A 280,113-nucleotide genomic window follows, 5' to 3' on the forward strand; every position below is an offset into this window, starting at 1 on the left:
GAAGAATATACACGGTGTTTCTGGAAGGTCTGTCAGAAAAATCAGAAATCAATGTTACAATTATTTGATTTTAAGTATTTACCAAAGAGTTGGTGACTATGAGAGCAAGTGGAGGTGAGGTGTCGTGAATAAATGGATGGATTAGAAGAAAAGATATATAGGTTTTAGGGTTAAGACGCGAGGGTTCACTGACCATCTCCTGTACAGTACGGTATGGTACCATGGTAATGTAACAGACGAATTTGAACTATTATACCCTTCATTTCTTTAAAAGCCCTCGTCGTGTTTAACCAAGGTCATAAAAATGTGTCCTCTTTAATGTTTTTCGGGGTTATATCCTTGCATTGAGTTTGTTTGACAATGAAAGGGTTAAGGGGACTGACGTAGTTGAAACGTCATTCAGTATGGTAGAGTCAAAGGCTTAATACAAAGGGACTAAGGACTGTAAACACATGGTAGTCAATCTACTTCGAACAAGCTCGAAGATTAAGAAAAGCTTGTACAAACTTATTGGGATATCAGGTACAACTTTGCACTGCATAGGACGCTGTTGAGGTAATGATGAATTACACAAACCGCAGCTGTCAGTATTTTGTTATTTTATCATACGCTATCATACGTTCATAATATATGTTCCATAAGAATGACGCTTCCCATACTTCGTAAAGCTAGAGCCCTACTAAGAGCTAGTTCGAGAACGACACGATAATTGTGTACACTCGGTTTTGAAGCACATCTTCCTATTTAGTCTGCATTACTAAGCCTTTGACAGCGCCTCACTAGGCGTTGCTTTACCTCGAATCTATGACCTACGTCACTTCATGACAAGCTCCAGTTTGTAACCAGTGACAAACTTATGGAACACATCTTATGAACTTATGACGGATTCCAATCAACTGAAAATTAAACCAATATATAACGATATTCGATAAATTACGAAGACAGGGAAAAATTAGTTAACCTTTAGGGGATTAAAATTGTCTGTCTAGACCCAGACTAATCTCACACCGAATTAAATCGTATATGATTTTGATAAAAAGGGGGTTTTAACAGAATGAGAAGTCTTAATGGATAACTATAGTTTTTTCAAGAACTTCAATTCATAAAGGTTCTTTTTTATAAATTTAAACCCTACATCAGATTGAAATTGAACCAGGAAGTAAATATTGAACAGAGAATAATAAACCCATGCAGAAAGAGTTGATTTCATTTACAGTACTTTGGCCATTTGTTAATTCTCCCAAGCTTTAATGATTGAATGAGTGGTGAAATTTGGGTATTATTATCCATTAAATGTCCCCAAGCTAAAAGCATTTTCCTCAATTCAGTACGTTTGTTTTTTGGGGAAAACAGAGATCAAAAACAGGCTTAGAAATAAATTCACTCGCAGCTAGCCCTCTCTGGTTCATGTCTGTCCAATTTTAATTTATTTGATGTGTGTATGGTGTTACACATTTGCTAAACAGCTGCGGCTCATCTTTATTGTCAAACAACAATGAACGACAGGTGAGAATGGTTGTATTTGGGACCATGGGAATTTGCATTTTATTTCGTGGTTGCAGATTTGCCTTACGCGTAACACTGCTATTTAAAGAGAGTATAATGCAAATTGAAATTATTCCGCTTACACATTTGAACAAAGGCTTTTTTCATTTTGGTTAAGTAATTAAGGTTAATTTCTCTTAAGTCTGATGATGAGAATGCGAAATTTACAAAAATTACATTCTAAAATTGGCAGATTTATACTCCCTTGAAAAAATTAAAAATACCTTAATAGGTATTTATAGAATTTTCGTAGAAATAAAGTTCAAGCAAACTAAAAACCCGCGGCACGAAATCCGTTTAAAAATCCAAGAAGTACAGTACTTACGATCGAGAAAGTTATATTTTCTGGAAAAATGTTAAGTCACCCCGTTTCCCCTTAGCCCCCGTTTTCGTATCGAGTCTAGGGTCGCGCGTCGGGTTGAGGTCGAAGAAGAGGGTCGAAAGATCTTAAAATTTTCGGAAGGGCCGAAAGAAAAATGGTTTTCGAGTTATTTTCCACATCGAGAAACCGCTCGTACTAATATTAATACAAGAACCCATCGAAACCGTCGTAGCGACTAATACGAAAAAGGAAAAGTTTCGGTGGACGTCTAGGGAGGCGGTGGTGGGGCGAGAGCCCCCCTCGTGAGCGTGCCGCCCAAGATTTTACAAACCAAAAACGAAAAACTGGGGGGAAAAGCAGCGAGAAAAGACTCCGAAAAGAGAAAATTTTCAGAAATTAAACATTGTTTTCCGAGAGAGAAAATTTTAATAGCTTAACTAAAGAGGAGCGTGGGGCAAAACTCCCCCGGAAAGGAAAATGGGAGGAAAAAAAGGAAAAATGCTAAATTTCACGGCGAAAGACGAGAACATAGGATCTTAGCTAGGGCAAAACCGAGTGATGGTAGTAGCTATAGGGCGGATGCCCACCCGACTCTTCTTCAACGCGAAAAGCGAACGTCTTTGGTTTACGCCAGTTCTGGAGTACACCAGGGCGCCCGGAGGACAGAAAAGGACGTCCTCAAAAAGCGTTTTCCCACGCTTTTAGAAAACAAGAGCGTAGTCCGAAGCTCCTTATATATATAGGCCAGGGCGGAAGGGGACAGCGCGGAGAATTCAAAAACTTTTATAAATATTTAATGGGGCGACGCTCCATCACCCCCTCACTAGGTTTGGCCTAAAGGGAAGGCCGCTGGAGCGACTAAAGTCTTCGGAGAAGAAGGCTTAAGAAGAGCGAGAGCCGCACCACCGACGACTTTAAAAAGAAGAAGCAAAAATTAAGGAGCTGCCGCGGGGGCAAAGAGAATGGGGGGACAGTGATGGGAAGGAAAGACCATGGAGCCATAAGCGCCCAACTTAATGCTTCGCTACTGAGGCGTTATTTTTCCTGGTTCAAGCATAACCTTATTTTACGTTAAGACTCTTATTAGACCGGCTTAATCTACCAGTTTCCACACACCAAACCTTCCCCGAAAGTTTGTTAGAAAGCGCTCACTCGGGTGGGTGGAAAAGAACACTGGAAAGGAGGGACGCTAAGACGCTGAAGGATGTGAAAAAAAGGGGTAGGAGAAAGCCTCGGAAGCTGGACATAAGCTTCACTAAGAAAAGTTGTAGGGTGATGCCGAGGTCCTATAGGGGGGGCTCCTTTAACATCGGAAAATACTTTAAGATACGAGCGTTCCCTCTTCGGTAATAAAAGAAGTTAGTTAAGCTCGTGCCAAAAAGAAGCCCTCTAGGATGGATGCCCCCCCCCCTTCTACTCCAAGACACACTATATAGTCGAGGAGACGCGAGGGGGGATGAAAAAGGGTCACGTGTAATTAAAGAGCCGTTATTATCATTCATTAGGTAAAGCATAATTGGCCTTACGAGTCCTAGGACAAAACCCCCCTGGCCAAGTTATAACGGAAAAGCCCAGGATATAGTAGCTCGCATTGCTCCACTCGGGATGATGTTGGGAAAAGAATCCGGACCCGAGGGAATTTTTGCTCTTCTAAGTTGAAAGCGACGTAAAAGGGGGGATAGGTCCAGCTTCCCTCGCACCACCAACACCATCTCCTCCCGATTTCCCTCCTTTTCTTTTAACCCTGTACACCATCAAGAGCACGCTTCTTTCCTTCAGGGAGAATTTTTGAGGAAAAGCTAGCTAGTCCCGGGTTTTTTCTTTCTTTCTTTTTCTTAGACCTCTTTTCCGATCTTCATCCTCCACTTTTCCGTCCTCTGGTAGTCCTAGGAGACACAAAAGGAACGCCCCCGTCTCCTCTTCCTCCCCTTTCCCCCACATCTTCCTTCACTTTATTCCCTATATCTTGGGCTTCCTCCGGTGGACGCATTCCAAACAAACTTTTCCGCAAAGGAGGATAAATTTGAATTAAAGCCGTAGGGGGAAAAAATAAGAAAATAAAAAGATGGGGGAACGAGCCCGAAATTCTTGGGAGAATTTTTTTTCTTCCGTTCATCCTTACTTCCTTCCTTTTCTTTAGTTTCTCTGGACTTTTATCAAAAAGAATCGGATGCTATACGTAACTATACAAGAGGGGAAGGGTTATGACGAGGGGGGGGAGGGTATATATATATAGTTAAGGGGAGAAAAGGGCTTAGGACTTAATCTGATTAAAACCTTCGTGTAAAATTGATGGGATTTTTCTTAAGCTTCGCTTCTTTCCCTGAAAAGCGTGCATCGCGTTCGCGACTTTGCTAGAATCCTCATCTTTTCGTTCCCTAAACCCTTTTTTATTTTTTTGGGATAGGAAACTCCCTCCTCTTCCTCCTCCTTCTTTTCTTCTGGACCAAAAATTGGAAGATAGCCGAGTACTAAAGCTGGTCGTCTACTCTCAGAAGCCCTTCCAAAAGAATTCACAAGTTCTTACTCTTCCCAAAAGGCCGAGGAGAAGAATTACGTGTAGAAAAAGGGTTGTTTCAATATGCATGATGCAAAAATTCGAGGCAAAAATTTCGAGGATGGAATTTTTCTCTTTTTTCGCTTCATCTTTGGATGAGTAGAAGGGAAAAGTGGTAATGACGACTTGATGTGCTTAAGAATGAAGGGTTACGTTCAGACTACTGTATATTGTAAAGTTGAATTCGTCTAAAAATGTTTCAATGTGTTTCTGAATTTACAAGGGACACCTTTCACAAAAATCATGAATGAAAGATTGACCTTTTTGAAATTTACAAATTATATCCCTTTTACAACAGTTTAGACCCTTCTAATTGTGGTTCACAGGACCAAAAAAATAAAATAAACAAAAATACAAGTGACAGTAACAATTTACCTTGACATATACCACATAGACAGGCTAAGCTCCTGTAAAATGTTTCACCCGCTATACAATGAAGACCGCAGTGAAACCTACCATCAGGAGTATTATTGAAAAATAAAAGCTATTGAATGGTTTTTGGGATAATATTTTCAGTTAAAATATCATTGTATGAACGCATCTAAATTTCAGTAAGGTAGGCAAAGTTCAAAGAAAAAACTAAAAAATAAAAAAACAAAGAAGCGAATGAAATTTCTGAAAACTTTTGCAAGAAACCTTAATTTTTGAGAAAGGCGAAAAATGCGAAATGGTGTTATACAGAAAAAAAGTAGGAACGTGCTTAAATACCGAATTCGCTTCAAATAGAATAAGGTGGGCGGTTGCCCCATCTCTAGTCTCATTCGACGTATATACGTAATAACATAAGCTTATAAGATATGTTCCATAAGTATGACACTACCTATACTTCGTAATGCTAGAGACTTACAGCTCGAGCTAGTTCGAGAACGACAAGCGAGAATTTACTACACTCGGTGGTTAACTTTGCAGGACTTCCATCTTCCTGTTTAGTCTGCATTACTAAGCCTTGACAGCGCCTCACCAGGCGTCGCTTTACCTCGAATCTATGACCTCCGTCACTTCATGGCAAACTCTCAATAACCAGTAACAAACTTATGGAACATATCTTATAAACTTATGGTAATAGAAAAAGACTACTTTGCCTGCCCAAGAAAAATGTGGCTAGTCCTGGCCGAAGCGGCTTATATCCAAAAATATTTCTCATTAGCATATTGGGGGCATACCCAGATAAAAGAGGAATAAAGTCAACTTTTCCATGCACCATCTCTACTTAATTTCCTATAAATTGAGCTCGAGAGTTTTGATAGGAACCCAAAGTTAATCAGCTTTTTTTCTTGGGGGGGGGGCGTTTGAGGGGGGCGTAGTTACGTACGCTGTACCTCGATAGAGTAGAATAAGACATTATGACGATGGTGGTATAGCGGAAGAGGGCGAAATTGTTTGCCCAAGTCAAAGGAGGGCAGTGTAGAGATGGTTCATGGTAACGCAGCCCCGAGGCGGTCTTCCGAATATTTTCGGTGGTGCGCCCCCCAAAAATGTTTTCCTTTAATGTCTTTATTCGCGAAATGACTTACGGGGTTGACTTAAGAAGAGGAAAGTGTACCCAGAACCGGGACACGGCACGCCGGTGTCCTATAGCTTCAATCTTATATACTGTATATCGGTCCAAGGCAATGTCTATCTGAGAAAACATTTTCCCTTCTTCCAACTGCGTGTGTTTTTTTGCTTTTGCTTTTACTTCGTCGATTCATTTTTCAAATTAATTCCCCATTATTAATATTGGACGATAAGAAAAACACAGTTCCTTTCGGGACCTTCTCTACAGCAGCTGTATTAGTTTTACCAAAGGTTTTACTTTGAAAAGAAACATTACGATTACGTAATATTATATCTACCTGCAGTGTTAGTTTAACTTTATAAATGCCAATACCATCTCGTATATAAATAGCAAATCGATACCATAAACACAATATGAATTTTGCTCAAAAACAGAAAATGTTGTCGCAAAAATTGTAAACAAATCGTCAATTTTACAATTTTTGTCATAATACCGCCACGTAATTTAACATAAATAGAAAATTAAATAACATCAAATAAAACCAAGTTAAATTTTGTTTACTTTTCATTTTTTAGGAGAAAGTAAATATTGATTTTGATTAAATCAAAATTGTTTGATATTTCATATTAATGAAAGAAAATGTTCCATTACTCATTCGTATTTGATAAATTTGGCAAAATTCAAATTTATTGCAAAATGAGGTAATTAAAATCAATTTAAATTCGAAATTAGGGCCAATAAACCTCATACTTTCGATACGAATCCAAATCTACTATTATAATTTAACTTGAAACTATATTTCTTTAAATAATTAACCTCCCTATATTGAAAATTTACCAATTCCAAATTATTTATAAAGATATTTATAGTAGGTAAAAACAGCGGGGATATGAATGAGAGAGTGTGACGTTCTGTCGTGGCGCGAGGATTTTGGTCGGGGGCCTCACGGAATCCAATACCAGCCGCGTCTATCCATCCCTTTGAGGGGCCCCATGGAATCGCGGCCACGCTCCGGTTTCAGGGATAAGGCGAACCTACAGGCGCGCGACGCGCTATAGGAATGCGTGCAGCTTGGAGGGGGATCCGAGTTATTCGCGCTAGGCCCAACCAAATAAACCGCCATTTCAACTGGACTTATAGTTACTTCCCAAATAACTACATATATTAAGCGATATTTTTTAGAAATAAATGTTTTCGCGTGCACGTTCAGCAGGTGTTATACACCGATAAACCATTGTATATAATATCAACGTTGTCAACAACAGTTATGACAATATGGTATGGCATTAAGCATTTGTTTAACTACACTACATCCTACAGATGATCTGATTGGTTTATCTCTATACCTTTTCGGACGCCATATTTTAAAATGGTGGCTAGAACCTTTTCCAAAACATCATGAAGAGTTTGTTTTCATGCAACGTCAAACCCATTTCCTTCTTATACATTATTTAGAACAGCTGATAGCCACGCCTTAAGTCTAACATTAATCAAATCTGACTTACCAAATTTGGTGGATACCGTGAATTATTATTACGAAAATGGTACAGATAATTCCAGATTTTGCTTAAATTATTCCATTCTAAAATGCACCAAAAAATAAACACTAATTTAATCTATCTATATATATTGCCATTCTCATTGGAAAATTAAAATTTAAAATTCTTACAACGGAGGTTCTAGGTTTCTAAATTAATTGAGGACAAAGGTATATCTAATTTCGACGCGTCTATAAAAGCAAGTAGCAATTTTTAAAAACACTTACACGCTCTGGCAATACGCGCGAAACTTGCATATATAAAGTGGTCTATTTTAAGTATAAGGATGTACAGGGGTTTGGAAAACAGAGACAAAATTTCTCACCTCTCAACCATTTATCTCAGAGTTGCATTAGGAAATTACTCGGGGGCCAAAAAGGGGCGCATCAGCCAGCCCTTGTTATATAACCTTTATAACCACGTGTCCGCTATAAACCTAGGCTTCTTTGTAGTATATTCATAATCATTTAAACTAAAATCTCCCTCTTTTAAAACTTTCAGCGGAGAAAGGAAATGTGACGCGAAAAGCTCGTGACGCTTTTTCATTTTAAACAGACCGTGCATGCGTGCACGCGACGCAAGGCCTTGGTTTTTATTTTTGACCACCGCTCTTAATGGTCAAGTCACTGGGCGCTATCTTCAATTCCTCCTCCCCCCTTTTCCACTCTAGTTGCAACAGCCCGACAAGGACGAAGAAGAGTTTCTTATCGCCAAAAAGTTAGAAGGCCCCAAAAAGCAATTTTAAAACTTAAGTCTTAATTAAAATAATAAAACTTTTGTTCAACAAAGGCCTATTTTCAACTTTGTACATGGATTCGAGGGTTCAAAGTTTAATTTTCAGAAAAGATCTGGTTAAGTTTAAGCTTATTTTGTTCATTTTTTGAAGTTAAGAACTATGAAAGTTTATGTTGGTGCATTAGGAAATGGGATATATCGCCATGCCACTAATTTTAGGTGGTTAGGCTTAACGAATAACATTAAATTAGGGCTAGAAGCTAACTTTGTTGTTATTGTTGTGGTGGTTAGAAATTAATAATTAATCCTATGAAAGCCTTAAATTATTAATTGTTTTCAAATTCTGCAGTGTAAAACAAGTGTATTTAATAATTTAAATAAAATTGACAAAAAATGGGTGGGTCCTTATCAAACGTTATCAAAAGCTCACTCGAAATAAAAATACAATTAATATTTCAAAAAGCGAGTATGGAAAACGGCGATTATTTTAAAATTTATTTCATAAGGGGAGCCCAATGTTAACTGCAGCTAAACGTGTTGAATCTCAAAGACTAACCTCGGTTAAACGTAGCGTTATATCGAGTGTGTATACATATATAAATACGGTAAAAATTTGTTTTTGAGATGGTGATACCTCGAAAATGGAAGTTATAGGGTGGGGGGTTTAGAAGGGGGCAATTAAAATCATCGAGCCAATGAATAAAGCGTTCAATGGCTCAGATTTTATTGTTAACGCGGTTTTAACGCTCCCAGCTACAACTTGGCGACTTTCTAGAGCTCGCTCGGGAGAAAGGAGACCCTCTTTAACCCATATGGGAGGCTTCGAGCCACATAAAATACAATTAGCCAAGGTATAACTACGTTCCGAATACCTGTCCCGGTCGCTAAAGGCCAGCTCGACTTAAAGGAGAGAGAAGAATAATTCTATCCAGACCCTAGCTCTCACGGATAAAACCAGCTAGGTACGAGCGACCGAGCCAACCAGCCTGTCGTTTTGTCGTAATTAAACTAGTACAAAATTCGCAACACTTCGTTAAACGAAGACAATTATTTTTGATGAAAATTTTGTCTCACCCTCGAGCTCTCTCAAACGCTTGCCTTAAACAAATAAGATTTTCATAAGGACACAGCATCGTTTCTCAGCATCAGTGACAAATTTAAATCCCATATTATAAGATATGTTCCATAAGTATGACACCTTCCTATACTTCGTAATGCTAGAGACTTCCTGAGAGAGAGCTTGTTCGAGAACGACGTCACGCTGTTTTGCAGTCCATTTTCCTATTTAGTCTGTGCTAAACCTTTGACAGCGCCAAAATCAGGCCTCGACCTACGTTACTTCATGACAAGCTCCAGTTTGTAACCAGTGACAAACTTATGGAACATATCTTATGATATTAGAAAATAGTTTAAAAACAGATAAATAAATAAATAACTCGTGCTTGGGGCTTGGATTGCGCAATTCAAAACCTGAGGGTCCCCACTTTCTGGTCAATTCTTCATTGCTATTTACTCAACAGTTGATACCTTTTTTTCTTAAATTTTTCCAATAAAATATCGAGCGTCCAAGAACAATTACAAATTAAAATTCCATGAGTTCAAAAGGTGAAGTATAACAATTCTAATTAGAATAACGATGGAAGAACCATTGGAAAATAGCGAGGTAATGTTTATATAAGCTAAAAAGTGTGTCTCCAAAAATCCTCGAAAGAATTACATAACATTTAAAACTAGTTCACCATCGAACGTCTTTTTTCGATCCACGCATACTTAAACAACACAGCTAGAACTCGTGTCCACTAATGTCCAGTATGGCGCCAATATTATAGTCTTTCAGATCTGTACTAGATCAGTTTCGTGCTAAATACACTTAGTAACGAAATGTTCATTGCGACAACGTTTTGATATCGTTCTCTATTAAGTCATGCAACTATAATCGCCATTAAACGTTATCTACTTATACATGTCGAGACTAAAAAAAACTTCTTACAAGATGAATAATTAACGAAATTGCACGCTGGAATAGTGCTACAAAAATATATGTACTTCCGGGTCACGCAGAGCTCTTTCAAATAAGCTAGACAAAATATTTTTGGAAAGATTACATAACCTTATAGCTAGGTAATGTAGTAGAACAGTTCCTAGTTCCGATTGTGGAATATATTATCGAATGTGAATATAATGACATAATATTAAAAGCGTGTAAATAAATCTCCTAATTACTGTCCCGACTAGCACTGTTTAGTTAATAAAGAAAAACATTTAGGGTAGGGTAATATAATTGTATAAATTAAAACTTTTGAAAATTTGAATATATTCATGTTAGTAATAAGATTTTCATGTTTCAAAATATAAAATTACTTATTTAATAATAAATACTTCCCGTCCATATTAAGTGTAGATATTTGTGCTACAATGTTCCATATAAAACCTAAGAATGTTTGGCAAGCCAACTTATAATTTTCCCACTTGGTCTTGGAGGTAAACTTATGAGAAATGTGGTTACTAAGGATTACAGAAAACAGAGTCGATATTTTAATCTACTTAAAAGTATTTCTTGTTTCGCACCTTAAAGTATTTGTCTTAAATGGATTGAAAAATTGAAGTTTAAATAAGTTTTATTGACATCCTGATGGAAACGACACATTTGCTTTAGTTAAGGTATCGCACGTGGCAAGCTCTATGAAACCTTGGACTAACTAACAGTACAAGCTAACGCATCTGTTAATAGTTCAGATGGAGGCATCGTTATGACGTTATCACCTATCAAAATTGCCTATTTTTCCTTTCATCGTAAATCATTTTTATTTTCAAATAACAAACCTAACTTACTGGGCCTTTATTTTCTCATTTCCCAAACTTTAAAAACCACAAAAATCTTAGACCAGATTAAACGCTACAATCCTTTGTTAATTGAATATTAAAAGAAACTTTCTGAAATTTAAACAAAGAAATTATTTTTCTAATTAATTCGCAAATTACTAAATATTTATGAAAAATTAAGATGCTAGACATAAGTATATATATAAATAATTAATAATTTGCCATTATAAACACACAACAATAGCTCGTATAAAGCGCGCGATTTTCTAGTTTAATTTTTGCATAGTTAATTTCATAAACATTTACCGCGAACCTAGTTCCAACAAAGAGGGATTCTTAAACGCGTTTTCGCGTATAGAATTTTAAAGTAAACAAAATAGCGCACCAAGACTATTTTCAGGCTGGCTCTGTTTTTCAGAGAATTTTGCCAATTTAATAGACGATTAACGTCTTTACGAATCCTAACAAATACTACCATCTTAATTATTAATTTACAAAATAGGCCTAAAACTTAGAAATGGGAAATGGATAATAAAACGCGGTTCAGAAGTTATCATATCATTGACGCAGTACACTGAGCGACTTTAAATACTAATTAAGTATGTTATAATGAGCTTTAATGAGGGGTAACTAATTTACGAATAGCAAGCGGCTTTGAGGCATTTTGGGGGAAAACAAATCTCAACACAAATGCTATATAGAACAATGCAAAAATATAGGTCATACTTTAAATCATTGTAATTACGAGTTACTTTTAATTTTAAGCTTAAAAGTATTTATAAGGTATGTCTAATAAATCCCAAAAAGCTTGTCTATATGATATAGGCCACCAGTGTACCAAATAATAGTGAAATCGGTCGAAATGAACGGAAGTTATTCTACAAAGAAGATTTTTTTTACATTTTTGGCCACCATTTTTCAAGATGGCGGTGGATTTGAAAAATCATTCTTGGGGCGTGCCTACTACTTAAGAGTAACGTCCCTGCAAATTTTCAGCCTACTAGCTTAAGCGGTTTGGCATGGGCGATAATTACCAGCCAATCAGTCATCAAGACTTGGACCTTGTACCAACTGAGTATTTGGTTTTCTACAAAATCGTTACATTATTACTCTAATTATACAACAAAGCCTTTATAAAAAAGAGCGAAATAATTTATCAGACCTTACTTAACTAGATTTCTTTTACATAATAGAAGAAAATTCGTAAAAAGATTAGATGAGATACGTTTTATACTCATGAATGCAAATACGGATACCCACCAACACTTCTTGTAATTCTAATTTCATAGTAATAGACGGAACAACGGAAGGAAGAAAAATCTTTTAAAACTTAAAGAACGGAAGGATGGTGAGAAGGGGAGGAAGGTGGGGATGAAAAGGGATGGAGAGGTTTTCAGATTTTACATTATTTAAGAAGCGTTGAAATTTTGAAAGTCGAGAGAAGCGCGAAAAACAATCTCGCTTGACGTTCCGTCGGCAGCTCAGGGTGTCATCACGTGCGAGCTAAGAAGAAGGAAGAAGATGGTGATGGTGGTCATAGTTGTTGGGTTTCAACTTCTCGTCCGGGCGTACAAAATCTCAACTGACAAAATGTTTTGGGCTCACCACCACCACACGATGAAGGCAAAATTAAAGCGGTGGGCGAGAGAGAAATATCAATTTTTCTCAACTCATTTTTAGTCGTAAAGTTATAAAGATTGACAGTGTCCCGGATTGAAAAGAAGGTGGCTTGCTGGATAGTAGCTAGGGCTAGGGTGCTTTTGGATAAAATCGCCAAGCCGCGTGGTTTGTCCGTGGCCCACAAGCCTCATCCATTAGCGTATAAAGTTTTCGAGACCGAAGGGGACAGGTCAACTTTAACCCAGGGTTTTCTACACTATTTTCTGACAAAATATAAAAGCGGAGGCGACCCCCGCGCGCACCCATCCTTATAACCAAACCTATCCCGACAAAGTTTACGCAATGTCAATTTTATTTCGAGCAGCTACGACCGCTTCTTTCTCTCGACGGACTCTTCAAATTATGAGGGAACATTTTTCCAAAACTTTTACACTTTTCCGGGGGTTTTCTCTCCCTAAATTTCCCTTTTGCGGTATGGTACGCCTTCCGTGTTAATCCTTCACTCGCATCAAAAAAGTGGTCAAATATTTTCAGTAGAAATTCCAATATAGAGTGAGTGAGTTGGTGGGTGGGTGAGATGAATGGATAGACATGCTTAATAAAGGGGGCTTCTAAGTTTGATAATCGGATTATACATAGGAAGTGCAGTTTCCAACTTTTTGGACTTTTTGCTGATTTTCATTATGATGAAAATTAGTTTTTGAAATTATGTTCGCGATATTTGAGAGTGTGAGAAATTGCGCCAATGATTTATGGGTGTACGGATGATCATATTCATTATTCTGTTTTTACTGTTAATAGTTAAACTAAAATCAAACGAAAATTATTAATTTCACCTGTTTAAAATTTAAAATTATCGATGCCTTTCTTCAATTTTATGATTTTAATTTAAAAATTCCAAAAACCGTTTAACAATTGAAAAATTACTATATTCGTCACTTATCACGAGTTGTTCACTTTAAATGTACATGAATTCTCACGAAATTCAATTAAGTACGATAGACCAGTTGATAATAAACGTGGAAAAATACTCTAAAAATTAATCCAATCTCCAAAAATTCTTGTAAAATTTAAATTTTAGCTTAATTTGGTATAATTTATTGAAATAAAAATGACTCCAACTATACCCCCTTTAAAAGAAGCAACACTACTAGATCTGATAATTAGTATATTTTTTTCTTTTGTAAAAGCATTTCGACGTAAATGTATTCGAAGAAAAAAAAACTAACTGAACTAAGTTCATTCTAGATCAAAGTTTCTAAAATTTGCATATTACTCTTCCCCCCTAGATCCCTAATTTATAGCATATGCGTAGTGATAAACAACACTGAAAAAAATATTAGAGATAGCAAAATCGTGCATGGCTATTGAATCAAACTATAAAGTTTCAATATTAGAAATTTTCCCAAAAGAGCTAAGCCCGTATAGTATATTCCTTTAGAAAATAGACGCCCTGAAATCAGGGTTCGGACGAAATCCCTGACTTTTTCCCTGACGAAATTTTGCCAATATCCCTGACAATTTTAAGGTGTTTACCAGAGCCCACTTCATAATTATACCAGGCCCTCATATTTAGCATTACACGAAGAATGGTTTGATATAACAAAATAAATCCCTGACATATCCCTGACTTTTTAGGACAAAACTTTAAATCCCTGACTTATCCAGGCACCGTACGAACCCTGTTTATAATACGACTTTTAAGTACACCTAAAATATATTAATAAACAAAACTATAGGTATTTGCTAAACAAACTACTACTATTGTTCGAAATTCAACAACTTCCTAACATATTGATTAATATACTACCCCACGATCCAGAAATATTTTTTACGTTACGTATTGATTTGAAAAAAAAAATCGTACAGATTATAACCCTAAAGCTCTTTCATATTAAATTTCACGTTTACTGAAATTTTCATTAAATTTGTGTGTCCTTTTTAACTTAAAAAAATTATATATATTTGGGACAGTATAGCGCTATTCAATATGGCGAAGGAAACTTAATTAGAAATGTACACTGATTTTACTTGAATAATATTAAATGTATAATTTTTTGAGAGAAGGGATATGGCGAAATGGAATTTCAATTTCAATATTTATTATCGATTCTTCTACCAATTATAATACATCTGAACAGTGAAACACCAGGGAAATACCTCGGAATGATTTTAAAATTCAAATTACTTTTCATAGATTTCATAGATATTTTTAAATATGCTCCTCCGACCAATCGTGAAACGCCCTTCCATTTTGTCGAATGAAATTTAGCGTGAGATTTGATATAAATGGCTCGCGATGTGACAATCATGTCGCGAGATTTAGAGCGTGTCGCGTAAATTTTGTTAACAAGAAGGTAGGGCGTTGCGTGATTGGTCGGAGGTGCAAATTTCAAATAATCTATGAAATCTATGAAACTAATTTGCAGATTGGCCTTACAATTTGTAGAAGAATAGAAATCACCTATTCTTAATATGTTTACCCATCAATAACCCAATAGCGAGTGAAAATGTTTAAAAACTAAAGCTTACTTACGTTTTGTAGTTCATTACAGTTCAGGATAAATATAACTCCCACGTTGGCGTACACGTTTGGAATGAAGATTTCTAACGACTACCACTTTTCTGCAAAAAATTAAAAACAAAAATATGAAATGATCAATTTAAATAAATCTATCGCTCCAACTTTGACCTTTCAAATTCTCAAAGATATTCACATCAGAATAAAACTTTCGTAATGCAGACTTGCATATAGACGATCTACTTACTCCCATAATCTGATAGAATCTCATTATCAAAGAGAGTAGCAAAATAGCAGTCTTATTAGCAATGGGGCAAAATTGCAAAATACTTCATTTTCGTCACATTTGTGAATGTAAAGTAGTATATAGATACAAATAAGTTTTCTTTGATGTTTACCGCGACGCTTTTAATAGCCACATGGCGTGTCAGAAGTATGAAATGGCATAATTTGAAACGCGGTCTATTCGAGAGAAAGAGCTCTAAATGGCCACCACAAAATTTGACAATGCAAGAAACAAAGAAAAACAGGTGGAAAAATGTTTTTTTCCTTTTAAATATTAGAACTGAAAAACATTCTTAAGGCATGCATGCATGTTAAGCTAGAAATGTTTAAGGTTAAGAGCCTAAATGATGTTAAAATGGTATTAACATTGTTGTTATTTTTATACTTGATATTTCATGGTCTTATAGTGGTTTGTATTTGACAAGAACATAAAATCAACAGACCTAAATATCGTTTTAAAGAAGCAAATGTATCATAACGAATCTGTATCTGTCTACGAGAAAAGTTACAATTTTAAAAATTAATCCAATGTCTCCATGCTTTGTAATAATAATTGGTTTGTTCGTGCAGCGCTAACTAGGTCGTTAGATTCACCTAACTATTCTAACCGGAACTTAATAATTTCCGGTATGAGGGAGACTTCTCGTATAACCAAACGATCACGTAATGGCGGCCAAATGTGGAAATGGAACGCCTAGTTCGAGATGTTAGTATATAGGTGAAGCCTAATTTGGGACACGGACCTGCGCCCAGAGTTTCCCCTATCTATACTAACTACTCAATTCGGAGATTTGCGCATTAGTAATTACGTGGCGTTGGCCTAAACTATACCCAGTTTCAATAACGATATTGACATTTACTATAGAATTAACTAAGTGTCAAATATTGGAAAGAAATATGACAATTAAAGCAAAACAATGATTCGCTTTAAAAATTACTAATGCAAATTCATGTTAGAATTTTTTAAATTCGTGAATTTACTTTCGAAATTAACTTTAAAATATCGAAACATAGTCTAGCCCTAAATGTACTGATAAAAGTGGTATAAAATCAAGTTTAAAATATATTTATACTGAAATTCCATGATACTTTCCAAAGTGTATAATTTTACATCGAAGGAATATTTATGATCTAAAATAAACCAATTGAAATTTTTTCCGAAATAATTATGATTTTCCATGAGATTTTATCCTAAAATATTTTCCATAAAATTCTATTCTAACTATTTTCCATGAGATTTTATTCTAAACTACTTTCCATGAGATTTTATTCTAAACTACGTTCCATGAGATTTTATTCTAAACTAATCTAAATGATATTTCCAAATCTTCTCTGTGAACGTGTTTAAAATAAATGTAAATTAAAAATTTCCATAGAAATTACCTGTAAGTTACCGAAGTTTCCAAGTACTACAAAATTATATCACAAATATCTTGCTAAAAATGGAGTTATTATGTTCTGGTATGAAAAAGGGTTAACCTGTTTCTAGCTTAAACAAAAACGTTACTAATGTACCTTTTTTTTCCCCTCATCTATCTACAGACTGGCTTTTATTTCTTTAAGGTAAATAGTTACGTCCAGTCCGGAACGAAAGTGGCCGGAATGAGCAACGAGTCAAGACAATTTCGTTAAAACTAACCAGTCTACGTGTCTATGTCGTGTCTATCAACGCTACGGGAAAATGTCAATAAAAGACTTCATTAAAGCTGCTAAAACCCATTTTTTGGTTCTATTTTCTTACCCCTATATACTGTATACATACATATATGTATAAAGCTAAACTATATCTAATCAAAGGTACGATCATATTCTTGATGACCAGAAAACCTTTTTGTTGCACGGTTTTAGACTTTTAAACAGAGCTAATAATGTAGGGCATGTATATTAACTGCAAATATATCCCGACGAGTGACTATACTGACTTCATGACAAAACGTCAAAAGTACATTAATACGAAGTTATACTTTATACGAAAAAGGTATTAAAGATTTTAAAAAATCCTTGTGAAAATTAATGTTTAATAGCTTCTATATAGAAAACTAATCTAAAATAATAATAATTGATAACTTCGGATTAATACAATTTTGTCAAAGCGTGCATTGACAAAATGAAAAATAAGAAGAAAAGAATAAAAAAAAAAACAAAAAACTTTCTCTAACATATAACATTTAGATATATCATTTATTTAGATATGTATGAGGGGCTTATAGTTAATTATTACCAGTACATTTTAGGCTTAACTTCAGAAGGAAGACTGACGTACTGACCTACTTTATCCTATACTTTATTAAGAAATATATATATATACATATAGATACATAGATATATATATCCATAATTATAGTTCTGAATCAACATTAAGAAAGGACACATTGTTTTCCACTAAACTAACTTGCCTTTTGTTGAATGAAATCAAACTATAACTAACACGTACAGTACATGCAAACTGAACAAATTTAGTACACCCATGGAGTGATATTAGTAGAGTTGTAGCTATCATTTCCTTTTGTTTTAAATGAATTCTCCAATAATTATACTTCAAGGGTGTAAAGGAGAACTTACAATTCACGGAGTGTAACTTCATTGACGTCTTGTAACCCATAATGTATTTAAACTTTTAAAGCCTTGGCCAAGAAAATGAATAAAAAAACTTGTATTTTTTTGTAAATAAAAAAATAATGCTGACGATAACCTTTTTATCTAACTTATTAATATTCTATACCCTCCTCTACCCTTAGGTTTTTATCAGCGATATTCAAATTTGACGTCTTATCTGTGTGAGCGCCGCATTCCCCTAGAAAGTGCAGGCTGACTCGCCTACACCAAATCTAGAATAGATCATCCGTAGGCCAAGTAAGTATCATCCTTCCTACCTTCTCCCTCTAGCGTTTCAGGGGTAATCTTTTTTTTCTACTCCCTCTCTCTCTCTCTCTCGTTTTTAATCCACCGACTAAAAAAATTATTTATCGCCAAAATAGATGCGCTTGCATATTTAACGAATCTTGATAAAATGCTGGTTTGAAATTATCTTTTTACTGCGCAATTATTAACTACACTTCTTTCATCTGGATTTAAGGACCATCGCAATATGATTACATTTCTAAGCCTAATTATATGTAATTAGTGAAATTATTGATTAAGCATACGGTTTAAGTTCAGTTTAGGTCAAATTTATGGTTAAAAAAGGACGCATGGTTATGATAAAATTAACTAATATCATCACCATTGGTTATGGCATTAGTTCAGTGCAAAACTTTCTTGACCACCTATACTAGCGATTTCCAACAAAAAAAAACTTGCCAACGTAGGCTTCAACTGCAAATCAAAGCGAGAGATATTGCAAACCAAAATAGACCAAGTCAAACAAGTTATTTATCCCATTTCTGGTTTATGGAATATTTGCCATTTATCGCTTCTAGAACAATTTGTTATTTAAAAGAAACAAAAAATTAATTAACGTACCTTTAAAGCATTAACTTCAATATTTTTTTCATTTAACTCGGTAACCCTAACGTCGCGATAAAAAAATTCAGCGGGAACTGCTGAAGCAGACGACGCTTATACGTTCCAGCCTTCCAGCATAGCCCACTCGATCCGCGCTCCCGGACGCTGCGCTGCTCGCGAGTAGCTCGCGTCGTGATGCGCGTGATCGAGTTGGCTATGCTTCCAGGCTTCGAAATGAGCATTTTTTTTAACAAACTGGTGCTTCGGATTAGGGACCCTTGGTGTCTTGAATAATTAAACTAGTCCCAAGGGCTCCTTACCCTCTGTATTTAAGTTAGAATTATTAAAGTAGTCCTTGGGACCAGTGAGGCTCTTGGTCTGAATTAAAAAAGTGGTCCAACGAATTAATAAATGGTTTTTGGACTTGTCTTACTTAGAAGCTTGTTCCGGAATTGGGTACTTATCGGTTTCTAGTATTGAGGGGGGGGATTGGAAATAGTTGCCAACCCACCTTTTAATATTGCCCTATTAGAACTAAATCTTCTGTTGTTTTTTCTTCTGATTCAATATTTTTCGATCATATTTGTTGAGTTACTGGATATGTGATTTTTAGTTATTCATATAGTAGGCCTAAAATATTCTGGTAAAATAATTTCTTGGCGTTAAACATAAACCGAAAATATTTCCAATCAAAGATAATAAGGTTGTGTTTTGTTACGAAAGCCTGACAAAAATACTGCTGCTGGTAAATCCCGAAATAAAAATCCGGCCAACGAACCATTCGGAGTAAACAAATTACCATTTAATTAACTTTTTTGGTGGTCTCCTCCTCCTCTTCTTTCCATTTCCCAGCAACTCTTATTCTGAAATAGTTGGGACCATAAGACTAGCTTAAGCTTTGTTTCATGGAAAAATCCATCACCGTCTCTATACACCACACACATCTCCATCGCTAGTGTTATAAGTGGAAGGAATACTTTATTTTGGTCCTGCAGAGAAAAAGATTCTTTTTTCGGAAAGCGAGCAAAACTAGTTGGAAAAATAATTTTCTTTCATCCCTCGAGCGAGCTACCCCGAGTAAAGAATTTTTCAATTAAAACTACTTTCTGGCAATATTTTCTTAAACCCCCTGATAGGGAACCAATGAAACGAGATAAATTAGAAGATCACTACTTGAAGTAAAACATTCTTACATTGAATTGAAATTTTATTAATAAGGTGTCAAAACAATTGATTAAATTCTTTTTTAAACTTTCAGAAAGGTCAGAGGTTAAGAATTGCAAAGTAGAAGCACTATTTAACTACATACCATAAGTTTATAAGCTATGTTCCATAAGTATGGACACTACTAACACTTCGTAATGTTGGAGACTTAGTGGGAGCTAGTTCGAGAACGACAAGCGAGAATTGACTATTCACTCGTTTTTGCAGTCCATCTTCCTATTTAGTCTATACTAAACATTTGACAGCGCCTCACCAGGCGTCGCTTTACCTCGAATCTATGACGTTTCACCTACGTCACTTCATGACAAGCTCTCAGTAACCTGTGACAAGCTTATGCAACTATTAAGAATTAAATCATCATGACAAATTATACGTTTAGTTATTGAGCTGTGAAAATATTAATTCAAACTGGCAAAAATTGGTCATGAAACTCAAGATTAAATGAAAGGTTCTATTACTTCAGTTAATGGATTTCGTGCAAAGGATGAAACTCGGAATAATTCAACTCCGATATAACTCAACTTTCAGTTAATTACCTAGAAAGTGTTTTTAGAATAATGCTCTTAAATTAGTTGAAAATAAAAACCGCGCGGCAGAATTGCGTAGGGATGAAAAAGAGGTTCCAAGGTAGGTTTAAAAATATATATTAAAAAAGTTAGCCGGGTTCAGAAAGAGATCTAGAAAGATCCCTTATCAGAGGAATAGAATGACTTTTGGTAATTACACGGGGAATGGCTTGGTTCGGCAGAAAGTCACGCTAGATTCGAGTAAGAGAGGGCGCTGCCTGTCAGGTCCGTTCTAGTAATACCCCGTTAGTCTCCTGGGATTCCCAGCTTCAGAGAGGAGAGGAGAGAGATGGGAGGCTGAAGAGGAGAGAAGGGGTAATGGAGAAATAAAAAAATTCTAGTTCCAAGCTCATTTTAGGAGGGCGCGCGCTTCGTTTCCATGGTTTCCAGGGTTTGCTCCCGATGCTCATTTTTCTCCGGACGCTTTCAGCGCATGCGCCTACAACGTTCTAATCCGTTCACACTGAGATAAAATTCTGAGAGAAGAAAAAAATACCTATTTAGATCGAAACATCCATTGTTAAGCCTAACCTAACAAAACCGTAACTTTTCTCGGACTTCTCTTCCCAAAGCTTGATTGCTGAAAAGGACCACACAACACAACAGCCCAAAAACAACTTCTCAGTTAACAAACTGTTCACAAAAAGTTTAAAACTACGATTCCTCTGGAGGACTTGAACATATTGTGAACTTCTTTAATTGAAATTTAAGGTTTAGAAATTCAACTAAAAATTCCAAAGTTGGATTAAAGTTAACTAAGAACACTTACAGAAACTTTGTCGGCCTAAGTTAATTTTATTTCAAGTTAGAATTTCTAATCAATATGGTTTATTTGGCTTCACTCGCGCATAAAAAAGAAGATGAGTCTGATGTGAATGGATCTCAAGGTATATAATCTTACATCGAGAAGCTACTTGTATCTCCAAATTATAAAGCTTCCACGAGCCTGATTAAAGAATCAATAAATCTACTTCAAGCTGTTAATTACGTTACAAGGGCATTCTCGAATTCTTCTTTGCCGTTTTTTTTTCCTTAACCCTTTTCGTATACCGGTGCTAGGCCAACCACGGTGGTAACCACCGAGAAAGGGCGCCTCGCAATTCCTACAATGGGTTACGGTGTGTCCGAATTAACCGGACAAAGTCGATTAAGACCTTTCCCGGGAGATCACGCGGTAAGAACAAAGAACCGAATTAAGTAAGGCTTCCTGAAATAGATCAGATCCTGCAAAAGCAACTTTTTCCCCCCATTGAACTTACTGGTATGGTGCAAGACTTATTTACAACATGGTTTTATTGCAATATTGCCTTTGATATGGAGAGAAAGTTGAACTTTTTTAACTTTTTAATGTAAATATTGGTTCTGGATACGTAGATGGGCAATAGATGGCTACACTTATTTTTCGCCTAAAATTGTGGGTGAATGCAAATTGGGGGGGGGGGTATAAAAAGGGAAGAAAGCTACTTGGGGAGCCTCTATGATGGTCCTCTTTGTTGGAATTCACCCCTCAATGGCGGACGTTGCGTACAATAGCCGCAAAGAGTACTCTACCGTCTACAGATGGTATATAAAAAATTTCCTTACCTTTCAAACCGGCCCTTGAGTTTTTATATAAATAATTAAACTTACCTGAGCGTAATTTAACTAAAATTTAATAAATTTACAATTATATGTTAATATTTTAAAATATTCATTAACTTAGTTAACTATGATTAAAAAATAAAAATTAAAATCTTCGTCTTTCCAATTATCGCAAAACAGATCATTTCTGAAATTGGTAAAGAAGATAATATTAAATCAATTTTATTTATTTTTTATTATTAATTCATTAAATCACTTAATTAATTTTTCTTTTTTTTTAGTTTTTTGTCTTTTTCCAATTAAAAAAAATACATCCATTGGAAAACCACGTGGGAAACGAAAAGCCACTCTCTAATAAAAATAAAAGATTTAGGTAGAGTGATTAGAAAAAAATTAATTAAAAAAAAACAATTAATAATAATAATTTTAATGAACAAGAATTTGCTTTCGAAAACTTCGTATTACCGTTCCTCTCTCCGAAACGAAACCCAGACCGAAATAAAAATACGAATGACATTACGAAAAAAAAAAATTGACCGAGAAAAAAAAACCCAAATGAGGGTAAATTTAATTATTGGTCTTTAATTAAACCTAGGGGAAGCTGTCTTCATCCTCATCGGCCATTTCCTTGGCGTACTCCAAGTCTTGTTGCTCCCTCTCACGGCGTTCCTAGAGAGAGAAAGAAAAAAATCCAAGACAAACATGGCCAATTAAATACAGAGAGGCAACCAAAAAAGAAGAAAAAAATTCTCCCTTCACTAATAAAACATCATTAGGCACTCTCCGAGAACTTAGATGCCGACAGAAACGACAGAGGCAAAAGAAAAAAAAGGAAAATACTAATTAGATTACATTAAAACTTTTCGTTAACTTTAACACGCTTAATTTAAATAGATAATAGTGTTAGGGAATTAATTAAAGAACTTAGGAGTAGAAGAAGAAAAAAATGCATTAAAGTTGGTATTACGGTTTTTTGCCTAAATTTGTGGAAGATTGATGGCTTATTTATTATTTATATATTTATTCTTAACAGCTTTGTTATTATTTTTATTTTTGTAAAACGTGGTAGGTAAGTTTATTATTAATTTTTGATAAGAATTAACAATATTGACGGGGTTGAACTTGATGTCGAAGGACCAAGGTTGAAATGGCTAAATTCTCAAGATCTGCATGGGGTTAGAGGTGAAGGAACAACCTTCGTAGATAGATAAATATTAGCACTAAAGAGGCCAGAGAAATTTTCTATCCAGTTTATAACTTTAACCGCGCTTCAGAGTTGCCAGTAATTTGCGAGGTTTAGAACTGAATCGAACCGAACTACAAGCTTTTCAGTCTGTTTCAATTTCGCATAGCATCTAGGAGTGTATAGTGTCTCTTTTTTTAAAAAAAAAATTTAGCCAATAGATCTCACCGAATCGTTACAATCTATCTCATCCCTTACTAAGCATGGCTTGATGAAGAAAGGATTAAGCAAAAACCTCTATTCAATGTGAGTGAGGGATTCCCAACCGCCGCGTAATACTCCCAGCGTCGTTAACAACGTCTGACACTAATTATAAAACTATCCCCTTATGCCTCCATTCCATCCTATCCCTTCTTCCTGCAGTCTTCCATTTCCCAAGCAAGCATCATCTCTCATAGCGAAAATCCTTAAGAGAATAATAACACTGAATAAAAAAAATTCTTAAAAAATTACTCAACAGCCTACTGCATTAATTTCTTTACGTAGAAAACTAAGAAGAGGGGAGGGAAGATAGGCAAATTGTAAATCCTTCTTAAAAAAAATTGACAATTTGAGATGCTGGAAAACACTCGGAAGTGATGGAAATTAAGAGAGGATGGACACTTTTTTAATCTCACTATATTTCAATGTTGCAATTCAAATATTTTGATTTTTCCACCAGAACTGAACATTACTAAAAATTATAAATTATAAATTTTTTGTCAACTATTTATTTCCCTGAGTTTTCCAGGTCTGTATGAACCCCGTTTACTACTAGGAAATGAACTATGGCGGACTAACGTTCCATTTTTGTGACTCTGGGATTTCGTTAATTTTTCCCCGACTTCAGAATAAATTCTGAATTTACTTCACTGTCTCTTTATGGTCTACTTTTTTACCAGCCTAACCGTGTAACCAGATAATTCCGATATTAATTAAAACATGGTGTAATTTCTGAGAAAAGGTAAATAAAATTGCATCAAATAGACCGGATTATTTTGGGGTCAAGTATCCTTTCCCTCGAATGATGGGTTTCAAATGAGTAACTCTAAGCAAAAGGGGGTGGATTTGAAATTCAAAAAACTTAAAAAAAAAAAAGGGAAAAAATTCAAAAGACGAATAGACATGTACATGGGGATAGAGGGAGGTGAAATTTCAAAGTGGGTGGAATGGGATGGTCGTTGTCAAGGGATGGGGGGAGAGGGTGTAGGAAGAGGATGAGAGTGAGTTCAAATGGGGGATGAAAAAGGGGATCGTTAAAAAACGAATAAAAAAACCGCGAATATCTCGTTAACGTTAACCCTTTCCCTCTGCAGTGCGGATCGACTGGAGAATATATATATATATATTTTTTTTCATCAAACTCTTTCTCTTTTGAAAGGTTTTCCATGGCAGCCTCGTTCCGAACCCAAAGGGGTGGTTGCTATGGTAACGCCAGCTAGCTTCAATCCTTTCCTCTCTAACGTTTCCACCAGGCACGCTGGCCAGAGAGAGAGAAGCTCCTAACCGAAACAAGATTTTTTTCGAAACTCGTTTTTAAAAGCGAGTATAGAATGAATGCATTGCAAACGACTTTTTTTACGTTATAAAAACGTCAATATACATTTGTACAAAAAAAACACAACATTTTTTTGTTGTTTTTTTTTTATACTGTAAGTTTAGGGTACAGATGGTAAAACATTTTCTTTTTTCAACGCTATATTTTGACATTTAAAATCACGAGCGTAACATTTGTAGAAATTAATTAACATTTTTTCCTACCCACCCCTTTTTATGTTAGGATGTATGTAGTTTTTAATCCCTAGATTACTAATGATCCGTGAATTTATATATATTTTTTTTAACTTAATGCGTCGATTAGGGGGAGAAACATTTTTTTAATGTGAAATAAATCTTTATTTCTATCATATGGTTTGTTAGTTACAATGATACTAAATGGTGAAACTAAAATTTAAATGAATTGTTTATATAAAGGCAGAAGAGAATAATTTTCAAAGGCTTCAAATTTTTGGAATTATTTTGCATCTTTGGGCTTAGAAAACAAAACACTTAATTCCAGATTTAAATTCGATACTATAGTTTGCAATTCAAATATAAAATAGAACTTTGCCAAGTTTAGGGTTTTGATTTAAACGGTATTTCTAAGAAGTCTCACAAAACCTTTTGGTCTTCCAAAATTGAATGAAGTGGAAAAGTAGTTGAAACCCCGTAGAAGTAAGCGCAAAAGGAAACGCCGTACACCCTCCATGATAGCTAATTATAAATATATACTGATGAATATTAATTATCTCACCTACAATTACATATTGACAGTTCGTAATTCCATAGTGTAATCATCCATATAGATTACTCCCACCAATCAGTTATAATTTCACTAATTACCCCGTAATTTAAATCTCAAAACATAAAGCACAGGGAGTTTCTGCAAGGTACTCTGTTAGAAATACCCTGTATATATATATATACCCAAGCCATGACAGAAAAAAACCTAATTTTCACCAACGAAAACCATGGTAAGCCGAGATACCTCCTACCACCCCCATTTTGGTCTCTTGTGGGGCGTCCATTTCTTGCTCTGGGTGTCCTGATTCACCCTGACTCGTACGTATTAGGTATCCCCGCGTTGATGTTACGTATATATATAAAAATTCCACTTCAATTCTACTTTACTCTACCCATACCCCGGATCTCAACCCTTTCGATCCCTGGGTGGGGTCCTCATAGTGCACGTTGATGATGGGTGCCATGGTGCATGGAGAAGATTGTGGGCCACAGACCCGTGACTCACAAGCGGCTATAGCCGTTTCTGCTAACACCTGCTTTTCACTATATGGTATAACAGTATCACGTTAAGGGTGAAAAAGAAAAAAATTAAGGGCAAAAAAATTCGAAACTACGTTCTTGTTTTGCATGCGGCATTTTTACGGTCATTTATAATACAATGGTTCTTTTAGAGTATGTATTAAAAGGGGAGAGAAATTTATCAGAGGAAGTGGCGTAACATTTCATATTTTTTTACTTCCCCCCCCTCTCTCTCTCGCTTTCGTTATAGTTTTTTGGGAGCACGTTTTTATAATTTTATAGGCGATAAAGTTCAATTGGAATTACGTATTTCGTACAGGGTGGTCTGGGTAAAATGAAAATAACAAGTTCTGATATGGTAGCAGACTTACCAGAAACACCCTGTATCTATTGCGCGAGGTTAATTACAAAGCAAACTAATTTTGACAAAATTTAAATAGGCTAACTATGAAAGAGAGATAGAAAACAGACAAACAGATAAAATGGAACAAAGGCTGTTTGTGTGCCGTATGTAATTAGACCTAGAAAACCCTATTACTATTTCAACTCAATTTTCCTCTTTCCAAAATTACGAATTGCGTAAAATTTCCAGAAGACGTGAATAAATAAATGAAAAAAGATGAAAAACAATCCAGTGAGAGAGAGAGAGAGATAAACACTTAATTTAAAAAACGACCGAACCGCGCCTTAACTTCAATTCAGTTCTCATCAAAAAATTCCCCAGTTCATTGTCGCGCCTTAAAACAGTTCATTTTCAACAAGTAATTTGGACCCTAAATCAAGACATCCCTAATAAAGAAAAGGTGGACATTTAGGCTAGCTTTATCAAGAGCGATGAAAAAACCCGCTCACGTTTGACCCCTAGAGCTCGCTTTTCGAAATGGAGAATTAAGTTCCGCGCTCACGTAACCAGTATACGAAGAAGAGAAGTGGGATGGGGTGGATACACGAAGAAGAGTACGTTCCGGTATAATTAAAAGACAAAAGGTCCGAGAAAAGACTAAAGGAGATAGAAGAGAGAGAGGAGAGGAGTGGAGGGGATGTAAAACGAGCGGGTTAACGATTCTTCATTGGTCATCTAAGGAGGCCCTTCATAAGTGGACACGACTTTATCGAATACTTTTATACGCCTCTCTTTTCCAACACCCTTTGCATGCCTCTTTCTCAATCTCTCTCAGCTCTGAGCTTCTCTGTTATTACCAGTAAAGCGGTGCCGGTGTGTGGTGTGAGTTAGTGGCTAGCTCTTTCATTTTCCCAAAAAGAGAACTTACTCCCATCCTCCCAAAAATTCGCATCACTCTTTCTCTCGAACTTACTCGCAACGAGTCGGACAATTACTATTTTACAAACGAGGTTAGATCCACTTAATATTTTCGATCCGTATTAAATGTTCGGGAGGACAACTGTTCGATCCCTCATACTTAAGCCTTTTCATTTTAATGTCATGGACTATTTAAGTACGGCAACGGATCTTTATGGTTCCACATTTCAATTTTTTTTCTACTGAAAACCATATCCTCTTAATCATTCAACCAACGGAATACGCCTCTAGTACGTTATAAAGCCATGGAGTTCTTTTTAGTAATTAGTGGAAAATGTCAGATTTGATTAGACAGTCACGAAAAAAATTAGTAATTAATATTATAGTGGGTTACATAAAAAAACTTGACCACGGTTTGAAATGGCCACATTTATCCTATAATGAACCCCTAATGTTTTAGACTTTGGTTTAAAAAATAAAATAAAAAAATATATTGTAAAAAAATCTAAGATGCATTCTGAATTTATAAAATTACTCTTTTCTAAAAGAAAGGAGGGGTAGAATTTTCTAAGGGAGGGGGAATTAAGCTTAAAAGAGGGAAGATTTGAAATTCGCCAAAACACAATTTTTCACTCTGTCGATTGAAAAGAGAAAGAGAGAGAGAGAGAAAAGGGAAGGAGAAGAAAAAGGAAAATAATAAAAAAAAAATTAGGCAGGCTTCGACTTTGATAATATAATCCCGGTGATAAGTTTAGGCTCCACCCCTTAATCAATTCCGTGACGTCACCTTGAGAATATGCTCCAATGGAGGAGAGAGACGGAAGCGAGGCTGTCACTCCGGAGAGAGATTTTTTTCGCTCCTCATCCCACCGTAGAGCGAGAGTGGGGATGGAGGATGCGGAGAAAGAGAGAGAGAGAGAGAGAGAGAGAGAGAGGAGAGAGAGAAATTTCCCCTGTTATTGTTGAGGAAAGCGTATCGCCTTCAGGCTATAGGAAAAGGGGTAAGGAGGGAAACGAAAGAGAGAGAGAGAGGGGGGAGCATGAAAATAGAGATCATTCGGAAGGTGGAGGCGGAAGAGGAGAGAAGATTCTTCGAGAGAGAGAGAGAGAAAGATGGGATGAGGAGGGAAGACTGGGGGGATGAAATTGAAGAGCATCTCTCTGCTCCAGCATCCCTTCTTGCTCTTCCACGCTCATTCCGAGCAACCTCTTCAACGTAAACCTATATAGAGTAAAGAGTAAAGGAGAGGTAGAAGGAGGGGGGAATCCTTAGGCCTCTTGTGTGGAGAATGGGCAAAACCCTTTAGGCGATACCGGAGAGGTCTTCACCCTCCATCTCTCTTCACTTCTTCCCAATCTTCTCCGGCAAGTCCGAAGGTACAGTAACGCCAGAGGTCAATTTATAAAAGACGTTTTAGGGTGAGAGTGAGAGAAAGGGACAGCTATCCAAGGCCGAAAAGAAAAGCCTTAGGGTTACCAAATGGCCATGGCATTTTTTTCGTTTCGAAATTTTATACTGTATATACCTGAATCACCTTTATCAGGAACACTGACCCTATCTATACTATAGTATCACAGCGTTTAGTGTTACTTACACTTAGATGCGTATGTTAAACGGGGGGATGAAATATGTTATGACATGTTAAATGGTGCATCAAGTCAACTTACACCGGAGTATTATATTTGAGACCATTTTGTAGTCTGATAGGAACTTAGAAACCCCCCTCAACAAATAACCAAGAAAAACATGTTTTCCATTAGAGGTTAGGTGTCATACAAGCCACACTCAAAGGCTGTGCTGTGACCTTCACGTTTAATTAAACGTTTTTCTTCTACAGATATGTATTTTATATTAAACTAAACGTAACGCCTTTTCCTAATCTATTATATTGACGTAGTATAAAAGCTACAATATCACGAAGAAGAAAAAAAAAACCTTGCCAGACATTTCAATGTAAAACTATCGCAACGGGAGTGCAGAATAAATATGGTTCTAAGTGTGTAAAAAAAAGGTTTATGTTTTGTTGTGAATCTTCGTAACCAAGGAAACGAATATGGTCTATATACGACCTCTGAGGGTGATTCCTTGGGGACACTCGCTTTTCGGACTAATCTCGCTTTAAATCAACCGTAAAAACGAAATATCAAGAGAATGAAAAAAAAAAATGTTTAATATAAACATGACATACATACATCATTTGGGCCGAGCGGCTGTATGGAAAATACGCTTATATAAAATGAGAAAAATTAGGTCAAAACAAATTAATACTGCAACTTAGATGGAAGTATAATTTGAACTGGACCAAACTGAACTTGAATATAGTATAGTCGCTTAAAAACTCCATAATAATGTGTAGTAATGATTGATTTCTTATTGTCAAGGCCTTCTCACTCATTATTAAAAAGATAAAATGCTAATTAAGCCTATTTAGTTTTTAGAGTCAATTAATCAAGTTTGAAAGTAACGCACGCGCATGTCGTGAATTTGCAGTGACGTCACAATCAAACACTAGATCCACTCCATCTAGGGAATCAAACACTTTTAAAAATCCCAAAAATATTAACCCCATTCTATCTCAAATGAAATTTAAAGTTCCAAAATTAGAAAATTACTTCCCACACAAGTGGTCGTACAAAATTAATTAAACCAAATGAGCTAAAAGGAAATTTTGTGTAAAAATTCCGCAATAATAATAAGACAAAGTAAAATAGTTTCCACCACGCATTGCATTGCGTTGCATTTTATATCGTCTGCTCTTTTAAAATAGGAGCATAGACGGAGCCAGAAAGAGAGTGTGAGAGAGAGACAGAGAGAGAGCAATTAGCGGTTATATAAATTAAACTACGACATATCTTTTGGAAATATTAGGGGCTTAAAAAAAGGGAGGTGACGTCGCTGTTTCCTCGAATCACGGTGAACAAGATTAATTAAACTGCAGCGCTCCTCTCTCTCTCTCTTCTCTTCTCTAGGTCTTTCTCTCTATTAAACGGATAAAAATGGGTAAAAGGAGGGCCGGGGGGGGGAGGTCTACCACCACCAAAAGGAGAAAAGGGGTGAGAAGGGAGTAAGGTTTAGTCGTAACTCGTAAAACGCGTTAAATACTAAAGCGTCGTAACGGAAATTGAACTAAACAAGGTCTGATACACTTTTGGAATAATTTCACGACTGCACGCTATCATATACTGCACGTTTAAAACATATCCCTCGCCCCCTTCCCCTCCGCTATGACTATAACTGACATGGTAGCCTAGACTATCTTAAACTGCCAATTAAACGGGGGGAGATAGTTTAAGAGGAACCGTTTACGTCAAAAATGTCGTTGTTTGAAAATGAATTATCTATAAATGAAAATTAACAAAAACTTTAGGAGTATCTTAATTACGTAATATTGGGTCACCAATGTAGTGATTTCCCTTACATTTCCAAGTTTTCCCCTAAATAATTTCCCTGAAATATCAAGGGCTTCCCTAATACATTTCCCTGAAATTTCCAGGTTTTCCTCCGATACATTTCCCTGAAATTTCCAGGTTTTCCTCCGATACATTTCCCTGAAACATCAAGGGTTTCCCCATTAGATTTCCCTGAAATTTCCAGGCTCCCGAATACATTTCCCAGAAATTTCCAGGCTCCCGAATACATTTCCCAGAAATTTCCAAGTTCCCCCAAACATTTTCAGGTTTCCTCCGATACATTTGCCTGAAATTTTTACGAGGCAATAGATAAAATTCCCTGAAATTTTACCTACGAAGAAAAAACAACCTAACATATGGATAATATTCCACGCTTAAACTTAAATTACACTAGATTAAGGGCATAAATGAGTTGAAATCACGAAAACATGGCAAAATTGTTGTAAAAACATTTAATAAGTAAAGTGATGTTTTAATATATAATCGTCGCATCAGGTCTGATGTTCCACAATGTTCCTTTAAACCCATCTCTCTTTATTCTCACCCCATTTTCTCGAGTTAAGCTTTTATCGAGAAAAAGGTAAAACGCGTGTTCAGGTAAGAGAGAGGGGGGGGGGAAGGAAAGCTAGAGAGGCTCCCAAAAGGATGGTGCCGGGATAGGCTGTTTTGGGAAAAAGAAACCAGGGGGGTAAACGAGAGTGAAAGAGTGGAATTGGTACCACCTGTTACCGATTGACGAAATTAATGAGGCCCGCAAATTACCGTGGTAACGAGAGCATGCGCCAAAGTGGTTTTTCTATAACCTACTCGATTTACCCCTTTATCCTTAAACTCACCCCTAATTTTTTGGAATTTCCACCAAACACGCCAAGTTAATTCCATACTATGCATACGAATTAATTCAACAATCCCAAGAATATGCCACTAGGTGTCATTGGTAAAGAGGTCAGTACGCCACTTGGGCCTCCATTCCTTACTTGAAGGCAAGGATCACGGTGAAAACTCAACCCTTCCAGTAGGGGCTCGCAGACGCCACCAAACCATGTTATGTTACCTGAACTTTTCCTTTAAAATATGAGCAAATAGCAAAAAACCTTTTATACGGATGGCGCTCATAAGGACCTAAATACATTTTACAGTAACATATTCCTCGGCAAATGAAACAAATTTATGATACGAAAGGGTGCAAAACACTTAAGTGGGCCAAATATATTCTTAATTTATTTGTAAAGAGGGTCGCGAACTTGCAAGCAATTAATAGATCTTCAACGCAGTAGAGTATTACCTAGCGCAAAAAAAAAGAGGTTATTACAAATATAGTTTTCCATGCACTCCCTTGAAACATACTCGAGATATAATAATGATTGGGGGCTTGGTAGAAATGTGCATTTTCTCTCAGAATAAAATTTTATATACCTGGAAATACCGAAATAGGCATTTATTTTTAATAGCCAACCTACTGTGGACTATATTTTCTGCCAGGAATAATGATTTTATACATTTTATGCCCTAAAAATAATTAAATAGGCGTTTGTTTTCTAAATTGCCTATTAAAAATAAATGCCTTTTCTTTCGAAAGAGGTTAAACTCGTCTAAATTCTCAACATATCCCCGGTAATATAAGATTACAAATAAATGGGTCTGCATTAGTTTTAGAGAAATATGAGCCGTATAAAGATTTTTTTACTCAACATAGTATATGAATCTAACGGATTTTGTTATTTTCTATACCGGTCTCCAATCTTAACTTGAAAACAGTGGCCCTTATAATGTCATAACACATTTTCGACTCAGAATCGCTCAAAGAACATCCCCCTTAATATATGCCAGAGACTTATGAAACAAAACTCTCCGTTTTAATACCAATTTGAATTCAAATAAGCGGGAATTGCTATTACAGGCTTGAAAAGAGAATGCCTTTGCAATCCAAGGTACAATATACCCATCCTAACTTTGGTATACAGTTCACCAAATGTACGGATACAAAGATGTCACTAGCAGGCAGCTCTCGCTAGCTCACGACCGTGCAAAAGGCAGTGCGCGGAATTAGAAGGTAGGTAAAAAGGAGGGGTCAACCAAACCCTCTCATACTTCGTGCCCTCTTGTAAAATTGTATACAATTAACCGAGAGATGGTTGAGGATGGAGGGGGTGGATGGAAGAGGCTGGGAAGGGACGGGAGGGACGAGGTGGAAAGCAAAGAGAAAGTGAGAGTGGCTAATTATTATTGCACCCTATTACGACCAGGGCGTGTGAGAGATATACCTGCGTATAAGATAAAACCACCAGCAAAAAGACAGGGGGCCCGCCCCCGCCCGCGCGCGACTAAAAATTATATGAAAAGTGGAAAACGCAAAAATACACTTTCTCTCTCGGACAGATTTAAATTGGAGATTTTTCCCTCCAGTTTTATATAAAAGTTAGTGAAGTCTCTCACTCGAAGTACTAACTTAATCCTCCTAATCCTAACAAAAAAATACTAATTTATTTTCTTAAAATTCAAATAGTTAAAAGTTAATTAATCTTATCTATAAAGATAGCTTATCCTGAGAGAAGCAAAGAGAAATTAAGAGACTGATAACTAACTGGGCCCTTCGACAAATGGAATAATACATTGGACCATGAATGGTTAATTTTTTTAACAGAGGGTGCCCAAGGGTCAAATGATCCTCCCAAGTATTCTCCACTTTCCTTAACTTATTTTCTGACCATTTTTTCAACCATTTCTCGACAAAATTCAAACAGTTAAGTCGAGAAGACATGATGAGTTCCAGCATTTTTTTCTGTCAAACTTAAAAACTAGTTGTTTTTTTCTCAATAAACCGATGCAGCAAAATTGAAAATATCACTGGACTAAATAGACAAACACAGACGCTGATACTTGGATCTAACCAGATTAGGACGTCCTAATGATTTACTCCGACTTATAGACTTCCGATTTAAAAGTGGGTAAACCATGGGGGTAGGGGTAGGGGGGTGTTACCCAGTCCGCTTACTTAGACAACTCGTTAACGCTGGTGGTTTTATTTCTAAACGTGGTAACGAAGAACTAGAGAGATTTTTAAATGGGGAGAAGAAGATGGGTGAGGGGACAGTTTCTGCCTTTGACGGGACAAAACAAGAAAAGGGTTGACACCCCCAACTAGCAAGCTAGCTAGCTAGATAGAGAAATCCCAAGAATCTGACCCCTTAAGGTCACCACCTAAAGATAAGCGGGCACTGCTAACAGAGGTTGCTTGAAACGGCACGCGTTTTAAAAGTTACTTCTCATCCCCTCCTAGAAGCAAGTAGCCTCCTGGTTTTCTATAACACAGTAGCACCAGCACCGTACACCCCGGCCGGCGACACAAATATATACATCAAGTTTTAATTATTTTGAAAAGTCAAGAAACGTCTCACCCACCCATCTCTAAGTTTTATCTTCGCCTCCAAGTTACACTTTTAATTAAAATAAAACTTTTCCGCACCGCCTTACGTATAAAAGAGGTACCACCACATCGCGAGGACTGGTTTTGAAGGACCACTATACTAAAAAAAAAGTTTAGCTTGAAATTAAAATTTCCCCTTTACAATTATACGAATGTAATACGAACAGAGCGCGGAATAATCTTCCTGGGGTTTTCAAAACAATACCTAAATTTATCTGAAACACCCTGTATATCTTGTTACCTTTTGATAACTTAATTTAAAATTAAAGAAGAAAAAATATTCGTTAATTTAAAGATCTGTTATATATTAATAAAAACTGTCATTGTAGGCATAGACCAGAAAGTGTAAAAGAAAATTGCCTGAAGTACAGATATTCAAATTTTCACTTTTGAAGACACGATTATAAAACATCAATTATTTTAAAAAATTCTTATCTTACTTGTTACATGAAACATGCGAATCATTTTAAATATATAAAAAAAAGAAATTAAAATAGTTTTTTAATCAAAACGATTAAAAAGATCTCAACCTTGAAGGGAGAATATCTTCACACGAAAGTGTTCCATGTTTTTTATCACTTATAGGTTTAGAGTTAGCATCTCGTCTTAAATTTCATACATTAGTTACGCTAGCAGGGATCTAAAGATCTTAACATCTCAAAAGGTTAAATTACAATAGGGTGATTCCAAGGTCGAACCAAAAAATGACAACCTGCCAACCATAGTGCGTACACAGTTGCGGCGGCGGCGTCGATGGTAAAAAGTCGACTAGCCAGGTTAGAAGGAATAATAACATCGTGGCATGCATGATCTTTTACGTTTACAAAATAGAGTTCGCCACTGAAGATGATTTCTCTACCTTATTCTTTTTTTTTATGATAAGAGGGAAAGGTAAAAGGGTGAACAATTTTGACCCCAGACTAATCCCTGGGGCCAAAGAGGATCAGACAAAAAAATAAAAATTGAGAGAGGCCATCCTCATTCAAAGAGAAACCCTTTACGTTTGCTTATTCAATATGGGAATCTAGAAAATATCGCTATTCACTCCCCCATAGCTTGTAATATAGGGCTAAAATGACGTAACTCAATTTTCTCCTAAATTTAATTAAGCTTCGCATAAATTAATTATAACATTAACAAACGCGCCTAGTTAAGTGACTAGAATCTTCGAGTCTTAACAGGTTACGTTTTATCAACAAGCAAGCTTCATTATAAGAAAGACTTTGGATTAGTTCATCCAGTTCAAATCAACTGTTCAAGTACACATAAAGAAAATAACTTAAATATACAGTTCGACTCATCTAATATAGTGCCATGGTACTGACGTTGTCTGCTCGAGACGACATAAAAACTATAAGATTTGATTCAGTGCAGTTCAGTTAAAATCACTTTCGTAAGGCTTCAGTTCAATAAAAGCAGATCAATTTAAAAACCAAAGAAAGTTCTTCTCAATTGATACTACTTGCCCACAAGAAAACATTGCAAGAACTGAAGAAAGTGAACTAAACTGAACTGAACCCTAATATTGTCGAAAATAAATTCTCCCACATACACTAAACTAATTCGTTCTTCATCTACAAATACTACATTTGTGCATTAAGACATTAAAATATGGACATACGCGAAAGAGAGAGAAGGGGTTATTTTTTTCTATTGCGCTCAGCATCTTCCATCCATCCAGAGAAGCTCATATCTATTATTCATCTTACGGGAATAACCTTGGCAGTGAAACGAAAATTTTCCCACACTATACCTTGTCCGCGTCACGAAAGAGGCCCAGAAACTGAGTTCGTGACACGAACGGAGGCCTCATTGCCATCTCCGCTTCTTCTTCTTTCGAAAAGGGGCCCCTGCACTGTTATATAAGAAGAGAATAAGATTTTATCCCCTGCAATATTCCTTGTTTGTAAACGGGGGTTCCAATGGATAGGGGGGTGAAGAGATCCCTATAGACCCTACCTGGGGTGTTTTTTAAAGTAAAGAATATAAAAAAACCCAACTTTGAAATATTCCTTAATAGAGCCCCTAGTGGATCCCTGAAAGAGGGGATGATATTGCTTTGGCATCTTGAAACTTTCATAGATTTGAGAAGGGAAATGAACGGGAAGAGACTTTGAGAATCAAACGGGTGGTTTAATCTATAGCATGACTCTAAAACAAATAAGACCACTGCCTGCACCTTATTTGGTATATTGCAATAATTGTGCCAAATATTATACAAAATTTGAATAATAATAGTGGTGGCTTCACCGGTTTACGTGTTGAACTAGAGTCCAATATAGTGCGTGAAATGACGTAAAATGTATAAATTAATTATTAGCCGCCAAAAATAAAGTATAAATAAACCCGTGTCCATTGGCGTTGTTGTTAATTAATATTCATAAGTTAACTTTGGATGTTTCTATATATATACGCAATATCCGAATTAAGAATAATTTATTTATAGTTTTAATTTAAACAACCCGGATAATATCTCTTATTAAATTGGGAATGACACGAATCAAAACCCATTTCGCATTAAATAAAATCCGCTAAGTTCAACCAATTAAAACTACACGTGGTTTGGTAGAAGAACAAAGCAAGGATATAAATGTTGCAATACTATTTCCTCTCACTTTCCTTAATTTTAACCCTTGGTTTCAGGGTTGTTAATAATTTGTGAGAGCGTCTAAGGACTCCGGGTTGGAACTGAATGATCTGAATTGAACAGAACTATAATCAGTGGCCCGGCAGACGACAAAATATCATCGAAGTTACATTTTCGACTCAAAATCTCCTAAAGAACATCCCCCTTAATTTATGGCAGTCTTATCATAAACAGTCTGTATATCTAATTGAATTAAGAATTTTCATCTTTAACAGTTTCAAAATGTGGATTCCAAATTCCCCAAAACACTTTAAACGAGACTTTAACTTAAATCAGAACGTTCAATTTAAACTAATACTATGAACTTTTAAATACATTAATTGATGATAGTACTACAATATGAAAAATACTGAACAGACAATACTGAACATTCCCCGAGTTATAACTCAACACCCTTAACGTTTGCAAAAGTTTCCAGGTACCGTGGCAACCCAGAATAAAACCAGATAGACTAAACTTCTGACATACCAATTCCAACCCAACAAACTGAACTGATCCCAGATAGAAGAAGAACAAGAGAAATTTATAGTTACCGCTAACTTGATCCAGACACAGAGACTTGGTTAAATTTCTTTCCACCATAACATAAAACAGACTATATCAGATTCAGAAGTGACCCCGAAAATTTAAAAATTCGTTGATGTATACTGTGTATAGTGGGTCTCACGATACCATACAATATGATGATGAGCCCATAGTATAATAATAAAAAAAGAAAGCCCAGAGCCTTCTTATATAAAAAATATTAAAAAATACAGTTTGCTCGATGTCTGGCACGGATAAGGAGACACGGTGTGTGGGGCCCCAATCAGGCTGGCGCTCTTATAAAGGGTTTAGGAAACCAAAAAAGTATTTTTTTTTCCTCCAAGCTCTTAGTGGACAACGTCGGGTTAAAGCATAGCGTCCAAGTCGCAAAAAATATAGAAAAAAAATGACGCTAGGCCTATATACCTTCCCATTTAGAGGATATATCCCAGCGGCTATTGCCCCCTGAGTGAAGGGTTCACACACCATCGGGAGCCTACTTAAAGGGATACTAAAAGTTCAACAAGACCAATGCTCAAAAACTATACGAAACCTTGCATTAATCATCCTTGGAAAAATATGAATTTTGGAAAGTCAACATTTTCACGTGGAAAATGTTTGGTAAAGTTCAACGAGACATATCCCATATGAAAGTGCTCTGAACATCGAGAATTTTTCAAATCATCCAAAAAAATCCCAAACCCTCAAGAGGTTCGCGTAACCTTGGGAGCGTTTAAGCGTCTCTTTATCTCAACAAAACTCTAGACAACTAACTAAAGCTACCAAACCCTCGTATAAGCCTTTTCCTAATCCAAGGTAACATTGAACAAGTACGTTACACCTTTATGAATCTCTAGGAGAAACTACAGTACCTCCGTATATGAAAAAGAGAACTGATGGGGTTAAATAAAAAATGGAGGCAAAAAAATTGCACAATAAAAAGAGGAGCAGCTAGAAAAAGAAGGGGGAGGGGGGAAAGGTTCCCCTCTTGGACGTTAGCCGACCAACGTACGTGGTGGTGATGGTACACCACCTGGTTTTTAGACCTAAACCGGCCCTAGCTCTAAAAACTACAGACCTACGTGTGTTTTTTCCCAAGCTCTTTTGCCGTCAACCTCCCAACGGTAATTTGCATATACGATGGATCGTCTAAAAACCCTTTCTCGGCCAAGGGTTACCGGGATAGAATAGACTATAGAGTTACTCTTCCCCTATACCTAACCTTATATAACTCCCCAGGTTTTTTTATAAAGACATAAGGACTGAAGAGTTAGTCAGGACGTAGGATATATATCCAACAACCAGTATGGGCCTAAAAAATGCATTATCAACCTATGAGAAGCTATAGGGTTAACGGTTTAAAAAAATTATATTTTTAAATTTTAAATTCAAACTTATGGAAATTATAGACTACAGGAAGACGATTTTTAAACGTTATGAGAAAAAATGTTCCATAATCTGTTTAAAATAGGTTAAGTAACCTGTGAATTGGCTTTCGTTTTAGATCTCTGTACCTAAATTTTTACCACTTACGATTCTCAGAATAAAAATAAGTGCAGAAAAAAGCACATTTTCCAATCCCTTAATGACTAAATTAATTAATTATTTATGAGAACTGACTGATAATTAAGTCTTTACAAACAGTATAGAGAATATCTCTACAAAGTTTCAACCCTTTGCCTGATAATTAAGTCTTTACAAACAGTATAGAGAATATCTCTACAAAGTTTCAACCCTTTGCCCATTCATTATAACTGGGGCATTGAATAAACGCCAAAAATCTCTGAACCGCCGGAAACAAAGCATTAAAATTGCTAACAAAAAACATTAATTGAACTGAACATTAGCCACATAAGCTTGGTTGAAAATAAAAACACAAGCCAATATCATTAACGAGAAGAAGAAAAAAAGGCGCGAAACGACTTTTAGGAGAGCTGGATGGGGGCATGCATGTGCAGATAAAACTGCAAAAGGTATAGGCCGCGCACGAGATTCCTTCCCGCCATAAAAAGTCCTTGTTAAATTCGAGCTTACACCTATTCCCTTCATTGGCCTTTTTAGAAGGAAGTACAGAAGATAAGCTATTTACATAACATTGGTTACGTTATAAAGGCGTCGAAAGGATGATGCGAAATTAGTAAAGCCCTTTTCTATATTTTTTTTACTTGAGAGTTAGAAAAAAAAAACTTCCAAGATATACCTACACAAAAGAAATTTCAGACCCTCTTCCTGCCTTAAAATTTTATTTATTTTTTTTTTGTTTATATGCCCTTCTTCCTTTTAAAATTTTGCAAAAGAGGATATTATATGATAAAAGGGCGCTATTTACCTGGCTATAAAGTGCTAATATTAAAAAATGTCGAAGTGGAACGATACATTTGAGTGTAAAAATTAAAGGGTACCTTTGGACAAATTTGATAAAACCCCATTAAACAATTTCCCTTCTTTATAAAACATGTATTTTTAAAAGGTACATTATCTGAGGTATTTAGTATTTTATACCTACTTATTTTCAAATAAATAATTCTAACGTGTCTCTTCACCAATATTTCTACTTCAGTTAAAATTAACTTCACCACTTACTAAACTCAAGTCCTAAGGACGTTACGAGCATATGATCACCATCTTAACTTCTAAGAGAATTTTTTTATGCCATCCCCATCTTTATTTTTTTAATTCTTTTTTCTCTCTCTCTTTTTGAGGATGGGAAAAATCTTTTCCAGTGTGCACGATGGGAAGAGAAAAAGGCTTTTGAGCTACGTTAATTAAAAACCGTATACGACGAAGCTGCTTGAAAAATGCACTCTCAAGAAAGAATTCAACCAAGAATGGCTAAAAACTCAGATCGGGAATGGGGTGCATGCGGCGCGAGAAAACATCCTAGCATCTCCATCATCATCCCCCCTATTCGCTCTTGCTCTTCTTTTCGTAATTTTGTTTCTATCTTTTTTTTAAGGGGACTTAGCTTCTTTCTTCTTCATTTGGGCCTTTTTTAATTAATGCCGAAGGATAGAAAAGAGAAGGGAAGGGAAAAAGGAAGGGACACCCTGACTTGAAAAAAAAAAAAAAAAAAAAAAACTAAAATAAAAACTAAATCAAGGGCTCTCGATTTTTAAAGATTTTTAATTGAAATTGTGCCTTCTGTCGATTAGAGAAAGATTACGTTGAAAGAAGAAAAAAAAAAAAAGAATTTCCTTTGAATCTTTCCTTGTGTTGTGAATAGGAAGAATGGATGCTTTTTTCTATTCAGTTATGGAAATATGACTTAAGGCGACATGACAAATTAAAATATACGAAATTGATGAAAGGAAAATAAGGAAAAAAAAAAGAGTTGTCAAATGGGAAGGGATTTTTTTTTTGTGAAATAAGTTGCGCAAAACAGAACTTCGCAGTTAGACCGGTATAGCACTGTCGAAGGTTAAGTTAAAGTTAGTCGAAAGGGTTTCGATGCAATCAGACTTAAAGGTTCATTTCAGTTCTTATCCTTTCTTTTAAAAGCCTCATCGATGATAATAAAACAAAAATAAAATCAAACTGATAACACTTTACTAAATTTTATAACTGCGTTTTAAACATTGGTAAAAAGATGTCGAAGCTAATGCTTTAGTATACTATATTTGGATTAAAAAATTGTTCAGTGGAATACAGGGGGATCTAAATTATAAAATAGTTATAATCCTCACGAAACTGAATTGAATCAGTATATCGTTGTAAAAATTTCAAAATTGCCCATTCATTACAACATTTCGATTTGATAACTTGAAATTAATTATTAATATTAAATTACGGTTAAGGCTTAAAAACGCAACTTTTAATTTTTTACTGAATCCCAAAAATGTCGAAATTAAAACCTATCATCATTAAATCAAAATGCTTGATTAATTAAAATGATAATAAGGTCTAGGACGTCGAGAAAAAAAGGTTTAAAAAATTGTTCAAGGATATCAACAACATCAAAAGGAGTAAATAAAAAACATAAAAAAGTCAATTACAGTAAATAAATTATTTACCTAAATACGCCAGTAAAACGATTGGTCTATAAAGGACAAGAAGAAAAAAACGTTGCGAAACGGGAAATTTAAGTCGTTCTACCACTTAACATAATGCCAAAAAGGGAGAGATTAAACGGTCCTAGTCAAAAAAGCGACGCATAAAAGAGAAAAGTCAGAAAAATATATAAAAATAAAAACAAGGAAACAACAAACGTTGCTTGTGTTTTTTATGACAGCCCCCTAAACAAGAAATCAAGAAATAAACGAGTTTTGATAAAAATCTCAAGGTTTTACGTTGAAATATTTTTTAATGATGATAAAGTGATGTCGAAAAAAAAGAATGTTCTAATATTTAATTTTAAGAAATATTAAAGGGAATATGAACTATATTTCAGTAAGATATTACTTTAATTTAGGCCGTTCAGTATAAATGAACCTCAGGTATACAATATCCATAAAAAAATGTGGGAAAAACAATAGTACAGGTTCTACCTTATGCAGGGTGTTTCTGAAATTAAGGGGGATGTTTTTTTTTGGGCGATTTTGAGTCGAAAATGTTCAGTGACATTTTGCAGTCCGGGCCCTCAGGTCAAAATGTCATAGAAATTACATTTTCAACTCAAAATCGCCAAGAAAAAAACACCCCCATAATTTTTTACATACCCTGTATACCGCGACCTCTCTGAGCAGGTATCTTTCCTTCAAACACCCTCCAGCGCGTTCTATTATAATATTTCTACAAGAAGCCCCGATATTCAAAACAGTCTAAGGGTTTCCTAAAGACAGCAAGCGCAGCCTACGTTATTCCAACAGAACAGCACAAAACTGCCTGCGTTACACTAAACAATATTTGGAAAATCGGAGAGCCAACCGAAGCTAGAGAAAATTAAACTAAGTATAAATAAAAATCAAAAACTCCATTTTCAAAAATATGTTAAAACAGCTATAGGAACGAATAATGGAATATTTTCTAGAATTACACTATACAAGTCCCGAAATCCGGGGATAACCAAAATACACGAGGAAACAGAACAGAAGAGAGTGAGGGAGGATAGTGGGCCGAAATAATCTTCAAAATATACTCTCTCTCTCTAATGTCTTGACGGAGTTTTACGTATTAAATTATAGTTTTAGAATGATGGTCTCGTATATAAGCATAAACGTCAGTGCGAGAGGTTTTCCGGAAATAAGAATATATATAAATATACTTTGAACATTTCCCCTCCCCCCCCCCCGATACCCTCATCAGGACCAAACTCTTCTTCCACCTCGCCCCCCTCCTCTCCCCTTGGCTTCACCTTCGAGTTCTATATAAGGCACCTATACAAAATAATGGGCAACATCGAGTAATGGCGACCACCTAGGACCATACGGAAATTATCGACCGCTCGTTTTGGGGCTCCATTCTATTTAATATATCTAAGGCCCGGTCGCCCATGTAACGGGGGGACCACGGTAAACTACAGCTTTTACATCCTATAGTCCATCTCTTCTTGCCCCCTAGCTCTATAGCTAGCTCCACCATCAGCACAGCATCTACTATCCAGGGATCCCCCATTTTCCAACATTATACACGCGTATATAAAACCCAGGCAGCCAGCGAACTTTCCATATAACCCTAAACTGGCACGCCCCAAATGGGGTCCCCCTAGCTGTATGTATAGTTCGTGAAGCCACCATTAGAGAGAGAGAGCCTAGAATAATCTTCTCTTTCCCCTCTCTTCTAGAACCGAGCCAAAAGATGAAATCCTAAAAAAATATCTCTCTCTCGACCCTGCATAGTTCAATATTATACACAGCTTCTAGGCATCTGCTCTGTATAAACCTTTTTTTTAATCTTTTCTTATTATTATATCTAAGGCTTTATCTTCGTAATGTCATTAAACCTATCCTATTTAATCATTAGGCTTAGCTCAGAATCATTTACTCAAAATTATAACCTTTAAAATTTTCATATAAACGAAAAAAATATTGGAAGAAAAGATGTTAAGCCTTATTTCGCGCGTTTTCCATACATTTCGGAGAAACCTCGTGGTCCAAAATTTTGAAAAGGGTTCCTTAGGATTATGAAATAATGCGCGCGCATAGAAAAATGAAGGGAAATATACTGAGAGCATCTTTGGCGCACGCGCATTTAAAATACCTCGCACGCAACATCTCCCGCCATTTTAAGAGATGTGGCGGGAAACACGGGGAAAATGGAAAAGAGCGTGGTGCTGCTGGGATATACAGGGTGTTTGTGAAAGGTCCATCAATAATGAAAGGGCGTATTTATTGGGCCATTTTGAGTCGAAAATGTTCTATGACATTTTTCCGTTCGGGCCACTGTTTTCAAGTTATTATTGGAGTAATTTACGGATGACCCCTTAAATTTAATTAAGAAATTGAAAGACAGCGCTAATTTAATGAAGGGGTCATCCCTAAAATATTCAAATCATAACTCGAAAACCGTGGCTCGGACGGCAAAATGTCATAGAACATTTTCGACTCAAAATGGCCCAATAAATACGCCCTTTCATTATTGATGGACTTTCCACAAACACCCTGTATAGGGTTATAGTAGAGAACGCTAGAGAGATTTTCAGAGGCGGCGCGCGCGCGCGAAGGGGATGAAAAAATGGCGCCGCGTTTTTGGCGTTTGAAAAAAATTTCTTCGAAAAACGAAGATTACTCGTAAGAAAACGGCGTAATTTCCACGAAACTTATACCAAAAGAAAGGAAAAAACTTTTTCTATAAGTTAGTCATGGAAGTTTTAAGTTTACGTGAGATTTTCAGGGTGTAAAATAGAGTTTTACGAGCGTGTTAGGAGAGGGATTTTTTTTAATTCTCCTCTTTTCTCTAGGTCCTCTTCTTCGTGGCTAGCTTTGGAGCTCAATCGATGGATGTTCTCTTAGATACTACGAAGCTAGGCATCGACGTAGTTACTACTAGCTAGGCACGACGAAATAAAGGCTTAAACATCGATACAAGTAGAGGAAGGAAAGGGTTATGGCGCGGTACGGGCTATACCGTCCGCCTTTCACGTATAATAAAACCACCAGAGATGAAAAATAAAAGAGAAGGAAAAAAAATATCTGGAATGGGCGCCATTACGCTTTAACGCCTCCTCCAAATTTTAAAGTTTAAAAAAAATGTATTGTACTAAAAATAAAAACAATATTTAATGAAAACGAGAAAGAAAAGTTTTGGAAAACTTTTAAAAATTTTAAAAAGTGAAAAATAAACGACTAAATTCATTATTTATTTTTTTTATATTTAGAAAAGATACTAAGAGAGATTTTATAACGATAAAAAGTATACCATTTTTGGATTAAACTAAAGAAAAGGTATGAAACTCGAGTTAGTAACCTTAACTTTCGTAAAAGTGAAAAATTAGGTGTAATTTAAGAGTAAATTAACAAGAAGGCCAAACGAGCCGTCCGGAATTTTGGTGTTATTTTTTTTTTCTCGACGGAGATCAGAAGTAGGCCTATAAAGGAAGGGTTTTAGGTACTTTTTGGAAAAAGGATGTGAAATTTTGAGAGTCCGGGGTCGTATTAGGTAAAGATGGAGAGAAAACAGGCAGGCAGGCAGTGTGCACACCATAGGAGGAGGAAGGGAGATAGAAGCTAAAAGCGGGAGAAATAGCATAGCTGGCAGTGGCGGGTCATAAGGTGTGTGCTATGCTCTCTCTGTGTGTCTGTGTGCAAAGGAGAGAGCGAGAGAGAGAGAATGAGAGAAGAGGCAGAGAAAGGCAGGCAGGCTGGCTGGCGCAAGTTAGATAACTTGTTGACGTATGACCGAAAAGGGCATTTACAGTCGGGGGCGCGCGGGGCTATAAGCATTGCACAGTCACTGCGAATTTGCAGATAAAACAGCTAACACCTCCTCTTTCTAGGTTGCAACCTGATTATGATTATGAAATATAGAGATATGAAAATACCATTTTAAAGACCAGGATATCATACTTATTGGATTGGTTAAATAATTATCACCCCTTTTTTTTCTTTTGGACATTCATTGGGGATTCTATGACACGTATTTATTGATGGAAGTTGAATTAAAATATTGAATTTTATTTTTTTTTTAAAGAAAATTATTTTTTGAAGTAATTTGCATATACATCTATTAAAACTTTTTATAGCTATCTCCGCAGAGAAGCCAACTTACAAGCTGAAAAAAATCCCATGCATTTCAATAGAGCGCCTGTAGAAATGTTTAACCCGCAGCACACCGGCGTCCAGGGAGAAGCTACTATCCAGGGGCAGATTCCAAAATTATTATAAAATTTTCATAACGTTTTTGACTTTTTATTTAGAGAATCGAAAATTGACCTCAAAAATATTCAATACATTAAATTTTTTCGTTATAAAAACGTTAAGGTAAGAATAGCTTGATACGATTTTCTAAAGAATCTGAAAATTTTAACTATTAAATCCAGATGAAGGTTGGGGGAGATGATGGGGAGGTAGACCACGACGCGTTGGGAAAGAAGGTATATATACACACTGCGCTTGGCATCATTACCGAATTGTAATTATAAAACTCCCGAAAAGATAATTTGGGGCTCCAATAGACACCCCCGCTCGCTTTTTACATTAAAATTGACACGGAGAGGTTCCCTGGCAAATTAATGACAAGTAAGCCGAAGGGAGCCAAGCAACTACGGAGGGGAGAGAAAAGAAAAGAAAAAAAAATCCTGGTAATGACTCTAAGAGGAAGAGAAGGGACTAGAGAAGACGGGGGAGGAAGAAGGTTAAGTCGAGGAAGAGGAGGAGGATGCTGTATGGACCAAAAGGAGAAGACGGGTGTAGGTGGTGTGAAGGGGAAGGGGGTATAGGGCCCGATGAAGAGAGGGTTAGAGCCTCCTCATTAGGAAACACCATTTTCCAAAATATCCTTCTCCCAGATACCCCTTTTCCTCTTTCTCTCTCTCTCTCTAGCTCTTACTTCTAAGCGCAGCCAGCTTCTGGGGAGAACTTCGTATTATGCATGCCGAAATAAGTGAAGGAGAGTTAAAGGATGGGAAAGGGGGGGATGGGTTTAAGCTACAATACCTCTATAATAGTAAAAGATTTCGTTCTATATAGCATATAGAAAAGAGCCTATGCAGCGCAGGGCAGGGCAGAGCAGGGACTAGGCTCTCGCTCTATGCCCCAGAATCCCTAATCTTTCGGACGAATTCCGCCACGTAGTTCGCGCTCAAACAGCGTGTTCGCACGCCTGCACGCGCTTGCACTCTTGCAGGACCCTCTCGCGCGCCAAAGCTAAAGTTTGAATTTAAGTTTTCAACTTCAGTCGGTAGGGAGAGCCATCTCCCTCGTCGCTCCAGAGAGGATCTCTCTCCTCAACTCTCATCTCAAAGCGGACCAGTTCGCATTACACATTTACATGGTAAAGGTGCAAAATAAAAAAATATGAGATTTTTTTTGATTTTTTAAATTTGAGAATTTTACTCGTTTAAATTAAAATTTCAACACAAAATTATGAAGGGATCGTTGAGAATAATTTGAATGTTTCGTTTCCACGCTGTAATGTCTATTTTTGGCCTACTATAGTGTTTAAGCCTTATTCATCATTAAAAAGAAACTTTAGCGGAATTAAAAAAAAAAAAAAATCTAATCCGAACTACGCCTAAGGGTGGTTTAAAGGGTGTGGGGAATGGGGTTTGGGTCCAAAAGGAAAACCCAAAAGATAAAACTCATTAACGGGGGATATTTCGGCGGAAAAGTTCTCTCTCTCCTAGCTAGCTCTTTCTCCCCAGCCTCTACTCTTCCATAGTCTTTTCTAGAAAATAAAAAAATAACATCCTCCGATGACGACAAGATGTAGACTCGGGGTGGTAGAATGGGTTCAGGGGGCTACCCTCCCCACGTGAAAAGGGAGGGAGGGGGGGTGACTCGAGTCCATTACAAAGTGGGTGGCGCCACGTCGAAGAAACCCGGCCCGCTTTTAAGAATACGTAGGAACTAGAGAGAGGAGAAATACCGCCCTATTTCTCCCCTCTTTCTCCTATCCTAACCGCCAAGAAGCGAACGGAGCCCGCCACCGAAGAACCAATGGAAGCCTGACACGGAATACCCGGCACGGAGGCCAATGACGCGTCGACTCGGGCGGGTACACCGTGAGGGAAGAAGGATGAGGAGAGTTCTCCAACCCACGAAGATATAAAGCCGAGTGAGATGGAGGGAGAGCGGGAGACGCGGAACCCGGGAGGTGGAAATGAGGAAAGAGGTAAAAGGGTACGGGATGGTGAGGCAGAGGCGAGGGGGGAAGGGTTGGGGGGGGGTTCGCGGAAGGAAAAAGGGCGACAGGGGGAGAGAAACGCGTGGAAAGGTGAAAACGCCAGGGGTGAACCCGAGGGGGAAAAGAGGCTAAAGAGAGAAGCCATGGCCCAGAGAGAACAACTCGAAGAGCATGCGCCGCTCATCGATTGGTGATTTTTTTTATTGGCTTCCCCTCATTTTCTCCCAGAAAAGGCATTCGGGTGATGAGGATCGTGGGGTTCGGAATGAAGCTATAGCTTGACTTAAGCGTGGTGGGGGAGGACCCCACACGGGGGTGGAGGAGGGATGGAAACGGAGGAGCGGGAGCGGGAGAGGATGGCTAGGGATTGGCTCTCTCTCTCCACTCTCCTCTTCCGAGATGAGGAAAAGAGCTGTTCGGGATGACTCGGGATCGATGGAGGCAAGAAGAGGAGAGAGAGAGAGCGAGAGAAAGAGAGGAAAACACGCCCTTTTCGCACGTGCACTTTCGGGCCTAACCGTGTTTGTTCCCCCGTCAAACGCGCGCTACAGATGCGAGAGACATCTCAGGGTTTACCTTTTCATTCCCCCATCTCTCTAGCTATTTCCTTCTCTCGCTCCCAAGAGTTGGAGGGGAAAATTTTATCAGGGAAAAAAAATCTGTCACATTTTTTACAAAAATATCTAGAGTTTTGAAGGAGATTATTCCGGAATAACTTTAAAGGAATTTTAAATCGAGTTAACAACCTAAAAGCTCTTTACTTTCCTTGATGGAAACTTTCTCCCCTTGATGTTAAAATTCTCGTAGAAAAAAAAGTAAAAGAAAACAAGAGTTAAGAGAAATAAAGATTAAAGAGAATATCCTACACTCTGACCAAAATTAACATAAGAGACGATTCTAAGAACCTTTAAAACATTAAGAGAAGTGCGTTTTTATTATTTTTAATATTTATAAAACAAAATTCTACCACAGTTTAAACCGGATTCAAAAAAGTTCAGAATGATACCTTAAAAAAGTAGTTATCCTTCACGCAACTTTTATCTTTATCTTGGAAGACCAAAAATGAAATTAGGCCTAACCCACTCTAACGAAAATATTAAGTTTCTGAAACAAGTTAGAGACACGTTAATATCGAGTATAAAGTTTGTTGAAAGTACTTTGAAAGTACAAACGATCAAATCGCAAATTAAACGCGAAAGTTTGCGGAAAAAAATTCGATCGCTTGGAAAGCGAAATTTTACCAAAATCGCGAGGCAGTTTCGCCATCTAGCGCTGAATTCAAACGACATCTTGTTTTCAAGACGCTATAACCCCTGATCAAGATCAGTTTACTACTACTTTCATTCCCTAAATATATCGCTAACTGCCCTTGAAAATAAACTGCCTCGTATTTCGAGGGTACGTAAGAAATTTTCAAAACCAATTTCCATGAAATTTCCAGGTGTTTTAAGGTTTACTACTCCTAACGTCCAGGTTTTTAAGGTTACTAGAACAGGCCTAAAACTAGGGGAGACCAAATTAAATTAAAAAATTATTTTGAATGTTTATTTAAATTAAGCGGTATGAAAATGATGGAGGGAGAGAGAAAGAAAGAAAGATAGAGAAAAAAGAGCTTAGCATAAGGAGAATTTTTTGTATGATTAAAAATATTTAAATTAGATGCGGAAAAAACTAGTGACCTTAAACTTAAGTATATAGTTACGTCTAGACAGAATTTTTTCGCTTTTTTGGGAGAAAAATAAGAAAAAAAAAGAAACAATTCCGAACCAAGCAGACAGAAATGACACCCCGATCGGCGTAAAGGTCCGTTTATTTCTCCAACCCTCTCCTCCATTTTTCCCACCATCTTCCACTATGATACTTCTATTTAGACTTAATTTACCAAGAACCCATATAGCAATTGAGAACATACTACCCGAGTAATACAACATGTTATAAATCAACTCTTTTTTTAAAAAAAAAAACATGGTCACGAGCAAGATGTCAGAATTTATTTTGTAAAACAAAAAACTTTGCCCCATTAAAATCAAATTATTCCCTTACTTTTCCCGGATCTATTGGGACTATTTTTGAATTTCCTAACTTCCCCTGATTTTTTAGACCTTTTCTTCAATTTTGTAACTTTTCCATGATTTTTTAGACCTGTTTTTCAATTTTCTCACTTTTCCTCGATCTTTTTGAACTATTCTTCAATTCCCCGACTTTCCCCAGATTGTTCTGGCCTATTTTAAAATTCCCCGACTTTTCCCAGATCGTTCTGGCCTATTTTAAAATTCCCCGACTTTTCCCAGATCGTTCTGGCCTATTTTAAAATTCCCCGACTTTTCCCAGATCGTTCTGGCCTATTTTAAAATTCCCCGACTTTTCCCAGATCGTTCTGGCCTATTTTAAAATTCCCCGACTTTTCCCAGATCGTTCTGGCCTATTTTAAAATTCCCCGACTTTTTCCAGATCGTTCTGGCCTATTTTAAAATTCCCCGACTTTTCCCAGATCGTTCTGGCCTATTTTAAAATTCCCCGACCTTCCCCAGATCGTTCTGGCCTATTTTAAAATTCCCCGACTTTCCCCAGATCGTTCTGGCCTATTTTAAAATTCCCCGACTTTCCCCAGATCGTTCTGGCCTATTTTGAAATTCCCCGACTTTCCCCTGACCTACTTTTAAATTCCCTGACTTTCCCCTGACCTACTTTTAAATTCCCTGACTTTCTCTTATCTTTTAGGCCTATTTTTCTAAATTCCCTAACTCTATTGACAACCCTTATATAAAAATCCATCCAATTCAAATAGTTAATGTGATCTCATGAAAATCTAAGAAGCAATGCATTTTCTTACATTCTCAGTATGGGTTCTTGTTAATACCGATAGAATAATAGCGCGATTGAAAAAAGAAAAGTCACAAAAAACAGTGTCTGGTGTAAAATTCTAGACAGTCTGAAAAAGGTATGGTGTTTTTGGTTTTAAGTGAGAGAAGCTGAAGCTCTCTCTGTGGGGGGAATAAAAAAGAAAAAGTTCAACATAGTCTGGAGAGAAAGTTTAGAAAAGATATAGCATACCCAGACATAATTTTTGTTGTTGCCTAAACAAGGATGCGAGAGAAAAAAAGTGTCCTTCAAATAACACAGCTGGACTATAAACGCCGCTAATACAACATAAATATACATTTTTCGAAAAGTTTAAAATCCAGACGATATAAAAAACCTTAAAGCCTTAAGGAAAAAGGTTCTTGAAAAACTAACTATATTGCAAATGTCTATAAAAATAAAGGTCCTGTTTTTAGAAATTATCTTAATTATAATTTCCGAATTCACTCTTATTTTATAATATTTTTGAATATTATTTTATAATACTTAAGATTTCAGACTAGGAGTATTCATACCATTTACACAAGGAGGTTAAACTTCAAGCGTTTGACAAAGAGGCCAGACTCCCTGATGGAGTCAAAAGTCAGGCCTCCTTGTGTAAATGGTATGAATACTCCTAGTCAGAAATTCAAAAATATGAATAGAGTTATTTTGGGAATTTCGATACCTTTTAAGAATTAGCAATTATTTTTAATAAACATTACGGGGCTTGTAGATTTGCCAATGATTTTTTCTAATTTACTTTAAAATAAATTAAGCAAGAATACGTTAATCAAACTAATTCTTAATTATACGCTTAGTCTTCCTATTTGAAATTTATCAATTTACCCTAACACAAATAATAGTGTACTGTTTTTTAATCTAAATTTGTAAGCCATATTGTTTCATATATATATATATATGGCTTCGAAATGTAAATCACTATTACATAATTCCAATATTGTTTTTTTTTTTTTTTTTCTTATATTGACCCTTAAACTCTATTTATTCTTAAGATAATAAACCATAACGCGCGGAAAAAGGGAACACCCCTCGAACCGAAAGAGTGTATAAGAATTTTTAATCCGTACTGAAGTGACGGCCCCTTGAAAATAAACCTAAATCATACGTTAAGTCGTTTAAAAGCTAAATAAAGCTCTTAAAATCACGGTTTTCGTGTTAATCCCATCGGGAAGAAATAGGATGAACTAATTTTAACTAAAAATTTGACCCCGGAATCGTAAAAAACGTCCAAAAGGTTAAAAAATGAAAAAATACCAGCTTTATAACTTTGGCGAAAGAAAAAAATTTTCTAAGCGGGCAAAAGCGCGGTGGCAAACTCTGGCGCGAGAGAAGCCGCGCGCTTTCCCATCGATCGCGGACCAAGAAAAGTTTTGAAAAAATGCGCGCGAAAGGAAAATGGCGGGAAACATTGGAAAGAGGGAGAACACGAGTTGGAGACGGGTACGAGGTGCAGGAGGAGGAGGAGGATGAAAGGGGAAAAGGGGGGAGGGAAGACAATCCTTCCCTATTAGATATAACACAACAAGGAGAGAGAGAGAGAGAGAGAAAGAGAGGAGCGAAAGGGTTAATACCGCGCGAAATGACGGAAAAAGAAAAAAAATTAGGGGAAGAAGGGGAAAAGGAGCTTCTATCGATCTAACGACGCCATTTTCTTGTCCTTTACTAAATTATTCAAGATTTTTTTATAAATAAACTCTTGGGTGACTAATTAGCGAAAAACTCAACTATTTTGAGAAAAAGTTAACTTATTATGATGGAAATTAATTAAATTACCAAAACTGTATAGGGTTATTATGCGGTTTATGAACAAATACTTAACACAAAAAATATCAGGATTTTTAATTAACAGAAAAAAAAAAAAACTTCAGAACGTAGGAAAAAAAATATGTTTTATGATTAAAATTAATTAAAATAATAAAACTGTAGAATGTTATCTAGAATTCTAGGGTTTAATTAACGGTTTTTCCTTACATAAAATTAGCATTTAGAGGAAATTAAAATGAACTATATCATATCAATTTCCCCTTGGTACTTTCGATGAAACTAGACTTTCCGAAAACATATCCTCTTAACTATTAATAATTTGGAAAATATATTTAAGAGGCTAAGCCTAATGAGTTCTTTTATTTCACACAAAGAAAAATTCTAGAGTGGGTGAGGGGGTCTACAGTTAAATCACCAAAAGTCGCCCCAGTAAATTGTGAATAATAAAGAAAGAAGGAAAAATAAGAATGAGGATGAATAAAAAATGGCCTTGGACTTCACCCAAACTTCCTGGTGCATAGCAAAAGAAATGGAGGGGGGGGGGCAAATTTACGAGAATTTCAAGGGATAAAAATGTTACGAAATAAATTAGAGACGTCATTTCTTTTACAGAGATCAAGTTATTTTTTTCTTCTTCTTTTTTCATATCCGTCATCTTTGGATTATTTTAAAAGAAAAACTTTATATAAGTCTATTTTTTCTGACATCACTTCTAAACTAAAGTCTGAAACCATATTTTTTTTTAATTTATCGAAAAAGCACAAAACATTACGAATATTTAAAATTGAACTTATATTTTACTCAAATACTTCTAACAAACAGTTAGGTATAGGAAGATTTAATTTTGAACCATTTTTATTGCGTACCATGAATAAAATGAACACTATGTAACTGAAAATTCCAAACTTTTTCGTAATTCAAAAAGGCGGAAGTCATTAAACTGTCCCGTATTTGTGAGGGCGTAGGATTGAAGACGCCTAGCTTCTACTTGTAATAGCGTATCAAGCGATGTAACAAATTTTATAACAATTTTAAATTCGAGGGCCTGCGCGATAATAGGGGAAATGGGGGGAGTATAAAACTCTAAACAAGAAAATTGTATCAACAACAAAAAGATTTAAAAAGCGGGCTGACACTCCGTGACATAACTTTGTCCCTGAAAATGCAACCTAACTCTTCCGCCCTTGCGCAGAAACCAACCGCGCATAAATAGAGAAAAAACTTGTCTTAAAATAAAAAAAACCCAAAAGCCATCATCATCAACAACTAAATCTATCGCGTGTTAAATTTTCAAGGTTAAATTCGGGTGGGTGAAAAATGTTTTAAAGAGAGTGTGAAAGTGTTCCGTAATTTCTGTCTCATTCTTTGTAGGTCTTCATTGGCCTAATTATTTGGTCACAAACAAAGGGTAACTCCCAAGTCCGCGACATGATTTGCCTGATTTAATTTAATATAGGCTTAATGGTGTAAATCAACACAGTTGGATTATTTTGAACTATTATCTATTCCACACTTGGAAGGGTTTGAACCTGAACTTGAAGCGTCCATCTTTACCCTCATAAAGATAGGCGCTCCAAAGTTCCTGAAGAAAGTTTGCCTGACTTAAATTATAGGCTTAATCATGTAAATCAATTGAGTTGGATTATCTTGAGATTTTATTAACCAACACTTGAAGGTTTAAGACCGGAACTAGAAGCGTCCATCTTTACCCTCATAAAGATAGGCGCTCCGTAGTTCCTGATATGGTTTTTCGTGACTTAAATATAGGCTTAATCATGTTAATCAACAGAGTTGGATTGGGTTCTCCTAATAACCAATATGTCAAAAGTTTGGAGGACCAGAACTGAAAGCGTCCATATTTACCCTCATAAAGACAGGCGCTAAAACAGTCCCCGCCTTAGTATGCCTGAGCTAAAATAGACTTAATTATGCAAGATAATGTTTAGGCTTAAACCTACTAACATTCCATCACATAAAAATAGATGGAAACGATGTTATATTATATTATAGGTGGGATTCTAAAAGTTATTTCCTTACGACTAATCCATTACTACCAGTAAAAGTTGCTAATCCTACATAAGTTAGTACTTAATATCGTCTATAAATATTCTAGATTTTCTATTAATACACCTGTCAAATCATTGTTCACACAAGTTACGTGGGAAAATAAGGTTTCAGAAGGGATGGGCAAGGTAATGCAAACGTCACCAGGTAACGGGAAGAAGATAAAAAAAATTAGGAAGCGAAGGTTGTTGGTGAGGTATTTTGTTCTTTGGTAAGACAAATTCAATGTCTCTAGGGGGGTAAGGCATGGAAAAGAGAGTAAAACAAGCCCGTAAAGTTTCGGGGAAAACGATGTGACGGTACAGTTAGAGCATCAATGGGAAATTAAGTCAGAAACAACAATTAAATTAGAGGGGACCTTAGGTGGACCCTAACGCAAACAAATGTATCGGCTTTCTCACTACCCCCTCCCGTCCCACCCCTTCTTTGGAAAAGCAGCGCAGCCAGGCTCACCCGATGAAGGGAAAGCCACTGCTAAATGAAAGGGCCAGCTTCTCTTAAGCGCCTACGATCGCTAAGGGACGCGACCAAAAGTCACCTAAATTGATTACAGTCGCCGAATTTCGACAAAAGCGTGCAAAAATCCGACCCTGGGCCCTCCAATACAATCCCAATGACCCGATACACCATTAACTTTATAATTAAATCGAATGCTTCTAGATTTAATTTGTTCCCAATCCTCCTAGTTCTTATATTACTAAGCCTCAACATTATTTTATAAAGAAAAAACTAAGAAGTCAGCGAAAAAAATTAAAAAGCGCGCGTCAGATTTAAAAATAGACATGGAGTAATAATACAATTTTAAACCGCTTTATGGCGGAAACGGTGTCGCCATCTAGTTACTGAAAGTCACGTGACAATGCAAAACATTTCGTAGAAAGAAACTACGGGAAACGTGGCGCCATCTATCGACCGAATTGTTAACTATATCTTCGATCTTTACTATTACGAGTATTATTTTATAAAAATTAATCCGGATTATAAATATAATCTGATTTATATTCTTTGGCTTAATTATGATTTAAATAAACTTAGAACTTGAGAGTAATTGAATAAAATTGTATTTGTTAAAAAAAAAAAAAAAAAGTTAGACAAAAAACTATTCGTGTTGTTTCCGTTAATACACTATTTGCAACTTTATATACTATTTAAATTTAATTAAAGAAGCATTTTTGGTCCTACCTCAGCTGATTCCAGATCCTTATTGTAAGATTTGGGCGGGAAACGCATAGCTTTAACAGATTGATTATGAATCTCCAAGCAAAATGATATTCTCTGATGAAAGGCAGCTTGGGGTTCACCCGTTCCGTAAACATCAATGTTCTCTTTTGATTGCATACAGCAACGTTCGTGATCAATTGTGGCTTCAATTACGCCATCACGAATAGCCTAAATAATAAAATTTAAAATTAAACCCTTAGTTAAAAAAAAAAAAAATAGAATAACATAAAAATAAACCCTTAGTTAAAAAAAAAATAGAATAAAATAAAAAAAACCCTTAGTTAAAAAAAAAATAGAATAAAATAAAAAAAAAACCCTTAGTTAAAAAAAAAAATAGAATAAAATAAAAAAAACCCTTAGTTAAAAAAAAATAGAATAAAATAAAAAAAACCCTTAGTTAAAAAAAAATAGAATAAAATAAAAAAACCCTTAGTTAAAAAAAAAATAGAATAAAATAAAAAAACCCTTAGTTAAAAAAAAAATAGAATAAAATAAAAAAAGCCTTAGTTAAAAAAAAATAGAATAAAATAAAATTATTAAAAAACCCTTAGTTAAAAAAAAATAGAATAAAATAAAAAAAAAACCCTTAGTTAAAAAAAAAATAGAAAAAAATAAAAAAACCCTTAGTTAAAAAAAAATAGAATAAAATAAAATTAAACCCTTAGTTAAAAAAAATAGAATAAAATAAAATTAAACCCTTAGTTAAAAAAAATAGAATAAAATAAAATTAAACCCTTAGTTAAAAAAAAATAGAATAAAATAAAATTAAACCCTTAGTTAAAAAAAATAGAATAAAATAAAAAAAACCCTTGGTTAAAAAAAAAATAGAATAAAATAAAAAAACCCTTGGTTAAAAAAAAATTAGAATAAAATAAAAAACCCTTAGTTAAAAAAAAAATACAATAAAATAAAAAAAACCCTTAGTTAAAAAAAAAAAATAAAATTAAAAAACCCTAGAAAAAAAAGAAGCAATTTTTGAATAATATACCTTGGCAACAATAAATTCTGAATCCTCCGAGCTATCAAGCTGCAATTTCTTGGCAACATCCTTCAGATCAATGCGAGAATAAGAAAGATTGATCATCCTAACTCCAGTCTTGATTACATTGTGTCTCAAACGAATAATCAAAGTGTAAGTGTGATCAGCTTGGAATTTAGGGGCAAATTTTTCCAAAGTTTCGTTAAATCTGGCCAAATTTCCGGTTCTAACAGCTTGGGTCAACTGGAAATAGGGCGCCAATGGACGGCGCAATGTTGGTTGCCTAAATAAGGCCCTATCCGGGATATCCCCCAATAGTAGCTCAACAGTAATAGCCAGTTTATTAACAGTTTGTCTAAATCCAACAGCTGTGGATTGAGGTGCCTTTCTGATGGCTTGAAGGAGGTTCTTATGAGCCTCGGAGTAATCCAATTGAATCGCTTTAATGCGCCCTAAATTAACAAAAATAATACTTTTAATTAACTTATTGATAGTTAGTGATGTAAGGTAAAAGTTTATTTTATACCTAAATAGTAGAGGAATCGCGCCCATTCATTGTTAGAAGCTAATTCGGGAAATACCGACTTTGAAACTAATTTTGACGCTTGTTCAAAGAGGTTGTAGTACAGATAGTTTCTTAATAAACAGTTTAATAAAACCGCTTGTCCCTCGTAATCATTTCTTAAAGTGGCTGTTCTAAGACGAGCGTGAAAGAAACCGCGAATTTTATCCAATTGGTTTGTTAGTTCGTAACAGCGTTGATGATAGAAATAGCATTTTGCTGCCAATGAATCCAAAGTTCTTCTGTTGTAATTTTGAAGCTTTTGCATCAGTTGATCAGAGCATTTCACAGCCTAAATTTTTATTGAATTATTAAATAATTAATATATATATATATAATATAATGCAATTAATAATAATTAATATATATATATAATATAATGCAATTAATAATAATTAATATATATATATAATATAATGCAATTAATAATAATTAATATATATATATATAATATAATGAAATTAATAATAATTAATATATATATATATAATATAATGAAATTAATAATAATTAATATATATATATATAATATAATGAAATTAATAATAATTAATATATATATATATATAATATAATGCAATTAATAATAATTAATATATATATATATATAATATAATGCAATTAATAATAATTAATATATATATATAATATAATGCAATTAATAATAATTAATATATATATATAATATAATGCAATTAATAATAATTAATATATATATATAATATAATGCAATTAATAATAATTAATATATATATATAATATAATGCAATTAATAATAATTAATATATATATATATAATATAATGTAATTAATAATAATTAATATATATATAATATAATGTAATTAATAATAATTAATATATATATAATATAATGTAATTAATAATAATTAATATATATATAATATAATGTAATTAATAATTAATATATATATAATATAATGTAATTAATAATAATTAATATATATAATATAATGTAATTAATAATAATTAATCATGTACAATTTTGGAAAAAATTTAGGCCTAATCTTAGTTTTGTAGGTTAAATACATTAATTATTAATATTATATTAATATAAAGCAAACCTACAGGTTCATAGCGCTCAGAATCAATAAGGTGAAGCAAAACGAGCAAATGAATGTAAGCATCAAGTTCCGGGAGAAGAGGAATTTGAGATGACTTTCCACTTCTAACTTTGAAGGGAACATTGGGACTATCAGTCTCCATAGGCTGGAATATTAAAGATAAGAGGTATAATTTAAATTATAATTAATATAAATAAGTGTTAATTACCTCTTCAATGAATGATAGAAGGGCTTCTTTTTGGGCAGCAGAATGGGTGTAATAAGCTGTTACCAGTTTACGTAAAACTCTGGAGTTAAGACGTTTTCTGGTTGAAACCAATGACCGGAGAATTCGCGTTATAAAACGAGGTTCTTTCGAGTTGATCGCCTTTTCGATATGTCTGGTATGTTCACGAATATCTTCCAGGGTCAATACATCAAGATCGGGTTTAACTACTGAAGCATCGGGTGGAGAACCAACACTTTCAGCATCTACTGGTTTCATCTCCACATCTTCAGTGGTTTCTGTTACCATTTTCACCATTGCTGGAGAATTATTACGTTAAAAATTATATTTAATTATTATAATGAAGGTTAATAACTATAAGAAAAGAGTTTAAATTTAAAAGATTTCCGATTAGTCATTAGTCAAACTAGAAATTCACCATTGACAAAAGCCAAGGCTTAAGTTTCAATTACGAATAAAACAGAACTATGCCAAAATACTTTAAATTTCAATGTAGCATACATTATAAATTAACGGTAAATACAATTAAAATTATCAAAAATACCTTTCGGTAGATTATTTCGAATATAAACCTGTTCAAAACTGCAATATTCACCACACTTTTATAAACCGCCGGGAAAATGACTAGTCACTTTTTTGTAACTCAAAAAAGTCTTCTGCTTCTGTTACGTCACAAACTCACAAAGAATAACAATAACCCCGTGACCTCTACTGTAGCCTATCATATTACGGTCTTTTAGAACGCAAAACTTTTAAATATAATTTCTACACGTGGTTATCTTTTAAAAAAATGAGTGAAACTACAACTGAAAATAAATCGAAAGGCATTGGTTTAGCAACTGTAGGAGTTTTAGGCGCTATTTCTGTAGGAATTACAGTTGTTTCATATTCATTTATTGCACCTGCCTTTCGTAAAATATGTTTACCCTATGTACCAGCTACAGACAATCAAGTTTCAAACGTTTTAAAGTTTTTAAAGCAACGAAAGGGTAAAGTACTGGACTTGGGAAGTGGAGATGGACGAATTGTCATAGAATCAGCCAAACTGGGTTTACCATCAGAAGGTGTTGAGTTAAACCCTTGGTTGGTCCTCTATTCCAAATTGAGCAGTTATAGAAATGGGGTTTCTAGTCTAACCAAGTTTCACAGAAGAGATTTGTTTAAAATGAACTTAAAAGAATACAACAACGTAGTTATATTTGGCGTTGATGAAATGGTAAATTAATCCACCTTATTCCCTTTCCTCGGAAGTTAGGCTTAGCAAGTTAGGCTTAGCTCGGGATTCATGGAGGTGAGTAACAGGAAGAAATTAGTCTGTCGTCTGCTACAAAAGCCAAAAATATGTACTGTAGCGGACGACAGACTAATTTCTTCCCGTTACTCACCCCCCCCCCCCCGTGAATGCCGCGCTAAGCCTAACTTCCAGCGAAAGGGAATAAGGTGGATTGTTGTTGTTCTTTTAAGAAAAGTTTAATAATTAATTTCTTTCAGATGCCACAAATAGAGGAAAAAGCAGCCAAAGAACTAAATCCTGGAAGTTGCATGATTGTTTGTCGATTTCCTTTACCAAATTGGAAACCAACTGCAGTTCATGAAGAAGGAATAGATTCTGTCTGGGTTTATGAATTTAACAAACAAACAAAATAAATAAATAAGAAATATTTTCCAATTTTAGTAATTTAATTTTAATTTTATTTATTATCTGTACAATAACAACATGTCAGCAACAAAAAAAAAAAAAGAAACAGCCTATGAAATTTCTTACAAACCTAATTAAATTAAAATCCTATTTGAAATTAATAAATAAAAATCTATGTTACTTTGATGAATCTTTGACTTTTTCTTTGATTTTTTGTTGTAAAAACTGAACTTTTTTCACTGTTGTTGAATAGGTATTGAACTCTTGTAATAATACCTGAAGAAAATTGCATAATTAGCCTTATTCCTGATCAGCGCCACCTACCCATAGCGGCGACTTTGAGAACTACTGTAATCAGCAAGCCAACCAGATGTCGCTAAAATCTGGTGACGTCACTGACGGGCACTCTCAGGGTCTTACCAAAAATGACGTCACCAGATTTTAGCGACATCTGATTGGCTTGCATGTTACAGTAGTTCTCAAAGTCGCCGCTATGGGTAGGTGGCGCTGATCAGGAATAAGGCTAATTAAATGCTAAAACATCATAATTTAATCAAAATAATTAATAAACATACCTCAATCACGGAATAACTATGTTTTCCTAATATTCTAACAGCTAAAGCACTGGCACCGGTTAAATTTGACGAATTTAGAGTTAGGTCTTTGAAATCCCATATTAACAAAGCAATTCTGTAAAAAAAATAGTCCTGAGTCACTCAAATTGAAATTATTAACTTAAAGAGTTAAAACCTTATTTAAATTTAATTACCTTTGACAACCTTTAGGTAAAGGTTTAATTCCATGATCTCCCCCATTTTTTATTCCATATTCAATTATAGGTATTGGATTGCCTTTTTGGTCAATTATAAATTCGGCATCTGAAAGAATTAATTAGAACCATTGTTAATTAATAATTAATTAACACCTTGAAAATTAATTTTTTTTTAAAAAAAAATCTTACCAATTACAAAACCAAAATTGCTAACCAAATTTGTGGCTAAAAACTTTCCTCTGGGTACAAAATTATTTAAGGCATCTAAAACAGATTCCTTTCCGCTTTTAATATCAGAGGATACCGTTGTTATCTCCTAAATAAGATAAGAATTCATTGCAATGGTCATGTACCAACAATGGTGGTATCGATATAATACCTCCAATTTACTTAAGATTGACTCCATTTGTAATTTAACAGTTGGAAATTCAGTCTTAATTACAGCGTAGATGTTTTGAAGTTTATACTTAATATTGGGATTATGAGAGGCAATTGATCCTTTGAAAGATTTGAGTTAGATGGTTAATTAGCCTTATTCCTGATCAGCGCCATCTACCCATAGCGGTGACTTTGAGAACTACTGTAAGCGGCAAGCCAATCAGATGTCGCTAAAATCTGGTGACGTCATTTTTGGTAAGACCCGAGAGTGCCAGTTAGTGACGTCACCAGATTTTAGCGACATCTGATTGGCTTGCCGCTTACAGTAGTTCTCAAAGTCGCCGCTATGGGTAGGTGGCGCTGATCAGGAATAAGGCTAATTAAGTTTTAAGGGTATTATCATGGATGAAGAATGCGCGTGAGGAAATTTGTTTTCACTCTACAGGATAGGCAACTCCCTATCTCAAGCGACAGAATATTCTGTATACACTCTGTTACAACGTCGGTTGTCAGCACGCGCAAAACTATTTCTCTATGTAACGTAGCTTTGTACGTGCTGTCAAGAGACAAAAAACTTCAGGATCTTCAGGATTTAAAATATCCGCGAGTTTTTTAGCTCGAGTGCACGGACCTCTAGGCCTTAGTTTCAAATACGTGTGAAATTGCATACAGTCTACTACACGTATTTGAAACTAAGGCCTAGAGGTCCGTGCACTCGAGCTAAAACACTCGCGGATATTTTAAATCCTGAAGATCCTGAAGTTTTTTGTCTCTTGACAGCACGTACAAAGCTACGTTACATAGAGAAATAGCTTTACGCGTGCTGACAACCGACGTTGTAACAGAGTGTATACAGAATATTCTGTCGCTCGAGATAGGGAGTTGCCTATCCTGTAGAGTGAAAACAAATTTCCTCACGCGCATCCTTCATCCATGGTATTATAAATTATATAATTACTTAATAATGGCTCAAAGAATGAAGGTTTCATGATAGATGAAACGTGATTTTCATTAGCTCTGGATAAGAGACAAAGAGACCAGACTACATCCAACCAAATTAGACTGGTTAATTTTTCAGGGTGTAAATTTTGGTTGATAGTTTCAAATAATTTATCAGCATCCTCTGGTTGATAATCTACTCTCGCTAAAGCTAATAAACAAGCTACATATTCTTGGGGACGGCATTCCTCTGGTTTATTTAAAATCCATTGTGTGCAAGCCTCTAATAAACCTTTTTAATGACACACGCAGAAATTTAACCCTTCTTCTTTACTTTGTACTTAACATAATTAATCCCTAATTAATAATTACCAGGATGTTTCCATTTCATTCTACCGCAACAAGTAAGGATACTTGTAATTGTGTTTTTCTTGGTGGTCTCATTTATGTCTGGAATCAAATCATTAGAGATTCTCTGTAATAAAGCCACATCGGGGAAATTCAACATGTTTAAAGCGTAAAGAAAATCAATATTTTGTTTCAAGGTAAGTCTTTCCGGTTTTTGATTGACATGGTACGAGATAGACCTCAACAATGGAGTGGGTCTTCGTTTTCTCTGGGCCAAAGTTGAAAGAAGTTTTTGTAATTCATTTAAAGTCATCTTGTCAGTTAAGTCTAGAGCTCGGTCTTCCAATTTGCATAAGAACTCTTCATTGAATTTTGAACTGATTTCAAACATTTTCAAGATGGTTAAAGTGTCATTAATCTCAATCCAACGTTTTTTAATGAGAGAAATGACTTCTTGGACAACTTTCTTTTGTAAATCTGTTTCTTGATGGTTTACGTGAAAAGATAAACAAATGCTCAAGGCTTTCAAGTTCATTCTACGTGTTTGCCATAGTAATTCATTTTCCAAGGATGAAACTAATTTGGATTCAGGTTCCAATTTTAATTCCAAAATGCTTCTTACACCATTTACTAACAGAACATGGTTGATGTCTTTGCAATGCTTCTCAAATGATTCGCATAGTTTTTGAAACTTAGCATTGCTTTTAAGTTCATCAGGGTCTACTTCACCTCTCGCGGCTAACTTACTTAATGAGGTCAGAATGGCAACAACCCTAGCGGGTCCCATACTTTTCATCCCGCTGTCTACATCTATTAACCAATCATTGATACCATTCTTCATGGGTACTTCTGACCCTGTTACACTTGACTCTTCTTTACTCATTATTTTTCGAAGATCTACACTTTCAGTAGTGGGTCCTCTTATAGTGCTGAATCTGGGGTTATCTCTGGAGAAAGTCTTTCTGCGATTTATATTTATATAAATATCGGAATAGTTTTTGAAACCAGTATTGATGTTACAAGCTGAAGCTCCAACACAAGGAGGCACGAAAGTCAAAGGCTTAGATAACATCATTCGCCGAAGTAATAAGGCCATTTTAATTTAATAAAGTACCGTATTTAATTAGACTTGATTTTAGGGACACTTAGAAAGTTGAATTAGAAAACAAAATAAAGGAGTCGAATTTATAATATTTTCATTGTTAATTATTTTAATGTTATATAACGTAACTCCCAGCCTTCGCACGAGTCGCCGACTCGCTACTTGTTAAGCCTATATTCGTCTGCTTATTTGTTTGTACAGGATCTTGCGCAGTGCCCATTGCGCACCCGGCAAATGATACCGAATCCCCGCGCAATTTAATGCCTTTCCCGTAACGTTCTTAGAAAAGTGACAGATTCTTCTCTTTGACTGTATTTGGCTCGATTGGAAGATAACGTGTAGTGTCAACTCCATGCAAATTGCGTGAATTTTACAAATTTCTAATTAATTCAGAATTCTTTTAGGTTTATTTTACCTCATCTTGATTTTCCAATACTAAAAAGCAGTAAAAACAATACATAGGTCTAATAGTCTTAAAAATTCGAGAAAAACGATCCAAGAAAATAATAGGTCTATTCCATGTTTCCCAACTTCAAAATTGGTACTCCATTAAGGTATAGGCGACCTCTGCTATAAAGAATTTTATTATTTTTCGCTAACTGTCAGTTAATTAACGGTTTTCTAAATATGATTAAAATATCAATTTATATTTTATGTCATTACAAAATCTTTTGGAAATGCTCCACGTCTTTGTTTTATTCTCGGCTAGATGACGGCCGGTATATAATCCGTTAGGTATAAAGTAGTCAAAAACACGTTTACTGTCGGCTGGGAGTGGTGGCGCACTCCTGTAACCCTGCTTCTGGGGGGCGAAATTAGAGGCTCGCAATGCCATTATAATAGGTTACGTTAGACCATTCACTTTGGTGACAAAGCCGCACCACTGTCAACCACTGAAAAACACCACTGAAACTACGAAGCGCTGGGGGCGTCGTCCCACCGGGAAGAGGAAGTTAGAATCCCGGAAGGGGAAGTTAGGTTCCCGGAAGGGAATGTTCCCGAGGAAGGGGATCTCAGTCAGCGTCCCGGAAGGGAGTGTCCCCGAGGAAGGGAAAGTCAGGGTCCCGGAAGGGAGTGTCCCACATGAGTTTGGGAAGTTGAAAATCCGGTCAAGGAAAAGAGTTGCATCCCTATGGAAGTTAGTGTTGTAGAGGCGGCGTTCACAGAATGCCGCGACCCCCACGTGGAAGAGCGAAGGTGGTGGATGGATGTTTGGAAGACAGTAGAGAAAGAGAAGGCAGTAACCTGGCGCGAAACTCTAATTTTTTTTATTTATTTCGACTTCACCTTTAAACTATATTTAATTCTCGGGAGAAATAACATCTTGTTTACAAGTCGCCGAATAATCTTTTGAAAAAATCACTGTCAGCCGATTACCCTAGTATTTCTATATACATCCGATACAAATAAATGGACGCGAAATGGAGACTCTAATCAGTACCACTTTTATGGAAGGAGCTCTAATTGGTCCGAATGGATTTTAGCAGTGAACTAAGGCACAAACGAAAGGAGAATGCGATTAAGTCCATGTCGTATCATATACAGTCCTTGCAATGTAAAAGAGGAGAAAGGCGACATCTAGAAGCTATTTAATTCCAGAACACTTAAATTAATCAGATTTTAAATTCATTCAAAAATACTAAAACACTTAGCTTAATTTATTATATTTGTAACAGAAATTTTCGATTTAAATTCTTAAGTATTTTTGTGTATTTTTCCGCCGGACTTGGTAGAGATAAAGACGGGCCTAAGAGTATTTTAGTATCGGGCCCTCCAAAAAGGGATTGCAATCATAGGATGCAAAAAACACCTTCTATACGCAGCTGGGAATGGTGGCGCATTCCTGTAACCCCGCTTCTGGGGAGCTAAATTAGGGGATCGCAATGCTAAATAATAGGTAATGTAAGACCATTTCACTCTGGTGTTTATATCCGCACCACTGTCAACTATCCGATATCCACTGCCAAGCCTCGAAGCGGAAGGGAAGAACCCTGATTAATCACATAAAAATAATGCTAATCTCAGTACTTCAAGCAATCGCAACTCCTCCACGTTTCTAACGGGCAAGTCCCTTAAGTTCATCCTCCCCAAGTGGAATGGCGAAAGTGGTGGCTGAAGTGGAAGGCAGTAAAGAGAGTGGTGGCTATTACCTGGCGACGCGAGACTCTAATTTTTTTCTTCAGTCAAAAAATTAACTTCATCGAAGAATTCTTATGTAAAATATTTAACCCTCTAGAAGTTGATCGACAAAAGTTTGAAATTATTTTTTCTATGATTCACTTATCGTGACACTCCTTGAAAACATCATAATAGGGTTTTCCCACTTTTACGAATCTTGGTTTTCCCAACCATACGCCCACATGCAACGGCCACTTGTAGTAGCGATGTAATAGTGTATGTATATAGGTTTTAGAGATCACAACTGAATGTTCAGTCTCTGCAAAGCTTCTATAGCGACATGTTAGTAAAAATCTCCTCCTTTTCTTTGTACTAAGTTGCTAACCTAATATTTACATTAACAGAAATAAGATGCTACGACTAAGAATTGTAATTGCCGTCCTGATTGTGTTAATCGGATTAACAATAACCGACGCAATCTCTTGCTCGGGTGAATTTTGTAGGGAATATTTTAAATGCGATGACGTATCTGTGTCCGATTGCAATAGCAAAGGGGGAAACGTAGAACCCAATTCTACTTATTGTAGTTGTTGTCCAGCTTGTATAATAAGATTAGGTACTGGTTCGTTATAATTTTAGGAGAAATGAAGAATTTTTCGAATACGTAGTCTTCAAACTCGGGGGCATTGATACCATTTACACCAGGAGGACAGGCTACCAGGCGGACAAGTGCAGCACCAAATAGCAGCGTCTCCTGGTGTAAATGGTATCAATCCTCCTAGTCTGAAAACTATGTATAACCCTATTAATGTTATAGGAGAAGGAGCAACATGCGAAGTAACAGAACTAGCGGGCTCAGCACCACCGACTACAATTTGCGATGACAAACAAGGTCTGGTATGCCAAACAGGAAGTTCAACTGGTGTCTTTCGATCAGGAACATGCGTCAAGAAGACCGGTTAAAAATTTGAAATAAACTTAAGCTCTTGCATAATTATATCGAACGTTTCTTTAAATACGAAACAAGACAGCTAATTAATCGCGTGGTGATCTTTTGTTTAGTTACATTTCTGTGATTTGGTAGATTACTAAGATATCATATTTCTCAACCAAATCCCTGTTAATGAGGTTTTGGAAAACATGATTGAATCTTTAAAAATCTATTATGAAATCCCGTATATGGAATTAAGCCTACTCTGGAATCTGGATACAAAAAAAAAAACTTGGTTGTAAAATGGTCAAGGCATGGCCATTGGCCAACCATGGTCCATGTTTACTTGCCAATTAAGAAAAAAGCGACATCTACAGGCCAAAACAATTTAACTTACAATCAAATTAATCTGTATTTAATTATTATTTTCAAAAACACTAAAACATTTACTTATTTTTATTGGTTTTTGTTAAATTAAATTTGTCATTTAAATAATTAAGTATTGAAATCGCGACTTCTTGTTTGTTTTCTCACCTGACTTGGTAGAGGTAAAGGATGGCCCTAAGACCCTCCTAACCCTTAAGAAGGTACAGCATGCATAAAAACCCCTGGACCTTCAGCTGGGAATAGTGGCGCATTCCTGTAACCCCGCTTCTGGGGAGCTGAATTAGAGGATCGTAATGCTAATTAAAGGGTTACGTAAGACCATTCACTCTTGGTGTGTTAATCCGCACCACTGTTGTCTATCCGAAGTTCGTTGCTTGAACTTCGAAGCGGAAGGGAGACTCCTGATTTATCGCATATAACTAATGAAGAATTTGTTGGGTAATAGAATCCCAGGGCATTGGTCCCAGTTTGTAATAGGGCATAGGTCCCTCAGTGTCAGGGCATAGTCCCTTGGTTTCAGGGCATAGATCCCTTTGTGTGCGGGGCATGGTTCCCCTAAGTTGAAAACTCTCCCCAAGTGGAACGGCGAAGGCGGCAACTGAAGTTGGTGACAGTAAGGAGAGTGATGGCAGTAACCTGGCGCGCGAGACTCTAATTTTTCTTTAGCTCCAAAATGTAACGTCATTAAATAATTTTTCATAAAGAATAACCAATCTCAATTTTTAACCATTTTAGTAAACCTTGAAACATTAACTTTGCTTTGAAATATAACAAACATCTCAAACGTTTTTACTATTTTCTACGATTTACGAAAAGAGGAAAAAAATTATGCTAAACTAGAAATGGCACCTAATAGTGTCGCGGCCATTGTATCCCGCTTCTGGGGAGCTAAATTAGGGGATCGCAATGCTAAATTATAGGTAACGTAAGACCATTTCACTCTGGTCTGTATATCTGCACCACTGCCCAGCTGCGAAGCGGAAGGGAAGAACCATGGATGAAACAAGGATAGCCGACTCTAGCTTTGGCTGTAGTACCCGATTTTCGAAACGCGACCGTGGCGCCCCCTTTTTGTCGTACGGAAAAACTGGGGGATATTAACATTGGGGAAACTAGTCCCTTGCCCCCCGTGCATCTAATTATGTTCCGTACGAGAGCTAGAGGCCGCTAGAAGCACTAGCTTCTGCAACGCTTCTGTCATGCCTCTACCGGACGTTTACGGAAACTACCGGAGTCGACTCTCCTTACTTCCTCCCTGGAAGAACCCTGATTAATCACATAAAATTAATGTTAATCTCAGCACTACAAACAACGACAAAAATTGAAGATTCATAAATCCTCCCCAAGTGGAATAGCGAAAGTGGTGGCTGAAGTGAAAGGGAGTATAGAACAGTTACCTGGCGACGCGAGACTCTAATTCTTTTGTTTCTTTAAAAAAATTAACTTCAAGAATTTTCATGTAAAATAGAAATATCAAAGACTTTTTAACCCTCTAGAAAACTATAATTTTAGGAGAAATGAATTATTTTTCGAATACATAGTTTTCAAAACTGGTGTCTTTCGATCAGGCAATTTAATGAGCCTGGCTTAATGTAACCAGGGAGGAAGTAAGGAGAGTCGACTCCGGTAGTTTCCGTAAACGTCCGGTAGAGGCATGACAGAAGCGTTGCAGAAGCTAGTGCTTCTAGCGGCCTCTAGCTCTCGTACGGAACATAATTAGATGCACGGGGGGCAAGGGACTAGTTTCCCCAATGTTAATATCCCCCAGTTTTTCCGTACGACAAAAAGGGGGCGCCACGGTCGCGTTTCGAAAATCGGGTACTACAGCCAAAGCTAGAGTCGGCTATCCTTGTTTCATCCATGATGTAACGTTTTTAATAAAACAAAAGGCAGCTCCCTGTATTTGGTAATTTGACTGAATTGGAAGATAACATTTAGTGTCAACTCCAAAACACATCAATGAATTTCAACCAATTTTTAATTATTCATTAAAATTCTACCTTTATTTTACCTCATTATTCATGCTCCAATACTAAAATACAGTAAACTAGTAAAGTCTAAAAAATCGAAGGAAAGCGCTGCGAGAAAAATAGGCCTTGGTCTATTCCATGTTTACAATTTTTAAAATTCGTATTCCGCTAAGGAAGGGGCGACCTCTGGTAGGCCTATAAAGAATTTTTATTATTTTTCGCTAACATCCAAATAATTAATTGTGTTGAAAAATGAATAAAACACAAATTAATATTTAATGTAATTTATTGGATAATTAACTGTTATTGGATAATAACCTTAGACTCTATATGACAAGTTAGATATAAAATAGTCAAAAATATGTCTTTTAACGGCTGGGAGTAGTGGCGCACTCCTGTAACCCCGCGTCTGGGGAGCGAAATTAGAGGCTCGTTAACCATTAAATAGGTTATGTAAGACCACTCGCTACGGTAGTTTCGAGCCGCATTCCAAATCCAACTGCCTCGATAAACGTAGGAAGAGCAGAGATGGCCTCAACATGGAAGAGTTCTTACCTCACCATGGATGAGTGCCCGCTTACCTGAACGGAAACACTCAGCCGAGGGAGCAATTTGCACCCGGTTGAGACGTCGCAAGCGCTTAACGGAATTGGATCCCCGAGCGGTATACCAGTATTCCAAAGTGCAGGCCAATTGCGATAGTACTGTCGAGGACAGTGTGGCGACTTGGTGGGGACTTGATACTACCTAGCAAGATGGCGATAACCTTGGCGCGAAACTCTAATTTTTGAAAAAAAAATATCGAATTTACAACTAAATCAAACTCAATCAATGAAAAAAGCATTAGCGAAGGTGTGAAAATAAAAGAATAAAGATGCATATAAAGGTTTTTTTTTCACAAATTTATAATTTTGTATATAAAGGAACTGAGTTACCCACTGGCGAATGTTCATACATACATATGCAAGAGCTCTTTGATAAGGTAAGATTTTAAGTTAAAATATTCAAATTGTGGCCATGATCGAAGGATGAATGGTTTTTCTTCGCATTTTGAAATGGTCAAAGGTCTATGGACTAAAAATGTTATAAGTCTATGTCGTATCATGAACGCTAGATACAGCGGCGTTCGTGGTCGTCATGATTAGTCCATGTTCACTTGTCAGTTAAGAAAAAAGCGACATCTACAGGCCAACATGCTTTAACATACAACCAAATTAGTCTGTATTTAATTATTTTTTCAAAAACACTGAAACTTTTACTTAATTTTATTCATTTTTGCTGATTAAAATTTGTCATTTAAACAATTAAGTATTGAAATCGCGACTTCTTGTTTGCTTTCCCACCGGCCTTGGTAGAGGTAAAAGATGGAAGTCCCAAGACCCTCAAAACCCCTAAGAAGGGGCAGCATGCATAAAACCACAAGGACCTTCAGCTGGGAATGGTGGCGCATTCCTGTAACCCCGCTTCTGGGGAGCTGAATTAGAGGATCGTAATGCTAATTAAAGGGTTACGTAAGACCATTCACTCTTGGTGTGTTTATCCGCATCACTGTTATCTATCCGATGTACGTTGCTTGAACTTCGAAGCGGAAGGGAGACCCTTGATTAATCGCATAAAACTAATGAATGAGAGAAATGGGACTTCAAGAATTAAGACAAAACTGAATTTGGTTGGGTAAAAAAAGCCCAGGGCGTTGGTCCCAGTTTGAAGTTAATAGGAAGGGCGTGTTTTTACTAGGGCATTGCCACTTCTTGTGCTTCATAAAAGTTAACAAACTCTCCCCATGTGGAACGGCGAAGGTGGCGACTGAAGTTGGGTAACAGTAAAGAGAGTGGTGGCAGTAGTCTGGCACGCGAGACTTTAATTTTTAAATTATTTTGGTAGAAAAGAATTTGTAAGCCTAGAATATCCATTTTCAAAGATTATTTAACCCTCTAGAAATATGGCAAACGCATACATAGTTTTCAGACTTGGAGGACTGATACTTTTTACATCAGGAGACCAGTCCTTCTAGTCTGAAAACTACTTTTATATATACGTTTGAAATAAGACAAATGTATGTGAAATCCTTGAAATATGAAACCATTGATGATGAATCATTGCACGGAGTGTTAAAACTCCATGCTTTTATAATTCCCTTTTAGTGACACTGAAATGAAACAGAATAATAGGGTTTTCTCTCTTCTACTAACGTTTGGTTTTTCCAGGCATACGTCGTTATGCAACGGTGTACTTGTTATAACGTCATAAAAGTGCGTGCGTAGGTAAAATTCTCCTTGAAGGCTTTAATTTGAATTTTTTAATTTTCAGTCTCTACAAAGCTTCTCTTACGACAGGTAGGTTAAAATTTTATCCATTTAGACAAAGTAAGTTGCTAACCAAATAATTACGTTAACAGAAATAAGATGCTACAATTAAGAATTCTAATTGCCGTCCTGATTGCGTTAATCGGTTTAACATTAACCGAAGCGCGTATCCCGTGCACGCCACAATATTGTTCTTTTAAATGCGATGACGTATCTGTGTCCGATTGCAATAGCAAAGGGGGAAACGTAGAACCCAATTCTACATCTTGTAAATGTTGTCCAGCTTGTATTGTTAGATTAGGTATTGGTTTGTCATATTATAAAATAAAGAATTTTTCAAATAACGTCATTTAATATGTTATAGGAGAAGGAGCAGAGTGCTCTCAACTAAAAATAGTTGGTGGACCTCCACCGACTACATTTTGTGATGACAGACAAGATCTGGTATGCCAAAGAGGTAAATGCGTCAAGAATTAAGCCAAGGTCATAAAGTTTCAACCTAATTTTTTTGTACATCTGAAATAAACTTAAGTTATTTGCATACTTATATCGTAAAGTGCTACTTTTCATTATTGACTAAACAAATATATACGTACCTATAATGAAATCACACATTGACCTTTAGTTACATTTTTTGCTATTTGATAGGTTGCTAAAGATCATTTCGTAATGGTAGAGTAACACCTCAAAACAATTTAACCACCTGCCATTGGGGTTTAGGAAAAAAAAAATTAAATCTATCAAAATCTATTATGAAAACCCGTATGTCATTAAGCCTACTGTGGAAGCTTGGAATGGACCAAAATTAATTCATTTTAATAGCTAAGGAAGTAGGAATAAAACCGCTTCCGGCGAGCTTGGCTAGAGGAATGCAACGTCATGTACCATTCCTGAAAAGACCGTGAGAATTATTAAATGTCTCGTACACTTAGCCATAAGCCGTCAAGTACTTTATCCAGGCTACCATACGGAGGAGTCAGCCCAAAGGATAGTAGTGGGAGGTCAGTTACTTAACAAGTTCAGCTGGCGATGGTCGCGAATGGGCAAAGTGAGGCTTAATCTAATTACAAACACCTTTTTCAAAGAAACCCATTATATTTGGTAGCAAATACTCGATATAGCGAGTGTACATGACGCAGTCAACGAACGCGGGAAACGAAGGTTTTCGCGATATATTTATCTCATAATAAAATTTAAGGTTGCCCAGGTGTTTTGAATTCAACAGTACTTCTATATGGGTTTATTCTGTATAGAAAAAAGTGTCGCATGCTATAGTATATAATATCAGTTCCAGTACTCCATCAGTTTATACACCGGCAACGCTCTTATATTGTTCGCTCAGTTTTTGCGTTTACAATATACAGAACACCAAAATGCGTAGCGAAACAATTCAAATTATTGTTTTGGCTGTAGTGGGCGGAAGTTTAATTTCGCAAGCTATTGTTTGCATCCCTGGCGAATGCAAGCAGGTATGTGACACGGTGTCCGTAAGTGACTGCCAAATGCAGAATGGGAATGTCGAACCGAACTCGACAATTTGCGAATGTTGTCCGGCATGCATAGTACGATTAGGTAAATATTTTGAGTCCATTTTCATTTAAATCGTCTCTCTTTTGTATTTAATTATTAATAATTTTTAATTTAAAATTGTAGGCGAGGGACAGAAGTGTTCATTTGTGGTTACAGAATTACGGGGTGCTCCTCCTCCAACCGTGAAATGCGACGATAAGCAGAATTTGTTTTGCAATATGAACAATACATGCGTTAAGATCTCCGCGCCTTCAGAATCGTCCGGGAAAGCATCAACATACGAGTGAATATTTCGAAAACAGTCCTTGAATGAATATATTTTAACCCTAATTCCTTAGGTTGAACATAATATGTCGGCTATAAATTTATACAGGAATACATACAGCTAATTATAATTATCGCGTAGCGGTTTTCTCAACGTATCTAGGCGGATTTTGTGGGAAGAGCTATAGACTAATCATTATACATGACGAAATTAAAATGGGATATATGGGCACAATGATACTTATTAGCTGCAATGTATTCCTGGTTTATAAAACTATATCTTACTATTAGACATACTTTCAAATATCACTTTGATAGCTGAAACATTTCCCTATATACTTAAAAAGATAAAAAAAAAAGTTTTAAAATTTTTATCAGCGACTTATTCATAGAAATATCTAAACTTTACCCTTTAAAAATAAATAAAATAAAATAAACAGAATTGTAAGATTTTAACTGTCAATATTAAAAATTGTAAACACTAATTTAATAAAAAAAACAACTAATATAAAATTGGCCTGATACTTATCGGTTAAATCCCCCATAATTTTTCACTATTTAAAAATGTTTAGGCGGTATATTTTCCTCGCGGTCATCGCCTTAACGTGGGCGAGCGCCCAATCTCAGGGTTGTCCTTCGGGTATTTGCGATTTCTTAGTGTGCGAAGAAACAGACAAGGAAGCATGCCTAAAAAGAAACGGAGTGATTGCCCCGTTAGCCGGCATTTGCGGCTGTTGTCCAGCCTGTGTCAAGAAATTAAGTACGTAGGACTAAAATTAAAATCATTTCTTCATCCGGCGTTCCACCTTTTATAAAGGGGATGCATAAGAGTTGAATCCCCTTCAAAATGATGGATCGAAGGTGAATAATAATGATTAATTCAATATTGAATTTATTTTAATGCAGACGAAAATGATACTTGCATCCCATTCACTTCATCAATGGATAATGAACTGACCGCCGCTTGTGATGAGGGATTAACTTGCGATGAAAATACGAAAAAATGCTTCTGTACGTTAATTACACAATTTAATTTTGTTTATATAAGCAGATAATGTAAACTATAGACCGATATTCTCGCGTGTTGAGTGGCTTTCACTGGTTCTTACTTGCAATTAAGAAGATGAAAGTTTAATGTTATGTCAACCTGAACTTTTCCATTAACGTTTTTCCCCATCATCTATTTAACACAACGTTTTATACGCAACTAAAATTACAACTTGACAAGAAGATGAAACCACCCCAGAGAAAACAAATAAGCGAAAGTAATTAAAAAGTAGCAATTTAGTTTTTAGTTCAGGGCATAGGCGAGGTTGTTTAAAAAACATAATTTTTTTGGAGGAGGTTTTCACGGAACCTCCCATCCCGTGGTCTGTATTCTAATTAGCAGAAATAATATTCATCTTTCTCCCTCCCTCCCTCTCCTTGAGAACATCCTGTCCTCTAAATTAATGCGCGTCAATCCTACCATAATTTCAACTGCATAATCACAACCCTTAAAAAAAAGAAAAAAATCTCGACCAACATAAACCCACGTTGGTAATCTTAATCTAGTACTTCCTCGGACGGACTATTTTGGAGTTAGGCGGATTTTAAGTAAATTTCTTCTTTACACGACCATAAATATTTCCCCCCACTCGTCGCAAATAGTTTATTATGTAGGATTGAAAGATTTAAATCCCGATGGTTTAAGTTTATACTATAGCAAGGTCAGTGGATGTAGGTGAGTTGTTTTTACCAGAAAACGATTTCTGTTCGTAACAAGTCTTTCGAGTGCTGGTTGGTGCTGGTCATAATGAAATTCTTCTCTTGGACGGGTGGATGACACTACAATATACCCCCTAATACACCTTCGAGGAAAATAAGAGCTTGTAAAAAGAACCTGTCTTAAAGTCACAGTGAAATAATGAAGAAAATTTATTTTCGAAAGAATATGTTAGCTATTCGATGACAATACATTCTATTGTTAGAAGGTATTATAACATTATCATTGACCACATGGCCGAATTCGATATTAAATCCATTTTCTAATTAAATAATAATTCAATGTATGTCCTGAGATAACTGAGGTCCGAGGGGGTAGACACTCTATATCTCTGTGTACACCTGAGTTCAAAAGAGTTCAGCTTTGACAGTGCATTGAGTTCAAATCCTTCGGAACTCAGAGTTCAGCTTTGACAGTACATTGAGTTCAAGTCATATTGTACACCTGAGTTCTCAAGTGTCTTCCCCCTCGCTGAGGTCAAAGGTTACCTCAGTGATATATATATACATTTATTATTAAGACAAAGCTTAGATTATTATTATTATTATTATTCGCGAACGGTACAGAATATAAGCAGAAAATTTCTTTAGGATTAAGTTTCTTTTTGTCATTTAAACGTAAAACTACAAAGAACTTATTTTAAAAACTGATAAACAATTGCAATTGGTCGAGAAATATAAATATTGTGAACTGCAATTCAGTTTTGGAATAGTAAATTGAATTTCGGAAGGAAACGAACCAAAACTTTGAAAATCGCGAATGACTTTATTTCGCTCAATAGTTGGAACAAACAACCATAGAAGCATATTATATCAAATTTGTCTCAAATATCTATATTTTCGGATAGAATTGTACTTTACCGTCCCTTTAATTTATTTTTTACAAGTTAGTCCACCTACTTCCCTTCCCATCCCAAAACTTCCCCTCTTATCCCGGTTATACGGGAATATGGTACCTTCCGCTACACGATCATAAAAATTCCAATGATTTTCTACAATCTACATTATATGATTAGAATCAGCTTTGATGACTAAAGAAATAAAACAAAAGGGAGAAGAAGAAAGGCTGTATAACCCTCGATACAAAACGGGGCCTCGTGTGGCTTATTGTTCGCTAATTAAAAACCAGATTAGAAGAATATAAGCTTCGCGTTGATCTAGATTAAAACAAGAACCGTATAGGTTTCTAAATTTTACACTGTTGCTTTTTCGAAATGCTAGTAACCTATTTCTATTTTGTAACAAAAACCTTATTATAATTGGGAGTTTAAAAAGAAAGAAAAATCGATTCATTATATTTGTTTTGATTTTGCAGCTCTGGAAAAATGCGGACCGCATCACAATATTAAAGGTTACAATGCTTCGTGTGAAATGGATTTTACATTCTCACCTGTACAATGTAGTTCAAAATCGTAAGGGTCTTTTATGTTAACGCGTACTTGTACGTGGATGTTGAAAAAGTATCTTTGTTGTACAATTATGTGTTTTCGAAGTTCAGGAGCAGTTCGCAATGACTACGAAACAGTGTTCTTTAGTTTGCTAACTGCTCTTAAACCAGCTGAGAATTAAAAAAAAAGCTTATAGACCATTTCATCGCCAAACGCGAGAGACTGCCTCTAGCGGAGCTTCTTGGCGCGAGGGAAATAACCTATGGTGGAAGTCCCGTCCCTATTGCGTTTGCTTCTCTACTTGAATTAATGGATTGGTCTATTGCTTGCTTAATTTAATTCAATTATTTATTTTTCTAAGATGCTGGTGTTCAGGTCCAAAAGGCGAATTTCTTGGAAATAAAGTGAGTCCGGAAGAGGGGTCAACCTTGGGTTGTGGTTAGTAATTAAATAATTTAAGATAATTCTTGGCTTAATTTTGATTTTGACCTTAATTATGACGAATTGTTTTTGTTGTTTTATTCCGATAGGATGCTTGGTTCAGCAATTAAAGAATAAAGTTTCGTTCGGTGCCAACAGAGTAAGTTGCGACGATTTTGGAAATTTCAAGAAACTACAGTGCTACGAGAACAAATGTTTTTGCGTTGATAATATCACCGGAGAGAGAACGAGTAAGGTCGTTACTTTAGACGACAGAGAGATATTAAAGTGCGGGAATTAAAAAGGAAAATCTGAATATATGTGTATATTATTAATTGATTTTAAAAATTATAAAATACTGTATAATAAAAGTGTAAAATGCGACATGGAATTTTTGTTGGTCAAATATAAAAGAAATAATGAAAACGGTCATCTTTAGCGAGGGATTGTAGTGAAAGATTCCATGAGCCGTTTATAGTATTTTTATCAACAATATTATAAGTAATTTTCCATTATTTTTTAGGTGAGAGTGTATTTTTTGCTATCAAAAACTCAAAATTTCTTAAAAGGGTTAAAAAAGTAGCGGTAAAAACAGTCGTCGCGTGGAGTTTGGTCGTTGTATGTCATTTTTGGCTGGTAATAAAAACATCTCTATGAACTTTAATATGTAAATTTCAAAAGAGACCGCGAATGCGAAGTTGTTTCCTCGTCTATCGCGTTTTAACGTAGGAATCTATTAGGATAGAGGTCGCTAGCGTTTCTATTTTCCCGCGAAAAGAGGGGCGAGCAGCCAATCAAGTCGTCGACTCCGTCGTGTCATCAAAATTCGCGAGCTCGCCAATATGGCAGACGGACGCGCGTTGGGATTTTCGAAGGTGATGCAAAAACACGCTGGCCGGGCCAAAGAAAGGGTGAGTCAGACCATTTTTACGCTAATTTGGGGCGGGGAACGTTTGACCTTCGTATGGGTATCGAAAGGGCCTTCGTTCCCTTTCAAATTGGGCCCGGGAAAGGCGACCCTCTTCTATCCCGTACCTTCATTAGGCTTAACATCGACGATAACGTAAAAGGCTAAAGCTAAAAGCGGTGAAGAGAACGCTTCTTAAGGGGGAGTGTACCTTTGCTTAAAAGAATTTCTTAAATCAAAAAATAAAAAAAAAACCTCTGGTCAAACAAGTACCTACTCCGATTTCCAAATATATGATGCGCGAAAAAATTCTAGAGAAATTACGCGCTATGTTTAAATTAAAGACAGGTGAACGTAAAACTTGAAATTTTTAAAATGCATTTGGAAAAAGGATAAAAAATATATTAAAATACCTATAGTTTAAACACCGGTGTGTGCAAATATATGACGTAAATTGACACACAACCAATGCTGCTGATAGATATTTGGCCCACATAAAACTCCCTTCCAAGTATGTCACGGGATAAATTTCAAATATACAGTTACCCGCTTCATTTTTCCCTAGATTTTTATTTTTTTTATTTTTTAACTCATCCCACATTAGGGTTAACCAAAATACAGTTTAAACACCTAAATTCAATTTTAAGGCCGTTCTACCGAAAATCATACGCGACTAATGTCTTGTCTAGGGATATAAGGGGGGGGGGAGAAAATGGTGTAAACCCACATTTAAACCTAATCCTACTCTCTCTCTCTCACGTGTTAAAATGGTTTTAAATTATTACAAACCTTTTTTCTCAAAGTCATCTTGGTTAGATAAAATATATTGTAGGTGTAAACTAGGAAGACTTAATAGTGACGGTTTAAAAAGAAACCAAAATCATGGTTGTGGGACGACTATATTACCTGCTAAAAAATATATAAACATAATACACCCATCCTTTGATTTCCCATCTTTTTAAAAAACTTCCTGGTTTCTTCTTTCCCATCTCGTGGTTAAGAGAGAGGGAGAGAGAAGAAATAAATAAAAAAAAAATCCATTTAAAATTGTTTGGTATACATATTATATACCCGCCAATAAGTTACCTAGATTTCAAACACCCATGCGAAAAAAATTTCCAGTTTATTCTTTAGTTTAAGGCCAAATAAAGAAAGATATTTGAGTTAAAAAAATAACGCGTTATACCTCAAATTCACGTTTGGTACCAAACTGTTAAAATGGTTCGTTTTTTGAAGAAGGTATGTAATGAGTTATCAAATATTTTTATTATTTTTAAAAAATGATAATAATAATAATTATAATTATAATAATAAAGATTTAAGGGTCAGGTTATAGTTTTAATTGTTCCGCACGACGGGCTTCCTAGCTTCCGAATTTCCCAATTCAAATAAACGTGAATTTGATTTATTTTATATTATTATTCATTTAGTTATTTAATTTTTTTTCTGAATACTTCTTTTCAATTCAATTCAATTCAATTAAGTTAAGGATTATATTAAATTATTTTCAATGAAAGATTTATAATCGGTTTCTTTCGCGAACCCCGTTGTATGTATGTATATATTTCGGGGTGTAGAACTTTGATGACCCATATCCAAAAATAGGCATGCATGAGGATTTGAAAAGTTTTTTGGCATCATGCCTTTCTCTTCAGCAGCTCAGGGTTGAGCTTTAGGAGAGAGATGAGAGAGAAGAGAACCTTCGTATGTTGGACTTCTCCCTTTAGCACATAGGCCTAGAGTATTCGGCTTCCTTATCTTTTATTTTTGCACATGCTACACTAACACTAGTAGCTTTGGTGACACTGGTGACGAAACTGTATAGGAATAGATGTGGAAGTAAATTTCTACGTCATTGCGTGTTGCTCTCAGTGGCAGCGTATTTTATAGAGTGCATGCTTAAGTTTATTGTCCCCGTGGGGATCGACACTCCGGGGATTTTAAAGGAACTGAAATTTGTCAAAATTTGCTGACAAGCGAATTTTTCTAGGTGTTTCTAATAAGTCTGCCATAAAATAAGGGGGATGTTCTTTGGGTGCACGATTTTGAGTCGAAAATATAACTTCTATCTCCATTTTGCCCTAAGGGACAATGTTTTCGAGTTAAGATGGTCAAGAGTATTTTACGGATGACCCCTTAAATTTAATTAAGAAACTGATTTAGACAATTATTTCTAATTTAATTTTGGGGTCATCCCTAAAACACCCCATCAAATCATAACTCGAAAACAGTGCCCAGGACGGAAAAATCGAGATAGAAATTATATTTTCGACTCAAAATCATCCAATGAACATCCCCCTTAATTTTGCCAGACTAAACAGAAACACCCTGTATGTGATTTTGTTGGTAGCGAATTTTAAATGATATAAGCCAAGCCGCTTAAATACTATAGCCGGCTTTAGAGATAATGGAACAATATTAAATTGTATTAATTTCCTCCTAAATAATTCATTCGAGGTTCTATTCCCTTTAAAGATAATGTAACGCATATTTTTTCGTACATTTTCGTGAAAGTGAGTTGCCCCCTGCAATTGTGAGTACTATGATATGTTATTACATATCCTCTAAGAAAGCCATGGAGATTATATTAAATTTAACACGAAAGTCAGGCGCGTCTTGAACGACCCTATAAGAAGCAACACGGTAGCGATGTAGAAATTACGAGAAAACTTATTTCCATATCTATTTGTAGACCTATCATACAGGTACAAGCGGAGTCGAGTCAGGGTTACATGCTACAACCACCACTGAAAAAAAAAATGTTAACTTTGGGAACGGGGTTTATTTTTTTTTCTTCTCAAGAAGCCGAACCCCTCAGAGTCAGCTCAGACACTATCTTAGTAGGTTTTTTAAAAAGATTGAGGCGCGGAAGGAAAAAGATACGTTTAAAAACGATCTTTTATACACTGCTCACGGCTCGTCGAGACGACTTAGAAAGCTAGAAAGCTTGCTCGCGGAATAGCTTTGGCGACCTCCAAAAACCTTAACATTCCTCGGTGTTTTTCTACTACATTACCACAGTAATTATAAAGGGAGAATATAAGCTTAAACTTCTTGTTTTTTTCCTAGTAGTAAAAAGATTAATTTTTCTTTACGAGGCGTTGGAATTTATTCAGTTAAAGGATGTTCAATAAATCAAATTTTTACTTCCTTAAATCACTTGTTTAACTGCATATTTCACGTTATATACAGGGTGTTTCTGATTAGTCTGCCTTCCATAAATTAAGGGCGATGTTCTTTGGGTGCACGATTTTGAGTCCAAAATGTAACTACTATCTCCATTTTGACCTAAGGGCCACTGTTTTGAGTGTTATAGGGATGACCCCTTAATTAAATTAGTAATCATTGTCTGAATCAGTTTCTTAATTAAATTTAAGGGGGCATCCGTAAAATACTCTTGACAATCTTAACTTGAAAACAGTGTCCCTTGTGGCAAAATGGAGATAGAAGTTACATTTTCAACTCAAAGAACATCCCCCTTAATTTCTTACAGAGATTTCAGAAACACCCTGTATGGTATTGAATGAATTGTTTTGTAGGAAACTATAGAAACTTGTTATGGAAGAAAGGTCAGGTGTACGTACCGGTGACTAGGGTTTTAAATTTTTACGATCGTGCTTCTCCCTCTTATTTATTTCATTATCAGTGTGTTTACATAAAATACCTTCACTATACTTTGGAAGATAAGAACTCTGTGTTATTAATTATTTAAAGAGACGCGGAGAAATTTTTTTACTGCATTTGGTAGCGCTATTTCTTGCCTGCTGGATCTTTTAGACGGCAGGACTCAAAATACCCATAAAAAAAAAAAATACCCTAAAAAGGGTAAAGACGGAAGCAATGTGGGATGATGGTTCGATGGGAAATCAATTTTGAGGCGAAAATATAATTTCTATGGCATTTTGCTATAAAGGTGGAGTGTTTTACTAATGACCCCTTAGATTTAAGTAAGAAATTCAATTTAATTTAATTAAGGGGTCACCCTTAAAATACTCTATTCTTCGTAACTTGTTTAATATGACCCTTTGTATCGAAATGTAATAGAAATTACACTTTTTGCCCACAGAACCTGCACTGTATTTCGATCCTATAATAACCCTTTTTCGAGCAATGTTTTAATAATAACGCGAACTGGCAAAACTCTAGCCCACAACAGTCGAATAAATAATAATACTTAAAAATGTCCAATAGCATTCATGAATAAATTCAACATTACTCTAGTTTTATTCTACATCGTAAAAAAAATTTAAGCAACTCCTAAGTATTCTAAAATTTCCCTAAAAAAAGATTGATATGAACTTCACAAGTAATAGTAGCAGAAGATTGAAATCTTCACTCGAGTTGATTTCCTTATCCCTCTAAGTTACAACCGTAATTACGATTCGTAATTATACCCTTATACCGGAAAACCACATATTGGTTTACGAAAGGAGGTGTGTTTCTTATCACGTAATCAGTCCCTGAATTTTTATTTTTTTTCTTTATAACGTTATTTGGGGAAAGATTAAATTTACATCTACAATTTAAAACCAATTTTCGGTATACGGTAATAATATTGAATAAACCACCATCTAAAAATAACAAGACGGCCCAAGGGCTCGTAATAGTAGCCATATCGTACGAGTGAATAGCCCCTCTATACCCTACCCTAATGAGTGGATAACCCCTCTATACCTTACCCTAATGAGTGAAAAGCGCTATCTTTTTCAATGCTTAAATGATTTACCGTGCATAAAATCAGAGTGAATAGCCCCTCGATTCCCTACTCTAAACAGTGATTAAATTATAACCGTATAAATTTACTTATGCTGTAATTCTAATATTCCGGCGAATCGAAGAACAGATAGTTTTTAGTGATAATCCCCTCTATGAGTTTACAACATAGACTTATGCCGATGCACACTTATCGCATCTTATTTCTAACAAGGACTTATGCCCAGAAACTTTTGAAAGAGAAAGTTTAGTTATAGTGATTACGCAATTTAGTGATTATCCCCTCGAATTACCTTTAGCAATGCTAAAATGATCAAACGCATAACGCTCTTTTAACACTATGTTAGCTCTATCTAAACCCACATTTGAATTAACCGCCAAAACGTTCCAGTCAAACATAACATAGATGACGATAGCTACCGAACGAGAACGAAACGGGGAAAATCGTTATCTATTTAATTAGCACATACATAAAAAGAAAATAAATATAAAAACCCCAAACATACAAATTCATAAGTATCCGACCCCACAGATAAAAATTCAAAAGTTTCCGACCCCACAGATTAAGAGGTACCCCACCCCACACCACCCCGACATTTTAGAGATAAGAATAAATAATAAAAAACTCGGGGTTTCTATCGAGTCTCTATAGCTCAATGGTAGAATGTCCGTCTTCTGCGTGAGGGACCCGGGTTCGAATCCCGGCTGCGATCTCAAAAAAATTTTAATTAAAATTAAATCTCTAACCGAGCCCAGTAACCCCTATGGGTGGGTTGTGGTAATATAAAGTTCCTTTTAAGCTAAAATCTGACGATAACGAAGCGACAACCCCGGCCACTACTACTACTACTACTACTACTACTACTACTACTACTACTACGACGGCTCGGGTCAAACTAAGAGCCTATCGTATACTACGATATGGCTAAAAACACCACGCATTTTCTCGAAAAACACATATTGACCCAACAAGACTGACCGACTTCGTGCATGCGGCATGCAGCTAGCTCTCGGAAATAGTTTTATATACTCGCGGCCCTTTATGTCCCTTTAAAAAATGCAATCTTTCCTCTAGAAGTAGATAAAACCGAAGCTATTCCTTCCCTAATGTTATGTTTGAAATAGCGAATAAGAAGTTGTCGAAATTTCCCAAAGAAAACCGGGTTTTTCAGTGTTCATAAGTGTTTTAAGCTACAGCAGTTACATGGTTGCACCATAAGTTTATAAGATATGTTTCATAAGTATGACACTACCTATACAAGTTCGTAATGCTATAGACTTACAGCTCGAGCTAGTTCGAGAAGCACAAGCGAGAATTGACTACACTCGGTTATTTTGCAGTCCATCTTTCTATTTAGTCTGTATTAAGCCTTTGACAGCGCCTTACCAGGGGTCGCTTTACTTCGAATCTATGACCTACGTCACATCATGACAAGCTCCAGTTTGTAACCAGTGACAAACTTATGGAACATATTTTATAGTGTTAGCTACCGTTAGACGGTCCGTTTTATATTAACTATGGAGCAAATTAATGCTACATTTTATATGGTTGCACTTGAGTCGTTTTACTAAACTTTTTGACTCCACTATATGAGTCAAGTTAAATTGAGTAAAGATTGAATAACAAAAGAGAATGGTGTGAAAAAATTTAACTACAGTGCATTTTTTTTCGTGACTAATCTACTTGAGTGAAATTTGTATTAAGTAGCTTGTCTGAAAGAGGCTTTAGTTTGACCAGGGTTGACTATTGAAGGATATGCCGCCATATATAGGTAGTATTCGGTTTGTTTCCGTTTTGAAATCCCTCATTATATAACGGAAGTAAACGAAAAAAGAAGCGATTCGGAAATACCTAATTTCCTGTACGTCTGAATACTTCCGATTAATATACTTTTACTTCCTATAATAAATTAATATCGGCCATCAGCTAATCACGATAATAATTTAACGGTCGTCTGTGTTATGAAAAAAAAAGAACTAAAATAATATAAAAATTCTATAAAAAAATCTTGTCGATGTAAAAAAAAAGAAAAAAAACCTGATTTGTTTTTAAAAGATTCATTTTGATATCATCATTGAACTTGAAAGAAAAACGGCTAGATATAGAGTTTTTTATCACGCACATTCTTCGATTAAAAAAAAGAAGGAAGAAGAAAATTGTATAATAAGGTCCTGTATTATTCCTAGCGTAACCGTAACGGGGGCTGTCAAGTGCTTTTTTTTAGGGGTGGGGGGAGACTTGAATTGGGTTTCGGATTTCTTTCTTTGGAGAAAAGATGTTCGATTGTGATGGAGAATTAAATGGGTTTGGCCCGCTTATTTAATAGGGGCAAATGATTGAAGGAATTTGACGCTAGCTCTCTTACAAATATGGGATAATAAGAAGTTTATAAATTGAAGTAAAATATTTTTCTAGCTAAAGTGTTGTTGTATCTTAACCGCCGTTTTTGTGGTTAATACAAATTTTTCTAAGGTTCTTTTTGATAAAGGATGTTTTAGAATTAAATATCACGTGTTTAATTAAATATTAATTAATGATTCACGCGCCATTTTTTTAATTCTTTTTTGTAGCACGGTATTGGTCAGTTTTTTTTTAATCTAAAACCTTTTGATAAAGGATATTTTATAAAGGTAGTACGTTAATTTTCACGTGCTAAATTAAATCTTAAAATGTTAATTTAAGGATTCACGCGCCATTCTTTCAGTTTTCTACCACGTGATTGGTCAGTTTTTAATTTTTTTAAATTTAAAACCTGTTTAAACCATCAAGATGAAACTTTGAATAAAAAATTAATATATTTTCCTAAAAAGATAAGTGATTTAATGAAATATTAACAAAAAAATACTCCATTATAAATTAGGTAGCAGTTGAAAAAGTGTTAAGCATCCCAAACGAATTTATATTATAATAAATTTACTTCAAATTTATGGGTTTCTGAATCAACCAATGCGTGGAATAAATTTAAATATTCCGGGTGTTCTATTCAAAAGTTTTGACAGCTTTGTATATGAAAATAAAACACGGTGCCATACCTCTTTTGAGTTTTGACATTATTATATTTTTGTATTTATTTTTTTATTTTCATTTAATTTGTAGTTTCTTCAAAATTTGGGCAAAGCTGATAAAACCACCGACGAACTTTTCAACACATACGTTAATAATTTTAATAAACAACAGGTGCGTCTCGACTGAACCTCAATTATAATTACTTGCGCCTTAACTAATCGGGTTTTTCTATTTCTTTTTATTTTTATTTTTAATATTATTTTGAACTCCAAGACACTAGCTGCTAAGTTACAAAAGGAGTTGAAAAATTACGTAACATGCGTTCGAGGTAATTAAGACGAAACAAATTCGGTTGCTAGGCAAATTTATAACCTCTACATCATACCTTAAATACTGGATTTAAAAAAAAAACACACAAACAGTATTGTCCAAATTCTAAAAGACGAAAAAACGGTAGCTTTAATGTTTTTAAATTGACAAATTTCCCCTTACAAAAATCTTGAAAAGGAAAATTTTCATTGAAACATTCTCTATTCATATTTTTGAATGAGCTTTATTCAGAATGAAACCGATTTACGGTATTTGATTATTAAGGAAATTATGTTAAATAAATTTACGTCTCTCCCAACAAATGAGGTTAATTATAATTTCTCCTTTACTTATCGCTTTCCGGAATTAAATAAAAATAACATTATAAATAATTAAAACCATGAAGCTCGCAACCGAATTTATCGACCGTTCCTTTGGTTTTATCATAAGTTTATAAGATATGTTCCATCCATAAGTATATGGCACTATACTATACTTCGTAATGCTACAGAAGAGACTTACAGCTCGAGCTAACTAATTCGCGAAGGACAAGCGAGAATTGAAGTCCTACACTCGGTGGTTAATTTTGCAGTCCATCTAGGGCCTATTTAGTCTGTACTAAGCCTTTGACAGCGCCTCACCAGGCGTAGCTTCTCTTTATCTAGAATCTAGGTCCTACGTCACTTCATGAAAAGCTCTAATTTGTAACCAGTGACAAACTTATGGAAGGAACATATCTTATAAGCTTATGATATGGTTTTATTAATAATTACGAAACCATCTTGGCGCGTTATGACACAGCGGTTCAAGCGGCCAACAAGGGCCTAATGGACACGATAAGCGAAATCTACGAGCAAGAATGGATTGGCCACGAACAAATCCCGGTTAAAGCTCAAGCCATCGAGTTAATCTGGGACGATTTTGGACATAAATTACACGACCAAGTTACCATCCCTCTGAACACTTATCTCAGTCAATTTTCCGAGATCAGAGTACGTTCCCTCCTAACAAAATACTGATCTTTATCCTCCCATAATCAAAATCAAAATTAAGTAATCAAATATGACCTTAATGACCCCTTTTTCAGAACAAAATCGCCAAAAGGGGTCGCAAATTGGTCGACTATGACGGATGTCGTCACAATGTCGAAGCTTTGCACCAAACTGGCAAGAAACGAGATGAAATGAAAGTTACCAAGGTTCGTAAACGACAACGTTTTCCTTTTTCATATTTGTTCCCGCTTTAACCCTTTGAGGAAATTAGTCTAGACATTCATTTCCCCAAAGTTGTTGAACTTTGAGCTTCCTTTAATCAGATCTAACCCTTTTAATATTAAACATACTTAAGCATCCCTTCATCTTATCTGATAATGAAGTGTGAGTGAGAGGAAATGTTTGTATCTTTCTTTATCAATTTTTGTTTGTTTTAAGGGCAGTAGGATGCGTTTAGTTAAATGTTAAGGAAATTAGGCATATCTTTCCGATATGTTTCTATTTTATTTGAAATGACTGGACTGTTTATTTCCTTGTTTGTGATTGGATTTGATGAATAAACAATGGATTAATGGACGTGGTTTACTTTTTTGTTTTTGTCTTTTTTAGGCTAGAGAACAACTGGAGGAAGCCAAACGCCTTTACGAAGTTATAAATACGGAATTAAACGAGGAATTACCCGCTTTATATGACAGGTGAATTGATTTTTTTTATTTAATTAATTAATTAGTTTGGGGGAAGGGGGGATGGGATTGTAATTACATACGTGGGAGTAATTGAAGTTTAAGGGTAAAGTGCAGTGTAATTGAAAACATTTAGACGAACGATGTCTAATTTTGATACGAGAGCTTTAATTGAATGAAAAGATATAGCGTTTACTATACAGGGTGTTTCTAATAATTCTGCCATAAATTTAGGGGGTGTTCTTTGGGCGATTTTGAGTCGAAAATGTAAAAGCTGTTTTTCAATCGAAAAATGTGTCTCTTCAAAGATTGTAAATGCTTCATCTGGACGCCTTAAATCTAATAAACCCGTGTCTTCCCAATTTCTTCTTCTATTCCCTTTTGTCGCGTGTTTAGTCGAATCCCGTTTTTAGTATCGAATCTACAGACGGTTTTTACTGCGGAAACAGTCTTCCACGTCGAAAACTCCAAGATATACGCGCAACTTAGCGAATTGATGGAGAAATTAGCCTTAGAACATCAACGGGGATCCTACGTCACCAGGCAGGCTGGTTCCCCAAAAATTCAAAGAGGGTGAGTGTTCCTTCTTTTTTGTTTTTTTACACCGTATTCATTTACATAAAAACACGACGACGATATTGAATTCATTTCCGTTTGCTAATCCGGCGGGAACCGAGGGCGTTTTAATTTTTTTTGGGGGGGGGGGGAGTATATACGGGGATATACGCGTATTTCATAATGATAAGCATATATATATAGATTTAAAATGAATAAAAGCAAAGCCACGTATCCTGACTCTGACTGTAGGGTTATATATGTATGTATTCACTTCAGTTATAGAGGATTGACACTATCTCATTCAATGCATACGACCCCGAGACACGGGCCCTTGGTCCATCCTTATTGGAGTAGGTCTACAACCAGGTATTAGTCCCACAAGGCTACTTACTATTATGATATTATTCCGCCCCCCCCCTTTTCCCACGTTATCGTGAAACGTCATCGCCCTAAACACCTATTTAAGCTAACTTACTTCAATCCCATAAAACAATAAACATCGTAATTTGACCCCTGATAACTAAGAGATAAATAATTATTATTATCGATTAATTAGCATGACGTGTTATGGAACATTTTTTGTTGTTTTTGCGAAGTATGACAGATAGTTAACAATTACAGAAGTTCATTATTTCGAAGTAAAAGAATTTTTTGTATAGATATAGCTTAAACTTCCGTGCAGTGTTGTTAGACAAATTAGTCAATGGACCATTTCAAAGTTACTAAGAGGGAAAGACACGGGGGTGAAACTTTGCCTTCCATCTCGCTTTTTGGCGCCTACGCTGTATAGTCTTTTTGTATTATGAGAATGAGAGTGCGCAGAGACAGATGGCAATGTATCAACTCCCTTGTATATCCCGATACTGAGGGTTTCCTATCCCTTTTTTTGCCTCGTAAATGTCTGTTACTGATTCAAACTGAACTGCCTCACGAACGGCCTGGCATCACTGGGGTGTAAAAAAGTGTATAATGTCGACTATACTTAATTGCAAAACCTTACTGTGACCCTTTTGGATCATAGCTATGGATGTAGGAGTCTATTTGTCTAAGGTTTTTGCCTTTCGTAGAATTTATTTCGCAAACACTTGCATATATGGCTTCAGTTTCTCCTTGAACACTTGTCGGTATACCTTTAGTTGCGTAACAGGCGCGAAACTAATTAAACGAATATGGTATACGTACATAGAAAGTACTACCGAATTTCTCTCTTTTTACTTCCGATAATGAACTTCTTCTGATAACACAAATGATAAGCATCAATCGCACGTGTTTAGTATTGATATACCTAACGTTATTGTCACGCTTATGAATGAAATATTACTGATAATAAAATATTGCCGCGCCTTTTGAAGACTCGGGGGTAAACCGGCGAAACTAATATGTCATTCATTCTATAAGAAAAAAAAATCTTTGTACTTTTCCAATGGAATTTCAATATTACGTAACGATGTCTGCCAGTCAGTAAGGTGATAGGTAAAGTGAATAATATATTTGTATTTAGGACTAAAGATGACATTATTGTTGTGAACCTTTTTTTTTTAAATTTTTATTATTTTTTTGCCTTCGTCATAACTTTCTATCAGAATAATTCATTTTTGACACAAAAGGGCGTTTACAATATAAGCCTACTGCTACTGCTGCTAAAATTGAAGTAGGACAATCTTCCCATCTTCCCACAAATATGGAAAGTTGAATTGTTTACCACCATTTCTTTAAAATATATTTTTTTTAAATAAAACATTAGTCACCGTAATCCGAAAAGTACAAAGACTTTGGATTATTGCCATAAACATTTCTTAAAACTGAAATATTTTATTTATTTCGACATATTTTGGAATATTTTTTACTTGAACCATGGCTGGCAAATGTCCCGACATAGTTTCGTGGGTTACTTTCGAAAGAGGGTCCAAAATTCTCTCTTTTTCTGTTTTAACTTTGACATGACTTGACCCTTTTCTTTTGGGGGTGGTGTTTCTTGTCGCGAATTATTGTAGAGAAAATGATATTCGTCATTACGAGGAAATTGAATTTAAGAAAAACACTTTGGAAAGGAAATCGGATCAATTCAACAAGAGCGTGGCCGAAACGAATGGTGGCGTTCGACCTTCGACACCGACCAGTCCAGTGTCCAAAACTTCGCAAAATTCGGACAGTTTTCGGGAAACTCCGCCGAGTCGTTCGGGATCTGTTCGCATCGAGCACAATGTTTCGCCCGTCCATAACGATAGAAACGAAAAGGATTACGAACCCGTCGAAGCCAATTCTCAAGTGAGAACGCACTTTCTATTAAACCGTTCCCCAATACATACCCTCCACACTGACCAATCAGTCTTTCAATTTTTTAAACTTCCGCCATTGCTGTAGACAGGCAAAACAATGCGCAGCGACTTATGGAACCCTTTTAATCAATGCACCCTTTTTATTTAAATCAAGCGCGGCGATCTTTCACCCTTTCTTTGTTTACTGTTTCCCATCCTCATTTGTTTTAAATGCAATCGCATTACGTTTAAAATGAAATGGCCTATATTTATAACAATAAACACTCCATTATAGTTAAACGAGAAAGTAATTTAATCGTTCTTTCCACTTCCCTCCCTTTCTCTCTCTCTCCTTTCTCTAATTTCAGATTCCGATAGTCGAAAACAATCACATTGGCAGCAATGACGTCACGAGCAGTCCCCCTAAAAGTTCTGAGGCCAAGAAAGTGGAGGAATTGTATGATATACCCGTCGGGGCCACAACGACAGATCTGCCACCAGGCGTTCTCTACAGGGTAATTAATTTGTTGTTTCACCCTCCCTGTCTCACCCACGGACACTTTCTCTCTCTCTCGCTCGCTCGCTCTCTCTCTCTTTTGGGCCGAAACGCGGGGCGCAAACCATTCCATATCCATTACATGTCCCACCCCTTCCTCTTGGGAGAACACAGACAAATTTGGGATGTTGTAACTCCCTCATTTAATGGGCCACCCTATAATAACCAAGTACTGACTAGTTTTGTTTGAAGGCTAAATGAAGGGGTTCAACCTGCATTTGGACATTTGTCAAGGCTTTCAAAATTGCCCACGTTTTGTTTGGGGTGGATTGGGGAGTTAGTCATTTGCAAATTTTGTTTTTATTCTTATGGGATTTGGGTTCCGCAAATGTTTTATAGAAATGATTGTATATTTCATTGTTAATAGTGTGTTAAAGGGGTAATTGGATTTTTACCATCAACATGGGGTATGGGACACGTGGGGGGGAGGGGTCAAACACTTGTAAGTATGGTATTATCTAGGGATTCTGGGCGATGGGGATTTCGACATATCAATATTTGAGGTTTTGTAAAGTGCTCTTGAAAATCGGATTCATGTGATGTTATGGTCGGTTCCAAGAAAAACGAGGGGCCAATTACTAAGCAGTTGCGTTATCGGTGTACAGACTGTACTTTTGACTGTATTAAAGGGGCTGTTCGACCCCCTCTTCTTTTTTACCCACCCCTTATGTTGAGATCGTCGTTTGCCCCACGGTCCGAACAGCCCCTTTAAAGTCCTTCCCTTGACATTGTTAAAATGATTAGACCAGGAAATTTCGGAAATTACTCGGGTATTTGTTATCTCCCCGTCTCTACTGAGTAACTAACATTGTTGACTTAAGTAAAACCACCTGAAACATCCATCTATATAAGTATTGTATCGTCTCTTATGTTAAATGTAATCTGTAATACGTGAACAGAAAATATGAGAGACTGACAGTGATTAGCCCCTCGCCCAAAGTCTCTAACCATTTATTTCACCCCAACCCGGTTTTCCTTTCGTTTCACCTATATGACCGCGTGACCAAAGTGTTTTATATCGATTTTAACTGAAACATTATTACAATAACTGCAATATAATAATAAATAAAGAAAGAAATATTCTTAATCATACAAAATAATAAAACATCATCAACAACACATTTTTAGGTGAGGGCGACTTATAAATACGCCGCGGAAGATGTGGATGAACTAGCTTTTGAAATGGGCGAAATTATTCGCGTTATTGAATACGACGATCCAGAAGAACAGGCAAGTTAAATTTAATTTTATTTATAATTATAATTTAATCCAATTTTTCTAAATTTCTCGGAAACGTTAATTGATTAATTAATTTCAATTCCACTCACAATGAATTCTTTAAATATTTCTAATTAAACAGGAAGAAGGTTGGTTAATGGGTGTTAAAGAAACAACGGGTGAAAAGGGACTTTTCCCTGCCAATTTTACTCGGCCAATATAAAGTAAAAAAAAAACAAAAAAAACAGTCCCGTTTTGAGCAAAAGAGAAAAAAAAAATCAACAAAAACAAAAATAAACAAACAATCCCCTTTTTACGAGGTATTAAAACATTTCTCTTCCTTTTTTTTCCCCCCAAAGTTTCCTATCTTGTTGGAAAAACAAAAAAAAAAAAAAAAACACTACTGGTATATCAAAGATCTGTTATAAATTATAACCCCCCCCTTCCCTTCCCCCCTTAATTAATTATTTTATGAGCGCGAAGATTCAATTAAAATCTTGTTGGTACTATTTACTAAATAATTAAAAATAATTAAATTTTTTTTGGCGAAAAAAATTAAAATATTAGGTATAATTTTTGTGTTCTAATTCCCTTGTAGAATTAATCTTCATGTTTATAAATTAATTATTAAAATGAAGAAAGGTCACATTACATTTTTTTGGGGGGAGATATTTTGAATGGACAATTTCTTTTATTGATTGGAATTATAAACAAAAAAAATTATATCCTATACCCAATCTTAATCTCATTTATTTGTTTTTCCTTTTTCGTTATTTTTTTTTTATTTTTATTAAGATTAAAGTTAACTAAAATTGGTTACGTCGACTTAATTAATTAATTAATTAATTAATTCATTTTTTAATAGAATCTTGAACAAAAAAAATTATTAGAAATTATTATATAACGAAATTTGGATATGTTTAAAATTGTTTTGTGCCATACAAGAAAAATACCCTAAATCGTTCGTTAGTTAGCCTCTTGTTTAGTTAACGATAATTAATAGTTAAGAGAGAGGGATTTTTAAAACAAAAGGAAAATACGTATTGCTAAGCCTAAGCCTAAATATCTAATAATGTGATACTGAAGATGATATTATAGAAGTTGCTCAAAGAAATGGTGAGAAAATAAGAAATAAAGATACGGTTGGTTGCTTAATTAAGATAAGGTGCGCAACTTAAATTTAAATTAATTAACGAATAACCCAACCATCGACACGAAAGTGCTAAACTTAAATAAAATAAACGATCTTTGGGGAAATTAATTTTGGACCCAAATAAACAAATAAATGCTAACGAATTTCTATACAGGCGGGCAGCTTATTGTCTCTTAATTAAATCTAATTACGAGGATGGTTTACTTTTTATGGAAGCATTCCCTGTTTAAATATATAGAAATTAAATATTTACGCCCCTTCCCCCCCCCTTCTATGCCCTCCATTTTTGTTTGTGTCGGGATTGGATTTAGAAGAGTATTAATTAAAGGTTAATTAAATTATTATTTTAATTATATAGTTAATTAATTAACCATAGTGGGAAGGGTGACTGAAAGAAATTAGTAGCCAAATTTTATACAAGATACTTCCGATATATATTAATTAAAATTATCTATTAAGAAGAAAAAAAGGGGTTTTCTTTACCTTTACCCATGAAGCAATTTTCTAAAACATATTGAATCACTTACGACCCGATCTGAAGAAAACAGTTTTTTTTTGGCAATCTAAAAATTGCGATACGTCTTGTTTAATAAACGTTTAAATATAATTAAAAAAAAAAAATTGCGAGTTAAATTAAAATTAACTGGAATTTTTGTAACATCGTGTGAATTGTAAATTTTTTCTAAATTCGCCGTCTTTATATTATATTATATTATAGACTATCACTTTTGTTTAAAAATTTGTAAATTGTTATACTAATTAATAATAAGCGTGTTTTTTAAACGATAAAGCATATTATTTGCTTTGAACGAAAATAAATAATAAAATTTTTGTACAATTTACAAATTTTTAAAAATTCGGTAAAAAAAAAAATAAAAAATAAATATTAAAATACGTAGGCTTTTTTCAGGGTAGGTCTGGTGCCTTAAATAAACAAACATAAACAAACAACAACAAAAAATAAATATTTGTAAACTTTTCACGTTTTGACCGAAAAAGACGTAAACAATCCCAAAATACATACATTACCCCTATTGTCAGTGTAAATATGCCTCATACATTTGTTACGGAGATATGACGATTTAAAAGTGATTTCTTGTTGAATATTAATTAATATTTAATTAGATATCATTTTAATTAATCGCTTTTAATAATACAATAATAATTAAAGAAAAGAAATAGAAAAATTATTTATAGGTGGGTTTTTTTTTTCAAAAAAAAAACATGTGTGCAAAATGTTTTTTTTTTTTTTTTCAAAAATATAAAATTAATAAAAAAAAATATATATTGTCGGTGGGTGTGTCGAAAAAAGTAATTATATTAAAATGTTTTAGATGTTTTTCCTTAATAAAAAATACGTGTCTTGTTAGAAATTACGGTATTATATAAATGCGGAAACGTGTATAGTTTAACGCGGGCTTCAAAATTAGACCAATTTCAATAAAATCGCCTAATAATTAACAAAGTTATAAACATTTAAAAAAAAATAATAATAAAATAAATAATAAAATTCACTTAAAAGTTTAAACAACTTTCTTATTTTTCGTCCGTTTTTACCGTAATTTACCTCATTTTGAAGCTTAGCTTAACCCACATCCGTATCCGCAATTGTATAAAAACCTTATTTACAACTAGACCTCTATTTTAAACAAACAAACAAAAATGTGTACCTTTAATAAAAAATAAAATGAAAGAAAGATTTTTACTTATATATTGAATGAGCGCGCTCGGGGCATTTTTAAAAATGGAACCAAAAAAAAGTATATTGAAGTTTTAAACGTTCTTATTTATTTGGCGGTAACTGAAAACTAAGAAAAAGCAGTGCAGTGTTGTCATTTGTAAAATCTTAAAACCCAAGAAACTCCTGGTTTTTCTTGCAAATTTATATGAAAAGAAAGAAATAAAAAATATTATAGGAATTTAAAGAGTAAACAAATAAATAAACAAACAAAATGGTATAAGGTGTGTATCGCGTGAAACCAAAATGGAGTTTTTATAATCAACTTTTATTTGTTCTTATTTACTACCAATAACGCAGTTGGGGTCTCTGTTTTATTTTGTACCGCAATATATTATGTTTTAGTTTAAATACTCACAAAAGAAGAAAAGAAAATCGCGCTTAAATTAGATCTTTTTAATAATATTTAATCATTTGTAAATTTCCTTCTTGTCTTATTACGAGTATCAAAAAACGAAAAACAGTTCCGTTATGCGATATTAAAAAACAAATACTTTATCCCTATAATATATCTATATTTACTTTTTCTTTCAAAATAAACGCCGTTTACTTTTTTCAAAAGCCTTTCTATAGCACAATTTTAACCATAAAACCCGATTCACCAGATGGGTATATTGAAATCGAAGGTAAGTTCGATAGTTGTTACGTCAAAAAAGGCGCTTACACCTGATCTAACACTATTGAGGTTCAAATATCCAAAACATACACAATAATAAACGACTATCGTTTTTCACATCCTGGTTGAACTGCTCTTTATTGAACTGCTGTAATGCTACGCCGCGTTTACGAGAACCGCTGAACAGGGAACTGCTGATGTAACGGATAAACTGCATTTTTGATAAACCGCTATTTAGGGAAATGTGGTTATGAAGACCACTATTATGGGATCCACTCATATGAGGGCTTTCCAACATTACCACCCCATTTAAGTCGGTAGACGGAATGTTTATAGATTGCAGTATGCCAGTGAAGTACAACGTCTTTATGGATGCTTTTAATGGTCATCTTTCCCTTTCTGTTGTTAGAGATTGATCTGATCACTTAATTATTTCTAATTAAAAATTCACCAATAATTATTTATAAAGAGCGGCCGCCTCAATCAGTAAATCAAAAGTTGGATTTATACGGTGATATCATCAGATATGAACACATGCGAATTTACTTCCACAATTCTTGAAATTTAATAAAATATCCTACAATTTATCTATTTTACAGACCAAAATTACATAGAAAATAATTTTAATAATTTGCATACCCTAATAGACTATTAAGAGAACTAAACTTAAGATTACTTCCAACCAGAGATGAAGGAAGATGAAGGGAGGAAGAGGAAAAGAAGGGAAATGAGAATCATATAGAATGAGAATAAAAGTTGGGGAGTGGCGATGGAGATATCACAAAGGGGCATTTTTCGCTACCTGGTGAGTTATGATACGAGATTTTTCAGAGCACCCGCAAAGCAACACGCGATTTACGGTTCTTACATCTCGCCTAATCCCTCTCTGTCAGAAAAATCCCGCATCCCCAGCCTCTATCATCCTTACGGGTGACGAAACAAGACGTCGCTTTCGTAGTGATCTCATGAGATAAGTTCAAAAAGGATTACGCCATTTTATTTTTCGATACTGAGTCCTTGTTCTGATTCTATTGATGGAAAGTGGTCATAGAAATAAGACTTACAACTACAGGTAAATCAGGGAGAAAAGAGGTAAGATGGAGTAGAATTGATGACGGGCGACCTACAGACCTGAAACTCTCCCAGTGTAGTGTACCTCGCGCACATCCATAAACTTCGGTAGGCGATCGTTAAGTGGTGCCAAGTAGCGTCCTTGTATTTGTATGAGAACTAGCTTCTATTTTTAAGACAGAGGGGGCGTCCTTTACGATTCCGTACTGTACGACTCTACCAAAACGCTGAGGATGCTGGGAAGACTTCGGTTCCGTAAACCACTCCATCCCTCTCTCCTTCAAGGCAATATTCTATCCGAACACCCGATCCCCTGGATGGACAGACTCGTTCCACGCCAATGTTAGACGTAGGAGAACACATTTTCATTATATCATAAGGATAGTATAAAGATACTCGCGCTGGGTAATACTCGTCTTATTGGTCGAAGGAAGGGGAGTGGTGGCGAAGAACTAAAAATCGTATTATAGGCTCTATTCGAGTAAAGAGAAGTTTATTTCGTGCACGTATAGGCACGCTATCCTAAAAAGCGTTTCCAAATTTCAAACGTTTTTGAAACGGAGAAGACGATGGATGAATGCGTTTCGAGTGGATTAAGGCATCTAGCGTATACAACCGCGGCGGATAGGTCTTAAAAGAAATTGCCTACACACTTATATCCCAATTTTACTTTCTCCTCATTCCCCTTAACCCCCCTGGAAATACTTGTCCGTCTTCTTTTTAATCTCCTTTTCCTCTTCACTTGAAAAGAAACACGCAAACGTACGATTTTCATATCCTAAAATGTTTTAAAAACGCATCTTCATCAATCTTGGGCTCGTATTTTTATATTTTATTCCGCAGTTTCGCAATCAGCGTAATAGAGTTCTCTATTTTACCAATTAGTACTATATTATTCCTAGAATTACGTGAAACTAAAATGATGCTAAATATAAACGATTTAAATCTAGAAAAAATTAAGGGTTATCTTTTAGTTTCCGGGCCAAGCTAGGGACAATGTACCATACAGATTAGGATACGAGTCAAGTATGGGGGTATTACAATAATTAAGTAATTAAATTTAATTAAGTTAAATATTGAGATGGAGACGTAGTAGCGCTTTAAATTGTCAAATGTTCAGTTTGACGAAGAGCTTGAACTATCAAGGAAATGTGTAAACGCATAAGAATTGATTTCGGACAATTAAATACTTTGAGGGTAAGATGCGTAATTATTTTCCTAATTATACCAAATGATTGGATTTACATTTTAGAATATTCTGGCTTTGATATCTTTGAATTTTCCTCAATATAATCAATCCTTCGTAACTACAAAATGCAAGTTAAAAAGCTTGAAAATTCAAAGGAGGAACTACCCAATTTTATTTCAAATAATCGAAAAATATTGTTGAAAAATTGAGGTCATTTGTCAAAAGGTTTTTCTGGGAAACATCTTCATAATATAACTTAGGGAGATAACTCGTGGCAATGCGGCCAAACACCAATCAAAACGCCTAACAATATATAGGAAATGTTTTAGAGAGTTACAATACAGGGTGACTTAGCTGTCCGAGACCAGCCTGGCAATATTACAATTTATTCAGGTGGTTTATTGCGATTTCAATTTTAAGTAACTGGTTATATAAAAAATATCGAATTGAAATTATAGGAAAATATAGGAATTATCATGAAATTATAGGATAAAATAGGAAGGACTTAAAAAAAATATAGGGAAAAAAAGGAAATTTAGGGAGATTGGTCGCTCTGCAAGGATGAAAATATTGAAACATTTTTTAAGGTTTGTGTATTCATGAATTCAAATAATTCATGAAAATTTCCTTAATGAAGATAAACCCTCAATTTTCACCACAAAACTTCTCTACACAATCATTAAAGTAGTTGTTGGGTTCGAATAGCTTATCCACCCTGTACAGCAGGCAACGGAGCCACCTAAGGTGTGAAAATACGGTAGAAAAATCGAACGTTTCGTTCAATATGATTGATTCACGCTGCACGCCGTAAACCGTTACCTAAAGTACCTACTACCACAGATCTATCTCAGAAACACCACTATATGCATAGTAAATTACCTTTCACGCTAGAATGTTAATAGCTAATGACTGAGAAAGCCGTACAATTTAATTATATAGCTAAATAAAATGGCGTCTTAGGCTTAATTACGATAATCATAGATAAAAACCCAAACCAACATCTCATCAATTTCTACCAATTTCTTCTCCTTATACAAAAGCCTTTATCAAAAGCGAATAAAATCGGTTCTAATCTATCACTCGGTATCGAAAAGGGTTCATTATTCTTTACATCGGAACTTTGGCAAGAAGAATGAGAAGAAAAACGGGTATAGATGGGGCCCTATAGACGGAAAACAAAGTTGAAACAACGGGAGTTCGCTATCGAATGTATTGTTCGTGGAATATCGAAAACTAGGAACCCCTTTTTAGTTTATTTCTATGGGATAATAAGCGAGGAAAATGCCGGCCGTAACCCGCCAAAAGCACCTCCATAGATTGTATTGTGCTGAACCAAAACTAATATCGCATCATCTATACAAACGTAATACTAAATAAAAGGATAAATAGAAGATGGGGTATTATTGATTTCTGATAACCTATAACGCCATTTTTAGGGTATACAGGGTGTTTCTGATAAGCCTGCCATAATTTAAGGGGGATGTTCTTTGGGTGCACGATTTTGTGTTATCAGAAACACCCTGTATACGTTTGTGTTCACAGTGTAATTCGTTTCGTAAGAAAAAAACCTGTGATTATTATACTGGTTTAGTGGATTCCTATTTAAAACCCTGATTTTGAGTGTTAATTGTAGCGCCCTGTAATTGCAAATAGAAACTCCACCAGAAGCCGTGCTTGATTTTCACCAAAAGATTAAAGATTGATTATGAACATTTTTAGAAGCGACAAAATTACCATAAAAATGTTTCGGGGAAGTCCATTAAAGTCCGCTTTACAAACCAAATAGTCTTAAAACGAGATTAAAAAAAAACCCCCAACGGAACAATTTTCCTCGTTAATTCGCGTGTTAAAAGAGCTCTTTGGCTGCCAATTAACGAATCTTTCGCCCTAAACTCGTTAACATACGTATCGGTTTTCTATACCATGCAGGCGCCGGTCGAATCTATAGTTGAAGACCACGCGGGTCTAGCGCGCGGGGCTCATCAAGAAGAATAGAGTTGGGTAAAACATGGCGATAAACGGGAAGGGGATGATGATTGGGGTCGGGGTCCACCCACCTATTAAACGGGGCTCTCCTAATTCACCACTCCGTCACGTGACCTTCCATCAACGGTCGCCAGGAGCCCCTTTTAAGCGCCAAAACCAAGAGCTCTAATTAGCGGCCAACCTCCTTCCAATCTAAAGCCCGAGAAGTACATAGACCGAAGTATAAAGATGATTCACAGTCCCCATGTGAAACCGTTTGTTGGGGTACCTCTTTGAACATTAGGTGAATTAGGTACCATTTATACATATATTTGGCATTGTATTGCTCCAATTAATGTACTTCTAGTATTGTTTAAAGCGAGAGAGAGTGAGAGAACGGGATAGAAAGAACTAAAGTTGGGTATAGAGTAGTGTCTATAGGCGATCACCCGCTTCTAGATGGGACTCTGCCGCTCGCTTCGTGAGAAAGAGTCACCTGCTCTTCTTCCCTATCTGAAAGAGTATGTTCCGAGCGCAAGGTGATGGGTCCCCCGGCCCGCCGTCCCATCTTCCTTCTCTCCTCCCGCCTCATCGGAGTAGCCAGGTCGTCTATCACGTGGTAAAATAAGGGCGGGAAAAGGGGACAGACTGACGACCTCCTCTCACCCTTAATCTCTAAACCGCGGCCCTATTCTTCCCCACTGAATCTTTTTTCCACTTTCGCAGCATCCATTACTACAGCCGTCGACAAATTTTACTTCCACCTCTCCTTAACCACTTCGCCAATTGTATAAACTCTCCCTTGTCTTACCCAGGCCTAAAAACCACAAGTTTCGGATTTGAAGTTGCGAGTCTAGTTCGGTGGCTGCAATTCCTGCCAAATTAATGAAATATTTTGGGTTGGATCAAAATGGTAGACCACTGTTTGCGCTAAGTCTAGGATTAGTGACGTTCCAGGACACAACATCTACTGTCAACCGGTTAATTGAAATGATTTCGAAAAACAGCTCTTTTAGGCACAGATCATGAATGATCAAGGGATAAGTATAGTTATGATCAGGATATTCGAGCCAGTTTCATTATTTCACCTTTAATAATGCGAGTCAGCTTTATTTGGTTATCTTGGACTACTTATTTGATCTTAACCTATCCTAGCCTTAATATTTCAATGTCAAAGACCTAATGGAAACCTTTAGCTTCATTAAGCCATGTCTATCTGGTATTGTGGTACTTAGCGTCAACAGACCAATGGAGCCAAATTAAATGGTAAGTGATTTAGCGAAAAATATCAAAAATATTCGTTGATGTATGCGAACAGATCCCGATCTTGGATAGGTAAGAACGGATATTTAAGAGAGAAAAGAGGAAATTTGGGTGATAGGAACAGTTGGGGGAGGTATATAAGTAGCGAGTGTTAGAGGGTTGAGGAGAAAAGACAGGGCGCGAGACAGGAAAGTGGATGAGTTAGGAAAGAAGGCCAATTTACACCCTTAACCCGCGAAGAGGTAAATGAGGGCCCATAACCACCGCCGAGCTTTCGATAAAAGGGCCCTTTAAAAGCGCTCCGCCAACGCCGAAGGTGAGAGAGAGAGGCCTTATAGCTCAGGGAAACAAGAAAAAGATTCACGGTTGTAAATTGCTAGCAAAGAGGGGGGCGGAGCGCTACTTCAAATAGGGTTTTTGGAAGATAGGCTAAAAAAGGGTCCAGGGTACTACAATCGAGAACAACCCACATTTTTACTCTCGCTTCTTTTGAAAGTGTGTAACTGCTTAAGGAGGCTTTTAAGGGCCCAGCTCCAGAGCGATAAAAAAAGGGGGGAAATAGCCTGGGCAATATTTAGTGTCGCCACCTGACAGCTTACATACGCCAGAATAAAAGAAAAATTGCGCTAAAATGGGCGGACTACGCTTTTTAGATGATAGGAAAAACGGACCTCCTTTAAAACTTGTAAAATGTTAGAGAGAGAGAGATTTTGGAAGAGGAAGAAAATTATTTTCATTTTATTTTCAGTTTCAATTCTTTTCTTTTCAATATAATTTTCGAACTAAAAGGAAAGAATTTTATATTAGTATTTTTCAGAAAAATATGTTTTTATTTTCTAAAAGTCATTGAAAGAGTGCCAACATTTAGGGGCTAAGCATCCCATGTATTCTCTACCTGCGCCTGTAGAAATGTTTAACCCGCCGCACTTCAACGTCCAGGGAGAAGCAAACATTTAGGAGGTAAAATTATAATGTATTTTCTACCAGCCCCTGTAGATTGTTTAACCCGCTGAGCATATTTTTAAACCAATATTTTTGAATGTTCATTTTGCAAAACCTTATTAGCCTATATATTAGATGTAATTTATTTTCAATTTAGGCGAAAGTTTAGGTTAGTTTTTGGGACAAAGCAAAAAGGAAAAAAAATGCTCAATAATTTTGCGGTTTACTTTTATATCACGATAAAACGAGGAAGAACAAAAGGAGAGAGAGAAAAAAAAGGTGTGAAGCAAGGTAAAAAAACTTCGCTAAGAGCTCTTAGAAAGAGGCAATTTACTACAACCCTAATAGCTCGCCAAAAGGCTTTGAACCATTTGCACCTTTTTATCGAGAGAAATTGCCCACTTTTTCTCAATGTTCCCGGCGCATTTTAGCAGCGTGATTCTTATAAAGAGTAAGGAGGGTCATCGTTCATATTTTCCCAGTCGCATGACCACCGAAAAAGCATCCTTAATAGACTTAGTTTTAAAAGGACTTAGAAAGACGGTAGTCTAGTATAAGGTACCATCATCTTTATATTATAAAAATTATTTCTGTAAAGTGGATAAAATGGTTTTAGTAGACATTTTAAAATTATTTTCGTTTCAATCCTGGTCTATAAGGTGAAAAAAAAAAGAGTTGGGATAATATTATTGTTTTGGAAAATTGATTCTTGATAATGGTTTCGCGTATAATTAAACTAATTAAGTTTAATAAATTATTGATTAACTTAATTGTAGTAGCGTATAATATCCAATTATATCTGGTTATCATTTTAAAAAGTAGAATGTTAATGGAAAATTAAAGTTAAAAATTGATTATCAAGTGCACTGACTCTCGCTTAATAGTTCTACGTAAACCGAAAATTACTACCAAATAAACAACATAAATAAAAACAATTGAAAACACCGAGCTCCGGCCGAGGGTTCGAGTGAAACAATGAAGTAACCGATAATGGAGAAACGACCGCACGCTTCCAAAAAAGAAGGAAGTGTTTTCTCCGCCCTCTCCAACTTTCGAAAAGAGAAAAATAAAAACGTGATTTCTCGTCACTTTTTGACGTCACCATCTATTGAAAAGACTAAAGGGGGGCGTGGTCGATACTTTGCCGGTGAAATGGAATTTCTCATCCTTCGGCTTCCTAAAGAAAGTACAGTAGGAAGGTACTTTCCAGGCAAAATGGGCGGAGCGTACGTACATCGGAGAAAGGAAAAAGACGACCGGCTATAGCATCAGGAAAGCGTAAGATAAGAAGGAAAAGCGTGCGGAGAAAACTCTCTCTCAGGCGTCGTGAATCCAGGATGGAAAAAAGGGGCGTGAAAAATTGCGTAGCGCGCGCAAGAGCAATTACGCCTCCCTAAAGCGTTTCGCTAAAAGCGCGGGGAAAATGTGTTAGCGTCTTCCTTTAATCGATGTTTCTTATATAGAAAAACCCTCGTAAGGTAACCTTTTTACCCCTTAGTTCATATACTTTTTGTCCATATATATGTGCTCCTAAGGGGATGTTGAGGGGGCAGAAAAGATTGTAAGAGGCTGGAAGATATCCGGATAAGGATGGAGATGACAAAATAAACCTGACTACCGGATAAACAGGACCATGCAACATTGGCTCTCTACAAAGACATTTCAATTCTTATCTTTCAACTGTAAGTATTTTACGATGATATTTTCTTAATTAGAACCAAGTTTTCCACTTAAGGATCGAACAATTTACAATATTATAGGGATGTTTTAATATTTCTTAAACTTTCATTGACTAATTACGAAAAATAACTGACGAATAGATAGTTGTACAAAATTTAAGAGAGAATTAATTCTTTTTTTTGCATTTTTTTCCCAGAAATTAAAAAAATAAATAAATATGTCAATACCGGAACACCAACGGGAGTACTTATCATCGCCGGAATATTACTCGGAACATGATGAAATCTCAGAAAACTCGCCTTCTCACTATATCGAACCCCGAATGACGCAAAACACGTCTTTACACAAGTTTTCCATTGACAGTATTTTGGGACAAAAGGTACCGTAGCGTTCAAAAATATTTTTTAAACATTTAGTTCAATAAAACTTGGATATTTTCTAAATGACAATCCAAGTTTTGAAGTTATTCTATGTATTAATCCCAATTTTAAGCCCAACGTTCATGTACATTCCCGTGAAAACTCGCCAACAAGCTCATCAGCTCGTCCTAGAAGTCCGTACCATTCTTCAATAGGTCTAATTAAATCGGAGAGAACAATTGCGTCTATTTCTCCAACACATTCACCCACTCCTCCATCGTCCCAATGCGTTCGCCCGACACCTTTAACCTTTCACCCCGCCGCGCGAGTTCAACCTTTGCCGGGAGTTGTAGCGTCCTACAGCCCGGCTAGAGTATCAATAAGCGGAAGTATCAATTCCAGCGGGTACTATTTGGGATCAACTAACGTTCAAGCATTGAGAGAAGCGGGTGGAACCTCGAGTCCCCATCATTTAGTAGCTCATTTAACTTGTCCCGCGAGACCAAGCAGTGAAAATACTTTCGGCAGTAATAACGGGAATTCGACAGTAGGACCGTGGTTGGGACGACCATCATTTCTTACTCTAACCGGTAAGTTTAACCATCCATTTTACATAAGTTTATAAGATATGTTCCATAAGTTTGTCACTGGTTACCATGAGTTATATAAGAACTATATTTAGGTCGTACTTATGGCACATATCTTATGAACTTATGGTTTATTGAATAATATATATTTGTTTTTCATAGCGGGTGTTAAAAGTGGCGGTAGAAGACCTCGAAAACCAGGGGTTGAAAGAAAACCACGACAAGCCTACAGTGCGAAACAGCTAGAGAGATTGGAAGCCGAATTTAAAGTAAATGTATACCCCGTTCTCACGTAACTTATGTAAAGTTATTGCCTAGAATTAGTCTTAAATAATATAATATTTTATCCAGATTGACAAGTATTTGAGTGTTAGCAAAAGGATGGAGTTATCGGCCGCTTTAAATTTAACCGAAGTTCAAATTAAAACGTGGTTTCAAAATAGAAGGTACGTTAAGTTATTTTATAACTAGAGCTTTCGTATATCCATAATATACCAACAATAAGTATAACACTTGCTAGACCCCATTATACATAGAAAAAGTTTCATATTGTTCAATTTTTCACCGTAAGAAAAAAGTTAGAGTCTCGCTCGCCAGGTTACTGCCACCACTCTCTTTACTGCCACCCTCTTCCGTCACCACCTTCACCGGTCTACTTGGGGAGGTTTTTCTTATGAACGGGACCTATGCCCTACACCCAGGGGTTCCTTATTACCCAACGAAATTCACATTTCCCGTGAAATCTCAATTCTTCATTAATTTTACGCGATATATCAGGAGTCTCCCTTCCGTTTCGAAGTTCAAGTAATGAACTTCGGAGAGATAACAGTGGTGCGGATTAACACACCGAGAGTGACTGGTCTTATGTAACCTTTCGATTAGCATTACGATCCTCTAACTCAGCTCCCCAGAAGCAGGGTTACAGGAATGCGCCACTATTCCCAGCTGAAGGTCCCTGTGGTTTTATGCATGTTGTCCCTTCTTAGATTGTCTTAGGTTCATTACTAACCTCTAATAAGTCGGGCGGAAGAATAGACAAGAAGTCGCGATGCAAATACTTAGGTATTTAAATAGAAATTTTAAATGACCAAAAATAATTAATACAGCAAAGTGTTTTATACTTATTGTTGCTGAGTTACTTATGGTATATGCCATTATTAAAGACGATATTTTATAACAGAACAAAATGGAAAAAGCAAATGACAGCTAAAATAAAACTAGCGCAAAGACAGGGCTTATGGAGCCACCCGTGTATAAATGGTACTCACGCTTTCAGTCCATTCCTGGGATCCAGTTACTTCGCTGCAGCTGGACTTCACTCACAATTCGCAGGTTTACATCAAAGCGCCGCTGCATCCACTTTCGACGCGGATTCGGAAAACGTGTCAAAATCGCGACATACCGACACCGAACGCGACATAATAAACGTTGAAGCTGAAGAACCGACAATCAAACCAGTTGCGGACATTTAACATTGAAATTAAAACACTGATTTGTAAATAAAGGTCATCGTTATGTATTATAGTACATATATTGTGTTCCTATATAGAATTAGGCCTTTTCTATTATTCCATATGAAAGAACTTGGAAGCAACTTCCTTATATAAAAAGAAAACATTTAAATTCATACTATTATAGATATCATTACCGTGAAGTTCAATCATAAATTCCGTTATTATACATCGCGATTTCGGCATTTAAAAGCAGAGGCCACCAATCACGAAAAGGGAAAGGTTGGTGGGAAATAAGCAAGTTTTAACTCCACTTGTGGCCAGTAAACTAAAGCCCGGGTAAAAACTGGTCATTTGTCAGAGGGTATCATTAATTAGAAATGAAAGGTTGAGCCCCCGCTTTGCCTAAAATTTAGGTATTAGTCTTTGAGTGGCCTAGGAATGACCAAAATGGTTCTGTGATATAGATGAGTAAGGTGAGGACAAGGCTAGGACTCCTCTAATATTACTCCATGGTGACAGATGCTCCTTTCTGGCTTACTTCCTCCATACTTCGGAGGTTTGGTGTAAACCGCGCAATTATGATGTTAATTTAATTTAACGTTAATTGTACATTGAAGTTTCGTTCAGTTTGTGATTGCAAAATGCCGCAAGTAGAAGTTGATGATGTAGCTTTTCTGAATGGTAAGTTTTTAAGTATTATTTTTATTATACAAGGATGGAAAATGTCACTGTGCGGCAACTCCCGCAAGGGCCGAAACTGTGCAACAGTAGTTAAGCCTTAGTTAATCAAATTTGCCTCCTACTAAGCCTTAGTTAATCAAATTTGCCTACTACTAAGCCTTTGCCTATCAAAATTGTAGCCAATGTAAATATAAGGTATTGAGCATAGAGATCAATGGTATTGTGGATTTGCGATTTGCTTCCAAATATCTTTGTACACAATTATAAAGTAAAAGAGAAAAATTTATTTGAAATGTCTTCCTTGCTTTTATGATGTTAAAGACAGTGACAGTATTCTTTTCACTTGATTTTGTCCAAGTTGTGTAATGTTAAATCTTTTAGTTAGTGTTTACAAATCAGGATACCTTTATTATTTATCTCATAATCTTGAAATAAGCGTGATTAAGCGTATAGTTGGTAGCTCCTGCCAGCTAGGATTGAAGTTGTTGAAATTACTGATTTGATTTAGAATGATTGTGTTAATTCCTGTTGGTTTGGGTCTTTGGAATCTTGCTTCTTGAGAAAGTTTGTTAATCAACTTTGACAACACTACAAATTTAATTGTTTAGTTTTTCACTTACCAAACGTGCAGTTATTTAAATAAATTTCGACTTGATAGTGTATAAAATAAACCACACTTACAAATAAACCAGTTTGTTTTACTCCAAAATCAATTACCTTAATAAATTCACTCGATCAATATCAGACTGGTTATAGTCGGGAACTTCTTCGTAGCTGTGGCGTTTCAGACTTTCAGCTACTTAGGAGACCAATTATAGTAAATTTCCAACTGTCTCGGTGACGCTCGGTACTGTACCTTTATCATTTGGTATGAGGAACAACTGAAATAGGCCTCCCAAGTTCTGCAAAAATTACTTGGCCCTAATCCAAAGAGTTAGGACTCCTTCAAATTTAGACACTCCAACCCCTGTATCGCCTCCCCTTTCTTTTTCCATCGTGGAATTCTATCTAAGCTTCGCTCTCTCCTGTCCTATGCCTCAACAGGAAGCATTCTATTTGCGAGCTTGAAAATGCTTTCCTAAATTGTAGGTAAAAAATTTGGTTTTATATTACCTTGTTTTGTGGTACTTTATCTATTATACTGGTCCGAAAATTATTTTTGAATATTTAATCCACTATATCTTAAAAATTGAGCAAAAACCAGGGTATAACCATCTTCCAAAAGTTTCAAAATGGGAATGACTAGTAGTTACGTATGAGCAAGAAGCCTCTTTTAGTCTAGGCCATCTGTTTTACTTTTGTAGCTTTAGAGAGATAATTATAGATTTGTATTTGCTTAAAATATCTTCCCCCTTTTGGGTTACCAGCCGATTATTAGTTTGAAAATGCTAATGTTGTATCGGTTATATTTATTAAATCGCTCATAAGGTTTAAAGAAAGTTTAAAAAAAAAAAAACTAAAAAAATGCTATTTTTAAAAATAAATCAGCGAAATCCTATTTTAGGTATTAAAGAAAATATTCAGCAGTATTTTCCCTATGCAGCTTGTATAATATTTCATTTTGATAGGTGGTAGTGCCAAAAATCAGAGAGTTATAATCCCTATAAATCCTCCAGGTTTGTGAAATTGTATTTCTCCCGATAATGATATAGTGAGATGTATTTTAATTGAAAGGGGGTAACTTATATTTTAGTTTAAAATTGAATAATTTCAGTTGGGTGTAACATTTCGTTCACAGGTGGTAGTGCGAAGAAACAGACCCTCCTTGTTCGAAATTCCAGCAGCATGGAGAATGTTCGACCTTTGGTGTGCTCGAAGGGCCAAACCCTCTGCGTTACTGCGATAGTTCTTACAGTCCTTGTGGCAATTTCATTAATAGCGGCTTTTGCTCGACCATTTCAACATTGCAACCATTTAAATGGCGATGATGACGACGATGATAAAGCGAGTCCGACAGCGTTTCCCTACGCTTCAACACCACCTCTTCCACCGACTGCCATTACCGGTAAGGTCTTCTGACGTTGAGTCTTATTCATTTTCAGCTTGTAATACGAAAACTTTACCGAAAAAGGTGAAGTTTTTCCATGGGAAAGCATTAGACTACCGGATTTCATAGACCCATTACACTACAGCTTATTCATGCATCCCAATTTAACGACATTCACCAATAAGGGTAGTGTCAACATCACCTTCCGACTGCTGAAAGATTCCGACTTTATCGTCCTCCATTCGAAAGATTTGGAAATTGAGAGTGTTGAAGTTTTTGCTCCTGATGACGATGATAAGGATAAAGATCCCGAAGAAGTAGAAATTCTCCGACACTTGTTGTATCCTCCACACGAACAACTCTACGTCGAGTTTAAAGAAAGTTTAGACGCGGGTGTAAACTATACGATAGAAATAGAGTTTTCTAAAATACTGGAGGAAAAATTGGAAGGGTTCTACATCAGTTCTTATTCAACTCACGATGGTGAAAAGAGGTGAATATAAATGGTTGTCATTGGCACAATTTTTTGGTTTTCGTTAAGGTTTAGGCTTACAACTCCGAAATGGTGGGAAAAGTATTATAGTTACTGTACCATTAGATTTTTGAAGTTAGCCATTTTTTTGGCCAGGAAATTCGACAATCACAATACCTTTTTCTTCTCCTAAGTTTTGTTGTCACCTTCAAGAAAACCTTTTTTGTTTTGTTACGTTTACGTAGGTTTGGTGAGGTGCCGAGCCTCTATCTGGATGAATTCGGGGCCGAAAGGCAAGCGAAACATTGAACAGTTTTTTATGTTATGGCCCCGTATATTACTAAAATACTCTGCCTTCGACTAAAAATCATCCAGTAATAACATTTAACCCTAAGAAACCCTTAACTCTAGTATGAAGAAAAATTATGCCACTTCTATAATGGGAATACTATATAGCTAACTTACGTGTAATACGCTACGCATGTATAAAGATAGCAAGATGAGGTGATATTCAAGAACTTAATATCCATTCCAACAATCAATAAATACTTGTTTTGCTGCCTTCATATCTGAATTTTTTTTTTAATTACCTAATCATTTCCTGGCGTTTTTGCTACAATTTGAATTTTCTAATGTAAGAGTCAGGGTAGTTAGAACAAATTATAAGAATAATTACAAAATTACAACACTTAAAGGTGTTTTTATTTTCTTTCCTATAATTGGCTTTATTCCTGATCAACGCCACTGAGGCGTAGCGGCGTCTTTTGGAACTATAATAATACGGTAGCCAATTACAGGTGGCGGTGGAGTCGATGGACTCTTTATTTTCTATGTTTTGTTGATCTTTCTGAATCAAGGCCAAGGCTTAACAAGCGATATGGTATCAAAAGTATTAAAAGTTGATTTTACCTTTCTTATTCTGTCTAATATTATGAAATAAGACTTTCGGAGTAAGTTTTCATTCGATTTTGGTCTATTTGGAGATTATTCGGTTAATAATAATTAGTTAAAACATGTTTTTTGAAGTTGAAGCGGTAATAATCAAAACATAGAAAATAACGGATCTCCATCAGAGTCCATCGACTCCAGCGCCACCTGTAATTGGCTACCGTATTATTATAGTTCCAAAAGACGCCGCTACGCCTCGGTGGCGTTGATCAGGAATAAGGCCAATTTGCTTAATTTTTTTCAACTATTTAATGAGAGTTGTTGAGTAAAAACTTTAATAACGCTTATTTCTTATTATTCTTTGAACTGTAGGAAACTGCCTGCAACTTTAGTGCATGTGTAGATCTAACTGTACTACACAGTAAAAAATGTATGTTTTTGCTTTATTTTAAATAATCAACTAATTTTAACTCGTTTATAACTAATGAACTTTTGTTTTGAAGGCTAACCAATTATAACAATTGATATTTTCTAACTCTATAAAGTTTTCCGTTATTTCTTTAGGTTCTTGGCTACAACACATTTTGAAGCCACAGCCGCTCGAACGGCTTTCCCGTGTTTTGATGAACCATCATTCAAGGCTACCTTTGAGTTGGATATAGTTCACAGTCGCTATCACAATGCTTACTTTAACACTCCTTTGATCGAAGAAGATGAATATGGAAAAACTGACCTGTTCATTTCCAGTTTTGAGACTTCAGTTCGCATGAGCACTTATTTAGTCGCTTTTGTTGTTTGTGATTTCAAATCTGTAGAACAAATGACTGAAAATGGTGTTAAGGTAAAGAAAACCTTGTGGTATTTTTGTAGCTTTGTTTGGAATAGTTATTTTTCATGAATACATGAATAGGTGAGAGTTTTAGCCCCCGAGGAAATGCTCGATCAAACGAAATTTGCACTGACAACTGCTGTTGAAGTTTTGGATCATTTTCATAACTTTTTCAATATTGAATATCCCTTGAAAAAATTAGGTATATAAGCGCTTAATTATTTATGGTAATGAGGTGTTAAAGGTATTGGGTTGTAGATTTAATCGCTGTACCTGATTTTGGACCCGGTGCAATGGAAAATTGGGGTTTAATTACATTCAGAACAACTGCGGTTCTCTTCAATGAAAATGAATCCTCAATAACTAACGAAGAAAATATCGCTACAATTGTCGCTCATGAATTGGCTCATCAGGTTTAATATCACGATGAAATTGGTTAATTAGCCCTTATTCATGATCAGCGCCACCTACCCATAGCGGCGACTTTGAGAACTACTGTAAACGGCAAGCCAATCAGATGCCGCTAAAATCTGGTGACGTCACTGACGGAAACACTCGGGGTCTTACCAAAAATGACGTCACCAGATTTTAGCGACATCTGATTGGCTTGCCGTTTACAGTAGTTCTCAAAGTCGCCGCTATGGGTAGGTGGCGCTGATCATGAATAAGGCTAATTGGTACTTGTAAAGCGCTCCTTTTGAATTCGGAACTCTTTTACATAGTGGTTTGGAAATCTAGTCACGATGGAATGGTGGAACGATCTCTGGCTAAATGAAGGATTCGCTAGTTTTGTCGAAAACTTGGGCACAAATCATATTAGACCGGAATGGAAAATGGTATCTTGAGTGATAGTATTTTAAATTGAGGGGAAATAGTAGATTTTTTGAGTTGTGTTTCAATTCAGATGGATCAATTTACTCTGGTAACTACCCAAGACGCTTTGGCACTTGACAGCTTGGAAAGCACTCATCCCATCTTAGCAGATGTCAACAATCCAACTGAAATTGAAGCCATATTTGACGCCATTTCATACAAAAAGGTTTGTTTGTTTAATTAGCCTTATTCCTGATCAGCGCCATCTACCCATAGCGGTGACTTTGAGAACTACTGTAAGCGGCAAGCCAATCAGATATCGCTAAAATCTGGTGACGTCATTTTTGGTAAGACCCGAGAGTGCCAGTCAGTGACGTCACCAGATTTTAGCGACATCTGATTGGCTTGCCGCTTACAGTAGTTCTCAAAGTCGCCGCTATGAGTAGGTGGCGCTGATCAGGAATAAGGCTAATTGAATGTTCCTATATAACCACCTTTAAAACTAATTATTCTTTGAAACCAGGGATCTGCCATCATTCAAATGTTGGAGGAATTCTTAGGACTTGAAACTCTAAGGGAAGGATTGACTTTCTACCTGAACAAATATCGTTTTGATAATGCCGAAACCAAAGACTTATGGGATGCTTTTACTCAAGTAGGACCGCGTCTCAACTTAATTAATACTAGGTTGAAATGAAAACTCAAAAACGTATTTCAGGTGACACCTAAATCGGCACATTTGGATGTTGCGGAGATCATGAACACCTGGACACAACAGAAAGGATTTCCTTTACTTCGAGTTAAACACAGCTGGAGGAAAATGTCCATCACCCAAGAAAGATTCTTATTGACACCAAATGATGATAGTGATAGTGATACCGATAATGGTAATGTAACGAATACTCTGAGAGCTACTGTTGTATGATATGATATGATTGTTATATGTTTTCGTTTTTTTAGATGGAGAGGAAGATGATGAAGCTGACGAAGATGATATTTCCCCATTTGGTTACAAATGGTACGTTCCTGTCACTTACATTACCGATGAAGAGCCCAATGATCCTGAACTAGTTTGGCTGAACATGACTGATGGAGAGTTTCCTCTTGGCGAGGCTGTTGATTGGATCAAAGTCAATGTAAATCAGACTGGGTTCTATCGAGTCATGTATGATAAAGAGAACTGGAGGAAACTCATTGAACTTTTACACGAAAACCACAAAACCTTATCACCAGCTGATAGGGCAAGTTTGATCGATGATGCCATGGTTTTATCACAGTAAGCTTAAAATTATTATAAAGGTTATAAGTCATGAAGATATATATTGAAGCTGTACTTTTGATCTATAGTGTAGGACTTCTTAACTCTTCCGTGGCTTTTGATTTGGTGGATTATTTGGAAAAAGAGCGAGATTATGTCCCTTGGGAAACTGCTTTGATTCATTTCGATACTTTGGATTCATTGTTGCAAGAAAGCGCGGCGTATCCCGATTACCAGGAATATGTTTTAGAGTTACTGAAACCTTTGATTGAATTAGTTGGTTGGGAAGATGAAGGATCGCATTTGGAAAGGAAACTGAGAGCTTCCGTTTTGGCCACCGCTGTCAAATATGGTCATGAAGATTCAATTAAGAAGGCTACTGAATTATTTGAAGCCTGGAAAGAAGGAGGAGCTCAGTAAGACGCAATTATACTTTGTTCTATGGAAAATTTTAATATTTTTCTCTATTGTAGTTTGTCACCCAATCTCAGAAGTGTCATCTACATGGCTGGTGTGAAACACGGTGATGAAGAAGATTGGGAGTTTTGCTGGGATAAATACTTGCACTCTACCGTTCCTTCTGACAAACATTTGTTGCTTACCGCTTTGGGAAACACCGATGATATTTGGCAACTATCTCAGTTAGTTTCATATTTTTAACAAAGAAAATATTGATTAATTGATATTGTAAGTTAATTAACAAAAAAGTTAACTTTGAAAAATCAAAAAAAGGTACCTGGATTACTCTTTGGACAAAGACAAGGTCCGTCCTCAAGACGTCACTTCAGTCATAACTGTCGCGGCTCGAAATCCTATTGGACGTTTACTTACCTGGAGATTTGTTCGTAGTCATTGGTCACAGTTGCTTAACATGTTTGGAGAACTCTCTTTCTCTCTCGATGTTATAATATCAGAATCTGTCTCCCATTTTAGCACCGAGTTTGATTATAAGGAGGTATACTTAATACTGATCTGTTATCGTTAACAATTAACGTGTTGCTTCATCCTGTTCGATCCTTCTTTAACTAATTTTTTTAACTAATTGTTTTTTGGTTTTTCTTGTGTGTTTTTTTTCATTTCTTGCGTAGGTGGAGTCATTTTTCTCTAGCGTTCAAACAGGTACAGGTGCATCCTCGGTTAAACAATCACTGGAAAGAATTAGGGCAAACATTTATTGGAATGATGAAATTGAGGATGATTTGATTGCATGGCTGAAGAAACACGTAAATTAAAAATGGTAATTAATTAACTGATTGGGTTAATTTATTTAAAAAAAAAAACGTGAGTATAAATTAATTAAATTAAATAAGAGTAAGACTGATCAGGACCCTTAGAATAACCCCTTCCCTTTATTTAAAAAAAGAAAAGAAAAATGGACAGTAAAAGGTATTATTATAATTATTTAAACAAAAAAAAAAATAATATATATATAATTTAATATATTATATTTGCCATCTCAAACAAACACACAAACAATTTTCCCATCTTCAAATGTGTATCAAACTAACGAATTAAGTACAACACATCTCATTTTAACTATAAGAGTGAAAATGCGCTGAATGGCCATTACCGGTGTACCGGTGTCTTAGAGGCAGATTATGACGTAGATATGATAATCAGACTTAGAAATAGCACACGTCCACTGGTCCAAAACCAGTTTATTAATTGCTTGGACTAGTTTTTTAATTCAAAAAGTGCATGGGGGTTACTGGTACGTCCTCGGGACCAGTTTATTAATTGCAAATCTATGGGAGAACAAAGGCTGGGACCACTCCGGAGACCAGTTTATTATTTAGGACACTAGGGGGGGTCACTGGTCCCAAGGACTAGTTTAAAAACTATCCTTATTTCTAAGTCTGATGATAATCTACTTCTAAGAACACGTTCTCACCCCCCCCCTTTGTTGGTTGGGGTTTTTTTAAATTTTTTTCTTCAACCTATTTAAAGATCTCCCAAACCCAACGTTTAAATGAATTTAATTTAAACGTTTTGCGTGCCAAAAAAAAAAAGTATACCCTAAATTAAATTGAGCATGCATTGTTTCACCGTGAAATTTTTTATTTTGACTGCTTTTACAATAAATGAAATAAAAAAAAACGAAGAAGCCTAGCTGTACAGATATTACGCGTTATATATTGTTATATATTGTACATCCCCCCGTTGTTGAATGGATTGTTTAAACAGAGAAATTACAAATTTATAAATTAACGTAGATTAGATTTTTACCACTTAGTTATTTGTGATTAATTAACAATATTAATTAAGAATAGGATTTTTTTTTTATTCTTTCTAAAATTAATTTGTGAAAGAGTTTATTATAATAATAACTTAATATATATTAATTAATTACAGAGATCCGTTTATATTGTATAATAAAAAATATCCAATTTAATTAATTAATTAAGAAAGAAATTAATTAACGTAAAAATAAAGTCGTTTGTTAATTCCTACATGTGACGGAGATAAAAAAAAAATGCGCTCAATTTTTATTGAGCTTTATTTCTACCCATATATGGATAATGGAAGCGCGTTTTTAATATATTTTCACTGTAAAGTTGAGAATTTGTATGTAATATCATTGTCAATACAATCTCTCGTCACCTTTTTTCTGTCTTATCTTTTATCTCTTTCTTTTCTCTATCTTTTAATATCTTTAAAACTAATTCATAAATTCATTCTTCTTCAAGTAAAGCGGCAGGTTTGTGTAATGGATGGAGCTTTGAGCAGTTTTACGCAAAATGACAAGGATATATGCGCGTATTTCAAACGTATACTCGATTTTCTTAAAGAGTTTCGATGGATATACGATGTTAATATGACTAAAATATTTTGCGTTGATAGTTTTAGTCATATTCCTAAAGAAGTATATTGGTTTATATTAAATTCTTAAGCCTTTGCAATGTTTTTATTAAGGAATATATTAGATACTAATTTATTTTGTTTATAGTGGTGTGACGTGTTAACGCAACTTTCTAATAGGGAACTAAATGAAATTCCATATGGATTTTGCAAAGTGAAGATTATTTAAATCTCACTAAAGACTAAACGCAAGAAGCGATATCTAGTTTATTAGGGAGAAGGTATAAGATTCCTAATTATTCGCGTGCCATAGTCCCAGTCCCCCTTTCAAAATACAATAGGGGACGTAAAAGGAGGCCGGGCTATTTCGCTGCCTCTCCTCAGTCGGTAAATACGTAATTTTCGTCATTCGCGTCGCTCTGACCGTCTGACGTGAGTTTTCGAGAACCAGTGAGTTGCTGGTTGTTGTAGTTTAGAGGCGGGGATTAACTTCCGACCTACGTTTGGATTAGAGATAAAGCTAGATTATAAATGTGACAAATTTATACCTTCTCCCTAGTAAACTAGATATCACTTCTTGCTAAACGTCTACATGTACAATTGTACATGGGATTTAACTTTTTATGTTATTTAATTTTTCACGTAGGATTCATGGCCTGATAGTTTAAAATTATTTTTAACTAATGCCATAGAGTTTGGGGCGTTTCGATTTCAAGATACTGTAACAAACTTACAGCAGAATAATCTTACTGAGATTTCAGTTCCCCCTTTACTCAAACGCGGAATGAGTCCCAAAAAATTAATTGAAGTTACTCAATTAGCTAAGGAAATTGACCAAGTTTGTAAAGTTACTGGATGTTCGGCTGTGTTAGATATTGGATCAGGATTGGTTAGTGTTAAAGGAAAGCAAGCGATGATATAATAGAGTGCTGTCAGTTGTGACGTCAGATCCAAGGTTAAACGTCACGAGTCTGCCTTTAGCAATGGGCGGCCATGACAGTTACCGTTTTTTCTTTATGGGAAAACAGCTTCTGACAGCACTCTATAGAATTTAATAGGCCTAATTTTTTATTTAATTTGATCTATTAGGGTTATCTCGGACAAGTATTACATTTAAATTTTGGTTATTATGTATTGGGAATTGAAGGAGATAGTGCGCATTGTGAAAAAGCAATATCTAGACAAGATAAAAGTAGGAAAAATCATGGTTTCTTTGAAATTTACGTTTTAAGGTGGAATTCATAAACGTCGGACGCAACGCAATGTAGTACAGGGGAAGGCAGGGCATCGTGCGCAAAAAGCAGACGTTTGCGCACGACGCCCTGCCTTCCCCTGTACTACATTGCGTTGCGTCCTACGTTTATGAATTCTACCTTTAGTTGTCGGAAAATCCGCCAGGGGTCCGGCAATAGAGCTATCTTAGAAGCCTTAGTGTGACGTCACCAATGCTATTTACCCATAGAACCAAAGCTAAACCCGTGACGTTTTACCTAGGCACTGACGTCACGACTGAGATAGTTCTATGGCGGGTGGGTAAAATGATTTTACCCCCCGGCAAGCGACTTGTGGTTGTGGACCCCTTTAATTTTGAAAATTTACAATTTTAATTCATACACTTTGTTATTGTTAGTTATTTCTTGTGAAAATGTGCAGTCCAAAGCTTATTGTCTCTCAGAAGATGCAAATAATCAAACTTCTCCGGAAGAACTTTTGAATATTTTAAGTGACACAAATATACCTATACCTTGCAATTGTTCTATAAACAAGCCATCCACTATTCCTAGTAATATTTAAATTAGTTTGATTAGGCTTATAAGCAAATGCAACTCTAATAATTTATAAGTTTCAGATTTAAATAATGGCTGGGTTTTAGTTAGTCTTCACGCGTGTGGACCACTAACTCCTTTAATTCTTGAATTATTTGTTAATAATACCCAGTTTAAAGCTGTGGTTTGCGTGGGATGTTGTTACCATAAGTTTTATAGTTAGTATGCCTAATTCAACAAAATAATTAGTAATCAACTAATCAATCATTGAAGAATTATTTATAATGTCTTTAGATAAAGAAAGTCGTTTAAACTTTCCATCTAGTAACAGTTTGAAATCGGTAATTAAGATTAACGAAGAAAATGATGAGAGTATTGTTTATGGATTGAGATTAGCTTCTCAAGAAACAAAATCCCGTTGGCGGGAAAAGAGCATGGAAGATCATGATGAGCATATTAAACATTTGGCTTATAGAGGAATTTTGGAGGCCTTTTTGGGTTAGTTTTGTACCAGGTTTTGTTATATTAATTTTAACATTTTTGGGAATTATAATAACTAGCTTCTATTCCTGAACAAAATCAATGGCAAAAACCCTTAAGAAGAATGCCAAAATCAGCGTATAAATCATTTAAAACTTATTATACCAAAGCTTTAAGTAATCAACCTAATTTATTGGATGGTAAATTTCACACATATTTTATAGTGTAGTCATATGTGCAAATTACACAGATTTTTTTGTTTCAGGACACGAACATCTAATTGAAGAATTAATGAAGAAAAATGAACATCTATTCCCATTGTTGGAGGTATTTACTGTAAGTAAACAGATGAAAAATGCAGGGGTGTGCGAGTACTCGTTAAGTTCGAGTACTCGGTTCGAGTATCGAGCCGAGTACTCGACTCGATACTCGATAACAACACATTGAGATACTCGAGAAAGATTCGAGTAGCTTTTTAACATCTTAAATACTCGACAAATACTCGAATCCAAGGCTTATAACTATAGCAGACGATGAGCTCATGAGCATTTATTTTGAAAATCACCTGTTCAATGTTTAATTGATCACTAGCAATCTTTTTGAACTAGTAAGATATTAGATAATTGAACATCTTCGTTCGTTATTTTCAAGAAATTTACAAAATTGCTACTCGACAAGTCAATATTTGAGACTCGATAATTACTCGAAAGAACCAAAATTTGACCTATTTAAATACTCGATACTAGAAAGTATTTTTGATACTCGGCTCGATACTCGATAAGAAATTAGTTTTGATACTCGGACTCGGCTCGAAACCGAAAAAACGGGACTCGCACACCACTGGAAAAATGGTACATTACACGCAAATGTCAAAGTTTCCTTGGTTTTAAAATAATCTAATGGCTTTAATTTTTAGCTTTTACAAGTTTTACTTCAACCAGTTTGGGAATCTTTAATAATAATGGACAGATGTCGATATTTAAAAGAAAATGAATTTGACTCTTATATAAAAAATTTCATAAGTGACCGGGAGAGTCCGAGAAATTTGGCAATTATCTCCTATAAAGGGTCAAGAGTTTAAATAAATATTTTGATATGTTGTTATTGAAAAACGGTTCTTTATTTTCCTCCAACCAAAGTACCCACCCAGAATACAATTTACATTAATACAAAAACAAATTTAACCAATGTTAGCCAAATAATCCTTGACTTCCGATGGCAACAATCTCTTGAAGCCGTTTTCATTACTGATGCCTATTTCTATATTCTCTGGGGTCATCCCTCCTTCAAATCCTTCTTTCAGAGTTAATATAGCAGTATGGACTGCATCTTCCAGTTCTAATTCTTCGCTGTAACGTTTTTCCAAGAAGGTTTTACCATTGATGTAATTCTTGCCCATGGCAGTTGCTTTCCAGGCAAAATAGGCTCCCTAATGAAGAAAGCAATTAATACCGCTTAATTAAAAGCGTTGTTTGGTATATCTTACTGAGGGATCACATTGGAATAAATAAGGTCTGCCCTCATCCCAACCAGCAATCAGTAATGAAACTCCAAAGGGTCTCACACCGCTAATTTTTTTTTAAGAACGAAAGGGTTATTAATATTAATTATCCTTAATTACAATAAAACAATTTAACTATTATAGTACCCGGATTGGGTATATTCCTGCATAATGTAAGCCACTTTTTGGACCAATTGAACAGTTGGAATTGGTTCTCCATACATTAATGCGTATTGTTGAGCCAATTTTCTCGCTCTTCCAACTAACAGTCTGTATTTATTAGAAATCTCGTTAGTGACGGGTGATAATTACAACCTAGGGTGTTGTTCTACTTCTAATCTAACCTATAGTCTGGACCCATTCCACTATAAACCATCCCTATGTGGTCAGTTATCATCTCAACTTTGTGGATATTCTCCTCGTATAATATTGACTTGTGCTTTTTTTCAGTAGCCAGCACAACTCCATTTGAAGCTGAGTGTGTATGTATGTAACGAAGAATTATAGTAATGTTGGTTGGTAGGCTTATAGAGTAATGGCACCTACTTGCCTTTGACTGTATTAAGCTCTATGGGTAGTTAACATGGAGTGCCACTACTCTATTGATTTGTAGGCTTTTACCTTTAATTCCTACTGAAGGAGCTCCAGCTGCAACAGCTGCTAAGGCATACTCAATTTGGACAAGTTTTCCAGAAGGACTATATCAAAATTTATAAATATTTTACAATATATTAAATTTGACAATGATTGACAATAGGATACTGGAGGTCTTTATGTACAGGGGCACATACCTAAATGTTGTCAAAGAAAAACTATATCGTTCGTTCGACATATTTCATAAATTTATTGAATGATTTTCAAGTAGAATAATCACCTAAGATTATTAATTTATAAATTTACTAATTTTAATTATAATTTTTGGAGAAAACAATCGTCCCTTTAACTCTGTCACTGTCTTCCAAATTCTGACTATTCACGCTGGGGCCCTGCTCCGGCGCTGCCTGGCCTCGTAATTTCCGGTTTGTAATTTAAAAGGCAGGTCCGGAAATAAGCACTAAGTTCACATTTTCTCTCAGGCTGCCCTGAGCACGGCCTATCTAGATCATCTCCTCCGTCGCCTGCAAGGCCGTCCGATTTCGTGGGCGCCCTATGCTAATGGAAAAGTAGCGAAATCCCGCTAGTGCGGCAATTCTCGGGTAGGGGGCGCTCGCATCCGGGACAAACTATGGGGAAACTATGCCTTAAAACTGCACTTTTTTATCGGATTTTTTCTATATTTTTTAGATATTTTAGGAATCTAATTTTTACATATATTATAAAATCAAGTAAGAGCTATCTTTTGAAACTAAATTCATAATTTTCCGTCCATTAGTTTCATTGCAATCGTTATCGAAACATTCGAAGCGTTTAAACTCGAATTTCGCGGCTAGAAACCTAAGCCTTGGTCATTTACGACCACGTACGTCGCGCAGCACGTGGAGCAAGAATGTAGTTTGCTAGCTGAAATTCTTCACTTCGATTGGCTTGGCTAACAAATGAGGGTAAACTGTTTACCCCATAGACGTTTACCCTAAACAGACTAGGAACTTAGGAAGGTTTGAGAGGGGGCCAAGGCTTAACGGGACATTTCGATCATTGAAGTCACTTAATTACTATTGCTTAACGAAAGTAAAAGAGATGTAAACGCAGTTAAATAACCAAAACAGCAAAGATTTTAAGTCTTTCTCTGCCATTCTTTCATTATGTATCGAACTGTCTTTTAAACGTCTAATAAATTAATACCCCCTGATTCTTTTGACACTGAGGTCAGCATTTAGCGCCATCTATGAATTCTATCAAAATAAGTGATTGGCGTGATTTTCAAAGTTACGGAATGGAGGAACGTGCTGATGTTTTGTACGAGGGGGTAGACACTCTAGATCTCTGTGTACACCTGAGTTCAAAAGAGTTCAGCTTTGACAGTGCATTGAGTTCAAATCCTTCGGAACTCAGAGTTCAGCTTTGACAGTACAGTGAGTTCAAGTCATATTGTACACCTGAGTTCTCAAGTGTCTGCCCCCTCGGTTTTGTATTTCATGAAATACTAATTACAATAGCCCTAACTTATTTGGAAACTCAAATAATGTGAAGGCGAATTCAATAGAAATTCGAAACTTTAATTGAAATTTAAATATGATTACAAAATTTTTTTAAAAGACAAAAAATTATTAGTAAATGGCATGAAGAACAACAGAACCACTTCTGACATCTCTGATTCTACGACAATGTCGCGTGTACCGATGACGACTTGAAGCAATTTTCAAAGATCAAAATCAAATGGAGATACTTGATGAAAAATTTGGAGTGCTGAGCAGAGCTTATGAGAAAGTTCTAACATCGATCAAAGCTAATGAGATTCCAAAATCGGACATTGACGAGATGAATGCCAACCTTTCAGAACTAAAATTTTGGCTCGAGAAAAGCAAAATGGCCCATAAAAGCGACAGAGACTCGCTAACTAGCATCCAGGTATGAAATTGCTTCAAGTCGTCATCGGTACATGCATAGCCCACTCGATCACGCGCGTCACGACGCAAGCTGCTCGCGCTATAGCCACATCGAGTCGCTATGGTACATGCGACCTAGATTGAGGCATCACTGAGTTGACTTCTTGGTGTTTTCAAAAACTTGTATTTCGCAGTGATGGTTTTATTGAATTCATCTAGGGTACAAAGTGGTAGACCTTTTCAAGGGTTAGCTATGAAGAATAAAATAAATTGGTTTCAGCTTCTTTTAGTCATACGATTAAAAATTGTGAAATAAATTACTGTGAAACTGTCGCAAACTCTTCCATTGACAAATGTGGTACTATGCCTGCAACTTGGTTGGCTTATTGGGGAATGCTTGCGGTCGCGGAAGCTTCTGCAGGAGTTTCCTCGGTTTTAATGACTGCCTGAGCAGTTGGCTGAGGCAACTGAGATTTTTGCATGATCTCTTTAAGTCTTTTATTTGACTGGGCAATGACATCTCTGGAACCCTAATGTAATAATAAAAATAAAAAGCTTTAAATATTAATGATAATAATAATAATAATAATATAGGCCATACCAGGAACAAATGAAACTTTAACAGGAAAAAGAAACTTTCATACCTGGATGCTAGTTAGCGCGTCTCTTTCGCTTTTATGGGCCATTTTGCTTTTCTCAAGCCAAAATTTTAGTTCTGAAAGGTTGGCATTCATCTCGTCAATGTCCGATTTTGGAATCTCATTAGCTTTGATCGATGTTAGAACTTTCTCATAAGCTCTGCTTAGCACTCCAAATTTTTCATCAAGTATCTCCATTTGATTTTGATCTTTCTCCGCCATTACTACTACAATTAGTTTAATAAATTTCTTATTTAACAAAACCTAACTGACAGTACGGTGGAACAAAACAACAACAATAAAACCCTTTATTAATACGCCGCCTATATATAGGGCCTAGGGATTATAGGCGGCGTTGATAAAAAATATGGGTGGCGCCAAAAATTGAAAATGCTGGCCGCGTTCAGCAGAGCTCAGCGGACTCAGCGCTGAGTCAGTGCTTTTAGCTGTGTCCTACTGAACGGATTTCAATTTTTGGCGCCACCCATATTTCAAAAGATAGCTCTTACTTGATTTATAATATATGTAAAAATTAGATTCCTAAAATATCTAAAAAATATAGAAAAAATCCGATAAAAAAGTGCAGTTTTAAGGCATAGTTTCCCCATAGTAATGTATTAGGACGTTTGTCCCGGATGCGAGCGCCCCCTACCCGAGAATTGCCGCACTAGCGGGATTTCGCTACTTTGCCATTAGCATAGGGCGCCCACGAAATCGGACGGCCTGCCGGGAGTGTGGCGCACTCCTGTAAGCCAAGCTACTGGGCGGCAAAGTTTGAGGGAATACGACACATGTCGGCGATCCTACCCTATAGGTGCCGACTGCCCCGTGTCCGCCGGAGGTGACTTGACCCCCACACCCCGTCCGTCACCTCCCAAGTAAACCTCATTTCCTTCCCCTGCTTACACTCCTACTGAAACCTGAATAATCACATCCTTGCCGCGGTCCATAGACCCTATCGCATTCAGAGTTGGGCACTCCTCCTTAGATAGATTTTTTTCCTATCAAACTATCATAGATGGCGAAACTATCAATTCTTCTGGCTATATTTTAGAGTGGAACTCCTTCTTAGATAGATTTTTTTCCTCTCAAACCATCATAGATGGCGGAACTATCAACTCTTCTGACTATATTTTAGACTGACATTGCTGGTTAGATAGATATTTTTCCTCTCAAACTATCATAGATAGCGAAACTATCAACTCTTCTGACTATATTTTAGACTGACACTGCTGGTTAGATAGATATTTTTCCTCTCAAACTATCATATTTGGCGAAACTATCAATTCTTCTAGCTATATTTTAGACCGGCATTATTTGTTAGATAGATTTTTCCCTCTCAACAAATCATAGATGGTGAAACTATCAAATCTTCCTTCAATATGTTAGATTGGCTCTCATTGTTAGATAGATTTTTTGCCTATCAAATCAAATTGAAATCTTTAGAAACGACTAAATTAATCGATCATTTAATCTCCGGACTTTAAATTTGATTGTTTTCGATCAAACTGATTTGGTCTCTACCTAATTTTACACTGTTTAATGGATTCCTGATATTTCCTGATTTTGTAGAATTTCGAATATTTTCATATATTCATATAATTTCCATAATCTCATTTCTCAAGTTTGACTTGTTGACTGTTTATAGTTCAAAAGCTACTATCCAAACTTTTTCAAATTATTCGCCCTCGATTTAATCTAAACCATCTACTATAAACGGTTAACTAATAATAATTAAAGGCAAAAATTGCAATTAATAACTGTGGGTAATAAAAATCAGAAAATCTACACTTTAATTTATCTACTTCTACGTTTGGATGATTTCGTGGAATCGTTCTTCCTCCTCGAGTAGTCGTTCACATCAGTGACAGCACGGAGCTTCTATATACAAGAAGCTCCGTCTTCACAGTTTGAACTGTTGAACCATCGTTTATTTTATTTTTATTTATTTGTTTGAGAGGGTTATAACGACCACCAAATACAGAATCTTCTTATAGAATAAACCTACACTTGCTAACGTTCAAATATATTAAAAACTTCGATATCATTCAAAAAACGACTTATCTTTCCAGAAATTTTCATAACTATCAAAATTGCCTATCAAAGATTAGCTCATAATTCTTTTAAAATGAAATCAGAAAACAGATGTCGCCAAATAAAATCACTCAAAAAATCAATATATTTCTCAAGGAATAATGCCTATCATTTTTTATGATTTCTAAAAGATGGGGTTAGTAGCCAGATCACGTTGAGAATCGATATTTTTCTCTAGAAGATTTCAACGAATCAATGAATCATATCAACTTTGAGTGCACTTTTTAAGCTATCAAACTCAATCGATCATTATAATTCAAATTTTTCTCGAAAATAACTATCAAAATTGATACTTTGATTGGGGCAGATTTAGTTTTCTATCGTATCAAGTGGTAAAACTATCAAATGATATGATAGTGCCCATCTATGATCGCATTGAAACCTCCAAAAAAAAAAAAAAAAAAATCGGACGGCCTTACAGGCGACGGAGGAGATGATCTAAGTTGGCCGTGCCCTGAGCCCCGGGCCCGATAATTTCCGTCGTCTGCTTGAAACTTGCGTATTTGCGTAAATACTGTTGTTTTTCTCAATGATTATTCTATAAAATTAAACTTAAATGGGCGATGCAATAGACGCAGTTAAATGTCGAAAATGTAGGTTTAAATTATTCGAAACTAATAAACTTGTAGATAGTCACGGAAATACGTTATTGCCAAGCAAAGTTCCAAAAGATGTATGTAATGATGCACGGGCTGGAGAAGCATTCACCTCCACAGTTCTTTATATATCGGAAGATTCTTCTTCTTGGGATGAGTGGATGATTAGTCAGATAGACAATGTAAGTTTTGCGTCACATTTTTTACTAATAAACAGTTGTTAACGTCATAAAAATAAATCTCCACCATAGAGTGAATGGATCAAAGGCAAGCTTTTTTGTCCAAAATGCAACTATAGACTGGGTTCTTTCGATTTTGTCGGTGGTGCTCTGTGTGGGTGTGGTGTAAAACCCTTACCTCCTGTCCATATCACGAAGAGTAAAGTCGATTACCACGTTCAAGAAGAGCATGATGAAATTGAAGATTTGATACAAAATAGACCACCAAACCCTGACTTTAATTACCCCTTGGTGACACCTGAGACTTCTGCATCTAGGCCTAGTGAAGCTGTTGTTTCCAGTTTAGAAAGTGAAAACTCGGCAGTTAATACTCTAAAAGATGAAGTCACGGAAGAATTAGCTAAAGGAGAAGAGAATGAAGGTTTGTATAAGCGAGACCACACATTAATTAAAAGAAAGGTGTGTTCTTTTCTTTCTTAGTTTTATTGTTATATAAACCTGGTTTTTGTACATAGCATAAAAAGAAAATTAAATCGAAGTGTGAATTACCGGAATCAGATTCAGTCTCTTCATTACGTACATTATTGACGTGTCCAGTGTGTTTGGACATATTTTTTAGCCCATTTTCCTGCAAGCCTTGTGGCCATACTTTTTGCGAGACATGTTTAAGAAGAATAGCTCTTCCTCGTCCAACCCAAACATCTTGTCCACTTTGTAGACAACTTATTTATTCTTGTGAAATTCACAAAGGTAACTATATCACAATCACAAAGGACGCCCCTTCTGTTCAAATCATCAAGATCAATAATAATTAAGGCTTTGTTTTAAACTCAAGAGTACAACAAGCTTATAAGAGACAATTTTCAATCAGAAAATAACGTCAGATCTTGTCACGAAGAAAGAGCTTTACTTCAAACATCTCCATTACCATGGGTTCCCCTTTATCAATTTCGTAATCCCGAACACGAGAGATCATTTTTAGAAACAGCCTTAACTATACCCAGAAATTTTGTAAATTCTTTTTGGTTAACGATACCAACTATTGGTCTATTATTTCTGTTGCATTGTGTCGGATTTGTCACTTTTTTTATTAGTTTCTTTGGGTTTTCTTATCTCGGGGTTCTTTGGGTTGAATGGGTTGTTCCGATATGGAAAATATTCTTTGGAACTTCAATTAAAAGTACTGAAGAAGAAAAAGACACGTATGATCTGGTTAAGGATTCTGTATTCTCCACATCATGTGCTTTGTTTTTTTCTTTTATTGTCACAATTATTGTATGGAGAAAGGTTAAAACATTAATTGCTAGACTGGTGGGACAATAATCCTTTATTTTTTAATGATTCCAAAAAAGGCCATGTTTGAAAATTAGTGATTATAAATTATAAATTTATACACAAGTGTTTTTATAAATACATATATTTTTGTATATACATAGCTTTCTGTACCATTTAAATTTTAATAAAGTTTCAAATAAGCTAAAACTAAAATTTATACTTCATTTTCCCATATACACGGGGGGGGGGAGAAGTGGCTTAAATCACGTGACAGAACTCCAATTTGGTCTATTGGCATGCCTACGTATGTACTTGCATAGACTATAGAACGTTTATGAGTTATAGACCGACTACTTCCAAAGTTAGTGATAGTGAATCAAACGCTTTCAGCATCACGTCCTGGAGAGATTTATCATTTTTAATGCAAACCCTACCGGTTTATTTGGTATACGTCGCTGAACGAAGCCACATCACCCTGCCTTCAAACTTAACTCCAAGCTTTCGTAAGCAATTATGGTAAAGATAATATTGTTTAATTTTGAATTCAGATCTGCTTAAAACAACGTGTTCCTCAGTGTATAACTTTCCATAATACGAAAGTATAAATATCCCCTTTACGCCAGAGAGGCTCGATCAATGATCTTCTTCATCCCTGTCCCAATCTATTAGTTCTCTTTATCCCCATCACCCTGCCTTCATTGGAATATGCAAAATAGATACTCTCAAAAATTTCCCTCCCTCGTCCTTGTTGTAATCTTCGAGACTTTCAACAACAGGGGGGAGGAAGCCGCTCGGGGTTACTCTAATAATCTTCTCTATCCCCTCCCACAAACTTTTCCAACAACTTTGTGAACAGTTTTGTTTAACGTCCATCTCTTTTTAAGTGGTTTTCGTATTGAGCTCGGGGTATACTCCATGCTATACTATTGCCATCGTTTTATTTCTCCCTGTTTTGCATAAGATAATATAAGGGCTTGTAATGGAACAAAATCAACTTAGTCCCTGCCAAAGTGGGGAGTGATTGGGAATGAACAAATTCTAAGAAGGAATGAATGGTTCACATACTAGCAATGTCAGAGAATTCTATTGCTGACTGGGATTTAGAGGGAGGGACGTTCTGCTATGTTCTTTTATTGATAGGCAAGAGTAATTAAACAGACGAGTTGACCAAATTGCGTCACCTCCTGGTGTAAATTTTATAAGTCCTCCTAGTCTGAAAACTATGTATACATTCCTGCCCATTTCTTTTTAGTATTTTATTGCCATGTGTTCCTAACATTTTACGAAAAGGGCACCATTTTGGAATGCTTCAAGCTCGAATAAATTGTTTATATTTGTGTTTATCGTATCAAGAGACTACGCAGTCGCTTTCTATTAGAGTTGAGTAACTAAATGGCCGTTTTAAATATCCCTCGATCTCATCGTATCTGATTCAGGTCTATAGCTAGCTAGATCTTCTTGGTGAGCCTTTTTTTTCTCCTGAAGTCGATTTTTCCTTACTGGGTCCAAAGTCACGAATTTTGCCTCAAAGACCATAAATCACCTGTCATTCTCAGCCTCTGAAAGTCCCTGGTCCCATCCCGGTATTGATTTGGGGGGATAAAATGCTGCTCTTTTCCTCGTTTGAAAGCTAGAAGGCGTAGCTTTACTGTTACTCCCATTTTTATCAGGCTTAGAAATGATATTTTATTTTTTGTTTTAGGTCCCATTGAAACTTGTGTTTTTTTTCTCTCTCTTTCTTTATTTTGAAGAGATATAACAGAAAATTATTAGGTTTAGGAGGAGGTTTTAGGGTTTTTGGTGCATTTAAAGTAATTTGATTGATACCAATTTTAAAATTTACTTCCCATTAATTTTAAAAGGCACCGGAAGATTTTTTTTACAATAGGTCTCTCATAATAATTTAAGAAGTAAAAATAGACCTTGTCTCTATTTGATTAGAAGTTAATTATTATTTTGAAAGTCTTAACAATAGACTGTTAAACCTTAATTTTTGCGTGAGCCTTTGAATTTTTTAAAAACTAGAAGCATGGGTTGTGAATTACAACCCTAAAACGTCTTTCTTGTGGCCTCATTTCCCCTGTTAATGCACGCTCTGGGGACTAGAAAACGAGGGGAAAACAACTCCCATAATCTGTGTTTCCTTCTTGATCCACTTGGAATCAGTTCTTCTTTGATGTCTCGCCAAACTATAATCTCAACTTAATCCTTCGTATAGCATAAGATATGTTCCATAAGTTTGTCACTGGTTACAAATTAGAGCCGGTCATGAAGTGACGTAGGTCATAGATAATCGTAAAGCGACGCCTGGTGAGACGCTGTCAAAGGCTTACTACAGACCAAATAGGAAGATGGGAAGTCCTGCAAAACCGAACTAGCTCTCAGTAAGTCTCTCTAGCATTACGAAGTCATACTTATGGAACATATCTTATGAACTAATGTCTCAACGTAATCCTTCGTAACAATCTTTTGAATTGCAACTTTGCAAGTGATCATCCCCTCATATAAAACCTTTTCCATAATTAAATTTTTGCTTAATTTACCTCTCGCAAAATAAGAAGAGCCCAGAATAAAAAAAAAAGTATAGCCAAGGAAATTCAATTATTGCGGGTTTGGTAATGAAATAAAAAGAGAAACCTCTGTCTTTTTTTTCTCCCTCGATCTTTTTCCAATCCAAATAGCATATTTTATTTAAAAAAATATCTTCCTAACACAAATTAGAAATTAATTCGAGGAAACCGTGCCAACACCGTAGGATAAAATAATCGTATTAAATAATTAGTTTACATACTTTTATCTCGACCTAATTCCTGTCCTTATTGGAGTATTACGGGACAGTGTCCAATGTTTTTTTGGGACATGACCTTTAGTTACCCTAGTTGGCTCGGGTCCAGAGAGAAAAAAGGTGTTCTTGCAATATTTTTTTATTATTTTCTCGTAAAATGATGGTTGAACTCTTGTATTTAGGGATTTTAAGGTTAAGGGTCAAAGGTCATTTCATAACACTAAACATTGCTTTGATTTCGCCTAGGGTAAGATATCATATTTGTACTTCGTTTTGCTCGAGTTCGTTTTAAAAGAGAAATAGCTGCGTTATCACGCTTTCCTCTTAAGCCAGAGTTATGACATTTATTTGGTAAATCCAATGGGAATTCCACTGTATATTACTGGGATGAAGCACCCCAACAGGATTTAGTTGCTTTTTTCAACTGAGTCTGTACTGTCTATTTATTATTGCTCGCTCCCATATAACATCCAGGGAAAATCAAAGCACTTCGGGGACCGTGTTACATTACCGGAGTTTTACTCTTAATGGAGGATTAATGTACGATTAAAGCGGTGTCTGAACGTTGCTTCTTTGACCTCTAATGTCCCCAATCCAATTTCTCATTGACGTCTGTCTGATTATTGTTAGTTTTCGCTTTATCTCTTCTCCGATGGTATTACTTTAGATGGTCGCCAGACAAATGTAACTATCACCACCATTAAGAATGCGTTCCAAAAAAGAAGGACAAAAAAGGCGCGAAAGACAATAGTGGGCTTAGTGTTTTAGTACAGCGTTGCTCCTTAACTAAACAAAAATGGCTTTCCCGCCACTTCTTCTTCAGCCTCTTTTCCATGGGCCATTGCTAGTATTTTTCCCCTTCAATAGTAGAAGTAGTAAATGGGGGTAAATGGTACGGTTGCTACCCGAACGTTCTCTCGGACCAGTAATCGGCCAACCAAACAACAGATATGATCCTAGCGGAATCTAGATTAATCCCTCCGGCTCTTTCCTGCAGTAATTCCAATGCAAACACATAAGCTAACAAGCCAAGAGGGTTTTCTTTCCATTTCAGAAATTACTTTTTGGATTAGAGTGTGTTGATTTTTGACGGAAGAATGTTACGTACTTTTTACCTCTCCGAGTGACGTATGTCACGGAGAGGTTCTGTAACGATCGTGTCTGTCTGTCTGTCTGTCTGTCTGTCTGTCTGTCTGTCTGTCTGTCTGTCTGTCTGTGTGTCTGTCTGTCTGTTGTTACACCCACGTGACCGCGTTCGCAGTTTCCAAATCGGAGCAAACGTGTTCGCCATTTCCGAACTGCTTTCACAGTCACGGAAATGGCTCCTCTACTTGAGTTCTCACACCACCATATTCTGGTCTTTGTCCATCCCACACGGACACCAGTCTGTACTTACTGGCTTCTAATCACCACCATCTTTTGACCTTCGTCCATCCCACATGGACACCAGTCTGTACATACTGGCTTCTAATCACCACCATCTTCTGGTCTTCGTCCATTCCACTTGGACGCCAGTCTGTACATTCTGGCTTCTAAACACCACCATCTACTGGTCTTCCGTCTATTCCACATAGACACCAATCTGTCTCATTGGCATCTACTCCATTATCATCGTTTGGTTTTAGGATATACGCGGCGATCAGCTAGGGTTACGAGAAACGTCTAGCCTCCCTAAGGTGGGATCGCCACCAAAGGTTTTCGCAATTGCGCTTTTTCCTTACTATTATAATGGAAACGAATCGTATATATACCCCAAAATTTGAAGAAAGCGGGCAAGAGGGGTAACCTTCACGTTAAACGTCAATATTAGCAAAGTTTGAGATGATAATAGGTATAACTTTATTTTAAACGATTTAACTATTATTAATGTTAATTATTGAAGATTAAAATAATTAAAAATAATTATATTTATTTAAATATTAAAGATAATCTTGTTTCTCAACTCAAAATTAATACGGAAAGAGTTAAAAAGCAGTCTATGTTTTTGTCTGTGTGTGTCCGTCCATTGTTACACTAGTGCGTCGCGTTAGCAGTTAGCCTTGTGTTGATGTGTTAAGAAATCATACAGAACCTTAATATTCCCTTTTTCCATAATATAAAGTGAATATGTGGAAGTATTTTTCGTAATTATGATGCATTTAGTACTTTTGTAGCTTTAAAGCTCTGTTTCATTTTGATATTCCAAAGATTTTTTTTAATATTGTTATTTGAAATGGCTGTTTATATATTACTTAAGCTATACTACATCTGTATATAGAATAATCCTTGGTTTAGCGATTTCATGAAGAAAACTAAGACCTAGACTCCGGCGGGTAAAATAAGTATCATCCGTTTTAGGCTTAGTGAAACGAAGAGTAAATAATTGAGGCCTGAGGTGAAGTAAACTTTGGGCTTTGATTTTCGTGTCTGAAATGAAGAGGCATCAACGGATCAGAGTTGTGAATGTAGCTATCAGAATATACGGTAAACAGCTGAAGCGCAGACTTCATTTCCTGATCTTTTCCCCATTGACTGATATCCATGTGTCCAAGATTTATCCTTATTGGATGTAAAATGTCGTCTGCTTTACTGTATTATTCGCTATGCTTGGAATACTGCTTCAATATTTCGAAAATTTTTACTTCAAAAAAGAGAAATAATTCCATATCTAGGTAAATAAGTTTGTAGTAGTAGACCTCTTGACTCGGAGAGGTAATATTTTGGTTTTCCCAACTTGTTTATTTAAACAGTAAATTCTACAGGTGATATAGTTTTCTAAGGCGCGTTTTATAGCCTGTGTACGTAAATATGAACCAGAAAAGTTCGAAATATCAAAATGTAATCCCTCCTTTCGCTTTGTTTCGTTTAATGGTCTTAATTAGAGAATATTTTAAGGATTTACACTTTTAATTGAGAATCTCTTTGATCTTTGTATTTATTTCGTCCAATTACGCTAAAGTACAACTATGGGATAGGCGGGGTACGCTATATCTGTTTAATTAAAGGCAAAGCGAATCTTTTTAGATTAGGCTCCCAAAAATTGGCGCTAGAAATTAATCAATGGAGCTGCTATAGCGAAACTTCTTTCGTTTCTCGCACCACTCGAGCTTGAGGGGATAGAAAAAACTTCGGGGAAAAAAATACCCCTTGTTAGTTTCTAAATAGTCTGTACAGAAATCCCCCTCCCCCATCTCTTGTCCCCCTAGGGTACTTTTGCTACCGCAATACTCCTTATCCTTAAAGGAAATAAGAGAAAATAAAAACGGCACGGTGGGGAAGAAAAAAATCCTTAGGATTTAGCGCGCTGCCAGAGTTTCATTCGAAACCCAATCTTCCAAGGATAGACAAGTGGTAATTTGATCGCTTTTTTCCAACTAACTCCTTGTCTCTTCCTCTTTATTCTACAGCCAATTTCCAAAGGCACCCCACCCCCGCCCCCGGGCACCCCCTTACCAATAGACCCTCAAGACCCACGCTCCTATCCTACCCCATCTATAGGCCAATCTAAAGGACACTCCGTTGGCTTAATTCTCTGGATGTCGGTCAAGAGGAGAGAGTCCAAATTAGTTTTTATCCGAGCGCCTTTTTCAAGGAATCATCTCTCTCACCTATAGAACTTCTTGATTAGTATACCTTTGTTAATTTTGTATATTGTAGAAGTATGAATTTAGTGGAAATTTTACCACTCTTATCTTAGTCTTACCTTTTCGCTAATGAGAAAGTCTATTTTGACAGTCTAGAATAACATAAGTTAATGAATGCTAAAGATTGTGAGAAATTTCTTGGGGTTCGCCTCAACTTAACTGCATCTTGTTTTTAATTCAAACATAATATATATTCAAATTTAAATTTAAATCAACCGTGACTAAGAGAGAACCGTCAGTGAAAATTCTTATAGTATTTTAACATAGGCTCTGTCTTTTCTAATGGCTCCACAGAAGGGGGAAAAACTTTAGAATACAACCAATGAAAAAAGAGTATATATACTTAGAGCCTTAGGCAACCCTAAAAAATATGTATATATATTTTTGAAATAACCATGCAGAAAAAAACAAATTTGAACTTTTAAAGGTCAATTTTAACGGATGTCAGAGAGAATTATAGCAATAGGAGTAAATGGTGTTCTTTGTGAATTAGGTTTTCCTTAGCGGTCAGTTAATACTGTTAGTGTAGCCTTTCTGTCAATAGCACCAATTTAAGTGATGAAGGATCACTTTGATCCTTGTATTTCCACTCCTTTAGTTACTTTTCTCTCTGTAGTAGGGCTTGCTTGAAATTTTCTCTCTCTCTTTCCAAGTGCATCTCTCTGTAGTTTAAATCTTTTCGTGTAGGTCTAGCGTTTCACTGAATCTATGAGACTGAAATCGAGTTAAAAGTAAAAATAAATTTGGAAAAAGACTTCGACTCTTCCACTTGAACCTCGATTCTAAACTATAATGCGCCTTGGGAATTTCCATCGCCCTTATTTGGTCTTTACTGTCAGCTTGGGTTACTGAACTGTGCTGTACTGTACATTGGTGTGTCTTGGGGGTGGGGGGGGGGAAGTGGGATAGGGATTCCCCGCTCTTTGGGAGGGTTGAATAATGACGTCAATTAAAGTAGACCTTTCCGCTCTTACAACTTTATTGGAAAGCTTTTCTTTTCTAGTTTCTTTTCCCATTGGGTAATTTGATTGCCACTGTAAAAAATCAGGAGGGGGGTTTGATCCTCTTCTCCCCCCTTCCCGCTTTGATTTGATACTTAAATTAGTTTTTACCCCCCCTAATTTTGTTTCTCTTTTTTTCTTTTAACTTATTTCTAACCCCCGAAAGATTCCTTCTTATTGTGAACTCATTTAACAGTTTGTTACTTTTTGGGTGTTTTCTAAGCTGGTATATATAGAGAAATATAGTTGAAACTTCATGAAGCAAAACAATCAAGGGTCATCCCGGACCGTGTCTGTCCATTTTTATAATTTCATTTGTACCCTGATGTTCACCAGAGATTCTGTATTGACTCTGATGTAAATTAAAGTGGTGCCCATCTGTCCCTAACAAAAAAGTTTTCGGGAACCACGTGAATGCTTTAGGTGCCACAGCTAGGCTCCCTGTATCCCCTACTTACAAACCTGGCATTGGGTGCTAAAGAGTTATGTATCATTGTGATTTAGCACATGTTTTCGAGGAGCTATGTATATAGAATAGATAGTTTACACACATGGAGGGTTTATACAATTTACACCAGGAGGCCGGGTTACCTGGAGAACAAAGAACCGTTGATTGTGACCTCCAGGTAGTCCGCCATGGCCTTCTGGTGTAAATGGTATGAATCCTCCATCTGTGTAACCTGTCTATGGTCGTAAATGCACATACAGTTTTTAAATTAAATAATTCTCTTTTAGGTTTATTTAATTCTTATTCAATTAGAGGTTGGCAAGCAAGTTGTTTTATTTTTAAACCAATTTGTATATTTTTTTCATCATCTATTTGATCTTTACGTTTACCAACGAAGTTAAGCCTATTTTAGTCTCTTAAAAACATTCTCCTCTACCCACCAAGTGAAAATAAAAATTTCTCTCCGTTTTCCGTTTGAACTCTAGGCAACTACTTCACGTAACTTTGTTAAGTGATATACGAAAACGATTATATATAACTCGGAGAGAGAGAGAGCTTCAAAATTGGTCTAGTTTTTTTTTTACTTTTCACAAGTACAAGTATAGCATTAGAGTTTAGAAAGTGGCACGAGGGAGGGCCGTGTTTGCACGTGCTACGAATTTTGATAAATGTTCAATGTAGCGGAATTAAATTGACTTTGAAAAGGGGAAAGCGGAGGAAGGAAAAGTTTACCATAAGGGTCCTAAAATGGCGAAAGAAATTTTCAAAGGAGTATAGGGCCTATATATATTTTTTATCCTGTAGCTCTTTTCAAAAGGTGTTTGGCTTTAAATATATTCTAGTTTACCGCGTGAGAAAGTTTTACGTTTTGCTGTATATAAAGAAGTTATTCGCGGGTACTACTCTCCTTCTGGTTGGTATACTGCCGAAGGAAAAATAAATAGATGGTTGGATAAAATATACATTTACTTCTTTAAAGGGGAAGTTTAAATGCAAATATTAGAGCTTATTTAATACGCCATGCTTACGCGCTGCAAACCAATAAGAAGATAGTTTCTTTACACTAACCTTTATATTGATTAAACACCCCATTAAATTGGTTATGGTTGTGTAACTTTAAAGTTAAATATATTTAAATATACTTAACCTAAATTTTAACTTCCACACTATTTATAATTATCCTTAATTAGTTTTCAATTATATGACTCTCAATTGTCATTGGTAATACTTAAACGGTAGCCCATACACGATCCGCTGCATGGCCAAGTTAATCAGCGTCAGGCACTCTGGGTTCAAATCCCTGCAACGCTAATGCCCAATTTATTAATATTGAAAGTTACTGTTACTAAAGTTATTAATCATGTTTTGCAAGGTTTTTGGGACTTCCTTACTGTACATAATTAATTAAAACTGAAGTTTGCTGCTGAAAAATATTTTGAAAAGAGGATAACAATAATCACGTTACAGTCTCCCTTTCAGGAACGTATATGAAAGAGAGAATTAAATGCAGGGATAATATTCTTCCGGGAAAATCTTTTCTTATACAATATCGATGGTATTACCCCCCTCCCCTTAAGAAAGAACGGATCGAGGGACGGTGCCAGATATTATATTTTTTCTTTTCTTTAAAAAGAAGAAAGTGAAAGCGGAAGAGACACGACGTTTCTCCCAAACTATACCGCCGCTAGAACACATTTTCTCGGAAATGATATCGGATTATGTCGACATCTCTCGCGCCCCCACACCGGGGATTAACTCGGATTAGGTTTCCGTCGCAAGCATTTTGAGGTGTACGCTTTCCACCCTGACTTCTAGAATGTAAGAACGACTTCTCTTAATATAAAAAAAGGTATTCTAGCTCTTCTTTCCATCTTGCGCGTGCGACTCTCAATCCACATTCAGAGATTGATGCGGTTTACCAGATTTAACTCAAACCTAGACCCCCCTGCTTTCTATTTTTTTTTGGTAGAAAGATCACTTATCGGCTGCCTACAGTTTTAAGTGGAACCCCGAGTTAAAATACTCTTCATCTTACATTATTAAAGGGAAAATGAAATGAGTTGAAATTGCAAAGAAAACAAAATTGTTTAGTAGGCCTAAAATGCTTTCAGAGCGTTGTTAACAGATTATTTTGGTTTTTTTCCTTTTAATAATATAAATTTAATTGGTAATTTGAGGTTACAAAACGTTTAAGTACTTTTATCCGTGTGTTATTTTATTTTCAAGAAGTCGTTAGGTATTTATTTAGAGAGTTTTTATATTTTGATTAATTTAATTTGCATGGTTCGTATAAAGACTAAAAAGTAACTTAATATTTATATTAAATACCCATATGGTCCTTTTGAAATATCCCTTTTTTAATTTTGTTATTTGATACATAGCCCCTGGTGGACATCCTCGCCCTGAACTTGGGTGCATTGCGTGAGAAACATTTCTACAGGGGCTCGTAGAAATAACATGGAGAGAGAAACCCCTTATGTCGGGCTTACCTTATATACATACCTTTTATACCAAACCAAACAAAATGTGTCAGATATAATTTCAGAATCGCTTTCAACAAACGGAAACCGACCGAGGCTTCGTCTCCGTTCTACTCATTCTTGTTTCAACTACTGACAAAGTAACTATTAATAAAGAGAAAAGGAGGAAAGGAAAGGGGATATTTTTCCTAAACGATTATCGTTTTTACGAGTTGCAAATGGAATCAAAGATCATTTTCTGTTTGCCCTAATGGACGTTTTATATTAGAAATGTTCCGTTCACCCCCCAGTCAGCCATCCAGCTGTAGAGATCTAGCGAAAGAGAGAGAGAGAGAGAGAGAGAGAGAGAGAGAAAGAGAGAGAGAGAGAGAGAGAAAGAGAGAGAGAGAAAGAGAGAAAGAGAGAAAGAGAGAGAAAGAGAGAAAGAGAGAAAGAGAGAGAGAGAGAAAGAGAGAGAGAGAAAGGGTGTGGGTGAAGTAGGTTCTTAAGAAAGGATATAAAAACCTTCTTTTCAAAGGATGAGAATGGAGAAAAGAGTACATTGAGAGAAGGCGATGGACTAGCTATGGATGAACCGGGGGATGGAAGGGGGAGGAGGAGGAGTCTTTGAGAAAACGCAATTAGGAGCTGGCGTCGCCGCCGCCGCTTCATCTAAATTTCGCGGTTCCCCGAGTTTATTAACTCGATAACTGGCGCGGAGAAGTCGCTGACGTTGGCCGCCAACTTTTATACTCGCACGAGGGCTAATGAACTTATGAAAAGGAAACGATTGGCATTTTTATCCTCTTTTCAGACTCTCACACTTCAGCCATCCTTTCCTTACTTTTGAAAAAAGTGGGGCTCGGATACTTGCCTATACCCAACCCAGCTTCGATCCATCCACGTTGCAAAAATTTTAGAAGTACTTCGGTCATGCTCCAATTATGATTTTTCAAAATATAAAAACAATTCGTTAATTCTTTACAGTTTAAAATGGCAAATGTTTCACCCCTTTTAAGGTTATCTACTAGAAGTTCGTATTAGGTGAAAAAAGGGGACTCCTGCAGGCCTAATCACTACGACTCTCCCTATACCCCTTCGCTCTTTTTAACCCTATCCTCTAACCTTCCACGCAAAAAGGCAATTACCGTAAAGAGAGAGGAGAGAAAAAATCTCGGTTAGGCCTAGCTCTAAAGAAGACCTATAGTGTGTTGCCCGAGCTAGTATAGATAGACGTTATACGTTTCCCTTCGGCGATAGCCACTAGACGTACGTACGCCTAGAGAAAGATCTATGGACTAAATTGTTCTTTTTCATGTGTGGTATCTTTTTCTATAAAGTCCAGCCTCGGTCTCTGCAGGACTGCGACGCTCGAGTTAAATCCCTTTTTTCTTTATTAACGGTACTGGATCTGAGGGTACTATTACGATTTAAGGTGTGCGCGAACTGACTTAGCTGTTATACACGTATTCATTTTTAAACCAACGAAAGTTGACAAGGATTTCATTCTCGCGTTCAATTTAAAAGGTCCATACAGACTTAAACCTGTTGCAATGTTGAATTGGGACCGACTGTATGGCTTCTCTATATATTTTTCTTGTCACCTGTATATAGGCTCTATATACTAAAGGGTTGAACTTTAACCAAGATTAATGTCATGATGTAATGTAGGTAAAGGCAGGGAAGTTAAATAATAGGGTAGTCTTAAACCAGACCAAACCACAATTGTCGTAGCTATGAACGTGCTAGTTTTATTCACCAGAACGAACTTTTTATACCGAACTTTCTAAAGTTTTTGGCTGAGCTTTAACTAGCCAATTTTGAAGTCTGGTATAGTGACCTTTTCCTGTAGAACTCCACCGGATCTTAAAACTCTAGTCATAGAGAATAATATGAAGAGGAGTTGAAAAGGCCAGCCCATGTTCTTTAACGACTCTCCGTGCACAGCAATGGGAAAATTATTATACCAAGATAGAGCTTCCACTCCTTGTGACAGTGCTATAATTCTCTTGCCCTAATCAACATGATAGACTGTAGACCACGTAGTTTTAGACCCCGGTGGTAGTAGAGTAATCTCGGTGTCCTCAGTTCGACACCTATTAAAATTGAGGAAAGAGGAAAAATGTTTTCTGAAAGAGAGAGAACTGATAAGGAGAATTTTTTAAAAAAGAAGTTTTTCTCCTTTTTTTAACAGAGAATCCCTTTTTATTTCCTCTTTTCTTTTTTCGTTTCCGAGTCGGATTCCCTGATTGCGCGGTTGAAAAGAAAAATACGGTAATTTTGTCCCGTTTCTCTTTTCAATTTTTGTCGTAACGATGTCTCTTTGCCATCACTCCTACGTCACGCCACGCCTGCATGCATGCTGCGACTACCCTTTTTCTTCTCTCCCTCAAATTCTTTGAAATAGCAGCGAGCAAATCGCTAAATTATTCAGACATTTAAGTCGACAAAAATATGGGTCAGATTTTACTGTTATTGTTATTTGTTTTTTACTTTCAATTTTTGGAAAATGTTTTATAAAATTACCATAATTAGTTTCTCTACGATGTTGGCTTAGCAATTATGGTAAATTACGATTACATTTAAATTACCTTATAAGGAAATTGCTCCCTGTTTGAGAGAATAATAGAATTTTGGGCTAAACAGCATGAAACTGGACTAAAATTTCAATATTTATTTTCCCGGCCATTGTCAGTTACATAAACAAACTTAATGGAATTTTCTAAAATTTATTATGATGGAATTTAAAACAGAACCCAAACCATACAATAGAGATAAGAATATTTGAATTTAGTCTTTGTTATGTATTATGTATTTTATTTATATATTTATAAAAAACTTAAACTTTAAATCGTGAATTTGCACTTAAGTTAACACAAACATGTTTAACATATCCCAGTCGAGTATTTTTAAATGGAAAACATTCATCCCCATGGGCAAAGCAAAGCCCAAATTTTGATATTTAAATTGTGACAATACGGCAAAGTATTTTCTTTTTAAATATTGTCTTTCTCAATGATTGAAGAATTTCTCTTCGAATTTCCCCGGTTTCTCTTGAATACATATTTACACCACTCTAAAGCAGTTAGTTACACAATTCCTATAGTAGATGTCAGATAGGTTATCGTTCAATATTATCACAAGTCCGATTCTTCACAATGATATTCTACTTTGTAAAACGTCCCGCTAGGCCTTGGTCTGATTTTTTATTTATAACTGTACCATCTAATTCTATTTAAGCTAGTAAATGTGTAATTCAATACCCTCTTTCTCCCTCACTTCTCAGCTTAAACACCCATTGCTTCTATTTATTTGGACACATACCAAGGAAGATCATTTACAATTCTTTTTTTACTATTAGCATCTCATTCTATGATTACAGCACCATATATGGGCTATGGCAGTTGGGTCCATTTAGACGAATGGGGCTTTAGTTGGGTCGTATCTTTATTATATTTAGTAGTTTCCTTATGAAACGAACTACATTTTTTTGGTGGCTATTGTAAAGAGAGTTCATCCCACTAAGAATGAAAGATTCGAAACCAGGGAACTAGTAGAAGATGGAAGTTGGATATGGGAAAGTGAAGTTACAATTTTTTTTTCGGTATCCTGAATCTCTCTTTGGAGTTTCACTATATATTATCCCAGCGAGCCACTGAAACTAATGATCCTTCTTGTTACCCCATCAATATCGTTTTTGCCTCCTATACAATGCTATCAGAAGTCCATTACCGGAAGTAAAATATTTCGTTCCATTACTGTCCAGTTTCCATTTAATTTGTGACAAGCTTTGCCTGACCGCCCATAGTATTCAAATGGCGTTTGGCTTAGGTTTAGGTTAGATTAGGCTTGGGTTTAGACTTAAGTTAAGTTAGGCTTAGGTTTAGATTAGTTTTTGTTATGTTAGGCTCAATGGGGAGTTAGGTTGCCGTCTTCTATTGCTTCAGGTGCTATTTACCCACCTAAACAGCTCTCGTAGGTGACCAATATCACCTGTAGACAGGCATGCCTTATGATCTTGTGAAATACATCTCTCTCAGTAGCACCCTAAATTGGACGGTTTTTACTACAAGTAATAAACCTCTTATAGTTCGGCTCTCTTTTCGATAGGACGAAATGGTATTGTATCATGACGGAATACCATTTTTCTACAAGTCCGAAAAAATACCAGAAATTCCCCGTATCCGTCCGTCTCTATTGGTGATTTAAATGGCAAAGGAGAAGTATTTTGCTTGCTTTTTATTCCTTACGGGAATTCCTCCAATCTTAGGTTTCGCGGTTTATCGAAGATGGATTTTCTCGCGGTAAAATTAATCAAACGTATTCGAGGGATTTAATCTTAAAAAGGTTTCTTTAGTTTAGAAAATAGTTTAGATTTTTATTATGAAGCAATTATAATCATCAATTTGACTCCTGGTTGTTATAATTACGAAGTACACGAGTTAGAAAACAAAGTTCAGTATTATGACAAGCTAATTACTTGTTTATTTTTAAACTTTGAATTGGATTCGGTCTTCGGATCGGAGTTAGCACTGGTTAAGACTAGCAACAAATTAATTTTCTTTATGTTTTGCCCACGAGTTGGTTTAGAGAGAAAGGTCCGATAAAGATTTTCACGACGTCCAGTTATCTAACGCGTATCATCCGGGATAATTTTGATTAATGAGCGTAATTAGCGAAAGCGTTATTTTTGACACGATTAAATATTAGATTTTTCGAAATTAGGCCCGGACCCTATTCTTCAAAACTAATCTACCCGACAGTGAATTTATAAATAATTGCATGGTTGCTACACCATTTGGAAAAACCATAATATACACCTGGAAACGTCATTTGTAATTTTTTGTTTTTGTTTAATATCTTGTTAGAGGGATTTTTGTCTTTTCATCGCTATTTTCCATATCTATTAACTATGTAGCGTATGTAAAATGAGGTCATACGCGTTACTGTTAAAAAAAGAAATGGGACCTTGTATAAATTGGTCTCTTTGCTTGCTGCAACGCTATCAACATAGAGAATCAATCTTTTGCTGAAATATCCCACAGAAATAGGATCATTCTGTTGATGGTCCTTGACTGTTTTTATTATCAATCTAAAATGTTCCTGAAGTTAAAGGAAACACCCTCTAAATCTTTATGAGTAACCAAAAAAACAATGTGCCGGCTTTAAACCTCGTTAAACATCCTCTTTGAAAGTTTGCCTAAAACAAAGCTTCGTGTTTTGGGTGTTGGAAAGATTAGCTTCTTTATTGACTTCCTGTATGTTAATTTGAACTTGTCCATGGTTTCTTGGTCATAGAATTATGTATTTTAAAGGTAGCTTTAGTTGATGTCCTGTCTCTAACCATGTACAGTACATAGAGACTGATAGGTTGCTTGGAACTAACGAAACCAAGCACCGGTCGTCAAGCAGAGTATAACAAGGAATGATTGAAAGGAGGGAGATTTGGCCGGAAAAAGCGGCAAAACATTGGCGTATACGATATACGTTTTTGGAAATGACGCTACACAGGGAAAAGATTGTTTGTCTTCTTAAATGACGTCCTAAACTTGGAAACTGGAATTTATATACTTCTGTCAACTCGGATGTTTTTACTGTCTTTTTATTCATTTTTCTTCAGCTAAAGGTAATGGATGACATGTGAATTCTATACCAGCGGCTAGCTAGGTTCATCAATTCTTAGGTTCAGTTTTGTTTTTAAGTTTGATTACACATTCCAAGACTATTTGTCAAGCAAAGGACTTAAAGAAAATCCACTTAAATCCACTAAAACTTTAAATAGAGTAGTACAAATCGGGATGGACAGTTTTAGAAGTAGTAGTAAAATGAATGTTCCAGTTTAATTCCGCTTTTTAGACCTTATTCATTCATAATTTGTTTTTTTTTTGCATTTTATCTTTATCCAAATGACCAAATCAGTATTTGGAACTCTCCACTAACTTCAAAGGGACCGCATTGAATTCTAAAAAAGCGCGCACATCTGAATCAATCGGATTCCATGCCGAGTAGAAGACGGATTTATAAGGAACCCTTTTTGTCAGTTAGCTCTTCCTCCTATAAATAAGAATGAGAGAGAGAGAGAGAGAGAGAGAGAGAGGGAAAGAAAAGGAGCTAGGGGGTTGAAAGGTTGGTCTCACGATAATGGAAAGGTTTTGGCATTTATTTCCGGGGTCCTAGCTTTTATTTCGGGCCCCCGATGGAAGAAGGTCTTCTCGCCCTCGCCTTCGAGAACAGGCACGCCGTTTCCCGCGCTTGAACCCCAAAATTCCAATTTTTCTTTATTTGCGTCGTTGTGTTTATATAAGTTGGCATATTTTTCTTCGTAATATTTTTCAATGGATCGATGACCTTTCCTTTCCCTTTTTCTCCTCCATAGTCGAGAGAAAAAGGGGGAGACCCCCAAGCTCCCAAAAAATCGAGCAAAGGGCAATTTTTTTTTCTTCTTCTTCTTCTCGCTTCTCTTCCTTGGCTTTCTCGCGGTTCCCATTTTCACGGACCTCACGTCAATAAATAGACAGGAAAACACAGAATTATTCCTTTCAAAAATTAAAAACACGAGTATGTTTTGTGAGGCTTCAGAATTACATGATAGAGGATTACAAAGAGGCGAGTCTTACAATGGAATGGGGAAGCCCTCGTTGGAAAAGGCGCGTGAGTGTGAGGGAGAAGAACCTAGACCGGAAACTATTTTCCTTGATACAACTTTCTTGGACTTTTTTGTCCCGTTTGGAGTCGGAAGGTCCGTTGTCTCCTCCCCCGGTTTTTCTCTGGCTTAGAGGCAAACTATCGAGTCCACTATATTCTCTTTTCAAAGCTTTTACAAAATGACGCGGGCCTTATACTCTCATTGCCAAAAGGGTTTTCGCCCTTCTCTTCTGTCCTGCATGGTCTTCCCGCGCTTCTCGGGCATTGAGCCAAACACGCCCAGAAGAATGTGTCAGTGTCCGGGACAAGACCCGGAATGAGCTTCGATAATGTAAAGCTTCTTCCCTCCACATATTCATGGAGTCGTTGATGCGATATTCGCAGAAAAAAAAGAGAAGAGAACCGGAGAAACGGAGGCGAGATTCGAGGAGAAACTTAAAAAAAAAATCCTCTTCGAGACCGTTTTCCAAGTCACCAAGCTAGCCGATTTTTTGAAGGTCTTCTATAAGGGAATCTTTTACGATTTTAAAGGAAATATTATTTTTTTTCTATTTCTAGTAATCCCATTTTTTTTTGTTGCGAATTTGAGATCCTTTTCCTGCATACGCACGAGATTTTAACTGTCGTTTTCTGACGTGGTTTCCTCGATATTTAGCTACGGGTCAAGAGTTACACTTAAAAATATTTTATAAAGTTCCGATTCATCCGGGGATGTAAAAATTATGGACCTTTCTTGCACTCAATGATGAACGATTTATTGACGTCAGAACTGTTTCTGTAACTTTTCCCAATAGATATACATAGTTAATAAGAAACGATATAAAAATACGACATAATAGTATATAGTTGAAGGAAGAGTTCGGAAAAATTCGTAATAATATTTGGTAAAGGATATAGAAAATTTTGATAGGCCTAGAGCTAAAAATATACGTGTTAATATTTGTCGCAAAATATCTGTTAGATCTTCACCAACTCAAATCATATTTTCCAATGTATTTGCACAAAATCATTCCAACTTTCTCACCGTGTCTATAGGGAAATTCGTTAAATTCGAAAGTTCTTCCAGAAGAACTTTTCAAAATAGAATTTAAACCAAAATTTTTAACAAAGACGCTGCTGCGCGGCGAGTTCCGGAAAGGCGCGATTGGATACGGTTTGATCTTACTGTAGCGTATCAAAAGGAAAGGAATGATTCTTTAAAAACTGAACTAGCGAAACTTGGAATTAAAATGAGATTCCTCCATTCTCTTTTTAGTTTTAGCCAAATAATACGGGAGATCCGTCTTACATAAGAGAGGCCACGAAGGGAAGGGCAGGCTGGGTTATTTCTGGGAGACTAACACCGGTTCTCATTCTCGGATTTAATATCTTCGAAGAAAAGAAGCTATCGAGGCGAAGGAATTTCGCTCTCTCTCTCTGTGTCCCACTCTTTTTCGACCCTCGCGGCGGCTTCAGAGCGAGCTGAACGCTCCCCGACAATTCTCGGACGACTGCTGGCAATCTTTCCAATGAGAAAACCAAATAGAAGTTGGGAAGAAAAGTTTTCCCCCCTATTGTTACCGTCGAGACAAAAAAAATAGGGAACGAAATGGGATTTCTAGGATAGGTATATACTATATAAATCGAAAGAGCTGTATAGCTAGGATTCCCTTATTCTTTCATAATATATATAAAAGAAGCCTGCCAGGACCCACTCTGCTCCTTACTCCATTACTTATTGTTTCAACTTCCCCAAATTTCGTCGCGCCTGATTAAGCTGTATCAATATTAAACGAATAGTACTGTATAGGAGAACTGTTGCCCTACTAAATTGCTTGGATGAGAGTGTGCAGGGGAAACTGTTTTTGGGTAAGGTCGTATTGAACTTGTACTAAGAGAAACGTAACTTTAATATCTCTTTGAACCTTTTGACGGTAACAAATAAATCATATTTATTATAATTATAGAAAGAAACTGCCCTTGAATTGAATTGTGGTTTAAATGCAAACCTTAAAATCACTGTCACGTAAGAGAATCGCACTACCAACATGGCAGTGCAACCATAAGTTTATAAGATATGTTCCATAAGAATGACACCTCCTATACTTCCTAATGCTAGTGACTTACTGAGAGCTACTTCGAGAACGACAAGCGAGAATTGAAGTCCTACACTCGGTGGTTAGTTTTGCAGTCCATCTTCCTATTTAGTCTGTACTAAGCCTTTAGCAGTACCACACCAGGCGTCACTTTACCTCGAATCTATGACTTACGTCACTTCATGACAAGCTCTAGTGACAAACTTATGGAACATATCTTATGAACTTATGGTGGTGCAACCCAGTTCCCGGAACCTTTATCACCATTACTCGCTCGCCTATATACGGTAAATGCGACTATGTTACGTATAAAACACACGAATAGTTCAAGGAAGGGGTTTAGGGAAGGTCAGAATGAGTAGAGGCCAAGCACGTCTATTGGGCAAAGGAATGATTGAATAAAGACCTTCGATGGGGGTCTATGGCGAAGAAATCTCTAGGGGACATTGGGTTAGCCGAAGCTGCAGAGGAGTGAAGGTTTTAGGCCCTAGTCTTAGCGCAGTTAAGGTTGCCCCATTCCCTTACAGTAGTCGAGACACGCGCTTATCCACCGGACCAAGAGAAAAGAAGAAGTAAAAGGGAGAAGAAAAAATCTAGGGTAGGAGTAAAGAAAAAGAAACCCTAAACTGAATTTTTTGGTTCATTCTTCTAACAAACGCCCGTCCCCCCCTTTACCTAACATGTATCGCGTGTATCTATAGAGGTTATATTCGGTCTACCGGAATTAAAGCTTTCTCTCTCTTTCCTTTAAAAACCCTTTCATACGGCTGTCCAAGCCTCTCTAGCTATGCTTTTTCTCTTTGCCAGTCTCCCATACCAAAGGTATACCATGGATGATAAAGTCTTTACGTACCTAGGATACGTTATACTTATAAGTTTTTCAACTTCAAGTGCAATGTAGGGGAAATAATTTCCAAATGCATTACATAATTTTGGAGTTTTTGGAAGTTTGGTATACTGAAAAACACGCCATTTGAATGATCTGCAGGGGCCTAATCGGCTAGTAAACGTACTGCACACTCTAACCCTAAAATCAGAAATAACGGCTTTCACGTTGATTTTGACGTCCTTGGCTTCAATTTAACACAGTCCAAATGGGTGCTGTCTTTTATAAATCGAACTATTATAATGCAAGATTTTCTCAAAATGAAACCAAAGTTATTTATCCTGGGTACTTGAGTTTTGTATCCCACCTGTATGGCATTGACTAACATCTACTCCACGCAACTTCCGTTTCTTATATTGAAAGAGTGACCATTGAATGAAAAAGGTGTTAAATTGGGAAGAACCAAGTAGAGCCCGCTACAGCCCATTCCGACCCATCTTTAAGCTTTCCTCACTCTTATTTTTTTCTTATCTAAGGGATTATAGCTGCAAAATGTTCCCGGAAAAGCGTGGAACGTGTTCTACATCGTATAGCGCTTTTTCAAAGCAAACTCTAGCGCGTCTCACTTGGCTAAAACCCATGTAGGGTGCGTGGTTCTCCGTCCATCCTATGCTAGCGGCTAGCTCCAAAGAGGAAATTGAAGCAGTTCGAGTCCAAAATATTCACTTCGTGCTGAGAGCGAGACCTATATTTTGTTCTAGATGTCCGAGTGAATGCGGTAGTAAGCGAAGGAGCGTTTTTTAAATGCTAGGGTTACTACCATCTTTGTGTTTACTACGCTTCATTCGTCAGACTTTCGCGAACAAAAATATCCTCAGAGAAAGTTTTGGGGGAGGGTGAGAGGATGAAGATAGAAAATAAATTCGATGGCTTCTTATTTGAAAGTGTATAGGGAGCGTTGGCGCTGTTGGATCGCCAATGTAAAAAAGAAGCTTCTCTATAAGGATGCGAAATTTATAAAGTTTAAAGAATGCGTTGAACGAGTGGCTACCGATAGAAATTCGCTGGAAAAGTAGGGTAAAGAGATGGAAAAATGCGAGTGGGTAGATAGTGGATAAGGTTGCTGCTTGCGTGTTTAGATTCTGAAAACTTTCACTCTGGTTTTCTGGTTGGTTCTAGTCTCCTGGATTCTAGAGAAGCGAGGTTTTTACTTTTTTTAATCTAAACATCACCGGACTTTATTCTTAGGAGAAGAGTTCAATATAAAAGAATAAACTTCTTGAATAAACCCTTGAGGTATATGTTTATTGCGTATTCATCCTTCCAAATTTTAGGCTACTTAAAATTAAAATTTATATTGCGTATCATTACGTTAGTTCGCACTTATTCCTCGTTTCTATATTTTATTAAATATGAAAAAGAAATCCGATAATAATTCAAATCTAATTAATTTATTATAGATAATTTCAGTTTTGATACGTCTTTTGAATTATCTGATTTAAAACTAAGAAAGAAAACTTACTGTTAAAAGCGTGTTTTAAATTGGAGCGAACTACCTTTAAATTCAGAGCTCTTCTGAAATACCAAAAACAGGTACATTTTGACAACAGTTCCTAAATGCGAGCTTCTCTCTGGTACACAGGTGTACAGCAAAGTAAACATTTCTACAGGCGCCGGTAGGAAATACATTAGTTCAAAAACCCCTAAATGTAGGCTTCCCCCGACTATTTGTTGGCGAAATTCGGAACGATAAATGATTGGTATCATTACCTGTTAACCGAAATATATCACATTCCATTACCTGTATGGGTATCCAATCCACTGCCAATGAAATAAAATGAAGAAATAGGGTAGGGCATCGCTTTGAGTAAGGTGAAAATACCATTAGCATTAGGGCGAGAGTAAGCGGCTTCCAATTTCTTATCAAGCGACAATCACGCTTCCCTAAGCTCGCTTCGGCTTTCATTAAGACCCCTGAAGGAAATCTTTAAGTTAGGTAAGAACGGATAGAAAGAGATATACGGTGGTATACAACAGACCTAATCGAATTCATTAGTGGTCAAACTCTATGCTACGTTTTCGTAGAACCAGGAGAACTCGGAATGAAAGGAACTATAGGGATAGCAAGGCTCGTACGTCGCTTTTGTCCGAGATGCAATGCGATACGATTCGACCCCCTTTAGCCTATTATTCCTTTTTTTCTTTCTACTTTCGTTTATGAGGGGTGGGACACTCGCAAGAAAAATCTTAGCATATCGAGGGAACGCTGAAAATCGAGACTATAAATCCAATGGTTTGTTTGTGAATTTTTTCACTTAACAGCCCAGCATTTTATCCTTCTATAGAATATCAGTTTAAAAATATGTTAACCTTTCCAGAAGTTAGGAAAACCGACTAATTTAAATTAGAGAAAGTTTATATAAGTTTCGGTTCAGAGTACCATTGGAATCTTGAGACAAGTATTAGACTACCCCGTCTTTCGTCCATCTCAGGAGGAACTGAGCTTGTTAAGGGAGAAAAAGGGGTCTCTTTTCTTTTATTTTTTTTTCCGTGGCTCCGGGCGATGCCAGTTCTTATTGGTCATCTTACGAATTAAAAGCAACGTAGAGAAAGGCGGGTAATTCGGGATACGGGGATGAAGATAGAATGGAGATTTCTATAACTTCTATTCTAGTAACCTTTGGGTTACATTGGCTTTTCCATTAATACCACCAAGGTTACAGACAATCCGCAATTATCGAGAGTCCGCGGATAAAGAACGCAAACAAGAATAAGAAAGAAAAGGGGGGGGGGAGTATACGTGTAAGAGGACTGGGAGACTCCAAGAGGAAGAAGAAGAAAAAAGAATCAAGGGGACCCACGGATCGAGAGAATTTGATGGGAAGTTTTTTCCTGGGAATAATAGTCTCAATTTTGAAGGCGGATCGTCTTTTCTCTTAGTCCTTTTTTCTGTTCTTTTCTTTTTATCGGTGGCCCTGCGTAATTGCCTCTCTGTTGCTCACCGCATAAAAAAGAAGGAAGAAGGGGGAATTCCGAGTTCTACCCCTTTACTTTTTCGTTTGAACGAGACGGCCTTCGGGGAAGCGGTAATACGTCCTATCGAACTCAATCGTATCCGCTTTAAAGGCAAAGTGGAACAGGATTATTAAATATGGGTTGCCTTACATTTTTTATCTCTGAGTTTTGGCCAGCCTTTATCGGTATTCGCTGTATGTTTTGCTGGCAACAAAAGTTGGTCAAATATGGCAACAAAAGTTAGTCAAAGATGGAAAATCTGCTTATTTCATGTCTTCCATTGGGTTCTTGGTGACAACTGCTAGATAGGACTCTAATTGTAAACGGATCCAATCATATGGTCTTGGTAATAAAGATTGTGCCAATTGAAACGCAGATCTAATAAACAGACGACGATAGTCATGAATGAAGAACTCCTCTATTGATTTCACTCTCACTTTACATCCTGTCTGATGCGACAGGCTTATCGGAACCAGCGCAGAGCAGTACCTCTTCAATGCAGCTACATAGTGACCTGATCCGCGTGGACCATGGCTGGCATATAGTATAGAAGAAGATCTAAATGGAGAAATGAGGAGGTTAGGGCAGGATTCTTTTTGTTTTCAGGGAACTTTTCGCTTTGTCAGATCCAATTTTACTCTCCTGACTAGAGGCATCCGGCTCTGCTCGGGTAATAATCTCTCTCTTTCGTTTTGTCACACGTCAGGCCCTTGGCCTTCGCTTGATCCTTCGACTGCTTCCTATTCTCCCGGGGTTTTTTATTTACCAATTGGAACGACCTTTCGTGAAATATTTAATTCGCTCGCTGTGTCCTGGACTGTATCGAGTTCATACACCAGCTTTTGCGCCACAGACGGAAGAACAGAAAAATAATGATGCCCCGTATAGGCTCAGATTCGGATTCTTCATTTAGCGGCTATTTATGGTTTATATTATCTACAAAATAGGAACTCCTAGGTGATTTGAAATAAGATAAATTAGACTAGAAGTCTCTCACGCTACAAAATAAATTTAAGACCTTCGAAAATTGAAACTAGAATTTTTGAGGGATCAACTAGATAATCATTATTGAATTTTTCTCTGCTGATAAAATATTTTAACTCTCGTCCAATCTTATACTATTTTAAATTAAAAATCTAATCTTAATGTTTGAAAAACAAGCATCCATTAACGTTTTAGAAATAAATTCAATACACTATTTATTTTCCGTGCAAAAAATCAGAAAAACTCGTGTAAAAACACTGGAGAAAATCATTGTATCTTAAATATCGCCTATAATATCTTAAATTTTTGGTAGTGATTTCATATTTGAAAGATTGATCGATGAAACGTTTTTTCATCCTTGCTTGCACCATCCCTATACTCCCTTACAATGCCCTTCCCGTGTTAAGAAACAAGATTTATCGACAAATTTTTTTTATTAGCTTCGGATCATTTTTTTTTCTTCTTGGGCTTGCTTCGGAATTGGGGCTGAGTATATTTTTTGTCGAAGAACATTCTTTCTTTTTTTCATGCTCTCGTTCATTCGTTCCTTCTCGAACTAAACTCCTTACACTTAGGGAGTTGGCCCTTATTACTCTAACAGAGTGTGATTAATGAAAACTAGACCTTTTTTTGGTCCGGTTTTCGCGCTTGGCTTAAAAACTATAGACGACTGAGTTAGTTTTCGATTCCTTTTTTCCCCTTCATCTCTGGGTTGTTTTTTTTTCTTTCATTTTCATCTTATTTTGTAACGTGGAAGGGGATTGAAAACTGGCCGGGAAGGTATAGGACTAACGTACTATATTAAATCTTTCGATTGAGAAAGTTTTGTATATTTTTTGCGTACGATATACTGTACAAACTAAATTTCCACTTTCGCTTATACAATGTACAGTTTTTAATATCGAGGAGTTGTAAAGTATACAGTACTTTTGAGGCTAGAATTATTAAAATTTTACTGAGTATGGAAATAATCTTTCAATATAAACCTCAAGAAAGATTTTATTGATTTTTGATTTTTTTTTTAAAAATAGTAGATAATATTTTAAAATTCTTTAATTCTAGAAATAGTAGACAGTGTACAGGGTGGAAATAAACGCGGTAGATCTGTCTTGAAACTTCTATTTAAAGCGTTGGTGTTATTCAAAGATGTAGAAGTAATTTACAGGCGCAAATACAGAAATGTTTCGACAAATAATTACTAGATTGGTCTACTGCGAAGATGTCCACCCTGTATACTACTTTCCCTTATTTATATTAACTTTTTCCCATCGATGTTACAACATATTTGTCGTGGGGTTTGATTAGAAGCCAGTTATAAAGCCTCAATTTTTCGAAATATCTCTCGATTACTTATATCTTGTCTCGTCTTGAAAAACCTCTTTTCTCTGTAAATTGTGTAACTAACAAGAGAGACAGTGACATAGTATTGCTTTTAACTTTAAAACCCGTTCCTCAATCCCCCATCTTTAGAGGATAAAAAAGAAATGAAAGCTTTCTTTGCAGTAAAACGTATACCGAATATGATCCTTTATCCACTTAAAAACAATATACGCTTTTTCATTCTAAAAAAAATGTTTTATTATTTTCAAAGGAAGGATTTCTTAATGTACTGTTCTGTTAGGATTTTTTTAGTGTTGTTTTTCAAAGTGCATGTATATCCCACATAGGCAGGGGTTAAGGTACAAGTATAAGAGACTTCGGGGCTACGTGGATGTATACTGTACATCACCCACGTCTAGATTTCAGACACGCCAGGGAGGCTTGTCGCGAGGATTAACGGCATCTTTTGCCCCGTACAGATTGATCCTCTGTCTTTTTATCCTGTTTGTCTTTAGTGCCTTGTCTATACTATAACGTCTAATTTATCACAAACCTTGACACGAGGGTGGAGCATCCTACCTTACGTCATTCCATAAATCTATAACGGTATCTTATGAAGAGAAATATTCTCATCGATTTTATCGAGTTTCTACCCATTTACCATAAGTAATATCATAAGTTTATAAGATATGTTATATAAGTTTGTTACTGGTTACAAACTGGAGCTTGTCATGAAGTGACGTAGGTCATAGATTCGAGGTAAAGAAACGCCTGGTGAGGCACTGTCAAAGGCTTAGAACAGACTAAATAGGAAGATGGAAGTCTTGCAAAATTAACCGAGTGTAGTCAATTCTCGCTTGTCGTTCTCGAACTAGCTCTCTAGCATTACGAAGTATAGGAATTGTCATACTTATGGAACATATCTTATAAACTTATGGTAATATATAAGAACAAAAAGGATGGCTCTCAAATCAATATATTAATGGAGGTGTGTTTTTGCACAACAAAACCATCCCAAAATACATCCTTATAATAATTAAGCTTAATTCCTAGTTGTATTTTTCCTCTCGAAACTCGCTATGCACGATATTTTATCGATTTCATTTCGCCTGACAAAATTTGGCCATGATTTAATTATTTTTTCAAGCGCAAAAGCCAAAATGCTCCCTTTTGCCGCCACGAATTTTAGATCTATCAAGTTTTAGAGCGGGTTCTCTCGACAGTTTCCAGAAAGGAGAGTCTCGATGAGAGAAGAGTTTGGTAGTCAGTCGCTTTAGGCCATACTTTGTTGTTTTGGGTGAGCGGTACGCGATAGTGGGTGGGCTGTTGTATTTTTAATTATCGATGATGAGAGAAAAGGGGGAAGCCCTTCCTTTTATGATTAATTCGAGAGAAAAGTCGGGAACTCTCTCTCTCTCTCTCTCTCTCTCTCTCTCTCTCTCTCTGCTTATACCAGACGGAACTGTAGCAACCTTAGATTTATCCTTGAATAATGCTATATAGACTATCAAAGCGGATTGCAGTTAGAATTACATTATTTGAAGTAAAACAGTTGTGTGCTAAACTCTTGAGTATAACATCTGTAAGACTTGTCACAAAGAATTCTGTGGAATATTTTCAAAACAGTTAATACAATATTGAAAAAGCTACATCTAATCAAAAAACCCTCCTTTCACATTAAGGGCAGTATGAAGTCTTAACTAAGCGAGCTACCGCTCTTTTAGAATATTTAATTAGGAAATTCACTTTCAGAGTCTATGACTAGATCCCACATTTTTTACTTTAGATTGTTTACGTCTGTTGTTCTAAAGTAAAAATAAGAGCGGGAACTGTGGGGTTAGAAAAGCAGAAGGCGAGATCAGTCAGTCTTTGGCTTCAAATATGACTATGACGATGATGAAGTTTTAGGAAGTTACAATATATATAGCTCGGCGTGTTTTTAAAAAGTATTTTCCCTGAAGCCCTATAACAGGGAGGCGACTTCTCCGCGAACTCTTTTCAATGAGTTTCTCTTTCCCTTAGTCAAATTTATTCCGGAAGGCGTACGTATGTTTCTATCGGGGCGTAATTGCTCATACCGGCTAATTAACGTTAATTGAATCGAGTCCCTACCGCTAAACTATTCTTCCCCAAACCCCTTTACTTACCCTCGTTGGTGGTGGTATTATTTCCCCGACCTTACAGCCAACCACGGCCGCGTTTTCGAGCGTCTATTGTAGTAGTTCGGCCGAGCGATAAGTGCTCTCTTTTCGCTTCTCAACCTTTTTCAATCCCCCAAGGCCCAAATAGAATTATTTTTGGGCTAATTTGTTCCTTAGCCCTCATTCCAGAAACGTACAACTTGAAGTGAAATATTCCCTTCATCGCGTCTAATTGAAACACCTTTGTAAAATATTGGCGAAATCCTTGTGCTGTAGAGAGAGAGGAACGATTGCTACCAATAGTTTTAAGTTCCCAATTCCCGCCTTTTATCGTGCTATTCAAAGGCTTACAAAAATCAAACTGAAACCGGAAACAATGGTACACAAAATTCGAAGTACGATCCTAGCTATATAATTATTTCAGTTCTAATTAAACATAATTGAGCTATAAAGGTCTTTGTGAAAGGAAAATAATACGAAACGTGTCAAAATCTGGAGAAGTCGAGGATATGTCAAGTACTCTATATGACGTACTTTTGTTTCAGCGCAACCAAAGTTTTACTCCATTCTAAAAATCTATCCGCGGGGTTCCCTTAAATAAAGTTAGAAGGCGTAACACGGGTGGTTTTCTAATAGCTCATATATACCCCTATTTTCTCACTTATCCTCGTTTTGGCATTCATTAGTCAGATGTCCGCGAACGATGAATTTTACACGTTGTTATTATCACTCTTTTGCTCGTTCTATTATAATAGAATTTGGGGCGGATTTTTGACGAAAACAAAAGAACTTTCCGATTTTTAGAGCCTCGAGCCAACACTACCAATTTTTGACTTCTTCTTCTTCTTTCATAATTGAAGTGTTTTTCAGAAAAACACACGTGGAATTATTATATATTCCGTATGAAATTGATAAGCCCAGGAGCTAGAAACGATACAAGGTATTTCTCTATTCGATTCCATAGTTGCAAATCAACTTATACTTATTTGTTTTTCTATAGTCTGCTACTACGAACTTATTCGTGACGTCACACCCTTCTGTCTCTTAACTAGGTTTTGGCGACCATATTGGAAGTCGTCAGCTCAGACCATACAATTTAGACTACCAATATTGACGTCACCTCCCCGTAACTCCTCTTCTCTCAGTACCACTCTATAGACTCAAGTCTATTTTCCTTTACCATTCTAAAACGTTTCTAAACCGAATCCCGTAACCAATAGAAAGATTAGATATACTTCAAAAAATTCCAATTTTAAATATTTATGGAGTATAGATAGCGATTAGAAATTGGCTTTTTAATGTGCCTGTCACAGGACAACAAAATTGCTCGTTTATTTTTTTTAAAAAATGAGTAAATTAAAGCTAGTACATCTGAAACGACTTCTTCATTAAGTTGGGAATACACTCTCTGGGTTTTATCTACTCTTGGTAATTCCCTTAGAGACGAGATAGTGAAGAGAGAGGGAGAGAAAAGTTGGGGAAAGTATATATCCCAAAATAAATGTCTCAACCTCAATTAGAGGAAGACTTCTCTTCGACGGATATACGGATCTAGATGGGAACTTTTTTTCTGTGTCTCTCTCTCGTTTTATTTTCCTTTTTTTTTCTTCTTCTCCGTTTCTCGTTCTCGCTTCCTATTCCTTCGTCCCACGTGACGTGTTTTGCTGGCAATAAAACGGAGAAGTATACAGCAGGGAGGGTGAGCATCGAGTCGATAATAAGTGTTCTTAAAGAGACTTCGAGAGGTCTTTAAGATGAGAAAGCGATTATTGTTTTCGGAGGGGCCGGGCAGAGCTAGCTTCTAGGGCCTATAAAACCACTCTCTTTCGCGTCGTAATATAACTTGACGGCTGTTATTACATCGTATACATCGACTATATATATATATAACGAAAGCCAAATAGCTCTTATACAACTACACAACACTCCCATCGGCGGATCCCATCTTTTCTCAAGTTTTTCTGGCTGTAGGATTTCTTGAGTGGAAGGTTTACTGATTTACTATACTAGATTATTTCACTGATGCCTGATTGTAGGCTCGTCCAAACGACACCGATGTGCTTTGGGAAAAACCTATACCTACCTGAAAATATATTGAAGGGTTACTTTTCCTGAAGTTTTCATTCATTCATTGTTATTTTAAGCACGGTTATAGAATGTATCTTATAAACTGACGATACCAAGAAATCACTTTATCCCGCGTAAAATTAGTAATTCCGATTCTAATTTACACCTGGGAATTCGCCCCCGAAATTGGACCGGTTGCCCCGCTCCGCTATTTACCTTTTATAAGAAATTAAATTTCACTAGGGTAGGTATAGGCGGAAAATCCCCCCATTGTTTGCAGTTCTCTAGCTACCTCCTCCTTAGCTTTACCCGCCACCCCCCTCCTGCACTGCACGTTGCTTGTAATTCAATTTTTGCGGAGTTTGCTCTAGATTGGAAATGGTAACTTTTTTCTTCTCCAGTTATTCTAAAATATCACCTCCATCTCTGAGCGTTGTCAACTGGGGGAGAGTTGCTTTTACGTCTGTTTAACCAGTCCACAGCGATACTGAGACGAAATATAGGCCAAAGAGGTTAGGGGTAAAGGGATGTACAGAGAGAGAGAGAGAGATGATTGCGAGATCGAAAGTAAACAGTGGAAAGGCCTCCTTGCCCTGATCGTCTTAATTTTTGTCGACTCTGCGAAATTATCCCACGAGGCGGCTTACTCTCCGTTGGTTTCTCACTTCTGAATCACGCCTCCGGTCTCCCCTTCTTCCTTATATACTTGAGTCAATCTTTATTTGTTACCTCTCTTTTTTCTTTTTTCTATTCCCGTCCGTCTTTCAAAACCCCCTTTAAATTCATAGATAAAATTTTATAGCCTGTAAAGCAAACATTCCTGTCCACGGAAACGGCACGTAAAAGATTTTTTTCCATTGGGTTAACTTTTATCCTTTGAAACCTCATATTTGAGTTTTCTATATCTGAAGATGTTCGAATTATTTTTCTTTTCATCCTTCGTTTAGTTCTTTATGCGTGACTTTTATTTATTTTGCGCTTTGGGGATTTATGTTAATTGTAAAGCTGCTTGGATAATTTATGGATCTGGTTTAGAGTTTCTCTTAATTATCATGCACTTAATGACGAATTAATTTCAATTCCAAAATATATCAAATTAATTCAAGTTTTATATTTATTTTAAACTTATGAAACTATTTACCTATCTCTGCGCTATTCTTAACTATGCGTTCAACTTTTATAATTAGTTGAGTTTCAACATCCACCAAATATTTCTATGTAACTTTAAACACGAAAGCTTTCCACAATGTTCTATAACAGGGCATACCTCCATGGAAAACTGAACTTATTTTTATCCTAGGCCTAGTTTTAAAAGGGATTGAAAATTCCATTAATTGTTCAATCAGGCTCTGTGAAAGTTCCAAAAATTCAATAGTTTAGTATATAGTAACATAGTTGTCGCCAAGGCTTAGGGTATAGGTAGGGAAGCCTAGGGTAGTCATTATACCACTACTATCTCAGTGGGCGGACAACTTTCTAATTCATTAAAACGCGTTTAGTACCTGGGAAAGCTATACCTTCATACTCATCTTCATCCTACGTCCTAGCTGGAACATTAACGAAAGTCGCTACGCGACTATGTCGTGCAGTAAAGCGAACAATATAACCAGGAGTTCTAACGCTCTTTCCGCGACACTTTTAACCCTTTATTTTCATAGAATATGGAGCTATTGAAGCGGAAGGCGTGAATACGTTATCTTTGAACTACCGTTTCGTAACATACCTTACGACCTTTTACTTCCTTGCTTCTAATTTAAGAGACAAAAGTATACGGTGGAGAATTTTCTGTAACGAGATAGAGACAACCCTTCCCTCCTCCATCTCCGGTGGTCCTCTCGTCTCTTCCTTCTTGGCATCATACGCCAAAATGAAAAGCTTTATCTGGGGTGACGATAACGGGGTATACTATCCATGCTGAACGCTGGCGACGCGTCCTTAAAATTGCTAAGCTCATCCAGTCATTCCGCAGCTGCTGGCTCCCGTTTCCAACTATAAAAGAGTCATTGGAACCTGGACCCCTTTTACCTAACTACTCTCGGGCTGGCTTTAGTGGCGATTATTCGCCAAGATTTTGCGTGTAGCTTATAGTTGAAAAGTGTAATAATTTTGATGATAGTTGCATGCTTGGAAAAGCCAGCGAGGAAATCGTTTTGCACGAAAATGAAATGTTTCGTAATGCGAGGTTTGCATGGATAGGGAGGGTGTTGGTGATTATTACGTCATTATGAAAATTTTGCTGGAGGAAATAGAGAATTAAACTTTATGAAGTAGTACTTTATTCCATTGAAACCCTCTTAAAGCAATTTCGAGAGAATGGGGCTCCGTATGTAGACGGTACAGTTGTTTTTTTCAACTAAGGGTTTTCGTGTTGGACTCAAAAGATTGGGTTGTCTGTACTGAACGCTGTAAGCATTTGAAATTAGTCTGGTTTGAGCTGTGAACCGTGCTGCAAATATCCAATTCCCCGCATATAAGTTTCGTGGTTTCAGTCATTTACTTTCAACATCGCTAATGGGATGAAGATAGCATCGTTATTATAACATAATCAAAGCATTGGTCGAGTAATCCTCAAACTATAATGCAGCCCTCCATTAGAGGTCTAGACTGTTTCGAGAGCTTTTTGAAATCATAGCTTAAAGATGGTCGAGAGCTACTTCAGAGCTAAATCCTTTAAGATAATTAGCTTTTCTCTCGAGTTGAAACTTAGCTAAAATTAAATTTTGTAACTTTCAAACAATATAGCTTTAATACTTAACAGTAATTAGTTGTCGAACCGTATAATTTAAACTTACTTTTTTTTTAAATTCACTTCGGAGGCATTAAACTCTACGTCCATACGAAGCGACGTAAGTTTTAGGCCATAACCAAAGTCGATTATTTTAACGACGGAAAGGAATAGAGGAAATTTTTAACGATAATATTCTTTCCTGGCAATTCCATAAGGACTAAATACGTCACGTAACTTATTGATTCGCGACTAAACAAAGTTTTCGTAGACTGCATGCACGAGGGTGACCTACTTTAATTCTCGTGGCTTTAAACTTTTTCCACCCCATATTTTTGGGTGTATTTAGCCTAGAAAAGAAAGGCCCGAGTAAACTGCGTTAAAAGTTTTCTTTAAAGAAAGAAAAAATATTTCTTCAACGCATCGCTCTAAATAACTTTTTCTTAATAAGAAAAATCTATCCTCGTGGACCTTCTTTTGGTCTTTTTTTTTGGTTTTTTTTAAAAAAAAAAAAAAAAATAAGGTAACTTAGGTAACGGTATAAAGTCATATTTTTTCGTAAGGTCCCCTTTTTTGCACCACTACTTTTTCCCAAAGCTCACGTTGGGGATGAGAAAGTATATGGGAAATCGAGGGGTTCGACACTCGGAGAGATTTGTTTAGAAAATCTTAAAAATCGTTTCAAGTTTGTTAAAAATAGGATGCATGCCTTTGAGATGTTTTAACTCGTGATCTTACGCAGATATTTGGTAGAACCAATCATTTGTCGGATGTATTCAATTTATCAGGTTCATTAACAAAATTTAAAATTATACAATTAATTTAACTAAAAATTGTGTCCTAATATTAAATAAAGAAGTAATTTGTGCGGTTTCACTCCTATTGAGTTTATCTCTCTACTAGAATCAAGGTAGTGTCTTACCCCTTTGAAGGCAACGAAAGCTAGCCTAATTTACATTTTGAAGGTTCATTAACAAAATTTCAAATTTAATTTAACAACGAGTTTAACTAAAAATTGTGTCCCAATATTTAAAAAAAGAAAATTAAACTTTGTCTCTGCTAGAATCAAGGAATAGTGTCATACCCCTTTGAAGGCAACGAAAGCTAGCCTAATTTGCATTTTGAAGGATGTGCCCAACTATAGATTTAACAAGATGGCCCCGGCCAGATTACACTTTTGCGCGCCCTCTAGTGACTAGAATTAGTATTACTATATTCATTGACCCCGACAAATTTATAATTTTCAGGTTTTTTTCCATTGTTTATAAAATAGCATTCCGATTATGAATAAAACCAATCTAGTAAGAATTTGGTTTACAGTTTAATTAAATAAGTAATTAACTGTAGTGTTCAAGTCTTGGTGGATTAATTAGGCTAGATATACTAATCAATATCCAAGATTTATTCTACCATATGATTATGGTCATTCGTTACATTGGGTGGCAAGGATGCCGCTTGAGTGCGGATAAAGAAGCGAGGAGTGTTCTCTCCTATACGCGATGTACGAGGTTACCTCCCATTTTTAAAATGTGAGTAGTTTTTGGTAATCGCCATCTAATGAGCGAATTCTGTACTTTGATTTTATTCCGTATTTTAAAAATGGCCGCGGACAACAACAATCTTTATGACACAGAGTTAACCCTTTGTCAGGTCCCGAATGAAGTTTGCAAACCCATGATCTCCACTCCCTTAAATCCCTATCACTACTTTTACAGCCAAGAACGGAACATGTTCTACCCCAGCTTGCCATTTTTACTTTTCAAAACTTACTAATTACCAATGAGAATTAAAAAATATGTTCAAATCATCGGATTCACCGAGCCAAAGGATTTCAGACGAAGGTTTTGAACTTCCTGCTTTTGAACGCTAGATGGCTTTAAACACCGACGTTTAAAGAGACAAAAATACCGAATTTTACGCTTTACTTCGACGCTAGATGGCGGTATCAAAAACTACTAAGACGCAATGGCAGCCCCCCTTGAATTTGCCTGGTAAACAGACAATTAGAAAATGGGGGTTACAATCAATCGATATCTGAGGATGGGGCGCCATCTAGGTTGTGTTTGGAATAGGCGGGAATTACGAATATAGCAATACTCTCCCGTGAGATTAAAACCCAGTGACTGTATGAGTCTTAAGATAATGTGAGGGTTTAACAATAAAATTCGAAGATCATTGGCAACTTGTAATATTGCGCTATGCATTTGTAACAGTTTGGTTGAGCTTAATGAGGTAGATTGTAATTCAGATTTAACTTTGTTTAAGTCACTATTTTATACTGTCCTTTATGAGGTTATTGTTATTGTGGTGAAAAGTTTGTTTAAAGTCATTATTTATACTGTCCTTTATGAGGTTATTGTTATTATGGTGAAAAGTTTGTTTAGCTTGGTTTAGCTGCTGTCTCATAGGTTGAGCCTTTCAGGCGCTCGTCTGTTTCGGAGTGGGTTGCGGCGAATTGGTGTTGCGGATGTGGTGGTGGTCCTTGGGACCAGTGACCCTCGCATTAATTATTATTTTACCGGTCCCACTATAAATTAAATTTCTAAAATGGTGAGAATAAAAAGCACGTAAAGACACAAAAGTAAAGAAGCTGGAAATTCTAATTGAATTTGAATTTTTTACTGTAGGAAAAAGTAGCATATAACAATCCATAACAGTTAACTTTTATTTCTTATCACAATTTTTCAACTAGTTGCCACTAAATATCAATCAACATGTCTAATGATATTTGAAGTTCTTAATCCTTTTCTGAACTAGCCTTATTCCTTATTGCATTTTCCATAAATTCAGCGGCAATATCTTCTCTCGCTATCAGTAAGCCAGATCAAAATCTTGTAATGTGACCATGCACTACTGAGAAATACGATTACTGACAACTAGTACTGGCTATGGTCTAGACTGTCGACTACAAGAGACTCATTCTAGAGTATAGACGCTAGACAAGATCAATAGTCAATAGAATACAAAACTTTTGTAGGGAAGTTGTAGCCAAGGAGTACTAACTACCTAGGAGTAGAATTGGTAGAAAATGAGTTGAGATAGAAAAATTCTAAAAAGGAACCCCGAATTTATAAACTGGTCCCACCGTCTATTTTTTCCAAAAACCCTAATTAATAAAGTGCTCCCTGATACCACTGACCCCAACTTTTGGAATAAATAAACTGGTCCGAGCAATTAATAAACTGGTTTGGGACTTGTAAACCTGTCTTATTTCCTACCCTGTAGTGACGAGCCCATGATGTAAACAATAAAGATGGCCGCGAGCTACGAGGTTTAAGCCTCGGTCTTTAGTGTATCGGGACGGGGGGACGGGGAGTCGGGGACTCGGGGTCCGAGTAAAATTGTCCATGCCCATGCCTTTTAATAATTATCTTAATGTTCTTTTTATTGATGATTGTTTATGCCTATTAATATTTATCTTAATGTTCTTTTTATTGATGATTGTTTATGCCTATTAATAATTATCTTAATGTTCTTTTTATTGATGAGCTTAAGTTGTAAATTTTTAATTCGATACTTTCAAAGTAACGTTAATTAAACCTTCAATACCTTGATTTAAATTTTAATTTATAATCCTTATTTAATTTAAGGATGATGTCAGTTTGTAAGTCTCGTTAATTTAATTCCCCCTTTCCCACAGAGAGGGTCTGAAAATTTAAATCACTTGGCAGAGACTGGAGATCTTCAACATTCAGTGACAGACTCTGAATCTCAATGGGCATTTAAAAAACTGTATAAATTTAAATTGAAATTCCAAATTATAATTAAATACTTTTTGTTTGATATGTTGATATTAACGTAATCAATCCTTGAATACTCTATTGGTACTATCAACACCATCGTTAAATTTATTACTTAAATAATATAATTTTTTTTAAATATAATAATCAAATTAGCGACTTATAATTAGTTAACTTTAAATGAGTATGTTTCACTGATTAAAATTACATTTCTAAAAATTGTTAGGTTGATAGCACTTTCATGTTTCATGTAGAAATTTCATATTTCCGTGGATGGAGAGATGAACACGTTGATTCCGTTTGTCGTTGATTGAAATTAGATTCATTTTGGTCATAAATTTCATTTTATATTTTGAGTTGTTGATTTTATGAGATTGTTGATTTTATTTTTATAATTATCACTTACGTAACTGTTATTAGTAGATGAACCCAGCGAGAGCGGAAACTGCCAAAATGATTAGTTAATTTTGCAAAGAATCTGCAATTTAATTCTGCAAAAATCTACCTATTATTTTATGTCAGTTCCGTTAAGTGATCATTTAATTTTAAACTTGCCAAACAAATAGTGAGCAATGGTACCTCCGTCCCAAACTAGTTATAGTTTTAAAACGATGACTCGAGTTTCATTTTGTTAATACATTTAATTTTATTAGTAAATCAACCTGCCTAACTTTTAAGCAGACGAGTCTTAAAAAACGATATCATTGGTGAAATTAGAAAACTCTCTCTGCTTAGCGCGCCTTCTGTCGGGGAGAACCTTAATTTCTTTTTTGATTAATATGATAATATTAATTGTAATGTTTAAGTTCCCAAGTAGAAATCTAATCTTGCCTAGGATTAAAAAGATATATAATAATTATAAATTGCAAAAAAAAATTGCAAGCAACTGTCTCTCCTCCTCTAGCGCGATACAATATATATTCGACAGCATCCAGTGGCGGGCGTCGGGGAGGTGGGGGGTCCATACAGTTGCACAGTTCTCTCTCTCTCGTCTCCCGCTAAACCCACGCAGTAAGTGCGGGCGTCGGGGAGATGGGGGGGGTCCATATCCTAACTCTCTCTTTCTTCTCTTCAGTATAATTTATCTCGCTTTATATTACAAGCAAGCGTGGCTTCGTGGTAGAGCGCGCGGCCGGGCGTCTTCACTGACGTCTCGTATGGATTGGGATATCGCGGGTTCGAGGCCCGGCGCCGACGGGAAAATAATTTCAATTGAAATTAAATACGTTACGCCACCTATGAGGTGTGAGGTGTACTACGGATGAATTTCGAGTCGAAAATTCGCGGGAAATTTGAAATTCAAAAAGTTTATTTATGAAGAATCTTATTATGCGGTTACACCAAATCCAGCCAGCCGTCCAGCCAACAGAGGTCGGAACAATACTTTCGAGCTCTAAAGAGCGCAAAAGTAAAAACGTTTCTATCCCCTTTAGTCGTACGGTAGCCCCTTTTTTCTTTTAGTTTCTCTATTCTATCGTACGAGGGCACCTGCTGCTCCCTATAGACTACCCTTATAGGAAAAAGTATAAGATAAAGATAGAGAGAGAGGGAGAAGGAGAGAGGAAGGAAAGTCCCAAAATCTAAATTTTTTCTCTTCACTCTCTTTTTATTTTACTGGTAAATGTTAAGGTCTTTCCATCCAGATATTTTGCAGTCTAGGTATACGTCAAATATGTCCTTTTCCTCATAGTATTTGACGCGTTTTAAGGTTGTAACTTCCAGTCCCTTGACGCGTTTCTCTTCCCAAACCTTGTTTCTATCCTTTTTTTTTCTTTCTTACTGAAAATCTTCAGTCCCACCTACGCCTATATTATTTTTTTTAGGAATATGCGCTCCCCACTACTTTTCGTAGATTTATACTATATAGAAAGCCGAGTATATAAACAGGGTGTTTCTGATAAGTCTGTCATAAATTAAGTGGGATGTTCCTTGTTTTGTTTGTCCTACTCCTAAGGGTCACGGTTTTCGAGTTTAGATTGTCAAGAGTATTTTACGGATGATCCCTTAAATTTATTTAAGAAACTGAAAGACAGTGATTTAACACTCTCAAATCATAACTCGAAAACAGTGATCCGGACGGCAAAATGGAGATATATCAGAAACACCCTGTATATAAAGACCAGCATATATATTGACGTATTTAATATAGGCGAAGGGAAGCAAAGAATTGCTTTAAATGCGACTAGTGGCTTGGAAGAATCTAATAGGTTTTCATTTTACCCAGTAAATATTTTTGCCTTTTTTCTAAGAAATCTTGGGGAGATTCGAATATATTTATATCATGCAGTGAAATGTGGGTTTGATAAAAAAATATTTATTTACTTTTCAAACCTACGTCATCGTCTTTTCCGTTTTCCTAGTCATTCACTACTAACATTTAAAAGAAAATAAAAATATTCATGAAGGTCTATTTATTTTTACAGTAATTAAAAATTTACAATATTATAGTAATTTTGCACCTTGGTTTGCGCCAAAAAACCATTTGGTGATAATCATGGCTTTTATAGCATAAATAAACTTAACTCTTTCTGGCATGCAGGCATGCGATTCTTCTTCTAAATTAATTTTAATTCTTAAACCCAATGCTTATTATTTCTAATTCACCCTTCTTTTATTTGCAAAATTTTATCCTTAAATCCGTAATTTCAACGAAATGATTTTGCCTCGAATCCTTTGTTGAACTTCCCCCTCCCCCCCTTATTGCCTCCGGCTCAAGCCAATGTTGAATCAAGTTGATATTAGTTTGGGTTAAAAGTATATAGGAAGGAGGAGGGAATCGGTTCGCGAGATTCCGTTAAAGGAAGCCTTAACTTCCCGTTCGTAAAATCGAGAAGGATCTTAGAAGCTCTACTCTCTAGGAAAAAAAATAAAAGAAATGCAGGGGACCAACGCGCAAATAAAACGTAGAAGAAGAAAAGGAAAGAGAGAAAAATAAAGAAAAAAAAACCTACTAAGGCGTAAAGGCGCTTCTCCTGACACCTAAAACAGAAGTCTTTATAAAAGAAGGGGAAATGAATGTCATGTGCGAGAGACAGAAAGTCCATCGGAGGAGGCATACTGATCTCCCCAGCCTCTTCCTTCTTGGCGACCCCTCACCCTCTCTCTTCTTCTACTTCGTTGAAGGCCCTACGCGTTCGCGTTCCTCTTACCAATAAACTAACACTGGGATAAATGAGATACAAGCGTAATAGCCACCCCCTTTAGACTTGGATTTAATTCATCGTCACCTCGCGAATGAACTATAAAAAAGTACCTAACCCCGCCTGGCCTCCTGGGCATATAAGGGTCCAAGATATACCTTCCAGAGTATCGCTAATACCCTTCCCTCTTCCCGCCTCTCCGGCCTTCTCTTTGCTCTACTAGGATCCCCTTCATCCTCCCCATCCCTCCCTCTCTCCTTCTCCACCTCGCGACCTTTAAGGTTGGGATCGTTTTGGAAACGACGCCAGGGATGAGGGACTCTAAGAGGACAGTGAGGGTTAGCCTAAAGCGGGGGTGAAAGATGGAGGAGGAGAACTGAGAGCCTGGAAAATGTTTTGGTGCCTTCGCTAATCGATAAATTTTACCAGTCGGCTTAACCAGCTAGCCCCCCATCTTTGTCCCCTTTCGTGTAGGCTATTTTCTTCCTCCTCTTTAAGGGATGTGACATTTAAGAAAGTCGGAGCGCTTTGAAGTGTTGACCAAATTGGTTTCCATCTAATTCCTCCTAGCCTGTAGTTGTTTTCATCTCTTTAGTGTTTTGCCAGTGATTTTAGTTTTGATATTTTTTCTACGTTACTACTTTCATCTAATGGTGACTTTTGCAACTAGGCGCTCTGCCAACACTGTAAGAGTCATCTCATAAATATCGGAGAAAGTTTATGGTAGCTTGGTTTCTGTCCTTATATACCTGTAAATGTAGTCGGCTGGCGATGTTGATATTTGGTTGGGTCCATTCGGGTCAACGCTTCACGAGGCCAAGAGAAAAGGGGGAGAGAAGGGATACTGCAATGTACTCGGTAACAATGATCTATTAGGCTGTTCAATTGAGAGCCGATGTTCCAAACTATGATGAATCGCTGTTCACCGCGGTTAACCACGAGTGTAGTAGTAGTAGGCCTTGGGCGCCCCCAAAAACTACGCTCCAAGAAAAACGCGGGGCGAGAATCTTCGATATAGGGCGTATCTATCTAGATATATGAAAGTTCACCAATGACACTCCCGTAACCCCAAACTCCCGTACATTGATGCTTCCTTTAACCCTTACCAAAGAAGGGGTCAGTTTACGTTCAAGGTATTTTTTTTTTGGTCCACTCTTCTGTTTCTGTGGTAACTTTTTTGGTTTTCGCCAGATTTTTTCGCAAACGTTCTTTTCCGTAACTTCTTTTTCTAGCTTTTTTTCCCTTGGCATTCTTCTGGCTGGTTGGTTAGCTGGTGAGTCGTTCGAGGCATCGATCTTTTCGGATCCTCGTTCGACTCGAGGCCAAGTCAAAGGTTGCCTACCCTGTCAGTGCCAGGAGGATATTCTACTAGTTGTATTAGACCCAATATAAGCTTTCGTATACCAAGACTAGACAGTGTATAACGTGGAATATTTGATTTTTTTTTCTTTCTCCAATTTTTTTGTTTCCTGGGGGAATATTTTCAAAATAAACATAAATCAAAGTCAGAACAATCAGTTTACGGAAGGATGAAAGTTCGTAAGAAGGTAAAGGAAGTTAATATTTGATCAAATGTTTTATCAAAAATTCGTAACGTATAGTATATACATATCCTATTTTCGAAGTATGTCCCATTAACTGCATGATAATGAATATCATTTTTCCTCTTATTATATGATATGAAACACCTTCCAACTTCGTTCTGACATACTGTTAAACGTTTCTCTCGTATAATTGAATACTTGAATACGTTAACGTCCATCTCTGTCCTAAGTCGATCTCCAGTTCGGTGTCAATAGATACAAAGGCAGGAAGGAAGAATTATGGGTAATGATGTCATTTGGGTGATTTTCTTTTTTTCCCCTCCGCTTACTACCATTGGATTTAATGCGGGACTCACTCCGGAGACTGTCTGTTACTTACCAGACATTTTTCCACCCTTAACATTTTTGACGTAAGACCTACTTGGTTGCCACTGAAAGTCATTGGGAGCTCACCCTAACGTTGGTTGGGGTTTTGTAAGAAAAGCGATAGGGTGGGGAAGTTGTTTTTATCTGGCCGCTTGAAGCCGTATACATCATTCCGTATAGTCGAGTCAACGATAAACCAGTCACGCATATTAAGCAGCGTTGAATATGTAATGGATAATAACTCCCTTATCGTAGTCAGACCAGGAAGCGGGCTTCAAAAGCTCGGAAGGGGATCGCCCCCCTTTGCGACTTTTTAACAGGGAGATCACCCTCCCGTCTCTCTGACGAGTAAAAGGAATTTTGGTCTTAACCCCGCAGACGTTTTACCGCGAAATTGGAAGATCTTAGCCTTTTCCTTCTTCCCGTTGCATCAGAAAAGAATTTACAGTTTTTTTTACGACTAAGGAAATTTTTCCAGTCATCTTAATGTGATCCCGAAAACTTACTATTATCGTATTTCAAAAAAGTCTAGGCTTTAATACAATGATCGCTATTTTAAGAAGATCGGATGCAGAATGTATAATCGAAATCTATAAATAACTTTCGAGAGTAAAGTGCTTTTCCTGAACCGGAATTGTTAAGCAGGGGTTCAAGTTTAATTAAAGCATTGTTGTCCAGGGTTAAATCTGGGTCAAATACCAATTTTGTACTTATTCTTGCTCTAAAACATAACAGTTTTCCTTAAAAACACGCATTAAGAAGGCAGGTAAAAGCTCGTAATTAGTACAGGGTGTTTCTGACGCCAAAATGAAGATAGAAGTTGCATTTCCGACTCAAAATCACCCAAAGAACATCCCCCTTAATTTATGCCAGAATTATCAGAAACACCCTGTATATATGCACTTTACCCCATGTTGTTAGTCGTAAAAGGTAACTGCTCTTATAAACATACACATTCAAGTCTTGTACGACGAGCTTGTAATGGTGTATTTGAAACCGTAACTTTAAACAAAATAGCCAATTTAGCCTGATTAAATTCTTACAACCCAATAAGGGTATATAGATTTGAGGGGAAATGCCACTTACATAAAACATTTCGTGAGCCTGAAATAGTGCATAGCCAGGCCAAAGCCAACCTCTTTAGTAGTGAGGGATTGCACTGAAAGTAGTGTAGCGTTTATCTTTAACTTTAAGGCAACCCCTTCGTAGCAATGCAAGACCACCTTACACCTGAATCATCAAACTTATATAACCTTTAGTTTTACCTTTCTTATCTTAACTTTATGTCTGATTGCATCCGGAGCTCCTATGCTACAAATAACTTCTACTTAATCATCCGAGTTCCCTTCGCTTACCCTGGCACTATTAGGGGGTAGCGAGTTCATGAAATAACTCTTAGGGTATATAGGCTTATGTTAAAAGAACACTCTTTGGTTACCAATGAAATCTTCCTCTTTTAATGTCATCTTAAACTTAGCACTTAAACTTGAACATAGCATGCAGTAACTTTTGACTTAACTTTTCAAAATAACTAATTACAAATTAAAAACATTTTATCAACTTAAACCCCCATGCAAAACCCTTCCAAAATAAACATTAAACATAAAACATAAACATAATAACAATCCCCTCCAAAATAAACAAAAACAAAATTGTACTCAATCCATTTTTCCTGGCGACCCTGGTTTATTGTTTCGCTTTCGCGTCATCGTTTACCGCACTCTCTTAGCGATCGCGCAAACGCGATTCTTTTGAAATCTTCTTCTTTTTAATGTGTCTGTACGAGCTCGCTTCTTGGCCTCTTCGGGGTTACCCCAATGCTTGGTTCCTTTCAAGAAGTCGACGTTCCGACATTGATGTTATTCTCGGGTCAAACGGGAGAACCCTCGTTCCTTGCTTCTCCAGTCAGTTCTTCGTCCAGCCTCTCTTATTTCTTCCAAGTCCTCGGTTTTAAAACCTTGAGTCACGTGGTTACTTTTGGGACCCGGATTGACCGTTGGCCAATTAACGTTAGCCACTTTCAAGACCCGGATGGTAGGTGGCCAATCAAAATATTAAGTAGCTTCCCGCGTGTTAAACGTTTGACCCGAAGGTCAGCGTCCCTGTTCGGGCGCCAGAAAACCGTGACTTAATGTCGTATCAGAGGTTAGCGTCGGTGTCAGGGTGCCAGAAAACCGCGACTTAATGTCGTACCAGGTATCGCCCACAAAAATCACACAGCACAAATAATACAACCAAGAATTTTGACAAGTTCCCAAAAATACCTAACAATATATACACTCTTTCAAATTGATGACCTTTTGTGAGGTCCATTGGTAACCTTAGGTGAGGGGAACAAAGATCGTGTAGCGGGCAATTATCTTAAGGAGAGGATCTGAGCAGGACAAAGAAAACTCGGTAGAATCGGAGAGAAAGGGGCAAATAGAATTCGGCCGCGAAACTACCTGGACCCGTTCCCATAGATTCTAAAAAAGATGTCGCCGCCATGGCGCGACAAATGAAAGAGCCATAGGGTTAAGCTTCTCCCTGGCGACCAGCGCTCGGGTCAGTTCTTAACCCTATACCTCGGTGTACGTTCTTATAAGTTTGATAAATGTGACAATTTAATTATGGTGCCTGCGAACAGAATTTCTTTGAACTTATGGTTGAAGCTAAAACTTAGGGATTGAATATTGCCTTCACTAACCAAAAATAACCTAAAATTCCACTATTGTAAAATATTTTATAAAAACTTATACTATACATGAAAACTTATTAAAAACTGGCACTACAACTCTCCCCCACTTAGTGTCACACGTCCTCGTGAGACCTTATTATTAGGCTAGCGCTTACCCACTAACACCCCATACTGATGTGAGGCCATAAACAAATCATAATAAAAGAAACATAACCTACTCAAAATGGTCATAGATACCCTTGAAAATCCAAAAATCATATATATATCAAGTGAACTAAATTTACGATCGATCAATATGTACAGGTGCACCATTTACGAAAAACAAAACTAACTACAACTATCGAAAACCTAAATCTTTATTCTATCAAGAACCTAACTGAGACAACAACAAAAAATTTTAACTAGTTACTTGCGCTATACTTTAACTCTACCCGTTATCGGATCTCTCGGTCTTAACGTTCGACCTGAAGTGGTGACGGAATTTTTGGAGTTCTCGTCATCCGAACTATCTTTATCACTGAGCGTTTCTAGATCGTCATCTAGTAGCTTGTGCTCAGTGCGCTCAACGTAAGGCTTTAGATTTGATACTTTGTAGGTTGCTTTAAGCATTTTTCCTGACAAAGTTTCTAACCTATACGTGTGAGGTGAAAGCTTTTCCGCAATTCGGTATGGACCGTCGTATCTTTTATCTAACTTTGCGGAATAATTATTGCCAGCACTCGATTGGTAATGGGTTTTCCGTAGGACGGTATCACCTTCATTAAATTCGAATTTTCTATGATGCTGGTCATAATAGTCTTTTTGTCGGCTTTGCGCCTTTTTAACCTTCTCACGAGCGAGTTCCAGGGCTTTGTTTACCCGTGTAACTACCTTTAACCCATAGATTTTCTCTACTTCTGGATCTAAAAATTGATCTGGGTCTTTCTCGTCAATCAGACTTGTAGCCGTTCTAATTTCTCGGCCAAACATAAGAGACGCGGGCGTTAAGCCAGTCGTCTCCTGCGGAGCTGTTCTTAATGCCATCGCGAATTGCTGGAGGTATCTGTCCCAATCCCTCTGTTCGTTACCCTCGATAAACGTTGCGATAAGGGTTCCTATAGTGCGATTATATCTTTCAACCAAACCATTACTTTGTGGCGAATACAAGGATGTAAATCGCTGTTTAACTTGTAACTTCTCAAAAACTTGTTTCATTAACTTTGCTACGAAACAGGAACCATTATCGCTAACTATGCAGGATGGCAAACCAAACCGCGTGAAAATATCATCAATGAGATGATTAACTATGGGTTTCGTGGATGCATTACGCAGTGGTATAATTTCTACCCATTTTGTTAGGTAGTCAGTGACCACCAGAATGTATTTAAATCCTCTTTTACTGCGTGGGAAGGGACCTTTTAAATCCATGGAGATGACCTCCCATGGTTCGCTTACATCACTAGGTTTCATAAGCCCTGCGGGCATCAAATTTGGTACCTTATGGGTTTGACACTTTTTACAAGATCTTATATAGTTTATTACGTCTAAGGTCAATCCTGGCCATGTAAATTGGCTTTTTACCCTTCTTACGGTTTTCTTAACCCCTAAATGACCTGCGCTGGGTATATCGTGATTTAAATGTAACACCCGAGCCCTAAGGGACTCCGGTACCCAAATCTTGAAACTGTCCCAACCGTTTGAACATTTTTCTATATCTTTGTATAAAATAGTTTCACGGATATCACAGAGTGGCGCCACTTTCTCAACCCAGACCTGCAGCTCTTGCTGGGCAGGTACTGTATTTTCTTCTAGGTAAGCTATTAGAGCGCCTAACCGTTCGTCGCCCCTTTGTGCCTTAACCATCTCCTCCCTATCGAAACGAACTATGGTCGGCTCAGCTTTTCGTAAGGCGGAGATGTGCCCTTCCGGGTGGTCTTCTTCATGTAACCTACTTAACGCGTCTGCAGTCACGTTAGATTTACCCGGAATGTGATGGATTGTAAAATCAAAGGCTTGTAAATAGTTATTCCACCGGGCAAACTTTCCCGTTGGATCTGGGGCGGTATGGAGCCATTTAATTGCACTATGATCCGTGTATAACTCAAACTTGGTGCCATCTATGTAAGGCCTAAACTTCTCAATCGCCCATCTGACACCCAAACACTCCCTTTCGGTGGTCGAATAATTTCGCTCAGCTGCACTTAACGAACAACTGGCGAATTGCACCACGTGCTTTTCCCCATCTATATTCTGTGATAACACGGCTCCTAGACCGGTGTTTGAAGCATCCGTATGGATTATAAACGGATAATCGTAATTGGGAGCGCTAAGAAGTGGAGCTGAAGACAGACATGTCTTTAACTTAATAAATGCCTGTTCATGAATATCTTTCCATTTGAATACAGCGTCTTTATGTAACAGGGCGTTTAAGGGATCCGCTATCTTTGAAAAGTTTTCGATAAATCTTCGGTAGTAGCTAGCCATACCTAAGAATCGCCTTAATTGTTTGACGTTACATGGGGTTGGATAGCCACTCATGGTAAAGGTTTTCTCGGGGTCAACCTTAATGCCTAAATTATTTACTAGGTGACCCAAAATCCTGCATTCCTTCTGGCAAAAATTGGTTTTAGAAGCCTTTACCGTTAACCCTGCTTTAGCTAATCTATTAAATACTTCCTCCAAGGTTCTCATGTGCGTCTCAAAGTCTCCAGAGGCGATGATCAGATCATCTAAATATGCACAAACACCCATTCCATATAAATCTCCAAATAAGTTATTAACCATTCTTTGGAATGTCGCTGGTGCCGAGGTGAGTCCGAACATGAGTACCTTGGGTCGGAACAAACCCCTATGTGTTACCAATGCGGCGATATCCCTGTGAGCTTCGTGCAGTGGTACTTGCCAGTATCCACTGGTCATATCTAAGGTCGTTATATACTTTGGTTTTTTGATGCTATCCAAAATATCATCTATTCTAGCCATGGGGTACGCATCCCTTCGCGTTATACTATTGATCTTTCTATAATCCACACATAAACGAAATCCTCCATCTTTCTTAGATACCATAATTACCGGCGAAGCCCATGGTCCATCTGATGGTTCTATAATATCCTCATCTAACATATCTTGAATTAACACATCCATTTGGGCTCGTTTAGCAGGGGAGTATCTATAAGGGGCACTTGCTATTGGGTGGTGGTTTCCTATATCTATATAATGTTCAATACGCTTGGTTTTTCCAGGAAAAGTGGAAAAAATTGATTCATAGTTGGATACTAAGTTTTCTAGGATTTGTTTTTCATTTGGTTCTAGTGGTGCTCTGGATAGAGCATCGGAAATCCCTTCATAATCTATTCTGGTATTCTGAGGACGGCCTAAACCCAACGGCGCGGATGATAAGGCATAAATCTTCCCTGCTTCTTCTATCTCATTCTTAAACTTAAAAACTTCATCTTCCTTATCTGACCACTTAAATCTTCCCTTACCAAAATCCGCTATCATACCTGTCGCTCCTAAAATATCGCGTCCTAGAACACACTCATAAGCTATATTCGATACATAAACTGCTTGAAAATCTAATTGTTTTCTGGGTAATCCGAAAGTTAAATTTACGGTCCCCTCAATAGATACTAATGACCCGTCTGGCTGTTCCAATGCTGAAATCTTCTTATTGGTGGTCTTATAACCTAACTTCTCTATCAATGGCTTAAGTGCGCTGTTAATTATTGTATGAGTTGAGCCACTATCAACTAATGCCTGACACGGTATGGTTCCTAAAAATATCTGTAGAAAATCCCGACCACCGTTTAAAAGATCCTCTACAGTCGGCCATATCTCCCCCGTGTCGGCCCCTTCTTCCTTTATTGTTTGGGCGCGGACGAACCCACGGCTCGACTTTGGGTGTCCGCGTTTTCGTTTCCCGACTTTGGGCGCTGCCTTTCCACCCTGGGATTCTTACACCATGGTGCCTTGTGCCCATATTGTTGGCAATTATAACATTGTACATCGGCGTTATAATAACTTCCTCCACCCTGAATAGGCTTGTTTTCTACCCTAGGTTTGTTTATTCGACAATTATTGGCTGTGTGTCCCTTTTTCCCACATGATTGACAGGTGGGAGTGAAACTAGGAGTTTGAGGGTTTAAAGGTTTTGCCCCCTCGGTCCTGTTAATAACAACCTCACTTACGTTTCTCTGCTTCCCAACACAGCGCTCAACGTTTGAAGCGTCGTCGATTAGTTCGCGAACACTTTCTATATGCTTTAACTTAATATAACCCTGGAGTTCAATTCTTAAGTTACGGTAAATATACCTTATCTGTTCTTTTGGATCGGGCTGTTTGTTCAACTGACCTATAAGTTTCAGCATTGCGGTGGCATAATCGGCCACCGACTCTAACGGTTTTTGAACTCTTAAAGCCATTTTATCCTTTATCAGCTCGTCAGCCCCCTCTCTCTCAAACTCTTTTCTTAATCTTTTCTCGAAATCATCCCACGTTGTAAATACTCTACCCCTGTCAAATGCTTCCGTATAGTACCAGTCAGAGGCGGGTCCCATCAACATGCTAGGGATCCACCTTTGTACAAAAGTAGTCTCATCTATATTATATGTCATCATCATTTGCCTGGCACGGCGTAAAAAATCCTTAGGTCCCGCATCGGTGGGGTTACCGAGAAACTGTACGGGAGCTGTCACCGGGGCAGACAAAGGGATCATGGGGGGACCAACTAAACTTTGTTGCGGCGCATTGACCGTCGCTAGACTACCTGTCGTGGATGGCAGTGGGCTCATTGACGGTGGTAAGACATTTCCTCCCCCCTGGGGTAAAATCGGGTTGGTAGGGACGATTCCTAAACTTGAAGAATTCACTACACTGGCGGTTACCGCTGCTCCCCCCGTAGTGAGACTAGGGGCTGTTTGATTTGGCGCGCTTAGCACCGGGGCTGTGTTATTATTTACTAGCGACCGAATATCGTTAGCTTGCTGAACCTGTTGATCTACAATGGTGTTAATCTTTAACATTAATTGGTTGAATAAAGCCATACTGACGAACTGTGGAGTAGGGTTTCCCCCTGGTACAGTTGGCGGTGAAGTACCTTGATTTTGGGATGCAATGGGTGGATTTATAACGTTTCCTCCCGTTGTCCCAGTAGCGGCTATTCTACTTGGGGAGTTACTTCTTGAAGTTGACGGACTAACCAAAGCCGGGGAATTGTTCCCCGTGAGGGGTTGATTTGTACCATTCATATCTGTGCGTTGTATGTAACGATTGCTTCGCGCCCTTTTTTGAGCTTCCGATAAGTCAACACTAAACCTCGAATAAATGTTGTTGCTCATCAATCTATCCTGTTTCAACTATATCCTAATCTTTTCAACAATTTTACAGTAAACTTTAAGAAGGAGAGAGAAAAAAAAAATGGATACAAAAAAAAAATTCAAAGCATAACTCAGCCTGTAAACATTGATTTTATCGCCTTATCGCCTTTGTTATTTATCTTTAACTTCTTATATACTTCTGATACCCTACAATCTTAACCTAAAACTCGATGAACCTTATCCCGGCTGGGCCCCCAATTTGTAGCGTTTATCTTTAACTTTAAGGCAACCCCTTCGTAGCAATGCAAGACCACCTTACACCTGAATCATCAAACTTATATAACCTTTAGTTTTACCTTTCTTATCTTAACTTTATGTCTGATTGCATCCGGAGCTCCTATGCTACAAATAACTTCTACTTAATCATCCGAGTTCCCTTCGCTTACCCTGGCACTATTAGGGGGTAGCGAGTTCATGAAATAACTCTTAGGGTATATAGGCTTATGTTAAAAGAACACTCTTTGGTTACCAATGAAATCTTCCTCTTTTAATGTCATCTTAAACTTAGCACTTAAACTTGAACATAGCATGCAGTAACTTTTGACTTAACTTTTCAAAATAACTAATTACAAATTAAAAACATTTTATCAACTTAAACCCCCATGCAAAACCCTTCCAAAATAAACATTAAACATAAAACATAAACATAATAACAATCCCCTCCAAAATAAACAAAAACAAAATTGTACTCAATCCATTTTTCCTGGCGACCCTGGTTTATTGTTTCGCTTTCGCGTCATCGTTTACCGCACTCTCTTAGCGATCGCGCAAACGCGATTCTTTTGAAATCTTCTTCTTTTTAATGTGTCTGTACGAGCTCGCTTCTTGGCCTCTTCGGGGTTACCCCAATGCTTGGTTCCTTTCAAGAAGTCGACGTTCCGACATTGATGTTATTCTCGGGTCAAACGGGAGAACCCTCGTTCCTTGCTTCTCCAGTCAGTTCTTCGTCCAGCCTCTCTTATTTCTTCCAAGTCCTCGGTTTTAAAACCTTGAGTCACGTGGTTACTTTTGGGACCCGGATTGACCGTTGGCCAATTAACGTTAGCCACTTTCAAGACCCGGATGGTAGGTGGCCAATCAAAATATTAAGTAGCTTCCCGCGTGTTAAACGTTTGACCCGAAGGTCAGCGTCCCTGTTCGGGCGCCAGAAAACCGTGACTTAATGTCGTATCAGAGGTTAGCGTCGGTGTCAGGGTGCCAGAAAACCGCGACTTAATGTCGTACCAGGTATCGCCCACAAAAATCACACAGCACAAATAATACAACCAAGAATTTTGACAAGTTCCCAAAAATACCTAACAATATATACACTCTTTCAAATTGATGACCTTTTGTGAGGTCCATTGGTAACCTTAGGTGAGGGGAACAAAGATCGTGTAGCGGGCAATTATCTTAAGGAGAGGATCTGAGCAGGACAAAGAAAACTCGGTAGAATCGGAGAGAAAGGGGCAAATAGAATTCGGCCGCGAAACTACCTGGACCCGTTCCCATAGATTCTAAAAAAGATGTCGCCGCCATGGCGCGACAAATGAAAGAGCCATAGGGTTAAGCTTCTCCCTGGCGACCAGCGCTCGGGTCAGTTCTTAACCCTATACCTCGGTGTACGTTCTTATAAGTTTGATAAATGTGACAATTTAATTATGGTGCCTGCGAACAGAATTTCTTTGAACTTATGGTTGAAGCTAAAACTTAGGGATTGAATATTGCCTTCACTAACCAAAAATAACCTAAAATTCCACTATTGTAAAATATTTTATAAAAACTTATACTATACATGAAAACTTATTAAAAACTGGCACTACAGTAGCTGGGATGTGAAGAAAAGGGACAGGGGCTATGAAATGGATAAGGAAAAAGGGCAGAAAACTTTGAGGGAAGAAAATTGTGAAGACACATAACCATAACTTATACTCCATTATATCCCTTACAACCCGGATATTGCTTGACTTCGTATCTATCACATTTACTGGCAATGATATGGAACCTTTAGTGTAATGGTTAAGTTTGGACTGGAAATAACTTCATTAAATTATCATTAATTAATTAATATAACTATTCTTCATTAGATAAACAACTAACTATCCAATAATATATGCATTATGATCTTTAAAATTGAATAATTTGGTTAATAACGTTTTGTAAAACTAATTCAAACCAAAATTTTATAAGATATGTTCCATAAGTTTGTCACTGGTTACTGAGAGCTTGTCATGCAGTGATGTAGATGTAGGTGAAATGTCATATATTCTCGTGAAGTACTCCTGGTGAGGCGCTGTCAAAGGCTTAGTACAGACTAAATAGGAAGATGGACAGCCTATTTTCGCATCGTTCTCGAACTAGCTTTCAGTAAGTCTCTAGCATTACAAAGTTTAGGAAGGTTCACTCTTATGTAACATACCTTATAAACTTATGTTTAAACGCATTTACGACAAGTAAACATTTACAGATGGTATAGTATATATAAACGTTTTGCAATTCGATTGTGTATATTGGCATACGTGTAAATAGAATAAATATCAGAATAATCTTTTATGAATGAAGCTAATGTTTACGTAACAAGTTTTTATAAATGTACCACTGAAACCCTTTTCCCTTGGAAGCGTTTCTTCTTCGACTTGACTCTTAAATGCGATTTCAGTTTGCTATTCTACCAGAAAATCGGGAAATTGTCGTTATGAAACTCAAAGCTTCGGAGTTTTGAGAAATATTTTTCACTGTAGCCTTATATACTTTTTTTGATCGTATAAAAATCGCCTTGGATTTTGGAATGGTGGATGGGGAAAGGTATACTACATAAGGGGACTTCTAGAGGTAGTTTATGAAATTTCCCCACCTTTTATATACCGGTATATATATATAAATCTGGGGTAAGGATATATAGAATGGAGTTTTTTGGGGCGAACTGGGAATCGAAACATTACTCAAACAACTAACCTTAATAAATCTTTCAGCTTACTTTACGTCAAGCTAAACTGCAAAATTTTGCCAGAATTTCATCAGAAATGATACTTTTTTTTGGTGAAAATAAATTAAATTAACATAATACCATCATGAAGCCATAACTGACAATATTTTCATATTTTAAGCCTAACATCCCAAAATATACGTGAACACACTCTATAACGGTGTTATAGCTCATTTTCTTATCCTCTAACTAGTGACGCTTTAGTTTATTTTACATAAAGATTAAGGATAAGAGCTTGGCGAAAGGGGTCAAAATCTCATCTACTAAAGTTAAGGTCCTCATTAATCCAATTAGAACCTTTGAAGTTCTTCGCCATTTTGAGAGAAAGAGTCACTCATAAGCCACATTCCTGTGTTCTCTCCATATATTTAACATAGTGCTGGTCTTATAGGGGGCTAAGTAGACATCACTGACCAACTTCGAAATGACAGAGATCTCGTTTTACAAGAGATATTTCAGGGGAATATCCTAGATTATTCATATTTGTCCTCTGCAAAACGTTGGTAACTAGCTAAGTACATCGATAAATTCCACACTTTTGTGGAACAAACTAAGTTTGTTATCATTGCAACTAAGATAGATGAAAGAAAGCAATTTTTTGACTAAAATATGAAAATGGCCCTTTTTTATTAATCCAAATATATATACATACATTGCTTTACATTTAACAATAAGTATGTCTTAGATAGATAGACTTTTCTTCGAAATCGAGTGTTTCGCTATGTGGCTCGCTTGATTTCCTTTTTTTTTTATAAGAAGGCAATTTTTTGGTTCACGGTTGAGTAGTGTTGAGAAGACTGTGAACGAAATTCCGCTGTACACGCTAAAATCCATCCATCAAATAGAAACGGCTTCAAAGTGGACAGATGTTTTTGAGAAATACGTTACCCATAGCAATAGCCATAGTCGAATACGGATTTTCTCTCGCATTTTTGTCAATTCTCCTTTCCTTTTCTCTTCTTAACGGGCCCCCGCGATTTACGATTCGAACAAGGCAAGGCAAGGCTACCATTCCTAAAAAGAATGAAAAAGAAATATCCCCTTTATTCTATAACCCTGCATGGCCATCTTTGAATCTCGTATTTTTTACGTCCATTTTTTTCATATTTGACATTTTCGCCAAATTCCAATCGTTTAGTCCGTTCTAAAAATAGAATTTTGATTCCTTTTTGCCTTACAACGTCACACATACGCGTCGTGCGGTCGTTTTTTACGTTTATCCATGATCATTCGTGGTTAGAATGTGAATAAAGAGACATATCCAAGAGAGAGGATGTAGGCTAAAGTTTTTAATCATACTTACGATGCTTTTTCTTATTCATCCTGTTATCCCGTATGAATTCCATACCCGGAAAAGGATGAAGGCTAATGGAGAACAAATATGTAGGTCTGTCTACTATATATTGTTTGTTATTTAAAAAAAAAATAACGGCTGTGGTTGAAATGGTTTGGAAAAGAATTATTGACGTTATTTCCTCTGTTTTATTTCTTTTGTTTCTCTCTCTCTCTCGCTCTCTTTTTCTACTTTTTAAAGTCTGTGGTGTTAAATCATAAGCTGCCAATTTCTAGGACTCATAACGCTCAACGAAATTATTATTATTACTATTATTATTATTAACCCTCGGTTTAACAACTGACGTGGCGGTTTTTTTTTGGCGTATGGACACGGTGTTCCAATTTCTAACATCGATTTTAGTAAAACGTGTTTTCCGGCTGAGAAAAAACTTCGTTTCCGCCTAAGGGGTTTTTGTCGAATGGGTTACGCGTGCCATGCTGGAAAAATTTGGGCCTTACAGCGATTAGGTTGCATCTGTACGACTATAGGTTCAAGGAGGCATGGCAACAATGTTCGTTTTTGGTTAATTAATTTGTAAAGTCATTGATTATAAGTAGATACTAAACTCTTCATGAATTCCATCAGTTTCCTTAAAATAACAGGGCTTAGCTAGTTAATTGTAAGCGAAGTTTACTGAGTGCACTTAAAGTTTCGCTAAAAATCAAAATACGACGTTTTTGCGACAAACATTTCAAAATGGCCTACGTGTGTATAAAGGCGCGTAACGCGAATCACCCATATTTCCAGACGCGTCCAGTTTTCTATCGAATTTTGAGTCTCGGCTGGGATCGCGCAAGCAACTTCTTTCTGAATGTAGCTAACGGGTTTTGTTGGAAATTCGGAATTCTCGCCTTTAATTTCTCCATTAAAGGGACCGACGTTCTGAGCCAGGATTTCGGCGGTGCCCGCGGGGAAGGGTTGGAACGAGCCTTGTCGAAATCAATCGATGTGTAGCTAGCTTGGCTCTCCTCGGAGCTCTTCGGACTGAGGCGGCGGAATCCGCCATCCTCAGGCATCGAGTCTAATGCGGCGTGTCCAAAATTATAATGGAAGTTTCAACCTTCCTTCGCTTCCCATACACACACACACACAGAGAGCGATGCTCTTTCAACTCTTTTTCCCCTTAAAACTTTTTATCCTTTCTCAGCATCTTTGAGATTTTTTAGATACCCCGAGTTTCTTTTGTACTTTGAAAGGAATGCGTGTAGGCCTAAAGGAATGGCACCAATTTGAAATTAATTTGATTTATTTCCGTTTCAATTTTTAAGTATCTTCATAGACGTTCGTTCTTTAGATGGAACACCCCTTAACAAATCACTTACTATATTGTTGAATAGTAGTTAACAAAATGGATTAATGTTACCTGGACTAACATGCATCGTTTGTAAACATTACCATTAGTTACAAACGGAAATACACTCCTTTCTTAGCTAGAAATGTTTATATTTGTAAGTCACACATACACCTAACTCTCTAAGCCTTTTACCAAAATAATTTCATATTTACCCATCAAGAATTCCTCCGGCTTCCGACAACTTTAGATTCGTTTCAAGGAGCGCCTTACTCCTCGCGGTGCTCCGGGCAAAGCCCACATCCAGATGATAAATTCGTAATGCACTTTCAACGTAGCCCCTGTAGAAATGTTTAACTCGCACTACATTGGTGTCCTGGGAAAAGCACCGCGCCTTTCCAGAGACCCCCTCGTACGTATAGTTATGAATAGAGAGAGCGGGGAGAGAAAAATTTCATCAGAAAGCGGTACATTTCGTGGTCGTTACGGTGACCTCAAAACGATTTAAAACTTTTTTGAGAGCGAGGAGGAATTGAGAGAGGATCTCGACTCAGTTATCGAAATCCCCCGCGGTTATTTTCTGACCCATTTTTATCCACGGATAAAATATATATGAAATAAAAATGGTAAAAGAAAAAAAAATCTTTGTAGAAACAAGATAAACTCCCCCTCATCTTCTACTGTGTATGGTGACCACCAAAAGATATTTCTTCCGTTGTAGCGTGTTGTACTTTTTTTCTTCTTCTCTTGGTTACTCCTTCAAGTTCTCATTCTATCGTTTCCAGTACTGAAGAGAGCTTTGGCAATTTTTTTTCCTTTTTATTTTGGACTCCCCTTTTAGAAAGCTTTAATGGTCACGCTGCGAAGGTTATTAATCAGAGAGGTCAGCGGAGACTTGGGCCAAAATATAGTGTCACATTTTCTCGTAAGAAATCGGTTCATTAGTGAATTGATATTGAATGGAACTTGAATGAAGTAAGAGGAGTGATAGTGCATGGTTTAATTGTTGACTGGTCCTGAACGTACTGGACTGCACTTTGAGTGCGAGATATGAAAGAAAGAAAGGCTTCTGTGTGGAAGGTGCGGATTAGATTTAAATGGGTTGAATAACAAGATGTAATTATGATTTGGAATCGTGGTTTTTATGATGGCGGAAAGGAAACGTACATCAGTTTTTGGAACTATTTGAAATTAATTACAAACTTAATTGTTTAAAGTATGTTGAATCAAGTTCACGAAAGGGTTTAGAAGGTAGAGTTTTAAGTTAGAATTTTACATCTGGTTCAAACTAAACGTGACAAAGACATCATTTGTTTTTTTACCCAATTCGAAAGCGTGTTAATATTATTTTCTTCTTCATCCTCTGGTTCTTTATGGTTCCTCTTTTGTACCCCGAAGAAAGTGTTTTCTTCTTTTTTCTCTTAAAAAACCCATCACTTCCATTGGTTGCAAAAGAAAGAAGGGTTTGGTAGTTGTAAGGAAGGATATATGGGGTATAAGGAAAAATATTTTAATCTTTTTTTGCCTCCTTCCTATTCCTTTATTATATATAAGTTCGAAACGAATCTGAGAAAAAAGTTCTCTCTTTTTTTTGGGGTGAAAATGGGGTTTCTTTTCAACCAAAAGTAATAAGATTCCTGGTGTTTTCTTAAAGAGACTGGACCAAGGCCTAACACACTCTTCCCGGGAAAAGGGGATTTTGCAGTGGGAACAAATTTCTTTTGAAAGTTTTCAACCAATTTTATTATTTTTTTTCATCATTTTTTACTCTTTGGATCATTACCTAGAAATAGGAAACCCTGTTCGTCGCAAAAACAAAATCCGATTGTAGCAAAATTTTCCTTATTAAAGTGATTGTTCCCTATTTCCTCCTGTACCGCGATTTCCTGTTTTCTAAGGAAGTTTTTTCTTTTTCAAGGTATTTGGTCAAATTTCTTTCTCCACGATTTATTTTTCAACCTAAAATTTACCCTACTTATTGCAGTTAAAGAAAATTGAAATTTAGCAATTTAAGTTTTCGGTTTAAAAAGTATTTTCTATAAAGAGCAGGGTTTCAAATTCTTTACATCTCGTAATTTAAGTTTATATCTATTTTTTATTGGAATTTGAAGCTTAAATGAGTTTTCGACAAAATCAAGTTACATAATTTCAGATAAATTTTTAAAATCGTCTGGTTATTATAATTTGAGTTTTAGATAAAAATAATGTGAAATTGGAGAAACAAAAATTTTTCCAAAGATTAAGAAAATGACTTGAGAAATGCACATACCAAAAAGGGTGGAAACTGCAGACGTTTCAAATTTTAATTTCGTTAAGCCTAAATTTTAAAAGAACTTGAACCCAAGTGTTAAGCCTAATTTGAAAATGAAAAATTGAATAGTGGGGCCTATTTTTCTCCCGCCAAACTTGAAAGGTTTTACTAAAAAGCGCTAGATGTTTTCTTTTTATCGTTTTTCTAAAGATATTTTTAACTCAATATTACTTTAAATGTAAGTTAAATTTTTAAATATTCACATACTCATGGTTTTTCTTTATTTACTTCACAGGCTTGTTCATATCCGTTGACATTTGAAGTCCTTCAATTATATCCAGCAGTGGAATATAGGGTAAGTCCTTTTCCACGCATTTAAAATTCATATTATTATCTCCAGTCATGGTTGATTAATTTCAACCAACTATCTTTGAAATCACAACAACACAACTAAAATGACAAAGGCTTAATCCCCATCCATGATTTTGGCTTCCAATTACTAAAATCCTCGTAAATTCCCGACCTCTTTATTGAAAATCAAATCTATAAATTATATTTGCTTCGAATATACATAATAATACAAACTGTTTGTTTAACGTTTTGTTTGCTGAGAGAGAGAGAGAGAAGAGCCATACCCAACAATACTCTTTCTCGTATACTTTGAGGTCACGTCCAGTGTTTTAGTTGTGTACGAACCCCTTCTCTCTCTGTGTGTTTCTCTTTCCCAACTCAAGCTTCTTATCTCGTAAACGGGGAGGGATGCTTACAATGATTAATTTATAAAAGGAGCCAACGATAATGACGCAACTGCTCTGGCGTTTTCCAAAACAATCTCGACGGGCGTTAATTACTCTTTTAGTTTATTATAAACGTACTAGTTGTCTCTTTCAAAGTCTAAATTCTCCAGAGAAAATAGGGTTCAAAAGGCTTAAGAACTGCGGGCAAAAATCCCCTTTATCATTCGCTAAAATCGCCTATTACGTCATAGTATATCGTTTCTTAAGGGACGGGTATGAAGGCCATGTCCTTTTACGAGAAGACGATGTCATATTTATGGGAAAGAAAAGTTTAGCCTTCTTCCAAACCCAACATCCCCCATCTTTCTTTGTATACCGTTAAAGTATCCGTTACACTTTGCACTTTTCTGAATTTAATGCTAATTATCCAAATTTTATCTGAAATACTTTACGGGTTATCTCTGCGGGAATGAAACAACCCCAAAGTTTGAATACTAAGATAGACTAAAAGCACCTTGACCTTTTTGACTGTCACTCTGTCGAGCATTCAACTACGATGAATTTCAGAGAGATTAGTCTGAATGCCCAAATAATTACTTTCTTAATTCACACTTGGACACTAAAAATTCTAAGTGATTTTCTTAATTACTTTAATTTTGACAAAAGTGCATTAATTTCATTTAGGAACTCAAAAATGCGATGTCAAAATTAATTAGTTGACCGAAGCGCGTTCCATAATTAAGGATGATAAATGACTATTTATGGAGAAACGCTACCATATTCATAAATCGCAATTAAACCGAGTTAATTTTCATTTGTTTTCTATAACAAGAGTGTCAATGACACTTTGTAAGTCTGGCGGGGCGTAGATGTAAGTAGCTTGTTTAAGACGAACGAGTTAATGGGGGATAGGGAGGGACGAAACTATCGTGGCGTTAACGTCATCGGGTTGAAAGATAGTGGTTTGACTTTTAAAACGACGGCTTGTTGTCGTCACTATATAACCTTAGCGTCATCGCATCGTCTTCTTAAGGAGAATCTTTATGGACCCCTTTTCTTTACTCTTAGGGTCTTATATACTGTACAGTTCGTTCGGCTCGAGCCAACCCTCGTGAAAATGCAAAACGAGCCTATTGTACCCAAAAGCGAAGGCGATAGGCCGATCGCTTTTCTTCTCCTTATTATTCCAACAAAGATTATACTTCAAAGAGAGAGAGAGAAAGAGAGGAAGAGAGAGAAAGAGAGAGAGAGTGAAAGAAAGAGCGTCGTTCTTCCTTATAATAGCCATTCTCCTTCATTGTGTTCGGCGTTTAAAAGGCTCCATACACGATGCGATTTATCGTAAGACCACGTCGTTCAACCGAGTCGTGTCTCTCTCTCTCGTCTTCCGTCCTCGACGGATATCTTGGTCTGCCAACCTCATTCTATAACGAATCGGATTAAAACATTATTTATAAACGTGATTGCAGTTAGATGAAACCAAGGTTCGATCTGGTAACGCGTGGCACTACTCCACACAACTGCGATTTTGGCTGAAGTTGGAGAAACCCGGTCGGACGACCATGGGTCATACGAAAAATTTCATCGTGTATGGAGCCCTTAACCATGGCGCGTTTTCTCCTCATAGCACCATCCTCTTCCTTTTTCTCTCCCCAACGCGCTCGCTGTCGTTTAAACCAAGTTTTTGCTCGCATCAATCAGGAGTCGTTCGCCTCGTCTGATCCGCTTCACGGCATTAACTACGCCATGAATCAAATCGGTTGCAGTTTATATACACTCATACACACACATACGTGCGAGACTCGGCTTCCGAAAATTTTGCGCCTTGATAGGAGCGTCTCCCGATGGGGAGTCCTAGTACTTAGTTTGTTAGAGATTTTCCCATTTAGCACCCGCTTTAAGCCTCAATTATCGTAAGCCTAAGGAAGGTTTAAGCGGAGGGACCCTATGGGGATGAAGTAAAAGCGAAAGCGAGCAACGTCAGCCAGCTATAGGGAAGATGACGTTTCACCTCCTCTTATTCTGGTAAATAATGGTACTAGGAAGTCGGAATGGCGATGGAAAATTCCCGCCTTCCCTCATATTTTAACATTTAACGTTTCTATACTTGGTCGTAACGTTACAGTTGATGTTTTATGGAGTTAGGTATTGAGTTTAAATTAGTTTGTGCAGTGATGCGAAAGTATTGGAGTACATCACGATATTTACTGAAAATGTTAAGGATGAAATTCAAAGATTATAAGGGATAAGTGTTTACAATTTTAGATACTGGTCCAATTACTTCAAACAATGTTTCAGTCCTTGAATATTATTGTCGAACTCCATTTAACCCTTAATTAAGGCGGGAGATGTATACCCAGAAATCCTGGGAACAATTATAGTTCGAAGCAATAGACAATTTCTATTTAACTAAGTGGGAAAGACACGGCTGTAAAACTTGCCTTCCAACTCGCGCTGTAGGGTTGGGTGATCATGAGAGTGCGCAGAGACGGCAACGTATCAACCCCCTTGTATGTCCCAATACTAAGGGTTGCCTACCCTTTTTTACCAGAAAAGGTCTATTCTAGAAAATTAGATAAACAACCCGGGAATTTCAATTGTAATAATGTCTACAATTTAATCTTCGATTGTTAAGAATATTTTGTATTTCTCTGGAAAATTACAGAACCTTGTTTACGATAATAATTTGCACCTTTGAAGTCTATTTTCCACGAATCGAGGTTGTTATTTTCAATTTCTTGGAAAGCTGGAGGTCAAATGAAAATTACCTGTTTCAAGGTAATTATTCCAGATTCCGTTTTAGCACGAGTTTGAGATATTAATTGGAGATTCATAAAATATTCATAATTCGTTCAAAATTCGTGGAACTTTTAAATAAAAGTGTACCGTTCCAATTTGATCAAAATACATATAGTCACGGAACCAATCTCTATATTTTTAAACTCGTTAGTTTAATAACGCGTTTCACTTGAAAAAAAAAAATAAATAACTTATAAGGAAAGAGGAAGTTAGAAACCAAAAGAACGTCGAGGAGAGTTAAAAAAAATCTAAACGAGAAATGAAAAATGTATCGTCTGGCAGTGACGTTGACGTATAAGGAGAAGAAAACGAAGCCCCCGAGTCCCCGGCTCTTTTTCCCTTCTCTCCAAAGTCCATAATCTAGCTTCTAGATCGAAAAGGCGGGGGAGAAGAGGTATACGGTTCCTCGGAGGGAGAAGAGTAGGAAAAAAAAAGAACTCATGGAAAAGAAGGCAAAAAAATATCCGACCAGAAAAAAGGGGAAAAACTTTAAGAAAATTGGATTTTCTTTTAAGCGCGTACGTATATACGTAGAGTACACTACACCATCTTGGCTCGGTTTGGTCCTTCCTTTCTACGACGGCGTCCACCATCCCCTGACTCTTATCTGGTAAACTTTAAGCGTCTGTAGGAGGGCGATAACTCGGCTCTATAATCTCCGAAGCGTTGCCTTTAGTCCCACGAGAGACTTTAAAAGTCACCGTATTTATTTTTAAATTTTTTTTTTAAAGTTGTTTTTCTACTTTTTAGGCTCGCGTTTTATTTTTTTTTTTCAAGCGAGCCGCCACGATGGGAAGGACACGTTTTAACGCTTAATTTCCCCTTTCCCGTTACTTTGTCGTTAATTTCTCGTCTCGAAAAATGGTGGCGACTTCGCGACTCGAATTCCATCAATCACGCGAGTGTCATTCTACGGATAGAGCTGAGGTCTAAGCGAGGAGGGAAGTTGTTGGGGATGGGGAGAAGAGGGGGGATGTTTTTGTTTTTGAGAGTCCGATTACTGGTGGACGGTAACTAAAGGATGAAGAGAGAACCGGAAACTCCTTTTTCCCAACCTTATACCTCAATCTATTTTAGACTTCATCCAGCTAGCTATCCATGATCCAACCCTTTCCTCCTTTACCTTCCTACCCGGAAGTTCCGGTGTATGCGATCTTGGCAACAATGGAGAAATTATTGCCGCTTCCGATCCATTATTTCGTGTTGCTTTTTTGGCTTGGACGAAGCTCTATTTTTTTTTCAATCCCCGGCTAGTTTGTGATGATAAGAGATACAAGCTCTACTCAGGGAAAAAAGTATATATTTTTTTACAAAGTTAAAAAAAAGGTCTTCTCTCTCGTATCCTCATTCGTTGTCGCGCTTGGATTGGTTTTCCTGAGCATTTCTGGGTTGTTTTTTGGAGGAGAGGGGGGATTTGTATCAAGTTCGCACTGGGATAAATTCAGATTTTGTTGTCTTCATCCAGTTGTTGCAGTGAAGCATTAGGCCTAAATAAAATAGAGTTTGAAGTAGAGAAGACCTAAAATGGTGCAATTTCTCAAATGAAATATAAACAGCGCTCTTCAGGAAGCATTCTCCAGCTTTAGAGACTTATATTCGTGTCATGAAAAAGTACATTCTTGAAGAAAAAAACAACCCTTCTTAGCGACTGGGTTCTTTGAGAAAAATTATGTTTACTAAACAACAAATAAAATATTTATGGTGTGACCAGATTGTCAAAATCAAAAGTCGATTGTTTCCTCGAACATGCGAACCTAACTTCAACGTTGTCCCTTTGGGAGGTTTCATTTTTAGCAGGTTCCTCCTATCTTGGAAGAAGCGTTTTCTTCCTTCGTTTAGTTCCACCCTTTTTCTTTTTATAAACCCCTTCTTCTCTTATCCCGTGAAAACATTCCCAGTTGTCCGAATGAAATCCGAGTAAAGAGTGACACCAACCTTAAAAAAATAAAATAAAAAGAAAGGCTGAAAATCTTTTCTCTCTGCTTGCTGTACGTTCACTCAGAGCGCCAGTATAAACTTGATACTTTTAGAGCAAAGGAAGCTAAGTTTAGTTTAGTTTTTTTACCCCCATATTCTATCCAACGTTCACCCCTTTTCTCTCCTTCCCAAGAGAAATCTCTCTTTAATACAACTCCAACCCTTTTTATTTCAATTTCTTTTCTTTTATCGCGCGCGCGTCTTCGCACCCCATTTTCTTATAATGATTCAAGAGAGAGCGTTTGGACATTATCCTCTTACAAAAACACATAAGTATTATTAAATAAACACACATACACGCACTCGTGTGAAAGAATGTGTCTTTAATTTAAGATCAAAAGCTTCTGGCTAATTATGGAAATGATAGTTACGAGAAGAAAGGACCCATTTTTTTTCTACATAAAGATAGGTATATAAGAATGAATAAAGAGGGTTAGGATTTTGGAAGATGGAGATACTGGATGGGGGAGAATACTGCCCCTCTCTTCTTATCTTTTAAGATTAATCGCTTCTTTTCGCCCTCTAGTCCTCACTCGCGAAGATGGGTGGACCTTGGATGTGCTGGGGAGGAGGAGAGAGGGATGAGGAAGAGATGAATGTAACAAGAAGCCATGTGTGTGTTTGCTCCCCGAGCTTGTAAAGAGAGGAATTACCAAAGACTCTTGTCGAACATCTACATCCTCAGTATATTTCCGAACTTCCCCTCTCTCTCTCCATCTCCATCTTCCTTCCTTCGCAGTCTGCACCCTTAGCCATTCTTTTTTTCCTTCTCCATTTCCTTATCCTACTTTTTAGATCATGGGTTAACTCTCTTCGGATTTCTTATCCCAAAACTTTGAACTAACGAAAGATGACCACAGTTTCAAAGCCCTCGCATCCAGGTTAACCTAAAAAGAAGCTTACCTTATACAACTCTCGTGCCCGAGCTTCCCAATTTCGCTAGAGCCATCCTTGTGAGAAAAGGTCCTGCGACTAAAGAAATTGATGCCAAGTTGGGTTTACTTTTTTCTCTTTTTTTCTAACGGTGGTGGTCGTCGGCTTTCTACATTTCAAACACCACACCACACACTAAGCCTAACTTATTTTAGACAGTAGGAAACCTATATACTGACAAATCTAGGTGTATACACGAAGCTAGGCCTTTTTTAGAGGTTAGACAAAGTTTCCTCCCCTCAAACCATGAAATGGGGTAATAAATGACTACGCTTTGGTGTCGCGTGGAGGACCGAGGGTCTATTTAATACGGTGACCATCTCTTCCGTCGCTAACATCCCCCGCGAAAGTCCAATTTTTGTCTCCGGACATTTTCCAAACACCCTAGCCTAGCCGTTCCTATAGATCTCACCGACGTTGTAAGGTGACTAAAGATATATTTTTTTCTCCACCCAAACTCGTTTTTTTGGAGGAAAAAAAACGCTGTTTCTATTTTGTTCTCCTTTATTTTTTTGTAAGGGAGGCTTGTGGAGCATTTTTTTCTTCAGGAGAGCTTGGCGCTTAAAGTCTTAAGTCCCCATATAACCCCCTCCCCTTTACCGTAATCTACCTCATAAATCACTGAGAGAAGGAGAAACCCCCTTTGCACTCGCACCCTCGAATTCTGGTCCTGAGTCCTAAGGAAACATGGAGAGAGAGATCCCAGGAAAGGAAAGGAAAAACGTTACTAAGAGAGCTAGCTAGGAATTCCTATATTCGAACACACTATTTTTCTCTCTAACTGGCTTTCTTCGAAGATAAGGAAATGTTCGAAGATTTAACAAAAGAACGTTTTAATCTTCGTTCTACTTCTTCCAGTCTTTTTCGTCTTGTGTTTCTTTCTTTTTTTCTTCTGTTCCTCTTTTTTCTTTCTTTCTCCTTTATATTTTGCTTATTTTCTTGGTTCGCTCTACTAGTCGCGACTTGCTGGGAAACCTTTTTTTCCTTTCCTTTCCTTAAGACATTGAAAGAGACGGTCTGGTATCCGTATTGATCGTAGGTGGTAGGTAGTACATTGTCGCGATACTTGCCTACTCATCTGGAGAAATAGCTATAGAATCGAGAATCGAATACCCTTTTTAAAACCTTTTGTTTTTAAATTTAGACCTTTCTGGGAATTGTTTTCTTAAAAGCTTTTCGTTACGTTAAACCTAATTATTTCCTTGATTTCGAAGTGAGATTGAAAGCTAACTCGACAAGGGGTGATTAAATGTTGCTTGTTTCTCGATAAAAGAAATCTATTATATCATCACAACAATCTTAGTTTTAAGAGCTTAATTACGAAAGTGAATTATATTCCCCCAGACTTTATTATTATTTTTTTCTCCATTTAAGATATAGAAAAAGGGGAAAATGATAAAAATTGCGCCGTGTAATATTTCTCTCTCGATTCTAAAGAAAATCCGACCCTCATCTTCGATATATCTTAAGTCAGAGAGGCAGCCAGCTAGAGAACGCCGGTAGTTTGTTTCCGTGACAAAAGTATCATTTGTTTTTTCGCTGTTTTTGAACAGTCTGAAATTCTTCACGATTTTTTTTTCATTCCCTCCTTTTTTTTTGGCCCGGGTATATCACGTCACTCGAGTTTCTTCCGCCGTAAGGAAAACTTAGGGGGTTATATTAGATCTCCTACCATCGCCATCGCTACACTCCCCCTAGTTTTCTCGGGCTTCTTTTTTTGGGCTTGGTAGGGGCCGGGCTAGAGCCCCATTCTTAATACACAGCCATAAGCGGGTCTCCCAAACGACCTTCCATAAATTCCCAAAGGCATCTCATTTGTCTCTCTCTAGTCGTTAAGGATAACGTATATTCGATGTGAGAATGTGAATGAGGTTTTAGGCGGTGTATGCCTGATTTTTCTTAGTGTTGTTTTATTCCTCGGTGCCGTTTTTACTTCTTTAAGTGGCTTCCTACGAATCTTTATCTACCTCCTTCATCCCTAGATAGCTCGGAGGACTTTTTCTCCCATTGGTAGTCATCCCTTGACGCGACGCGGCTTGGCGCTGCGGAATCCAAAAGTCGCGAGTGGGATTCCGCTCTCTTTTTTCCTTATTTTATTTTATTCGTTTCCTTTTCTTCCTAACTCCCTTAAAATCTTTCTTCTCTATTATACAATTTCTCATCGAGGTGAGTCCTACGTCCTCTCGAGTATGATACCCGAGTTTCTCCCTGAGATAGAAAAATAACAAAAAAAATCTCCATTTTCTTTAAGACTGATCCTTCTCTCTCTCTCTCTATAGGGTTTTTAGAGAAGGAACGGACATACACTTTAGGGTGCGGGTTAGTTTAAAGGAAGCTCCCGGAAGAGCCCTTCTAATTAGCATATTACTCTCGTCTCTCGATACGCCAGGGGAATTTTTGAGCGCGCGAAAAGTGACTTTCTCTTTTCCTTTCTTTCGCCTTCTATACATATGTATGGAAAGTGTAGGAGCGGGGATCAAAACGAAAAAGAGAAGTATTTTCATTCGAATTTCGAATGGCCTTTTTGGAGCCTCTCCCAAACCGATTTTTCTTTCATCTTGGGTTAACTTCATTTTTTAGTTATATACCGCCAGTCATTTCCCATTACGTCATCGCTTTTAAAAATAACGAAAAACAATAACGTTTCAAGGGCTGAATAAGTTCACCTCGGTGGATTGAACACGCAGTCCTCCATTTTATGGAAAAGTGCCGATTTCTGTAGTTTTCATTAAGTTTTCGCGATTGCCTCACATTGACCTGTGATGTTAAATATTCAAAACTGTAACTACAAGTAGCCTTCGTGTAATAATTTCTTCTTTTTTTCCTGTAAAGGAATGGAACTAAAATGTTCTATTTTAGGGCCTTCTTTTTACTCCGTTGTTGAAAGCTATTTAAAAATAGTTGAAGGGAAGGGTGGAAAAGATTATTCAATGATTATAAAAATGAAAACGCCAGGGCGCGAACTTCAACTCGAGAAGCCAGAGAGAGAGAAAAAAAGGAGGAGAGAAGATGCGGAGGGAGATCTTCCTTTGAGCGACGTGTTATGATTATTCATTCTTCTAGCGATTACAATCTCTTTTTTTTATAGTACTAAAGGAGGAAAAAGGATGATGATGGAGTAAGCTTTTGCGCAGTTCTCTCTTCTTCTCCATCTACTCACATTTTTCTTCTTCTTTTCTATCATATCACATCGTTAGGACTCCACTCTTTTCCATTTTTTGGTATTCTTCCCGCCTATTCTTACCTTTATAATGGACTTTGTGGTTTTTACTTCTAAAATTCACTTTTTTTTCTCTCTCATTTCATCGCTCTCTTTCCTTAAAAATATCTTAATTCGTCGAATATTCCGAACCCATTCGTTCCTTAATACGTGGGCCAGTTATTATGTCAAGAATTGCCGAAGTATACTGAATTTGGAGCATTTAAACCTCGATTTAAATGTCAATATCAGTGATATTCATTACGAAATATGCTATAGTATGTAGTTTCAGTTAGTTGCAACCATATTCAAATTTGAAGAAATATGTTTGTTTCTTCGTCAAAATTCGACATTATCACGTGTTTGGATCAAAGTTTAAAAACCCTCGATAGGTCGAGAATTCTGATGTTCGTACCCTCACCCCTCCTCATAGCATTCCGATAAATTTTCAAAAGAATTAGTGAAAAGCGCACTGGGGGATTCTTTTGATTTGCAATCCGTCCGAATGGTGGCCAGGAAGTTCAAACGAGAATTTTTTTTTACCCCTCCTCTCAAAACTTTTCATTTCTAATTTACATTAATTCCGTTCGAAATGATTCTAATGAAGCGAATCTGCCTCTAGAATAGCCTTCATTAAGCGCAGCTGCGGGGCCTATAAGCCGACGTCCTTATTTGCGTTACCATTACCATCTAGAAACTAGCTAGAGTGGAAATTAAATCATATTTTAATGGCCACGAAAGCTAGCTAACTCCCGGAGCGTAGATGTAGAAAAGTGTAATTCGCGCTCCCCTTTTGACGTCGTCGCGCCAAAGTTGGTATTTTAATTTCGCCAAGAACTATTTAGATACGTGTAGGGATCATTTAGGGAAAGGGTTAACTAGTTCGCGCCAGAACGGGGGTGAAACGGAAAAGTAATAAAACATCCTTACCTTTTCTGTAAAAGAGAGTGAGAGAGTTAGAATTTGACGCCACTCGTCTTCCTCTTCTTCTTCTTCTTCTCCTTTGCTCGTCTTTATTAGTATCTTCTCTATAAACCTTTTCTCGAGTAGTTAATTTTACGGCACTTTGCCTAATTAATTTCTCCGCTTCCTTGATAGTAAAGACATCCGTCGCTAGATCTCTAGTTTCTCCGGTGCTTGATTCGCTCCGTTCTTGAGCTTCCTGCGTGAAAGCGGGGTCTAGTCCTCGTCATTTCGCTGTATACGTTGAGCTGCAGCTCTCTTACACTCCTCTGAAATTGTATACATTGAGAATTGCCCTTCCTTCCACCGCGTTGAGACAGAAATAATTCCCTTTTTGCGGCTATACCATCTCCCCTTCCTCGCGTCCACGAATTAAGCCAGCCAGCTCTAGAGAGCCAGTTTGCCAACGTGGCACGCGCTGCTCAGCTTGATTCGCATCTTAGCCGGAACCGACCGAGCGAGAAATTAATTCTCTCTTATCCCCCGTAGCTGCACCATGACTAGCTTCTAAATTCCCGCATCAAGCTCCTTAATTCTTTCATAAACCCCCTTTTGAATTTTATACGGAAGTTATTTTGCTCGTAAGCTCTACGGATTCAACTTTCGATCTTTTCTGCTGTATAAGAACTTAAGATGAAAATATGATCTTTACCAGACAATGTGGGGGTTTATTGAACTAGGATTAAAAGATTCGACAGCTTTACGTATACTCCTTACTATAAGAAATGTGGTTGACCCCCATTTAAAGGTCATCGCGTGTTTTTAAGTATCTCATGAATTTAAATATTCAACTTTTATTTAAAATTGGATAATTTTGAAGGGGGAATAGCGGTAATGGTCAAGAACTGGAACTAATGTTTCTTTTGCGAACGAAGGAATAGTTTCACAAAAATAATAATTTATAGTCTCAAAATAATAAACAGTTGTATATAAACAGGAAATAATATTATAAAGTCAAATCCATGAACATAGTCAACAACAATAGATGCAGCGATGCTCGTAACAATTTTGGCATATCGGGCATATTTATTCTGAATTTTACATTATGGCACATGATGACTATCAATTCTGAAATTTTAAGAATCGTAAATTTTGAATTTCTTATATATTTATCATTTGTCATAAAATTATCCCCAACATTTTTTTTTTGGATGAGAAATCGGTAATACCGTAAATATTGAACTTGATTCCTCTTGAATTTATCGCCTCGAGCATATAGCGCTCTCGGGGACTATACACTTTCTCTAGAAGCAGCCCCTAAATTTTCAATTCCCTATGGTCAGATTTTTTCCGTTTTCGATCGGCTTTTTTCTCCTTCCAATCTCATCATCCCACCACTTCTTCCAAGCCATCTTGGGCTTCTCGGTGCGCATCTAGCGAGAGCGATAACCCCTTTTACTCCGCATCCTCTAGGCGAGCTTTCCCTTCTACTGTTTAGGAATTTTTCGGGAACCCCGGATGCGTGGGTGTGATATTCACGTAACTCTTCTTTTATTGTCGTACGTATCGGGAGCCTTAAATTTTCTCCGTTGTCCCTCAAATCTAATTTGGGTGTCTTTTCCATCCATGCATGTCGAAGACATCCGATAAATTTAAAGAGACTCGCAGTTTCCCGCGCGTGTTGTCCGGACAAGTTAAGCCTAAACCGCGACGTAATCAAATTCGAAGACCGTACTATTATTTGGAATATAACTGTCTCCATTAAGGGTACCATTTAGTATGAAGTTATTTATCTCACACATGAATATCAACCACCTCTTGGGTCACGTTTGTGTTAGATATATTCGGAGTGTCAAGAATCCTGGTGTTACGTCTCTCCTGTCGTGGCCCCTCCCAATTCTCATTTGGATATTATTCATTTACAAAATTAAAACACTCGTGACGTTACTGTTGATATTCTTCATCATACGACATTGTCGTGTGATACAAACAAGATCGTAAACTCTAAACAAACTCTGTCAAAATGTTTTTGGTGTTTGGAGGAAGATATTTGGACCATTCTGTTTGCTCTTCACGACACAATATACTAGATATACTACATGACCATTTTCTCTCCTTTTTTGCTATTTTGTGTTCGACCCCGCTATTTAAGGGATTTCCCCTTAGTCGTTAGGCTAGTTGAGATAGAGAGGGAGCCCTGGCAAAAAGAGGGTCGAGGGAAATAACGATTCTCCGGTGGAATATAAAAGTTCGTGCTGGAGAAAGAGAGCGCGTTGCCAGAAAGCGAACAAGGAACGAACTTCCAGATTCCGTAGAGAGAGAGAAAGAGAGAGCGAAGTAGGAAGAGAAATCTCCTTGATTCGCCTTTTCTCTTTATTTATTTTTTTTTTGTTATAAGAGTAAGACTAAGAGAAAAGGTCCCGGCTCTTTGGGATTCTATATAGTCGAGCCAAAAGCGCTTACGGAATATTGAATGCAATCTGGTTAGAGAACCTCGCCGATTGTTTTTCGGAGAAAAGACCCTTTCTCTCTCTCTCCGTTTACTGCAATTCCTAATAAGACCGCGGGACCTCCAATTTCGAACCCGTTAAGTCTTATTTACAGGGAATGGTGGCCTCTATACCTTAGTCCGAGGGGTCCGGTACTACTCGCTTACGAAGTCCATATGATCATAATTGTTAAATTCAATTCGATGTCCTGATATGTCTTAACCGTTGTTTTCTGTTTCCTTATACATAACCGCTAGGCCTAAGTCATTGTGAGAATGCATGGATATGCACCTAAATGTGCGCGATCACATGTACGCTTATCTGTAAATATTTTTGGTATTACGTGCATGCGTGAGTATCGAATCCCTCGAATCAAAGTTCGGAAACACGTCTCCCCGAATCGGGCCGTGGGAGGGTGGCGTTCCCAATAAAAGGGTTTAGAAATTAGATAAGGATGAATGAATAATATCGGGAGCGAAGCTAGCTGCATGCGTGGTCCGGAATTCGTTGACCGGAGATAAGGAGTTTTCCCGGGCGCCCCCTCCCTTTTTCCCGCATTTTCTCATTCTCTCAGTTTCGATCCCTTTTCATTTCACTTCAGTGGTGTAGCTTTTAATTTATTCCCTTTCGACGATTCAGCTCCTCCAACACCGCAAACAGTTGGAACTGTTTTGTATACAAAAATAAAATAGAATTTGGTAAAGAGTACAGAGAGAGACATTTTCGTCTATGGGGAAATGCCCTCGTCAATGATTTGTCACGATTGTTGCCTCTTTCTCTCGTCTTTATAAGTACAAACACGATGAATAGGCCTTGTTTTGTTTCTCTATTTCTCTCTCTCCTCTTTCAATTAGAAAGATAACGCGACCCTGTTTTGTTCCTAACTATATATTTGAATGAATTAATGGCCTCCACTTTTCCAGACAGTTTAGTCTAACGAATTTTAGTCTTTTTAGTGTAGAAAGTAATTGAGTTAGCCCTACAGGACGATGGATGCTCGTTTATAGTGTCTGAATAGACGGACGTTCTGATAATTAATTTACGTTTAAAATTTCATAGACGAATTTCATATGGTTAAAGATAAAGTTCTGTTACGCGGAACTTTTTCTAGGTCTTTTAAAACGATACTGTAGATAAGATTAAAGATTTGAAAAAGTTGCAGCTGGTAAATTAAGTCTTGATATACTCCGTGTAAATCTGAAACATTTTTGCAACGTAAGAGGGAAGCTTGAAAATTTAACTAACCTTTAAATTTCAGAGAAATATTGCAAAGGCTTGAAAACATTATAAAAGGCTCGAAAACATTGCAAAACTACTACAGAAATATTTGAAAAACATTTGCAAAGACCTCTAAAGCAGTGCCAAAATATACGAGTGAATTAACCTAGTCAATATTTGATTTAATGGTGTAATGTGGGTGAAACATTTCTACAGACTCTGATAGAAAAAATACAGTAGAGCTTTTCCCCCAAGGAAATTTAATCTAACACTAGAAAAATTATTCGAAATTTTTTATTGAAGGTAGATAAATAAATAAACGAGAAAAATCCTCAGGGTTAATTTTTTCTAAGCTCCGTTTTATTTTGACGGGAAATATTTCTGTACAAAAAAGATGAGACGAATATATATATTATATTTTTTGTTCTTTTTATATATATATATATATATACTTTTTTTGGTTCCGAAAACGCCGTTTAAATCATTTTAACACCATTAAGGAAAAAAGAGACTTCAGGTTATTATTTTTCATTATAGTTCAATATATATTGGATCCAGTGTGAGCTTTACATTTCTTAATTCCCATCCTCTTTCACGCGCTTCTTATATAATTCCGACTAAAAACGTCTCTCAAATTTTATTTTAAACTTTTTTTGTGGGGTTTATTTATCGATTTTTATTTTTTTTATACATCCAACAGATATTTTTTTTTTTGGTTTTTTTTTATTATCTCGTAAAAAGTCGTCCGAGTTTGAAAACCCGTGGAAAACTTTAAACATTTTCGAAATGTTCCTCTCTCTCACACACACTCCCTCTGAAACGAATCCAAAAATAGAAAAAAATTGGTTGGTTTTCCCTATTTGCAAGATTGGTTTTCAGTTTTTGATTTTATTTTTTTTTATTTGGTTTAAAAAAAAAAATAATATGAAGGATTTTGTTTCGTTCCCAAAATATTTTTATCTCTTCTCTTATTTTTACCCACTGACTGTTACGAATGATTGATTTCAAATAATTTCACTGTTTTTTTTTATACAGGGTGTGCTATTAAGGGTGGTAGGACCGAAATACATTAGGTTCTATGGACCTTTTTGAGTAGAAAATGTTCTGTGACCTTTTTCTCTAAGGAACACGTTTACAAATTACCATTGGAGTATTTTAATTTAAGTAAAGAACTGAAATAAAAATGTTTATTTAATTAAAGGGTCCTCAATAACAGTAACCCTTTAGGGAAAAATGTCATTGAACATTTTCGACTTAAAATTACCCATACTTCTATCTTACCATACCTTTTTTATAGCACCCTGTATTTTCCTGGGCGATTTTCGTTTCAACATTTATGCTTATAAAGAAAAAACAAAAATCTCTTTTGGAAAATTTTAGTTTACGAATTGGTGAATGATTGAACGTTATTGGGAGTCTTATCTCGATTTGCATTTGTTTTCCCAAATTTCAGCTTGTAAATTTTTCACCAAAAAAATACCCGATAAAGATAACGAATTGCTTAATTCATTTCCCTTCCTAATTTTTATCAATACACCCCGTTGTTATGGTTAAGCGATTTTCAATTATTCAAGTGGAAAGGTTTCCGACCAAGTTTATTAGAAAGTTGATTCTAAAAAATAGCTTTTTAATATTCACTAGGGGATGCAAATTTTGAAAGAAAAAAGAAACTAACAAACAAAGCAAATGATACTAATCTTTTCTTTGACTTTTGGTTCTATTTTGTGCCTAGATTTAGTCAATTTTTAGTCAAACAATTTTTCATTTCCGCCAGTTGGCAATTGGTCTAAATTGTAACAGTCAGTGGGTAATTGGTAAAAAGAAGAACCCGTAACATATGAGAATTTCAGAATGGACAAGGTATGTTTGCATTACGCTTGTCATTATGGTTAGGGAATAAGTCGGGGTAAAAACTTGACATCGCGTCACATCCTAATTATATCTCTCAACATTCTCAGACCTTGGTTCTTCATAAAGTTGTATTGACGAACAAGAAAACAATTCATTCTGGAGTCTCTCAAATAATCTAAGGAATTTATAGAAAATATCGTGACACTTACCAATAATAATCTCCAAACGTTCGCGTAAGTCCAGTTTGAATTTATACACATTGTCCAACTTCCACACACTTCATTAAAAACCGAAATAAACTGGCTTCAGTTCGCGCGAATAACATTTCAAAAATTGTAATCCTCTTTCTCGGGATCTGTCTCGCAAATGTATTATCCCCAGTTCCGTTTATTGCAACTCCAATTTCCATTTTTCGCTCGTTCCTCCGACTAATTTTAAATTTCCATAAAAATGGGGGAAAATAATGAAATTCAAATTCTCGCGTAGGAAACGTAATTTTCGGATCGGTTTTAAAAATTTGTTCGCTGATTTTTGTATAAAGGTCGCGCTTTTACCTTTCGTTAGTGTTTGTGTATCAGCACCGGTTCAACGTAACGTAAAATCGGATAACGTTGGTCCAAAAAAATGAAGAGTTCTTTGTTTTTGTTTTTAAAGAGTTTGTTTCTTTTTACTTCGCGATATTATTATACTTGTTAATTATACATTTACAAGACGCATTTGGGTCTAGTCTCTTCGTCGACCCGTTTGGAGGCCGACGCCCCTCGTTGTCACGAATAAACTCCTTCCGAAGACTGGATGGAAAAGTGCCGGTAAGAAATGTACTCTTGAGGGACATCGTTCTTTACCGGCCTTCTCCTTCGTCGGCGAAACTTCAAAGCGGTCAGTAAGATTGAAAGGGTCAAGACCAAGGCCGCCCCTATGCTCGCCCCCAGGATTATGCCCAGCGTCGACAGCGAGATTCTGCTCTTTTCCGTTTTGGCCAACGTCCTCTTCTGCAAACATTTTCGATTAACCGAAGGACTCTCGTTGAAATTCTTCTCCAAGTCTGTCACGTATGCCGTTGGTTTAGACAATGTTCTTAAATATTTTCCAGTAGCCATGACGCAGACTGTGTACCTAAAGGATAAATGTTTTCTAAGATCAAGAATGTTTGATATAAACATAACAAGGTACGTTCCATAAGTTTGTCACTGGTTACTGAGAGTTTGTCATGAAGTGACGTAGGTGAAACGTCCTAGATTCCCGTAATGCTATGCCTGGTGAAGCCCTGTGAAAGGCTTAGTAGGAATTTGGACTGCAAAATCGGGTGTAGTCAATTCTCGAGTCGTTCTCCAAATAGCTCTCAGTAAATTTATAGCATTACGAAGTATAGGAAGTGTCATACTTATGGAACATATCTTGGAATGAAACTACGAGATTTTCGAATGAACGATTAATTACGTAATTAATTTCCTATTCAATCAGTTGTTATTTGGAATGTCAAATTTTGATTGATTTAATTAATTTGGTAGAGAATTTTAATAACAAATGATTTCATTAAGCATTATTCTGATTTATACGACCCATAAATTTCAACATGCGGCAAAATTTATGTCTCAGTTTTCCACCTTTCAGTTCGCTATACCTGGCATTAATTCTTATTAATGGGTTAGAACTGATTAAGATAAGTATTCTACCATTTTTCGGGATCCAATCCGTGCAAATCGAATTTTCTCCTGGGGGCTTCCATGGTTTTCGTCACGATTGAGCCGGCGACGGAAGTTTCGTGATACGTCAAGACGAATCCTCCAATTAGGGTTCCATTTTGGACGTCCCATTTGACCGTCATGCTATCGTGTTCCAAGTGTTGTACCTCGATATTGGAGATGGAAGGTGCCGGGCAGAAATCAACGGGATGCAGATCGAGAATCTTTTGATCCTTGAGTTTGTCCGGTTGTACGCACGCTGGGCTGGAGCTTGCAAACAATCGCGTGTGCTCTTGAAACCATTCCCATACTCCCAGAAGTCTGCAGTCGCAATGAAATGGATTTCCTATAAATTTCCCAAAGAAAGGAAAGAAATTTGTATAGAATAAATGAAATAAACTTCCATACTAGTTGCAATTGGTGCTAATGTGGGAAAATTCCAATTTTCCTTTTTGCAATAGGCCTATGATTTTGCATTGGATGGCTTACAAATTTATTGATAAACTAACTAAGACCATACAAAAACTCGTTGTATAAAACAATCTTCCTCTTTTTCAGTGGCTTCCCTTCTTTAAGGTACAAACGGGGTACAAGTTAATATTCTAGGACAAATTAAAGAAACTCTGAATTGGTGGTTTTTTCACGGGGAGAGGGGGAAGCTTTCTAATACCACTACCATCTTTTAATCCACTAAAGATCCGGACCTCGTAAAGCCTTCTCGGGTTTTCAAATGCAAATGAAGGTCTTTTCTCTTTGGCCTGACCCACCTACTTACCCACCCTGACTCAGGCTTCAAACCGTAGCGTAGCGCGCGTGGTTTTCCTCGGGCGATGATCGCTTTATTTCTCGGCAATTACCGATACATTCGCCAGGCCGCGGTTAATTTGTTCGTCGTTAAATTCTCGTTAAGGGAAGACTCCCTGGACACTAATTATCATAATTGGAAAGCGAGAGCTCGACCGCCAGACACACGCGCCAACGACGTTTATTTTAAATTTTCGGACAAGAACCGTTTCCCTATAAATGGTTTTTGACTAAAACAGACTCTTGTCAAAAGCCGTTAAAGAATGAATATTTTTACGCCGAGACCCATTACCGGGTAACGTTTAGACTTCACAATAAAATCCGGGGGATTTCAAAAATGTCATTTTCAAGCTTTGTCTTGACTCGTTTTGAATCGTCTCGACGGTCGAGTTTAAAAGAGGAAAATGTCCGGAGTTTAGCGGAACGTTGCCTCGTATTTAACCTTCTCCTCTGACTCGCTTGATGTAGTTAATTATTCATGAATATAGATCGGGCGTCGAAAATTACCTATTTAATAGCCGATATGGAAATTCGCGCTTATTGCGTCTTCATTCGAGGCTAATATATTCGGCTCTTTGCACGCTGCGTTGTTACTCGCCTTTCTATATATATCTCTCTCTACATCCTGCAGTTTCCGAAACGCGGTAATTGGTGCTCGAAGTCGGTAGGCAAATATCTATACACACTCCTATACTCTTTGCCCTTGCCCCTCCCTACCTTCACTCGACGTCGTTCTCTTTTGGGGTCCCACCTTTTCGAATTAGCGAGAGGCGGACGTGGCGTCGGCAAGGTTTGTTCTGTCCCGGGTCTGGGAAGATTTAATTGAACACGAAATCAATTAGGGGCACGGCGCACCCACTTTCTGCCACCAGCCCTACCGACGTCCCCCTTCCCTAAACGAGGCCCGACGGAAAGCGGGAATTTATCAAACCAAATTTATAAGACACGTAAACCTTATTAATAATAAGCCCCTATAGGAATAATTAACGATTAGTCTAGCGTTATCCAATCTGGAGAATCTCCAAGATGAGGGAAATTAGGGTTCTGGGACGAATAAGGCCACCTCCTTACCGGCCGTCGAGCACTACTTATTGGAAGCGCAAATATTTGACATCTTTCCTTAATTAGTGGGTAAAGCTAAAAGGGGGCGACGAAGGACTCTTACCGGTTAGGTTGAGCTCGGTGATTCTCGTTTCCAAGGGTAAAAATACTTCGTGGTGGACGAAAACGAGTTGGTTCTCCATCAAATTGAGCTCGGTGAGAGAAAGGGAATTTTCGAAGGCCCCTGACGCGATCCAGTTGATGAGATTTCCCTCCAACGAGAGCGTCTTTAGACTTTTGAGGTTTTCGAAAGAATTCGATTCGATTCTCATGAGGCGATTGTAGGAGAGATCCAGATGCTCCAATTGCTGGAGGTCTTCGCTGACCGCCGGGAATTCGATTAATCGATTGCGAGTCAGGTTTAAGGTTTTCAGCTGTTGCAGTCCGTAAAAACGCTCCTCGGGCAACAAATCGAGTTCGTTATAGCCCAGGTCCAGCGAGACGAGTTTTTCCAAAGGTTTGAAAGCGCCCGGGGAGACTTTGGAAATTTTATTGTGGCGCAACGAGAGGGAAGACAAATGGGGAAAACCCCAAAAGTCGTGGGAGGCGACGAGAGATATGTTAGCGTGATCAATGGTCAAGGTTTCCAGGGAAGTGAACGCGCCCGTCGTCCCCCAGTCCTCGCGCAACCTCTCCAAAGGGTTGCGATCCAACGAGAGACCCTTCAGCGCCAGCATCGACGAAACGAGAAACGTATTCGGGATGAAGGAGAATAAATTGCCGTCCAAGCGAATCCTTTCCAAAGATTCCAGATTATCGAATACTCCCTCTTCCATCGTTCTCAAACGGTTACGCGACAAATCCAAGAGTTTTAACTTGCTCAAGCCCGTGAAGGCTCCGCTTTGTACCGTAGCCAATTCGTTTCGACTGACGTTCAAGACTTTGAGATTGGGATTATTGACGAAGGCTCCCTTTTCGATCATTTTGACGCCGTTAGCCGCCAAACACAGTTCTTCCAAGTTTGGAACCCTGACTAAAGTGTCCGTCGGGACCACTTCCAAACGGGTATTGTCTAAAATGAGTTCGCGCAAAGACGGAACGTTTCTCAACAGTTCCGGCGTCATTTGACCCTTTAAATTATTGCCGCTCAGTTTTAAAACACGTAAGTCTTTCAGCGATTCCAAGAGTTTTGGCGTCACTGGCGCGATACTAGTGTTTTCCAAATTCAAGAGAACCAAGTTGTTCAAACCGTAGAAGATATTATCACTAATGCCGCTCATATTATTGCCAGCTAAATGAAGGTGTTTCAGGGACGGTAGAAAAAGGAAATCGACTCGAACGTCCGACAGGCGATTATTTCTCAGATCCAAAGTCGCCAGCGCCGATAGCTCGAGGAAGGATCCGGCCTCGATATTTTCAGCCATTACGTTATTCAGCAACAGCTCCTCCAGCAAGAGGTTTCCCTCGAACATATATTTGCGAACTACGTAGATTTGGTTGTGAGACAAGTGCAAGATACGAAGGTTTCCGAGCGATTGGAATGTTTGGGGTTCTATATCCATAACTTGGTTGTGCGAAAGATACAATTCCTCGAGATTCTCGGCTCCGTTAAACATGTCGATATTTAAATGATTCAGATTGTTGTATTCCATACTGAGATAGGTTAATCTCTTGAGAGCGCTGAAGGCTCCAGCGTCAATGCCCGAAATCTCGTTGTGATCTAAGTAAAGTTTTTGCACCTCGGTCAAATCGCGAAATATATCTTTTGTAATCTGGGAAAGCTTGTTGTAATTGAGCCAGAGTATTTCCATTTTGTTTAACCCCCTTAAGCTGTCCGTGTGCATTCGAACGATCGAATTGTAGTTGAGTTGAAGGGAACGCAAACTCGAAGGATAACGACTTAAGATATCCCCCACCTCGATTAACTTATTGCGCTGCAAATTTAGATGTTGCAGGTTGGCTAAGCTTTGGAGAGCTTCGTTCTCTATGACCTCGATCCGGTTTAACTGTAAGTGGAGCTCTTGCAAATTGGGAAGGGAGTAGAATGCCCCTTTCCGTATCATCTTGATCAGATTGTTCTGTAATCTCAAATCGCGCAGCTCGACTAATTCTTGGAAGGTCCCAGGGGCAATGTCCGTAATGAGGTTATTATCGATGGAGAGTGAGCGGATTTCGCGGTTATTTTTGAATAGAAGCGGGTGAATGTCCCTCAATTGGTTAAAAGAGAAATCCATTTGGTACAAGTGTGGCATGGTGGTGAAGGCACCCGAATCAATATGAGCAATGGCGTTATTGGGGGCGAAGAGGACCGTCACTTGGGAGCTGTTCAGAAACGTTTCGTTCGTGATTCTCATCAGATTATTATTCGACAGAAAAATCTCCCTTAGATTAGTCAAATTCTGAAACACTCCCTTCTCGATACTGTGCAGGTGGTTGTAGCTCAGATCGATCGTTTTCAGCTTCCTGAGTGGGGTGAAAACTTTACCCCCTAGAGTGGTGATCGTGTTGTGGCTCAGGTCCAGAGTTTCCAATTCCCTCAAGTACACAAAGACGTTATCCTCGACGGACACGAGACGATTAGTGTAGAGAGAAAGCGACACGAGTTTCGGCATAGTCACGAAACTATTTTCGTGCAGTTCGCGAATCCGATTCGAGCTTAGATCGAGCCGCTGCAAACTACTGAATCGCGTGAACCCGTCGTCGGGGATATCGATAATCTCGTTCCATACTAGTTTTAACGATTTAAGCTTACGCAGACGACGCAAAGAAACTAAAGGAAAGGTCGTTAATTTATTATTAATCAAAATCAGTTCCTCGAGCGTGTTTTCTAATCCACCGAACGCGTACTCCGACAATGAGGTGATCTTATTGCTCTGCAAATTCAAAGTCACCAATTGCAAACCGTAAAACGCGTAACTATCAACCTCCCCGATCTCGTTCGTGTCCAAGTCTAAAGTCCTCAGATTGCGTAACTTGTTGAGTGCCGCTTGGGGCACTTCTTGCAGATGACTGTTGGCGATGGACAGACTGTCCAAGACTCCTTCGAGACCAGAAAAGGCTCCCTCTTCGATGGTAGTCAATTGCGTAAATGAAATCTGAAGATGAGAAATACTGGCGTTGACAAAAAGGTTAATCGGCAACTGAGTAACGTTGTGATCCAAGTGGTAGATGCTCAGAGACTTGATCGGCGTGGTTATTTGTCCTAGTGTCGTTTTGATCGGTTCGAGACCGGTGGTGGGACACTCCAGGAATAAACCGTCCTCGAACTGATAACAGGGACACCAGGGACTCTGTTCCCAAGGAGGACATCCCAGTTTATCCCGTTCCGTACTCTCGGACGAGCTGGCCACGGAAGCCTCGTCGGCGGCCAGGATCGCCACCACCGAGACGAAGAAGAGAGCGTTCCAGAGATGAAAGCGGAATCGAGAAACGCCACGGTAGCAGCCGGAGTCGAGTCGGTCCAACTGTTTCATGTCTCATGACTCAAAACCTTAAATGGAAAAAAATTAAAGATACTTTATAAGCAAAAACCTTAAAACTCTTAATGTGAAAAATTACCCCTTCGGATGACTTTATACGGAATAAAAAATAATGGCTTTAGTGCCAGCTAGACTTCTTAGTCTAACGCTCGGGGGCCAAACTTTAATTTATTCCCCTATTTTCCATATCGATAATTTCGGGGAGGCGAAATTGCTAGAGGTTGGGGTGAGCGAAGGAAGTTAGAAGAGACCCTATAAAGACCCAAACGCGGTCGGGTGGTTGCGAGCTTCTCCTATGGATCTAATCGAGCGAAACCGAACGATGCTGAGCCAAAGAGAAAGCCATGGGAAAGAAGAGAGTGAAGGGGTTATAGGATCGAGAAATTCATAAATATCCCCATGTTTTTTCGGGAGGCCGAACCCCAATTCCCTCATGAAGATGTAACTCTTTGGAAACCTTCACCCCTTTCTTTCCTACCCTTTTCATTTTCATTGGCTCATAAATATTCATTCTTGTTTCCGTGTATTATCCTCCCCTTATTTCTATCTCTTCTTGAGAACGTATTAAAAAAATTGCTCGTTTTCTTGCGTGGGAAGCTTCATCCGTATCGATAGTAATTTTCCGCCCGATAAAACGGATACTTTGTTATTTATCGTTGAAATGTTTGATTCATATTCTTAGTAACCGATATGGACTCGATTTCGAAACCCTTTTTTCTTCGAATATGGTGGCCACAAGTGCCTCGTATCTTTGTTGTAAGTTCTTCTCGTCGAAATGTTCTGATCTTCTCTCTTAAACATCCCCCCAATATCAAATTTCATGGCATAACCCTGGAAAATTATTCTAGATTATGATTGAGTTTGGATCAATAAGTTAATTTTAATTTCAGACAGTTTTTTAGCTAATAAATTATCACCCTTTTTCCCTTTTTATAGAAACCGGTAATTTCCTTGAAAGCTTTTTGGCCAAAAGCCTGAACGTCAACTTTCCCCAGCCAATCATCGATCTATCCTTCCTTGAACCCCTTAATCGTCTGGCGTTCGTATCTTGACCAAATTTTCCCGTTAATCAAACACGACCGAGCTCTAGCGCCACTCGCGTAAAAATAAGACACGTCGAAATTTTTGGCTAGCTGCTTGCTCGATTTCACCCTGGTATTGAGTCGACTATATACGAGACATCTACAGTGTCCCTTCTCGTCAAAAATCCCATGTTTTTCCTGGAGAAGAAAAACATAAGCGTTGGAGGAGGAGCTCTGAGAGGTTGGGGGGTGCAGAATATAGAACCTAAACTACTAGTATATTGGTAACGTTCTTAGCTTCGCGTCTCCTTCAGAATCTTCCTTCTCGGTACGGTTGCCTAGAGAAGCGCGCGAAAGAGGCTATTTCTTAGCTACGCGTCTTTAACTCCGAACTATATGGCCGCAACCTTCTCTTTCATAAAAGAAGAAGGGCTCCGAGAGCTAGTCCTTCGCGTCGAGACTACGGATTTTTTTTCGTAAGGACAAAAAAAGGGATACCCATAAGACTAGCATTGAGGGGGACGAGTTAGAGTACGGGATGATGGGGGTCCTCTTCGATTTCGCTTTTTCTCTCTCTCTCCTCTTTCCCTCTTCCTTTTTGTTGCCGTTGGATAGCAAAACACGCTTGAACGAGCAAGATGACGATTCCCTTTCTCGGGCAATCCGACAACAGCCATTTTCTTCTCCATCCTCTATCTTCTCCGCATCTCCTCCTGCTCCTCCTCCCGAGGTTTTTCCTCTTTTTTTTCTCATTCGTTCCTCCTTTAGGCTCTTTAACCCCACTTCTCCCCTCGAGTCTCTGAGGCCGTGCTTGGTAAGGCCCAACGTTTCGCCTCTGGGGTTATACCTATGTAATCCCCTATTCGATGCATGGGTATCTTCTGACGTTCTAACTCAGGATGGTCTTTCCCTCTACCTTTATTTTGGGCCTCGGTTTTCTCCTCTCCTCCATTGGTTGCGCGACGCCAGTTCGATTTTTCTCCCTTTTTTTTGCCAAAGACCCCAAAGTAGACGAAGAAATGGGGGAGGGGAAGCTTGGAGACCAAGAGGGAAAAAGGTCAGTGAGTTTATAGACCAAACATTGCCGGGGAACAACCATTCCAACCGATATTGTTCCTCTTTTCGGAAACGTCTCTGTTCCCATTCGCGGTGTTATCTATTCAAGTGTTTTGGCCATTTATATCGCACGTTTTCCGAATTCCACTGGCACGCAAGATGAAACTATTTCTTAAATACATTTGCAAACGGTTTGAAAAACTTTCTAAATCCTGATTTAAACAAAACGAGAATCTAGAACACTATCTAAATCTTTTTCGAGGAATAAATATCTACACGCTTATACATTGTAACTTTGAAACATTTCGCAATTTAAAACGTTCTCCAAACACCTTTGTTTTACAACGTAACCCATTTAGAAGAAAATTGCTTCCCAAACGTTTCTAAAACTACCAAGTTACAACACCGCTGTTTTATGGGAGGATTCTCAACAAGGGAATGGGGCATGTCGCTTTACTAAAATAGTGTCGCAAAGAGCAAAAACAGATGAAAAAAAAAGGCCGCGACGCTAGTACGCAAACGTGTTTAAGTGGTCAAAATTGAGTCTGTAGCAATATCTCTTTTCACCAACTCGCGTAACGTACCAGAAAGAGAATTCGACAATGACAACGTGGATTCGTTTAAAACTAAACTCATCTTTCGTTGCATTTTCCGTGTGAAATAAACTGGTGGCTCGTTCCTAAGGGTCAGTTTGTCGAAGCGTCTGATTAGACCCGAATGACTCCCTCGGACCGAAAGAATGTTCATCTACTCTCCACGGTCCGCTTCACTCTATTCTTTAAGCGCTAAAGGTAGTATAAGATACCTTAGCTATATTGCTGGACTGCTCTACAACTCCCCTACAGACCGATTAGGTTGGAAACATCTAGAAACGGAAAAGATTCCTCGCACTCTCCAGCGCTACGGGAGTCTAGGAAGAAGAACCCTTTTTCCGCCCACATAGTTCCTCGATGGCCTATTTGGCCTCCCATACTCGACCAGTCGACCTCTTTCTCACCTACCTATGATCGCCCGACTTCTGTTCGTAGTTTTTCGATTAATACAGTAGAAGGTACGAAAGCATGGGTATCTATGAACTTTCCCATTAAAATTCTCCCTTTCCCCATATGACTGAACATTCAATGGTGCAAGTCGAATAATGAAGAAGGAAGATTTCAGATACCTCGCGGATATTTTTATCGCGAGACCTTTTCTATTTGCGCCGGGTCGTTGGATATAGACTCGCTATACGTAATGGAACTCCCTCATTCTCCAAGGTATCGAAGACTACGGACTATATCTGTACGCGAATACTATTGTTTATCGAACCATAATTACCTCCCTTATGAGACCTCCCGCTATAGCAGGTATAAATAACAAGGCAGTCTTTGTGTCGCAAAATAAATGGTCTATAGTAATTCAAAATTCAACCAAAAGTATTAACGATAACAAAAATAGTCCTTCATATATTAGTTTTTACGTCTAGACATTTTAACGCGAAGAAATAGTTGATAAAATTTGAAGCAACCCAAGACAGAGCTTCAACTTGCTATCAATATTTTAACTACAATTTATTTTCGTCTCTAAAATACTTCACTTTCTTACGCCTAAAAAAGCCTACATTTAACACGTCTCGCCAAATATATAATAAAATATTTCCTTAAGCCTTTTAGCGAAAGATTTCGTTATTTCAAATGCATAAATTACAAATTACATTCCCTTCCTGCAACGAAGGAATTTGTTAAGAAGAAAATATTTGAAGTAATACTCTTCCTTTTCTCGTTGTCACCGACGGCGAAAACTTATTACCAGGTGGACTTTCGTAATACGGTATGCCTCTTTTTCTTTCTTTAAAAAAATTCTTCTCAGATCTAGAAACTTTCATCATTTTATGATATTCTCCTTTTCCGGTTTTTGAAGACTAGGGTATCTTTTTATTTTAACGCGGAATGAGTTTGAGGTGGATTCTTAGTTTAGGAAAAGAAAGAAGGAAAAAATTCTCGAGTCTGAAGCAATGACTGGGAAAAGTGAAAAGCTTTACCCGCGTGAAACCACGACTGAATTAAATTTTCTGGTTGCGAATTTTCCCTTTTTATTCCGTTCTTTTTTTCCTGGAAAAATTCTTCTCTCTCTCTCTCTCTCTCGAAATTCTCTTTGACGTTTATGACGAGAGGATCCTCTTCTTATTTTTTTTTATTTTATTTCTATCTGTTCTTATCTTCTACTGGGTTATAAGGATTTCAAAGAACTGGAATGAACAGAAAAAAGAATCCCTTAAATATATCCCCACCACGGAATTTCTCATTCACCCTGGATGTTTCTACTTTTCTAGCATCATCTTCACTCTCGGCGGACGAACGTTTTTCTAACCACTATACTTGGCCGGCGTCTTAACTCTTATCAAAAATTCTTAGACAAAATTTCTTTTTCTAACATTTTTTTTCCAAAATCTTTTCTATCTTGTACTATTTTAAAAAACCAGATGGGAGGGTTTGCGATTGCGTTGACCGGCGAGTGAATTATAACTCTCGTTCACGCGTTTCAGCTTTCACGTAATATAGTTTTACAATTTTTCAAATGTGATTTAGAAACACTCGAGGAGACTCTCTAGAGCTGAAATGAAAATGGTGTAAGAAATATACCGAAAGCTTGTTTCATGAAAATCTACACTTTCCTTGTGTCTTGGTTCCAATACATTGAACTGACCCATCTATTTTATATTATCACCCGCTCGGCCAATATAATCCCGTTCTACATTATTTAATCTTGCTACATTATTCCGTGAATGGGCTGAATTTTAATTAAAAAACGTGGCTTCTTTAATAATTTATTTTAAAAAGAACAATAAAGCCAAGTACTAACAAAGTAGAATAGCAAACTTCTATCTTTCTTTTGTATATTTTATGCGTACAGGTTAAGGGGTCAGGAGAAAGAATTAGGAAAATAGTGGAAGATTACTTTTGTTAGTTCACTGACTTTACTGTTTCCTCTTTTTCTCTTATTTTGTTTTGGTTCCGGCTTTTAAATTTTTCTGTTTCCTCGTTTCTTTCATTTTTCTTTTGGGCTATTTTCTTATTTTCAGAAGGGATAAACATAAACATTATCCTAAGTAGGCTTTTACGTTTTTTTTTTTTTGGGTTGACTATGTTTTTCCCGGTGATTAATTTTAAACGCTCTCTTTGTAACTACCAAACTGAGGAATGAGGTTACTTCACGCAACGCCCAATAAAACTAAAGCACGCACGTTTTATTTAAACTACTAGCATTTATATTGGTAATCAATACAGGCCTCGACTGGGTTTTTGTTTTAAGAAATTCTATCCTTCTGTTGCATTGTTAGAAAATATTAGGTTAGAGCGTTTTAACTCGAATAGGCTTTGACTCTGTTGTTGCCTCCGATTTTCCTCTCAAAATAAATATTATTAAGTATTATAATTGAATTAATGTCTGTAATTCCGTGTGTATAGTCAAAATGAATTTGACAAGATAATCGAAGTAATGATTTACCGGAAGTTTGGTGCATATTTTAGCAGGCCTTTCATTATAAAATTTAATTGCTGAAAATCATTTGTCTCTCGCGTCAAGTCGGAAGATTTAACCACGCGTAAAACTGTCATTCCTAAATCGTATCTTTAAAAGCCGCCGGTGCTTCTACTAGCTAAATCACAATTTTTGTTTCCGTGATTGCTAAACCGTGTAGATTGGACTAAAGCGTTTCTGGAATTTATCTTATTTCGGGGAAAGCAATCTTTTAAATCGAGGGAGTAAGGTTCTCGGTAGAATATCAAAGCGAAGGAGTTAGTCGGAAAATCGGAATGGAAACGCGCGCGGGCTAGTTTACGAAAGAGCCAATGTTGGTCGAATTAAGAAAATGGGGAAGGGGGGGTGAGGTGAAGCGTTGCTTTGGTGAGTAGCTGGTCATTAAGAGAATCTATTACGTCCGCATTAAAGGAGAGGGCTCGAGGGTGATATTTAGCAGGCTGAGGAGGAAAGACGAGAGGCAAAAGAGAGAAATGAGAGGGATTAGAGAACGGCGTCTACAAATCGATGCCCACCTCGAGGAGAACCACTACGCCCGTAGGAGACTAAGGCTTAACCCTAGAATTCACCAGCCCTTAATCTCCCATGGCTCTCTTACTTTATAGGGGCGTCCTAGAATTGAAGACAACTTTGGTCGTTGCATGCCCAAAGGGAGTCTTCGTTTTAAAGGGACAAACCTCCAGATCGCCACGCGGCATTCGTCATAAAAGAGGGATCCGCGAGTGAGTTAAGAGACAGGGTGGTGGTATCGAAGGAGAGTAGAGCCGCACCCGATAAGCTGTTACTTGGGCTACCATATAATTCGGAATAAGATTTTCTCCCCGAATCGTTTCTCTGTATCATTTTCTACCGTTGTGCCCCGGTGGCTGCGTGGGAGTGAGTGAGACCCGTTGGAGGGGTTTGGGAGGGTTGGTTATTTTATAGCCTGGGCGCTGAAGGCTCTTTACGTTTCGTGCCTCGGGAATGGGCCAAAGCCTGGCGCGTTTCTTGATTTATAGTATGGTAATGCGAACGACTGGAGTAACTGACTCGTACAGCTATGCGATTTCTCTCAGTCTCTTTTCTCTTTCCTCCTTCGGCTTCCTCTAGGCTTAGAAATCTCGCTGACGTTTACCCCCGCTAGCTCCAGGATATCCAGCAATTCGTAATACTTGGGCTTGCCGCCGTATCGGAACAATAAGGAAGGGGTCAGGCTTTACCTCCTACCTCCCATCCCCATCCTATTGCATTTCTCCGTGTTCGTCTCCTCCTCCCGAAAAATAATAAATGTCCCATGGCATCTTCTCCTTTTCCAACTCTGACGTAAGGTGCATTCGCGGCTCTCTCCCTTTTCTCTTTTATAATTTTAACGCTCGTTCTTTATAGGCTTACAAATCTTATTAGATGATGAATTTCATTTGTTTTTAACGCGCCTATACATGGTTTCCCTTTTCTTTCTTTCATTCTTTTCTTAGATTTGCGTTGACGTTTATTTCACTTGTGGTAGCCTTCAAGTAGAACTGATTGCGTCAACGCGACGATGAAATGTTGGCGCATTTACGAAATTGATGCGACATAATTTAATTCTTATGGCGCCATGAAATGAGTTTGAAAGAAACTTCCGAGAATTTCGAAACACATTGTGTCAAAAACTCTATTTGTTGACAACGTGCCTTCAAAGAAGCACACGAAATCAAAGAACGTCGTAAAAATCACGTGATCAAAATAGTAAAATATTCGAGACGCCGATCATCTCTTCTACCTTTTCATCTGAAAAATCTTATGATGAAACCAGCAGTTGGCCTTATAGACTGAAAAGGGTAAGTCCAAGGCTTCATTTTACTTAGAAATACATTAAGGCTAAACAGCACCAAGCAGAACATCTATCTTAACGACAAATACAAATGACGCTTTTCGCCGAGATTCGAATTTCAAAAAAAAAACACACCTCCAACGTTAGGCGTCGCGATCATTTCGAGTTAATGGATTTGCAACAAATTGATAGGAACGATCGTACACCGTAAATTCCTAAATTTAGGGAATCCCTCCTCATGGGGGTTGTAAAATAGATTGTTGACTAGTGTTCCTTACTCACACGGAAAGAAAACCCCGATGAAACTATAGCTGATATAGTTTCGCACCCCCAAGAACTGTAGAACCCTATACTACTTAACTATCAGGGTGACACGGGGTCCTCCATATTTTTTTTTCTACCCCGACGACGCGTGATGAGGGGTCGTTTGGAAGAAAGTGTTACGATGTGTCCTTTGGCAGCTGCTCCTTGGTACTCTTATATAACCACGCCTCTTTTAGTCTCGTTTTCCTCAATCCGCCGTAGGTGTCATTTTTAACGCTCGAGACAACTCGAGGACCCTCGAAAAGCGCGCTCTTGCAATAGCACCACCGTATACCCTTACCCAAGCTAAACCAGAGGAAAAAAATTTGCGGGTCTTCCAATGATGGATGGCATTCATTTCCTACTCACTGCATCCACTCACCCGCTTTGGTGGTAGCTAGAGAAGGTATCTTTTTTTTTTCTTCTTCTTCTTCTTCTTCTTTTTTTCAACTTCTCGACCTCGACGCTTCTTCCTGTTATGAATGAGAAGATTCTCGACCCCCCATACCTCCCCTTCGATATTGATTATAACTTATAACATCTCTGTGAAAGAGTGGGTATACGAGTGTTAGTTCGGAAAAGGCTTAGCTCGTTGCTATCTTGGACTTTCTTTGATATTTCTTTTTTTTTTTCACAACTTTTTTTCAACCACTTTTTCTGTAACTCACACTTCTGCTTCGTATTTGGCTCTAAGCGTTAATGACGAAACTGATGTTTTTTTACGATGCGGATTGGGAGAGACTGTGTGTGATCTCTCTCGTATTTTATTTATTCAGGGGTTGATATTACGTTTTTTCTTATTTTTTTCTATCCGCCTCTGAGAAATGAATTTTTTATGTTTGTCTTTGGGTTATGAGATGGGGGTATTTGGATTAGTTAATATAGACGGATTTCATTGCTACTGTTTACTAGCATTGCATGAGTTATTCAGTGCTCAAAGATTTTGAGTCTTCAAACGGTAGCTGGGAGTAATAATACATGGATCTGTAGTATTTTAGCGACTTCGAAAGCATCGCAAATAGCAAGGTTGAGTGATTGGGATCGCTTCATTACAGCTGCAATTCATTATCGAGTCTAAAACTTTACGACTTTCGACGAAACTTTGATCATAACATCTTAAATGTTTTAGAATCCTTTCTGTTATAATGAGGTCAGAGGTCAGAATTGGGTTAGCCAATGGGGAGCTATGACGTGGTAAAGGACTTTGATCTCACGAGGTAACCTCATATGGCATAACGGGATAGGGCAGTCAGTCATGAGCTAGCTAGCATGCTGTACAGTCGAGTCCAGAATAAAGTATCTTTTAAACTTAAACTATAGTATTTAATGTCAAGTTATTAACACAACTTAACATGGTGATAGAGTTGATCGCCATTTCACACGCCTCGTTTGCTCACTCACTCGCTTTTGTCTGCTGATTCACTTGCCAAGGCCCACTTTACTATGGCCTCCATCACTTGCCCTAAAGCTTTCGAACCAGGGATAGATCCCGCTTCGTCTTGGAAAACTTATAAAGAGGAGTTCGGTTATTTTGCTGCCGCTGCCAAACTAAATAGAGAAACTGTTCCTACTCAAGTAGCCACTTTCCTCCACATACTAGGAGCCGCTGGACGCCGTATATATCATACATTGGAGATACCTGAAACAGGGGATGATCGCACAGTGCCTATAATACTTGCTGCATTTGATCTCTATTATGCACCTTATCAAACAGAGGTATTTCATCAATACGCTTTTATTACGTCTCGACAAAGCCCTACACAAACTTTTGACGAATTCTACACTGACTTGAAGACCAAGGCCCAAGCATGCAATCTCGGACCTCAACAAAATCCTTTGTTACGCACTATGATCGTCGCTGGCATCCAGAATGAAGAGCTCAGACTACAACTACTAAATAAAGGCAATGCTCTGGACTTAGACACTGCAATAATCATGTGTAAGGCGCATGAAATCACCAATTCTCAGGCTCGTGCCATGTCTACTACCACAACACAGCCTTCGGCAGCAAAAGAATTCACTGTGGATGCTCTTAATCGACACAGATCCACAATAAGACCGCGCTTTAGACACAATCAACAATCACAAGAATTGCAACGGTATTCTTCTCGCGGCAATACTGCTAATTATCAACGTCCACCATTTCACCGCAGTGACCCAAACTCTCAAAGCTCTCATCGTTCCAATTATCAATCCGACCCTCAACGTACGACACGACCTTGCCAAAATTGCAACACGCAGCATCGATATCAATCATGCCCAGCCAAAAATTCCAAATGTTTGAAATGCCAACGTAAGGGTCACTGGGCTACCTCATGCCGCTCAACCTACAGTCTACAAACATATCCCATCGAAATGGACGACTCAAATGACCAATTCTCATCCTTTGACGAAACTGATCAGTATTACCAAGATTTCCAACATGAAGATCAAACATACACTACGTATAGCATCAGTATTCATCCTCGACAGCGTCACTCAACTTCACCCACCACGGATCTGACATGTCTTTCGACTGCCGCTACATTCAGATGCAATAACCCTGGTGATGAATTATATGACGAACTTTATCTATTTAACACTCGACATAGATTCAAGCTAGATACTGGCTCGCAAGTGAATCTAATATCAAGAGGGATATACAATTCTCTACCATACCAGCCCCCTCTACGTCAACCACTCTACACCGTTTCCTCCTATTCCGGACACTCAATTCCTATTGATGGCGTTGTTGATCTTCCTAGCATGTCGGGCACCGCCTACCTACCAAATTGCCCTTTCTACGTTACGTCACACAACCATGTACCCATTCTTGGAGCCGTTACATCACAACAACTGGGGCTAATACAACACACTTCCACACCATTGGGTCCGCCACCACAAATAAGACCCAACACCGCACACACTCATGCAACCTTCATAGGAACTCAGCCCAAAGATATCGCAACAACACGATCCACTATAAATACTGGCACAGCGACAGAACTCATTGATCAATATCATATGATCTTCGATACTGTTGGTAAGCTACCGGCTGAATATGACATCAAATTAAAACCCAACATTGTACCTATTGCATCAGCATGTCATAAGATCCCTCATGCATATCGTGAAGCTACGCACAAGGAACTGGATCGTATGTTGAACCTTGGTATTATAGTTCCTGTTAATGAACCAACTGATTGGGTTCACCCTATCGTAGTCGTACCGAAGCCAACAAAACTACCTAAAGCTGACTCGACTCAGGAAGTTCGTATTTGTCTGGATCCCCGGAATTTAAATGGTGCCATAAGAAGAGAACCCTATCCTTTACCAACCACGCAAGAAATCTTTGCGGAACTAAAAGGTTGCACAGTATTCACCGTCCTTGACGCTCAAAGTGCCTTTTGGCAAATTCCACTCACTGAGAACAGCTCGCGCCTTTGTACATTCGCGACGCCACATGGACGGTACCGCTTTAAACGACTTCCTTACGGCATCGTCACTGCAACCGAAGTCTTCCAGCGTCAGATGCGAGATATTTTCCCCGCTCACGAATTTCCTAATGTCCACATCTCTACAGATGACTTTTTGATAGCAACGTCAGACATGAAGTCTCATTTAACTGTACTTCATAGCATCCTAGAACGTGCCAAACAATATAATTTACGATTCAGTAAACGAAAAATGCAACTTGCGGTATCACGCATCACCTATCTTGGACACCTGATCACAAATGAAGGAATCCATGTGGACCCTAGGAAAGTTGAAGCCATTTGCTCACTCGCACCGCCTCAGGATAAGAAAACACTTCAACGTTTCTTAGGCATGGTAAATTATATATGCCGTTTCATTCCAACATACGCCGAAGACACGGCACCACTCAGAGACCTACTTAAACCGGATGTACTCTATGAATGGACATCAACACACCAAAGACACTACGACTCGCTGAAGACAAGTATTTCATCAGCACCAGTACTTCAATTTTACGACCCTAAACTACCAAACGTTATCTCTACAGATGCCAGTCAGCACGGAGTTGGTGCAGTATTAATGCAAGACAACAAGCCCATCGCATATACATCCACGACTTTTACCGATACACAATCAAGATATGCGCAGATTGAGAAAGAGTTTCTTGCCGTTATTCACGCATGTGAACATTTTGATTTTTATATTGCAGGCACCCAAGTAACAGTAGAAACTGACCATAGTCCGCTCCTGGCAATTGTAAAGAAACCAATGACTCTATTGTCTCCACGACTTCAACGCTTACTTCTGCGTTTCTTCAGATATAACCCTAAGCTGGTTTATGTTCCTGGAAGCAGGATGTATGTGGCCGACGCTTTATCCAGGGAACCTCTAACGGACTGCCAAATAAACACTGACATATTGGATGGCCCACATACAGCAGTCTACACTATAACAACGTTACATACATGCGCACTGGACAAATACAAGACTGCAACTGATCACGACCCAGTCTTAGCCCAAATCCGCGAATATATTACAGATGGCTGGCCAAAATATCGAAATCAACTGACTCCAGAGGCCACTACATTTTGGCAATATCAAACAGAACTTCATGAAGAAGATGGATTATTATACAGAGGGACAAACCTGTTGGTGCCTAAAGCTCTTCAGCAAGATTTATTAAACCAAGTTCACGGCGCCCATCACGGGATTAACGCATCAATTGCCAGGGCCAAACAACACGTTTTCTGGCCGAACATGATTGCCGACATTACATCATATGTTCAAAACTGCACAATCTGTCGCAGTAGAGACCCGATGAATAAGAAACAGCCACTAACACCTCATAGCATACCACAATATCCCTGGCAAACTGTAGGGACTGATCTCTTTCAAGTCAATTCCAAGCCTATAATCTTAATGATAGACTACTATTCAAAATATATCGAAGCTAAAGAACTAAGACTGACCAACGCACAAGCCATCATAAATTTCATGAATCCACAATTCGCAAGGCATGGAGCACCTCAACGATTGGTATCTGATAACGGTCCACCCTTTAATTCTCTTCAATTCAAAGAATTCCTTCAACAATGGCATGTCGATCACGTTACATCAAGTCCATACTTCCCACAATCTAATGGAATGTCCGAAAGAGCCGTACAAACCATAAAAAATTCTCTTCACAAGGCACAACAAGAAGGGAGAGACTTACACTATGTCCTAATGGAGTACCGGACAACTCCCAAAAGTAATGGTTTATCTCCGGCCGAAATGCTGATGGGACGGCGTTTACGTACGCCATTAACAACGCACATAGATAAATTGAAACCACACTATCCTACAAGACGCATTGATGCAGGGTTGCGAGACAATAACGCAAACATGATACGCCAATCAAATCATCGTTCATCATTACCACCTTTATATATTGGTCAGAAGGTTCGTTACTACGCGGCACCCCGTACATGGTTACCCGCAAGAATAATTGCACATGCTCAAGAACCACAATCATATCACATTCTGACAGCGAAAGGTCAAAACTTCCGTCGAAACAGAATACATCTGCGTCCGGACTATAGTCAAACGAAAACTAACCCTACTATAAAACCAATAACGGCTAGAATTCAGATACCGATGTACCATAACGCCACAGCAAGGATTGGACAATTTCCAGGACAGAACCAACAATCAACGCACCAGACTCGTGTTCAGCAACATCCAGGACAGAATCAACAATCAACACACCAGACTCGTGTTCAGCAACAATATCAAAATCCACAATCACAACAAACGCAACCACCAAGTTCAGCACAGAACCACACAACCCTTATAACACCACCACAACCTGAACCAACTCGAGATGAAGTAGCGGTCACAATTCAAAATATCCTGGAACCTCAACAAGTACCTACTGTTCCGAAGACATTCCAGATTCATAATCGCATTCAACAACAAACCTCGCTTACACCAAGAATTGAACCAATCGGAACACAGTTCACCAGAACTACAATACCCGGAAACTCACCTTTTATTCCCTATCGGCAACCCTTCCCGCAACAGCCCATACAAGAAGAAACTATACCCAAACAAATAAACAATCAACAAGAAAGAAAACATGATTCAAGAGTACGTCGACCTCCACAAAGATACTCGCCAAATTAACGAACAATTAATAAGTGCTTAGTTTAAAAAACAGGCTGTTTTATTCTCTGTTTTGTTTTGTTAAACTTTTAAAATTATTACTAGACAGGTTGTTTTTATTTGTTAGACTTTTAAATTATTACTAGAAAGGAAGGATGTTATAATGAGGTCAGAGGTCAGAATTGGGTTAGCCAATGGGGAGCTATGACGTGGTAAAGGACTTTGATCTCACGAGGTAACCTCATATGGCATAACGGGATAGGGCAGTCAGTCATGAGCTAGCTAGCATGCTGTACAGTCGAGTCCAGAATAAAGTATCTTTTAAACTTAAACTATAGTATTTAATGTCAAGTTATTAACACAACTTAACACTTTCAATTCCACTAAATTTAAAACTATTAATGAACAAAGTTCGAGGTATCGTTCCTTCATTCAGTCATGGTTCGTTGTATAAACCCTATAGGGGATAGTGAAACCTTGTAAGGTTTTATCGAGTGATTGTTATTCTTGTATTTCGAGATCTTTCGGAATTTCAAAGTAATATTTATAGGAAGGCGTGAGATGGGGAAGTAAATGGGATATAATCTCCTAAGGTGACCAAGCTAGGTTAGCACAAAATTACTTCTTTGCAAAAAGCAAGTCCATGATGCAATTAAATAGATGATACCATAAGTTTTTCACTGGTTTCTGAGAGCTTGTCATGAAGTGACGTGGGTGAAACGTCATAGATTCGAGTTAAAGCGACGCCTGGTGAGGCGCTGTCAAAGGCTGCAGACTAAATAGGAAGATGGACTGCAAAACCGAGTGTAGTCAATTCTCGAATTGTTCTCGAACTAGCTCTCAGTAAGTCTTTACCGTTACGAAGTATAGGTAGTGTCATAAACTTATGGTGATACTCCATGGAATAGGGTTAACAATTTCTTTTAAATTAAACTCAATACGATCATAATTTACAAGCGGAAACCCTGTAGTAATTACCCTTTGAAGGTTCCGGTGCAATATACCGCGGGTATTCCAAATTGAAGCAAATCCCCGAAACGAAATCATGTCAACTCATCAATAAGTACCGCCGGCGATGAAATATATCTTGGTATCTTTAATAGTGGTTTCATCCCTCCGAAACCCTAGATTCGGTCGACTCGTATCCGAGCTAGTTTTAATTCCCGAAGGTCAGATTTAGTTTTCACGATCTCGATTCGACTTTAACTTTGTCAAAAGGGGAATGGATCGAATAAGAGGGAAAGAGGAGGGTAACGGGAGGATTTTTGCGTTGGGGGAGGCCTCCAGTCTCCTCCGCTTTAATCGGAAAAGGCATTTTCTCGATTAACTATACACTTAACCCTCACTTTCCTACGCTTCTCGTCCCTCGACTCCTGCTAAGGTCCCATCATGAATTTCTTCAATTATCCCCAGCGCACTAAACTGAATCAAGATATTTTATTAACCTTTATGTCCGAAATCTAACAGATAAACTAGATAAGAAATATTTGAAAAATTACCGAAAATATCAATCAAATTCATTAGTAACTGTACTTCTCTGGTTGGAGAATATAAATTTTCGGAAATTTGAACTTGCTGGGGAAAAACTGAAATATGCGTGACCAATCAGAACGTTTCTACATTTCACAATCTCGTGGTGTGCGCGTTCTGTGATTTAAAGCTTCAATTTAGGCTCATTTTCCTTCACGAGCCACGGTTTTATCTCCTTGTGCTGAATTATTAAAGCTTATTATTTATAAGTTCATTGAAGAAGTGAATACACTCATTGTCCCACCATGGTTTATTCTCGAGGAAATCCATCGTCGCCTTCATCCAGGCATACATTTCTCCTCGCTCAAAGGGGTTCACGGGGCCCCACCCTTCGAACCCCTTTCTCTCTACTCTTTAGCGAGACAAATGATTTAGAAGTCCCCGAAGTTCCCCCCATAGCGCGTAACTATACTTCCCTTTAACCCATTTCGGAAGCGGAGCCCGGAAACAAATCGAAAATTCCTGGTGGCACGAGGGATGGTGCTCTTTCTCTTCCTCTCGCTCTTTCCCCTTTTATACAATACCGCTCGAGCAAGCGCACGCCTGGTTTTCACTATTCAGCTCGCGCAGCATTTGGTCCCTTACGGCTCCCCTTTTCTTACCTAACTCTTCACGCTATATGACCGGATGCGCCTAATACGTAAGCGTGACTCAAATATGGCTGGTTGGTTGGCTGGCTAGCTAACCCTGTTCTTGACCTTTCACCCCTCTCTATCTCTGATGGAGAAAGCTTTAGCTATGCAAAAAGAAAAGGTTATACCGATATCTTTAACGCGTGGCACGCTGCTCTGCCGTTTTCATACACCCACCGCGGTCAAATAATAAAACAAAAAAAAATCGAGGGAATATTTTTGGCCACCTGATACCCCGTTATACCATTTCGTCCATAGAATACGGACGGGGTCTTAGATGCAAAACCCTAGAAAGTGTTTTTTTTCATTTCTTTTCTTCTGTTTCTTAGCCTTTGTACCACCGCTTGTTGCAACCTTGAAAAGGTACCAAATTGTTGAGGAAATTTATATTTTTTCTGTGTAGGCAATCGGATATCAGAGATTGCGATTGATTATACGTTACTCTCCGCTCGATCTCCTCTATGGTTTAGTTTAGGCCTGACTCTTTCCTCTCGCTCTCTCTATCGGCAGCTGGCGCCGCCCAATAAGCCTAATAGAGGGAAAAGTTTTCCCCCTATTTCGCCGATTAAATCCCCAGCACGAGCGACCGAGCAAGCGAGCTTCGTCTTACGCTTTCCCAAAAGCAACTTCGATCAAATCGAAACTCATTTATATTCCGCCAACGAGCGTGACACGATTGTCAACCTTATCGTTGAATTAACTCTTATTTGATAATCGTATCTTTATATATTAATTTTGTATTCTAAACCCCCGAAATGGTTTAACGTGTATTGTTTAAGGCGTTTTGCCTTATTTGGAAAATTTAACCTTTATATTGAAGTGTTTGCGAAATGACATTTCGACGAATCTATTGACGAGTAGCTGTGTTTGGGAGAAGACGACAATTAGGAAATAGGAGCTCAATGTATTTTCAGCTAGCGCCTGTAGAAATGTTTACTCCTCTGAGCATTCTGGCTCAGGGTTAAGCTGACTTCCAGTGCTTTGGGGATAATTTCGTCGGTTTTGATGGTAATTGTTTCATGGAACATGATTCGTGTTTCTGCGAAGGTTAATTGTCTAGTGCGTCTAAAATTTATTGTCTAACGGAAAGTTTTTGGAATTTGAAAACCTCACTGAAATCCAAAAGACAGAATACTTGCATGGCGTTTCTAAACAGGCATTCTTGTTTAGGACTATAAAAAGAATTCTTGGAAAACCTTTCAAAACATCAAATAATAATGTTCCCATCTTTTAGGTACGAACGGAATTTTCTTTCTTAAATTATATTCAACTAAGACCCTTGATGCAGTAAATCGGATATAATTGGTAAAAATTATTTTTATTGTGTTTTTCAATAAAATAAATCAAATCAATGCATGTTGGCGAATCCTTTCACATTTTTTGTCGAATTTCAAAGCAAGTTAGTAATGGCACAGAAGAAAATAAATAGAGGACTCCATTTTTGAGTCGATACAGTAGGGGGAAAAAAGGGAGAGCTTTTCCCTAAATTCTCCGTCGAAACTATAGTATTTAGATTTCTTTTTAGTTTTATATTTTCGTTTTTTCCCCCCAACCGAATTCCCATTCCTTATAAGAAGCTTTCGTCGACGATGGAGGGATTTTCTTCTCTCGTCCAGCTCTCAGAGTCTCAGTCAGTCTAAACGCGGCGTGGCTACAGTTTCAAGATCTGTCCGATTGATTTGGCAGTTTTTTCTTCTCCTTCTTCTTCTTCCTATTCCTCTTTACGCGAAAAGCTCTCTTCCTTCTGTCTTTCTACAGTTAGGAAACTTCACTCAAAGGCGGTGGTGGCTTTTCTAGGAGGCCCCAACTGCGTGAGAATCTAGTCTCGTCAAAAGAAACTCGGGGTTACAACGAACGCGCTGCGCTGTACATTCTCTCAAGCTCGCACTGAGAGAGTTTTGAAAACGAAGGATAAAATCCATACAACCCGGCTCCTGCATGGCTGCCTGGTAGGGAAAAGTTGAAAGAGTGTAGAGAGAAGAGCGAGAGAGAGAGAGACAAAGGGATGGAAGAGGATGGGATGGAGACTATATATTCCTCCTCTTGTAGCTGAATCTAAAGTCTAAAAGGCCGAAAAGTTATGGATTTTTCCATCATCGCTAGCTCGCGTCGCTCTCGGATATCGAAACAGGCGATTAGAAAAATGCCTTACCCTCCTACCACTGCAGTTCTGTAGTTGCCTTAGCTAAGTCTGGGTTGTTCGACGTTATACACACCCCTTCTGACTTCATTCTTTCATGTGCTGTGGGAGATTTTGGGTCGAAGGCAACGACTATACCGATGTTTGAATATGACGCCAAAGTACATCGCACGCGAAAAAACTTCTCTCCTCTATACTCTTTTTGACTATCCCTCCATCAGTGTTGTATTCTGTAGCTTTTAAGCTAACATAGTATACCCATCTCTCTCCTGATTCTTATAGAGGATACCTCACGGGCTTTAAAACCAAACCTCGCGCTCTTTACGCGTACCCTCAAGCCACAGTGGAAACATTCGCGGTCTAAGAGTAAAGTTTGCCTTCAAACTAAAGTTTTCAGTTTTTTTCTCTCTCTCAGTGGATAAGGGATGCGTTGAATTAAGCTTTATTCAAATTTTATTTTTGAAGTTAAAAAATATAAATAAATATGTAAAACATTTTGCATATCACCTTCCCTTTAAAGTAACGATAAAGGGAGGAGGGCAAACACTTAACAATCAATTAAAATAGTGAAAGGAAAGATACCATTCATTCAACTTATCGACTTAATTTGAATAAAGAGAACCGAGATATTCTTTCGATGCTGCAAGGCTTAGAAAAAAGGAAAAAAATTTTTATCTCATTTTTTCGCGATACGTTTCACCCTTTTTTATATTTTGATTATTCAAACTCAAAGAATGGCGGAAAACTGCGGTAACGGTGCGTAGGTGCACGGTACAACCGCGGGGATGGATCTAGAAAATAAATTCCGAAAGACGTTTTATCTTTATACGTTGGAATTTACATTTTCTTTCGCCCAACCAACTTTTTTTCTCCCCCAGCTTCTTGTGATCTTGGTCATGCCCCTTTTTTCCGGGGGTTCCATTTTAGTAGTTGACCCCCTCATTTTACTTTTCGAAGTATCGTAGTAAGGAGCTATAGCCAGGGAGGGGATGTTTGAGCTCGTGATTCGGTAACGAGATAAATTCTCGTGGCCATATATCTTTCTCTCTCTCTCTCTCTACATCCCTACCTTCATCCCCTTTTACAAACATCCTACAGAGTCTTTAGACCAAAAACATTCATAAGAACGTTTCGTGATGATCATGCTAGAGAAGAATTGGTGAATTGACGGTTTCAGTTTATTCATACTTACTCGAGGTAACCCTCTCTACCTGTGTAGAGTTATTGGAAGATTCTATGAAGTTTTAGTTTACTCTACGACAAGTTCTTATTGTCCTGTCATTGTATGGATACATTATTTCACGTTGTCGCTTATATATAATAGTTTTCAGACTAGGAGGATTGATACCATTTACACCATGGAAACCAGTCTAGATAGTAAACGTTTCTAACCCAAAAATATTGCTCTGTTATTTGTTCTTCTGAAATATTATTTGTTTAAGGTGAGAAAGAGTAAGTCCCGCAAAAGAAGAATGCAAAATAACCTTAAAACCTTAGGACTCGCGGATAAGGGAAAAACCAACCGAAAAATCCTTCTTAGGCCTTATTCTTTTCGTCCGTTTCTCTTTCTCTCTTTCTCTCTCTCTCTCTCTCTCTCTCTCTCTCTCTCTCTCCTCTTTATTTTTCATCCTGAAGGAAAAGCCGAATTTCATCCCCTTTTATTACACCTTTTTACTCTCCGATTTTCCAAGGGGAAGCCTTAGTTCTTTTTTTTTTCATTCGACATAGTTCTTTGAATAGTAAAAGGATAAGGTTCCGAAGCAGCTGGGGAAGGAAGGAGGGAGGGGCTTGGTAAAAGGTAAAGAGAAGACAAGGAAGAAAAAATGTGAAAGAATAGGCAGCGGGCAATTTGTTTTGATATCATTCAGCCAGTCGAATTGTTTCGGGAAAGGAAAGGGGCTAAAGGGTAAGGTTATACATTGTAGAGAATGGTATAAGAGACGAGGAGGGGGTGTTATTTCCTCTTCCGCTTTATACCTTTCTCTATTTTATCCCCCTCATCTCCCTCCCCCCCCAAATCCCGAATCGTATATTTCTTTTTATCTACTCCTGGGATCTATACATCCCCCTTTCGTTCCAACGTACGTTCTAAAACTACTCTAACTCTTTGATGCAGACTCGATCCGATACAACGTGGTTCAGATACAAAACTCAATAAGTTCAACCGATCAATAAGTTAATATTGAGAGCCAAACTTCAACGTGCACGTGGAACTTTTGGATATTTAAATCCTATAGGCCTATTTTTACGAGAAATAGCTGAGTGTCTGCCTAGAAATCAGTGAGTTTTTCGATCCTTACCACTTTGTATAAGAAAGAATAGATCCAAACCAATGTATATACGCTTTGTTCCACTTGGTGGCCCGATGGTTTCAATTCTAATATATACGTTATTCTTTTTGAAAAACAAAACGTCCACCGACTTTTCCGAAAATTCCCTCTGGGTTATATTGTTTAAGAGAATGCAAGGACGTTATGAATCCTTTCCCTTTGTTTGCTTCAATCTTATATAAAGAAACAATGTTCTGTTTTCAAGAGTTCACTAGAACTCTCTTTACAGTATACAGGGTGTTTTCGAAAAGTCCATCAATAATGAAAGGGCGTATTTATTGGGCCATTTTGAGTCGAAAATGTTCTATGACATTTTGCCGTCCGACCCACGGTTTTCGAGTTATGATTTGAATATTTTAGGGATGACCCCTTCATTAAATTAGCGCTGTCTTTCAATTTCTTAATTAAATTTAAGGGGGTCATCCGTAAATTACTCCAATCATAACTTGAAAACAGTGGCCCGGACGGAAAAATGTCATAGAACATTTTCGACTCAAAATGACCCAATAAATACGCCCTTTCATTATTGATGGACCTTTCACAAACACCCTGTATAGGGTGTTTTTGATAAGTCTGCCATTAAATTAAGGGGATGTTCTTTGGACGAGCGATTTTGAGTCGAAAATATTATATGAGTGACATTTTGTTTGCCACAAGGGCCACTGTTTGAATGGAGTATTTTACGGATGACCCCTTTCAAAAAACTGAAATAAATGCTAATTTAATAAAGAGGTCATCCCTAAAACACTCAAATCATAACTCGAAATCATGGAACATTTTCAACTTAAAATCGCCCAACGAACATCCCCCTTAATTTATGGTAGATTTATAAGAAACACACTGTATAGTGACGTATTCTTTGAACACCACAAGTTCTATAAATTTCTAATGAAAAGCCTATACTTGCCGAAATAATATGAAAAATTAACCTAAACTAAATATTTATGAATTGATATTGCATCAGACAAATCGGGTTACCAAAGAAAAATTCTGTTGAAAGATTAAAATTTGCAATTGATTCGTAATTTTTAATAAGATTAGTTATGTCATCTGAATAATCAATTGAAATTTAAAGTTTACTAAGCCGCTTACCAACTGTATATGGCATCGTTTGTTCTTAATTTATCATAGTTGTGGCCTTCCGGGAATTAGAACGTGGATGCACTGCCTTATTTATTAATATGATTTATTATTCATTATGTCTAACAAGTCTAGACTTTTATATAAAACTTTACTAAATTTTTATCAGCAGATTCCGACCTGATTCTTTTGGGGGAAGCTGACAAAATATTTTCGACGTTCCTTAAAGTCCCAAATACACTTCCTCGAATAGAAAAGTTTTTCTTTCTCTTTAGCAAAAATATATATATATAAAAATATTTCTGAACGCGCTTGGAAGAATAATTCCTTGGAAGACGTGATTGTCATTGACAACGAAATCTATTGGATCCTATGTTGGCGCCTTTGATCTTATGCCAGGAATAAATTTCTTATATTCTTTCTCTATACTCTTGACGATGACAAAAAAACTTGGGATGAGCCGTGGGTTTACTGTTAAAATCCAAAGTAAAGCCTCGAAGTCCCGCAAAAATGATTTTCCTGACGTAACTTTCAGCATAAGATATGTTCCATAAGTATGACGACACTACCTATACTTGGTAATGCTAGAAACTTACAGCTCGAGCTAGTTCGAGAACGACACGAGAATTGACTATACTCGGTTTTGCAGTCCATCTTCATATTTAGTCTGTACTAAGCCTTTGACAGTGACTACACTCTGTTAATTTTGCAGTCCATCTTCCTATTTACTAAGCCTTTGACAGCGCCTCACCAGGCGTCGCTTTACCTCGAATCTATGAACTACGTCACTTCATGACAAGCTCCAGTTTGTAACCAGTGACAAACTTATGGTAAACGTATCTTATGAACTTATGCTTACAGCCTATTTCCCTACATACCTATTCGACTAGCTTTTCTTATCAAACACAAACATCAGTATTCAAGACGTAGAAACGGACTTGTATTTCGCTAGACGGGACGGTTCTCGAATCAGGAACAAAAGCGTAGGCCTAGTAAAGGAGGGGCGAAGAAAACACACACCGAAGAAGCTATGATAGGATACGAGAAAGCGTAAAAAAAAACTATAATATTGTTTACACAATGACTTTTTCGTGACTTTTTTGTCTCGCGACTTATCATTGTCTAACGCACGACTGCTCTGAATTCCCTTCTGCTATATGCTTCGAGATCTCTCAAATATACTGTCGTAAAAGAGTCTATACCACTTTCCGTCTCTATTCTCCAAAATATGACGCTTGGATGAAAACACGACTCGAAAAATAGGTTCTTTGTAGTTTACTCTTTTAAACAATTTCTTTAAAATAGGCTTAGAATTTATACAATTGGTGGTCTATTTCTTAAAAATAGGCTTGGAAGTTATACAATTTTTGGTCTATTTCTTAAAAATAGGCTTAGAATTTATACAATTGGTGGTCTATTTCTTAAAAAATACGCTTAGAATTTATACAATTGGTGGTCTTTTTCTAGCATTATTTGCAAAGTTTATAATAAAACTGCAGAGATGGTTACCTGAAGAAAATACACCAGGGAAAAAGGAAGTAAAAATGGACAAGGCTTAACCATTAGATAGTTAAACGAAGTGAACTAACTTTTACATTAGTTTTACACGATGCCATTTAATTACACCTTTGTAAATAGTTACCCACCCCACTTCAACAAAATGTTCCACATAAATTAACTCATTTTCTTTTGTACTCTCAATATTTAGACCAGTACATTTAACAGTGCCTTGTCAAAACAAAAAACAAACCCTATTTGTTTTACGAGCATCTTTAGCAAGCAAGCAAGCTAGCTCCTTCCACAATTTATTTTGTTACCCAATATTACAGCGTACATCAAAAGCTTAAAGTCCCTTAACTCAAAAGAGAGATCTAGTGAAGCCATTAATTTAATCTTCGCGGGCTCTTTTACGGTATACCGCTTTGCTTTTATACTTTTACTTGTTTTTTTCGGACAAAATATACAAAGAAACCAAATAAGTAGTAGTTATTCGCCAGGGTAACCAATTAGAATACTAGATTACTTTTAAGAGCTTTGCTAGGTTTTGCGCTTGATTAAAGCTCTTAGAAATAGGTTTTTTCTCTACTTCTTCTTCTTCCTCTTCTCTCTCGTCTGAGCAATTTCCTCTAAAAAGGGGGGGGGGCATATGGCCTCAACGGAATTCCCATCTAACATCTTAAGCACGTTCGTACGTCGAGTGTAAATTAAATTGTGTGTTTCACTGTGTTGAGTATCGAAAGAATTTATAGCTTTATCCAAGAATGTAACGTTGTATCGTAAATGAAGAATTACAAATACCTGCACGGAAACGCTTTATAAGTCATAAAATTAATCGATCTTTTGATTGAACCTCAGATTATTAATCTGAGATTGAACGCACGAGAAAGGTTTCCCATAAAGGAAATATTTTACATATAAGGTGTGAAATTTATTTAATATTTCAGTATTAATTGGTGAATTGAAACAATTCAGGGTAAAGTCTTAAAATAGCAAGTTTGTGGCATCGGACTTCACGGAGCTATAAAAATTATTTCTTTCACTCTCCGTAAATTTTTGCCGAAATGATCCTTCTAATTATTATGACGGTCGTTAAACGCGACCGAGCGCCTTATGAATTTAACGTGCTCATTGATTTTTTTCCTTTGCTCATTCCTTTTCCTTATTTTTTAACCACTCCATCTCTCTAATCTCCTAGTCTTGGCATCTAGCGACAAAGTTTTCGCGCCTTAATTAGATCCGTCTTATTAGACCTTAAGATATACACGGTGTATATAAGAAGAAAAATATGTAAGGTTCGTAACCGTAAACGTCGTCAACTCCAGAGTGACCATTAAGGACGCGTCATAGACTCGAGTTTCTCCTGGACAATTACCCCCTTCTTCTTATAGGCTTATTAAGAGAAAGTGTTTTGGGTATACTTGGAAATAGACGATATCCACCCCAATCTTTCTCCTCCCCCCTCTCTCTCTCTCTTGGAGTAAATGGATAATTAACGAGATATCTGTTAACTGATAATTAAGCCTTCTCGGAGGCGGTATAGACGTGGCCCTCCTCCAACAGCTCGCTTAGAACTATAAACGCCAAACTCCTGGCGCTAGAACCTTCGCAGTTCGCGTCACCATTAACTCCTCAAAGCTCTATATGGGGCTCGAGATGATATAGGTGAAACACTCCTTAATTACCTTTCGCCCCTGATTTGTTTCGCTATTTACCGGGGTACGTCAAAATCGAAACCCCCCTCCTCCTCCTCCTTCTCATTTCGAGCGCCAGAGTTTTTAACACCCGGCGCTTTTTAGCTACTTGGGCTTTGGAAAAATTTTCCAAAATCTTATCGCTTAACAGCCTTAACTTTTCCCCTTCTCTTTCTCTATCGTATATCCAACGTAACTACGTATCTCAAAAAAGCATTAACTATCCCCTATATAATTTTCCAGCGAACTTCACGACCGGGTTTTAGCGATGAAGTTTGGCTAATGTTTGGATAAGTTCGCATTTGTATGGGTTTAGATGATATATTGATTATTGGACTTGTTGCGAGAAACTATAAAGAACACGCGCATGGTCCGGGACGCAATAACTGGCTTAGATATTCAACATTGACGTGGATGAGATGATTAGATTGTCTAAATTGCAACTCATCAGTAATCAGAGTCGGATTAAGGGGGGGGGACGAAGGGGCACTGGCCCCCGGGCGCAAGGCTTGTTGGGGGCGCACTGAGTTGCATTTGCTGCTCCTTTTTTTCCGGCTTAAGGGGTGCATATTATCTCGGTCCCCGGGGCCAAAATTGCTGTCAGTAATAACTGATCTGAAAGCTAGAAAGTTCAATCCAACAGATATTTGAAACAGTTGTACAAAACGAAAGATAAACAGAAGTGCGAACCTAACTTCGTGTCGATTCCTCTCCCCATGCAGCACCGTATGCGCAAACGTTTGCCAACATTTTTTGGTGAATGCAATATCTTAGTACACAGGGTTTTTAATCCGCAACCCTCTTCATTCCGTAGCTTTCTGAGGGAATTTCGAAATTGCTGGTGAGCCCGCTTATCGTATAAAAATATTCCGCGTAGGAGAAGGCGCGGGTAGGAGGCGTAAATGGCGGATGCTTGGGGTTTAGATTCATTTCAGGGGGGAGAGAGAAGCCCTATTGAAATAGCGGCTGAAGAGGGGGGAACCCCTGATCCTGATCGTCCAGATAGCTACTTTTGCAATAAGGGGTTGAGCAGGCGCGCGAGGCGACCAAAATTCTCATCCCAAGTTCTTTTATTTATAGTCCTCTTATACAGAGGGGTGGGTTAGACGGCCTAGCTATATATTCATTTCCCGGCGTCGCTCGCTTCAATTTTTGGAGGGACTATTGTCCCATTTCGTATCTCCCTCTTTTCTTTTCTTTATCCCGCCTCATATCCTCATCCGCAGCATCCCTTTCTCCGTAACCGCGCGCTCTCTCTCTCTCTGTCTATCTTCGTCTCTTCCAAGTTCCTAGACTTAAACTCGGCGTTGCAAACTACTTCTTTCGCCTCCCATCCCTCCTACACGCAATCTCGAGCTTCCTTTCAAATGCTGATGATTCTGATTTTCATCTTTGTTGGGGGGAAAGACGGCGTTTAATGAACGCCATGGTTTTGGGGGAGAGTACATACCGTTACACCCATGCCGAGAGAAACGGAATCCGTGTAATGCTAACTTGCTTACCAACACCACACGGTTTGCCATTGGGTTTCCACCTTACTCCGCGCTTTCAGGTTAAATTGCGTTCGTATATTACGTTTTACTGTACTTTAGATTCACGGTACGGGTTCAACTATGTACTGTATATCTCGCTTTTGGAAGAAAAATGCTCTTGACTTAAAAATACTTTTCTTGGGGTTTCGCGAGGAGAGAGGCGCGTAAAATGGTGTGAAACATTTCTGTAAAGTTGGTTTTATCCGTGTATAAACGTCCCTTGGGTGGCGGGTAAAACTAGCTCAGTTAAAGATATAAGTAAACTGTTTTTAGATGGTTTAGTATTCAAATGAAATTTCTTTGTGTATAAATTCCAAGTGGCTTACAGTTATAAACAATTGGTATACATAATCTAGGTAATTGATAAGAATTTGTGTTTCCATTTTTTATAGCCAATATTTAATTCTTTTTATTTATTTAAATTTCCACGAAAAAATCGAGCAGTAGATTTTGTGAAAGCTGCGAATGATACAGTGAGAAATTTTGTTTCGTTTTTGAAATCATAGACTTTTCTATAACCTCTTTCGCATGCATCCATCCCTTCTATAACATCTAGCTCTCTATATGGATAAAAAATCACCTTCTCGTTTTCATCTCTCAAGTCTCGAGCCTAAAGCTTTTCCGCAATCCGCTATATACCAACCAAAATGGAACGTGGTTCATACTGTAGAAGTTTCTTTTTCCCCGAAATTCGAGCTCGGAAATACGCGAAAGGGTAGATTTTTATGTACGGCGTCAATATGGAAAAGGATCTAGCTAGATCGCTTCTCTCTCTCTCTCTCTCTCTCTCTCTCTCTCTCTCTCTCTCTCTCTCTCTCTCTCTCTCTCTTTACTCTCCGTTTTTCTCTTAGATCCCAAAAGTAGCCTTAATGGCGACTTTTTCTCTTTTTTTTTCTTTCGGCGCTTTTGTAAATCCATCGCGCCCATTTCTCGCGCACGCGTTTCGTTTGCTCTCGGGCCTCTCGTATTTCGCCATCTTCTAGGCCTAGCTCCATCGCCTTCTTTTTCTTAGACGAGACGGATTGCTAACATTTATTTCATTTCTCAAAAAAAAAGGAGAAGTAACGTTGGAAGAAAGGGTGGCAAAAAGGGCTAGCTGTTTAAGAGGGATGCGATTGGAACGTGCTGGCTAAGCCTAATGTTCTTTGGCGGTTACGAGCCGCTTAGATTAAACGGGTGTCTGGACGTTGCTTCGATACACTACATTCTCTCACCCTTCCTCAATTCTTCTCCAACAGAATGGACAGAATATCTCAAAACTTACAATATTATAAACTTTCAAACCTCACTTGTCCAAAAGTGAGATTTAAAATAGTGTTAACTTAAAAGAAAACAAACGCAGTTGCCAGAGATCCGTTCCGTGACTAGAGTCTCGCCTTTCAAAAAGAACAAGTAAAGGTTATGTTCTTGCCATGTATGTTTTGGCCAAGTGGCATGTTGGTTTGTCATCAATCGATAACTCGAGCTTCAGTCTTTGGTAACAGCTAAAGACGTGCACGTATACAAGTGGACGTATTTAAGATCCATGGTTGAATGTTTTCAACGATCATTGGGTCCGTTAACTGGTTTTTAAGTCCAGTTTATTGCCAGAATAAAAATTTCGTTCCTATTTAGTCGCCACATCTTTCATGGCCGTAAAAGTAGCAGTGTACCACGGTGACGTCGTTGCGAATAGTACCAATCGGGGCTGATGACTTTCCATCGATCTGTGCAGCGACTCTATGTAAGAGACCTTCTTTTTTTGCCTTCTTCGTTCAATCCTCTCGAAGCTCAGCTCACAATCCGCAATTCAGGTTGAAGGAAAGAGGGTAAAAAATAGCTAAAAACTAAAAAAAAAGTTTTTTGACCCCAACCCTCAGTCTTTCGGTAGAAAAAGGAAAAGATTGAAGGACGTCAAGCCGGGAACCTCGACTTTGTAGTCAGCTAGTCCTAGCCTAGAATCTAATGTTTTAAGCGACGTACCGAAATCGGGGTTAGACCCTATCCCCTTTAGCTAGTGAGAGAGTTGGGCCTTTTTCCCCATTGGAATATGGTGGAAGCATTTGGGCTGAGTGCTCTAGAGGTTCTGAAAGGACATTTGAGAAATGAAGTCGAGACTCTTTAGACTAAAATGGGAAAGTATACAGCTAGCATAACCCCACCATTCCTCTCTCTCTCTCCTCGCTTATATTTCAACGCGTAGGGATAGACTGGAATTCTTATGTCAGCGTAGCTATAGGTTTTTTCTCTTAGGACTTCACAGTCAAGGGCAATAATCTTCTGATTGTCCAACCAGAATGTGCAATGGCTTTAAAGTAGCGCTGCGAGTGAATCGTTTTGCGAGTTGAAATTCGATACTCTAGCTACGGCCCTCCCACCATGTTGTAACCCCAGAGTGATACGCCAAGAACGGCGGGGGTACTTTCCCTGTCTACTTACAATAAACTAAAGGTGCAGCTGCGTTCAGTTCGTTCGTCTGGCAAGGAAACGTCTTTTCGGAAATTCGGATTCCGATCCGTTCCGAATTCGAATGTATATCGAGAACGATCTCAAAAATCCAAACAAGCGTCAGGTTTCTATTCTCCTTCTCCCCAGCCTCTCAGAAAGGAAGGATGGGCATGATCCGAGGTGAAGGAGGGATGTTGGAAGAGAAAAATAGTTGGGGGGAGATTTTTTCATTTCTAGGATAGCGGACGCGTCGTTTTTACAATGCAATGCTTTTCATGGTTTTCGAAGGCGCGCAAAGTGTTTTCATAGTCGGACACATTTTTACTTTTGGCTTTGCATCCACAACCGGGCCTTGGCTTCGCTAGACGCCATCATTCTTTCGAGGAACGGCGAACCGAGTGTGTCTCCGAATGATAAATAGTTCAACCCTCCCCCTCTATCCTAGCGTCTTTCTACGCCTAAACAGCGCCCTACACACCCTAAAAACTCTCTCTTAGTCCTAAAGCCCGGGGGTTAAAAAAGAAAATCTACTTCTCGCACTGTCAGTATTCTTCGCTATAGGCAAACGCCCTGTACGTGTATGCTAACGTTTCTTCGAAAAAGCCAACAAAATATTAATAGATGTAAGGAAGATATGTATTTTTCTTCTTCTATTTCCGATTCTCCGCTTCCCGGTTTTAACTCTCCTCCGGACGGACGAAACCCAGCCGCCCGAAAATACGCCTTTAAAAATGGTCTTCCTTCTCTTGTACGCTAGAAGGAGAGCTTTCGGGGGAACGGATATGTTTTGTAGCCTACCCCATTTTAAATGGTTCTTGTTAGTTTTGTGACGGGTGTGTAAATTTTTGAATCCAAAGATATTTTTCCTCGCATTGGAATGCTTCACTATACAAATAGTTGAAAACCTCTGAAATATTTACTGTTTCTCCAATTTATGAGAGCGAATCCTTTCAATGATTTTTACTCTAAAATTCCCACAACTCTTTGTATTGTATTTAAATTTTTAATTACTGCCTTAAACGCTCTAGTTACTATAACAAACCATCCTTTCAACTAGTTTCCTCGAAATTTAGGAAAGGGTTCTAATTTCTTTTGTGATACCCGCTTCCTCTAATTAAAAAAAAAACAAGATGTAGTTATTTAAAACTGGAAGTGCCTTTTGATGCATTGGTGAAACTAACTTTCAATTCCAATTACACATTTTCTCATTATTTATGAAACTAAGACAATATCGTCAGATATTTGTTTAAAAATATTGATAGAAATTTAAAATGTATAATTTTTGAATATTTGACTATTTTATTCCCAAACAATTCGGTTGTAAACCAGTTTTCCAAAATATAAAATAGCTTAGAATTATTTAGACGTAAGACAACATTTAGGGGTACGACTCCCCGTGCATTCTCTACGGCCCCTGTAAAAATGTCACCCGCAATACACCAATGTATGCGTTTTTTTTTTTAAAAAAATTTTCACAAAATTTAATTTTGGTAACTTTTAACTACAATATAGAATATGTTTTTAAATATTTACAATATTGAAATCAAACGCTTAAATACACAACCAAACATTTATTTGATCTGGGAGAGAGAGAGGATGAGATGCAATTGGTAGACTTCACCTTCTTGTTAAAATACAAGCGAATGATTGGCCGAAGGCGTACAGGCAATCCATTGGAAAATTTCCTATTGAGAGAGGGTACGCCACTGGATAAACTCGTATCGCATGCATGGGATTGAGAAAACGGAAAGAATAAAAAAAGGGGAAAAGAGAAAAAAGGAAGAAGAAAGGCGGCGCGCGGGTATCTCGCCTCTTCCGATCGAAATGCAAAATTTAAATAAAAGTCCATACTATCAATATTACAACGCGCCCTGAAACGTATTTATTCGCTTCTGCTTCTCTCTTTATTCCTACCTACTACTCTTTTGCCACCAAAGAATCTAGACGAATGCATTATACTAAGGAATTGATTCACAGTTTCTCAAGAGTATCGAAATAGACCTTATGATAATTGTAATTTTAAACAGTGGAAAAGACAATTTATATTAAATTGCTAGGGAGGAAATGCTCGTGTTGTGTTATTTTCATTAATATATACAGGGTGTTTCTGATAAGTCTGTCTTAAATTAATTGGGTGTTCTTTGGGCGATTTTGAGTCGAAAATGTAACTTTTATATCCATTTTGTGGGACGGCAAAATGTCATTGAACATTTTTGACTCAAAATCGCCCAAAGAATATACCCCTTAATTTATGGCAGCCAGACTTATCAGAAACACCCTGTATATATTAGAAATGCCGCCAAAATATAGTTATTAGTGATATACTATAAATTCCCGTCTTTATCCTCTGTTTAATCTTTGCAAATATAATTTAATTACTAGAGATTAGGGACAATCACAGTAAAGTAATATTTCATTATTCATTATGTAATTGAATGAATTCACTTTACTGTATATTGAAGAAGAATGAGATTCCACTTTTTTGTTTCAAAAGCGGATAGAATTTTTTTTTCTTCTCTTTTTCTTTTTACATATTTCTTATCTTTTTCGTTCTTGAATTTTGATCGGATTTTTACAAGCCCTGTTTTTTATATTCGTATACTCGAATCTTATTATGTTTCCCGCAAAAAGACTTTCGGATACAGATTGTCTGGAAAAATGTTCTACAATATAAAGAGAAAGAATTATTGGTTCTAAACAATTTTTTATTTTATTGTTTTGGTGTATAACATCACCACAAATCTGTTATTGAAGAAAACTAGCGCGTAAAACAGATGATTTCACTGTATTATATTGAAATAGGATTAAAATTATTTCGAGGGTGTGACGTAAAAGATCAAAAAGACCGTAATTACGTCATCACGATCGTTTACCTTTTCTTTAACTATTAACAAAGGCAATGTAAATGAAAGAATGCTTGTCTCATTGTTATTTTCTTGTAGCTCATTTCACACAATAGCGAATGATTAGGCGGATTAATAAATAACAGTAAAATATCATAGGAATGAAAGTAGTGTTACTCAGCTGCAGTTAAGCAGACGTAAGCGAAATATGCATGTAGAGTTTATCAAAATGTATATCGCATATCTACCTTGCAAAACATTAACCAGAAACTTTAGAGAATTGAAAAAATTGAAGTATTGAACAAGAACAGCGTCAAATGTTAAAAATAAGAGCAATATGCGAGCAAGTTCCACGCTTTGGAGGAAAAAACCGCTAAATGTTTATCGATTGAAAAGCCACTTTGTAAACGTTAAGCTTACAAGGTCTATATGTTACGTATATAAACACCATTATATCACGTCTTTATTCTTTAATGTTTACAACCCAGTTTTGAACAGTATGTTACTATGATAACGAAAAGTATGTATTAAGAAACATGAGCACCTTCAATTTTGAAATACGTCACAGATCCGTGAACAATATGTTACAATGATAACGAAAAGTATGGATTAAGCAACATGAGCACCTTCAATTAGAAAATACGTCACAGATCCGTTATTTAAATCTAGCAAATTTAATTCATAATTAATGATTGTTTCCACTTCATTTATTTCTGTTTTAATTCTTGAGTTCTCTCGGCTTTGCAATTAGACAATGGCCTCAGAACTGAGTTATCCAATTTCGAAAACGTCAACTCTCTCGAATACGGTTGTTCGCTATATAGTTGTACAATTATACGTTTCGGAATCCGGAGATGGTTGGCTGCTATATAGCTTCTCACGGTTGATTGAATAATTGAATGGTATTCCAGGCCGTGCAATTTTAACCAGCCAGTAATTTGACGTCGCCTCTCTTTCTATATCCTCGTCCTCCGCACGCAAACCTCTCGAAACCGAATATCTATATACTCGAGAAAATTCAAATTGCGGTTCTAGGAAGCGTTTATCCCTTTCAAGGGAGGGTGAAGATGAAAATTGAGAGTTTTTACGCATTTTTCTAAACTAATAATAAAATATATCTTCATAGTGAAGAGAAATGTTGTTAAACAGCAAAATAGATAAGGTTTCATCGATGATTTAAAGATGATGAGGTAACCAATCGCGTTAAGCCTTGACTTTCATTTATCAAAATGTTTACGTCGCACGCACATCAATTATCAGATATCGTGCTAAATTTGTGCCAGCGAAGTGCAGGCATGGCGTTTAGCAATTGAACGGAGGTGAAACTTTTAATTATCTATTAAATCTGAATCTTTTTTGGTTTTTAAAATGATTGAAAGGTCATTTCCGGTTGATCAAGAATTGGTAAAAACCACGTGATTCATAGACTTCACTCTCCCTTTAAGCTGACATACCAAGTGTGTCTATATGCTCGTGAATCGCAAAAGGGAAATCGTATACTAACATATTTCGGTACTTACTAAATATTCAATGTTGCAATTGCAATTTATATCACCGTATTATGAAGGTCTTAATATCACTCATCATTTGAAAATTGAACTTGATTAACAAGTGATCAGTTGAATCGAATTGCATCGTTGGTTTTCAATTAATTTCGGGGTTCATATGATACCATATAATTGAAACTATTTAGGATCTTACTAAGGAATTTTGCAATATTTTCCCACAGATTAATTAAGGTTTTAAATGGGACGATAGTTCTGAATTAAATATTTATGAAATTAAATGGTAAGCCCCATTGCTGAGTTCAGAATAGACTTTTGTTTAAATTTTAAATGCACTGCGACGTTTCTTCTTTCTCTTTTCATTTAAGAAGATTATTGCGAAAGTGTTCGTTTAATATTAATGGTGTGTAAAGCTTCCAGTGAATGTTTAAGGAAACTGAAGTTTTAAACGCGCCTTCGTGTTTAACTGCATTTTGAGCCTTTTGCGAGAAGCAATCGATAAATTTAAGATTCTTACAAAAAATTAATATTAAAAAGACGGAACATTAGCATAAAGTTAGTTAATTGAACAATTCCTGTTCAATTAACTAACTTCATTATTACAATTATACAATGCACAAGAAATTGGTTCTGATACTTGTTCGTTAAAATAGTTCTTAATTATTATCGTTTCAGAATTAAAGTAAATTAGTTTAAAATTAATTCAAAGTTAATAGACAGGAGAAAAGAACGAGAAAAGAGCAACGCTATAATCCCTTTATATCTTGAAGTATTAACAAAATTGTAACATGGTATGCACACTCCGTTATATAAATAGATCGAGCATATTTGATTCCTGAAAGTAAGCTGCTCGCATTTCAGTTACAAATAAATTGAAATTTCCGAATTTATTTTCGTGCTTGAAAAGTTCGAATTACTGTAGATTTAAAATTTGAAAGTTTGCAACCGAATTTTTGATAATCCCTTTATACGAAAGGGAACTATTTTCAATAACAAAGAACGATGAGATACGTTTTTCAGCTTATTTTCTTAAAACCTTCCTCCTCTTTTGCGCGATTCTTCACGCGGAAAATTCCATCGGAATAAAACGTTATGGGACTTAGGCAAGTTTTCAATATAATTCACCAGAGCCGTAGCGCTCTATAAAATAGAGTATACTAGAGTTGATATTTCTACGGGGAATAGTTGAAAAATTGCGCGGATTATAATAGGAACCCCTTTTCACGGGTTTTGGATTTCCATGAATTTCATTTTTAAAATCCATCGGCTATGTTTAAGGCCATTCATATAAAGATAAAGCCTCTTTTATCGCCCAATTCTTTTAATTTCCTAAAATTTATACCGTACCAAAAATCCTTAACCAGAAGTAACGCCCTCCAGCTATTAATGGCTAATTTAATTTTTTTTAAAAAGTAGTCATGTTCACCGCGGAATAATAATGAACACTGTATGGTCACGGTGAATAAGCATGCGCAGTGGATAAAAGAATTCGGCTTAGCTCGCAACATAACTCACGTTCATCGCGGAATAACAATGCGCACTGGATGGTCACGGTGAAACGCCTGAGCAGTGGATAAAAGAATTAGGCTTAGCTGGCGACATCGTGCATACACTGTCATGCCATGGAACTGATCTGATTTACTTCAAGTAATGAACCAACATGCCCAGCTCATCCCCCATTACGTTAAGAAGGGGCTCCGGACTCTATCTCTGGCGTATAGATAGAGGCATAGACAATAATTCAAAGTATTGACATAATTTTGTTGGGAGTGCAGCTAGGCCTATCTTGGTTCCGTTAAAAGACTCTTAAGATAAGCTTCCACCCCTTCCTCTCTTAGTCTTTTCTATTCCCTCGATTTAAAACATAGGAGAGCGCGTAGCGTACGGAGAAAGAGCTCGGGTTATACAATCCTCCGAAGTATCCGTATCTCTTCGGGAAGGATTTCCCTTAAGAATAAGCGTTAGAGCTAGAAAATCGAGAGGGAGCATCGGAGCCAAAGGAGTATTACATCCCATTAGGCGAGTACCCTATTACCCCCTTCGTTCCACGGCCCGCTTAAAACCCGTTTCGGAATATTCCCCAAGAAGGCTGTATAGCTATGCCATCCTGAAGGATGCTGAAGGCAAAGAGAGGTCTCTTTCAATTCCACAGGAGCCTACGGGAAAGCCTGCCTTTTCCCGAGACTAAACGCCCCTGTAATTTATATTTGCTTTAAAGCCGCCGTACCACCGCCCGAGGGGCTGGACAATTGCCACTTTCGTCTTGCTCAGACACACTTAAGACCTTTCTAGTAAACAAATTACTTGGCAGCACTGCCGTTTGTTTGTGATGTTCTCTCCATTTGTAAACGTAAATTTACGTCTTTTTTATAAATTTTCAAAATATGACGCTCGTATTTGAAAGCAAAATTTAACTGCATAAAAATGTAATAATCAACTTCCCTCAATGTTTTGTTGTGATTATTGACATTGACTTCAATTGTTCGACCCCTCGGCATTACCACGAAGCACGAGGCGCCCTCATCCTTCTCTCTAATCTCGAAATATACGATTTTATGCCCGAAAATGTTGAATGATATCACACCCCCACGCGCCGCTAAATAAATAGGTTTCAGATCTATATATACCTTCCTTTAAAGCCCTATTAGAATTATTACCTTGGTCTACGTATCTGACGCGTTAACATTTTCCCATTGTATAAACTCCGATCAGCTCTCTCTCTCGCTCATTCCCCTCAAGTAGACGAGGGAGCTAGATTAAATCCGTACATCTTTTGATTTACATTTTAGAGGCTATATTCCGTAAGAGGATCGGATATTAACTATCCCGTTCGATAATCTGAGTTTAGAATCAATCGCAGTCTGCGAAATGGGAGGTATCAGGTGCTTGAACTCATTTATCAAAGTATTAGAGTAGACTGTTGTAGAATAACTAACTTTTAGATGGGAGAGAGGGAGAAGTTTTCAGGTTCCTGACCAAATTAGTGCGTAAAACCATATTTGAGAGTATTCATTCATCTTCGACATCTACCAATCGAATCACGATGAGTCTCCTTGAGAAAGTTTTGCTTGCGGGAAAGTAAAGAGAGTTTTTCGTTCATTGTTTCTAATGCAGTGTCTAAACATCCATTAAATAACGTTGGGTCTGTTTAACTGTACACTTTCGCCAACGAAGCGGAAACACTACGGATTAGGTCTAATCGGAAACCCACTTCACACCATGCAATACCTTTTCGTCGTACAAGGATAATCGAATTTCTGTAGGGTCCCAAGTACCGAAGCCAGACGGTAATTCGAACATCCCCGCTATGTTTTTGTATCTTGACTATAGCGTCAGTCGTGTCAATCTCGGCTTACGCCGCTTTTCTAGGTCCCCGAGAGTAACGTCTCTTATTCGTCGCCGTTGGATACTTCCTGATACAAGAATCTGTTTTTTTTCTTCCTCTTCCTTCCCGTTTCTAGTTCGTATCCATCCATCCTCCCCCACCCAAAAATAGAGCATTTTCCCCTCATCCCTGGTCCCTATTTGTCGAGAAAATAGTGGAGAAGAAGGGCCTTTACTAGATTTTAGCCCGAACGCCGCCGAAGAGCTTCCGACGGTCCCATCCTGCGGAGAAACCGCGTTTTCCAAGCTGGCATTATGCGGGTCTGCTTAGGGGAGAAAGGAAAATACTGGCTAATACATACATCGCTTGTCTGAATGGGGAAAAGGATGCTATAACGGAGATATTTCTCTGTATTGACGAGTGGTTTCGCAGCCAGCGCCATTCAAAAGGAATATGTATCATACATATAGATAGATGTCCATAGAAAAAAATGGAAAAACCCCTCGGGGAATACCCTCCTCCCAAAAAAAACCTGGGGTTTATGTGAAAAGATTTTTTCGTCCGGATGTAAGCCATGGTGTAGAGGACCTGACTGAATTTCGGACACTTCTCAGGCTTCTGTTAGAAGCCTAAAAGCCGCAATGTCCAGATTCAGATTCTACAAGGGGAAATGGCGAAGCGGGGCGGGCCTGCATGCGGGCGAGCTGGTCGCTGCTTTCCTCTTTCTTAATACCTTTTACGAGAGAGTCTATCGTAAAACGGATTGCCAACGAGATTCCCCGTTGGCCTTTATGGAGGGCCTTGGCCAAGAATATATTCCCGAGATATAAACTCCATAAATTCTCCCATCGCATTTCGCTTTAGTCCTATTGCCTGTGTTAATATACGAGTTTGGCCCCGCTTACTATCCTAGGATTATAAGGAGCGTCGACTATGGGATGCGCGAATAGGCCAGGGGAACCTTTAACATTTACAACCCTTTAAGCGCGTATTCTGGACTGCCTTGTTTCCGTTCTGTTGTTTGTTAGTTTATGCCAAGATACTCTTAAGGTATTAAATACTAAACCCTCGACTACAACAAACGTACATCACACGAAATAACGCCTTCAAAATATTCATTTTATAATTGGACCAAACATCATTTCTTCCCGACTCGAGTAATTTTTGAACGACTACATAAAAACACATTCGATACAAACGTGTGCAAATTTTACGAGTTACGCCTAATTCCACGTCTCTTCAATATCCGCAACGTTTAACACTTGTTTTAAAGTATTGTATTTATATCTGGGTTGGTTTACCTTATCTGCCTTCCGTTTTTCTCTAAATTTTGTAAGAAAAATCTTTTGCCTTTCTTTTTATTGATGATATAAGTAGTGATGACATCTTGGTGGCGGCGGCCATCTTGGATGCTTGCATATCTAGGTAGTCATCACTACTGATATACAATAATGTTTATTTAAGGAAAAAATTCTTTTATACTTCGGTAAATGGACTTTTTATACGGTATCCGTAGGAGTAGCGGCGAGTACTTTCGCTTCACTCTCCATTCGCCGTATAATAGAAGAAGATATCACGGGTTATTCGACGGGTAATGGCGTATAAGAAAGTATAGTAAGAGAAAGGTGTCCGAGGTCGCTGAAAATCCGATTTTTCTTCATTGAGGGTCCGAGCGACGGCCCGCGTACGTGTTCTATTTTCCGAACAAGCAATTACTCGAGAAGACCCAAAAAAGAAAAGAAGAGCCTATAGATATACTCGTATAAAAGAGAATCCATTTCAGACTAGCCGAGGCCGCTGACTTTATTCTAAGACACTACTATTCTGTCGATAAACAATAACCTCCTATTTCTATTTCTTTCTTTCTTCGCTCATTCTTTTTTGCCCTCGCCGTGCGGATTATCGTTTTTTAGACGTTTTGGTACGTCCGCTCACGTCCCAAACAGAACCCCCAGAAACCCTAATCATAACGAAGTGACCCCCTTCCTGCGGGCGAAAGAAACGGTCGAAAAAGATGCCAGGAATTGGATCCTAGCAAACCCAAAAAAGTCGAACGAACGAACGAACGACCGACCGAACGGTCCTCCGGAAATTTTCCGACCAGAGTCATTCGCGTCGGTGCTCTTTACCCTCATTTTTTAGGGCCTTTGCCTTTTCTGTTCCATCTTCAGTTCAGCGCGCTAAGGATGGAAAAGCTTCGATTTTACAGGAAGGCGAGCTTGCGAGCTTCGGGTTTTTACTCTCTTTTCTTTTTTCTTCGCGATTCCACCATGGACCTCAATCCGTGTCGGGGACGCATGATGGACAACCATAGTGGGATGAGGGGAAAAGAACGGGTCGCCAACCTGCCTTTTTGGTTTTTTTTATAGATATGCCTTCTAGCCCTTCCTGTAGCTCATCTACTAGTGTAAGAGAGGCATTTTCCTTATATTAAAGAACAGGTTTCACGAACACTTAGGTTAACCTAATGTAATTCAATTCATATTATTGAACGATTCAAAATTATTCAGAAAATAAAACCTGTTCAGAATCGGAGCGAGATCATTTTCATTTGTAATTTGGGTTTAATATATCGAAACTGTAATACTTTTTCCCGAGTTATCTACCAATCTTAAAGAGATTTGAATCGAAAATTTGCTATTTCGCGTAAGGACTTATTTTAAAGATCTAAGTCAGCTATTTTCCAAATTCGTGGTAACCGATAGAACGTGATTTTTTTTCACGAGGTTTATCCTTTAAGGATCTGGGTATAGGGAATCGACCGCGTTTTTACGAATTTTGACCCCTGGAATATCGGAGGTCGCCGATATTATATAGAGACAGAGTTTCTGAGTTTCCCTTCTCCAATATGATGAGTTAAGAGAGCAAGGAGCACGCTCCATTGGCTTTACCTATCCCTCTCGTCGTCTATACGTCCGTCTAATACGATAAGTTAGTGAAGGGGATCGGGGCTCCTATTCAGGACTATTGATTGATTGAGTTAAGCTTTCGAGTTATAAAGCTGGTTATAACGTAGTTTGCGAAATTTAAGTTTTGATATATAGAGTTTGGCCCGAAACTAAACTTTTGCAATATTTTTATATTTGAAAAAAAAATTCAATATCGATAGATTATATTAATAAAGGCTTACCCTTCTGCGCCTTTTTTATGGCTTTTCAAACTCCTCTAGCTCCCAAATATTTGGCGAACTCTGTAGTTATGTTTGTTACACTTATTCGTTCCGCGAACGACACTTTACAATCAACTAAATAAACTTCCATCTTGGTCACAAAATCTTTTCCACTTTGCGACAAAAGTTACTTTTATATTTATATTCTTTCTCTCAAAATTTCATGGAAAGAAAATATTTCCGCACGGTGGTTTTTTAAAACAAACTTTCGTACTTTGGGCGAGTTGGGATACTTTTTCGGTTTTATTCTTTTTTTCCGAAATATCTCCGAGGAAAAGAGAAAGATTCGCGAAGGAAGAGCGGTGCGGTGGTGGCGCAAAGGCTGCTGGATTCTCTGGCAACAAACTTTCGCTGATTGAGGCAAAACTTGGTTTTGTAAGGGGAAAAGAGACAGCGAAATCGGCTCTAGCCCGTCTCCCCAACGACTGAACGTCGGCGATTGATTCGCAGACAGGATCTCGCTTCTCTCTCTCTCTCCTCTTCCCTCTCTCTCGCTCCTCTCCTAGATTCCCTCGCTCGCTCTCCGGCTTCCTTGGATGAGGGAAGAAAAAGGGCGACTCTCCGTGGCCGGTATTGGAATGCACCCTCCCTTGGCTCGATCCCTCTAGCTTCTTCGTTCTTTTCGACGCGTCTGTGGGGCCCAGCGGCCCCCCGGACGAATTTTTGGAACCGGCAGATACGTTTCCTATAATTTTCTCTCCCGCTCTCCTTTCTCTCTTCTTTCGTGGCTCCCAGCCTCCCAACATCCCATCCTCTTCCTCTCCTCCCATCTTCATCCTCCTCCTCCTCCCATTTTCTATTCTCTTCATCCTTCTAGTTTGGTTTCTCCCTCGAGTTTCCCCGGTAATTTTGAAAACCCTATTCAAAAAAATGGAGACGCCAGGGTGGGACTCGGAAGGAGTGGCAGACAAAAATCCCCAATTGATTTCAGTTAAGAAAAAATTTGATTCATAAGAAATAAAAAAAATATTCTTTTCCTCATTCTTTGGGCCCCGAGTTGGCTAAACGTGTACAACGCCGAGATTTCATTTCGTTAATGAAGGTTGTTTTTTCTTTTTGTTCAGCTCGTTCAATGTTCACCGCTTTGGACGTACCGTTCGGGGAGAACCTCTGTCGATTATCGAATGATTGCCTGAATTCTAGGCCTTTGAGATATTCTCTCTTTTTTACGCTTGGAATGCAATTTTAAGCTATTTGCTTCTCCAAACCACCATCCGTAGAATATTTTCAGAAGTAACTTAACTGGTGTAGCAGAGAGACAAACCGTAAGAGAGAAATATCAAATTTGTGGAGGTGCAAAACCTTGCGCTGTAAATTGTTTTTTAAGTGTGTTTGAAGTTGTTTGTTGCTAACAATCACTAGAAATATCTAAAATATAAGTTAAATAGTAATCATTGTTTTATTATTATAAACACGAGTGAGATAATTGATTATCAATTGTGGTTTAAATTATGTAAACGTTAAACCCAAGGACAGTAATGTATTTTCTTACAAATTCAAATACAAAACAGTCAATATAATTAAATATGACGGAGTTAAGCCGACTCAAACTTTCAAAAGTTCTCTAATTCGACACACTTTGAAGTATTGGAAATTCGTCATAATTAAACTTCGAAACGCGAAAACTTAATAATAATAGCTTTGTTGCTAAGGTTTACTTCAATCCCAGTCGATCCATCCGAAACTATAGTCTTTTCAACATATAAATTATAATAATGGAACCAACTCTAGAAAGATAATGACGATATTTGTCTGAAACTTTGAGAATCTAAAGTTCTACATCTATATTCTATAATATCATAACACCAGAACGTCGCCACCAGTCTCTGTCTAGTCTTACAAGCCACGCCACACCCACTCTCATCTTCCCATTTGCCATTGTTTAAAGAGGAACGAGTCTCGCAGCTAGCGTTAATCCTTCATCCCACTTTAAAAGCCACCTAAATTCAAACCATCTTTCCTTCCTAACTCGGTTATCTCTTTATAGGTATTAGTTTAGCCGTAAACTAGATTAGCATTCGTTTAATTTCTAAAACACAGTCTTGGACCGCGCCTTTTCAGAGGCGAGGTCGTCGCTTCAGCTATAACTGAGATCAAACTGCATCCCTTATTTCTCCCTTTAGAGAGAAAGAGAATGGTTTCCCCAACTCGACGTGCTGGGAAGAAGCTAGGGATGATATCCTATTATGGAAGACAATAAGGGTGTTATTAATAATATTAATAAATCGTACCGTAAAGAGCGTTTTCCCTCCGTTTTCCGTCGCGAAATGAGCCCGGGGAGTCACCGTTCTCCGCCGTTTTATCGTTTTCTCTGTATATATATGCTTCCGTAAAGAGCCCTCTCTCTTTAAAACGCGGGATTCTAGACTACTATAAAATGTTCTCATGCACTGATCCTGCATAGGCGTGTTGGGTTTCCTTTTAGGTATATCTACGTATCTTGTCTTCTTAAAGACACTGTGACAAACCCAAGTCCGAGGTATCTGTAGAGAATAAAGATGAAAAGGCATTTCGTCTTTAATTATGCAAACAATCTCGTGTAAAGGATTATTGATAACCTCTGGAGGTTTGACCCATTTTAGCAAGCGGAGATTAAAATTAGGGCGTTACTTTAGCATCATGCGCAAAAGCTTTAAATTTATCCTGGGGGGGATATGTAAATATTTGACCATCTTTGGCTCCTGAAGGTGTATGCTTTGAAATATAATTCTTCCAATTTTTCTCTCTCACTCTCTCTCTCGAACCTTATTATAATGGAGGAATTTTTGGTAATCCTTTGAAGAGACCTTCTAGATCTGATCGCGGGTCAACTTGATCCCTCTTTAACGCTCTTTTTGTTAAGACCCTTTATGTTATAACTGGGTTGGTTTATAGTTAAAAGATGAAGAAGAAAAAAATTGATTGCTCGCCTAAATCTGCTTAGACTCTTTTAAGAAAATATTTTTAAGACCTCCGTATCACGCGATTAAAGTCTTATATTTGATGAGGATGCTTTTTAATACATTTTTACGCGTCAAAGGGAACCAAGGTCTTTTGTTGTATTAAAATTAGATTCCCTGTTAAGCGCGGCGTGAAAAAGGGTTGAAGATTATATAAGTAAGGAAAATAAGCTTTTCTATTATATTTTCTCTAACCGAGGAAATAACCGATTCTTATCCTGGCTGGTAATTGGTTCTCGCTTCATCCACCCCAAGGCGTTGATGTTATTTAGTTTCTATTGCGACCATCATAACGTTACGTGCTAAAATGGCCAAAGTAAGAACTTGTTATAACCATAAGTTTGTCACTGGTTTCTGAGAGGTCATAGATTCGAGGTAAAGCGACGCCTGGTGAGGCGCTGTCAAAGGCTTAGTGCAAACTAAATCGGAAGATGGACTGCAAAATTAACCGAGTGTAGTCAATTCTCCCTTGTCGTTCTCGAACTAGCTCGAGCCGTAAGTCTCTATCATTACGAAGTATAGGAGTGTCATACTTATGAAACATATTTTATAAACTTATGTTATAACAAATACCGTTTCCCCCTGCACCTTTAGTAGCGAGAACGTTTCAGTGGAATCATCTAAAATATAGTCAAGGTGATTGTTAATTTTTTGTCATATTTAGTAAACACTTTATAGATGTTATAATTTTAAACACGATGACATGATTCATAATTGCATCAGTCATGAGCATTATCAGGTTATATTATGCTCAGAATGAAAGTTACAAGAGGGGGCATGAATCTGACAGTAAATTAACATTATTCTTTCTTAAAAAAATATTATCTGAAAACTAAAAGAAATCCTACATTATTCGTTGGCAGAGACTGAAAGCCAAATTTTTCGCTTATAAAATATAAAGTAGAAAAGAAAAAATATGGGAAAAAATTAAATCCATTTTTTAACGTAACGGAAATAAATAAGCCTGAAGAAAATTCATCTTCTTTTTCGAGGCTATCCATAATAATAGGCCTTGCCAAAAAGCTTCTTATTTAAAAGAAGGAATCTAATTTCTCACGTCTTTATTTCTTTTTTAGTTTGGGACCGCGTTGAAAATCGCTATCAAAAATGTGTTTCTTATTCACTGGAGAAAATAGATCATTTGGTTTTTATGATGTTCTTTTTTTTTGTCTGCCCACGCATTAGTGTTAGGGTGGGCTTGTAGAAAAAAACATATCTCCACAAAATGGTATACTTTGGTATTTCGGCTTTAAATTTCTCCTAAGCCTAATCTCTACCTTGAAGTTTTGTTGTTGTTTTTTTTTATTATTCTCGGGGCTTATAATATGTCTTAAAACTTAGAAACAACATTCATCACTTTGGTTTTATAAACTTTGTTGTCTTAGCTTGGCTGTAATTACTAGACGGCTTAAAGTTTTGACTTTTAAAAGCCTTCCTTCAAAATTGATGATAGGGCCTTACTCTTTACTCTCTACTCTCTCTTTCTCTCTCTCGTGGTTGGTGTTAAAACAAAATATAATTGACGCTAGACTTAATGTTAATTAGTTTTCATCACGGACTAAATTATCAAGAAGAAAAGCTCGCCTTCTGTTAATTCTTCTCCCTCCCCCCGGCTTACTCTCATTTAAAGACGAGCTTATGAAACCGATTTAAAAATGATGAAGTTGACGTCATTTAAATTAAATAAACTGTTTTTCAATATTTTAGAGTTATGGCTAAAGCATATATTTATAACGAAAAGTCTCGGATTCCCATCCTTGTATGTGGTTTCTACCTTACGAACGTAGCAGACGATGCAAGTCGAGTTGTTGCCCAATCACACGAACAGTTTTAACTTCGTCATTAACTTGATTGGCCCATGCTTGTTCATCTCATCGGGTAGAGTGAGTGAGCCAATGAATGACTACGTCTTCTACGGAATTTAATGTCTTTTACTAAAGTAAACAAACCAACCAACATCTCTAAAAAAATGAAGGCCGAATCTTTTGGTTGTGATGATCAAAATGTAGCCACTTCTCTGGGATATAACATGATCTCGCGCTCATTTACATTACACGTGTTTAAACGAAAATATTTTATACCAAGGATCTAACCTAAATTTTAAAACTGTCATTAAAATTTTAATAAGGTGGGGAAAGGTATTTGTAGTTAGTTTTTAATGAAGATAGGCCTTGGCCAAGCGCTTTTACCGGATCTTAAGCGATTTCTTTTTAAGAAACTTTAATCTTTGGAAGATGGGAGTATGAACCCCCCGAGATTGAATCGAAAGAACTGGAGTCTTATTTTTTTCTCTCTCTCTCTTCCTCCGCCTCCAATGCGAGTTCTGAATAATTCAGCAATTTTTCTTTTCCTTCTCTTATTGTTAAAGAAGAGACTGCTTGTTACAAGTTTTTTATTTTAGTTTAGTTCTTTTTTCTTTTCTTTTGTAAAGGGAGGTCTGTTATTTCTACGAATTTAATCACACTTAAAGGGAGATTGAAACTTACTTCCATGTCCTAATATCTGTAGTTAATTAAAAGATACTCGTAGTCTCTGTGGTATACAGAATGTATCAGAACTGGTAGTAGGACAATGCCAATTTAATTAAGGGGTCATCCCTAAAACATTCTAATCATAATTTGGACACCTTGGTTTTTGGGACAAAATGTCATAGAACATTTTCAACTCAAAACCACCCACTGTGTTCCGGTTGTAACACCCTTTCTGGCACACCCTGTATATTAGTGGAAAGTAAGTTGGATAAATTAGACAAGAAAATGTATGCATAGTAAAACCCTGGTTAAGTTGCTTCAAAAATGAAATGAAATGCCAGTAAATTTAGTGTCACCGTCCTTTGGAGACACCGATGGGCATTATTCCGAATCGATTATTCGATGAAGTATGTATATCTGTGGTCAAATTAATCCCCGCAGTTTCTTTTTGCTCATTTACAATTGGCATATCGAATTATCGAGGGACGATCGATCGATCGGGGCGTCTCCTTTGGTATCGATTAAACCGATTGCCAAAAGTTTATGCTCTTCCTGATTTTTCTCGTCTTTCGCTTCGTCCTTTTCCGTTCTCCATCCTCATCCTCGTCCTCATCTTTCTCTTTTCTGTCTGGGTCCCACTCTAGAAGATCTAACCTAAAAAATAGGGCCAAGTCGCTCTGTCGGTTATGCCTTGGCATTTCGCGTCGATGTCAGCCTAATTTGCTTGTCACCTCAACCTGTTACGAAAAAAAATAAAATGGGGAAGGGAAGGATGGTACGGAAGAAAATTCAGACAGTCTTATATTATGTACGAGCGTGTGTTACTCTTTATTTCTTGGTTTATTTATTTGTTTTTTTATATAATTTTCTATTTGGGACTAAGTCTAAACTACATCCGAAATTTCACACAGATTGACAGCAAAATCTAATCACCCGATATGCATCTTGTTCTTTATCTATACACAATCAGAAAGTATTTAGTCTAATAAAACTTATTTCTTGATGAAAGACATTTATTAGATAATCTGCAGACGTTTTACATACACGAGAACGAAAATAACAACTTCTTATTTATGAACGTATATGTGAACGGAGACCGTTTGAATACGAGGTGTTTTTGTCGGTGTTATCCACCTTTATGGTTTATCTTTTGGCGCGAAGTTTAAGGACTGGTCATTGGACGGGTCTAAAAACCTTTTCCCGTCTATTCTTAATAGCTTCATCAAGAGTAGGCCGCCTAGGAGATACTCTCTCGGGGTCTCTTACATGTCGTTCTCGTCAGACAATAACCCTCGAAGGATCATCTAACGGCCGGGCCTTTCGGACTTTTCTGGGGACGTATAAGGCTATAGTTTCTTACTTTCGATTACGAAGAGAAACTTAGCCGCAGGGCCCCTGGTTTTTAACGGGACCCCACGCTATGCCGAGAGTTTCTTCCGGCGTCAGTGGCGCCCATACCATCTCAGGGGCGCTAGGAGTAAGTGGCGGTTTCACTCGTAACAGCTTGTCATTGATTTTTCTTCCTTCGTCATCGTCGTTTCTCTTTTGGGCGGGAGATTTTCTCCAACGGAGAAGGCGCCACACTCGAAATCAAGCTTAGGATTTCCGCTACCAGCGTTTTATGTATGTGCCGGAAAGGGAGACGAGAGAGAGAGCGAAAGTGACGCGAGAGCTAAAGAGAACCCGGGTCCCATTTAATGTTGCCGACTATAGAATCAAAGATTATACCAAGATATCTTGAAATTCCCGCACTCTCTTGGATTACACTGCAGGAAGGTTTACTTGACTATAACTGGAGAATCCGTCTGCTTTGCGCAAGGCGATCGAAGATATAACCAGTCCAGAGAAGTTACTCTCTCTCTCAACACGAGTCTCGATAGGCTAACGCTTCAAGTCAAAATGAGAATAGAATGGGTCAGATTCCTAGACGTTTACGTTGATTACCTAACAAAGGACATAATTCCGTGTAAGATGTGTTACTAAACGAGTAAAACTATAAACACGAAACGTTAAATCTTTTAATTGTTTTATCTTCGAAAATCTGTGGTCTGCATTTTAGTGGTTTTGATAGAAATTTAATATCTTGTCAGTCCAAGGCTTTACCAGTCTCTAACTCTGTTTTGAAATTGATGTTCCATACCTCTTCGGCCAAATTTTATTTATTTTTTATTTTAGTTTCTGGGTGATTTTCGATCCCTATTCAGTTTTTCCTGTCTCAATATATCTATTAAATCTCCATGCAGGAGTCCAGATATTCGTTCCAAGGTTGGCTTTTTCTCTGAGATATTTAATCATCATTAGGCCCACAGTATTTTTGACACGATGAGAAAGTGGTAGTTTTCGCGGAAAATTTTGGTTTTCGCATTTCTTTTCGCTAACCTCAACTCTTCTCGAGTCTTGGCCTACTTTTCTAGGCCTTAAATATGATTTGTTTTGCCCATTATAATTTTTTCTCCTTATGACTCGCATTATATAGTCTACTACCATTTTTCTGCATAAACGCGTTCGTAACAATGTGATTTATATATAAAGCAAACTGTACTGCGCAGAATAGACTTCGGTGTAATAATTTGTTAGTTCACAAAAATGTGCTTTTTTTATTACACTTTATACACTATTAAAACTATTGAATAATATATAAATTTGGACACTTATTTTATTTCTTAACTTCGGTTGTTTTTTAATAGAAATTCTCAAATATTACTAATGCATAAGTTCATAAGATATGTTCCATAAGTTTTTCACCGGTTACTGAGAGCTTGTCATGAAGTGACGTAAGTGGAACGTAATAGATTCTCGTAAAGCGACTCCTGGTGAGGCTTTGCAATGGAACATATCTTATACACTTATGATAATGTCATATGTTAATTCATGACTCTTTCTAAGGATTTGTTTGGTAGATGTATATTGTTTCGCATTGAAATGAGAATGAAGTTGCATAATATTAAGTTGTTCTACATCTTTAATAGGTAGACCCCTTATGGCTAAAACTGATAAAAATATCAAGCAAATGCGAGATTTGGGTTTCGTCTCATTAGTCTCATCCGGCACCATCCAAGCTCTCTCTTAATGAGGCCACACAACACGCATCACTCGCAGCAAGTTCGCCGTCGGCTGGCTGGCTCTGGTTACAATGAGATTCTCCTTTGAAATTAAACACTCCAAAAGGTATAAACTTTTGCCAGCGCTACATCTTCTCCCTTCTCTCGTTTCTCAACATCAGACTACGAGTATAATTGAAATTGACTTTTCCATTTTGCGCCCAACCCAAAAATTAGGAAACTAAACTAACGCCAACGCACGCACGCTCGCTGCCCTAGCTCTCTCTATATAACTTCGTTAAGGCATCGGTCGCCTTCTTGATCCCAACTAGGTCTCGTAGTTTCAGTAAAATTTGGGGTCTCAGGGGTAGAAATATGGGAGCAAACGCTAGAAACAGCTTGAAAAAGAATAACTTTTGATCTTCTCTCTCGGTTCTCTTTTCTCAGTCTTTATAGCTCTTATCGGTTATTAAGGTCCGTGGAAAAGGGCCTTTCCAACTCACTTCGACCGTCCGCCCCAGTTTTATAAGAACGTGTAGCGTATACTAGGGCAAAAAGAATGAATTTATTCATTTAATTTATGAATATTAAGTATGAAGATATTTGTCATTCAGTTTTCTATTTTTTGGAATTAGATGTTATGACAAATGACTCTATTGGTAGGTTTAATCTGAAGAATTAATTAAAATCCTTTAGTAAATATTTGCATAATTTAAATTAAAAATAAATTTAAATATATTCTCTGAAAATTGGTGTATTGCGTGGAAAACATTTCTACAGGCGCCCATAGGAAATACATTAGTACTTAACCGCCTATAGGGCAGCTTCCCCCGTGATCACAAAATGCAACTTTTTATTTTAATTCTTCATCGCGAACTCTTGAAGATTTTGAATAAATTCATGCGAGGACGATCTCCCCTTTTTAAGTTTACGGAGCACGAAACTAGAAGGTGGTTTAACTTGGTGGAGAGAAAAGTAGACTACGCGGTGTATTTCTGTTTTTCGTTTTCTGCCAATCTTTTGCTAAGAGCAACAAGAAGAGATGGTCTCGCTCGAACGAGGATGAAGACGGACTGTTCAAAAATCTCGGGGGGATATATATATAGTTTCTCGCCGAAATCGAGAAACAAAAGCCGCGCGCGAGCGGGATTGGAATGGAAAATACGATCTCTTCTCTTTCTCTGTTCCAAAGGTTCCACGTTGGAATTTTTATCAGTGGCCTTTAGTTCATACGCCTATATATATGCAACCAATTTGTCCGAATGATTTAAAGATGGGGCCATGGAACAAGGGAAGAAGGGTTTCAGTGTTGAAGTATTTTCAACGAATTAAAAATAAAAGCATGCACACTCTTCCCTCGCGCAATTTGGGGTTTATACTACCCCTCAGTGGCCGGACTCTAGAGGAAAGATTCTCAGCCGCTGCCATACTGGATGGAAAAATCGAAGTTTCGTCTCCTAAAACCGTGGTTATTACTGGAAAGCTTCATTTCAAGCGCGGGCAACCTATATATAGCCAGTCTTGGTCTGGGTCCACGCGAACTAACTCTCGAGAACCGATACCCCCACTCCGTAATTGGATTAAGACTGGGGCTAGTAATTGAAGGCCCGTAAGAGCGGGTAAGGGTATGGGGGATAAGGCTTACCCATTACACCCCTAGCTCCCCTATAGATAAAACCATGGGAAGATGAGGGGGACTTATAGCCTTTTGCTAATGGGAACTTGTAATAGCCCTCCGAGGCTCGGACTTTTCCTCCCGAGCTCTAGGTAATAGTTAAGTAATTACGACTCATCTCCCCCCGCCCGGTTCATCCCCCCTTTTCCCTAGTTTGGTGTATACTTTCACAGCCTTTTCTCTTAAGTCTGGGATTTTTATTCGCGAACATCCGTTGGGAACTCCGGATGAAGAATGTTTTTACCGCCCAAGTAGATAACCCCGGCTTTCGTCGCGTTGTACCCTCGACACTTAGTAAAACTATCTAAAAATTTGGACCCTGGGAATGTTTCAAAATTTTATGTCTTTACTATTAACTAAATCCCTGCAATTTTTTATCCCCATCCGTAACACCAGTATAATGAATCAATTAGCTTCTAATTTTTAATAGAAGGCGTGGGTAGTTTGGACTCAAATTATTAAATGTGTAGGCTTAGCTAACCATATTGCAAAATAAAATCCGCAAGTGTTTAGCTTATTGTTGTTGTTATATCTGGTTTAATACAAGTAAATAAATACATTTCTCTTTAATGTCTTATACAAAAAGTAATTAGAAATCCCAGAATTGTTTGAAAAGAGTAGCTACATTCCTTTACGAGGTACGACATAAATTCATAAACAATATGAAAAATCTTCAAAACAAAGTTACCTCGATTCCTGTATTCTTTTCCAAGAAAGACTCGAGTAAATACTCTTTAATTATAAGTTTAAGGTATTTTCGGAATTTATATTTATCCTCTCTTTTCCAAGCTAGGAGCTAGGAGCTGGTTCTTCCCTGGTTTCCTATTTGCTTTTTTCCCGGGGTCGTTTCGTGCCTTTTAATAGAGCCATTCGGTAAAATAGCCTTCTCCCATTACCGTATAGTTCTCTGAAGCTTGAGCGGCATGCATCCTCTCATCCCAAAGTATAGTTTCTTCTCTTAGAATTTGTACTTTTCTCACTGACGACGTTTTCCGTTAAGTAAAAAGGGCAGCGAACGTTTTCTCCCTGGGTTGTTTATTTTTCAATTTCGGTAGCAGCAAACTGCCAGGCGAGTTCGTTTAACGGCTGCACTTCACGCTCGGTTCGTCGCGAAGAAAAAGAATTTTTATCCTGGAGAAATTTAGCTCGAAGGATTTTTGCGTGCGCGGGCCCCCAGGCAATGCACGCGGGCCTCCATCGCGAGCTTCAGTCTAATTAAAGAGCCGCGCGCCCGGACAAAACTGTTTTCCAAAGGGATAATTTGGATATGGGTATACGTGGGAGTAGGGTGGTTAGTTTGACTTTGAGTTAAATTACGCGTGTAAGACGAATATGGCGGCTCCGACAATAATATAATACTTTAAAGATAAAAGAACATTAAGGAAAGAGAATGGAATCGGACAAAGAAAGTCATTCCCCTAAACTTAAAGAATTTTAGCCCCAGAAACTAAGAAAACGTGCCGATTCCGCCACTTTCTTTTGTGTACAAATTTAGAAAATAGTTTGACTCGACAAAGAAAACATTATCTTCAAATTATCATTAATTGTTTTTCGAGGCATACCTGCATGCGCAAATTTTAATTTGATACTGGCGAGGAAGTGTTATGATACGAAGTTCAAAGTGACTCCAAACTTATCCTAAAGTTAAATAATATAACATTGGGAATTAAGATACTTCACCGAAATTGAGCATTATCCATGCGGCATATGTCACTCGATTTCGTACAATTCCACGCCGCTGTTTGTTTTAAGCTAATGTTCTAAACGTAAAGTTTAATCGGTTAGGACCTAGCTGAATGACGTAAAAATAAAATTTAAAGAAATACGAGGGCACGGAATAAAGCTGCTGGGTACGTCGCGGTGGCCGGGCGGGCGAGCTGCAGCTGAAAACTAAACTGCGCGGAAGGAGGCGAAATATTTCATTTACACTCATTACGGAAGCCTAGCTTTTAAGCCTAATTTATCGTCATTTACGATTCGTTTTAAAGCCGAAAGCTCCAGCCACTAGTGTTCAAAGAGAATTAAGGAGAGCAGCAGAAGCTTGTTGTAAGAGGGAGAGAGAGCGAGAGAGCGCGTGCAGGATAGATTAGAGAATGGGAGCTAAGGTCTTATCCGCTTTGGTGGCTGTTATTGCCGCCTGTCGCTTGATATCGAAGTAGCGAGAGAAGCCAGGGATGCTGCGGATGGATGCTAAGAGAAAGCGACGTTTTCCGCGCATTGGCGAAATGTATTCCACTCCAACGCCTTCGCGATTTAAACTCGACCTTGCAGGTCGCTATTCTCGCTTTTTGTGCCTCGAACAGTAGCTGCAGTTTGACTCCCATCGTCAACTATTCCATTTATATTTACACGAATCCGGCTCGGCATTAACTATTCCGCCATTTCCTATGTATATACAGTATAAATAGGTTTTTCAAAAATTGTCAGTGGGAATTTAAATCAGGACCCTATTGTTAATCTTGAGGACTGGAAACGGATTTTCATAATAGAATCCCTGATGTGGTATAGCTAATGAATTTTAACATGGTCTAATTTTTGCGATGGAAATATTACTTGTGTAAGGAATTAAAATACTTATTTTCAATACGGATATTGATTTACGTAGAGATTAGAATTTGTTTTTAATTTGAAAATGATTTTAATGCGAGAGATTTTAAATTCTCTCTCAGTTTACTTTTCAACAAAAATAAATATTCGGGTCCTTTTAAGGCTGGTTATAGTCTTTGGTAAAAGAGAAGCGGTAAGATATGTGTGGGAGATTTCCTTTAGGGTTTGCGTAATTTCCTGTTGTTTGAAGATCGTCGCTACGGGTCAGTACCGTCGCAGGAAGCTTTCTCTATCTCTAGAGTTGGTCTTTGATCAATGGTAGAAGCGGTGTGTATATGCGCGCAGCTAGGGCCCGGGCTTTTCTCTTATACCTTCAGCGTCCTTACATACCCTAACCCCAACCCACCACCCCTTCTTCAAAGTTTTCGACGCTAATTAGACCTTCTTGGCTTACTATCTAGAGCGAGATTGCTTAGCGAAAATCGAGATTCTTGTCCAAACCCCCATCTGAATGCCGCAAATTCTAGCATCCATAAATTCTCCAGATTATGGGGCGGCGTTTCCTACTACTCTCTCTCTCTCTCTCTCTCTCTGTTTTATTTCTTCATTTCTACGTATACTTTTCTCGTCATCGTGAAAGCGAGTCAGACGCGAAAAGTGGAAAAATTTTCGACGTTGATGATAGGAAGTAGGGATAATAAACGGTTTTTATAAGCATCACTTAATCTATTTCATTAAAATACTTTCTGATTTTTTTTTTCTTTTAAAAGAAAACTTTGCCTACTCTTTAGGCAAGGAAAAGTTAGCTAATTGTTATTCCAATTTCCATTCAACTTTCCTACGACTCTAATTTAGCCACGCGTGACACTTTTTGCTCCTAATAATAGAGAACGACGTACTTTTTTCTTGTTGAATATTTGCTTTACTTCAGCTAAAACTTTAATGAGCAATACAGAAATGAAATATTTGATAAAATATTAATTATGAGAAATTCCACGAACAGTCTACTAAATTTTTTATTTTGTTTCGTTTTATTTTTATATAGGTTGTATGCGACATGGAGTTATTTTCGATTGAAGTGAAGACTCGGTTATAGAAATCACTCACGTTAATGAAGGAAACCACTGTAAGTAAGTCAATTTCAGATTTTAATTAATTTTACTCCGACTAAACATAATTACAAATTCCCTAAATATTTGCAATTCATTTTAGTAATTAATTCTGAAATATTAATTTTCACAAAAGAGCTAAGAAACAAAAATGGGTATTAATAGTCGAGAAGCGTTTATTTAAAAAAAAAGATGTTATATTTTTTAAGCCTTGTTTTTTGTTTTTAAACTCGATCATCCCCTTCTTCCCCCCATTATCGGGTTATCTTTGAAAAACAGTGCTTCGAAGCCATTTAAACAATGTGGAAAATGCTTTAAGAGAAGGATAGTATACGAGGGAGAAGTTAATAGGTTGAAATTCCAATATCCGGGCTTAATCGAAGCCTCGGGGAGCACCCTCACTCAAAGTTCGATAAATTGGAAATCGATCGTGACGTTTTTTTTTCTTCTTTGTTTAGTCGAGTCACGAGGTATTACGAGGCCTGCAGGCTTAAAAAAGGCCATCGGGGTTAAGGAAAGCACTGATCATGGATGCTGTAAAGGGAAGTTACGCTCTTTTTTATTAGCAGGCCACGCCTAAGATTTTACTTAATCGTAACACGTAATAGAGTTGATCTAATTTGGTCTATCCGATAATTCATTTTCGAACGGTAAAAATTTCATAATTGATTTGACCATTCTCACCCTTTGAGGATGAAGATCGCCTCCATCTTGAAATTATAAATCTTGAGTATGAAATGAATTTTGACGGTGAATTGTAGCGTGAGATATTGGTCTACTAAATGATACCAGTGTTTCATATTTAATTAGTGGAATTCCAAATTACTAAGATGTTTTTGTGAATGTATTCTTTATGGACTTTCCATTTTGTTCCGACTGGTCGAACCATCCAGGAAGTTTATTTTCTAAGGTATATTGGGTAGAGAAATAACTCGAGGTTGGAGGATAGAGGTCATTGGTGTATGTTGACCTTGATGGTGAATCGGTGTATCAAGGTAGCCCCCTCTGACCCTGGACCTAGTCCCTACCTCGTGAAGAATCGATGGTTGCCATCGAAGCAGCCAGGACAACGGAGTATTGTTGAACCCCGAGGGGCTGTTCTAAACGCGCTTTGAGATATGTTCCAGCTCTGGTTTTTGGGTCGGGGATGAAGTACATTTGAGCTGTGGGAGAAAAAAGACCCCGCGGCCGATGGTCAGTTTAGGTTTCCCGCCACTATACACGTTAAAGATGTTCTTCCTCGAAACTGAAACTTGATCGAGTGCGGTCTGAGAGTGTGCCACGTGACACTCGAATTATTAAACGCGGGAGAACATGAGAGTAACACGAGAAAGATTCCAATGGTGCTTTATTACCGGAGGGATGATAGACAATCCCAGTTGTTGTAATGATGGTTGTCTTAGACTTGTATTCTCGTGCTGGGATCCTATTATGTATTTTTTTCAGTCGAATTTTTGGAATCGTCCTTATCTCGTTCTTTATTACAAAAGATTCGGGGTTTTTTGTTCCTGTCAATCTTTCGTCTAGGGCGCTTTAAAGAGTAGTTTTTTCCTCTCTCTTCTTCCATCATTCTCTAGTTTTTTTCATAGCTCGGGGGCTGGAATCCTTTTCTTCTTACCGTTATACAGCAGCAAAGTCTTTTGTTTTTCCTGGAATGTTCTATCTCTCTCTCGCGCGCGCGTGTACGCGAAATTGTATCTTCCTTCCTCCCTCCCTTCGAATGATAGGAAAGTCGACGCTAGTCGGGTCGAATCTCATCTTCGTGTATTATAAAAAGGTGGTATTGTTGAGCAACTCGGTGTAATACTTGTTTTTGAAAGCTGGGAATCAGTACACTTGAAAAGATAAGAGATTGTAATGAAAACAACTCTTGGCTAACGCCGATACTTGTAATTGAATAACACCGTAAGATATGTTCCATAAGTTTGTCACTGGTTATTGCGAGCTTGTCATGAATTGACGAAGGTCATAGATTCTGGTAAAGCAACGCCTGATGAAGCGCTGTCAAAGGCTTAGTACAGACTAAATAGGATGATAGACTGCAAAACCGAATGTGGTAACTTGAGAACTCTTGAATCGGAACCATCTCGTCTATGAATCACGACCATACTACATCCCTCTACTTCTTTGTCTTCCCATATGCATAGGCATGCACAAAATTGTAAGCTTTCTAGGATTTCCTCCCTACCGACTCTGTAAAAGTTTTATCGGGAGCCAATAGTCCAGGCGCACCCGACACCGTCAGGAGGTAGTTGTAACGCAAGGAGAGAGAGACAGAGAGAGTGGAAAAGGGAGAGAGAGAGAGAAGGCGTGCGTTACAGAGCGCTATCCGCCACCTAATAACATGGAGATGGCTCCCGAGAGACGAGATAAGTCGAGTGACAAATGCTTCGGACATACTCCGGAAACAATCGATGCCAAACAAGCCCCCTTCCGTCGCGTTCGTAAAGCTATTTTTTTTTCTTTCTCTCTCTCTACCAACCACTAGGCTTTAAACACACGAAAAGTTACGTCGCGCTCTTTCGATAGTAGTATGTACACCATCTTTACTCTTACGGAATGGAAGGGGTCGACCTTTACACGCGCTTTTCCTCACTTTTTCTCCTCATCTGCCTTTCTTCTTTTTTTTTTATTTCCAAGTTTTCTCCGATCTCTTGACTCCGCTGCGAGCAATTTTTGCTCTTTTCACGGTTTCAAAAAGCGAGCAATGTCGAGTCTAGAAACCCTCAGGTGATCTTTTTTAACCCCTCGTCGATGTAACAGGGGAGGGGAGGGTTTGGTTTAAAAAACCTCAAATGCGCTCCACTCGCTGACTTTTCAAAATTGGTAATACTTCTCTTTTAATGCGATTTTTTTCCTCTTCTCTCTGGAATCCGTGATAGTTGTTCTCCCGCTTCTCTGTTTAGTTTTAGAGCTTCTAGTAAGCTCTTGGCTCTAGCTTTATGGATTAAACTTTTCTCTCTCAGAGCCCGGTTCTCTCTAATCTACAGTTTTTGGGGAGGAACGCGGCATCTGTTCGTAGATAAACTCGGGGGAGAGAAGACCCCATGCACCGCGATTTAAATGACGATATCACTCTTTACGCTTTTGGTGTTAACAATAGTACGGGGACTAGTATTTCGTTTAGCAGATTTAGCCTCTTTTTTGTCTACGTGTTGTTTTTTACCGACTGCGTGCAGGGGGATGATGCGGACAAATGTTTCGTTATCTATTTCTCGTCAATTCAAACCTCGGTTGAAGTTTTTTGCATTTACCAAACCAATTCCATCATCGTAGACATATTTTGGAAGAGGGCGGACTTACGGATAAAGTATGCTCCAGAATTTATTTACATCTTTTTAAAAAGCTTCCTTATTGCGATAGTAACTGCTTCAAATAAAACATTTCGTTTAGATTCTGAATGAGAGCTTTTCCACTTTGAAGACTGGTGGACCGCCAGGAAAACATTTATACAGGCGCCTTTACGAGTTTCTCCATATGTTTATAAGATGTATTCCATAAGTATGAGCTAGTTCGAGAACCACAAGCGAGAATTGCATGACTACACTCGGTTAGTTTTGCAGTCCATCTTCCTATTTAGTCTGTATACTAAACCTTTGACAGTGCCTCACCAGGCATCGCTTTGCCAGAATCTGTGACCTACGTCACTTCATGACAAGCTCCAGTTTGTAACCAGTGACAAACTTATAGAACATATCTTATGAACTTCTGGTTTCTCTAAGCACACAAAGCAAATATGAAAGCGTTTATATTTTTCTCTTTATATTTGCTAAGCTAACATTTTTACAAACCAGAAAGTACACACAGTGTTCAATTTTATAAAACTTATTATCATAACATTAGGCTTAAATTTAAAATAAAATTAGGGCCATCCAAGATTAATTTTCTCATTTTTAAATTCTGAGCTAAAAATAATTCATTCTTGTGTCAGGCCTATTTTTTTTCTTTCATCTTTTTAAGAAGTGGTTTTTGAGTTACACCCCAATGGATTTAAAATAATCTTTTAATTAGAAACTTTTCTTTGTGTGGTAAAACAAAAAAAAACATTTTCTGATTCTCTCCATTCCTCGCAGACCAAAAAATAAATCATAGTTTTTCAAGCGACAAAGCTACAGTCGTCGTCGTCTTGATTTTTTTCACACTAAAAATGGTCGCGTTTCCTTTAATTCTCGCTGTGACCGCGAAATGCTTTCCTTCTGGCTCTTGTTTCTCTACAAATTGAAAGTGATAGATTCGGTCAACCGAAGACGAAAAATTATTTCTCCCTCTCTCGCTCTTCTTCTTCTTCTTTCTTCTATATTTTTTCGTCTCTGGCTTCGAACAGAAAAATTCCTGGATGCAATGCTAAGGGGATCAATAACTCCGAACCCAAAGGGCCAAAACTCGGGAAGAGTCTCCACTCTCTTTTCTATAGCGTGTGTCCCGGAGAGATTACAGTGGCGGAGTAGAAAGTCGTAGAAACACAAACATTTCTTCATTTTGTTTATTATTGAGAGAAATGAGTTTCCAATTTATTAATTGCCTTCTTTCTGTAAATTGTGTTTGTTGTTATATGGTGATTAGTTCCCTTGTTTTACAATGTTCCTACGACAGAGAGAGAATTAATTGGCCAACTGAAGGAGGATGAATTTGAAGCGGGAAATATGTAAACAATGGATGAAACAGGTAGATCGACTCGGAGAACAGGGCTATTTCGACGTTCGTTGTCAATATCAAATCCTTCTGTAATCTGTACGCGCGTGTCTGTTCTGAATGTTGTATAGTAGCTTACATTTTGGGTGTGTTGTCATGGCTCTGAGTACACACTCTTGTAAGCCCTTCTGAGAACTATATTCTACTGTTCCTCTCTGTGAAGAGAAGGAGCTGCAACTCCTTTTCCGTTTTATCCTTAACTTCTAGTTTCCTCCCTCCAAAAAAAAAACTAGTTGTCGACGTTATTTCGAATCGTCCGGATAAGAACGCGGCGGGAAAACGTCTCTTCCCGGGAAAGAATACGAAAAGATAACGCGCGCCAAGTTATCATTCTATTGGCCACTGCTACGTTTTATTGTTTCTCATACCCCCGGAGAAACGAAGAATAAGGCGGGAGAAAAACGGTAAAAAGAAAAGAACATTTTAAGACGCGAAAAAGTACGGTCAAAGGAAGGGAAAAAAGAAAGAAAAATCCCGAAAAAACGAATCTGGTTTCCTCTCTCAAACGGTTGGCATTTTCTTTCATTTGAAAAGTCGGAAATATTTTTTGCCATCTTCTAGGTATTGGTCGGTCGGTTCAGGCTGGTTCGTGCTATAAAAAATTGCTTACATAATAAAATACGTAAGAAAAAAATACATATATTCCTTCGATTTGGAAGTGGAAAAAAAAATATATAGAAAAATATTCTGTATAACTTTCGTTATGGGATTTCGTGCAACAAATACATCCAACATTTATAGCTTTTTTTCTGCTCCTTCTGAGAAATAGCCGTAATTTAAAACTTTTTCTCGTATATTTTTTGGTCTGTTTTACCGTATGAAGGCATAAATATATGCAAATCTTAGTAGACGAATTCTTACCTTTTTTATTTTGGTAACTTTTTGCGAGCAAATTTAATTTATGGGGGGCTATTAATTTATCAGGTTTTTTTAGATAAAATGTAATATTTTTCTGTTAGTAACGAAGTAGGCCTTGTAATATAATAAAGTGATCCGTTAGGAAGTTTAGATCTCGGAGGAAGTTATTCTTACGAAACTAGGTAACTTTTAGTTTCTAGTATTGCCAAAATTAGGACCAATGACGTAAGAAGAATGCTCCATTTTGGGCAAGTCAAAAATGTTTTTGTTGGGGTTTACGAAAACCAACTGGTGTATATAATTTTCCATAGAATAAACCAAAACATTTAAGTACTTAATGCAACGCAAGAACTTTCTTATTTTTGAATTTCATCTTTCTCCTTCTCTTGAATACGAATTTTATGGTCACGAAACCAAACATAATTTTTAGACAAAAGATGATGGAATGCCGCATTTCTTATGCCATTCTTAAAAAGAAAAATAGTAGAACATTAAAATAAGTTTATTTTACTTTAAAGAAGAAAATATTAAATAAACATCATATGATTCGAGTTTGGTATATGTAACGTTAAGGAGATAAACATTTAATCTAATATTAATCGTTTTAAGGAATACGGCATCCGTTAAATCGCGAAACTTTTCGTAAACAAGAGAAAAATAGGTCAAATTTAACGCTAAAAATTCTTTCCAGTGATTTTGATAAATGGTTTTCCTGGTTTGAGGAAATTTTGTGCGCGACTGTGAGACTGCAAACTAGGAAAAGGGATATATATTTGTAACTAAAACTAGAAACTTATCTTCTTATTTTCAATGATCGAGGCGGAGTAGTGAGAACTTTACTGGGTAGTTTAGCTATTCCTGCTCAGTAAAGTCTTTCGAACTGCATTATCCTTCGGCAAAATGGACCTTTGGTCGACCAATCTAGTGAAAACTGGCGTATGATAAGTCTGTCATAAATTTTGAGGTATGTATTTATAAAATTCAACCAGTTTTACTGGCATTTGGTTCGAGTTTTCAAAACTTAGCTGTATGAATTTAGGTTTCAATTTCGATTCAATTTATTTCTACTAAGTGTGATTTTTCAAGATACACAATTCACCCCAACGGAAGGAAATCTCTAGAAGGTAATATTACTACAATCGAATAGCTAAACCACCCTTATCTATATTGGGATTTCGAGAAAGTGGAAATCCGCTTACTCAGGCTGGTCAAGTAGAAACGAAGTAGGAGTGTTACTGTGGAGGAGCTAGAACTCTTGGGGAATCTGCGTGAGTATTAGACTTTGGTTAGATATATATACCCTATATATCTAAAGGGGCGCCGGTCTTAATATATATGCAAATTTTACTCGGGGATAAGAGATCCCACTACACTCCTTAAAAGGAGTTTTCCCTTGCGGAAGGAAAACTTCTTTAAAGAGTTTATAAACGAAGCTATACCGGTATACCGGTATATACGCGAAACCGCTAGTTTAGTTTCAATCTGAGCTTTTAATACCATCTACGGCAGCTCCACTCTCTTCCATTTCCCTTTAACTCTTAAATTGCACCGCAACCGCCGTTGTCCGGCGGCTTATATCATCCCTAGAAACTCACCCCTTTTCGTTCGGACAAAGCCTATGTGTAGTACATGTCGACGTCTCTCTATGTGCCGCCGGTACATCGGAGGATACTGCTTATATCGAATTAGGAGGGACTTAAACGGATCCGAGCTTATTGCGGGAAGCAAGGGATGATAGGGTTTAATGGCTAGGATATATATTTCGGACTGGAAACATTGTGCTCGGAGATAGATCTCGTCTTATTACGTAACCGGCTCCTCCTGTTTTACGTTTCCTTCTTAATTTTCCCTCATATTTATGTATACTCTATTTCAAACACAATGTTCTGCGGAATTCATTACTTTAGGATGGGTGTTAAGCTCTCTCTCTATTGAGAGGTGGGGGTAGAAGTCCTGAAAATGATGTAAATTATTTTGTAGAATTGATGCATTACATCGTCGAAATGTTTGTGAATATCTTACATTCTTTTTATAAAGGTGTAAAACTAAAATCTGTTTAACAGGATTATCAGTGAAATATACTAGACATTGAACGCGGAATTTAAGTTTTATGTCAGGTTTTAAGCTTCTGTTATAGCTTAAGTTATAACTTTCAGGAGTGAAGTCAAAGTAGATCTGGCTGTTGTTGTTGTGTTTCCAAATTCCACGCTTTGAGAATATAATGCGTATGATTGCACGCGATATGAATCCCAAGGGAAATATATAAACATTTGCCTACCTTTGATTTTGTTGTAGTTAGGTAATGAAACTCTATTTTATCATCGAAAATCCCTGAACTTGAAAGGCTTTTACCGGAATATTTCAGTCTTTCTAATATGTAGAATATGTATTACTATAGACCATCCAATAACCAGATTAAATGCCTTCGCATTATTATTGGTCGAAGGTACGGGTAACCTGGAATCGGAGATTTTCGTTTGGAGCCCCAAAATTCCTCGACGGTTAAGCCGAGGCGAGACCAAGCGTCCTCATTCAGTTTTGCTTGGGATTTTCCACTATCTAATGTAATTGGTTCTATTTAAAGCTAGGGTTCCACAATTTTTGGCGAAAGCAAGCTTATCTGTAATTTTTTTAAAAGGTTCAAAAATTTATCATGTCCAAATGAAAACTTGAAAAGGTAGAAAGTGATTGGACAAATATTTTGTGTTAGAGCGCCGATTTTTTGAATATTTGTAATTCTTACCATGTGTGCATACGTTTAGAGTCACTTTTCCAAACCGTTATTGAAAACGCCGCGAGTCAAATTTCCATTCGAATTTTATGAACAACCAGTGACCCTATCACTTTGAAGGAGCACAGAATGATAATCTAACACCTATCTATTATCGGGGTATTCCTTTCAATGTCGGATATATACCGAAGTGCGGGGGTAACCGAAGCTTAACTACCAAGATCTTCTTTCTCTTTTGATTATAGCCATAGTGGCTAAATGGATAGGGGCCTCCCCGAGGTTGGCTGGTTGGTTCGAGGGTGGTGTGGGTTAGGTTAGGCTTAAGACTATGATACCAGCGTAGTCAGACGTAAACATATCCGTGGCTAGGGATAGGGATTTACTTTGGTAGCGGTGGTCGGTCGCTTGATAATTGGACTTAAGACTTTACCCTAGGATTAAGCCCTTGTTTGATCACCTTCGATTCTTCGAGGGGGGTTTGGCGAACCCTGGTCGTCAAAGGTGGCGCCCAATACTAGTAGAGGGTTTATTAGACCATATTTTGTAACAATTCTTTAATTCTATCGGGAGATGAGTCTGTTGGCAGAGACCCTTTGAAAGAGCTCTGTTTCTCCGCTACTTCGCAGTACTTGTGTTAGGCTAAGATAAGCTCTCCCCGGCGTTTTCCGACATTGTCTGTCGCTCGTACTCTTCAATCCAGAGTCTTTTCAGTTCTCTAGAGAATGAGGAGTAGGCGGGAGTTGAGAGAGAAAAAAATCCTCTTTTCTCTGGAAGATAACGTCAGTACACCAAGTGTTATTTAATGAAGGGAAGCGTATGAATTGAATGAACGGGTAGTTAAAACGGTAATGAATCTCCGCGTAGTTCCCCCTTAACCCGTATTCATTCGTATGACTCGAACAGAACCTTTTAATCATCGCGTAGTCGTTTCTACTCGAGAGTTCCTTAAGCTTCATCAACTAAGTCTAAAGCCAGAAAGGTATTAACCAAAGTTTGTAGGCCTAGTCTTGTTTTGAAACTTTATCCTTGAGAGGACTCTCGAAGCTCAGAAGCGCATGATTCAAACTTGACTTCGAGGTGTGGGTTTTTTAGACGCAGACCATTTATTGAAGTGAAGTCCGTCTAATTTCGGCAGCACAGAAACTTCAGCTTGAAATGAACCTTTGGTCTTTGAATGATTTTTGGCAGCGGGGAATTGAGTGAAAGGGTTAAGATATCTCCCCTCGCATTAGGCTAGTGCCATTTCTATCCATGGCGGCACCCCACCGTTAGTGTTTTTATACCAAATCTTTCGACTCTTTCGTTTTACTGGCGCGTTTAATCGATATCACGCGCAAAAAGGAGAAGCTGGTGCTGGTGGCTTCTTCTTTTCGCGTCATTAGAAGGACACGGTAATTTCCAGGCTTGTCTTTCGTGTGCAAAAGGGGAAACGAAAAGATTCATCGGATTTAGCTTGACATTGTCAGCGATTAAGATTTAATTAAATTTTTTATACTTGTTGAAACAGTATGGTGGAAACGGAACCGCGGAACTCTCTGCCAATTTATATCCTCTTTTACCTTCCTTATCGTTGTCAACTTGATACGAGTTTGGATAATTAATTGATGTCGAAATCATGCCTGACCTTTGGAAAGCTACGCGCTAATTTTTGACAAGGATAATGTAAAGTTTCAGTTGGTAAAGTTTATTTAAAACATTGTATGCGCCCAATCCCATCTTTATATACATGATTATTACACAATCTATACACTAAATTCCTTCAACGTATAGATTAAGAGGTACTATAACACAATTATAGACTGAAAGCGTTAGAATAGGCTAACAATAGACATGCGTAATAATAGGCTAATAATAGACATAAGTGATAACAACTGATAAATTTATAAAAACGCTTTTCGTTATCTAGAGTATGACGTCATGATTTTAAAAACGCCTAGAGACAATTGTAATATTAAAATCATTCCTGTTCGTGATCTCGATATGTAAACACAAGTTAATAAACTATTTTAATTTAACTTTTAATTATGTTACTCGGCGCATTACTGACTTAGCTTTAAAATAGAGCTAACATAATTCAGAAGTGGGGTGTTGTCCAATGGACCGAACTTAAGACACTCAAACGACAAAAAAAAAAAAAAAAACTCGGAATGTTTTATTTTTTGCGCGATATTGTCGAAAGTTACGAGAACGTGTTCCGAAGTCGAGGTAATTGAAAACGGTTCGTGAAGGAAAAGTTAACCACGGACAGTGACGGGGCTACGAATTCTGCCTCAAGGTTCAGCAAGCGACTAAAGGAAAAGGGTGAGAGAAAGGTCTACTCGACAAATTCAAGATCAAAGATCGCGAGGTCAAAGGCGGCAGCGAATTATCCAACTACCACACGTTTACTCGGGAAAGGATTAAAGCCCACTTTTTCCAACGGAAGATCACGAGAAATTGAAGGAGTGTCGGTTGACGTAGAAGATAACGAAGTTAGTGGCCATACATTCATCGAGAGCGATTCACGCGAAGAATACTTACACCCAAATTTTGTCGACGGCGCCCTCCACGAAGGAAGGTACGATAATATCGGGATAAGGGACTTGGAACGAGCGTTTAACGAACAAGTCAGAGACCACGGGAGCGACTGCTTCGACGTTACGGAAACTTACAGAGAATCACCTTACGATAATTTCGGCGTAAATCGTAAAGGTCCCAACGAAGATTCGCGGCGTACAATGACCGATACGAATCAAAACACGCAGGGAGCGGCAGCGGCGGCCCCCCTTACGGGACTTGAGGATGCAATTAAGAATGCGGTTGCTACAGCGGTACAGCAAGCACTTTCTGCAATGACACAAGTTCAAGTACAGTTTCAACAACAGCTTATCACTGCTCAAAACAACCAAGCGAATCAGGTGAATAACCAACCACCGGCGGCTACTCCTACAGAACACCATCACTGGGGCGATACAGGAAAGTTAATACCAGACTTCGACCCTTCAACGTCTCCACACCAGACAGTTGATCTATGGATTAAGAAGGTTGATGAGACCGCGGCGGCCTATAATTGGTCAGACAGAGTTATTGTTAGCCACGCAGTATCCAAACTCAAGGGAACGGCTCGCATCTGGTATGAAGGACTATCAAGCGTCAATCATTCTTGGGATGAGTGGAAGGCGTTGTTGGTGGAATGGTTTCCCGTAGTAAAAGGAACTCAGAGACTTTACCGCGAAATGGAAGCGCGCGTTAAACAACGCAACGAATCGGTAGAAGCATATTGCCACGATAAGATGACGAAGGCTCGTTTGGCTGGAATTTCGGACTCGGCAATGATAGACTACTTGATAACTGGTCTACGCGACGAGCAACTTATAATGTCATTAAGTACTCGAGACTACGCGTCACCCCAAGAGTTCTTGAAATACGTCAAGTTAATGGAAGAACGAATGGGCTTATTGAGAGAAAGTCAACCGGGTTCTACATGGGAATCAAACCGGAAGGATAGGTCACGAATTGCGAATAACCATCCTAGCGGTCATACTGGAAATAGCAGTAAAAATTACAACAGCGAGGAGCAGACAAAGAAGACTAAGCGGAAACCTAGATATAACGAGAAGGGTGAACCCCTGTGCTTCAACTGTAAGAACTATGGTCACATTTCGAAGAATTGTTCACAACCACAGGAAAGAGAACGCTGCACAGAATGTCACAAGACAGGACATGAAGTAAAGGATTGTCCATCATTAAGAACTAAAACGAAGACAGTTCATCATCTAGACTCGAAGCGAAATGAAGATACCAATCTGAAATACTTCATGGATGGAACCATAGACGGAAAACCAATGAAGTCCTACTTAGATCTTGGAAGCAAATGCGTGACAATTCGTAAAATCGATGCTGACAATGCAGGACTTAAATATAAACCGGCACCAATAGGAGTAACCATCGAAGGATATGGGGCAGGCGTAACAAAGGTTTTGGGAACTTTCACGGGTAAAGTGAAACTCGATCAGGCTGAAACTATAGTAGAAGTCCTCATTGTACCAGACCACGCTCAAGAAATACCGATGCTAGTGGGCCAGCCCTTTAGCGAGAAACCACACATTACGATAATTAGGAGGAAGAATACAATTCGAATCTTTGAAGAACCATATGATGCAGATCAGGAAGATAACTGTCTCCAGAACATTCAAATTCCGACGCTACCCGAGAAGGCAATTAATCTTTGGGCTAAAGAGGCGACTGTTATACCAACTCAGTACATTGGGTTCATTGATGTTCACGTAGGAGAGGAAGGAACGAGGAAGTCCGACCTTTTCGTAGACATGCAGATGCGATGCGGTTTGGGTTATGAGCATTGCATACCACGAAGTGTTATATCAGTCGACGAACATGGCAAAACTACAGTTCCGGTACTCAATGTATCCGAGCGGGAACTGAAGTTCAAGAATGGCCAAAGGATAGCGAGAGCCGAAGTCTGTACATTGGCCGAACCTTTGACGAACGAGATTTTGCAATTGGACGTTAAGCGTGGTAACCCTATCGTGGTTGGAGATGTCAACATCGGACCTAATGTATCCCAAGATGACAAGGAGAGCTTGATTGAATTACTAAACGAGTATCATGATTGCTTTGCGGAGGACATTTCGAGCATAGGACGTACAAATAGTACTAAGATGGAATTAGAACTAAGTTCTGAGCAACCGGTGACCTTCCGCCCATATCGACTATCCTTCTCGGAGAGACAAAAGGTTTCGAGCAAGATCAACGAATTAAAGGCTGCAGGGATTATCGTCGACTCCGTATCACCATTTGCAAGTCCAATATTAATCGTCAAGAAAAAAACTGGCGACGAGAGACTTTGCGTCGATTACCGAGCTCTTAACCGAATTACAAAACGAGACTCGTATCCTCTTCCTCGCATTGAAGACCAGATTGAACGATTACAAGGCAACAAATATTTCACAAGTTTGGACCTCGCGTCTGGATATTATCAAATTCCACTCGACGAAGCATCAAAAGAGAAGACAGCGTTTATAACTCCGGACGGGCACTACCAGTTCGAAGTAATGCCATTCGGTCTGAAGAACGGACCAGCAGTTTTCCAGCGTATGATCAATGCTGTACTTGGAAATCTTCTGTATACGGTTGCAATGGCGTATATGGACGATATACTGTTGCCATCAGTAACGGCAACGGAAGGAATTCGAAATTTACGGGAGATTTTGGAAGTCCTCCGAAGAGCTGGATTAACACTGAATCAAAGGAAATGCTATTTTCTTATGGAAGAAATTGATTACCTGGGTGTCGAAGTTAGCGGAGAAGGCATTAGACCGGGGACGCGCAAAATTGAATGCGTCCGTGCTTTTTCAAGACCGAGGAATGTTCACGAAGTCAGACGATTTCTGGGGTTGTCAAGCTACTTCCGTCGTTTTATCGAGAACTTTGCAAGATTGGCCTCACCGTTAACAGACTTGCTACGTAAAGAAACAGCATGGAAATGGGGACCAACAGAGGAATTGGCATTCGAGACGCTCAAGCTTAAACTCACCGAACGCCCATTATTGGCTTTGTATGACCACAGTGCCAAGACGGAATTACATACTGATGCCAGTCAAGTTGGCCTTGGCGCTATATTAATGCAGGAAGGGTCCGATGGAAATATGCATCCAGTGTACTACGCAAGTCGGAAAACAAATACTGACGAAAGCCGATATCACTCGCATGAACTCGAAACTCTGGCGATAGTATGGTCGATTGAAAAATTCAGAGTATATCTACTAGGAAAACAATTTAAGATTGTCACTGACTGTAACGCCGTACGGAACACTATCTCGAAGAAAGATATTGTACCCCGCATCGCTCGATGGTGTCTAAAGTTGCAGGATTTTCATTATGATGTTATCCACCGCCCCGGCTCCAGTATGGCACACGTTGATGCATTAAGTCGAGCGCCGCACGGTGATTGTGAAGAACTTGACGTGGTACAGGGGTTTCAAATCTGCCACGTATCCTTATCCCACGAAGATTGGCTCGTAATGGCCCAGAAAGAAGACCCTAAAATATTGAGACTTATCGACCAACTCAATAAGAAGACTGATCTTACTCAAGCGGATAAGCAAGTGAAGGAGGAATTTGTATTGAAAAATGGGAAGTTGTACAGGAAATCCTCAGACGATAAGTTGCAAGAGAGGTTACTGTGGGCTGTTCCGAAGAAGGCTCGTTGGCAAGTAGTAAAATGGAATCATGACGATGTTGGCCATTTTGGTGTAGACAAGACCTATGACCGAGTGAAGAATGCCTATTGGTTTCCACGAATGAAGGGATTCGTTCAACAATACGTATCTTCATGCTTGGATTGTCTATATCACAAAAACCCGTCTGGAAGAAAGCCTGGATTTTTGCATTCCATAGATAAGGTGGGCGTACCAATGGATACAATTCATATGGATCATCTAGGCCCGTTTATCAAGAGTACCAAGGGAAATGCATACTTAATCGTCATTGTTGATGCATTTACGAAGTTCACAATATTGAAGCCGGTTAGGAATACAAAAGCCGCATTTGCTCGGAGATCCCTGGAAGAGATTATTGGTCTTTTCGGTTCACCAAGAAGAGTTATTACGGACCAAGGCACATCGTATACAAGTAAAGAATTTGAAGATTTGTGTAAGAAATCAAAGATTATACACATCAAGAACGCAACGGCAACGCCTCGTGGCAACGGACAGGTCGAGAGGTACAATAGAACCATAACGCCAGCCATAGCAAGTTTGTGCACACGACAAGATGAAAAAGATTGGGATGACCATCTTTCGCAAGTTCAATGGGGCTTGAACAATACGTTCCACAAAGCGACCTTAAGAACCCCATTCTCACTACTATTTAATTTTCGATCCCGACATCCGCTGGGAAATGAAATCGACGACGACGACTCAATAGAACCAATTGAGCTAGAAACCCAAAAACGAAGAATGGAAGCGATAGATCGAATACGTATAGACCAAGAAAAACAGCGATTACGCTATAATGCCAAGAGAGCCAAAGCAGCGGAATATTCACCGGGAGATCTAGTAATGGTTCAGCGAGAACCAATCGCTACTGGAGTACCAACAAAAACAAATCCGAAATTCAAGGGCCCCTACGTTGTGACGAAAGCACTTAACTACGACAGATATCAAATTGAGGACATCCCTGAAGCTCAGAGGACACAAAAGTTCTATAGAAATACAGCACCAGTAGATAAGCTGAAAAGGTTTCAAATATTTGACGCTCATGATGGTTTCGAATCTTCTTCAGATGAAGAGAACGTTGATGGACAATTGTCACCAGTTAACGCAATAACCCAAGAACCATCAGTAACAACCAATGCTAGTAAAGAAGCCACTCCAAGTTCATCCAACGATCAAGTACACGCAGCGTCTGAATTGGAAGGAATAGATTTCCAGCGACGAAGCGGTAGAAACCGAAGAAAACCAGACTATTTCAAGATTTAAGTTAGGATAATTAAATTCTTCCAAATTTTCAAACTGTGTAAACATAAAAGCAAAATCTCCATTGTTGTAAACTATTATTGTTATCATGCTTAGTCAGGAGTCTAAGTTATTAGGATGGCCGAATGAAAGCGTTAGAATAGGCTAACAATAGACATGCGTAATAATAGGCTAATAATAGACATAAGTGATAACAACTGATAAATTTATAAAAACGCTTTTCGTTATCTAGAGTATGACGTCATGATTTTAAAAACGCCTAGAGACAATTGTAATATTAAAATCATTCCTGTTCGTGATCTCGATATGTAAACACAAGTTAATAAACTATTTTAATTTAACTTTTAATTATGTTACTCGGCGCATTACTGACTTAGCTTTAAAATAGAGCTAACAAGACAAACAGATAAAGTTGTTATTATAATTACCTAGTACTACTTCATTGTTTTTCTATTTTTCAATCTGCATAACGCTATTGGTGGATATAGAAAATAAGAGTTGTTGTTTTTTGATGTTTTCATCATCCAATCAATCTTTTTGGAGAAAGACAGACTCTATAGTTCCTTAGAAGCTTTTAGGAACCTAAAAACGTATGTTGCTTCTTGAATTATGCGATATTCACCGAGCTTTAATTCACTAAGGAAATCAATCCTATTTTGGATACTTGACTATCAAGTCAACAAAGCACTACCAAGAATAAAGAAAGAATTACTAAATGGAAATTCTTTTGATTAAGCGTGTTTACGTTTCGTGCACAGAGGCAGGAAGAGAGAGGGAGAGAGAGTTGGAGCGGAGAGATTCTACAGATTTAAGCCCTCTCCCTTCTTTTTCCCTTCCTTAAACAGTTGGTGGTCACTCTAAAGGACTGTCATTACTAAACTTTTCTAAGAGATGTTTGGAATTGGGAGGATGGAGAGTTTTCTTTTAAAGAGCCGCGGGGTTTTGCGGGGAAGAAAAATTCCTGAGGAAAGCGAACTTAAGCCAAGCGCGGGAGAAGAAGGCGATGGTGCAAGCGTCAAAACCCTGATGGGGTAGTATAGTCGAGTGGTATAGTGCCACCAAAGTCTCCTCTCGCCGAATTAAACGAGCTAATATTCCCCGAGTCTCGGGCAAAAAGGAAAACTCCGGAATTGTATGACCTTCTCCCTCGCACTCCTGGTAAACATCACTCGATTTAAAAGCGGAGGGAGAAACCCCCGGTTGAAGGTTCCCCGATTCAACATTGATTTAAACTCCCGCTCCGAATTTATCAATCGAGGTTTTTCACGACCTTTATCCATTCCTATTGGTCAAAACCGTCTAGAATCTGGTCACGTGACGGTCTAAGTTGACGTGACCATTATACTGGCTTCGAGTGAGGGTGAGGGCTCAGGATTGAAATGAAGGGAAGAGGGGAAAAAAGGAAAAATATCAGTTTCTGGAAGTGCGACCGAGCGCCTAATTCACTTAAGACACGGGACGCTAAACGCTTACTAGTATCGGACTTTTCTCAGCTGCAGTGGTAAAGTTCTAGATCCTTTCTCTCTCTCTCTCCAAAAATGCCGCCTCTTTCTTTCCCACTTTTAAGGAAGCCAGACTTAGCTCGGGCACCATCATCAAGCCTCTGGATGAAGGCGCGTCATTCGAGCCTAAGTGAAAAAGATCGCTAAGAATTTTTGAAGCAGTTTGAAACGATCTCTTTAGCGTGAAACGTCTTTTGTCGTTGCGAAACCATGGTTGAACCAGCTCCAATCGTGGTGGACGCTGTGTGCGACAAATGGCGTATTTCAAACTCAGTTTTCTCGACTATAGTCGGATCTTTCTCACAGTGGATGTAAGCTCTGCCAGTAGATTTTTTTTTACTCCATCTGGATTCCTTCCACTTTCGACCTAAGATTGGAAGACCTAGAAAAGAATAGGAAAGGGGTAATATGGTGAAAGGGTAAAAGAGAAAATTTAATTTGCGCGATTAATCTTTTGGCGCGGGCCGGGCACGGAGCCATTGCCATTGCAGCATCGCTAGAGCGAGCGTGTTATGTTTATCACCTCATTCCGTAAAACCTTTGAAAGGCTTTAACTCTCTCACTCTTCTATATGAAAAGGGCGGCACGCGGAAGATGCTTAATGAAGGTTCGGGATCGCGTTCTCCTCAACCTTTGTACCTTTACGTATACCATTCAAAAGCTCGCGCGTAAAGAACGAAAGAATGGAAGAATCTTACGTGGAACTTCATCAAGGTTCGAAGAGAGTTTCGGGCGCTTGGTGGCGGCCCGGGATCAAAGCTCGTTTCGAAAATGGATCGTGTACCGTGCACCCTTTTCAATTAATCGCATCCTCCCCCCCCCCTCCGATCCTACCATCCCACTATATAAAAGACTATTTATGTAATATTTTACTACTACACACACAGACCTATATATAGATAGGCGTATTTATAAAGTTTCTTTGGTGTGTTTTCACGCGAATTTCGATTTGTAGATGTCTATATATGCAAAATATTTATTAAAATTTGGCCAAATTTACATTTGAAACGAATTAATGGGCTACGGTATAAATTCAAATTCCTTTGGCTATAAACTGATCTCCATAAATTGATTTACTAAGTTAAGTCAATTGAATGTTTGTAAATTGCTCTGTAAATATACCTTAAGTGATTTAAATATGTTAGAGATACAGTTCTGCTCATGGTTTAATATTATACTGTACACTAAAAAGTTACCCATAATTATTTATTCCAAATGAAGTAGATATATTTGTTGATAATAACTTTCTTAACAACTATCAGTTAGGCGTGTTGATTTTTATATTGTTAAATATATAAATTTAAAATTAATTTTCAGAAATTTTAATATCAGTTTGTCCTTACACTAACATTTAGTTTTAGCCTGAATCCACCCATAGAGATTCATTGTTTTTCTTCTCTTTGTTCAACTGGATTCTGTACTATAGCTTGATATCCTGACTTCATCCACTGGCCACCGAATTACGATAAAAATATTTTGCTTGGTAAACCCACTGCTCTGTCTATTGTTTCAATTACGTAAAGGAGAAAATGGCAAAAACCTAAATGGATGGGCAGATGGGGTACAGGAAATTGCGTAGAGTACGCATCTGGGAATCGCCGTGGTTGTTGCTCGAAGTGATATTATGGAAGGGAATTCCAGTACTTTCCTAAATTTGCCTCAACTTCTCAATTAGGTTTACTCGTTTGGAATATATTTCTACATCTGGAAGCGCGTTTTTTACCCGAATCTTTTTAAAGAGATTGTGAAACCTATGTAAAAGTGTATTCCTGCTTTTAAACATTTTACAGGTTATCAAACATTTCACACTTTAACATACACTTTTATAAGGTAATCATGCACTTTTATGAACTAAAATTGTGGGGTCATAGTTCCACGACACGGAGCCCATTCCAAGCAACCCTGTGGTTTTTCGAATAAGTGGTTACTTGATTTCTCTCAGTTTTATGAAAAATCTTATTTATGTAGCAACATGAAAACATAGAAGCGACACGGAGAAGTGGAAGATACTTGTATCATACACTTTTATTGACTTCACAAATCTACAAGTAACTGGAGACGTAGAAAAAGGAATTTTCTAAGCGAGTTCTAGGATATTTTCATGTTTCCTTTAAATTGGCCTACATTGTTTTTCTTATAAACATCTCTACGAGATTCGTGCTTGAAGAGTTAAGGAAACACGGCTACTCTTGCATGAAAAAAGGAAGTTGAATTAATGTAATTATCCCTACAGAATGCATGCATTTAATTTTTTTAGGTAAAGTTATACCTAGTTTTTCTTTAGCTTGGTGTAAGAGCTGGTCGTTAGCCTTATTCAAGATACGTAAACTGTCCCCTAACTGCTTATTTTAACTTAAATCCATCCTGAATGCAACCGTTGATGAAAGGAAAGGCTGTTCTTATATGTTAATCCTTTTGCACACAATTCTCCCCTGGGTTTCCCTTTCGCTTGCAATTACAAGGTCACCGCGAACAACGTTTTAATGTATGTATTTCCTGTAAAACTCCCGAAAAAAAGGTAAAGAAGAGCCGTTTTCCGTAGCTGCTTCCTAAATATTCAAAACACACCAGCTTACCGGTTCTTTTAACCTTTTTTTCGCTTTCTATATGTAAAAAGGGGATGGCTCCCTCTGAACGCTCATTAAATTTAATGGCGTTTCTCGTATTCAAGACGCGCTATCTCGATCCGTGACTACTTGGAATCATCCCCCATCTCTCCAACCTCTCGCTTAAATTACATCCCATCTCGCATATTTTCATTCTATTCCCAACAGCGCTTGCACTCGCGTAAGCAGCTCAACTTCTTATCGTCTAAAATATCTATCTTGTAATCCGAACTAGTCCACGCTTTCCGCTACTGTCTTATCTAACATTTACAACGTACGCTCCGGATCCGGACCATGTGGCAATTAGAAAAGACCAAGGTTTAGGCT

At 37.5% G+C, this 280,113-nt stretch overlaps 14 protein-coding genes and 2 long non-coding RNA genes across 20 annotated transcripts; 10 read left to right on the forward strand and 6 right to left on the reverse strand.

Annotated features, from left to right (window-relative positions):
- Positions 1 to 22,475: 22,475 nt before the first annotated feature.
- Positions 22,476 to 59,237, reverse strand: Rpn3 (regulatory particle non-ATPase 3). The gene is made up of 7 exons (XM_089867601.1): positions 59,081 to 59,237; positions 58,519 to 58,835; positions 58,315 to 58,455; positions 57,192 to 57,519; positions 56,675 to 57,117; positions 55,648 to 55,854; positions 22,476 to 22,928 (listed from the first exon to the last, which is right to left on the reverse strand). Exons 2-7 carry the CDS (start codon positions 58,831 to 58,833, stop codon positions 22,851 to 22,853), a joined length of 1,512 nt encoding a protein of 503 aa, XP_089723727.1. The 5' UTR covers positions 58,834 to 58,835; positions 59,081 to 59,237; the 3' UTR covers positions 22,476 to 22,850.
- On the forward strand, positions 59,214 to 60,365 carry LOC149691963 (ATP synthase subunit C lysine N-methyltransferase). Its single transcript, XM_089867602.1, has 2 exons — positions 59,214 to 59,752; positions 60,028 to 60,365. Exons 1-2 carry the CDS (start codon positions 59,327 to 59,329, stop codon positions 60,181 to 60,183), a joined length of 582 nt encoding a protein of 193 aa, XP_089723728.1. The 5' UTR covers positions 59,214 to 59,326; the 3' UTR covers positions 60,184 to 60,365.
- Positions 60,198 to 64,035, reverse strand: LOC149691964 (FAST kinase domain-containing protein 4). Its single transcript, XM_089867600.1, has 7 exons — positions 62,637 to 64,035; positions 62,284 to 62,556; positions 61,327 to 61,445; positions 61,137 to 61,263; positions 60,945 to 61,053; positions 60,751 to 60,865; positions 60,198 to 60,451 (listed from the first exon to the last, which is right to left on the reverse strand). Exons 1-7 carry the CDS (start codon positions 63,706 to 63,708, stop codon positions 60,353 to 60,355), a joined length of 1,914 nt encoding a protein of 637 aa, XP_089723726.1. The 5' UTR covers positions 63,709 to 64,035; the 3' UTR covers positions 60,198 to 60,352.
- Positions 64,036 to 65,467: 1,432 nt separating this feature from the next.
- On the forward strand, positions 65,468 to 67,810 carry LOC149691965 (fungal protease inhibitor-1-like). Of its 2 annotated transcripts, XM_089867604.1 has the most exons (3): positions 65,470 to 66,174; positions 66,237 to 66,448; positions 66,650 to 67,810. In XM_089867604.1, exons 2-3 carry the CDS (start codon positions 66,244 to 66,246, stop codon positions 66,793 to 66,795), a joined length of 351 nt encoding a protein of 116 aa, XP_089723730.1. In that variant the 5' UTR covers positions 65,470 to 66,174; positions 66,237 to 66,243; the 3' UTR covers positions 66,796 to 67,810. The 2 variants fall into 2 exon arrangements, with proteins under 2 accessions (XP_089723729.1, XP_089723730.1); XM_089867603.1 differs by having other exon boundaries at positions 65,468 to 66,448.
- Positions 67,811 to 69,474: 1,664 nt separating this feature from the next.
- LOC149691966 (uncharacterized) lies at positions 69,475 to 70,895 on the forward strand. Its single transcript, XR_016382574.1, has 3 exons — positions 69,475 to 69,972; positions 70,044 to 70,102; positions 70,476 to 70,895. It is a non-coding gene; the product is annotated as an uncharacterized LOC149691966 (long non-coding RNA).
- Positions 70,896 to 71,339: 444 nt separating this feature from the next.
- Positions 71,340 to 71,980, forward strand: LOC149691967 (fungal protease inhibitor-1-like). Its single transcript, XM_089867523.1, has 4 exons — positions 71,340 to 71,372; positions 71,431 to 71,456; positions 71,519 to 71,727; positions 71,791 to 71,980. The coding sequence occupies exons 1-4, from the start codon at positions 71,340 to 71,342 to the stop codon at positions 71,901 to 71,903; spliced, it is 381 nt and encodes a 126-aa protein (XP_089723649.1). The 3' UTR covers positions 71,904 to 71,980.
- An 819-nt stretch (positions 71,981 to 72,799) lies between these two features.
- Positions 72,800 to 73,243, forward strand: LOC149691968 (uncharacterized). Its single transcript, XM_089867605.1, has 2 exons — positions 72,800 to 72,998; positions 73,080 to 73,243. The coding sequence occupies exons 1-2, from the start codon at positions 72,800 to 72,802 to the stop codon at positions 73,241 to 73,243; spliced, it is 363 nt and encodes a 120-aa protein (XP_089723731.1).
- A 433-nt stretch (positions 73,244 to 73,676) lies between these two features.
- On the forward strand, positions 73,677 to 77,176 carry LOC149691969 (thyroglobulin-like). The gene is made up of 5 exons (XM_089867608.1): positions 73,677 to 73,980; positions 74,127 to 74,231; positions 76,300 to 76,396; positions 76,734 to 76,810; positions 76,903 to 77,176. Exons 1-5 carry the CDS (start codon positions 73,785 to 73,787, stop codon positions 77,091 to 77,093), a joined length of 666 nt encoding a protein of 221 aa, XP_089723734.1. The 5' UTR covers positions 73,677 to 73,784; the 3' UTR covers positions 77,094 to 77,176.
- Positions 77,177 to 77,546: 370 nt separating this feature from the next.
- Positions 77,547 to 95,391, forward strand: Amph (amphiphysin). 2 transcript variants are annotated; one of them, XM_089867606.1, is made up of 11 exons: positions 77,547 to 77,703; positions 85,510 to 85,590; positions 85,693 to 85,747; positions 86,530 to 86,720; positions 86,816 to 86,926; positions 87,330 to 87,415; positions 87,800 to 87,976; positions 89,956 to 90,229; positions 90,588 to 90,734; positions 91,904 to 92,009; positions 92,140 to 95,391. In XM_089867606.1, the coding sequence occupies exons 1-11, from the start codon at positions 77,635 to 77,637 to the stop codon at positions 92,214 to 92,216; spliced, it is 1,374 nt and encodes a 457-aa protein (XP_089723732.1). In that variant the 5' UTR covers positions 77,547 to 77,634; the 3' UTR covers positions 92,217 to 95,391. The 2 variants fall into 2 exon arrangements, with proteins under 2 accessions (XP_089723732.1, XP_089723733.1); XM_089867607.1 differs by having other exon boundaries at positions 90,013 to 90,229.
- Positions 95,392 to 108,011: 12,620 nt separating this feature from the next.
- On the forward strand, positions 108,012 to 115,554 carry LOC149691971 (endoplasmic reticulum aminopeptidase 1-like). The gene is made up of 17 exons (XM_089867609.1): positions 108,012 to 108,195; positions 108,260 to 108,307; positions 108,430 to 108,696; positions 108,763 to 109,171; positions 109,396 to 109,443; positions 110,603 to 110,879; positions 110,949 to 111,069; positions 111,126 to 111,280; positions 111,590 to 111,703; positions 111,772 to 111,906; positions 112,204 to 112,335; positions 112,399 to 112,567; positions 112,641 to 112,956; positions 113,028 to 113,354; positions 113,412 to 113,579; positions 113,671 to 113,893; positions 114,027 to 115,554. Exons 1-17 carry the CDS (start codon positions 108,156 to 108,158, stop codon positions 114,168 to 114,170), a joined length of 3,093 nt encoding a protein of 1,030 aa, XP_089723735.1. The 5' UTR covers positions 108,012 to 108,155; the 3' UTR covers positions 114,171 to 115,554.
- On the forward strand, positions 115,405 to 119,078 carry LOC149691972 (methyltransferase-like protein 25B). Of its 2 annotated transcripts, none has more exons than XM_089867610.1 (11): positions 115,405 to 115,503; positions 115,626 to 115,801; positions 115,886 to 115,951; positions 116,384 to 116,626; positions 116,827 to 116,929; positions 117,368 to 117,520; positions 117,587 to 117,721; positions 117,777 to 118,001; positions 118,064 to 118,183; positions 118,249 to 118,319; positions 118,900 to 119,078. In XM_089867610.1, the coding sequence occupies exons 2-11, from the start codon at positions 115,646 to 115,648 to the stop codon at positions 119,062 to 119,064; spliced, it is 1,437 nt and encodes a 478-aa protein (XP_089723736.1). In that variant the 5' UTR covers positions 115,405 to 115,503; positions 115,626 to 115,645; the 3' UTR covers positions 119,065 to 119,078. The 2 variants fall into 2 exon arrangements, with proteins under 2 accessions (XP_089723736.1, XP_089723737.1); XM_089867611.1 differs by having other exon boundaries at positions 117,798 to 118,001.
- Positions 119,079 to 119,091: 13 nt separating this feature from the next.
- Prosalpha2 (proteasome alpha2 subunit) lies at positions 119,092 to 120,485 on the reverse strand. Its single transcript, XM_089867612.1, has 6 exons — positions 120,276 to 120,485; positions 120,106 to 120,182; positions 119,829 to 119,958; positions 119,632 to 119,754; positions 119,470 to 119,551; positions 119,092 to 119,412 (listed from the first exon to the last, which is right to left on the reverse strand). The coding sequence occupies exons 1-6, from the start codon at positions 120,314 to 120,316 to the stop codon at positions 119,164 to 119,166; spliced, it is 702 nt and encodes a 233-aa protein (XP_089723738.1). The 5' UTR covers positions 120,317 to 120,485; the 3' UTR covers positions 119,092 to 119,163.
- A 1,603-nt stretch (positions 120,486 to 122,088) lies between these two features.
- On the reverse strand, positions 122,089 to 123,308 carry LOC149691974 (uncharacterized). 2 transcript variants are annotated; one of them, XR_016382576.1, is made up of 4 exons: positions 123,261 to 123,308; positions 122,615 to 122,835; positions 122,292 to 122,500; positions 122,089 to 122,221 (listed from the first exon to the last, which is right to left on the reverse strand). XR_016382576.1 is itself a non-coding variant. In XM_089867613.1 (2 exons), exons 1-2 carry the CDS (start codon positions 122,828 to 122,830, stop codon positions 122,354 to 122,356), a joined length of 363 nt encoding a protein of 120 aa, XP_089723739.1. In that variant the 5' UTR covers positions 122,831 to 122,937; the 3' UTR covers positions 122,095 to 122,353. The 2 variants fall into 2 exon arrangements, 1 of the variants encoding a protein (XP_089723739.1); XM_089867613.1 differs by lacking the exon at positions 123,261 to 123,308 and having other exon boundaries at positions 122,095 to 122,500; positions 122,615 to 122,937.
- A 1,937-nt stretch (positions 123,309 to 125,245) lies between these two features.
- LOC149691975 (uncharacterized) lies at positions 125,246 to 126,853 on the forward strand. The gene is made up of 4 exons (XM_089867614.1): positions 125,246 to 125,480; positions 125,550 to 125,936; positions 125,993 to 126,227; positions 126,313 to 126,853. Exons 1-4 carry the CDS (start codon positions 125,259 to 125,261, stop codon positions 126,798 to 126,800), a joined length of 1,332 nt encoding a protein of 443 aa, XP_089723740.1. The 5' UTR covers positions 125,246 to 125,258; the 3' UTR covers positions 126,801 to 126,853.
- A 33,394-nt stretch (positions 126,854 to 160,247) lies between these two features.
- Positions 160,248 to 164,016, reverse strand: LOC149691976 (uncharacterized). The gene is made up of 2 exons (XR_016382575.1): positions 163,162 to 164,016; positions 160,248 to 163,097 (listed from the first exon to the last, which is right to left on the reverse strand). It is a non-coding gene; the product is annotated as an uncharacterized LOC149691976 (long non-coding RNA).
- A 34,109-nt stretch (positions 164,017 to 198,125) lies between these two features.
- On the reverse strand, positions 198,126 to 246,614 carry LOC149691977 (uncharacterized). Its single transcript, XM_089867622.1, has 5 exons — positions 246,102 to 246,614; positions 203,291 to 206,656; positions 201,313 to 201,667; positions 199,846 to 200,752; positions 198,126 to 198,599 (listed from the first exon to the last, which is right to left on the reverse strand). Exons 2-4 carry the CDS (start codon positions 206,637 to 206,639, stop codon positions 200,404 to 200,406), a joined length of 4,053 nt encoding a protein of 1,350 aa, XP_089723748.1. The 5' UTR covers positions 206,640 to 206,656; positions 246,102 to 246,614; the 3' UTR covers positions 198,126 to 198,599; positions 199,846 to 200,403.
- Between the last annotated feature and the right edge of the window lie 33,499 nt (positions 246,615 to 280,113).

The sequence above is a fragment of the Phalangium opilio genome, unplaced genomic scaffold (assembly GCF_054372755.1).
Source record: "Phalangium opilio isolate 3A_F unplaced genomic scaffold, DU_Popi_V2 ptg000024l_1, whole genome shotgun sequence".
Taxonomy (NCBI): domain Eukaryota; kingdom Metazoa; phylum Arthropoda; class Arachnida; order Opiliones; family Phalangiidae; genus Phalangium; species Phalangium opilio.

Coding starts and splice junctions, on each gene's coding strand:
- LOC149691963 (XM_089867602.1), top strand. CDS start 59,327: ATGAGTGAAACTACAACTGAAAATAAATCGAAAGGCATTGGTTTAGCA. Junction 59,753..60,027: donor TATTTGGCGTTGATGAAATG/GTAAATTAATCC, acceptor AATTTCTTTCAG/ATGCCACAAATAGAGGAAAA.
- LOC149691969 (XM_089867608.1), top strand. CDS start 73,785: ATGTTTAGGCGGTATATTTTCCTCGCGGTCATCGCCTTAACGTGGGCG. Junction 73,981..74,126: donor AGCCTGTGTCAAGAAATTAA/GTACGTAGGACT, acceptor ATTTTAATGCAG/ACGAAAATGATACTTGCATC. Junction 76,811..76,902: donor GGGGTCAACCTTGGGTTGTG/GTTAGTAATTAA, acceptor TTATTCCGATAG/GATGCTTGGTTCAGCAATTA.
- LOC149691974 (XM_089867613.1), bottom strand. CDS start 122,830: ATGGCGGAGAAAGATCAAAATCAAATGGAGATACTTGATGAAAAATTT. Junction 122,501..122,614: donor ACGCGCTAACTAGCATCCAG/GTATGAAAGTTT, acceptor TTATTACATTAG/GGTTCCAGAGATGTCATTGC.
- LOC149691977 (XM_089867622.1), bottom strand. CDS start 206,639: ATGAAACAGTTGGACCGACTCGACTCCGGCTGCTACCGTGGCGTTTCT. Junction 201,668..203,290: donor CACCGAGCTCAACCTAACCG/GTAAGAGTCCTT, acceptor GGAAATTTATAG/GAAATCCATTTCATTGCGAC. Junction 200,753..201,312: donor GGATTGGATCCCGAAAAATG/GTAGAATACTTA, acceptor TTTATCCTTTAG/GTACACAGTCTGCGTCATGG.
- Amph (XM_089867606.1), top strand. CDS start 77,635: ATGGCAGACGGACGCGCGTTGGGATTTTCGAAGGTGATGCAAAAACAC. Junction 87,416..87,799: donor TTACCCGCTTTATATGACAG/GTGAATTGATTT, acceptor TCGCGTGTTTAG/TCGAATCCCGTTTTTAGTAT. Junction 87,977..89,955: donor TCCCCAAAAATTCAAAGAGG/GTGAGTGTTCCT, acceptor GAATTATTGTAG/AGAAAATGATATTCGTCATT.
- LOC149691964 (XM_089867600.1), bottom strand. CDS start 63,708: ATGGCCTTATTACTTCGGCGAATGATGTTATCTAAGCCTTTGACTTTC. Junction 61,264..61,326: donor CAATCTTAAGTAAATTGGAG/GTATTATATCGA, acceptor TATCTTATTTAG/GAGATAACAACGGTATCCTC. Junction 60,452..60,750: donor ATAGTTATTCCGTGATTGAG/GTATGTTTATTA, acceptor AATTTTCTTCAG/GTATTATTACAAGAGTTCAA.
- LOC149691967 (XM_089867523.1), top strand. CDS start 71,340: ATGCAACGGTGTACTTGTTATAACGTCATAAAA. Junction 71,373..71,430: donor CTTGTTATAACGTCATAAAA/GTGCGTGCGTAG, acceptor TTTAATTTTCAG/TCTCTACAAAGCTTCTCTTA. Junction 71,728..71,790: donor AGCTTGTATTGTTAGATTAG/GTATTGGTTTGT, acceptor AATATGTTATAG/GAGAAGGAGCAGAGTGCTCT.
- LOC149691965 (XM_089867603.1), top strand. CDS start 66,244: ATGCTACGACTAAGAATTGTAATTGCCGTCCTGATTGTGTTAATCGGA. Junction 66,449..66,649: donor AGCTTGTATAATAAGATTAG/GTACTGGTTCGT, acceptor TTAATGTTATAG/GAGAAGGAGCAACATGCGAA.
- LOC149691968 (XM_089867605.1), top strand. CDS start 72,800: ATGCGTAGCGAAACAATTCAAATTATTGTTTTGGCTGTAGTGGGCGGA. Junction 72,999..73,079: donor GGCATGCATAGTACGATTAG/GTAAATATTTTG, acceptor TTAAAATTGTAG/GCGAGGGACAGAAGTGTTCA.
- Prosalpha2 (XM_089867612.1), bottom strand. CDS start 120,316: ATGTCGAACGAACGATATAGTTTTTCTTTGACAACATTTAG. Junction 119,959..120,105: donor TCCTTCAGTAGGAATTAAAG/GTAAAAGCCTAC, acceptor ATACACACTCAG/CTTCAAATGGAGTTGTGCTG. Junction 119,552..119,631: donor CAGGAATATACCCAATCCGG/GTACTATAATAG, acceptor AAAAAAAATTAG/CGGTGTGAGACCCTTTGGAG.
- LOC149691975 (XM_089867614.1), top strand. CDS start 125,259: ATGGGCGATGCAATAGACGCAGTTAAATGTCGAAAATGTAGGTTTAAA. Junction 125,481..125,549: donor TGATTAGTCAGATAGACAAT/GTAAGTTTTGCG, acceptor TCTCCACCATAG/AGTGAATGGATCAAAGGCAA. Junction 125,937..125,992: donor ACACATTAATTAAAAGAAAG/GTGTGTTCTTTT, acceptor TTTTGTACATAG/CATAAAAAGAAAATTAAATC.
- LOC149691971 (XM_089867609.1), top strand. CDS start 108,156: ATGCTATTTTTAAAAATAAATCAGCGAAATCCTATTTTAG. Junction 108,697..108,762: donor TCCACCGACTGCCATTACCG/GTAAGGTCTTCT, acceptor TTACCGAAAAAG/GTGAAGTTTTTCCATGGGAA. Junction 112,336..112,398: donor TATGGGATGCTTTTACTCAA/GTAGGACCGCGT, acceptor AACGTATTTCAG/GTGACACCTAAATCGGCACA.
- Rpn3 (XM_089867601.1), bottom strand. CDS start 58,833: ATGGTGAAAATGGTAACAGAAACCACTGAAGATGTGGAGATGAAACCA. Junction 57,520..58,314: donor ATTCTGAGCGCTATGAACCT/GTAGGTTTGCTT, acceptor ATAAAAATTTAG/GCTGTGAAATGCTCTGATCA. Junction 57,118..57,191: donor GCGATTCCTCTACTATTTAG/GTATAAAATAAA, acceptor TTGTTAATTTAG/GGCGCATTAAAGCGATTCAA.
- LOC149691972 (XM_089867610.1), top strand. CDS start 115,646: ATGGATGGAGCTTTGAGCAGTTTTACGCAAAATGACAAGGATATATGC. Junction 116,930..117,367: donor AATATCTAGACAAGATAAAA/GTAGGAAAAATC, acceptor TGTTATTGTTAG/TTATTTCTTGTGAAAATGTG. Junction 118,320..118,899: donor CATTGTTGGAGGTATTTACT/GTAAGTAAACAG, acceptor TTTAATTTTTAG/CTTTTACAAGTTTTACTTCA.